At 43.2% G+C, this 230,935-nt stretch overlaps 5 protein-coding genes, 2 long non-coding RNA genes, 1 other non-coding gene and 1 pseudogene across 20 annotated transcripts; 5 read left to right on the top strand and 4 right to left on the bottom strand.

The window, feature by feature from the left end:
- Positions 1-6,480: 6,480 nt before the first annotated feature.
- LOC102962440 lies at positions 6,481-7,030 on the bottom strand (annotated as a pseudogene).
- Positions 7,031-8,548: 1,518 nt separating this feature from the next.
- LOC122234706 lies at positions 8,549-19,872 on the bottom strand. Its single transcript, XR_006212618.1, has 6 exons — positions 19,770-19,872; positions 18,478-18,557; positions 16,426-16,494; positions 16,081-16,322; positions 9,572-9,769; positions 8,549-8,797 (listed from the first exon to the last, which is right to left on the bottom strand). It is a non-coding gene; the product is annotated as an uncharacterized LOC122234706 (long non-coding RNA).
- Positions 19,873-20,208: 336 nt separating this feature from the next.
- Positions 20,209-48,374, top strand: LOC102961769 (cytochrome b-c1 complex subunit 2, mitochondrial). The gene is made up of 14 exons (XM_007084105.3): positions 20,209-20,335; positions 23,263-23,346; positions 23,444-23,593; positions 23,976-24,040; positions 25,548-25,604; positions 25,833-25,957; positions 27,788-27,885; positions 30,475-30,532; positions 33,070-33,165; positions 33,493-33,692; positions 40,083-40,163; positions 42,610-42,686; positions 46,643-46,796; positions 48,129-48,374. Exons 1-14 carry the CDS (start codon positions 20,303-20,305, stop codon positions 48,210-48,212), a joined length of 1,362 nt encoding a protein of 453 aa, XP_007084167.1. The 5' UTR covers positions 20,209-20,302; the 3' UTR covers positions 48,213-48,374.
- PDZD9 (PDZ domain containing 9) lies at positions 44,990-61,683 on the bottom strand. 3 transcript variants are annotated; one of them, XM_042972143.1, is made up of 6 exons: positions 61,574-61,683; positions 59,531-59,710; positions 54,881-55,070; positions 49,373-50,084; positions 46,559-47,421; positions 44,990-45,156 (listed from the first exon to the last, which is right to left on the bottom strand). In XM_042972143.1, the coding sequence occupies exons 1-4, from the start codon at positions 61,602-61,604 to the stop codon at positions 49,691-49,693; spliced, it is 795 nt and encodes a 264-aa protein (XP_042828077.1). In that variant the 5' UTR covers positions 61,605-61,683; the 3' UTR covers positions 44,990-45,156; positions 46,559-47,421; positions 49,373-49,690. The 3 variants fall into 3 exon arrangements, with proteins under 3 accessions (XP_042828077.1, XP_007084168.1, XP_042828078.1); XM_007084106.3 differs by lacking the exon at positions 46,559-47,421; XM_042972144.1 differs by lacking the exon at positions 59,531-59,710.
- Positions 61,684-61,723: 40 nt separating this feature from the next.
- LOC122234707 lies at positions 61,724-63,360 on the top strand. The gene is made up of 3 exons (XR_006212619.1): positions 61,724-61,839; positions 62,255-62,440; positions 62,944-63,360. It is a non-coding gene; the product is annotated as an uncharacterized LOC122234707 (long non-coding RNA).
- A 4,661-nt stretch (positions 63,361-68,021) lies between these two features.
- MOSMO (modulator of smoothened) lies at positions 68,022-129,026 on the top strand. Its single transcript, XM_042972145.1, has 3 exons — positions 68,022-68,127; positions 123,018-123,230; positions 128,171-129,026. The coding sequence occupies exons 1-3, from the start codon at positions 68,022-68,024 to the stop codon at positions 128,353-128,355; spliced, it is 504 nt and encodes a 167-aa protein (XP_042828079.1). The 3' UTR covers positions 128,356-129,026.
- Positions 129,027-138,551: 9,525 nt separating this feature from the next.
- On the top strand, positions 138,552-199,873 carry VWA3A (von Willebrand factor A domain containing 3A). Of its 10 annotated transcripts, none has more exons than XM_042972141.1 (35): positions 138,552-138,616; positions 139,155-139,262; positions 144,162-144,249; positions 144,569-144,692; positions 149,243-149,367; positions 149,463-149,540; positions 152,136-152,190; positions 158,273-158,371; positions 159,782-159,888; positions 162,961-163,086; positions 163,408-163,516; positions 163,750-163,815; positions 167,438-167,563; positions 170,549-170,684; positions 170,794-170,897; positions 172,431-172,511; positions 172,928-173,022; positions 174,446-174,565; positions 180,056-180,130; positions 180,276-180,420; positions 181,184-181,379; positions 184,405-184,475; positions 185,546-185,698; positions 187,235-187,325; positions 188,246-188,356; positions 188,891-188,988; positions 189,841-189,978; positions 191,146-191,254; positions 194,085-194,229; positions 195,009-195,153; positions 195,591-195,742; positions 196,750-196,873; positions 198,430-198,527; positions 198,719-198,784; positions 199,125-199,873. In XM_042972141.1, exons 3-34 carry the CDS (start codon positions 144,188-144,190, stop codon positions 198,768-198,770), a joined length of 3,516 nt encoding a protein of 1,171 aa, XP_042828075.1. In that variant the 5' UTR covers positions 138,552-138,616; positions 139,155-139,262; positions 144,162-144,187; the 3' UTR covers positions 198,771-198,784; positions 199,125-199,873. The 10 variants fall into 10 exon arrangements, with proteins under 10 accessions (XP_042828075.1, XP_015393841.2, XP_042828074.1 ...); XM_015538355.2 differs by having other exon boundaries at positions 138,555-138,729; XM_042972140.1 differs by having other exon boundaries at positions 138,555-138,729; positions 139,103-139,262.
- Positions 199,874-205,945: 6,072 nt separating this feature from the next.
- Positions 205,946-222,925, top strand: SDR42E2 (short chain dehydrogenase/reductase family 42E, member 2). 2 transcript variants are annotated; one of them, XM_042971642.1, is made up of 12 exons: positions 205,946-206,000; positions 206,547-206,731; positions 207,209-207,304; positions 208,814-208,871; positions 209,591-209,709; positions 210,343-210,418; positions 214,225-214,307; positions 215,895-216,032; positions 216,571-216,636; positions 218,635-218,698; positions 220,058-220,131; positions 222,610-222,925. In XM_042971642.1, exons 1-12 carry the CDS (start codon positions 205,946-205,948, stop codon positions 222,847-222,849), a joined length of 1,254 nt encoding a protein of 417 aa, XP_042827576.1. In that variant the 3' UTR covers positions 222,850-222,925. The 2 variants fall into 2 exon arrangements, with proteins under 2 accessions (XP_042827576.1, XP_042827575.1); XM_042971641.1 differs by having other exon boundaries at positions 205,946-206,731.
- Positions 222,926-228,626: 5,701 nt separating this feature from the next.
- TRNAL-UAG lies at positions 228,627-228,708 on the bottom strand. The gene has a single exon. It is a non-coding gene; the product is annotated as a tRNA-Leu (tRNA).
- Positions 228,709-230,935: the final 2,227 nt, after the last annotated feature.

Genomic DNA, 230,935 nt, shown 5'->3' with positions numbered 1-230,935 from the left:
CTCCAAAATCCAAAGACTAAAGATTTAAGTTAGAGACGAAAACAGACACACACAAAACATATTCAATCGCCGAAGCGCATATAGGTAATAAACTTAAGAGCTAACCAGTGTAAAGGGATAAAGAAGGCATGGCGCAGGAAGGCCGGATGAGAAGGAGACCTGTTGCAGGAAATAACACGGGGGTGCCTGGGTGGCTCACTTTGTTGAGCACCCCACTTCCACTCAGGTCATGATCTCGCTGTTCATTGGTGAGTTCCAGCACCGCTTCAGGCTCTCTGCTTCAGTACAGAGCCTGCTTCGGATCCTCAGTCCTCTGCTCCCTCTGCCCCTCCCCCTCTCTCACACGCGTTTATGATCTCTCTCTCTCAAAAATAAACATTAAAAGATAAAACGAACGAAAAAATCAGGAAAGAAATAGAGAACAAGTAAGTAGAAAGGCGGACAAAAACAGCAGGAGACCCAGGATGCAGGGTGCAAGGATAGGAATAGGACTAGCTGAAGGAAAGCTGGAGGAAGTGGGGTTATGGAGGATAAAGGCTGAGAGGTCTGCACGCACCTGGAGGGGCTGAGGGCGGTGGGACCTCAAAACCCGGGCCTGAAGAAGCCGGCCAAACGCGGAGAAGGGGGGAGCGCCCGCGTAGGGGGGGGGGGTCAGGGTGTGGGGATACACGCGCTGGGACTAAGGGGGCGGGGCGCACGCGCCGGAGGATCGGGGAGTGGGGATGCACGCGCTGAGGGTTCAAGGTGTGGGGATACACCTGCTGAGGCTGACGGAGCGCGGCGCACGCGCTGAGGGGTCAAGGAGTGGGGATGCACGCGCAGGGGGTTCAGGGTGTGGGGATACACCTGCTGAGAATGAGGGAGCGCGGCGCACGCGCAGGTGGGTCAGGGGAGGGCCGCAAGCATGGCGGTTTCGGAGAGAGCGGGCTGCGCGCTGCTTATTGAGCGCAGCCAGAGAGCCCTGGGAGCGAGGTGTCTTGGGTGAGTATCCCCATTGGCTGGGGCGCTGCTGGCCCGGAGTGTCATGCGCCGCTCTGGGGTGGTGACGGTTGTGGGACGGAGGGAGGCGCGAGCCCCTCGCCAAGTTCCGTGGGTGAGGCAGCTGTGGTGCCAGCCGCCACGGGGACTCGGAGCCGTCCCGCGAGCGCCCGCAAGCTCGTTGCATGCAGCTCCTTCCCACCCGTCAAATCTGGTGCACACGGGGCCCCCGACCCCACCTTGCTGAAGGCCTGACGTCCAAAGTGATGGATAAAAGTGTGCCCTGGCTTTGTAAAGTTCTGGAAAACTTAGGTTGATTCCGGAAATTCTGAGAAAAATTTGAAAGGACTTTTTTCTCTTTACCCAGTACAGGACTGAAGTCACTGTGAATCATCTAATTTGATTTCTACTTGAAAATGTCCTGCGTGTGTGTTGTTTCAGTGTTAAAATATAGTTTGTGTGTAATTTTATTTTAAACAGCTTATATTTAAAATGGAATTTTAAAAAATGTTAATGGGGGGAAGGGACAGAGAGAGAGAGGGAGACAGAATCCCACACAGGCTCCACACTCAGCATGGAGCCCATTGTGGGGCCCCATCCCATGACCTGGAGATCATGACCTGAGCTGAAATCAAGAGTGGGATGCTTAACTGACTGAGCCACTCAGCTGCCCCTAAAATGGAATTTTAAAATGGTTTAAGACTTTAAGGAATCTGGCAGCCTTTGGTTTTTTTAAATGCTTTTTGAAAACCAACAGTTTTAACAGAGGTGATAATTTTTGGTTTCGGAACATAGAATTTTAATAGTTTCGGAACTAATCATCTTCTTAAGTATCAAATAGAGAATAAAACATCTATTTGAGAGACCTTATTGTCTTTGTACTTATAGAACCCAGCATGTGTCTGGCACATTATAGACATTTAACAAATGTTTGCATTGAATGCAGAATGGAAGAATGCCATTTTTTAAATGGACAGACCTATGGGGCGCCTGGGTGGCGCAGTCGGTTGGGCGTCCGACTTCAGCTCGGGTCACGATCTCACGGTCTGTGAGTTCGAGCCCCCCCGTCGGGCTCTGGGCTGATGGCTCAGAGCCTGGAGCCTGCTTCCGATTCTGTGTCTCCCTCTCTCTCTGCCCCTCCCCCGTTCATGCTCTGTTTCTCTCTGTCTCAAAAATAAATAAACGTTAAAAAAATTTTTTTTTAAATAATAAAAAAAAATTAAAAAAAAATAAATGGACAGACCTGTTACATGAAAGCATTTAAACCCATTATGCCCACTCTATTATCTTCACACATCTTTAGAACCTTTAGTTGACAGCCTTGCCTAGAGCATTATCTTTTAATAAACCTAACCAAATCCCACCCCATGAGCTTATTCTTCATGAGATCAGCAGTGGGATCTCAGAAACTGTATTAGCCAGATGGTCTTTATGCACAGCCAAAATAAAGGATCCAGATCTCAAAGGATGTACCACCAGAATCGTACAACCAATCTTCAAGAACTAGGGTGGCAGTGAGGGTTTTGTGCACTAAAAGCATGGCCAGCCTTTCTCAAGGGCTCTCTGCATGTCAATTTAACTTTTTCTGCTACATTAGTCTTTTCTCCCACAATGGGATGTTGCTGCTGCTGGCTTACAGACTTACCTCATTACATTTTATCATCAGAGAGAACTTTACCTCACTCAAATTAGAAAATGCCTTGAAGGATTCAAACTGATTTGCCAAGATCTTGTATGCCTATCATTTTGATGCACAAAAAAAAAGATCTCAATTTCCATTTATTTTTTTTTTATGTTTCTTTATTTTGAGAGATGGGGTCAGGGGATAAGGGAGCAGAAAGAGAGGGGGAGAGAGAGAAGCCCAAGCAGGTTCCATGCTGTCAGTTCAGAGCCCAACTTGGGGCTCAATCTGAGGAACCATGAGATCATGACCTGAACCAAAATCAAGAGTTGGACACTTAACTGATTGAGCCACCCAGGTGCCCCTCAACTTCCATTTAGATCTCATGTCTAGGGGTGCCTGGGTGGCTGTCAGTTAAGCATCTGACTCTGGCTCAGGTCATGATCTCATGGTCTGTGAGTCTGAGCCCCATGTCAGGCTCTGTGCTGGAGCTTAGAGCCTACAGCCTGCTTCAGATTCTATGTCTCCCTCTCTCTGCCCTACCCCCACTCGTGCTCTGTCTCTCTCTCTCGCTCTCAAAAATAAATAACATTAAAAAAATAAAAACAAAAAAGGATCCCATGTCTAGGGTGAGAAAAAATCAGTTCTCCAAGGGCTACCACATAATACAGTTTTATAAATTGTGGCATGGAGTGTCTTTTTTCTAATTTGCATATGTCATATAAGCCAGCAGAACCATAATTCCCTAATAATACTTGTTAATTTTGAGCACTTAAAATGTAAGTACTTTATTAAGTACTATCTGAGTATAAACTCAACCAATAAACTAGTTAAATAGGTACTGTTTTTATTCCCACTTTACAGATGAGAAAACAGAGGCAAAGATAGGTTAGGTAACTTACCCACAATAACACAGATTTTTTTAAATGGTATACTTGGATTTGAACTCAGCTTATCTGGCTTCAGAGCTAGTCTCTTAAATTCTTATAGGGGTTAAGAACATACTGCCTCTCAAAAGAAAGGAATTGCTGTTCCCATAAGGCTGTGGTTCTCAACCAGGTCCGATTTTGTCCTGGAAGGATATTTGGCAATATCTAGAGACATTTTTGGTTGTCACAGCTGAGAATGTGGGTGCTACTGGCATCTGAAGAATAGAAGCCAGGGATGCTGCTGAACATTCTACAATATACATATAGCCCACCACTGAGAAATCCAGCCATTAGGCAAAAGGGCTTTGAGCTGACAGGTCAACTTTTGTTGTTGTTGTTGTTGTTGTTGTTGTTGTTGTTGTTGTTGTTTTAACATTCCAGATGTTGCTCTTCATTATCTGGTGTATATTTTAATTTCCTGGGGAGTGTTCCAAAGTTACACAAGCCTTCACTGAAATGGTTACCCTTTTTTTCCCACCCCAACATTTTTCAAATGCATGATACACTTCAGAATTGCACTACTAAAGTGATTCTCAGGAAGGTCAGATGATGTGCAAGGGTGGGGAGGACGTGGTATATTAAAATAGACATATTTTAATCTGTAGGAGAATTTAAAACTAAAACAAAAATAATTGGTTCTTCCAACCTCCCTCCTATTTAAAACCAGTATTCTGTTGACACAGTTTGTCCATTAGTTTTCTGGCTTCCGTCTGCCTTCCTCCCAAATTGGTTAAATAAGCACAGGTGACTTACATCCACCCTATGGACAAACCAGATTGATCCTCTACCCACTGACTCTTTCCTTTAGAGACCCCACAGCAACTACGAAGACAGGATAAAGGTATGTAAATACTGGCACTGTTTTGAGAAGATGCCCAGGATACTGCCCAAATTATAGTTCTTCAGCACTATAATTGGGTAGCTTTTTATTAATTTCTAAGGTTATTTTTTGGTGTTTTTACTTTAGTAAAAGATTCATTTAAATTACAGACACCTTTAAAAAAATTTTTTTTAATGTTTATTTATTTTTGAGAGAGAGAGAGAGAGGCAGAGAGCGAGAGAGACACAGAATCCAAAGCAGGCTTCAGGCGCGGAGCTGTCTGCACAGAGCCTAATGCAAGGCTCAAATTTAGGGGACTTCAAGATCATGACCTGAGCCAACTGCGTCACCCAGGTGCCCCTGGGCACCTTTTTTTTGAAACACAAATTTGGAAAGCTTAAGCCATTCATAAGTCAATTCAATCAGGCCATTGTTATCCCAACCCTGACCTGAGATTTAACTCCCTCACCAGAAGAGAAACTTTGCTAGGGTTTTGTTTTTTGTTTTTGAGACTTTTTTTGTAATGTTTATTTATTATTTTCTGAGAGAGCGAGAGAGAGCAGGGGAGCCATGCTTACAGCAGAGAGCCCCACTTGGGGCTTGAACTCACAAACCGTGAGATCATGACCTGAGCCAAAGTCAGACACTTAACCAACTGAGCCACCCAAACACCCCTTGATTTTTGTTTCTGTAGATAGGTAGTGGTGGAACATTAAAGAGTAGAGAGAAGGTAAAGCATGCCTGGATGAAGAGCCAAGAAGGGGAATGAAAAAATAGGATTTTACACAACTCACAGTACTCAGAGCCTTTCACTAAAAAATTAAAAGAAAAACGCAAAATGGTGGTCTGGGGTATCAAAAAACAAAACAAAACAAAAACCCCACATGTTTGAAAAAGTTTCCCAGGGAAAAATGATGACTTTCAAGAATAAAATATATTTTGGAAGACTGTACCTAGCCCAGTCTATTATGTAACCTTTGCTATAATTGCACATGTATTTTCACAATATTGTTATCATATATGAAGGTGAAGTTGTAGTAATGGAGAAGGTAGCATAAATACAAGAAACCATTTTTAAAGAAAGGAGTGGCAAAACTTGGTGGCAGTCTATGGGGAGTAAATGATAGAAGAACAGCTACATGGATCTGAACTTGGGGAACCATTAACAGAGTTAAGGAGGTTGGGAAGGTGAATTTGGAAAGATTTTATCAGCAAAATCTTGTGCCTTAACGGCTTTCTCATGGCCCATGGTTTTGTTAGTAAGCCTCAAAATGTCACTCCAACTACACTGTTAAATGTCAGAACGAGAGCTAGAGAGACGAGGGCTATCCCAGGGAATCCAGGATACAGTGGTCACTGTAGCTATAAAAGGTTCTGCCCTTCCACCACCACCACCAATACTACATTGAATGGTGGGTATATTCAAATCTTTACCTTAGCCAACCCAACAAAATCTTATTGAGTAAGTACTCTCTTTGGACACTTCGCTGATTCTAGAGATACTGAGATTTAAAAAGAGAGAGAGAGATCCTCCTGCCTAGAGTTTAGTCTTTGAGAAAAAGTACAAATAGATATAAAAGATACAAAAGTTGCATATCTCGTAGCAGAAAAAAAAAATGATGGTAGAGTGTGTGTTAGGAAGAAATTCATTCAGTCATTTTTTTCAAAATATTGAACACAGACTCTATGCCAGGCACTGCTAAACACTGAACACAGAGTAAAGAACTCCACAGAAGAGGTGTCCCTTCCTGGTTTATGTTTTAGTAACAAAGATAATAAACAAACAAGATACTTACAGATTGATAAATGCCATAAGGGAAATAAGATGGTAAGAGAGAGTAACTAAGCATAGGCCAGTCTTGGAAATCTAATGTACCCAAGTTTGTAGAGGTAAATAGTTCCTACTCACTAGTTGATGTGATTAACTAGAGTTATAACTCAAGCCCATGGAATCACTGGAAATTTTGCAATTTCTCTTTACTGCATACCCAGTTAATTTCCTGCAACATGTGGAAAGATGACATTTCTTCTGATGCTGCCTTTCATGAGAATACATCAGATTTTGTTGTACAGGTTTTGTAAGAAAGGTACCCCGAAGTATGAATATAAAAATAGGATTTGGCTGTTTTTTGTTTTTTTTTTTTTAAGGTTACTGTCCAAGGTTTATTGAAGGTATTACAGCACAGCAAAGATTCAAATGGCTCCACGTGGTGTTTTGAAATTCATGCCAACTGTAGGCTAGGTGACCTGCAGGTTGGACAGACTGCCAAAGTCGAAAAGTTTCAACATTTCCTTAGTGTCAGGATCTACTTCAATGATCTCCTGATCCAGAGGGCTGAGACCTCGGGTACATAACTATCCCTCCTTTCTCTCTCCTCCTCCTGCAGCTTGATGGAGATGCCTCTCACCGGGCTTCTCTGGATCCACTTCATCAGATGTGTAACATAGCCTGCAATCTTGTTACGGAGCTTCTTGCTGGGAATAATGGCAATCTCCTCACATACGTGCTTCTTGGTGTGGAAATCGTTGCCCAGGTGCATGTAGTACTTCTCAATGATGACCCGGGCTGCCTTCTTCACGGTCTTGGTGCAGACGTGGCCCATGTTGGCGGGTATAGTAAAACAGCTGTGGTTTGTTTTTTTTTTTTCTTTTTTAGGCAGGAGGATTATTCATTCAATAAACTGTGTGTTAGATATTTTTCTACTCTTCGAGATGGGGAAGCTATTTTTTTAAGTTATATTCTTGTTACCTGTGTATGGAATAATACGTGTATGAAAGAGTGATATAAAAATAGGAGTATGGCATTTCTGATATTTGACCCCAGTGAACATGTTGTTGGGTATTCTACATTTCTCCTCTTTAGTCTTTACCAGTGGTGAATTGCCCCTTCAAATAGAAGAATGGCAGTGGTGTGTGAGAAGATTACACTTCTTCTTTGGGAGAATTTTGCTTTAAAAGTAAATATATTCAGGGGTGCCTGTCTGGCTCAATTAACATCCAACTCTTGATTTCAGTCAGTTCAACATCCAACTCTTGATTTTGGCTCAGGTCATGATCTCACGGTTTGTGGGATCAAGTTCTGCTTAGGGCTCTGCACTGACAGCATGGAGCCTGCTTGGAATTCTCTCTCTCTCTCTCTCTCTCTCTCTCTCTCTCTCTCTCTCAATAAATAAGTAAACTTAAAGAAAAAGTGAGTATACTCATCTGAAAAAATAAGCGGCAGGGCGGGGAACCTAATACCTGATGAGTACCTATGTTATGGTAACTGATACTCTCTATTCCAGGATCATAGATTCAAAATGAGCATTTGGATCATCAAAAATCCATCACATACTAGAGTTAGAGAGTTATTAGTATTTTCCTTAAGAAGGTGGGTGATTGGCATATATATTTTTAAGTCCAGAAACCCACATTGGTTAAAGGTCAGAAAAGGAAGACCACCACTAATAAGAGGAAGTCAAGGCAAACATTCAATCAGATGTGACAGGTTTCAGGCAGACACAAATACTGAATGATGCAATATTCACATAGACACAAATACTGATAATTAAAACCAAAAAGAAGTCTGATGAGACAGGATCCAGCTTTCACAGAAATTGGACTAGTTGGGAAAAATGGGCTGGAGAATGGATACAACATACCAACCCCAAAAAGTTTGATAATTAAGTCTTTTGCCAAAGTAGTTTCTAAATACTTCCCCATTGGTCAGCAGAAAGCATCTTAGGGGGAATAGCTAATTGGAGTGTGGAGTGACTAAATAAGAAAGAGACAACTTTTGACAAGAAGATACTGATACTTTTTAGTACATGGAGCACTGGGTATTAAGGAGTGAGAGAGGAAGGAATAAAACCTTGATGTGACATTAAACACTATGTTCTTGTGTCTTTCGTTTTGTTTCAGAAGCAACAATGGATTCTTCTAATCATGGAATTCATACTCAAACAGCTGTCTACTGTCATTCTCTTGGTATTTTGAAATTCTCATTCTATAAAGCATATAGATGTTCTCACAATTGCAAGTCAGTCCCTCCAGAGTCCACCTTCTTACTTCCTTAATACCAGTATCCAAAGAAACTGGGAATTGGTTTATATCCTTTCCAACAATGAAGTAGTAAAAAATCTTACTAAAATGCCACAATAGATTTTATTAAATAGTATTAAAAGTAAGAAATTATTAACAGTTACATTCTATATGGCAATTAGTTTAAGTAATTTCCAGTGTAATTTACACTTGGCCCTCATAATTTTAAGCAACCCAAGAGGAAATTAGTTACCGCATGAGTAAAAAAATTATGAATTAGGATATGACCCATAAAATGAGGAATTTTAATTAAATTATTGGTACAGATCCTTACTTAGATTTTACATCTTCTTGTCTATGGTAGTGGGGCCAACAGTGGATGAGCTTAACTGTAGACTGCAGTTGAAATTCTCCAAGTGAAAGTTGACTCTACAAGTGAGGAATTTTACAGAGAATCAGGAAACTGAAGTTTTGCCATCCTTGGCAGGCTTAACAAATTTGTCTCTATAAAGTTGTCTGATATGTCTCATTCCCTCAGATAGAGCATCAGATATTATTGCCTTTATGTTGAAAGCTTACTGCTTAGATTTTCTCCCTTCATAGTTCATGGCTTTACTTCAGAGGAAATTTTTTTTAATACGTTAAATATTATAAGGATTTTGATTGTGTAATGGCCGCTGTTATATTTGACCAGGACTTTGAACATAGCAATGATTCGTTGCCACTTCAGGTGAGGGAACTTAATTTAAAATGTTCCCAAGGTTATAATAAGAATTTAATTATCAGATCTGGAATTGCTCATTGGAATTTAACTGCTTCATGAATCAACATACTTACTCTCACAGTATCTCTGCCAAGACCAGAATTGACAAGTTTGGTGTGATTTAGTTACAAGCCCACATGATTTTCGGTAGGTTAGGTCAGAGAACCAATATTTTTTCTGAGGAGGGACTGCTTTGAATCTGCCTGAAATTTTGTGATTGCTGGGTTAAATGAGTGAACATGGCACCAAAGTTATAGCAGGGGGATCATCTGTGAATTTCATGAAACTCCAGACAAGTGGTTGGACGATGTGACATTAACAGCTGTCTAGATCAGCTATTGAAAAATGTTCAACGCTCCTAAGCAGTTACTGCCAACTTGTTAAGGAGGATGAGTTTGGTACTTCATCTGCCTAAATGGAGGTCTAGCAGAAATAGCTACCTTCTCAAGATTCCAACGTCCTTATTCTTTTCTTCTCATAGTCTGGTTTACAATAATACGTTCAGTGGCTTGAATTAATTTCATTCATTCCACATACTGGTTGAGTATCTGCTATGTTCCAGGAGACACAGTAGGTATTCAGGGATGAATGTCCTCATTCAGTGATGAACAAAACAAGCATATCTCACGGCTGTCATTCTAGTGAAGACAGAAGTGGATACACAAGCTATTATTACTAGTACCTTCTAGTAACTAATACTAGCAATTGTGATTACTAATTATTCTGTGTTAATAGTTAAGATAAGTGCTATGAACAGGGAGAAACCATTGTGCTGTGAGGAAGACTATCAAAAAATGACTCTGGAAAAGTGACATTTAAACTGAGAGGTAAAAGGTAAGAAGATACCAGCCAGCTAGCAGAGCTCAGGCTCAGGAGTACCTTCCAGCTGGAGAGAATAACACTTGTTCAGCCCCTGAGGCTGGAAAAAAAGATTGATGTGATTAGATCATCTGACATCTAGGGCTGAAGCAAAAGGAACATTGGAAAGGTGTGCAGAGGCATTTTAGGCCTTGATAAGAGTTTGGATTTTATTCCAAGTACAATCAAAAGTCATTAGAAGAGACTTACCAGAAGAGCATTTATTTTTTTAACACCAAGCATATAATACCTACAGCAAACATTTAATGGGAATTTGTTGTTAGTTGTGCCAAATTTAATTTGGTAGTCTCATGTTAGACTATCAGTTGGTCCTTACTAATATCTGAGAGGACGTTTAACACACTGGCAGGGATAAGAGCCAGATTTTGCAGAATTAAATAATAGATAAGGATAAAAATAAAAGAGTAAGTGTAGTCATTTTACTCTACTTAACTAGCTTTTAAAAAAAGGAATATGTCTTTTAAAAGCATTTTTATTGCCATCCTTATTCACTTTATATTTTCCTTTTTGTTTTAATTCACATTATATTTTCAAGTATGAACTACTTCCTCTAATGTAGTGCCCTGGGGTCACATACTTTCTGTTTGTGCTAGCCAATCTTACTTCATGTGTACTTAATGCTCTAGTCTGATTTTTTTCTTTGATGGTATAGATCCCTGGCTTTAAAGTGATGACAAAATATCCAGGTGGATTTAAGTGGCAAATATTAAAACTGTAAAGTTAAATTTCTCTTCTCTTAAACCTCCTAATTCTCTTGGTTATTTCTGTCTGTCCCACTAAAATATAAAGTCTTACTCATCTTTCCACACTTCACATTATATAGTATACTGCTTCAAGCATGGTTGGTATACTATTAATGAATATTTTTTAAGCAAAATTAATTTTTCTACTACTGATACTTTTTCCAGGTTATTTTATGATGGCAAGATACACATATCATAAAATATACTGCCTTAACCATTTTAAGTGTACAATTCAGTAGTATCAATACATTCATAATGTGTGTACAATTCATACACTTGTAATGTGTATCACACATAACTATCCATCTCCAAACTATTTTCAACTTAGAAAATATTTATTTCAGGGCATCTGGGTGGCTCAGTTAGTTGAGCATCCGACTTCGGCTCAGGTCATGGTCTCACAGTTCGTGAGTTTGAGCCCCACATCAGGCTCTGTGCTGACAATGCAGAACCTGCTTGGGATTCTCTCTCTCTCTCTCTCTCTCTCTCTCTCTCCCTCTCTTTCTGCCCCTCCCAACTCTCTCTTTCTCTCTCTCAAAATACATAAACTTTAAAAATGTTTAAAAATATATTAATTTCCAATAGTTAACATTTGCTTAATAATTTCAATACAATTATATTTCTTTAAGTTGTTCTCTAAATTCTAATTTCAACACCCACTTGGGAATCATTCTCAACCCTCTTTGGCTGCTCTTGACCACTCTTGCTCTGTATCAGAGTAATATTTCTCTTTGATTAGCTCTAAAATCTTCTGGCAAACGAATACCCCATCTGTGCCTTCACTCTTTCACACTTAGGGTCACTCTCTTAGGCTGTTTCTCCACTTAAAGTGTTTTTGTTTAAATATTTTAAAAATGGGGTACCTGGGGAGCTCAGTCAGTTAAACGTCCAACTCTTGATTTTGGCTCAGGTCATGATCTCATGGTTCATGGTTCGTGAGTTTGAGCTCTGCATTAGGTTCTGCACTGAAATTGTGGAGCCTGCTTGGGATTTTCTCTCTCTCTCTCTCTCTCACTCCCTCTCCCTCTCCCTCTCTCTCTCTCTCAAAAATAAATGTTAAAAGTAAATAAATATTTTAAAAATACAACTAATCAAAAAATAATATTTAAATGAACATAAAGTGGTTTCTCACCTCATCCTTGTGAATCAAAAATATGAGTTCTGTGCATATTTTCAGTAAGAAGTTAATTCTGATTTTTTTTCAAGGATTGTTCCTTCTAGAATGCAAGGATCCCAGGGGTTTTTTTTTAACTTAGCTTTGATGTGCATATGGTAAAAACACTGTGCTAGAAAAGAATTGTGTTATCTTATCCTCATTGTGGTAAAAGAAAAAACACGTAACATAAATATACCATCTTAACCATTTCTAAGTGTAGAATTCAGTAGTGTTAAGTGTATTCATATTGTTGTGCAACCAATCTGCAGCCACCCTGGTGGCTCAAGTCGGTTGAGGGTCTGACTTCGGCTCAGGTCATGATCTCAGGGTTCATGAGGTCAAGCCTGCATCAGGCTGTGTGCTGACAGCTCAGAGCCTGGAGCCTGCTTCACATTCTGTGTCTCCCTCTCTCTCTGCCCCTCCCCCGCTCACGTTGTCTCTCTCTCTCTCTCAAAAATAAATAAGCATTGAAAAAAGTTCTTAAAAAGTGTTCCTTGGACATTAAATAATCACTTTTAAAGAAGCTCCCTAATGAGTTATCTTCTAAAGCAAGGACCGCGGTGTACAAATAGCCCTTCAGATGTATGGGAGACTTAACAGGACAAACACATGTTTTGAGCTTAGATCATTGAGCAACATCTCTATAATTTTTATCCCAGCTCATACAACAGGGAGAAAAAAAAGAAACCTCTGACTTCTGAGGGACAAATACATCAGCAAAGTCTCTATCATGTGGGACAGCATTTGGAAGTTTACTACAAGATAAAAACAAGGACATTGCTGGCTGCAGAGAGCACCAGTTACCAAATTCATTAAAACAGCAGATAATGGACCCCACTCCCAAAGATTCCAATTCAGTAAAACCGCACTGGGACCAGGCCTCTGTGCTTCTCAAAGCACCTGGGGTGATTATGATGCAGATGATACGAATCACATGTTGAGAAATATTCCATGGTATGCATCAGGCTGTATCTAGGGATCTTATTAAACATGCAGGTGCCCTGGCCTTCTCAAACCCAACGAATAAGCATCTAGAGGAGTGGGACCAAGGCATCTTTTTAACAGGTTTTCTGGGAGATTGTGATGAACCATTGTCTTATTGTTAGGGTGACTATCTGCCCACTTTTTAGTTGTAATTCACATATCCTATAATTCACTTCTTTTAAGTGTACTAATTAATGATTCTTAGTCAATTCAGCCATCACTACAATCCAGTTCTAGAACACTTTGCTGTTCTCATCACACTAATAAGATCTCACTGATAAGATCCCTGTTCCCACCCCCAGTCCTAGGCAACCCCTAGGACTTTCTGTCTCTATAGATTTCTCTTCTCTGGACATTTCATATAAATATCTTGTATGCCAGATTTCTTTCATTTAGTATGGCTTTTTAAAATGTTTATCTATTTAATTTATTTAGAGAGAATGCATGAGCAGGGAAGGGGTAAAGAGGGAGGGACAGAAAGAATTCCAAGCAGGCTCCACACTACCAGCTTAGAGCTGGACACAGGGCTGGATCTCACAAACCGTGAGATCATGACCTGAGCTGAAATCAAGAGGCAGACGCTTAACCAAGTGAGCCACCCAGACACCCCTCATTTAGTATGTTTTTGAGGTTTATACTAGTTTCTAATTGCTGCAAATTGCCACACACTTAGTGGCTTGAAACAGTGCAAATTATCTTGAAGTACTAGAGGCCAAAAGTCCAAAATGGGTCTTAGTGGGGCTAAAATCCAAGTATCAGCAAAGCTGTCCTTCTGGACACTCTGGGGGTGAAACCATTCCTTGTGTGTCCAGCTTGTAGAGGCCACCTGCATTCCTTGGTTCTTAGCACCACTCTCACTCTGACCTTTGCTTCCATTGCCATGTTATAAATACCCATGTGATTGCATTGGGTCCACTATGATAAGCTCATCTCAAGATCCCTAAGTTAATCACATCTGTAAAATCACTTTTGCCATGTAATGTATTCAGATTCCAGAAACTAGTGTTCTACCTACACAAGGTTCATCCATGTTGTATACATGTAGTTTCAGTATTTTGTTATTTTTTTTATTGCTCTAGTGTATGGACATACCCTGTATTTATTCATTCACCAGTTAAAGGATATTTGAGTTGTTTTCACTTTTTGGCTATTATGACTAATGCTGCTGTGGACATTCACACACAAGTCTGTCTGTGGACATATTTTCATTTGTCTTCAGTATATGTCTAAGAGTGAAATTGCTGGTCATATGGTCCCAGATTTATTTTGTCCTGGTTTACTTACTAATAGTTCTCCCTGGGGCAGCTGGGTGGCTCAGTCAGTAAGCATCTGATTCTTGATTTGGGCACAGTTCATGATCTCAGTCCGTGGGTTCAAGCCCTGTGTCGGGCTCTGTGCTGACAGTGCTGAGCCTGCTTGGGATTCTCTCTCTCCCGGTCTCTCTGCCCCTCCCCTGCTCACGTGCTCACTCTCTCTCTCAAAATTATATAAACATTTATAGTTCTCCCTTTTACTCTCAAAATTATCTCGGTTTGTGTAGTAACCCTAATTATAGCAGCTTATAAACCAGAACGTATTGCAATCAATGTAGTCCTGCCTCCTGGCCCAGAATGTTTTACAGGTGGAAAGAGTAACATTAATTATAAACTTGATATAGAAACATAGGTAGTAACTCTAGTTCTTACCTCAGAGCTTTCTAAATGTGGAGATATTTTGAAACTAAATGAAAATCAAACAAACACAAAAACCAGAAATGTTGAAGGATGGAGGGCAGGAAAGGAAGGGAAAGTAACCAGGGGTCTAAGTTTGGTACTTGAATCCCCAGACATCTGTGAAATCTCCACATCAAGAGATAGAAGGACAGCAATGGGTAGGGAAGAACAGATAAATACAATTAAACAAGGAGAATCTAACAATCTAGGAATTCAGTAAAAGCAAAAGGATTGTAATTTCTGAGTTTAAAATGACCTCAAGGGGCGTGTGGGTGGCTCAGTCGATTGAGCGTCCAACTCTTGATTTCAGCTCAGATCATGATCCCAGGTCATGGGATCAAGCCCCACGAGCCCCACTGTGGGCTGTGCTGAGCATGGAGCCTGCTTGAGATTCTCTCTTTCTCTCCCTCTGCCCTTTTCCACTGTTTATGCCCTCTCTCTCTTTAAAGTAAAAAATAATAATAAATTTTTTAAGTGACAGCAAGTTTTCTCTCCTTGTGTTTTGTGTGTAAACAGTAAAAATTTAAAGGCATATACTCCTGGAGCACCTGGGTAAGTCAGTCAGTTAAGCAACTGACTTTGGCTCAGGTCATGATCTCACAGTGCATGGGTTCAAGCCCCGCAGTGGGCTCTGTACTGACAGCTCAGAGCCTGGAGCCTGCTTCAGATTCTGTGTCTCCCTCTCTCTCTGCCCCTCACCTGCTCACACTCTGTCTTTCTCTCTTTCAAAAATAAATAAACATTAAAGGCATACACTCCTGCTATATGCTAATTACTACACAGGGGCAGAGAGGCTAAGCCAGCTGTTCCCAGACTTTATGACTAGGCACTAGATTCACCTGGGGGGCTTTTCTTTAAAATGAAGATTCCTTGGGGCCCCTGGATGGCTCAGTCGTCTAAGCGTCTGACTTCAGCTCAGGTCATGATCTCACACTTCGTGAGTTCGAGCCCCACATTGGGCTCTGTGCTGACAGCTCAGAGCCTGGAGCCAGCTTCAGATTCTGTGTCTCCCCCTCACTGCCCCTCCCCTGCTAATGCTCTGTCTCTGTCTCAAAAATAAATAAAAACATTTAAAAAAAATTTTTAAATGAAAACTCCTAGATTCCAAACCCTGTAGAGTCTGATTCAGTCAGAGTGGTGGAGAACCCAGGAATCTGCATTTTAACTAGTACTCCACCTAATTCTGATATGTATTTGGCTCTGGGGCAAAAAATGGGCAGGCTTCCAGGGGATTCACAAGTTAAGGCTTGCAATTTTAACACCTAAGAAGTCATTTTTATTCTTGGGAATTAGTAGCAGGTAACAACATATCTTTAGTGATGTCACCACTCAAATAAGACTTCCACTAAAGCCATACCGAAGAGATGACAAACACATTCTCCTTTCCCAAATTTACCAGTGTCAAGGCCTCCTTGCTAAAGTAGTTTTGGCTACCTGAGTCATAAAATAATTTCAAAGAAGATAGATCAGCCTACCTTGCTTGCAGAATTTCACACTGTTTGATATCATGAGGTCGAAACTGGACATCATAAGAATACAGCACTGGCATCTAGGCTGACTCCAGAATATTCTTTCTCAGTAAGGTGTGAATCCTGAGGTTCCTTCCTTCCTTGTCTTTGCAATCTTGTGACACAAGTGATCTCCCTTGGATTCTCCCTTTCACATCTGACATCAACCAAGAAGGCGCGTAGCAAACTTACGTGGATCCCACATACAACTAAGAGAAATGTGAAAAGCAGAGTTTTTAAGACAAAAGGGCTGTATGTTTCTGTTTAATAAAATGCATGGATCCAAAAGAAAGTGGGAGAATTAAACATTACCTAAAGCAGCTTTGACTTCAGATCTTGACCACTAAAGTGAGGTGTCAAAAATAACCATGCCCTTGGCCCCTGCTCAGGGATGATATACAAATTAGTGAAGCATTCCATATTTAAAAATTTTTTACATAACCATCCCCCTCCCCAATTATGATTGGTAGCTACCTTAAACATTTATGAGTCATAGTTCTCTCCATTAAGGAGCTTAAAATCAAAGAAAGGTAAAATGTTGATTCTGGTTGAAACTGGGCAATAGGTAAATGGGAGTTCATTGTGCTATCCCTTTAACTTCTATTTGTCTGAAAATGCCAATAATGTTTTTTCTTTAATCTAGTTAAGGAAAATGAAACATGAATAAACAACCAATTATCAATACAAGGCAGTAAAGTTCCCAGAAGGGAGAATAAACTCCAGGCTATAGTGCTATTTGCTTGGGTAGGATTCAGGAACAGGGAAGGAAATGCCAACAATCAAAATTATGGACTAGGAGGAGCCACAATTAATGCCTCTGGCTCTAATATGGCAAGATGATGTTCCCAAGTACAAGATCAAACCACGTTCCTAGAGTCTATTTTGCCTCCCCATAGCCTCCGTCCTTATGATGTTCCTCCCCACCCACCCAACTCCAGCTCAAGGCAGGAAGTTGGGCTCCACGGGTCAGATTTGACTCCATATTAAGAAAATTAACAAAGCTTTCCAGCAATGTACTCCTCTGGTTTTCCATCTTCTTATTCCTTTCCTCTCCCAGGGCTTGCAGTGTCTCCTATGCAGAAACAATTTCAAGGACCTCATTTTCTTCTGCAGTAAAATTTGAGAGTTGTGGCAGAAATCTGACATGAGCTGGTAAGGCAACCTGGAGAAATTTCAAGGTCTTCTGTCACCGACACCCTTGTTTTTATGCTAGTCTGGGCCATGGGCATTATAAAAGAGGAAAAGAGGTTTTAAAAATACATTTAAAAAGTAATGAGTAAGGAGATGTAAGCAATCTGGAGCCTCATCTAGATAAAGAACACTCTTCTTCCCTCCCTTTTTTCTCCTTTATTTCTTATCCTCTTGGCCACCCGCTTTCTCTTTCTGTGTCTTCAATTCTCAACTCTTTTACTACTTCCCTCCATTTGGGGGGCTTACTCCTCCAAGCATTAATTATTCAAAAGGTATAGGGAGTGACAACACAAAATGAGAATTGGAGCTCAAGGATCCAGCCTCCCCCAGCACTATAATTATGTAATTAGCTATACAACTGGTTGGGAGCTGAAGAAAAGCATGAGGTGGAAAATGTACATTACCTACCAATACCACACATGTTAACAATGGCATCCCATCTCAGTTACACACACCCTTCCTCCCCTCATAAGCAACAGTCAATGAATTAGGTAGGACACCGATATGATGTGGAAGTGGTAGATCTGTCCACAAGATGGCAGTCCTACTTTGTAGTGTATAACAATAGGAAATTTGCGGTGGTACAAAATATGAATAAACTTAGAATTATGTTATTTATGTAGGTGATATCATGAATTATATTTCAATTCCTACCACATATTAACAATTTTTTGTTTGGGTCACAGTTAAATTTTGAGGTGTGGGTGATATTTATTACAAGGGAACATTCTAAATAGGTGTGTGTATGCGTGTGTGTGTATCCCACCTAACCTGAACTGTTGAATGAAATTCCAATGACTGGACTCTCAGGGGTGCAGCTAATTTGGGGGGTAATGCTTAAAAAGCACTGGAAATAGAGGTTTATATTCCATGTTAATAAATTTGAACTTTATCTTGAAAAACATGGGGAATCATTGAAAAATTTTAAGCAGGTGGGTGACTTGATCAGAGCAATGTTTCCCCAATTTCACTCATTGGTATAGCACCTTCATGATTTTTGCCATAACTATTACCAGTAGTTAATTTACTCAATGTTGTTTAAACCTACTTTTACTCTCTTATAATGTATTTAAAGAGGAAACTCATTACTAGTATTGCTTGCCATAATCAATTTCCAAAATAAATGTACAACTGTTGAAATGGAACAATATTCATTTATAAACTTAAAATTACCTCATGCACCACTATAGTGTTAAGTCTCCCACACTTTGGGTCACTCTCCTGTGTGGTACGGACTGAGTTAGGGGTGCCCCCTGAAAGCACAGAAATTGGGTTTGCATCAGATACTTTTTTTTCCATGTCCCCAAGTAAATTTTATTGCCACTGCACATAGAAGAAATTAGAATGTTTGACATAAATATTCCAAAAATAATTTTCCACTTTTTGAAAAATTTCAAATGTAAAGAAAAGCTGAGGGAATAGTACAATACATGCCCATTTACCCTTGACTTAGATTAATTTTTTGAAAGTTAAAATTTTTTATTTATAAAGAAAATGATTGTATGCTAATTTGAACAGCTACATTGTACAAAAAATGACTTGAAAATTCCCTTTTGATATCCTTAAAGAGCTGGATGCCAGTATATATGCTTTTCGCTCTCTTCGGACCTCTTAATGTTAAACTGGAGTTGAGCAGAAATATAACCTAGGTTCTCTCAAATCATTCTTGGGCTCCAGACAAGGAACTGGACCTCTGAACAAATAAACGGGTTACTAATAACTGTAACCAGGGAAAGACAAAGCTATGAGTGATGAAAGTTCCTTCCACATGGCATCCCTCCACTCCTGCATCAGATTCTTAATGATCAGGTGTCACCTGAAATCCTGTTAGACAGTTGTAGGCGTGAAGCCAGTTAGCTACAGACCAAAGAGTTAGACATAAGTTCGTCTATGCCTTGTAAATGTCTAAAGCACCACCAGCCCTTCTGAAATTTCAATGTGCAATTCTTGTAAAATGCAGATTCTGATTCAGTATGTAGATTCTGCATTTCTAACTCTAAATGGTGTTAATGTTGTTTTCCCCCAACCGTGCTACGATAGCACAGTACGAGACTGTAAGTTCCTGAGGGACAGGGGACCACGTCTCAATCTTTAGCATAGCCATGGAAGGTGACTTCATGAGTCATGAGTTAATACTCATTGAAGAGGGGTGAACTTTCTTCCCCTGGATAGTCACGGGACTCCTAGTATGCAGGTTTCAGCTCAGAAGTACCCCCAACACACAGCCCTGCTATTCAAAACATTTTAATTTTTCGCATACGAAAAGTGTAGTTAAATTTTTGTTTTCTACGTAGCCTCGGCCTAGAATATAAATTTCATGAAAGCAGAGACCTTAATTGTGAGGACTGCCTCGGTTTCAGGACTCAGCCCATTTGTATCCCCCGCCTGTTCTGGGAGTTAGAGCAGCAAGTTCATTGGACAAGACCTCTATTCTCAGAAAGCTAATGATCTAATGAGGACTTTACCAAGCAAGAGACAGTCACGTCCGGACTCGAAGCCCGTCTCTGCAAAAAAGCAAATAGATAACGGAAATCTCTCCGAAAGCGCCGGCCGAAAGAGAGCAGAAAAGTGCGGGAGCGCAAGAGCAAGGGTAAATCCAGAGGCCGCGGGTGGGATCCCGGGAAAGCGGGCTCTCTCATTGGACAATCCGGATCGGGAGAATCCAAAGTGGGGGGGGGTTGTGATGGGATGTCGTAGACGTAGAGCAGGATTACAGAGTGGATATCCGGGCCAGGACTAGAACCCAAAAAGTGGTAACATAAGTAATCTTCTGATTATTTACTTACAAAATTATGCGTCTGCCTATCCTGCGTCTTAGAGTAATTGGACTGGCCCAACCTCCTCCGGGGAGCAGTAGAGTGCTGTCCGCATAGAGAGTCCTCTTACGTAGAAAGCGTGGGAAAAGAGTGTCGCGGGGGAAGCTGGGAAACTCCGTCGTCGGCCACCATCTTGCTTTCCTTTAACCGGCTGTGACCGTGGATTAGAGCAATCTTGAGCCATGAAGCTGCTAAGCAGAGCTGGGTCTTTTTCGGTGAGCACAGCCGGTGGGCTTGGGGAAAGGTTGGGGAGCAGTTTGTCAGCATGTCAGGTGATACGGGCCGGTGGTGCTTGGTTTGGAGTTTCGGGGCCTTGGGCTTCCGTCTGCCCTTCAGCCGAATTCTGCGGGCCAAGTGGGCTGCAAGCTGAGTGGGTCGCGCATTGGAGGCCCAGCTCGTGCTACGAGCAGAAGAGACCTAACGCCGGAAAACCTGAAAAGGAGAGGGAAAGGCTTGAGAGTGGAGGTGAGGTGACTCCGTGGAGAGACCTCTGAAGGTCACTGCTGCACTTGGCGTGCGGGAGGAGACAGCGAGTCCTGGGGGGAAAGGAGGCCGGCGAGTATCTAGCCCTCCACCCTTACCCTGTCAGCCCCGGCCCCTGCTTCTTAGTGTATCACGGAGCATCAGTTTCCCCAACGGTTAAGTTGAGCTTATGAGTAAAATGTTAAGGAAGAAATAAGCAAATTGCCGTACAGTGCTTATCACTGTGCCTGAAACTTATTACGGTGCCCCAGCAGTATAACGTGTTTTTCTTGATGTTAGAGAATTCTAGGAGGGGCTCAGGGTCAGCCCTCGGGAGCCGCTTAAGATTTCTCATTCAACCCAGACAAAACAGAGCCGTCACTTGGGGAAGACTCCTCAAATGTCAGCGTGCTATCACTGTGGAGTGGAGGTTATCATCAGGGGAAGTGAGGAACACTTTTAAAAATCTCAGGTGGGCGGGACCCCTGGGTGGCTCAGTCGGTTAAGCACCGAGTTTGGCTCAGGTCATGGTCTCGGTCGGTCCGTGAGTTGGAGCCCGGCGTAGGGCTCTGTGCTGACAGCTCAGAGCCTGGAGCCTGCTTCAGATTCTGTGTCTCTCCATCTCTCGGTCCCTGCCCTGCTCATGCTCTGTGTCTCTCTGTCTCTCAATAATAAATAAACGTTATAAAAAAAAAAAAAAAACTGAGGCGGGCAAGGTTTGCTGCCAGGGAATACTTGGTAGTTTCTGCATACATTTTTGGTTATAATACCCTTTGGGGGAACGTACCTGGCATCTAGAGGCCAGAAGTGCTGCTAAATTCCTACAGTGCGCACATTCCCCCACAACAAAAAATTAGCCCAAGATGCAGGTAGAATCTGGTTACTAGATAACCTAGTAACCTGCTAGAGAGTGGTGAAGAAGAACAGGGAATGGAGTTTCCCTGTGCCTAATGTTTAAATAGATATACTGTGGATATATAAAGGGCTGCCATTTAGACTACAATATCACCTAAATTACCCTTCGTGGCACACCTAGACAAACCAGTAATTAACAACTCTGAGAGCAGCCTAGTTAAACTAGCAAAACACCCCAAAATCTCCTCCATTCCATCCATCCCCACTTTCCAGTAGATGAAAGTACTCAAAGGTAACAGAACTGGAGAGGACTAATGTAAACAAATTGCAGTAAACTTGAAAACAATTAATGTTCCCAATTATATCACTTACTTTACAGAAGAATAAGTTTATACATATTTGGTTATTAACGTAATCTAGTAATTGCATGACAATTACGAGGATAATTCTTTGCAACTGATTTGAATGGGACCAATTAAGGACGGTACATAATCATCAAAGCTGTTTCTTGAGGTAAAAGCACCTAAATCTCCCTTAACAGTGGAACTATAGATTATTCATACTTGAACAGCTATGAAAATCGAAAACCAAAATCACAAGTAGAATTAAACGTACCACACCCAGCAAACGAAATTGATAGTAAAACAAAGCTCATTGTAATTTATAATTAAAAAGTACTAATAACAAGTGAAAACTAGGAATCAACTTAGTACAGCACTGATGTTGAATATGTAACAGCCCTTCAGGATATCATAGAGGAGGGGCATTGCAGCCTCTGATGGGAGTCCTCAGGAAACTCCAGCAGTATGTGCATTTGGTTTTGGGATAACATCTCTGCTGATAACCTCAGGAACCTAAAGATGAATATTATAGCAGTGTATATCATTTGACAAAAAAAACAAAGTTATGCATTTTGGATCCATTATCCAGCATTTAAGAGGACCCTTTTACCTTTCCAGTGGCTGCATATAATAAACTGACAATCTGCTGTAGCTGAAGCTATTGTTAATTGCAGGATGGTCAAAATTTATATTAGGCGAAGAAATAAAACTCTTGGTTGTGTGGTCCTACAGTAGCACGCAAGACAGTGAAGATACTGTGGAAAATATCGGGGGCTTGGAGGAATTTTCCTTGGTATACTCTCTTTTTTAAAGGTTACTAAAATGATCATGGAGATGAAGTCACTTCCCTTGGGAAGTAGGCTAAAATGAGATTCTCTGAGCAGATAAGGAAAACAGTAATGCTGACATCAATAAAAGGGTATGGATGTGGCAGTCCCACACCTTTTCAAAAAAAAATTCCAAAGCATTAGAGCCAGGAAGAACCACCTGAAGCTTTAATAGGATGGTTATAAGAAAAAAGATGGCTAAAAGGGAAAAGAAAATACAGTAGTTATTTACATTTTAAAAAATGAGCATTGGGATGCCTGGGTAGCTCATTCAGTTAAGCATCCAACTTCGGCTCCAGTCATCTCACAGCTAGTGGGTTCGAGCCCCGCATCAGGCTCTGTGCTGACAGTGCAGAGCCTGGAGCCTGCTTTGGATTCTGTGTCTCCCTCTATCTCTGCCCCTCCCCTGCTTATGCTCTGTTGCTCTCAAAAATAAATAAATGTGAAAAAAATTATTAAAAAAAAATGAGCACATAGGATTAGGTATTCCTTCAGGCTCTACACAAATAGAGATTTAAGAGACAGTAATACTAAGTTAATCAGCCAAATCCTCCCATGAAGTTATTTTATCACTGGACACCTGTTCCTTGGGCACACCAGAATATAGGACATTGTTCTTGAAAGAAATCTGGGTAACCTGTCTTTTTTTGTGTTTAGAGGTTTTATTCCCTGAAAGTTGCTCCCAAAGTGAAGACCACAGCTGCCCCTGCAGGAGTGCCTCCACTTCCTCAGGACCTTGAGGTTAGTCCCACTGAGTTGCTCACTGAAACCCATACATGCCTTACTGTCTTTGGTAATATGAAAACATTGATCACATCTTACTTTATTTTAAATACAGTTTACCAAGTTACCAAATGGCTTAGTGATTGCTTCTCTGGAAAACTATGCTCCTGCATCAAGAATTGGTTTGTTCATTAAAGCAGGCAGTAGATATGAGGACTCCAACAACTTGGGAACCTCTCATTTGCTTCGTCTTGCATCCAGTTTGGTAAGCGTCTTTACTGCCTCACTTTGTTCAGAAATGCTATAGTATCATGGTCTTACAGAAAAGAAGTATAGTGGTAGCACCTGGGTGGCTCTGTTAATTAAGCATCCAACCCTTGATCTCAGCTCAGGTCTTCATCTCAGTTGTGAGTTCAAGCCCCACGTTGGGCTCTGTGCTAGGTGTGAAGCCTACTTAAAAAAATACATAAGTAAAACAAACAGAAAAGAAAAGAAACACTATAGTGTACTTTTGGCAAATTTTAAAAGGATCTGCTATTTAGGTAAAGTTCTTTTTGAGTCTAATGACAACCAGACATTAGATTGTGGTACAGTGTGATGTTTGGCAGTAAAAAATTACTTAATACGGTTGTTGTTTCTTTTTCCAGACTACAAAAGGAGCTTCATCTTTCAAGATAACCCGTGGAATTGAAGCAGTTGGTGGTAAATTAAGGTATGTTAAAAATAAGTAATAAGAGGGGCGCCTGGTGGCTTGGTCAGTTAAGCGTCCGACTTCGGCTCAGGTCATGATCTCACGGTCCATGAGTTTGAGCCCCGCGTCAGGCTTTATGCTGACAGCTCAGAGCCTGGAGCCTGTTTCAGATTCTGTGTCTCCCTCTCTCTCTGCCCCTCCCCTGTTCATGCTCTGTCCGTCTCTGTCTCAAAAATAAATAAACGTTAAAAAAATTTTTTTAAATAAGTAATAAGAAATGATGAGAACACCAGAAAATACTCAACTGTAAGAGAACTTTTCTATCTTATCAAGGTGATTAAGGATTTGTGAAGACACAAGAAGAAGGCTAATCAATTTGACAACATCAAAATGTAAAACATCTTTATGACTTAAAGTAAAAATTCAAGTAACTGGCAGTAAATATTTGCAACATAAACACGGAAATTATTATTTGGAAAAATAAAGAACTACAAATTAGGAGAGGACAAGCAAAATAGGAAATGGATGGACAAAGGATAGGAACAGTCTATTCCCAGAGTAGGAACCCAGAAACACTGATCTTTACTTATAATCGACAGTGTCATGCCGTTACCTGTCAGATTTATAAAAGGTCTTGGCAGTGTTAAGAGGGAGAATCTCTTCTACAGTTAGTGGAATAAACTGATACAAGTACTTAGGAAAGAATCAACAAATATCTAGTAATACTGAAAATGAGCATATCTTACAGTCCAAGTTTTTAATCCACATGCACAAAGACTGGAAACAATCTAAATGCCATCTTCAGGGAAATGGATAAATAAAGTATAGTCTAGTGATATGATGGGACTAGTATACAGCAGTTAAGGAATGAACTAGATTATTCTAGTTAAATGTTTTGTGGAGAAACAACAGATATTTTTAAGGTATCATTTTAAAAACAATACATAGTGCTTACCATTGTGTTTGTCTCTAGAGTGGGAAAGAGGGAGTGAAAGAGTTAGCCAGAGAAGGGTACAAAGAGATCTTCAACTTTAATTGCCATTTTTTTTTAGTTAGGGTAAAATATACATAATTTACTGCTTTAAGTGTACAGGTCTTTGGCATGAAGTGGCTTTAGGAAACCATCACTACTATACATCTCCAGGTTGTTTTTTTTGTTCCCCAACTGAAACGCTCTAGCTATTAAACACTAACTCTCCTTCTGTCTTTGGCCACCCCTTATAGTGACCATTCTATGTTGTATGGTTTAGAGTTCTCTAGGTTCCTCCTAAAAGCAGAATCATGATATTTGTTCTTTCTGATTTCTGATTTCACGTAGTTTAATGTCTTCAAGGTGCATCCATGTGTAACATGTCAAGATTTCCTTCCTTTAAAGACTTTTTAAAATATTTCAAGCTTTAGTTGACGAATATGTGTGCTTTTACACTTCAGAATAAGTTTTCCAAAGGAATTTGTTGATTTAACAAAGATATAAGGAAGCCTTATTCTTCTGATTTAGATAATTCATTGTAATTTATTTCTGATTCAGTGTGACTTCAACCAGGGAAAACATGGCCTACACTGTGGAATGTCTGCGAGATGATGTGTAAGTACCTGCATGTGCTGAGGACATCTGCTTTTAAAGAAATCCTAAGCTGCTCAGTTCTTATCCTTTTTAATGTGGCGTTATGACCTCTGGTTTTGGTCACAAACTATAGAACGCTATGCTTACCACAAGGCCTAAAACTTAATATAGAGAGCAATTACATTTATGTAGAATGGACTTTGGTTTTAAATTTTTGACCTGAAACTCTTACCTTGATGTCTTCTATAGTGATATTCTAATGGAGTTCCTGCTCAATGTCACCACAGCCCCAGAATTTCGTCGTTGGGAAGTAGCTGACCTTCAGTCTCAGCTAAGGATTGACAAAGCTGTGGCTTTTCAGAATCCACAGGCTCGTAAGTATATTTTCAGATCACATTCAGTTGCTTCTAAGATACTGGGTTTTTGAGGAAAAAAATTGCTGTTGAAATTTTCTTCTGCTTGAGTTTATAAATAACTTTTCCAAAAATTTGTCTAGTTTCTTAACTGTGTTCTTTTGTTTCTAAACATTTATGTTGTTGATTATTTTTCATCTTTGATGGTATGTAAATTAATCATAGAATCCCTGTTTTAGTATTTAGAATCCAGTGTTTTTTCAGTAGTTTGCTTACACCAAACCGAGCAACAGTTCGTAATTGGTGCTGCTATTATTGTTTAGCCAATTCACCTTTACTAGATGTTTCCAAAGGAAGCAACTTATTTTTTTTTTTTTTTAACTTTTTTGGTGTTCGTATTTTGTGTTTATATGATAACTGTCGACAAGTGTGACTAGCAAAACAAATACGTAAGCAAGCAGCACTGACTCTTGGAAGTCACACAGCTTCGGCAGGAGCAGAAGCGTGCGGGTGGACCACTCGGGTCTAAGCAGGTGACCAGCTGCAGGGGCTCAGCATGGGATGCGCTTCACTCAGAACGCAAGCCTGTCAGTGTCTGGAACGTATGAGAGCTTGGTTTATGTTAGCTAATACTATGTTGGTGATACTGTTTTACAAAGGAGTATAGTCTTCATTACTCTGGACCTCCACCAAAGAAATAGATGGCCTGTAAGTCATCTTTTCTACAATTTTCTATTTCTTCCCTGCTGTTAGTGAGGTTCCAGCCTTCATCCTTTCTATCTGAACAGTTATTGCTGTCTCCTGGCTGGTGTCTGCCCCCAGGTCTACATCTTCGTCCATCTCCCACATTGCCATCAAGCGATCCTTCATGAAAACCGTTTAAAGGCTTCTCAGTCTCTGTTGCATAAAGTTCAGACTCTTCAACTTAGCATGTGTGATAACTTTCACCATCTGACCCCTGCCTACCTCCATCGCTTTTTGTTGTATCTTCTTCCCCTCCCAACTGCATTTCCCCTTTGAATCTGTTATCCTACTGGATGCTTTTGTCTGTTTTCTCTGCCTGAAATGCCACTCCCTAATCATTCTCCTGGGAAACACCTACTCCTTATGTAAGACTCATCCTGGATTTTACTTCTGGTGCTCCTTCCTGATTCCCACTGCCCTTCCCTTGTGCCCCTGCTGCTTTTTTCACATCCTGCTGACATCAGCTTCATCATGCTTTCACAGTTTTTCCTCTCAACATTTTGAGGGCAGGCATTGTGTCTTACTCATGTCTCTATTTCCAGCACCTAACACAGTGCCTGGCATAGAGAAATTGCCCAAATAATGAGCAAATGAAAGGGACATACCTCGAAGACACTGACTGAAGCAGGAAAGCAAGAACAGTGCCAGTCACCAGTGAGGAGTGCAGTTTGACCTCCGAGAGCTAGTAAGATGACTTAACACTGGCACTTTCATACCTCTTTCTAACCTGACAACTCCTCATTACTTAGAGAGCCTCGGAGTAAAATTCAGGTAAATGACTTATCCAAGATCACATGGCATGTTGGTAGCAGAGCTATAACTCAATTCAGACTTGCTGAAACCCAGACCATTCATTATAGTTTCCAGACGATACCAGGTAGATGAGAGAAGTGATCAGGTGGACCCCGTGATGTAGAAGCTGCTTTCACATAATTTCTTGCTTTTCTCAGCACATTGAACTGGCAGAATTTTAAAATTCAAGCCTTAATCTTAACACTTGAATGCCATAAGGTGACCAAAATTGTAGTCTCATTGCTTTCCAGGTTCTGAAAATGTTGACTTTATTTGAATTGTATTTCCACAAGTGCTTCTTTACTTATTTTACAGGTGTCATTGAAAATTTGCATGCTGCAGCTTACCGAAATGCCTTGGCTAATTCCCTGTATTGCCCTGATTATAGGATTGGAAAAGTGACACCAGATGAGGTACTGATAAAACACATTACCTTTTACAGTGTGCTTCTTTTCACTGCCATTTCAGGTTTGTTAATTTTTCTTTTCATCTTCAAATTTAAAAAATTCACCTCCTGGCTTTTTTTTTTTTCCATCAGCTTGGCTTTTTAACTAAAATTCTATCTGAACAATTTTTACAGCTTTTAACTTAAAGTTTTGAATCACAAAAGGAATATATGAATTTCAGAAAAATCCAGAACAAGTAAAAAAGAAAACATTTCACATACCTAAGGTCACTGAATGTTAACTGCCTAGATATATTTTCCTCTAGACCTTTCTCTGTTTATATGTGTCTTTTTAAAGCAGTATTTAAATGTTAAATTTAGTAATCTTGTGACCAAAAGTCTTCTTTAACTCCTCTGAATAGGCAGATAGGAATGAACCCGTATCACTTCCCATCCCTCGTTAGCCTGCTTACTAGCTCATTCGCCTCCTCCAGCACACTGACCTCACTTTGCTGGCAGTACAGACTTGCCACATGTCACAGCCGTATGTATAACCTAAAACTTCACTTCTAAAATGTGAAACTGAAACCTTGAGTATCAAACCTGCAAGTGTAGATATGCATATATAATCTTAATTTCCTACTCCTTCCATCCCCCCCCAAATTTTTTTTATCAAAAGATATTAAGAGAAAAATTTGCAAAAGAAAGAGAATTGGGAACTATTAATATTCGCAAAGTATATATAACTTGGAAATTAAGGTTTTATTCTTTCATTTCTGGTTAGCCACTAGAGCAAACTGAATTGTATATTCTATCCCTTTACTCTTTTATTTCCTGGTTAGAAAACCATCCACTTATCAATCAACAGTTTAATGCCTACCATTCATATGGCACTTTAAAAAAAAATTATAACTGATATGATCCAACTTAAATGCTAAGCATTTTTCATAAGACTGGCCGTCAGTGAGTTTTGAAATTTTTCAGAAATCAATTTCACCCATGTGAAAATATATTATTAAGATAACTAAAAGAATATATAGAGCAAAACATCTACAAGAATGTCAACTGTAACATTGCTTATAATTGTGAAAAATAAGACACAAGTTAAATACCCAACTTTCTGGGACTGAATAACTCACTTAGTTATCTGTAGAATGGACTTATTCAGTCATCCAAAAATAATTGATACGGAAAAATTCCATAGCATATTATCAAGTGAAGAAAAGACAATTTACAAATAGGGATATACCATAGGGTCCCAATTTTAGAAAATAAAGTGTGTGTGTGTGTTGTGTGTGTGTGTGTGTGTGTGTGTGTGTGTGTGTCTGTGTGTCTGTGTGTCTGTCTCCTGGGCAAGATGTTAACCATGGTTATCTCAAAATTATTAGCATTTTTAATTGTGTCCTTAAAGGAAATTCTAAAGAAATTGGTGGTAGACTACCTTGAACAATGGCAGCATTCAGTAGAAAAAATATATATATATATGACTTTCCAGGGTGATTCCAGAGATTTAAGCACCATTGGCTTTAGGGCATAAATTGTGGTAACTTGATTCAGTCTCATTACCTTAGCCTAGTGATTCTTAACATTATGACCCATTCCCAGGGAACTTTTTTTAGCCAATTTCTTATACCCAGTATTTTTAATATCATAGATACACTCTGTGTTTATATATGTATACATATATATATTTGTATTCTATATATGAAAGGATTAAAATGTTTTTCTTGCCCCCAGGAGCCAATTTTCAGTCCCTTGGGAGCAATAGTGGGCCTTTTGAGAGTATGTTTTAGCCCTACTTTTGTATGTTAGGTCTCAATAATATAAACCAGTGATTCGCACATCTCACTGATCTCAGATCACCTGGGGATTCATTGGATGGACAGATGGTTGGTTGGTTTTAAATCAAGATTCTGATTCCACATGGAATCTAGTATATCAGTTTGTAGAGTGGGCCTAGGAATGGGGTGGGGGTCAGAGACAGTGACAGTGTTTGTTTTTGTTTTTTAAGCTCCAGCTAATTTTGTTATCCAGGTTGGAAACCCTGATATAGACTGTAATCTCCTGACAAGGAACCCTTCAAAGATGGGTGTGAAGGATATAGGAGGGATATGGTGATATAACTGTTAGCCCTACGGTAGAATGTTCGTGGTACCTTATTACTGTCTATAAAGAGACAAAAGAAATCTGATGCACATCTGCTAAAATCATCTTATAATAAAAATCATAAACTTAGTCTCATTTTTTTTCAAGTTCAAGCCAGTGTGTGCTCTGATTTTTTCAGGCCTTTTTTAATTCCTTTTTTTCAGTACAGATTTATTGAGATATAATTCATGTACTGTATAGTTCACCTACTTAAAGTGCACAGTTCGGTGGTTTTCATTATGTTCATAGTTCTGTAACCATCATCATGTTAAGTTCTAGTTCTGAATTTCAGCAATAGTTTTAAAAATTAAATCCGTATTAAAAAAAATTAAATCTGTATAATTCACCACTAGGTAGTTCACTGCAGCAGCCTTTAAGCCTGAGTTTTTATTTTCTCTTGCGCTGCAGTTTTAATTGTTAGTGTTTTGTATTTCTACCTATATAACCTCATAAATGTTTTTAACTTCCTCAGTTACATAACTATGTGCAGAACCATTTTACAAGTGCGAGAATGGCTTTGATCGGACTTGGTAAGTTGGGAATTGCTTGCAGGTCAGTTTGTTTCCTTAAGAACAGTAACTAATTGGGGCGCCTGGGTGGCTTAGTCGGTTGAGCGTCTGACTTCAGCTCAGGTCATGATCTCGTGGTTCGTGAGTTCCAGCCCTGCATCGGGCTTTGTGCTCATAGCTCGGACCCTGGAGCCTGCTTCAGATTCTGTGTCTCTCTTTCTATTTCTCCCCCACTCACACTCTGTCTCTCTTTCTCAAAAATAAATAAATATTAAAACAAAAATTTTTTTTAAAAGAACAGTAACTAATTATGTGAGCACATGATTGAATGAAATTTGATAACTCAGTCCTCTGTTTATGTTTACAGTCCTCAGGCACTATGTGATGGGATTTTAATTCTCAGGTTGTTTTGTTTTAGAAAGCAGAATTCAACATTTATGTAAAAAAAATTACAGTATTTGAAAAATCTTTGACAAAGGACAAATGTCTCTGAGCAAAGAGCTTTAAAAGTATTTTTGTTTTGGTTTTTAAAGATGTATAATATAATTGATAATAGGCAAAGGGCACGAACAAACAAGTCATGGGGAAAATGTTTGTATATATGTGTATATGGCCAATTACTGTAAAAAAAATAGCCTCACTAGTAGTTAAAAGCTTCTAACCTGTGACATTGGCAAAAATTAAAAGATTGACACCACCCAGTATTAACCAAGGTATGGAGAAATAGGCACTCTTAAAAATTGTTGATGGAAGCACAAACTGGTCCATTTTTGGAGGTCTCTTTAAATATATTAAAATTCTAAATGTTGACAGCTTTAGACCCAACAATTTTATTTTTAAGCATTTATCATACAAAAACAGTTGGTCAAGTTTACAAAACAGTTGCACAAGGATATTATTTGCAATATTGGGTTTTTTTGTTCATTTGTTTTATAAATAACACTTTAATAGAGGTATCATTCACATACCATAAAATCCACCTTTTTAAAGCGTATGATTCCATGGGGTTTATTATATTCAGAGAGTACTATGACTATTAACACTGCATAATTTCAGAACATTGTCATTATCCCCAAGAGAGGCTATATTTATTAGCAGTCACTCCCCTGTTCTACCTCCTCGCCTTTGACAACTGCTAATCTACTTCCTGTCTCTGTAGAATTGACTTGTCTGGACATTTCATATAAATAAAATCTCATAATATGTAGCCTTTTGTAGCTGGCTTTTTTTCAGTTAACATAGTGTTCTCAAAGTCCATCCCTATTGTAATGTACCAATGTTCCATTCCCTCTTCTAGCTAAAAAATATTCTATTATCACTTTTTGTTCATCCATTCATCACTTGGACATTTGAGTTGTTTTCACCTTTTGGCTATTGTAAATATAAATATTCATGTATAAGTTTTTGTTATATGCCTGTTTTTAATTCTTTGGGGTATATTATTAGAAGTAAAATTGCCAAGACATATGGTAAGTGTTTAATCATCTGAGGAACTGCCAGACTGTTTCTGTGGCAGTTGAACCATTTTAGTGTTTCCACCAACAAGTGCACAAGGGTTCCAATAACTACGCTTTCTCACCAACACTTATTATTATCTGTCTTTTTGATTATGACCATCCTTGTGCGTGTGAAGTGGTGTCTCATTGTGGTTTTGGTTTGCATCTCCCTAATGACTAAGCACATTGAACATCTGTTTTTGTGCTTTTGGGCCATTTGTATATCTTCTTTGGGGAAATATATATTCAGGTCCTCTGCCCATTTTTTAGTTGGGCTGTTTGGTTTTTTTATCGTTGAGTTGTAAGAGTCTTTATTCTGGATACTAAATCCTTATCAGATATGTGATTTGCAAACATTCTTCCCCATTCTGTGGGTTCTTTTCACTCTCTTGAAAGTGTTCTTTGATGCACAATGCAATATTGTTTTTAAAAAGTTTTTTTTTTAATGTTTATTCATTTTTGAGAGAGGGAGAAAGTGAACAGGGGAGGAGCAGAGAGAGAGGGAGACAGAATCAGAAGCAGGCTCCAGGCTCTGAGCTGTCAGCACAGAGCCCAACACGGGGCTCGAACTCACAAGCCAGGAGATCATGACCTGAGCTGAAGTTGGACGCCCAACCGACTGAGCCACACAGGCACCCCTGCAATATTGTTTTAATAGCCAACTATTGGAAACAGTCCATCAAAAAGGAATTGATTAAATAAATGGTGGTACATCCATAAAATGGAATTTTTTATAACCATTAAATGTTTGCTGTAAACCACTCACTTAGATCTAAATTACAAAAGACAAGTTAGAAATAATATGAATAGAGTAACACCATTTAAAAAAAAAAAAGGAAAATGATAATATTCATATATGTGTAGTAAAAAGTTCTAGATGAGTATATAGTAAAGTATAAGTGGCATCTCAGGGAGGGTAGCATTTTGGGAGCGTACTCTTGTTTTCTTTACTGTTTTTTTCTATAAAAACTTGAATTGTACAGTCATGTATTTAAAAGAGGTATTTTACAATTGTGTTTTAGAAATGATGGTTCTAGCTTGGTTTTGTTTCTGTTGAAATAGGTGTGAGTCATCCTGTTCTAAAGCAAGTTGCTGAACAGTTTCTCAACATGAGGGGTGGGCTTGGTTTACCTAGTACAAAGGCCAGATATCGTGGAGGTAAGTAAGCATTTTGTTCTGTTAGGACTAATTTATCAGAAGGATGTTCCACATCAGAATAGCATATTGGTGTGGGATAGGCCTGATTAGTTACCACCAAACAGACTCCGTGTGGAAGGAAGGGAATAGATTGGTTGGGTGTTGTGTATTAAACATGTTGTGTATGTGTGTGTGCGCGCTGTGGGGAGAGCAGAATGACATGCTAAGAGCACCAGGCCACAGGAAAGTTTAATTTCAGTGAGTTAATACTGTGTTGTAGAGAATACAGAATAAAACCTGTGGGAAACAAGCCCCTTTCTTCGTCACTCTCTCCTTACATGGCACCAGGTGAAATCCGAGAGCAGAACGGAGACAGCCTCGTCCATGCTGCCCTTGTAGCAGAAAGTGCTACAACAGGAAGTGCAGAAGCAAATGCATTTAGTGTTCTCCAGTATGTCCTTGGTGCTGGACCACACGTCAAGAGGGGCAGCAATGCTACCAGCTCTCTATACCAGGCCGTTGCCAAGGGAGTTCACCAGCCATTTGATGTGAGTCTGAATAGTCAGTATCTCTCCTTTTGTTTTTAAAGGGTCAGTGTGTATGATGTAGTCCTGTTAATCTGCTCTTCAAATAAAATCTTTGTAAAGTTGAAGAGATAGCCAGGCTTGAGTTTAGTTCCTTAGAGGATCTAACTAAAAACTTACTGTCTTTTCAATTATATTCTAGTGTAGAAAGAAATAAATGCTTAAAAAGTGAGAGATTCACACTTCAGTTCCCTTTATTTTTTTTTAATGTTTATTTTTTGAGAGAGAGAGAGCGCGAGCGCACAGGGGAGGGGCAGAGACAGAGGGAGACACAGAATCCAAAGCATGCTGCAGGCTCTGAGCAGTCAGCACAGAGCCCAATGGGGGACTCAAATTCACAGACCATGAGTTCATGACCCGAGCTGAATGAAGTCTGATGCTTAACCAACTGAGCCACCCCGGTGCCCCAGTTCTTTGAAGTTTTAGATATTAAACATTTTCCTAGATTCTAATCAGTCTTTCTTCTAGATTTTCTTCTGTCCCCTTGTGTTCTTATGGCTACTTTGTGAATTTCACTGCACTTTCCAACCAAAGGTACAACATATACACTAAGAAACAGTTTATGGACCCACCACTCCAGATTGAGATTAAGTTAAAATAGAAAAATTATGACATTTAATTTTAATGAAAAGCCATGTTCCTCTCAAACACACCTTTTATAACAGTGAGGAAAGTGCTAAAGCTTTCAAAATAATGATACTTCAAATCAAGAGAATGTAAAATGTCAGCCAACAAACTGTTATGTAATGAGCACCCCTTGTTTGCCCAGTGCAATACCCCACATGACCTTCAACAAAAGCCTTTAAGAGGCAGTAAATGTACTGAATTTTAGGACTAAATATTGGTCGTGATTTTACAACAGTATATGGCACAAGTAGATAATCTTTGGCCATATGACACTTAAGAGTGGAATTAAAATCAGTGGTGTCAACACAAAATGAACCAACCTTTTAGAGTCCAAAAGTAGGAAAGAGTTTTATTGGAGCTCCAAGTTAGGACAGCTGCCCAGGAAACATGCTCTTCACAGGGAAGAAAGTGCTCCAGAGAATGAACAGTTTTTACAGGGTTATATACTTTTTACGTCCTTTGAAAGCTCTGAAGATTATAGGTTCTCATTCAGGCAGGAATCACAATTTTACTGTAAAGAAACGCAGGAGTCTGAGCACTGATTGTTATCTCCTGGACAACATGGTTTTCCTTTAGGCTACTCATTCACAAAGTAGATATAAAGTGCGTGTGTGGTAGGCCATAAACCACGCTTTCGATTTGAACAAAGTTTATGATACGCAGTCCTGTTGACTCAGAAAGAAATCTAAAATGATTTCCCTGTATATCAGGCCTTCAGAGCGTTTTTCTCTCTTAAGTGATAGTTTTTAAACCTTTTTTTTTTTAATCCCATATAGTTCCCCAACTGCAATGCCCAACACAAAAATTTTCACTTTTAAAAAATTTTTTGAATGCCCCCTTGACATTGAAAGCCTTGGAATCTTCTGTACAAAGCCTTTGGTGTTCCCTGGAGCACAGTTTGAAAACCATTATCTTAAATTAGTTCTAAATTAAATTATAGCTGCTACTTTTTAAATTTCTTCTACATGTCATCTCTCCTCATTCATGGTCTATTCTGGGTTTTTTTTCTTCATACTTACTCTTCACCATTGAATGTTAATGATGCTTTTGGGTGGCTGGAGTTTAATTCTAATCCAGTGACATAATTTAACAGAAATTCCTACTTCAGCATTTGGCCAGAAATTTGGGGTATGAATAAGATAGTCTCAAAATTGTAATTAAACTTCAGGTAATTAAAGAGCATTTCTTCTTGTGGTGCCTGGGTGGCTTAGTACTTTGGTGTCCGACTCTTGATTTTGGCTCAGGTCATGATCTCACAGTTTGTGGGTTTGAACCCAGTGTTTGAGCCTGTGCCATTTGTGTGAAGCCTGCTTGGGATTTTCTCTGCCCATCTCTCTGTCTGCCTTTCCCCCACTTGCACCCATGCTCTCTCTCTCTCAAAAATAAACTTTAAATAAAAAAAAAAATCATCTCTTCTTATGCTTTATATTGGCCAAGTCAGTGGTTCTCAAATTTTAACATACATAAGAGTCATCTGGAATTATTTTTAAAATGTGGCCTTCCAGATTGCATCTACAGGGATCTGGGTGAGTGAATCTGTTGTAGAAACCTGAAAGTCTTTTTTTTTTTTTTAATATGAAATTTATTGTCAAATTGGCTTCCATATAACACCCAGTGCTCATCCCAACAGATGCCCTCCTCAATTCCCATCACCCACTTTCCCCTCCCTCCTACCCCCCATCAACCCTCAGTTTATTCTCAGTTTTTAAGAGTCTCTTATGGTTTGGCTCCCTCCCTAACTTTTTTTTTTCCCCTTCCCCTCCCCCATGGTCTTCTGTTAAGTTTCTCAGGATCCACATAAGAGTGAAACCATATGGTATCTGTCTTTCTCTGTATGACTTATTTCACTTAGCATAACACTGTCCAATTCCATCCACATTGCTACAAAAGGCTATATTTCATTCTTTCTCATTGCCAGGTAGTATTCCATTGTATTTATAAGCCACAACTTCTTTATCCATTCATCAGTTGATGGACATTTAGGCTCTTTCCATCATTTGGCTATTGTTGAAAGTGCTGCTATAAACTTTGGGGTACAAGTGCCCCTATGCATCAGCACTCCTGTATCCCTTGGGTAAATTCCTAGCAGTGCTATTGCTGGGTCATAGGGTAGATCTATTTTTAGGAACCTCCACACTATTTTCCAGAGCGGCTGCACCAGTTTGCATTCCCACCAACAGTGCAAGAGGGTTCCTGTTTCTCCACATCCTCACCAGCATCTATAGTCCCTGATTTGTTCATTTTAGCCACTCTGACTGCATGAGGTGATATCTCAGTGTTGTTTTGATTTGTATTTCCCTGATGAGGAGCGACGTTGAGCATTTTTTCATGTGCCTGTTGGCCATCTGGAGGTCTTCTTTAGAGAAGTGTCTATTCATGTTTTCTGCCCATTTCTTCACTGGATTATTTGTTTTTCAGGTGTAGAGTTTGGTGAGTTCTATATAGATTTTGGATCCTAGCCCTTTGTCCAGTGTGTTATTTGCAAATATCTTTTCCCATTCTGTTGGTTGCCTTTTAGTTTTGTTGATTGTTTCCTTTGCTGTGCAGAAGCTTTTTATCTTCATGAGGTCCCAATAGTTCATTTTTCCTTTTAATCCCTTGCCTTTGGAGATGTGTCAAGTAAGAAATTGTTGCGGCTGAGATCAGAGAGGTTTTTTCCTTCTTTCTCCTCTAGGGTTTTGATGGTTTCCTGTCTCATATTCAGGTCCTTCATCCATTTTGAGTTTATTTTTGTGAATGGTGTGAGAAAGTGGTCTGGTTTCATTCTTCTGCATGTGGCTGTCCAATTCTCCCAGCACCATTTGTTAAAGAGACTGTCTTTTTTCCATTGGATATTCTTTCCTGCTTTGTCAAAGATGAGTTGGCCATACGTTTGTGGGTCCAATTCTGGAGTCTCTATTCCATTGGTCTGTGTGTCTGTTTTTGTGCCAATACCGTGCTGATTTGATGGTTACAGCTTTATAGTGGAGGCTAAAGTCTGGGATTGTGATGCCTCCAGCTTTGGTCTTCTTCTTCAATATTACTTTGGCTATTCGGGGTCTTTTGTGGTTCCATACAAATTTTAGGATTGCTTGTTCTAGCTTCGAGAAGAATGCTGGTGCATTTTTGATTGGGATTGGATTGAATGTTTAGATTGCTTTGGGTAGTATTGACATTTTAACAATATTTATTCTTCCAATCCATGAGCACGGAATGTTTTCCCATTTCTTTGTATCTTCTTCAGTTTCCTTCATAAACTTTCTATATTTTTCAGCATACAGATCTTTTACATCTTTGGTTAGGTTTATTCCTAGGTATTTTATGCTGCTTGGTGCAATTGTGAATGGGATCAGTTTCTATATTTGTCTTTCTGTTGCTCCATTATTAGTGTACAAGAATGCAACTGATTTCTCTACATTAATTTTGTACCCTGCGACTTTGCTGAATTCATGTGTCAGTTCTAGCAGACTTTTGGTGGAGTCTGTCGGGTTTTCCATGTATAATATCATGTCATCTGCAAAAAGTGAAAGAAAGCTTGACTTCTTCATCTTTGCCAATTTTGATGCCTTTGATTTCCTTTTGTCATCTGATTGCTGATGCTAGAACTTCCAACACTATGTTAAACACCATGGTGAGAGTGGACATCCCTGTCGTGTTCCTCATCTCAGGGGGAAAGTTTTTCCCCATTGAGGAAGATATTAGCTGTGGGCTTTTCATAAATGGTTTTTATGATCTTTAAGTGTGTTCCTTCTATCCCAACTTTCTCAAGGGGTTTTATTAAGAACAGATGCTGAATTTTCTCAAATGCTTTTTCTGCATCGATTGACAGGATCGTATGGTTCTTTTCTTTTATTAATGTGATGTATCACATTGATTTGCCAATGTTGAACCAGCCCTGCATCCCAGGAATGAATCCCACGTGATCATGGTGAATAATTCTTTTTATGTGCTGTTGAATTCGATTTGCTAGTAGCTTATTGAGAATTTTTGCATCCATATTCATTAGGGATATTGGCCTATAGTTCTCTTTTTTTGCTGGGTCTCTGTCTGGTTTGGGAATCAAAGTACTGCTGGCTTCATAGAATGAGTCTGGAAGTTTTCCTTCCCTTTCTATTTTTTGGAACAGCTTGAGAAGGATAGGTATTATCTCTGCTTTAAATGTCTGGTAGAATTCCCCAGGGAAGCCATCTGGTCCAGGACTCTTATTTGTTGGGAGATTTTTGATGATTGATTCAATTTCTTCGCTGGTTGTGGATCTGTTCAAGTTTTCTATTTCTTCCTGTTTGAGTTTTGGAAGTGTATGGGTGCTTAGGAATTTGTCCATTTCTTCCAGGTTGTCCAATTTGTTGGCATATAATTTTTCCTAGTATTCCCTGATAATTGCTTGTATTTCTGAGGGATTGGTTGTAATAATTCCTTTTTCATTCATGATTTTATCTATTTGGGTATTCTCCCTTTTCTTTTTGAGAAGCCTGGTTAGAGGTTTATCAATTTTGTTTATTTTTTCAAAAAACCAGCACCAGGAGGGAGGCAGGCCCATCAGAGGGATGGATACACAGAAGCACAACGTTGGGCATTTGCGCGGTGCAAGCAAGTTTGGTGACGTGAACTGGTTCCCTTTGGAATTTTGGCTGGGGGATGGGACAGGGAAATGGCGCTTGCCAGAGCCTTTGTTCCCCCACCAAGCTCTGTCCTTCCGGGGCTCAACAACTCTCCCTCCCAGTGTCTTCTCGCCATTCCCGTTCTCTGAGAGCAGAGCTGTTGACTTTTAACGTTCGAAATGTTAAGTCTCGCTGGCTGTCAGAACTCACGGAGTCCGGCCCCTCCGCTTTTGCAAGCCAGACTTCAGGGGCTCTGCCTTGCCCGATGGGCTGCCCCTCCACCGCCCCAGCTCCCTCCCGCTAGTCCGTGTAGCACACACCGCCTCTCCACCCTTCCTACCCTCTTCCGTGGGCCACTTGTCTACACTTAGCTCCGGAGAGCCCCTTCTGCTAGTCTTCCAGCGGTTTTCTGGGTTATTTAGGCAGATGTGGGTGGAATCTAAGCAGTCAGCAGGACGCGGTGAGCCCAGTGTCCTCCTATGCTGCCATCTTCCTCTATCCTGAAAGTCTGTATTTTTAATAACAGCTCAGGTGATCCTTACGTAATTTGTCTGCATAAACACTGGGAAACACTATACTAAGCACTCTTGTTCACCTTAAGGAGCTTACCCCTCTGCTCAGAGTGCAGATAGCAATACCCCTGTTATCTAGAGGCTCAACTTGTGGCTACCTTGGACAGCTAAATAACATCCACTAAGCAAACATTTTCCCCCAGTCCTTTGACTTTAGTCTGTAGGAGAAGTGTAGGTGAATTGATGAAAAAGAAGTCACAATAGCAGAAGGAAGAAAGCAAGTTTGTCTAATGCCAGAGCCCACAGTCTGTACCCCTCAGCCATACCGCATCTGTAATAATAATGTTCACACATGAATGTTTAACCTTTAATCATCAAAAGAAGGTTAGAAAGTACCCAGCAAAAAGTAAAGAAATAATCCATTTTAGAAAGATTTAAGTGAAAAAAGTTAAAACCATTATAGTTTTGAAAGAAGTAACCTGTATACAAAACACTGCAGTCATTAACAGAACTGGTTACATGAAATATTAATATATTTTGCTTATACTGTGAAGGTCCAAGTTTTTGTCTATTTGGGAAATTTTGCCCTGATTATCTGGTAAAAGGACATACAGTAAAATTTCATTATATTTCAGGTTTCCGCTTTTAATGCCAGTTACTCGGATTCTGGACTCTTTGGGATTTATACCATTTCACAGGCTGCTGCAGCTGGAGATGTAAGTTGCAGACTCACCAACTCTCACAAGTTTTTTTCTCCTCCATTAACATGTTTTTAGTAAAAATAGTGAGTGAGTGAATGCCATGACTTACCAGAGCTCCATATAGTGTAGTACCATTGAAGTGTGTCTGCAGTGGAAGGAACTTAAAAATGTATACTTGTGCTAGCAGGAAAGAGGGAAGAAGTGCCTCTTTCTTGGCTCTGTTTGGACAAATGACATTGAGTTGTCTCTTGGACATATGTATTGAGAACTCAGGTGAGGTCAAGGCCAAGATGTACATTTGGGAGTCCTCAGTATAGAGATTGTATTGAAGTGAGGGTTGTGTGTAAAAGACTGTAGGAAAAGAAAGCTGAAGCTCAAGTTTAGGGAAGTGCCACCAAGTAACTAAGGAAAATGGCCAAGAAAACAGGAAGAAAAAGAAGAGAACCTGGTATTTTTGGAGGCCAGAAAAGAGAGAATGATTAATATAATTTTCATCCACTGTGGGTTAACATCCATTTAGTTACCACAGGGAGCTCTAGTAGTTATAGCAAACTAGGACATCATTTGGCAATATTATCAGTTTTCACCAGACTGTTGGAAGTGAGCTAAAATTTATAGTGTTAGAGAATAAGTGAGAGGCATAGGCAAGTGGAGCTCAGACTTGCAGGGAAGTAAGTTGTAGTTTTGGAAGAGTTTACACACTGAAAGCAAAGAAAGATTGGAGCATATATAGGAGATAGGAAATTATAAATGGATCAGATCTGAAAAAGCAGGAGCAGATGGGATGTAGAGTACAAGTGGACATTTTAGCCTTGGACACAAAGACTGATGTTGGGAGAAGAGGATATCGAGAAGATGCAGAAGTTCATTCCTGATGAGGTAGGAGACGACATCATGTCTTATGAGAACGGAGAGGACGCCTGGGCACTCAGTCACTTAAGCGTCCAACTTTGGCTCAGGTCATGATCTCATGGCTCATGAGTTCGAGCCACGTCTCTCAGCACACAGCCCACTTTGTTTTTAAAAAAAAAAAAAAAAATTTTTTTTTTAATGTTTGTTTATTTTTGAGAGAGCGCGAGAGCGCACACACAGGCAGGAGAGGGGCAGAGAGAGAGGGAGACACAGAATCTGAAGCAGGCTCCAGGCTCTGAGCTGTCAGGACAGAGCCTCATGCAGGGCTGAAACCCATGAACCGTGAGATCATGACCTGAGCTGAAGTTGGCCGCTTAACTGACTGAGCCACCCAGACACCCCACACAGAGCCCACTTTGGATCCTCTGGCCCCTTTTCTGCTCGCTCGCTCTCAAAAATAAACATACATTAAAAAAAAAATTAAAAAGAATAAGGGAGGAGAGTTTAAAGAAAAGAATGAGATTTGGGACAAACGAATGGCTAGATGCATGGAATGGGCCTCAGTGGTCATGTAGATGCCTCCTTGAGATAGGAGACCACAAATTCATACTGTAGTCACGCATTTCCCTTATTACACATATGTTGCATATTACAGTCACTTCATAATCTTTCTTCAGTAGTATTCCTAATGGAGAAATGGAGGAGGCAGGTAGTAGGGTTGATCCAAGATTGGGAGCCTGCAAAGGAGGCAGGTTAGAAGTCTGGGCAGATGGCAAGAGAGTGGGGCACACTGGCAAGAGTAACTGTGACAGAGAAGTGAAGCAAAAGGACCTCATAGATTGAAAGTGGACAAATCAGGGAACTAAAGATCTTGATAAAGTGAAAGAAAGGGATAGTGTGATTAAAGGCTTAGGCCATGGGACTTGTAACTGGGGATTTCACAGAGCAAATTTAGGTCATGTCCAAATGCTGGGCGTGGCTGTAGAAATAGATAGCTAAAACACAGGGGAAATGAAGGTCCTAGTGTAGGTGATTAGGGATAGGTCAGTAACCCAGAATGGTGCCAAGGTCAGGATGGAGAAAATCATGGGCCAGGTTTATGAACTTACCCAGCAAATAATTGCCGAACATGCACTCACATCGCTGGAACTTGATTCCTTCTTGACTCCAGCATCCCAGGCATGGACAGGCTTTACAGATCAGCTGTACATGGATTACTACTTTCTTCTTAGTGAATAGTAAGGAATAGCAGTATTAATTGCATGACACTTTAATAAGAGTCTAGGGAAATTTGAAAGGTGTTTATTCTCTACAGGCAATTATAAATCTCTGTGTTTGCTTTTCCTGAACCACACTGGCATCCTCTGCACTCTGCCACTTTTTTAAGAAGCTTGGCTACTTGGCTATACTATAAATTGTACAAACAGCTGCTTTATGGAACACTAGAAGAATGAGGAACACATGGTGACAAGAATTCCAAATAGACACTGTGCTAGTTCCCTGGAACTAACGTTTCATCTTGTGTTTCTGCCTCAGTAGAGGAACATTTGATTGCTCAAGACACTTTGGCACTGATCAAAAATGACCAGCTTTTTCTTGTCTGTCCTAGGTTATCAAGGCTGCCTATAACCAAGTAAAAATGATTGCTCAAGGAAACCTTTCCGATACAGATGTCCTAGCTGCCAAGTAAGTTTCAATATTAAATGTGTGTTTTGTGTTTCAGTTATTTGAAAGTTGTATTTTTTTGAGTTATAACAATATTGTGACATGCACAAAAGAAATGAAAGGTAAAGTATTTAAAAGGAAAGGGAACAACCCACATCTACCACCCAAAGATGTAATTATTAACGTTTTGCTTATTTTCTTGCCCATTTTTATACATTTTTAAACATAATTCTTATTATTGTATATATACTTATATAATAGCATGTTTATTGTAGAAATTTTAAAATAAACAACAAAAACATTGAAAACAATCTCTCATTCTTTACCAGTGATTCCTCCTTTTTTTTTTTAATTTTTTTTAATGTTTATTTATTATTGAGAGACAGAGAGACAGAGCATGAGCATGGCAGAGGCAGAGAGAGGAGGAGACACAGAATCCGAAGCAGGCTTCAGGCTCTGAGCTGTCAGCACAGAGCCCGACGCAGGGCTCTAGCTCACAAACTGCGAGATCGACTGAGCCGAAGTCAGACGCTTAACCCACTGAGCCACCAAGGCCCCCCCTCCTTTTCTTAACATTATAATGTTTTCATTCAGATTACTAAAAATGTGTTAGGGGCGCCTGGGTGGCTCAGTCGGTTAAGCGTCCGACTTCAGCTCAGGTCACGATCTCGCGGTCCGTGAGTTCGAGCCCCGCGTCGGGCTCTGGGCTGATGGCTCAGAGCCTGGAGCCTGCTTCCGATTCTGTGTCTCCCTCTCTCTCTGCCCCTCCCCCGTTCATGCTCTGTCTCTCTCTGTCTCAAAAATAAATAAAACCTTAAAAAAAAATTAAAAAAAAAAATGTGTTACAAACAGTATTAACTGGGGCATCAAAATATACTTGTTGGACATTTCCTACAGTTGGAAAGTATAAACTATAAAAGATATCTTTGGGTTTGAAACATTTTTATTTCATATTACTTTCTTGGTATGGATTCCCAACTGGGTCGAGAGCTAAAAATACTATAACCGAAGTCTGTGTTAAAGTACATGTGTGTTTAAGTATTTTTATTTGTATATTTCAAAGTCACAATGTAAAGAGGTCATACCCCTTTATAATCACACTATCAGTATATGAGAGTGCCTATTCTACCATAACCATTAGCAATTTTTTTTTTTTTTACCTCTTTACTGATTTGATAGACCAGAAAATACAATAGTGCCCCCTTACCCGTGGTTTAGCTTTCCAGTTACCTGCAGTCAGCCACAATCTAGAACCAGATAATCCCCCTCCTGACTTATTGTCAGAAAATCACAAGTAGTTGAACATTATGTCACAACACCTACGGCACTCACCTCACTTCATCCCATCACACAGGCATTTTGTCATCTCACATCATCACAAGAAGAAAGGAGAGTACAGGACAATAAAATATTTTTAAATGAGAGGGACAGACCATATTCACATAACTTTTATTATAGCATATTGTTATAATTGTTCTCTTTTATTAGTAGTTACTGTTAATCCCTCAGTGTGCCTGATTTATAAATTAAGGGGCACCTGAGTGGCTCATTTGGTTAAGTGTATGACTCTTGGTTTTGGCTCAGGTCATGATCTCACAGTTCATGAGTTCGAGCCTCGCATCAGGCTCCACACTAATAGCACAGAGACTACTTGGGATGGTCTTCTCTCTCTGCCCCTCCTTTACTTGCACTCTCTCAAAATAAACAAACTTTAAAAAAACACCTTCTAAAAAAATAAAAAATATACTTGTGTAAGTATAAGAAAAGCATAGGATGTGTAGGGTTTGGTACTGTGGTTTTAGGCATCCATTGGGGGTCTTGGAAAGTAATGCCCCACGGATAAAGGAGGATCTGATTAAAAGATGGAAATACCTGTCTCCTATTTGGTGATTTTTAAATTCCCATTGAAAGTGCCAGCAACACCCCTCAATATCTTCAGGGAGAGTCTCGAACAAATCAGCTTGTGTTTTCATACAGCAGTTTAAAACATTTATTTGATTCCACCCATTTAGGACAGTTCAAAATGGGACTCGTAAAACTCAAACTGTCTTCATGGTCATTTAATATGACCCACCAAGGAAGTATGACAGGGCAAATTACAACCCAGGAGGGAACAACTTCTCGGTCATTTCTGTTCCCATTAGTAGTAGTATTTCTGTTACACTGAGAACACTAAAAAATTGCATCTCTTGAATAAGTACAGTTTATTAAATATTACAAACATGGAACCAGGGATTGATTGATAGGATGCAATTCTACATGATTGTACTAGAAACAAAACACGATGAGAATAAACTGAAACACTGGATTTACTGAAGAAAAACTGATTTCAAATCTAATTTATTTCAGAAAATGTATTTCCTTAATGCCCCACAGTTTTTATAAGGTACAGCAACATGTAGAAAATGGAATTTCAGTTTTTAATGTCAATGTGTTTGTGTTCTGCCATTTTGATAGAGTTGATATTTTTCTTGTAAGGTTCTTAGTCTTTCTGTAGTGAAAGAGAGAAAGTAAGGCATTGCTGAAGGGACAAACTGATAATCTCTTGGTAAAGTTTATTGTAGCTAATTTTTTTTTTAAGTTTTTATTTAAACTCCAGTTAACATGCGGTATAATGTTAGTTTCAGGAGTATAATTTAGTGATTCAACAGGTGCCCTCCTTAATCCCCATCAACTGTTTCACCCATCCCCCTGCCCACTTCCCCTTCAGTAACCATCAGTTTGTTAATTTATTTTTGAGAGACACAGTGTGAGTGGGGGAGAGAGAGAGGAAGACACAGACTCTGAAGCAGGCTCCAGGCTCTGAGCTGTCAGCACAGAGCCCGACATGGAGCTCGAACCCATGAAAACCGTGAGATCATGACCTGAGCTGAATGTTGGACACTTACTTAACCAACTGAGCCATCCAGGCACCCGTTAAAATCTTTAATTAAGCTGACATTGTGGTAAAACTGCTGCATTAAATTGTAATTATGTTTAAATGGTAGTCGTGTACAGAGTGCCAAAGGAGGATAGTTTGAGAGTTAAATTAAGTGTCTTAAGTGAACACCAGTTTCTTTGAGAGAATTATGAATTGGATTTTGTTTTATTTTGTATTGACGCTTTGTGCCCATATTTAAGCTGCAAGGACTGTAGGACCTATAATGACCTTTCCCACCTGCCTTCTCAATTATGCCCTACCCTCACTGAGACAAATCTCAGTGTAGAAATGGTCCTGGGGGGCGGGGGGAAGATAGAGAATCAGCACACAGTATTCTGCTAAGTGAACAGCGTCTCAAGACCCCACATAGATATTCTCCCTTAATAGAAGTGCCTAAAATCATCACCAGAAAAGTATTAGGAGGCAAGAGTTACTTCACTAATCAAAACTTCACATTAAAATTAGTGTTGGGGCACCCGGGTGGCTCAGTCAGTTAAGTGTCTGACTTCAGCAAGTCATGATCTCGTGGTTGGTGAGTTTGAACCCTGCATTGAGCTCTGCACTGACCATGCGGAGTCTGCTTGGGATTCTGTCTCCCTCTCTCTCTGCTCCTCCCCCACTTGCACTCCTTTCTCTCTCAAAATAAACTTTTAAAAAATAAATAAAGTAGTCTTAATAGTCTTAATGAGGGGTGCCTGGCTGGCTCACTCGGTGGAGCCTGCGACTCCAGATCTCAGGGTCATGAGTTTCAGCCCTACATTGGGCATGGAGTCTACTTTAAGAAATAAAATAGTCTTAATGAGATACAAGCTCTAGTCTCAAATCAAAAGGCAGTCGTTGGATTTTCAGTATAATCTTATATTGACAGCTTTCTAAATAGTAATGTAAATAAAAACATAATTGATGAACTAAAGAAATGGAATGCAGCTGTTCAGCACTGTAAGATTTCAAAGCTGTTAATTTGTGTACTTACCAAAACATGTTTGAGTTTGAGTTTAAAATTGTCTCGCTCTTATAAGACTGGCTTCTGCTTAGTTACATATTTTTTACTGGACAGGAACAAGCTGAAAGCTGGCTACCTAATGTCAGTGGAGTCTTCTGAGGAGTTCCTGGATGAAGTCGGGTCCCAGGCTCTGGTTGCTGGTTCATACACACCACCAGCCACAGTCCTTCAGCAGATTGACTCCGTAGCAGACACAGATGTTGTAAATGTAAGCAAATGAAAACTTATGATTTAACATCAAACAATTTGACCTCGACCCAATTTCAGAAGGAATGCATAAGTTCCCTTGGGCTATATATGTCACTGTCCTGCTGTTTGGTGCCTGTCCACCTGGTGTGGAGGTAGGAGGGCTCATTACCATCACGTCTGTAAATGGCTCATCAACTTGGGGTGTATGTGTCTTCCTCATTCAACTAAATTACCAATAGGTTAAACCATTTTAAATTCTTAGAGGTCAAGAAGAGTTGAATTATTGGTAATTTCATGTGATTCAACCTAATAGTTGAGTTCGGTGTTTGTTCTCCTCTCAAGAAATAAACTGTCGTGCCAATCCTGCACGATCCAGGATCTCAGGATTTTTGTTCATCTTCTCAGCAGGAGACATTCTGCTATTGCTTTTTGGTTTTTTTCCACATATATTATTGTGAGACTGAATTGTTTTAAGGGCCAGGACCGTATCTTATACCTTTTTGTACTCTCTACTATGCCTAACAAATACATGAACTACAGAACAAATCCACAATCAGTGGGTTTTCCCAGTTTTTTCCACATGAAAAATGTCGACTCCTCTTGCATTGTAGAGGTCTCCACCATCTTCTCCCCAACAGCTCCACCTTAATGTAGGGACAATGAGCATAGAAAAAAAAGAAACACGGTATTTTAAGGTCGTAACTTAGACTTGATTTCACTTCGCCCCGAAGTTTATCATTCCATACCCTTCCAAATGGCTCTCCTTTACTATACTGTTGCTGTGGGAGTCCCAGCCCAGCTGCCTCTTCATGATCTCCCTGTGCCTGAGACAGCATGGGGGACTGCTACTCACGGTAGTACATCTGACCTCATCGGCCAGCCTTTTTGCTTCAAATAGTGGCATAAAGGAAACAGATAAGTTTGACTTTTATGTTGACAGTTAGTGTATTTTTATCGACTCAGACTATTTGCCATCGCAATACAGAAACAGTAAAGTACTGCCCTGCCTGAGGCTGACTCTGCCCTATTTTGCAATGTCAGTGAGGTTTTCCCTATCCCCCTTTTTACCAGCTACCCTCATGTCTGGAGCACCACACTTGCTCAGTCACATGTAATGAGGGAACATTCAAAGGGACAGCGGAGCTTTGCTTCCTACATTGTCACAAATTAAAATAACGTACCAGCCCTCTCCTGTAGTTAATCTCACAAGAGGCTAGTACAGAATTGCTGGCTCAGGATGCCCTGTCCATAAACTCTTGAAATAACAAAATAGATAAGTTTATCTACTGCATAATACATTTTCTTATTTCTGTTAATTTTTTCTGTCATTTGTTTGTTTGTTTACTTCAAGGCTGCAAAGAAGTTTGTTTCTGGCCGGAAGTCAATGGCAGCAAGTGGAAATCTGGGGCACACACCTTTCGTTGATGAGTTGTAAATTCTGAAACAGGAAAGAGCTGAACATTTTCTCAGCCCAGAGCAGCAAACACGTGAAAGTCAAAAATCTCCAATAAAACATATATCTTTTTTTTTCCCCCAATAAGGTGAAATGTCTTAAAGCATAAATAAATTGTTCCCAGCTGACTTAAAGTCAATGAAACATTCTGTTGAAATGTTTTTCTCATGTCTTGGCTATCAGTTAATCAAGTACTTATTATATGCTGAGGTCTTTGTTTTAGATGCTGCAAAGGAGAACAGGAATCTAAAAGTATAGAAGCTCAGAAACTAGTAAGATTATTATCGAGGACTTTAAAAATTTTTTTTTTTAGTATTTTTTTTTTTTTAATTTTTTTTTCAACGTTTTTTATTTATTTTTGGGACAGAGAGAGACAGAGCATGAACGGGGGAGGGGCAGAGAGAGAGGGAGACACAGAATCGGAAACAGGCTCCAGGCTCCGAGCCATCAGCCCAGAGCCTGACGCGGGGCTCGAACTCACGGACCGCGAGATCGTGACCTGGCTGAAGTCGGATGCTTAACCGACTGCGCCACCCAGGCGCCCCTAGTGTTTATTTTTGAGACAATGCAAGAGACCGAGTGCAAGCAGCGGAGGGGTAGACAGAGGGAGACACAGAATCTGAAGCGGGCTGCAGGCTCTGAGCTGTCAGCCCAGAGCCCGATGCGGGGCTTGAACTCACGAACCATGAGATCATGACCTGAGCTGAAGTCGGACGCCTAACCGGCTGAGCCACTCAGGCACTCCTTTTATCGATGGCTTTTAAAGATAAAGCCAGTTTAAAAATCTGTCCTTTTGGGTCAAAACAATTAAATGGTCTGAGTTTTACCCCCTTTCTTTACTGCCTTTCTTGCAGTATAGTTATTTCTGAAAAATCTAAATTCCCTGTTAGTCATATCTTATATTCCCACTGCATCATTTTATGTCTGATTTATCTTCACTGTGTGACAGAGTTTTGTTTCTCATCTTTTCCCTCTTCCTCATCTGTTCCCATTCTGTTTCTTAGGGCTGAAGGGGGGGAGGTGGGGTGGAACTTTATGTGCACAACTAGCCAGAAAATATATCTCTTACTTATTTTAAGTAGGGCATTTGAAGTTTGCAAAACAAGAGAAGCTAACTGTCTAAGTAAAAATGTGGCACTTACCTTAAAAATTGAAATTCTCTCTATGTTCATACATTCTGGTCCTGGGTTCCTCTGCCGCATTTTGTAAAAGATGAGATGTTCTTCTCAGAAGGGAGTGTGTTAATGATGTTGCTATTTTGGGAATAAGGTGGTGAGGCCTGTCTGACCCCAGGGAAGTCTTTGGATTATCACATTGAAGAATGTCTCTGACGGCATCAGAATGCACTTGTGAAAGAATGGGTAAGTCTGCACATATTCCTCCTGTAAGTATAGCAAACCTGTGCATAGCAATGCACAAAAATTAGATGCTCATGTGATCACCAGTTTGCAGACTGCTGCCTAAGCAACTTTTGATACAGGTTGACCCCTGCCCTTTTCAACTTGGGCAAAGTCTTCTAGCCAAAATGCATCTGAGGTAGAGGAGGCTGTGGATGAGGAAGAGCTTTGGTTGTCTCGCTTCACCATTGTCCAGTATGGAGAAGGGGGCCTCACTTCTCTCTCGGGATCTCTGTGAATCACCACATCAGCATTAATGCCTTTTCCTACACTAATAGTACGGTTCTTCTTTTTGTAGCCATGCCATTCTCTGGAGATAGACATTGGTCTCCTTGCAGAGTGATGCTCACTGGACTTTGAATATTTATAATACTTAAGTTTTTTATCTGAAACTACATCTTCACCGTCATCACTGCTTGCCAAAGGGTCTTTTGCCTGCTCAGTTTTCTTTGTTGTGCTGAAATGAAAAAAAAAAAAAAATAGTGAAAGACATGTATTCTTCATGTCTGCATATTCATTGTCCCCTAAAAAGATGTCTTGTAACCTGCTTTGGTTCATCAAAGAAAGGATATAATTTAGCTTTAGCACTTTGTGTTATTGAAGTTTTTCTCTCCAAAACTGTCTTTAAATTTGTTTCCACTCCTAAATGTAAATCAGATTCTGCCTTAAGTTTTTTCACATCACTTTCAAAAGTTTGAAAATAACTTGAGTCAGACTACTGACCAGAATATTAGCAGGTTTTAAGGTGTGGGTTAATTTCATTCCAGAATGACAGGTCAACCTGGCCATCTCCTCCACAGAACTCTTCTCATGGGTCACATGGGGTCAGTAATAACAGTGTCTTACCGATTTCCAAGGTATTCAGGAACTAGTGGACCTCTAAGTACACTAGTTATCGGGAAATTTTTGAGCCTTCTTTTTTTCTCCTGAGAACCATCATTTGCCTCTCTTTTGGGTTTACAAATGTGTATTTATACAACACCCTCTACATCCAGATGTGTCTCATTCACTATTCCACTTCTCTGTTGCTGTCCAAAAGCTTTTAAAGATTTTTTTTGTTACCTGCCCCAACTATTGGCTTTCTTGAGAGGTTGTATGGAGGTTTTTAGCAGAGGAAAGCAGCTACTCATATACCCTTGACTGAAGAACCGGTCGTCTTCAACTGAGCATGCAGCTTCAGAAGGGATGCATGTGGAGGGGTGAGGGAGGAAGGGGACACCTGGTGATCAATGGAGTGACAGATGTTGCAGCCAGATCACCCTCACATCCCTGACTATTAGCTTTCTTGGTTGTTGAAACTTGGCCAATGCTTGCCTGCTATCATCTACAGTTCTCTTGAACTTTTCTAACATCTACATACCTGAGCTTGCCATTACTTTCCTGAACAAATGCTGTTACCTCCTCCCCCTCATCCTGGTGCTGTTGCCCAGCAAATCCGTTCTTAGATTTTAACATTCATTTAACAAAGATCTTTGTGATTATAGACCTTTGGTACATCTGTCCTGCTAAAAGGAAATATGAAGTTGTTTTCTTCGCCACCCCCCAATCTTTTAGACTTGGCTTGCATGATCACTAATATTCTTGCAGGTGTGACCGTTGTACTTGCTCCCAAAACTTCGAACAGCTTTTCCGAAAGTTTCTCTCTTATAATAAACAGTTAGTAACTGAGCCACTAGTCTTACTGTGTGATTTTCCTTCATCCTTGATTTAGTGCTGTGCAAGGAGGTTCAGAAGACCTCAGGACTAGAACAGGTTGCCTTCAGACATGCCTAGGACTTCCTGAACAGCACGTGAATGAAAACAAAATCCAGGTTACTTTTTTTTTTTTTTTTTTTCATACTGCAAAGAATATCTTTTGTAACTCTGTATTAGGTAACTATAAAGGACAGGTAGTAGGGTCAGATTCTTATTAAACTGAAGTAAGATTATAAAGCCACAAACGAGCAGAAGTCAGAGTTAATTACAAACAGTTTTCTATCACTGGACCTGCCCAGAGCATTATGTGGAATATTTTCCAATGGGCACACAGTACCATTTACTCATGAAAAAGATCATACCAGCTTTGTGTAAGATGCCTTTTCTTTCCCTTTGTGCTCCTTCTCTGTCCTTTCCACATAAATTACTAAAGTGCCTTAGATATAAGCACTTTGTTTCAAATTAAGAAAGGGATTTAGAAAGTGGTTGGTATTGTTCTTAAGTCCTGTGGGCTTTAGTCTCATACTTGAGTTGTGCTATTTCTGTGTTTCCTCCTTATTTTTGAATGGTCGGTCTGTCGTTCTTAGATTTTAAAATTCTGTATCTCAAACTCTGAACAATTAAAATGTGAACAACATAGTCGTTCTATAAATAAGTAATTAAGAACTCAGCCTTGAGAGCTGCACTCCCCAGTACAGGGCCCACCAGCTAGGTATGGCAGCTAAATTTGAATTGATTAAACTTGAATAAAACTTAAAATTCTTCAGTTGCAAATCCTCACATTTGAGGCTCTTAATAGCCACATGTAGCCCGTGGCTACCACATCAGAACAGATCAAGAACATTTACACCATTGCAGTAAGTTCTTGGATATTGTTGCTCTAGAGACAGATCTAGTCACTCTTAGTCCTGTGACCACTGGCAAGTTTACACACACCTCTCTTGGCCTCAGTTTTCTTATGTAACCATGATGATAAAAAGAATTAACCTGAGGATTAAATGGCATAATACTTGTAAAGCAGTGTCCACCACATAGTAAGCAATGAATAAGTGTTCACCGTTATCATTAATGATTTTTAACTGTCATGATTGGTTTGGTTATTGGGGGAAAAACTTGTCCCTAATTTGTGTCTGACCTAAGGGGACAGCTGGTACCCAGCTCTGGTCCACTGTCACCATGTGAGGACACAAGCCCATCTTCTAATTTTTTAGGAGAAACCAGAGATACAGATAATTTCCATGGAATCTTAGATATGTAAATTTGGCAACTAATGCAAATATTTTTTATTTAAAAATTTTGAAATATACAGAAAAATGAAAAAAAGAAACCTAGTTAAATGAAAAAACTTACAAACACTTTGCTAGCCCTTGGAAAAGCCCCTCCGTATCCTTCCTTCTCTCTACAGTCACTGCTCTTCCGGCTTTTTAAAATGCTGTGGGAGACTAGCAAAGCACATCTGTTGACCATATCAGTCCCTTGGACCAAAAGTTGGAATATCTGAAGTAATGTCTATCCAGTGTGGACCATTTTTTAGTCCTTAGTAAAGTTCCTAGCCAGCTTTCCCTGAGCCCATCCCAATAACCAAAGATACACAGCTGTAACAACTAGTGCTCAGAAATCTGTCAAATTAATAAGGACCACTCTTGCATCAGAGCACTGAACTTGTCACTGAAGGAGAAGGATCTCATGTTCTAAATGTCTTCATGTTCTACACAACTTCCTCACATATCTGATCCTCAGAGGAGTCTCTGGTACTCCTGTGTTACAGATAAACAAGCTCTCAGAGATTAAGCGATTTGCCTGAGCTTCAAAGCTGGATTTTAATTTTCATTCACTCTGAATAAATGAGCCCTCAGCCATGTGAAAGTCCTGTGGTAGATTTAGCCTAACAACGCAGACTTAGTCCTTGCCTTCAGTTTACGTTCTCCCAGGGCAACATAGTAAACAATAGATGGTACAGATTACTTCATTGAAATTAGGATAAATGCTGTGAAGGAGATACACAGGTTTCTCTGAAAGCATATGACAGATGGACCAGACAGTGTTTTAACACTTCCTAACTTGAAGGCCCCTTGGGAAAATTTTGCACCATGAGCCTTCAACAGTGAGTAATGACAGAGTCCTAGGCATGTTGTACACAGAGAAGGGCAAGTGTAAAGTCCGAGGCAAAGAAACATAAGACAAAGAAGCTGAGAGGCAAAGTGGACTAGAGAGGGAAGAGGACAGCAGTATGTGGTGAGGCTGTGGGATACAGACCCAGCCACATGCAGTAGCATAGACCAGTGTAAGGGTTTGGGCACTTATCCTGAGAACAGGAGGTCTAAAAAGATTTTCAGCAGGGAACACGTCACATTCAGATTTGCACTGTAAAAGGATTGTTCTGTGTAGCAAATGAATAGGGGAAGAGAGTAGACGGTGGCTCTGACTGGGGTGATGATAGTGGCCAGAGAGAGAGATGGACAAATGTGAGAGAGAGTCGGAAGATAAAATGACAAGTTTTGTGATTATATGGGGTGGAAACAAGGGAGATGGAGAAATCTAGCATAGCCTCTAAATTTCTGACTTGTTCAACTAGGCAAATGCTCCCCCAGTAAGATAGGACCACCCCAAGGAGATAAGCAGTTAGCTGGCTCTTGATCTTTAGGCATAACGAGTGTGAGGGGTTTGTGATACATCCAAATGAAGCCACCAAGTGGGAGAGAGAAAGGGTTTAAATATACAAGTTTGAAGATCGTACAATTTGAAAATCAGTCCTGTAGGGAGAGGGACGGAAACCACAGGCATCAGTGAGGGTGCCCAGGAAATTGAGAGAAGAAAGCCAAAGATTGAGCGCTGGGGAACTCCAAGGCTGAAGCCTGGGGAAGACGTTTCAACAGAAGAGGGGGTGGGAGTTGTACAGTGTCGAATGTTGCTCAGGAGCCACACACAGTGACGACTTGAGAAGAGTCTACTGGAATCAACCTGAGGGCTGTGAGTGGCCCTGCAAAGAGGCCTCTTGGACAAGTGAAGACAGCAAAGCCTGGACTGAGATTGGGGGAGAGCGCCTGGGAAATCATCTCCTGGGGAAATGGCCACATCTGATACAGCTCTTCACGCACGTTTGGAGCCAAAGGGATAGGACTGTGGCCGGCGGCAGGGAGAGGGCAGCAGAGTCAAGGTGGGGTTTGTAAAGAGGCAGAGGCCCCAAAAGCCTTACATGTTATTGAGAAGGATCCACAGAAAAGCTGAATGTGCAGGAGACAAATGAGGGCGTGGGATCCACAGCACGTTTGAGGCTGACTCTGGACAAAGGGACACATTGCAGTAGATTTGGAGGCCGAGCTCCCATTAGATGGTTCTCTCTCTCTCTCTCTCTCTCTTTTTTTTTTTTTTTTTTTTTTAGCTCCAGATTCAAGGCTCTTGCCTCTATCAATCTGCCTCACATTAGGTCCTGCAGATTGTACTTCTCCAGGATTTAAAAACCCACTAAATTACTGCAGTGGTTTCACCAAGACCACGTGCTTCACAGGCTCTGGGGAACAGTAGCACAACAAAGTTTTCCTAAAATGAACGACTTACCGTGTTAACGGGAATTTGGTCTCAGGGATTAAATCATATATTTCTTGCCATTCTTGGGGTATGTCAATAAAATCTCGGTAAATCTTGATTTGTAGCACTGTTCCTATGGTGATGTGTTGCAAAAGTTTTAAAAATTCTCGAAGAGTATATCCTAACACATTGGCATGGCCAACACTAATCAGAACATCACCTGAAGAAGGAAAGAAATTATCAGTAAAATCAAGATAATGGGTCATTGGGCTCATACCACTTCTGGCTGCACTGTGAGGTATTCCATTTTACGAGTTCAACCAGACTCCAGCCTTTATTTAATAAAAGTGACCAACTAGGTGACATGAGTGTCCTTCGCATAATGAATGCATGCAAGATGTTTCTTAATAGCGGTGTAGAAGATATTATATCATGTTTTTATGGTATTTCTTTAGTCCTTGGTGTGAAAGAGGCTAAAAATCGTTTATAATCTGAACCATCCTTTAGGATTCTAAAAATGTTTGTTTCAAGTAAAATGAATAGTCATTATTATTAAAAAAAAAAACCCTTACACTAAGTGAGTAAATGACCTACTTGCTATTGTACCTGCCTGGCAATTTCCAGTGCCCTCCACTCTATTAACATAAAGCCCTTCTGGGGCGCCTGGGTGGCTCAGTCGGTTAAGTGTCCAACTTCGGCTCAGGTCATGATCTTGCAGTTCGTGAGTTCAAGCCCCGCGTCAGGCTCTGTGCTGATGGCTCAGAGCCTGGTGCCTGTTTCAGATTCTGTGTCTCCCTCTCTCTCTGACCCTCCCCCGTTCATGCTCTGTCTCTCTCTGTCACAAAAATAAATAAACATTAAAAAAAAATTTAACATAAAGCCCTTCATTTTAATTTTCTGCCTTGTGCGGTATTAGTTGAGCAAGTAATTCTGCATGAAACAATGGACATTTAGCATGCTTTAATTAAGCTTAAGATGTGTATATAGAGAGTATGTTGGATAAAGGGATTTGAAAGCTAGACTGCCTACTTCAGGGCATTGCTGGACAGGAAGGGAAGTGTGATGGTCAACCATAGAGCTTCTGATCTCCTGGCAAGTGGGAAGAAAACCACATCTTGACAGCAAGTCCCTGGACCCCCTAAGTGCATATCTTTGTCCACCTCCCTGCTGCCAGCACCTAGGGCATGGACATGTAAACTAGATCCAGCCACTGGGCACTCCCACCTGGGTCACTGAACCTGGGCAGGAGATGCAGCTGGGTGATGGAAGCACCCGGTTTCCAGGGGTAGTTCTATATGGCCCCGCATTCTGTCATCATTTCCCAAGCCTGGTTCTCCAGCCTTTCTGGCAGTTCTGTTAGACTCAATGTTCTAAGTTCAGTGCCTTCACAGGCACTGTTTTCGATTGCTTGCAGTGAAGAATCCTGACTAATGCAAGGATATTCAGCAAGAGAGGAAGGAATACAAAGAAATTACTTCTTAAGGGCTCACATTAGGTAAAATCTTAGTCTTCAGATCTTACTAGAACTAACAGCCTGCCAAATGGTAATGGAGACTTTATCACTAACACTGGATAAAGGGACTCCAATCAAGTCCCAAAGGATGTGTTCATTTCTCTGTGCGTGAGAAGCTGGGGACCTCTCAGTTACCTTCATTCCCAGACAGCAGAAGCCTAACCTCCAAGGAGGAGAGAGGATGCAGTACCTTCTGTGATACTACATCCCACTGTGCTGTAGTTGGGAATTAATGCTGATCTCAAAGGAAGGCTCCAAGGACAAACTTTCATGGTGCTAGATCCTATCAGAAACTTCAGTTTAAAAAGAACTTAAGTTTAAAAGTACTGAAGAAAATGAATACTTGGAAGGGTGAAGAAAAACCTGCTTTGGTCTTACAAAGTAGCTGATGATAAAACCAGCCTAGGATCTGCAGCTAACTTCAGAATGAAACAAGCTTCTCCCAGCCACCTGCAGAGTGTGCCATCTGAAACAGCTGTTCATCCTACAGAGGTTAATTACAATGGCAAAACAAAACCAAACACCTCACTGGATGAGTTTACGTGCCTGATGTTAAAAGGAACGTTTATAGCTGAAAGCTATGGCTTGGCATTCTGCTTAATTACGTTGTTGAAGGATGTTTTTTATCAAGAGGGCAGAAAATAAACAGCTTAATTCCCTGACCATCCTGACTGTAAACCAAAGGTGTCATTCTATGAATGTGATTACTCTGACAATAGATATTAACATTGCCCTTCATAAAGAAACATCAATCTGGTATTTATGAATACCAACCCCATTACACTTTTTTTTTTCTGTTTTAATGGGCTGTAGGAACCACATTATTATAAACCTTGTCTCGATTACCTATATTAAATCAACTTTGCAGCAGCCAAGCCACTACTGAAAAATAAATTTTTATTTATTTTTCTCCATCTCTCCCGACAAGGCTCTGAGTTCCACAAGCTCCAGGTGGCTAGAGACCACATCTGTTTGGCTTACCATTATGCCCTCCTGCCTAGCAGGACACCTGCACACAGTAGGCATTCAGGAAATGCTTATTGAATGAATGTGACCAGTATATGACTTGTATTTACCTTCAAAGCTATACTATTTCTTAAGACTCTAGATATCAGTCTATTTAAAGGCATACTGGCCAAAAGGAATTTAAATTCAGCCAGAATAAACAAACACTAAACTAAACTAGCAAATTCAATAGGAAATGAAACCCAATTTGAAACACCAGAAGAGAAAAATGTAAAACACGTGGATGAGAAATAATGGGGCTGGGAGGTAACAGGGTCGAAGAAATAGCAGGTCTGTGGGACTATCACCTCTGAAGATCTCATTCATTGTTAAAAGGACTGAATTCTGGTCTTTGAAACCAAGAACCTGAGGAGAACTGACTGACCCATCATGAAGAGATTTGGGACTCTGGACTCTCTCCGGTACTGAAATCCCACTTCCAGTCGAAAGTGTGGGCTCTCTAGACATGGGTTCAAGTCCCAGCTCTGCCCACCCACTTAGCTCTGTGTATTGACCAAGTTACTACACCTCCAACCCTCTACATTGTGTTATCGACCTTCCAGGAGTTTGTAAAGACTAAATTAGATAATAGATGTGGAAACACCTTGCACAATGCCAGTGACAAACATTTATTATTCATTTACTAATGCACAGACATAATATGTGCCAGCATTAAAGGTAAATCCTGGATTTAAAAGATGAATTCAAGACTGCCTCTGACCTCCAGGAGCCCACTAACCGTGGCCACACCATGAGGTTCTGTTTCCTGTGCATAAAAGCACACTCCTGTCCCACTCCAGCGAGTGTGTGCTCTGGTTATGAATCAGCTTCTGTTGCGTGACCCCAGAGAAACTGAGGAAAAGCTCATGGGAAACTGTGCTGGACCTGTCTCCCTGGCGCTTTGTTCCCCAGCACCAAGCACTGCCATTTGGAGAGAATGTTTTGGATTATAAGGTGGGGGCAAACTTTCATAATGGCATCATTTATCTATTTACTTCTTTAATCCCCTGCTTCTAACACAAGCTGCGGTTAGAATCACCTGAGGAGCTTTTAAATCATGAACTGCCCTGTCCCCAGCCCCCTATCAATTGAATCAGAACCTCTGGGGAGATGGGGCCTAGGCATCTCAGTTTTAAAAGCTCCCAAGGTGATTCTAGGAAGTAGCATTATAAATCAGTAATTTAATCCACTGGGGCTCCTGTACCACAATCATTTTTTATTTAAAGAAAAAAAGAAAGAAAAGCCACAAGTCAGGAAACTCTCTAAGAACAGCCTAAGAGAAATGATTGCCAGTATTTCCATAGAACTGTCGTTTTCAAAGCACTTTCATAAAATTTATCTCTCCAAATCCTAGCAACCTCTGAGGAAGGTAGCTGTTATCCCAATTTAGACATGAGGTGACTGAGGCCTAGAAGGTTAAATGACTGCCCAAGGTCACAGAACTAGAAAGTGACAGAGCCTGGGCCTGACTGAATTCAGGCCCAGCTAAAACCGGATGATTCTTGTTTCTCACCACCTTACCATCCCATTGTGCCTCCCTGACTACTGAGCACAGCCCTAGAACTGGAGCAGACACTGGAAAACACATCTTGAACTGGATGGAAAATTCATTCTCCCAAAGACAAGAGAAGCAGGGCAGTGTTGATCAAAGGCCTTGGGCTCTGAAGTCTAACAGAGAGGGTTCAAATCCCTGATCCCTGGTGTGACAATGGGCAATTTACTAAATATCTGACTCCTTATCTATAAGGTGGTTTAATGCAGAATCTACCTCAGGATTGTCAGGAGGATGAAATGAGATCATGCTTCTAAACATTAACGATGATTAATACTGCCTACCTAGAAGAAGAAAAGTCCACAGAGAAGCATAAACTCTGGAATGACACCATCCCACTTGCCAGAGCGGGGTGAACCTAGACAAGGAACTCAATCTCTGTACCTCAGTTTCCTCCCCTGTGAAAGGGGGATGACAATAGTTCCTACCTAGAGACTTACTGTAAGAATTCAGTGAAAAAATAAAACAGCAAGGGTTATTAAAGTGCTAGCAACCTGCTGGCCCACAGAAAGCTCTCAAACAATGTCATCATCATTATTATGGTTACACTAAAACCTATTAACCGGGGTCTCCCCGAGGGCAGATGGGGGCAGGGGGGAACCACAGTCACCTGGCTGGAGTTTTCCATCCGTGGCTGCAGCCCCCGTCCTGATGAGGTGGGTGATCTGGAGGTAGGGCCCATTCTGGATGATGATCAGGCCTAAGCCCAGGTTGCCCACAGTGAGTTTGGTCTGCTGAGTTTTGCTCAAGTTGTGTATGGATGACTTGACATTGAAGCCAACGTTTTTGCCTGATATAAAGAGGGGGACATTTTTTAGTCCTTCGCCTGGACAGCAGCATGACAGTATCACTGGGGTTCTAAAGCCAGATCCCTGGGGCAGTTCCTCAACCTATTTATTTCTCAGTTTCCTCATCAGTAAAGTGAGGACAGTACGTGTCTAGCTTGGAGACTTGTTATGAGAATAAATGAGACAGAGGGCTTTGCACAGTGCCTGGCACCTGCTGAGTGCTTAATTAATGTCAGTTATTATGTATTCACTTGACAAATGTTTCTTGATGCAGGCAGTGTGCTAAGAAATAGCAGTTTCTTGCCCTTATGGATCCTCCAGCTTAGTGGAAGAGACAGATACTAATCAGTCACATAAATAGATGTTGAATAACAAACTGTAACACATGCTATGAAGGAAAAATACAGAGAGCTCTGAGGAGGACTGCCAGGAGGCCAAGGTATCCTGCGGGAAAGGCAGTTCAGGCTTCATACAGAAGGCAAAATTTGAATCGAGGTCAAAAAGACCAACAGGAAATCTTGAGACAAAGGAGGGTGGGAGGGAGCAAACTGGATTGAGGCTGTAAGGAAAGAACAGAGATGCACTGGAGCACTCGTGAGGAGCAAAGTCACAGCCGACTGGCGTGGCCTCACAGGCTTACCTCACTGGAAAAGCTTAGGAGCAGGTTAAGCGGGACCCTGTAACATTTGTAAAACAAACAAATGAACCCGGCTGGCTGCTGTGCGGGGCACAGACTGCGGGATCCAGAGTGGATGTGGGAAATCGAAATGTTACTGGAGTCACCCAAGCATGCCATGGCAATGTCAGTGGAAATGGTAGCGAAAGATCATTTGGGAGGAAAATCCGGGAAAATGGGTGGTGGTGGAAGGGTGCCGAAGTATGTTTTCTCCAGAACGGATTCTCACAAGAAAAGTTTCAAAGACTATGGAGTGATTTAAAACAAGTTACTTTCCTAAGAGGAAGCTTCTCAGAAGACTCATTTTCAGTACACAGGAAGTTTCTGGGGACATTTGTTTTCAGCAGCTCTTCCTGAAGGACAAGTGACAGGCCTTTGCGAAATCCATGTGACTGTGGTGTTTTGGGGGGGCCCAAGAGGCCTGCTGAGGGAGGGGTGCCCCCTGTTCCCCCACCCCCAGGTTCATGACCCTTCCCTGTAAGCAAGTGTCCTTGCTGTCTCCAACCTCACCTTCCCCCAAACCGCAGAGACTCTATAGAAAGTAAAGTAACCCAGTATAAAGAAGGTACCACATTCGGAGATTTTTCAGGATTCTGGGAGCCATTTGGAGCAGGTCAGACCCTCCTTCAGCCTCTAGCTCCTGAGCATACAGAGAAGTGGCATCTCAGGCAAGGTCTGAGTTCCAACCTCAGCTTGCTACTTCATTGTGCTTAGGATAAAATAATCTATACGAGACCCACTCTCAAAAGACAGCAGGGTTAAGGGAAAGAAGGCAGACTCAAAAGACTCCATACCACACGATTCCACTTTTATGACACTCTCCGTGGAAAGGGCAAAACTATAGAAACAGATCAGGAGTGTCAGGCACTGAAGTGCAGGCTGGTGGCAAAGAGGAGCAAAGTAATTTGGGGATGGGGGAGGGAGCGTGTGTGGTAGGGAAACTTCCACATCTTGATGGTGGTGGTGGTTATATGTGAGTATTCATTGATCAAAACTCAGAGCTATACACTAAAAATGGGCGGGGGGGGGGGGGCGAGGCTCTTACTGTATGTAAATTATAGTTTGGTAAACAAATGATGGCGAGGGGCTAACTCCCAGGCCAAGAGGGTGACGTTCCCATTTTACAGGGGAGGCAAAGTAATGAAGGCTTGGTCTCCAGGGCGTCTCCCTCTCCCCACTCCCCAGTTACCTTTTTTGCTTTTATGGGCGGCCTTCTCCATGGCCCCAGGAGGGCAGACCGCTCAGGAGGGGCCTCCTGGAGCCGAAGCTGGAGTGGGTCCAACTCCCAACTGTTTCGAACCCGCGAGGAGGGGGCGCACAGCGGGCTGGCCGCCGGCGACGGGGGGACCCCGGGCGGCAAGGAGGTTTCCGGCGCTGCCCCTCGGGATGGCCGCCAGGGGGCAGACGTGGGGCACCCGTGGGGGTCACAAGGCCTCAGCGGACTTGGAAAAAGGAGTGAGTGAAAGTTTTGGCGGAGAACAAACTCGTTCAGGGAGCAGCACAGTGTCTGGCTCACAGTGGGTTCATCATCCATTCTTGGAAAACAACCGAAGTGGGGAGGATGGAGGAAGCACAGAGGCGGGTGTGGCAAAGCTGTGAAATTGTGGGGCCCAGGCAGACCCTAACTAGAAGCCCATATAAGATCACACAATCCCCTGCTGCACTCCCAGTAATGATATTTTTAAATATTGCTGCATCAATAGTCCCAACTGTTTTGGAACTGCACTGTTTTCATCAATGTTTTGCATGAGAAGAGGGGCCAAGGGTGGCTCGGGGGAAAAAAAAAATGAGTCACGATTAGGAGAGGAATTAATTCTTCCTTCTTTTTTCCAAAATAATTCTTTCCTCCCACACACACATTCGCTCACAGGACAAATATTTACTGGAAGCCCGCTCTGTGGTTTGTGCTGATGCTGGGGACACAACAGTCGGCAAGACAAACAAGGGCCCTATCCTTTTGGAACTTAGATTTAACGAGCAGATCAAGTGGATGATTTAAGAAAACTGTAAATTATCAAAAATATATTCTAGAAGAAACAGAAAGCAATGTAATGAGGTAGGTCCTGTCCTCATTCCCACTCCGATAAAACGGAGAAGCTATGCACCTTACATTCATGCCTTCAATAGTTATCAAGCACTTATTAGATGTCAGACACTGTGCAAAGATTTCCATGGTAAACCCAGTTTACCGGGCTGTTTCTGTGGCTCTACCCGGACAGTAAACCAGGGCAGATTTTCATTCAATAAATCCCGCCTTGCAGAGGCTGAGACAAAGGGAAAGAACAGTCATCCATTTTCTTACTCTCAACCTCAAGGAGTCTCCAGCAGGTGGCTTCTTGTGATCGATCACCAGTTTCCTCCTCCAAACAGTCTGGCAAGGTGTCTATGCAGACACCAAATTAATTCTGTCATAAAATACATCCTTTTCCTCTGTTTTCCTATTAGTAGGGGGACAGTGAGAGTTTGTGGAACTAAAGCATGTCAGCATCGGAGGTTCAGGGAGGGGAGCCTATCGGCACCTGGCACACAGGGTGTCCATCTGCCTTTCCTCCATCCCAGGCTGAAAACTCTCTTCAGGGCAGATGCCAAGATCACACCAATGGGTGGAACTGCAGGATACAAACGGTTGTGGATGCCATCCTGTGCTGCCCAGATCCCCCTTCGGGACTGAAGGATTTATTCCTGCTCCTCCACCCCACCCCTGCTTCTAGCTGAGCTCCATGCCCAAGATTACACCTTCCCAGGGCAGCTAGCATCCAGTGACTGGTCACTGTGGGGTAAAAATCTGGCTCCCTCAGTCCAGCTCGAGCAACCCTGGAGGGCAATCCCAGCTCCAGAGCTCCTGTGGGGTCTACTGAGGTCCTTCTGTGGCTGCACTGTCACCTGACTTCTCCCTTTGCCTAATGCTGCTTCCCCTTCCTCCCCTCATGGGCATGGCTTCCAAGAGCACTCCCCAATAAACTCCTTGCAGCTCAAGAGTGTTTCCTGGAAAGCCCACCCAACCTGCAGCAGCTAGCACCAGGGATGGTCTGCAAGAGTAGATGCCAAGATGGAATTTCGGAGTTGGGTGACCCCGCTGTCCAGGTGATAATGAGGACCCCATCCCCAGTAGAGGAGGTGTATACATCACCTTGGGCACAGGGAAGCACTAAGATTGTTCCATTTTTCACCAGAGAAAATTGAAACAGTTTGTCACCCACATGATCCACCTGAGTATCTCTTAGTGCTCCCTTGCCCTATTTTGACAGTGAACAGACAAAAAAAGCAGCCACAGCCCAAGAAATACATGGCAACAAGTGGCTCAGACTCCTCAGGGATGGAGGTCCGAACCACCCCACCACATAAGCCACCTAGACCACCAGAGGTGCTAGCAAAAGGTGAGAGGAATCTAGGATGGGCAGGAGAGGAGGGAGGTGATGAGCATGTCGCTTATGCCTGGAGATGAGCTGCAGCAACACGGGGAGCTGGGGTTTGTCCTGCTAACCTTCCTCTCATAAGATTCCCACGGGAAAAGATGCCCACCGGGGTCCTGCTTTCAGAACTGAAAAGAAGCAGGTAGATCTTCGTGCAATGGGTGCACTGTGACAAATGTTGCCCTGTGCTACCCAGTCCTTCTGAAGACTGAAGGACTTAGTCCCCAGCTCCTGGGAAGGTTGTAGGTTCATGGATCTCAGCTGTTGGCCCTTTCAAGGAATTGTCTTTGGCTGAAGAGCAGCCATACCCAAGGCCATTCCTGAGGTAGCTCAACTCCAATGACTGGTCCATGTGGGGATATAAAGGCTTGGCCCCTTTTCCCCAACTCTGAGTGGCCACCCCAACTTCAGAGTTGCTCACGGGGTCTGCCAAAGCCTCCAATAACTGAATCACAGCCAAACTGCTCCCTCTGCCTTCCCTCCCCCCAGAGGAGTTGCTCCTTAATGCACTCCCTAATAAAGACCGCACGCTAATCCATAATCTCTGGTTGGAGTCAGCTCCAGTGGAACCCACTCTGTGAGACGAAAGGAGATTTGAGCCCAAGGCACAAACTGTTAACCTCTGGATTTAGCTCTTTGGTCTTATCTAATCCCAGAACCCCCAGGTGCATGTATATGGTGCAGCCACCAAACTCTTGGCCTTCATGGTGAACTTGACCCCCTGGGGAAGCAGTGTGTTCTTTATCCTGTCAGGCCAAAGATACTCCTTAAAGAGAAGAGTGATTATATAGTCCCCTCCACAGCTTTCACCAAGGTCCCATCTGGATTCAGCCTCTGTTGGGCCAAGGCCTACCATCCATCATGATAAAGCACACTGTGTTCACAGCCCCTTAACAGCCGCAGAATGGCTATTTATGACTTTAGGCTGCCAGCATAGATCCCTTCCGGGGGCCTTCTGGGTCCCCAAGGATTTTCTGCCTTAAGGATCCCTGTGGCTCATCTCTCTGAATGAAATAGCCCCAGCTGCTTTGTTTAAGGGAGAGTGAGGAGATGGGGAGCTTCTCCCACTGAAGCAAAATGTCTGACTTTCCCAAGTTCAAGTCAGTAGAAAGGAGGGGACTAGAATATAGTTCTGTATCCTTTTTGCTCCACCACACCACCTCTCATGAACCCTAGGGTTTGCCTCTACTAAAATCTAGACTGGGGGTGGGGGTGGGGGCTCAGTCAGTTAAGCATCTGACTTTGGCTCAGGTCATGATCTCATGGTTTGTGAATTTGAGCCCTGCAATGGGCTCTCTGCTGTCAGCACAGAGCCCACTTCGGATCCTCAGCCTCCCTCTCTCTCTGCCCCTACCACACTCATGTATGCATGTGCTCGCTCTCTCTCTCTCTCCTAAAAACAAAAACATTTAATAAAAAATAAAATAAAATGTAGACTGGGATATAGAGGAGAAGGGAACTGATCTGTCCTGTAGATCTCGGACAGATCCAGGACTCTGCAATACCAGGTATGTTGGAAGTAGAGAATGAGATATGGGACTAAAATCAGGATTAATGGAAAATATGTAATCAGAGTATTTAGTCCCTGCCCACCCCTCCCACCCCCATGCTGGGTGGTAAAGAAGGAATGGGAAGGTGACTTTCTGAAGTGACTTGTGGCCATTAATCTGGTGAAAATTTTCTCAATGTTTTTTTTTTTAACTCCAAATTGGTTTTTTTTCTTTAAATTTAAATATAGTTGACATATTAGTTTTGGGTGTACAACATAGCGATTCAACATTCATAGATGTCATGAAATGATCACCACAGTAAGTCTAGTTACCATTATACAGCTTGTTTTTATCCTTTAATCTTAGATCCAGAACCTTTTGTAGAGGGGCAGAGGTAGGAGGGACTGGGAAGTGCTGCCCAGGTAGAAGGGGGAATTTACACTCGTATTTTTTAAACGCAATGATCAAGTGATCACCATACCACTCACAGGCAAACTGTTCCAACAGTTCACCTCAGGATTCTCATCAATGCCTAGTAGTGAACATCAGCGGACATTATTTGAGAATTCAGAACTATAAAGCTGGGAGTTTCTTCTATGCCTGGGCAATAGAAACTCTGGACGAGAAGCCAAGAATATGACTCCATCAAACTTCTCCAGTACTTTAAAAAAAAAAAAAAAAAAAGTGAAACCCTGCTGCAGTAATGTGATATGCATATCTGAGTCCCTGGAATATATCAATCAGCTTGTGCCTAGTTCTGTGGCAGAGGAAAACTAAACGGTGTCATAATATTTAAAAAAAAATCCTTCCCCCCAGGAGACCAATGTTTGGACAGGAAAGTCTATAGACTAGCAATTAAATCCCTCCTTACCCAATCTATGTGGTGACACTGATAACTCTGCAAGTTTCTGCAAGGCTGTTGGATTTGGTGGAATTTGAAACTTGCTGAGTTTTGGGAACATGTAGGCATTCCCAAAATAGAGACAGATGTCAACCTTCTACGTCTTTCTTGAGATGACCTATGTGGCATTTAAGGAGAAGATGACTGTCCCATCTCCTGTTTGCTGCGTGGGGGACTATCCAGGAAAGAAAGACCTGGATCCAAAGTTAAGGTTAATGGTGACTTGGTCCAAGAGTCAGTCACAAAAGAAAAAGCAACCTCCACTAGATAGTAAAATTATAGATGGAGAATCATCTGTATTGCCAACAAACTATGCCAATGTCTTGTTTGTTTCTGTTTATCCATCCAAACTAAGTTTCTCCTCAGGCCTCAACTCAGTAAATACTATCACCAAACACCTGGTTACTCAGGCCAAAACCTTAAGAGTCATTCCTGAGGCCTTTCTTTGTTTCAACTCCTCCCCCACGGTCAGTCGTTTTCCTTGCCTATAAAACACCCAAAGCTAGCCATTTTTTCCATCTTCACTATTCGCATCCTAGCTAAAGCTACATTTCTTTCTCTCCTGGAGTACTTTGCCTGTTAACTGGTATCCCTTTCATTCCTGTCCCCCTCCCCCCTCCCCCAACTACACTATCTTTACAGATTAAATAAGACCTTGTCAGTCTCCTGCTGAAAACCTCCTGTGCCTTTCGCTTGCACTTAGAACAAAATCCAGACCCTTTACCATGGCTCCCCAAACCCTACATCTGGTCTCCACCTACCTCTCTGTCTTTTCATACTACCGTCCAGCCAAACAGGCTATTCCACAGTTCCTTGAACAAGCCAACCTCTTCCTTGTCCCTTCCCCTAATCCTCTTTGCACTTGCTTCTCCCTCCGTCTGGAGTAGTCCTGCCCAAATCTTCACACGTTACGCGTTTACGATAGTGGTGGTCTCAGTGAACCTTCCCTGGCCATCCTAAGCATCACCACAGCCCTCCTCCTCCCCCGCCATCAGACCGACCCCCACTTAGTTCATAAAGCAACACCTGAAATGACCCATTTGTAAAGATAAATTTTTAACATGTTTGCCTCTTCCCCACCAGGATGTAAGCTTCCGGAGATTAGGAATCTTGCCTCGCAAGTCCAGCCCAGTAACCCCACTAGGTGTCGACAGTTATTTCCTAAATGGGGCAGTCCCGGAGCTGAACGACGCGGAAGGGGCAACGCTAACAGAAGGTGACAAGGGCTGTACGGGGCCCCGGGTCACTTGGCAGAGTCTCCCACCCATCAATCCAGTGTCCGTTTTGAAAGGCTAAAGACTGAGGGGCATTTTGTCACCAGTCATTAACAACGATAACATTATTATTGGCAAGAAAGCTCAAAGGCGGCGTGGCCTGCCGGTAGGCGCGGGGCAATGGGCCTGGGCCGGGTGCCAGTCCGGCTCCAGGGCAGCGAGACGTGAGGCCCAATAGAGGCCGGGGCAGCCGAGCCCGGGACGGTGGGGAGGGTCGGGGGCCGCGGGCCGGGGCTGCGAGGCGGGCGGCACAGCCGGGAGAACAGAGCAGGGACGCGACAGCCCGGGACCCGGTCTGGCCTCGACAGCGCCGAGGCTTCGCTTCCGGGTGAGGGGCGGGCGAGCCGAGCAGTTCCGGGGCGGGCGGCGGTTCCGGCTGTGCGGGCCGCGCCGCGGCTGCTGGTCCCGGGCGCGCGGAGGGCGCGAGTGGCGCGCGGGGGCCGAGGGGGCGCGAGGCGGCGGCGCGGGGACTCCGGGCCCCGGCGGCGGCCCATGGGGCGGGAGGCGTGAGGCCGCGGCCTGCCCGGGGCTCGGGGGGTGGGGGGAGCGGGGCGGGGAGATGGATAAACTGACCATCATCTCAGGATGTCTCTTTCTGGCCGCCGATATCTTCGCCATCGCCAGCATCGCCAACCCGGACTGGATCAACACCGGGGAGTCCGCGGGTGAGCGGCGGGCGCGCGGGGCCGGGCGGGGGATTGGCTGAGGGCTGAGGGAGGGGAGGGGAGACCCGGCCGAGGGGAAGACGGGGCCGGCGGCTGCGAGGAGGGGGGCGGCCTGAGGAGGGAGGGGGCGGAGAGGCGTCTGGGGCGGCGGGGCCGGGCGCCCCGGGGGCCGGAGGGGAGAGGGAATGGAGAGGAGGACGCGCGGGCGCGAGCGGGACCCCGGGGCTGAGGGGAGCGGCGGCCCGGGCTGAGCGAAAAGTGGCCGAAGGGCGAGGAGACCTGGGCTGGGCTGGCGGGTCCCGGACGGAGAAGGGGGGTGGCGGGGAGACGGTCGCCGGACCTGAGGGACCAAGGAGGAACGAGCTGCGTCCTGGATTGGGGGCGGGGGTAGGGGAGTCCGGGTGGGAGACGGAAGAAACCGCTCTGGAGAAAACTGAGGCGCCTGGGCAGGAATTAGAAACGAGGCGGGGAGCCGGGGCTGGGAGCGAGGTAGCCCGTGGGGGCAGTGCGAGGACCACCAGAGAGCTGCGACGGGAGTCGGGTCCGGCCCCCGTTCCCCGCGGGAGGGAGCTGCGGCCGGGTGCCCGGTGGCCCGACCAGGCAGGGTTAATGTGCCGGAGGAGCTGGCGTGCTGCGTCCGGGTCCCCCTCCCCGCGCCCTCGCCCATCCCCTGCCCGCTCGGCTGTGTTTAAGACGCATGTGGCTTCCGATTTTCCCTTTGAAGTCTGTGTGGTTATAATTTTGCTTTATTTTAGGCCCGGGAGCTATAATAATACTAATAATAAACTTCATTTTATGGAGCATCTTTCATTCCAGCGCATCACAAAAACGCTTTAGAGATCTTAATAGTAGTTACAAAATTAAATAACACATTAGAGTTGCAGGCAGCCCAGCAGCAGCAGCAGCAGCGGTGCCCGCTGGAACACCACCGAGCTGGAGGCAGCAGAGACAAGGTGGTGCCCTCCGGAGAGAAGTAGGCATCTTTCTGAAGGGGATCCCGGGTGCAGGATTTTTCTCAGCTTGGGCCGTCATCGCACATACGTACCTGTACACACTCACACTCACCCAGAGCTGTGAGACCAGCCCTGTAATTAACGTAGCAGCTGTCAGGAGAGCTGACTGGAATGAAGGAATGAGCCTGTTTTCTAACTGCTCGTTCAGTGCAGGTGAAGGGAATATAGGGGGGTTGGGACTGTCAGACTCCCTCCGTGAATAATTTGTTATAAAAATGTATCCCTGTGCTGTCAAAGTTACTTCTTAAGTATTACTTACGGGTCTGTATTTATCCTGCAGTATATTTAGCTCTTAAAAAAAAAGAAAGCTGTAGCTGGGACATTTGTTGCTCCCTCCTCCCTGCCTCCTCTCCTCCATCTAGATCTAGTAACACAAAATCGTGCTGTCAGATTTACGGGTTATTAAAATAACACACTAAAAAATTCTCCTTTTCTTGCCTCTACAGTTCTAGCAGAGCTCTTAATGGTAAAACATGCATGATGATTGTGATGTGACTGAGCTGTTAGCTAATGCTACTGTGGTAAATTCGCAATATATAAATGTATCAAAGCAGCACGTTCTACTCCTTATGTACAAGATGTTATACATCGATTATATCTCAGTTTTTTTAAACTTGTGAGGTGTGTAAGAAAGGATAGGATGGTTTGGAATTTGATGAAACTACATATGCTGTTTCTGAAAATGTTAGCAGTGTCAGTTCGTACAGTTATATGTGTGACATCCACTTCAGGACCTGTTTTGTTTTGTTTTTTATCCTAATTATATGTGCAGTGACTCCGTTTATGAGGCTTTGGGGCTTTTTATACTTAGGGGCAAAGAGGTTTCACTGTTCTAGCAGAGAAGACGCTTTTTGCAATGTGCTTTTAGGTGAATCCCAATGTAAAAAATAGACTAAATGTCCATGGGAAAGATACACAGTTGGCCCTTGAACAACATGGGTTTGCGCTGCTCTGGTCCACTTATACGTGGACCTTTTTTTTTTTTTTTTTTTTAAATAAGTACAGTACTGTAAATATTTTGTCTTATGATTATCTTAACATTTTCTTTTCTCTAGCCTCCTTCATTCTAAGAATACAGTATATAATGCATATAACCTACAAAACATGTGTTGATCAGCTATTTATGCTATTGGCAAGGCTTCCTAGTCGACAGGCTATTAGTAGTTAAGTTTTGGGGGAGTAAAAAATTATGCATGGATTTTCAACTGTGCAGGATGGGAATAACTCCTTCATAACAGTAGACAAAGTCTTCAGCTGTGAGTTGCTGCAGAGATGGGAGGGACAGAAGTCTGCTGATCGAAGGAAGTAGAAAATGTTTGAAATAGGTAAACAATTGCAGAGAAAGCATGCCAACCAGTGACATAGTAGGATTGTCTAGCATTGTGGAAGCCTCACTGAGGTCAGTGGTGAAGAACATACAGTGCGGTCAGCCAACTGCCTTGTTGACCTCTGGTAGTGCTCGGCTGCTTTGATACCAGTCAGTGGTGAAAACCAATAGAACGTTTCCTTCGTGATTGGAGTTTGCCAGTGAAATGCAACAAAATCACAGAGGAACAAAGGTGTCTAACTATTAGCCAAAATGTCCCTGTAATGCTGGTTCATGGATTCTCAGCTGGATAAAAAGTAAAAGTTAATAAAGGAAACAGTTGATGGTATATGGTCAGTGGCATCGCGAACCCAACAGAATTGAAGGACTGACTGGGAGTGATTGATACAGCAAAGTGGAAGGGCAGGAAATTGTGGGCATGAGGTCCAGAGTGTCAGTGGGGATGTGTGGCTAAAACAGGTGGGAGAGGTGATCTTTCTCCTAACAGTTTCCCTTGCCATCTCACCCTTCAATTAAAAACTTTGTAGCTTGAAACAGGAGATAGTAGGAACGGTAGGAAATTTTTTCAAAATCATATCTAACCCCTGTTTATCACCTTAAATATATCAGACGGTAAGCCCCCCAGAACTTAAATGCGATGTTCTTTTGTCGACTCTTGAGCTCTTGCGTTGTGGTAAGATACACTTGAAGTTTGATAGAGAGTTTGTACACTCAATGTACACTTTTATTTGAGCAGACAGATCTACTCGAGATTTTTTTTTTAATCTAGACAGAATTCCACCTTCCAAATCAATGAAACATTTACAGGAAGTTCGAATAAGATTGCAGAGGTGACAGGACCAGCTTTATTCTAAGATCTGTACAGAAGTGACAGCCTAGCAGCAAAAGGTTATTGTGTTGATTCCCTCAGTGCATTAAATACAGCATATTTTGACTGTGATGTTTTTACTGCAGTTTTTTAAGTGAACAAAATATATTTTGAAAGTTGAATCCTAGAGCCAAAAGGTTCTGCAGATATAATTTGAAAACCACTGCCGTGAACTAGTACAGAAAGTTTCAGGATTCAAATCCAAACTTCATCATTTACTAGCTCTTTGATTTGGGGCAAGTTACTTAGCCTCTCTTTACAGTTCTTCCTCTGTAAAATAGGGATGTTAGTAGTACCTGCCTCATTGGATTATTATGATGATTGATTTAATCCATGTAAAACATTTAGAAAATGCCTAACACAGTAAGTGCTCATTAAAGGTTAGATATTGTTGTATTGCTGTTCTCATTTATAATAACATGTTGATTTTTTGAAATTAAAGCTCAGAACTTGTTACTGTGAGAACTGACACATTTTCTTTATTGGGTGTTCTTGGGTATAAGGCAGTATCAAGAATAAAATGGCCAGGGGCACCTGGGTGGTTCAGTCGGTTAAGTGTCCGACTTCGGTTCACGTCATGATCTCACAGTTGGTGGGTTCAAGCCCGCGTTGCGCTCTGTGCTGACAGCTCAGCACCTGGAGCCTGCTTTGGATTCTGTGTCTCCCTCTGTGTCTCTGCCTGTCTGTCTGCCTCTCTCTCTCTCTCTCTCTCTCTCTCTCAAAAATAAACATTAAAAAAAAAATTTTTTTATAATAAAAATGTTAAAAAAAATTAAAAAAAAAATATGGCCAGGCTTATCACAAGTGAAATTCGTCTTCTCTCTTGGCATTTCTGCATTACTCCTGTACTGTTCTTCTTCATTTAGTCTTTCATCACCATATTCTAGTTTCTCTACTCCTCAGTTTCTGCTTGAAGTACCACAGAAGGAAATGAAATAATCCAAAAACAATAAATAACTGAATAGGATAATTTCCTAAAATCTTGACTAATAAACTGTACTCTCATAAGTTTATGGGCCATGCTTCATACTGGCAGAATTGTTAGTTTTTTATTGTATTGATGCAAATACAGAGAAAGTACATTCCTTCTTTTCTCGTCTGTATGTGGTAACATGTCCTGAGCTTGTTCTGATATCCTGTAGGTTCTGCAAAAACTTTTGAAGACCTAATGAAATAGGTATGAAGGAAGTACATGGGGGTGGGGGGGGGGGCACTTCAGTAAGGACCCTTAGTGTTTTCTGTTAATAAAAAATACTGAATGGCAGTTGAATATCATGAATTGCGTAATTCTGCTGTGCCACGATCAAATTTCTTCTGGTTACTGGAACTCATTGCAGTATCTTTCATTTTATATAGTGCTTTATAGGTTTTGAAGGAACTTAACATCCATGACTTGGTTTGATTTCTTAGGCTTTTTATATTTAGCCAATGTAGAATAGCCATTTCTACATCTTTTCCCACATGTCAATGCTTTGCACATGAGATTTGAGTTTCAGTGTTGCATATTCCCTTCAAGAAAACCCTTCATTGAAGTATTACCTATATCTTACTTATGCATACCTTTTTTTACTTAACAAGATTAAAATTCTTTTTTTTTTTTTTAAATGTTATTCTTGAGAGTTAGAGAGCATGAGAAGGAGAGGGGCAGAGAGAGAGAGGGAGACACAAAATCTGAAGCAGGCTCCAGGCTCTGAGCTGTCAGCACAGAGCCCAGCACAGGGCTCGAACTCACAAAATGCAAGATCATGACCTGAGCTGAAGTTGGATGTTCAACCGACTGAGCCACCCACGTGCCCCAACAAGATTAAAATTCTTAAGTGGCTGAAGTTCTTGCCAGATTACAGAAGAGGGAGATTTGGGTTTTAGTCTCAAAGTGATGTCCTTTGCTTTGTACAAGTCCCTTAACTTCACTGTCACTGTTTTCTCATCTCTAAAGAGACAAACTTTTTGGGAAGGGTGGGGGGAGTTTTATTATTGAGTTAATTCTAACAAGGTCAACAATTAAGCAAAGCTGCTTCTGATAAATAAAATGATCTCGGTGCTCCTGGGTGGCTCAGCTGGTTAAGCGTCTGATTCTTGATTTCGGCTCAGGTCATGATCTCACAGTTCACGGGTTGAAGCCCCACATAGGTCTCTGCACTGCCAGTGCTGAGCCTGCTTGGGATTCTCTCTCTCCTGTCTCTCTGCCCCTCCCCCTGTCATGTGTATGCTCTCTCTCTCTCTCGCTCTCGCTCTCGCTCTCAAACTAAAAAAGATGATCTAGAAAAAATGATCTAGAGATTCCTTTTTTGAGGCATCATCCTTTACAGCAAAGATTGTAGTGACCGTTTAGGGTTATACCATCCCAAATCATCCTAGATGAATTTTCTTAGTGTTCTTAACGAAGATTTCCAAATGTTTTCCAAAAGTCTCTTCCAGTACATAGAGGAATTCCTCCTTTATGTCTAATCAAAATTTCTTTTTATACAGTTGGTTATCACATTCACTTTGTAGTCTGTCAGAGTGTATTTATTCCTAAGATTTTCATTCTTTTTAAAATTGTTTAGAGTGTGTAAGGAGTCACAATAACCGACACACTCTTTCCTGCTTGTTATTCTGAACTGAGGGAAAGAAAGAATAATTAGGATCCATGATATTATTTTATTGCTGATAAAGAGAATATTGGAGAACATGGCTTTTATCTGTGGGCAAGCAACTTCTTCTTACTGGATCTCACGATTGAACAAACTTAACCATCCAGTCCCAAACAGGACTGAGGCACCTGCCCTATAAGACTTCCAGCATGAAAGAACAGAGGAAATGAGGGCTCCTTATGGGCGACTTGCTTCCAAGGACAAAAAGTTGGACCACATATACCCAATTTTTTCATAACTGCCAGTCAAAGTCATTCCTCTGACCTGGGAAGGAATAAGTGAGGGGACACAGATAAGCTAAGAACATTATTCTAATAGCCTCCCCCCCCCCACACACACACCCCTATCCCTATCCAAGTGGGGGAGAAAACCACTTGAAACCTAGGAGACGGCTGACATTTTGTGAGGAAGAGATTTCTTTTCGCTCAAGTATAAAAACTGGCAGGTGCTTGGGGAAGTGAAAGACTTTGAAAGAGTATCATTTCCCATTCTGCTACCCACTACTCTCTCCACAGGAAATCCTGGAAACCTCAGATAAGGGACTGTGGTGCTTGACATCTCTCATGTTAGAGTTCAAGATCACAAGTAGATCCTGGCCTACAGATTTGAGTCGTTGGTTTAAAACATTAAAATTATAAGCTGCCCAAGCAGATATTTATTAAACACCATTTATTAAGTAATAAAAAATTATTAAACAATAAGCCCTCTCCCCTGAATGGTAACAATTTAAGTGATTACAGAGGTACTTTCGCATGAAGGAGCTTTGTAACATCAGTTTAAACAAAGCAGTCTGTCTAGAACTTCATTTTGGTAATCACTTTGTACCTGACATAGTGAAGGACAGAATTTGGTTCTACCTAAGAGGGCAAAAATCTTGAAATTATGTTCTCCTTTAATTTAAAAAGCACTAACAATTTCTTCAATGGTCTTTTGAGTCTTTTGCCAGTACACTGCTTTAAAAAATTTTTTTAATTTTTTTTTTGAAAAATTTAGAACATTTTCAGTACCCCAGAGAGAAACTCCCATCCCTTAGCCATGACCCCCCAACATCCTGTTCTTAGTCGAAGGGACCAATCTACTTTCTGTCTCTAAGGATTGGCCTGTTCTGGACATTTCATGTAAGTGGAATCATACAACATGTGGTCTTTTATGACTGGCTTATTTCACTTAGTGTAATGTTTTCAAGGTTCATCCATATTATAGTAAATGTTAGTACTTTAGTAATTAGTCTTTTTATTGCCAGATATATTTATCCATTATCTATCCATCAGTTAAATATTTGGGCCAGTAAATTTCTTTTACTTCAAACAGTAATACTTCTTCAAAATGGTAAAGTGGTACAAACATTTTTTTGGCTTTTTATCTTATTTTTAAAGTTTATTTATTTTGAGAAAGAGAGTTCATGCATGTGAACAAGGGAAGAGCAGAGAGAGACAGAGATTGGGAGGAAGAGAATCACAAGCAGGCTCTGCTCTGTCAGCGCAGAGCCTGACACAGGGCTCGATTTCACAAACTGTGAGATCATGACCTGAACTGAAATCAAGAGTGGAATACTTAAGCACCTGAGCCACCCAGGCATCCCTATTTGGTTTTTTAAAAAGTGACATTATTGGGGCACCTGGGTGGCTCAGTTGGCTGAGCATCTGACTTGGTCTCAGGTCATGATCTCGCAGTTCATGAGTTCAAGCCCTGCATCAGGCTCATTGCTGTCAGCACAGAGCCTGCTTCAGATCTTCTGTCCTCTCCCCCTGCTTGTGCTCGCTCTGTCTCAAAAATAAATGAACATTTTTAAGAAGCGACATTAAGGGCATCTTAGTGGCTCAGTCAGTTAAGCATCCAACTTCAGCTCAGGTCATGATCTCACAGTTCATGTGTTCAAGCCCCATATGGGGCTCTGTGCTAACAGCTCAGAGCCTGGACCCCTCTTCGGATTCTGTGTCTGTCTGTCTGTCTCTCTCTCTCTCTGTCCCTCCCCCACTTGTGTTCCGTCTCTCAAAAATAATAACTATTAAAATTCTTTAAGTGACATTATCAGTATACATAATACTTAGCAAATAATAACTTTGAATAAAAATTCTAAGACCAGTCTTTTTTATAGTGTTCACAGGATGTACTTGAAGCTTGAAATCACTTATGTTGCTGTAAATTTTACAGTGTAGGCCAGTTTTCCAATAGAAGATTAAATTTCCTGAACAAAGCATTTATTTCGTTTACAACCTTGGTTCCAGAAGTCCTCTCTTTTTACCATTACCAACGGGGATATAGGCCCTTTGGGATGAAGGATATAGGCCAGTAGGCCTAAAAGTTGTGGAGAAGGGAAGTTTGGGACCAAGAACATGGACAGAAGCCATAAGTAAATGGAGATCACTAAAAGGAAGGAAATTGTGATAAAGAAATTACAGAGTGATGATGCTGTTGCATTTATTAGACTGACCAGACTTCTTAAATTCTGTCATTTGGCTGCTAGAGCCAAGGCTTTCAGAGCTGGCACAGTGTAGTCAGTATAGCAATCCTTCACTGTTCAGCAGAGTCTGACCTGGAGCAGGGATTGTTTAACCCCTTTCTTGACAAATACTAGGTTTATACTGGAGTTGCAACACAATAAACTTAAAATGGTCCTGTGGGATTTAGAGTCAGCCATATCTACATTTGATTCTTGGATTCCCTTTTTATGAGTTTTATGATCTGGGGCATGTAATTTGATTTCTCAGCTATAAAATAGGACTGTATATTTATTTCAAATGATGGTTATGAGGAAATATAATATGGCATATAAGGAATCAGCACATGGTCTAGTACATAGCAAAATGCTCAAGTATTAATCATAATTATATAAAAAGTCATAACATTTGAATTTTTTAACATTTCCCTTTTTATTACCTATCTTATTTACTTAGAGCTTGCCTTGTTCTAAACAGAAACTTAAGGCAACATGGTGTGTCTGAATTTGAATATAACTGAAACCCAGCCGAACCCAATCTAGGAAGAGAGACTCTGAAGTCCGTGGTAGTGGTAATGTAAGCCACACATATAAGTACAAAAAGCAAGGCCTGCATTGGGTTCATAGGTTTCTGGAACAGACTGAAGAAGAAAACAGATTTCTAAATGAAAGGCAGCCTAGCATAGTACAAAGGGCACACAGATTTTGGGGTCAAACCAAAACTGACATAGTCAAATCCCAGTCCTGCTATTTACTAGCTATGTAATTTTAGACAAGTTGTAGTTGAGAGTTTTTATTAGTAAAAATTATATCATTCAGATTTGATTAATGCTTTTTTTCATCCCTTCTAATTGCTATGCACATTCAGACTCCAACTTTATGTTCTCCTATAGGTTGAAGGGTAACAACTGCAGTGTACTGTGAAAATCATTTAGTTCAGAAGTTGTTTTCTTAACTTTTTTTTTTAATGTTTTATTTTATTTTTGAGAGAGAGAGAGACAGAGTGAGCGGCGGTTGGGCAGAGAGAGAGAGAGACACAGAATCTGAAGCAGGCTCCAGGCTCCAGACTGTCAGCACAGAGCCTGATGCGGGGGCTCGAACCCACAAACCGTGAGATCATGACCTGAGGCAAAGTCGGACGCCACCCAGGTGCCCTCGGAAGTTATTTTTAAAGGAATATATCTAAGACCTAGTGGTCTGTAAACTTTACAGTTGAGTATAGAGTCAGTTAGCTTCACCTGAAAGGCTGGAAATATGTTTGAAATATATGAGATGGTTGTTTCTTTATAGAAACCTGACAAGTAGTATAACTGAGGATTTAGTTTTTGTTTATAGAATAAAATTTCTTCTAGTTGTTATTAGTTTCTGTAATGCAACTGTGAGTTTTTGTGTTTTTTCCATACTGCATTTTTTTTTTTTTTTTTTTAATTTGAGAGCATGCACAAGCTGGGGAGAGGGGCCGAGGGAGCAAGAGAATCTTATGCAGGCTCCACACTCAGTGCAGAACCTGACGCGGGGCTCCATCCTACGACCCTGGGGTTATGACGCAAGCCGAAATCAGAGAGTGGGTCACTCAACTGACCAAGCCACCCAGGCGCCCCCATACTTCATATTAATGTGTATGTAAGCAGTGGACCATATTACATAATCTTATAGGGGAAATTTAGGCACATAATGAAATATTGCTGTTTATGAAATTGTTATTGTTGAATTGTAAATAAGAGCTTAATCATGCAACTTGAATGGATAATGATTTACATAGTGAGTTTATTTTATACACCCTACATAACCCAGGAGATTAGATTGTACAGTGACAGCGGTGACAATGTATAGGTATAAATTTCATAGTTACAGCCTTACCTGTCTATGATGATTTATGCAAACATGACATTCATATCTTTTTGGTTGTCAGAATGTTTTATTTTCAAGCTCTGGAGCTACACAATTTTTCCCGAGTTTTCTTTAGTTCTTTGGCCAACTAGCAGCTGGCTGCTAAAAAGTTGATTACATGCAACACCTGATCCAGTTGATAACAACTGATTGGATATGGTGGCTGCATTGTTTCATTCTTTGTTGGCTACAGACTGATGAAAAGTAATATTTAGCAAAGCTATTGCATTTCAACAAGAGAGGTTAAATAAGAGTCATGAAGGAACCTAAGGATCTTTGAATATCAGGTGCCTAAAAATAAGTATCTGGATCAAAGTCACTCTTCAAAAACACACCTATGCGAACATTACTATGTATTCTCTCATTAGCTGTAAATTACAGGGAGGAGAATCCTTACCAGATATGGCATGAGCAAGTAAAATGTGATGTTCCTTTGAGATTTATTGCTTTAGAGTTGACAAAATAGAGAAGCATATGGATTTGGGTGTTACAATCAATGATACATGTATTTATGAGTGTATACCAAAATCGTGTAATTTACTTATATGACGTTACAGTGTATGATTCCAGTTTTAAAGCAAAGAGACATTTGTTTGAACTGTATTTTTTTTTCTTAATTGGGAGGAAAAGGCTGCACTTTTTTTGTGTGTCTCTTTATACTAGCTTTGCTATAAATAAAAGGTCACATTTGGCATTTTGACACTTGGCTGTTGTATATATTGAGCAAAAAGGCAGCTGTTGACTTTTAATATAGATCTGTTCAACTAGGGACTATATACTATCATTAGAGATTAAACGGGTAAAGATAAATGCAGTTGGTTGGGTCAAGTAAGAAAACGGGAGAGCAAAATTTCACTAGGTCTCCCCTTTAGTGGTGTATTCACATTACACCCAGGAACATCATTGGGTCTACTTTCAGCTACTTCACCCAGGAACATCATTGGGTCTACTTTCAGCTGTAATAAAATAGAAGGTTTTTTTCAAAAACAGACCATCTTCAGATTAGTTTTGCGACCAGCCCACTAACTTAAAAGCAAAGATTTCTAAGGCTATTTCATTTATGACTATTTCATTTTAAAAGTACCATTCATTTTAATAAAATAAATCTTTAATTTACTCTAAGTAGTCCTTAGATCTTCCCATAAATATTTCTTATACCACTGGACTTTATTCCAGACAGTCTCGCAACAAATGCTTATTGAAGTATGTATGGTCTGTAAGGAACTGTACTAAATATTCTGAGAGATTGCATTTAAGTAAATGAAAAAATATTTTATTCTCAAGAAACCTGTGCTCTCTTTGGAGAAATAAATTTATATACATAAGAAATAAGTGTCAAATATATGATGTAGCTACTTTCTGTCCAGGTGGTCGAGGAGGAGATGGCATTTGAGCTTAATAGATGATAACACTTAATGAATATTTAAATAATTATGAAAACTTGGGCAGTGCTTGTCCTTGAGGGTGAAATAGCGTGAGTAAAGGCAGGGAAATTTTTGTTCTAGTTCATTTCTATACATTGCTGCTAAATTCATCTTCCTAAAGGATAAATGTAATAAGAATCACAAATACTTACATAGCATTTACTTTATGACAGATGCTTTTCTAGGCACTTTATATGTATTTACTAATTGAGTCCTCACAACATCCTTATATAGATGCTGTTATTAGCCCCACAGAGATACAGAAAAGTCATGTAACTTGCCCAGGGTCACAAAACTGATAGGTGGAAGAGCTGAGATTTGAACCCAGGAAGTCTAGCTGCAGAACCCTGGCTATTAACCACTTCATGTGCTCGTACCAGAAAACTCTCAGTGACTTTTCATCTTCCACAGCACAAAGGCATTCAAGTATCTTCACAATATGGCTGTAGTTTATGTTTCCAACCTTAGATCATACTTTTTTTTTTCCTGCACGGATCTACATTCTAGCTCCTCTGTATTACTTTCTATTTCCTAAATATAATCTGTATTCTCATCTCTAAATCTTTGCTTATGTTATCTATTCTCAGCCTGAAAGTTCCCTACTAACAGAGTATGATTTATGGATCTCTGTACCTTAAGTAGCAATCAGTCCAAGCTTGCATATGGCAAGAAAGAGGAGGTGTTACAGTTGACACTAAGATTTTGAACCTAGAGTAGGGACTAGAATTGGGAATTTTGGAGAGTGCGCTGATTTATCGGTAAAGGTGATGAGTTTGGTTTAGACATGTTATGTTTGAAGTGAGAGTAGAATATCCAAGCACAAAGGGACTAGAACTCAAGAGAAGGTAATATTTGGCATTCCTAATCTTACCTCATTTTTACAAGTATGATACTTACATTGTTACATAGATCACATTATTGTATAGTAGCTGACTATCCTCAGAATGCAGGCTTGTTTTTTTTCTTTTTTTTTCTTTTTCTTTTTACCATTTATCAGTTGGTTTTCATTTTGGAAGTAAGGCCCAGCTACTATATAGTCATTCCCAACTTTGACAAAAAATGTCATAAGATGAAAGTTAATTTTTAGGTTGACTGGGTGGTTCCCTGGATCTATACAGGAGTTAGATTCCTAGGTTAGCCCATAAGACCATATTGTACCTAAAATATTTACTTCTGCAACAACAACAAAATTGTATAAAGCAGTACGGTTGCATTGTGAATAGCATTTTTAACGAGATAAAAAGGGCTAAGAAAAGGAAGTTTATTTCTGTGATCCTTTAATTTGCCAGTTTGACTTTAAAGCTTATGACATTCCTTTAGTCAGTGGTATTGTCATAGCGTTGTGTGATGACAGATGGTAGCTGCACTTGTGGTGAGCACAGCATACTATATAGGCTTGCTGAATCAGTGTTGTGCACCTGAAACTACTGTAACATTTTGTGCCAACTGTACTTCAGTTAAAAACAAAAAAAACCTTATGACATTCCTTCTATGTGATGTGGGTGTTTCACGGAGATTCTTTTTACATGTGTCAACAATATTTTATGTCATTTTTTGACTATCAGAGGAAGACGAGAGAATTTGCAGGAAATGTATGTTTAAGGGATTCCCTCAGGTGCAATAACCTGAGATAGAGTTAAATCAGTGGAGATAAGGAAGGTGTGTATGAGTACATGAAAGTACATATGATATGTGGGGTGTGTTATGGTGGTGAGTGGACATGGGGGAGATGAGTTTGTAACGGGTAAGTGATCTCTGCCGTGGGGAAACAAGGTGCTACAGAAGAGATTGGATCCTGTGTTCCTCATTCAAGCCTGTGGAAAGGGCTGTTAGTCTGGCCTAGTGTGATTACCGGTTGTTTAGGGGGACCTATAATAGATAAAGGAGAAAAACAATATTTTATATGCCATTTAGGGTATCAGATGGTACAAAATAAGTCTTTTTTTTTTAACTTTATTTATTTTGAGAGAGAGAGTGCAAGCACGGGAGGGGCAGAGAGAGAGAGAGGGAGAGAAAGAATCCCAAGCAGGCCCCACACTGTCAGTGTAGAGCCCGACTCAGGGCTCAAACTCACGAACTGTGAGATCATGACCTGAGCCGAAATCAAGAGTCAGATGCTTAACCTACTGAGCCACCCAAGTGCCCCAAAATAAGTATTTTTAAAAAAATTTTTTAATGTTTATTATTTTTGAGAGAGAGAGAGAGACAGCAAGCAGGAGAGGGGCATGGGAGGGTGGCAGGGGGAGACACAGAATCGTAAACAGGCTCCAGGCTCTGAGCATCAGCACAGAGCCCGACACAGGCCTTGAACTTGAGAACAGCAAGATCATGACCTGAGCTGAAGTCAGCCACTTAACCGTCTAAGTGCCCGTCTGAGCCCCAGGCGCCCCTCCAAAATAAGTGCTTTTAACTTGAGTACCTCTGTTGAAACTTGGCTTCTAATTTAGGATTTGCTGTAGATGTTTTACTTGTGCTTGAAAAGTTACCTAATGTGGGGTGCCGGGGTGGCTCAGTGGGCTGAGCATCCACCTCTTGATTTTGGCTCAGGTCATGATCCCACAGTCATGGGATCAAGCCCCATGTCAGGCTCCACACTTAGTGTGGAGCCTGCTTAAGATTCTCTGTCTCTGTCTCTCTCTCTGTCTCTTTCTGTGCTCCTCTCCGCTGCTCGTGCTCTGTCTCTCTCTAAAATAAAAAATGTATTGGGGTGCCTGGGTGGCTCAGTTGGTTGTTGTGTCTGACTTCGGCTCAGGTCATGAACTCACAGTTCACGAGTTCAAACCCCAGGTCGGGATCTGTGCTGACAGCTCAGAACCTGGAGCCTGCTTCGAATTCTGTCTCCCTCTCTCTTTGCCCCTACCCACTCATGCTTGCGCTCTTTCTCTCTCTCTCTCAAAAACATTTTAAACATTTAAAAAAAGTTTTTAAATACTGTGTGTGTGTGTGTTTGTTTGTTTGTTTTGGTTTTTTTTTAAAGAAGAAAAATTACCTAAATGCTTATTCTTTGGGGCACCTGGGTGACTCAGTCGATTAAGTGTCCGACTTCAGCTCAGGTCATGACTCGCCCTTCGTGGGTTCAAGCCCCACATCGGGCTCTGTGCTGACAGCTCAGAGCCTAAAGCCTGCTTCAGATTCTGTGTCTCCCTCTCTCTCTGCTCCTCCCCAACTCCTGCTCTGTGACTCTCAAAATTAAATAAACATTTAAACAAACAAATAAATAAATAAAATGCTTATTCTTTATTTTCACCAATTGAAAACTAGTTTGTGTTCCCCCTTCATCCTCATGAATCCTATCTCTTGATTTAAAATAAATCTGGGTATGTATGATACATTCTTAGAAGATTATTTTACTGGGGCACCTGAGTGGTTCAGTCAGTTAAGTGTCCAACTTTGACTCAGGTCATGATCTCATAGTTTGTAGGTTCGGGCCCCACGTGTGCTCTGTACTGACAGCTCAGAGCCTGGAGCCTGCTTTGGATTCTGTGTCTCCCTCTCTCTCTCTGCCCCTCCTCCCCTTGCACTCTGTCTCTCAAAAATGAATAAACATTTTTTTAAAAGTTATTAAGAAAATCATAGTGAAAATAGAGTGGGGATTGAGGAGCACCTGGGTGACTCAGTCAGTTGAGCATCTGACTCTTGATTTGGGCTCTTTTGGCTGGTCATGATCTCAGTTCATGGGATCAAGCCCTGCTTGGGATTCTCTCCTTCTCTCTCTGCCCCTCTCCTGCTCACGTGGGCACTTTCACTTGTGCTCTCTCTTGCTCTCTCAAAATAAATAAACATTAAAATTGTTTTTTAAATGTTTATTTTTGAGAAAGAGAGAGGCAGAGTGCTAGCAGGGGAGGGGCAGAGAGAGGGGGAGACATAGAATCTGAATGAAGCAGGCTCCAGGCTCTCAGCTGTGAGCACAGAGCCCGACACGGGGCTCGAAACTCACCGACCATGAGATCATAACCTGAGCTGAAGTCAGTCGCCTGACTGAGCCACTCAGGTGGCCCAAAATAAATAAACATTAAAAAAAAAAAGGGAATAGGAATTGAAGTCAGAACTCAGTTCAAGGTCTGGCTCTGCCATTTACCAGCTGTGTGGCTTTGGACACACTGGCCTCTTTTTTTTTTTTTTTTTGTTATTACTTGGCCTCTTTAAGCTTTAGTTGCCTCATCTATAAATGGGCATAATACCTCTTACTTTGCAAGGTGGCTGTAAGAATTAAAGTTAATATAGCTGAAACATCTACCACAGCAGAGGCATTTATAGTAGCTATTGTTATTGTTAAGCAACTAAATGGATTAATTTTTTATTACATTGACTACATAGAATATAATGCAATTCATTATTTACCTATCATATAGTCACCAAAAGTAGTCTCATTTTTTTTTAAATTTAGGATATATGACTGTGTTAGACCTGGTTCCCGATTTGTTTTTAACATACACACTGTACTGTGCCCCTGATACTTATTTGGATTGCTACCTTCTTCCACTAAGAGAAAAGATTACCAGGCAACCTATCCAAATGTGTATATGAAAGTGCTGTTCTACATATCAAAGGTAACATGTTTTTGGAGATTTCCCAGTAATGATGACAGATTATACTAAGCCATTAACATTCCGCCAACCTTTTACTCTAGCTAACATTTGCTGGGCAGGTTATGGATTGTAGTCTGGGTCCTAGAGTAGATTTCCCCCCACTGGCTAAGTATATAAAGCATGACCCTGACCTCATTAGTTGAAGTGAGCAACCAAGTTTAGATAAAAAGTTCTAAAAGTAAAGCATGATTGATGTCACGGATAGCCTATAAGGTCATTTGTTAAAGTTCTAATCATTTGCTTATTATGAAATATAAAATATATAACATAAACTATATTTTATTATCCTGAAGATAAAATAATTACTTTCAGAGTTTAATTTAAAATTTAAAAAATCATTCATGAATCACTTAAAAACCATAGCAATAAATCATATTTTAAACAGATGTATACAGTCATATATCAGCATTTTAGATAACCTGTAGGACTCCCGCTCTAAGATTTAGTGGGTTAGGATCAGAAGACAAACGCTTGTATGTTGAAGTGTCACTGATCTAGGAATAGCTCCTGGCTTTAGAGGACTATTGCCTGTATCTACCTACCTACCTACCTCCCAATAGGTAACTATCATCCAGTAACCATTTAGAATCCCACAATAGCTAGTAAGATGTCTGCTCTAAATAGACCACCCTCAGGGCTCCTGGGTGGCTCGGGTCATGATCGCTCTGTTCCTGTAATCTAGCCCCTCAACGGGCTCTGCACTGATAGTACAGAGCCTACTTGGGATTCTCTCTCTCCCTCTCTCTCTGTCCCTTCTCCACTCACTCTCTACCTGTCTCTCAAAATAAATAAATAAACTTTAAAAAATAAATAAATAGGGGCACCTGGGTGGCTCAGTCAGTTAAGCATCCAACTTCGGCTCAGGTCATGATCTTGCAGTTCATGAGTTTGAGCCCTGTATGGGGCTTTGTGCTGACAGCTCAGAGCCTGGAGCCTGCTTCAGAGTCTGTGTCTCCATCTCTCTTTGCCCCTTACCCCCCTGGCACTCTCTCTCTCTCTCCCAAAAACAAACATTAAAAATTTTTAAATAAACCACCCTCTATTTAAGATGTGATTATCCTTTATTGTGAATATCTTTATGGTTATTAGGGAGCTTGGATACATTATGGGGTTTCCTATTGTGCTATTTTTTTTTTTTTTTTTTTTTTTTTTTTTTTTGCTTTTTGCCTCTATAAGGTTTTGGCCAGTGCTTTTGTTCTCTGTATTAGCCTAGAGTCAACTAAAGTGTTGTATCCCTTATATATTCCCTCCTGTTGCCCTCTGCCCTCCCTCTTCAGGAGCTTGTTGTGGCAAATCCCCAACTTGACCATTCAAGCAGTCCATACCCAGATGAAAAAGTCTGGGGTGCAGATGTCATCAGCTCTTCCAGATGGTCAGGGAACTGGTGCAGTTCCCACTGACTTTTCTTAATATCCCACTTATATACCACACAGCCCCATTACTGTGCTCAGCTCCTGTTTCTCTGAGCATATGGCTTTCTTGAATTTTTTTAGGAGCACTTTTTAGAGGGCTATCTTTTGACTATATTGTTATAGGCTATAGAGGCATTTACTCCTTTTCTGTGAACCTGTTCTTTTATACATTCCAGAAATTCTTTTTTTTAATGTTTATTTTTGAGAGAGAGAGAGTGTGTGCACCAGTGGGGAGGGGCAGACAGAGAGCAGGACAGAGGATCTGAAGTGTGCCGTGACTGACAGCAGAGAGTCCTGCACGGGGCTCAAACCTCAAACCCACAAACGGTGAGATCACAGCTGGAGCCGAAGTCAGACGCTTAACTGAGCCACCCAGTTGCCCCAATTCCAGAAATTCTTTAGTAATTCTGCTTCGTTGTTGAATATTTGTCATTTTTCCCATGCTGTTAGATAATTTTTAAAAACATATATAGTACCTTGTCTTTTCAGTGGGATTTGGAGGAGAAAGGAGAGTAAATTGACTCATTTTACCTCTCAACAGTGTTTAATATTAAAGTGTTCATTGAATGAGAGAAACCACTGGATGGCTAGTGCAGTTGAATTGGTCTAAATGTTTATAAATATTTATAAGAGATTTAGTCCATATTGGCTTATTATCTTTTAAATTTTTATTAGTAATGGGAAAATTATGATACAGTAATTTTTCTAAGGTCACATATTTTATGTAAGCCGCAAAAGGTTAAAATTCTGTAGTCCCTGTATGGTAGAAACATAGGTGTGATGAGTTAGAATGCAGGAGGCATCGTAGTTAAGTGGCTAACAGCACAGACTCGAGTCCGGGTTCACGTTCTATTTATGCCACTTCCTAGCAGCATGATCTTGGTAACATGCTTCAGAAGTCTGTTTGAAGATTCAGAGGTCTGTTGAAGATTAAAGTAATCATGTACATAAAACACTTAAAGTGCTTGGCACATAGTAATGTAAGCATCAACTAAAATTAGTGGGACTTTTTTAAAAATTTATTTATATATTTTGAGAGAAAGAGTGCGAGCTGGGAAGGGGCAGAGAGAGAGAAACAGAGGGAATCCCAAGTAGGCTCCATGCTGTCAGCACAGAACCTGATGCAGGGTTCGATCCCACGAACTGTGATATCATGACCTGAGCCAAAATCAAAAGTTGGATGCTTAATCCACCGAGCCACCCAGGTGCCCTAACGGAACTAACTTTTGAAGAGTCTTCGCTGTAATCGTTGCAGTAGCCATAGGCAGCTATCTTAAACTTGATTATAAATGCTATGTTGTTTTAGCTTGTAGATGTAAATGTTACCATACTGCAGTATACAGTCTAGCCCATGGACAAATGGCCAAAATTTCTACCTCATATAATGAATAGTACCGCTACCGTAATGAAGTGGGAAGAGTACTCTGTTTGAACCATGCTTATGTTTTACGTATTCAAAAAATTAAGAATGATGGAAAGAAAACAAATCCTAATATCAAATACAGATTGAAACCAATGAGCCCTGCTATATCAAATTAATAATGTAACTCACCCACGAAGAAAGAAATAACCTTTGAACTTAGAATTCTGGCTGTGCTCCCTTAATGGGATATAGCCTAAGGACAAAAAGAACAAAGAGATACTGAATTTAGTATTCCCATGTTACTGATGAAGAAGCATATTCAAAGAGGGAAATGATTTGCCTGGCATCATCTAATTAGGTGGTAGAGCTGGATTCAAAAGCCTGTGCTCTATTCATTATAACACACTGCTTTTTTTATGTTTATGATTTGCTGTTCAAATGAGTTCCTGTGCTCCCATCCTGCTTTCATCAGTACCTACCTTCCTTTCTTTTATTGGCTTCATCTGTAATTATTAGTCAGAACCACATTTTGAAGAGTTCCCTAGCCTCTTGAATCTCCTTTCTTTCAAGAATTTTGTTCCATGAGAGGTGCCCAGGTGGCTCAGTTGAGTGTCCCACATCTTGGTCTCAGCTCAAGTCATGATCTCACAGTTCCTGAGTTTGAGCCCCACTGTCAGTGCAGAGCCTGCTTGGGATTCTCCCTCCCCCTCTCTCTCTCTCTCCCTCCCTCCCTCCCTCCCTCCCTCTCTCTCTCTCTCCCTCTCTCCCTCCTTCCCTCCCCCTCCCCCATTCACGCTCTCTCTCAAAATAAACAAATAAAGTTAAAAAAAACCATTCTATGCAATCATGCCTACCTTTCTGAAATCTGCCTTCCTAAATTAAAGGGTATGTGATATTCCCACCCTTTGTTTATGAATTCTAAGATGACATAATGGATTTCCCTTTTGATTCTCATTCCTCTTCACCAGTAACTAGTTTCTTGAATTATAGTAGTGTCAAAGTCATGATTCTTTACAAATACTGTCTGTATTGATAACCAAGCCTGGAAGTTGTACATGAGAGAGCTGTACTCCTAAAAACATTAATCTGTTTGTAATTTAAGATATCACATGGTGATTTGGTGGTGAAACATGTAATGGGAGAGTGGTAAAGAATGCCGTTGTTGGACCCGCATTGTTTACATGAGAGATAGTAGAACAAGTATTATGGTTTTGTAATGATCCATTCATTAAGAAAGGCAAATACAAATAGCAATGAAACAAGGACATCATAACTGGCTGTTAAATGAACTCTCTGTCCTTTGAAAAGGGCATGATTAAGGGGGAAAATATGTAGATGTCTTGAGTACACAAGCTGCTATTTGAGATTTTGCTGAGTAGAAATGATGGGAGGAATCAAACTGTACAAAGATTTAGTTGAATCTCCCTTAAAGTACTTTGGATAGTACATCTCCAAACTTATTTTAAAAAAAATTTTTTTTAACATTTATTTATTTTTGAGACAAAGCATGAACGGGGGAGGGTCAGAGAAAGAGGGAGACACAGAATCTGAAACAGGCTCCAGGCTCTGAGCAGTCAGCACAGAGCCCGACGTGGGGCTCGAACTCACATACCGCGAGATCGTGACCTGAGCCGAAGTCGGACGCCCAACCGACTGAGCCACCCAGGCGCCCCTCCAAACTTATTTTTTAAATTGCAGCATTTGGAGAACCTCTTCTTGAATTAGCAAAATCAAAATGGAATTATCTTTTTAATTATTTTTTTAAATATTTATTTTTGTGAAAGAGTGAGCATAAGCAGCAAGGGGCACAGAGGATCCAAAGCAGGCCCATACTGTTGGCAGAGAGCCTGATGTGGGGCTTGAACTCACAAACCATGAGATCATGACCTGAGCTGAAGTCAGGTGCTTAACCGACTGAGCCACCCAGGTGACCCTGGAATTCTCTTTTTTAAATCGCTCCTGAACTCTCTTTAGTGTGTGACTTTAAAAACGTAATTTTATATAATACACCAGTGAAATTGTCCAGAAGATCAAGGACCAGAACTTTAATATAACTTTTTTTAAAAGTATGGTTGACAGAACAATTTGAAAACATGCTTTTTAAGCAGAATTAAGAATGTAAAATAGTGTTACAGTCTTTTATTAGATTAACTGAGTTTCTTAACACCTGGAGCAAATTATTTTAGTATTTCCTGTCCAAAATAGCTATTTGTGAGGAAATGTGCCACTTTGTGTCAACATTTTTGAGACCTCTCCATTGATGTTTCTAAGGTTTTATTTCTCTGGACAAACACTTAAGAAAAACCAAACTGTTCTACAGAAATATTCCTAAGTAGTAAACTTTGAGCACAGCTGTCGAATCAGACCTGGTTCATGTTCCAACTGCAGCTTTTTCTAGCTGGCTCCTAGTCATTAAACCTGTTACTCAGTTTTCTCATTGGATTGTCTTGACAATTAAATGAGCATATGTAAAGCACTTAAGACTGTGATGGATACTAAGTGAGCACAACTATTATTTATCTTATCAACTCCAGAATTATGAGTGATGGGGAAAGAAAATTTATTATAAGCGCCTTTCATTTTAATGTCAAGGTTTTGAAGTAGAATTTAAGATAAAATTAGATTTTTCTGGACCCAAACACTTGAGATTCTGTTTGGGAAGTGAGAAAGAAAGCTACCAAATACCTACTCTGCAGTGGTGAGAAGGTTGCATTTCTAATTTGTTTCCTGCCCCCTAGCCCTTGCCTTCAGTTCCTCTGCCTCAGTATGAAAACTTCTGTATTTGGAGATTCTTGCCAGACTCAAACAACAGTGAACTATCTCCAGGAGTTTTATTACAGCTAGTTGACTATAGCCCTTTGGAAGAGCATCTGGATGCAGTTTCAATCTTTAAGGTCTATAATTTTTTAGGTCATTAAGTACCTATAGTTCTAAATTATTGGTTTCATTTCTTTTCCTACGTTGTGCCCGTCCATTTTAAGAGCTGTATGTCTTTCATCCAGAAAGTATAAAGTATGTAGTTGACATCAATAAATCATCATCATCAGTTAAACTACTGCAGTTTTCCTTACTTTCAAGTTCACAGAATATAATTACTCTACCAAACATATCCATGCATGTACATATATACCCATACATACAAATGAAATTTTCCTTTATGTGACTACTCAGTTGTATAAAGTAATAGGAGTTACGATATTTGTTTGATTATAATCATTTCAGCAATATCATGGATAGGCTGCTGGACCCTGGAATTAAAAGAGAGGATTGTAACATCAGAAGCACATTAATTAGTGCTCTCTGAATATTTTAAGGATGTTTTAAACTTATTTCTAAAATAGCCGTTTCTTGGGGCACCTGGGTGGCTCAGTCCGTTAAGTGTCCAACTTCAGCTTAAGTCATGATTTCACAATTTGTGGGTTCGAGCCCCATGTCGGGCTCTGTGCTGACAGCTCGGAGCCTGGAGCCTGCTTGGGATTCTGTGTCTCCCTCTCTTGTTGCCCCTCCCCTGCTCATACTAAAATAGCCATTTCTTTTCTTAATTTACCTTTTATTATATTTAACCTCTTTCTTTTAGGAATTATGTATAATCTACTGAGTCATATTTCCTTTAGTTTTCTCTTTCTAAAAATGTATTTTCCTAAAGGTGATGTAAATTACATATTTCATGTTCTACATTTACACTCCACTTAGCATTCCCTCACTGCTCTATATGTGAATGAGTGCATATGATCAGAGCATTGTTTCCTTTACCATTTCTGCAGTGTTCATGTTTTTAAGTCCTAAAAGGCAAATTGTTTAATGTATATTCCTAGCATTTTAAATTCAAAAGTACACTTCAAGTTCGAAAGTACTCTTTCTCTAAGCAGTTAGATAGTATGATTCATAACATGAAACAGGGTTGCCTCTTGTTCTTTCTTAATTGAGTTGACATTTATAGTCTTCTGGACTTATCTTTCTAGGGAGAAAATCTAACATACTCTAATGTCATATACATTATCATAGATCTTATTATGGTTTGAGAAAATTCTCTTTTATTCATTCTCCTTTCCTTTTTAAAGCTCCTTTCATTGTCTCACTAAAATGTGGTTTGGCAATCAGTTGACTTGGAACTTCAGACGGTTACATTTTCTGAACAGAAAATGCTGTTGCGTTCTTAACGGCTTTTCAGCAGCTATTTGGATCTCTTGCAGAAATTTTTTTTTTTTAAGTTTGTTTATTTATTTTGAGAGAGAGCGTGCATGCAGGGTAGGGACAGATAGAGAGAAAATCCCAAGCAGGCTCTGCACTGGGTGCAGAGCCGGATGCGGGGCTCAAACTCATGAATCATGAGATCATGACCTTGAGGCAAGACCAAGAGTCAAGAAGCTTCACTGACTCAGCCACCCAGGCACCCCTCTTGTAGAAATTGCTTAAAAAGGGAAAAATTTCTAAATTACCGGATTGTTGAACAACTTCAGACAAAAATTAATGATAGTCTGAAAACACTTTTCTTGGATTCCTCTCCTTATAAAGCTATGTTTCTTCACCCTACCCCCAGATTCTGAAAAGTTTTTAGCAAAATTGCTTATGAAGTTCATTTGTAAGTCAGAAGTAATCTAAACAAAGGGCATCACCATGTTATTTCCTACTCTTGATAGAATTTATACTATGTATTCTACCTTCATCTTGATTCAGAACTGATAAGAATACACGGAGCCTTAGTACTCTCTTGGGTCTTATTTTCCAGACTTGCCTGTAGAAATGTTTTCACTGGGATTCAGAACCTATAATGCATTGCTGCAGGAAAGGTTTCAAATACAAAGTATTTGAAAAATCAAAACTATATTTTATGGTTAAGCACAAAGCTTAACCAGATAAGGCAGGTCACTATTTTTCTGTTTGAAACCTGTTTAGAGTGCCTGAACATTAAGTGCTTCATGCTTATTTCTAGGCAAATTATGCACCAATGCTTTTCTCTTTACAATTAATATTTCCAGTAGCTTAGAGCTTTTTTTCTTAAGTATTCTTTTGAGCTACAGATGATCACAGAAGTGATTCTGACTTAAAGTTAGTTTAGCCCACCCTTTGAAAAGCGTTTATCTTGGGGCGCCTGGGTGGCTCGCTCAGTTAAGTGTCAGACTCTTGGTTTCAGCTCAGGTTATGATCTCACAGTTGTGAGTTCGAGCCCCACATTGAGCTCCACGCTGATAGCACAGAGCCTGCCTGGAATTCTCTCTCCCTCTCTCTCTCTGCCTGTCTTCTGCTCTCTATCTCAAAATAAATAAACTTAAAAAAAGAAAAAAGAAAAGCATTTATCTTTTACCTACTCTGAGGCAAGATGCCATAAACAAAACCTCGTTTTAGTCAGAGCTGCAGATAATTAAACAGTTAATTGGAATTCAGTAAGAAGAACCCTAAAATAGTAATAAGCACATGTTGCTGTGTGAGCACAGGTGGAATGCCTTTAATTCAGGCTTGGAAAGTTAGAAAGGACCACAGGGAGGAATGACATCTAAGCTGAGATCTAAAGAACAAATAGGGGTGTGCCTGCGTGGCTCAGTCTGCTAAGTCCGACTTCAGCTCAGGTCATGATCTCACAGTTTGTGAGTTTGAGCCCTGCATCGGGCTCTGCACTGACAGTTCAGAGCCTGGAGCCTGCTTTGGATTCTCTGTCTCTCTGTCTCTCTCTTTCTGTGTCCCTCCCCAACTTGTGTTCTCTTTCTCTCTCAAAAGTAAGTAAATAAACATAAAAAAAAATTTTTTTTTTAATAAATAAAAATAAAGAACAAATAGGAATTGGCCAAAGAGGGGAAGGTTGTAAAAATGGTTCAGGTAGAAGGAAAAGCAAGTTTAAAGCCTCAGATATTAAAAAGAGAGAGAGAGAGAGAGAGAAGAGAAAAAAAAGAAAGTTATGTATAGGTTCGGAACCTGAAACCTGATAGTGCCTATAGTGCCTGATCGCAGTAGTTTGAAGGTAAGAGCGGCATTAGATGCCTCTGGATGGGGAAACAGACTAGATCACAAAGAGCTTATTTTTCCATCTCCCCCCCCCCCAAAAAAAAAAACAGCCCGCCCCTGTTTTTTAACAGATTTATTGGTATATAATTCACATGCAATACAGTCTATCCCTAAAGTGTACAATTCACTTGCTTATAGTGTATTTCTAATGTTGTTCAACAGCCATCACCATGGTCAATTTTAGAACATTTTCATCACTTCAGAAAGTAACCCTGTACCCCTTAGCTATCACCCCCGAACTGCCCAGCACTAAGGAACTAATAATCTACTTTCTCTGTATACTTATCTATTCTACAGGTTTCATATAAATGGAATCATATAATATTTAGTCTTTTGTGACTGGCCTCTTAGCTTAATGTTTTCAAGGTTCATGCTATAGCAACATATCAATACTTCATTTATTTTTATTGATAAATAATAATCCATTGTGTAGATAAGCTTTATTTTGTTCATCAATTAATGGACATTTGGGTTGTTTCTACCTTTTGTAACTCATGAATAATGCTGTGAACATTCATGTACAGATTTTTGTGTGGACATATGTTTTCATTTCTCTTGCATTTCTAGGAGTGAAATTGCTGGATCATATCTTCAGCTTTTTGTGGAATTGCCAGGCTGTCTTCTAACGTGGTTGCACCATTTTACATTCCCACCAGCAGTGTATGAGGATTCCAGTTTATCTGCATCCCCACCAACACTCATTATATCTGTTTTTCATAATAGCCATCCTAATGGATATGAAGTCATTTCTCATTGTGGCTTTGGTTTACATTTCCCTGATGACTAATAATGTTGAGTATCTTTCCTATGTTTTTGGCCATTTTGATATCTTCTTTGGAGAAATGTCTGGCTGATCCTCTGCCCATTTTTAAATTGAATTATTTGTCTTTCTATTATTAAGTTGTAAGAGAAATCATTTTCAGACATGATTTGCAAATATTTTCTCCCATACAGTCTTCTCACTTTCTTTATGGTATCATTTGATGTACAAAATTTTAAAAATCTGATGTCCAATTTATTATTTCCTTTTTTGTTTGTGCTTTTGGTATTGTATCTAGGAAATGATTCCCTAATCCAATGCAATGAAGATTTTTTCAGAAATTTTCTTCTAGGAGTTTTAGCTCTTCATTTAGATCTCTTGCCTATTTTGAGGTAATATTTGTATATGGTATGAAATAAAGGTCCAAATTCATTATTTTACATGTGAATATCCAGTTGTCCCACCACTACTTGTTGAAAAGACACGTCTTTCCCCATTAAATAGTCTTGACACCCTGGCTGAAAATCAATTGACCATAAATGTGAGGGTTTATTTTTGGATTCTCAATTCTGTTCCCTTGATCTATCTACATGTCTGTGGGAGGGAAAGCATTCTATACTTTTGTGATTAGGTCTCAGTCCTTTAGTGAACCTGTGCCCCTGTGCTGTGACCTTCACAAGTGTTTCTCAGCACCCCTCCTCCCCGCTGTTGGTTGAGACATGAAGGCTAAGAAAGGCTAGAATTGGCTATTTCTCTTTCTCCAGCTCTATTAGGCTCTGGTAAAACCCCAGTCAGGCTCTGGTGAAATAGTTTCTTTTGAGACCAAGCCTCATTGAGAACAGGATGCTCTTGGCTTATTTCAAAATAACTGTTTTCCCATTTTTCCTGCCAGAAGCATGAGGAAATTTTTCTCCTATCTTCACTGTGAGTGCCTGCTAGGGTTTCTATACGTAAAATTCACAAAAGTGTGGGAGGTCCCCTAAGACTGCTCCTCCCCTCCTTGGAATTTTTAACTCTCAAACTTGACCACGCTGAGCCTTGAAGAACTCGTCTGTTTACAGTTTAGGTTTTCCCACCCTGGTACTTGTTCCTCCCATGGAGGTTTCTTGGTTTCTGCTCCAATAAGTTGTGATTCTCTCTGTTTGCCCATTTGTCCCTCCAACTTTGGAGACAGTGGTTTGCCCTGTGTCCTCAGCTCTTTGATGGATCTAGGAAGAGTTGTTGATATTCAGTTCAGCATTTTTCTTGTTTTGTGGGCAAGAATAACAACTTCTTAGCTCCTTACATTGCTGGATCAGAAACTAGAAGTTCCCACTTATTTTGTTAGATTTATGCTTGGACATTTTATTCTTTTTGCTATGATTGTAAATGTATTACCATCTTAGTTTTCAGACTGTTCATCACTAGTGTGTAGAAATATGCTTAATTTTATATATTGATATCCTGCAACCTTTTAAAGGTCATTTATTCTAGTAGTGTTTTAGTGGGTTTATTTTTCCTGCCTAATTGCCTTGGTAGAACTTTTGGAACAGTGTTGAATACAAGTGACAAAAGCAGACATCCTTTTCTTATTCCTGATCTTAGCAGGGGGGAAGCATTGTCCATTTTTCTCCATTAAGTATGGTGGCTGTGAAGTTTTTGCATATACTATTTACCCAGTTGAGGAAGGTCACTTCCATTCCTAGTCACAATGGTAACATTTTTGCCAAACTGTAGTATAATGTCACAACTAGAGTATTAACATTGACTGCAGATCTTAGATTTCCCTGTTTTTACTTGTACTCACTTGTATTTATGTGTTAATAACTTCTGTGCATTTTTATCACCTGTGTAGTTTTGTTTGTTCACTACCACAGTCAGGTTCACACATCCAAATTGTGCATGTCAATAGTTCATTTCTTTTTATTGCTGAGTAATATTCTGTGCTATAAATATACCAGAATATTTTTAACCATTCACCTGCTGAAGTACATCTGGGCTGATTCCAGTTTTTGGCTGTTTCAGATAAGCTGCTGTGAACGTCCATGTGCAGGTTTCTGTATGAACCTAAATTTTCATTTCTCTGGGATAAATACCCAAGGTGTAATTGCTGAGTCATATAGTAGTTGCTTGTTAAGTGTTTTAAGAAACAGCCAAAATGGGGCCACCTGGGTAGCTCCATCCATCCATTAAGCATCCAACTCCTGATTTTGGCTCAGGTCACGATCTCATGGTTCATGGGTTCGAGCCCTGCGTTGGGCTCCTCACTGACAGTGTGGAGCCTGCTTGGGATTCTCTCTCCCACTGTCTCTGTGCCTCCCCAACTCTTGCGTGCTGTCTCTCTCAAAATAAATAAGTAAACTTAAAAAAATGCCAAAGTATTTTTTAACCTTTTAAGATATAGTAAGAATTTGAACTTGATTGTCAAACCAGAGAATACATTTAATGAACAGGTGAGTGTATGAATATGAAACTCATAAATCAGACATGGACTGAAGCTGCAGAGTAGTTAGCAGTGTATGATTGATTGTAGAAGCTGCGGGTGGGGGTGATGTTTCCTAACAGGAGCACAAGGAGTGGAGAACAGACTCTTGGACATAACCCTGAAGATCACCAACATTTTCAGGAGACTAAGGAAGAGCCTGACTTGAGGAAAGCCAAATGAAAAACTTGACATTGTAGAAGCTGTGGGGAGAAGAAGAAAGATGTAATCAGTGGTGTTACCAAAGAACAAGTAATATGAAATTGAAAAATACTTTGGTTTTAAAGAGTTTGTTGATAACCCTGGTGAGAGAAGTTTTAGTGAAGTGATATGATAGGAGACTTATTCAAAGTGGCTTGAGAAGTGACTAGTAGTTGAAATAAGATAGCAATGGAGGTGGAAGATTGCCTGTGAAAGGGAGAGGAAGGTTAATTAACTAGAGAAGAATGTGGGATCCAGGGTGGGTCATTTTTAGATAAAAAACAAAGATTTCGGGGCGCTTGGGTGGCTTGGTCGGTTAAGCGTCTGACTTCGGCTCAGGTTATGATCTCACAGTCTGTGAGTTCGAGCCCCGCGTCGGGCTCTGTGCTGACAGCTCAGAGCCTGGAGCCTGTTTCAGATTCTTTGTCTCCCTCTCTCTGACCCTCCCCCGTTCATGCTCTGTGTCTCTCTGTCTCAAAAATAAATAAACGTTAAAAAAAATAAATTAAAAAAAAAAAAAGATTTCTAGGTCATAATGAGGGCCTAGTTGGGCCTTTAGGGCTTTTTTTTTTTTTTTTTTTTTTTTTTTTTTTTTTTAACAATCCCAGTCTTATGGTTCTATATTTTTTTCCAGCAGAGTTCACCAGCCTGGGTGGAGATATGGGAAGAGGGGAACCATTGTGTTGATCTAGGGTTCAAATTTGTCCAGATGACATAGAAGAAGGAGCCATCAAATGAACTAAGCTGAGTGGTCTAATATATAGACTTTGAAGTCGAACAGGTCTGTTTTCATCCTATCTTGAGCCCTTAGTAACTTGGGCAGATCACTTGAACCATCTCTAAGCTTCAGCTCTCTGATAATAATCATACGTAATCACATCAGTGACCTAATCATAATCATACCTGGTTCTTTCAGTGAAGAGGATTAAATGAGACAGCTAAGTCCCTTAAAATATAGTTTGGTGCATAATAAATGTTAAATAAATAGCAGCTTTTATTATTACTTGTGTCCCAGTCCTGTCACAGATTAGCTGAATGACCTTCAAGCAAGTTTCTTTCCTTTTTATATGTAAAAAAAAATTATAATACTTGTTGGGAGTATCAGTTGGTTATCTTTTGGAGGTAAAAAATACTAAGCATTCTGCCTGGCACATCCTTTTTACCACTTATGTTAGTTGAAGCAGAATCTGTAGGAGATTTTTAGAAAATTAAATTGGAAAGTTAGGTGGAAATTTTGACCTTTGCCTTATAATTAGTAGATAGCTTTAAAAGTTCATGAGAACAGAGGGATAACATAAAAGTGGTGTTTTGGGAATATTAATTTATCAGTAGTACGATAGGAGTTATGGTCTCAGCTAGTTACCACCTCTTTAGAGAGGCCTACCCTAACCACCGTGACAATCTAGGATAGTGCTTCCCCAACACCTTACCCTATATCTTTTTCCTCATGACATTTGTGACTATCTTCAATTACCTTATTAATTTACTTTTTTTCCCCTTTCTCCTACTACTAAAATATATGTTCTATGTGAAAAAGGATGTTTCTTACTGCTGTATTTCAGTGCCCAGAACAGTGGCTTAGCACACAAAAAGCATTCGTTCAGTAAATTCATGTAGAGCAAATGAATAAAATATAAGGAGGGACTGGAAGGAGAGCAACTACTGAAGAAATTATAACAATAATTTCGATATTAGAATATGAAAATCTGGACAGGGGTGATAACAAATGAAGGAAGGAACAAATAAAAAAATATATGTGATTTGTCTTAAACAGTAGAAGGGACAAAAGGAGGCAAGCAACTAGATTCCAAGATTTCCAAACTGGGTGATTGAAGCAGTATCATTGAAAGTTTTTCATCTCCTTTTATAAAAACCTTTTATGCCCGTTACTCAGAACAGTACCTAGCATATAGTGATGAGCAGTAAATCAAATATTTACTCATTTATTTATTCCTTCAAAAATGAATGAGAGAAAATAGAGGAAATCAGAAGGTTACATCTTAGAGGCACCTGGGTGGCTCAGTAAGTTAAGTGTCCCACTCTTGATTTCGACTCAGTTCATAATCTCACGGTTTGTGGGTTCAAGCCCCGCGGTGGGTTCTGTGCTGACAGCTCGGAGCCTGGAGCCTGCTTCGGATTCTGTGTCTCCCTCCCTCTCTCTCTGCCCCTCACCCGCTCACGCTCTGTCTCCCTTTCTCTCAAAAATAAATAAACATTAAAAAAATTTTTTTTAGTTTTCTTTTTTTTTAGGTGTGGCTATGTCAATTATATCTCAATAAAATTGAAAAAATATTTTAAAATAAACAAGAAGAGATGGTACAGGGAAGTTTTGGGATGATGCACTGAGCTTCAAGGAAGGCAAATGAGGTAGCTTCATTTGCATGACCTTGATTTTCTCCTGTAAGTGGGATGAAAGGTTATCTACTCACGGCAGGCATTAAAGAATTTGAGGGGTGTGGTAAGGTCGGAAACAGCCGCTGTGGGGGATGCCGCGGAGTGGACAAAGCCGGAACATGAGCAGTACTGAGCACTGTCTGGCTGCTGTCAAGCTAGGTGGCATGACTGGTGGATCCAGTCAGCAGTTACCTGACATTTTTCAAATTGAGAAATCGTCCTGAAAATGTGTTTCTTCTCTTGGGTATTTCTCATGATGCCATTATCTGCAAATTTACGCCTTTTTTGATGCTTTTAGCCTCACTTCATGGAATAATGAACTTCCTATGTTTACTATACAAGGTATAAAGTATCTAAAATTTACCTGACTTACAACTTAAAAGTTGCTAGAACAGTAACTAATTTATTAAGCACATCTATGTGCCAGGCATTGTTGTAACCTTCTTGCAAGAATAAATTCATTTAATAACTTCCCCAGATCCTGTGAGGTAGGAAGAAAGTGAGTCACAGAGATCAGTAACTTGCATGAGGTTACAGAGGTATGAGTGGCACAGCCCCAGGCCGACTTGTTCTGTATCTTACTATACTCCTAACCACTGGTCTGTGCCACTTTTCACAGCCCTTGTGTTAAGGATAGCTTTTCAAACAGCTTGGCAAGTTGTTTTGCATTATCTTGATGAGCTTATGTTTAATAGTAATACTTAGTTATAACTAAGCGAAGGGAAAGAACCCGCTCTTCTCTGTAGTCTCTTATGTACAATCGAGATTCTGACGTTTCATAGTTAATTCAGAGTGTTAAGTTTGAGTATTTTAGAAAAATGAATATGTTTTCTGTTGTCACCTTACCAGAGTGAAAAAGGCATAAGAAGGGCAGTCCTTATAAATAAAATGTGTTGAGTTCTCTAATGTTGGCTGTGGGCCTTGGTGCATAGTAAAAATATTTGGAAACTGATAAAAATGATTAGTCACTGGATCCTGAAAATGTGTCTGCTTTTTACATTTCTTAAAAAGATTTCCTATGTTAAAAGGGTGGCAGTAAATATAAAGACTTTAATTAGTGCTTAAAACTTTTTTTTGCAATAGGTATATTTCAAGTACTCAATACTAGTGGCTGTCATATTAGTGCAGGTCCAAGCTGCCCAAAGGATCATTTATTCATGGAGTAAAATTTTAAGTGTTCTTGGGTGAACCTGGGTGTCAGTAGTAACTCATTCTGATTTATTTAATTCCTTTGGGGGCCCTTGTGAAGAAAAGTTGAGTTAAGTTGAAACAGCTGCATCATCACCATGAGAGGCAGCTGAGGGATGTGGGATTAGAATACATGAGAGAGCTAAAAGGACACTTTAACCCCTATTGATGACTTTATTGCTCTATTTTTAAAGAACTCTGGCTGACATAAATCTTAAGACATATTTTCCTGTGGTAGTTATGTTCTATAAAAGTCAGAGTGAATGCTGAGTAAGTAAATATTGGGTCATTGCCCCCAGAGGAAATACAGGGTTAGGTTCCTAGGAGTCTCTGGTCACATTTTGTCAACCAGTCACTACCTTACCTTCTTTTATGTGTGTTTCTATTTAAAGACACCTTATTTACTATATATTGTTGATTCAATGTTAATGAATTCTTGCTCTTAGGAACACTAGACAGCATGTCAGCTATATACCTGGGTCATTTTAAACAGCTAAGTCACCAAGAAAAAGCACAAGAATACAAAAATGTGGCATTAAGAGGGCACAGAAAGGATCCTTTTTTACTGTATGAGAGCTGAAATAAGGCAGAAAATTACCTAGTTTGACTTCAGATAGAACTGTGTGTTGGGTGTCAAAATTTTTGCCGTTCTGCACATGCATATTATGTCCATGAATGACCACAAAAGTGCCACAGATATTTATTTAGGGTTTACAAATAAATATTAGTGAGTGGGCATCTTTGAAGTATGGAATCTGCAAATAATGTGAGGATTGAGTGTCTGTGAATGCATTCTAAACTTTAAAACAAAAAGTAAAGATCTAGGACTTTCTTGCCCGTCTTTACCATTTCCACCCCCACTTCTTCTTTCCAGAAGTAACCAGTTTCCTATGCATTTACATATATGTGCACCTACAGAATTAATATGTATTTTTTAATAAATGGATCTCATGTTACATACTGTTCTATAGTTTGATTTTTTTTTTTCTTCAGGATGTCTTGGAGATCTTTCCCCATCAGTAAACACAGAATTATCTCATTCTTCTTTAACATTCTATGATGTGTATGTACCATAATTTATTTAAACATTCCTCCATTCATAAATATATATATATATATTTTACTATTATAAATAATGTGCAATGAACGTCTTTGCACCTGTTTCTTTGTCCATACATGCAGGGTTTTCTCTGGATTATATATGTGAAAATGAAATGGCTGAGCAGAAGGGTATATACACTTTAAATTTTGTTAGAAAGGCAGTTGTGTCCGTTGGATCCTCTGGGAAGTTGACATGGAGATGGAGTTAGAACTGCAAACAGTGCTCGAGGATTAGTGCTTGTCAAGAACAAGGGGGTGGAAGCTAAAGGACGGGGAAGTGGTCAGGTCCCAACACAGATCTGAGTCTCTGCCAACTCACTGGGGCCCTCAAGTAAGATTGCCTCTTAGAGGAGTAGTATCCTGATGGGAAGAATTAGCTAGGCCCTAGAACTCCCTCATGCACACTTATTAACTAGGCATTCCTGGGAAGAAAGTGGACTGATCTTGAAAACTGAGGTGACTAAAAGCACTAACAGCTGGAGGCTAAGTGCACCCTTTGGAGCTAAACTGCAGGGTGTCTGCAAGGGAGATCTTAGCAGTTTACCAACATGGCCTCCACTGCAGTATGGTATAGTATAGCCTAGTGGATAGTAGCAGCGGCTAGAGCCAAACTCCCTAGCTTCAGCATCTTTGTGTAAGGTGTTACTCGACATCAGCTTCTTCATTTACAATATGGAGAAATAATAGTAGCTATGTCACAGTTATTGTAAAGAGATAAAACGAACTAGCATATCTTAAGCACTTAGAATAGTACTTGGGACCAGTTTGTCCTCTATAAACATTAACGGGTGTTGCTACTGCTATTATTATTATTATTATTATTATTATTATTCCAAATTGCTTTCCCTAGAGGCTATACCAGTTTTTTCCCACCATCCCAACAATGTATGACATGGTATTCATTTCTCCGTACCTTTTCCAGTACTGGATAGTATAAGTCTTTCTAATTGTTGCCAATTTGATGAGCAAAAAATGGTATTTTGTCTTAATTTGCATTTCTTTATTATAAGATTAAACATCTTTTCATATTATTGGTCATCTTCTGTTTGTATACATGAAGTTTTTAATTTTTTCTTATTGATTTCTAGTACCTATTCAAATATTCCAGATATTAAACTGTTAAATAGTTGTAAATATTTTCTTCCAATCTCACCTTATTTTTCAAGTTTATTTTCCAATATTGTTTATTGTTTCTTTTGTCATAAAGGAAAAAGTTTAGAATTTTGTATATCAATTTACGGGTTTAGAGTTTGAGGTTCTTACTTTGAAAGGACTTTCCTACTCCAAATGTAGTTTTTGTTTTTGTTTTCTATATTTTGCTTTGTGAAGCATCTTGAATTTATTTTTACCCATACTTTAAAATAATTCGCTTTATTTTCTTCCCAGCTATAGCCAGTTGCTCCAGTACTATTCATTGACTAGCACATTTTTTTGTCCTGATGTTTTGAAATGGCACTTTGACCATATTCTAAATTCTTAATATGTATTAGATGGGAAGATACAGACATTTTTAAAGGTTTTAGTATACGTTGCCAGAGTCCCCTGAGAAATACATTTAGAATTTTGTCTTATTGGAGAATGCTTTACTGCACTCCCTCAACCTATTTTCTTGTTTAGTTTTTGTATTTTTAGTTTTTGCCAAGTTAGTAGTCAAAAATAAAAATATTATTTTGATTTGCATTTCTTTGATTACTAGAAAGAGTGAACATTAAAATATTTATACTTTCAGTGTTCTCTATGCAATCTTCTATGAATTGTTTATTCATCTTCTTTGTCCATTTTTCAATTTTGGTGTTTGGTTTCATGTTGATTTGTAAGGCCTCATTATATAGAATATTAGTCTTTCATATGTATTGTACAAAGGCTATTGTTTACCTTTAAAATACAATCATGGTCTTTTTATTAATAGAGTCTGACTTTGCATATATAGATAGAAAGGTCTTCTCTATTTCTAAGACCAGACAGTCAACACGCATATTTTCTTTATTCTTTTTTTTTTTTTTTACTTCAGTGATTTTAATTTTTATATTCATCTGCCATCTTATTTTGGTGCATTAATTCATTTCTTCTTTTCTTTTTTTTAATTTTTTTAAATGTTTTATTTATTTTTGAGACAGAGCATGAGCAGGGGCGGGGAAGAGAGAGAGGCAGACACAGAATCCAAAGCAGGCTCCAAGCTCTGAGCTGTCAGCACAGAGCCTGACATGGGGCTCGAACTCACAAACCGTGAGATCATGACCTGAGCCAAAGTCAAACGCTTAACCGACTGAGCCACCCAGGCTCCCCATTTCTTCTTTTCTAAATGGTAAATTGACTGTCCAAAACAGTTTACTAAATAATCCATTCTTTCCATTGATTTTTTTTCTTTAAGTTTTATTTAATTGTTTTGAGAGAGAGAGGGAGGGAGAGAAAAGACACAAGCGGAAGGGGCAGAGAGGGAGAGAGTCCCTCCGACTGAGCCAGCCAGGTGTCCCCTTTCCATTGATATCTAGTGCCATCTTATATATAGTTGGTCTGTTGAGGTGTGTTTGATTCTGTTTCATTGATTGATATTTCTGTTTTGTGGCTAGAGAGTTCACCTTGGAAAGCACTCTGTGGAAGTATTTTTTTCAAACACTGACTTTCATTTTGGAAGTAAAAAGGAAAACCCCTCTTAAGCTAGTGTAAGTGATATTAATCGCATTGGGTTTTGCTTCGGTGCCTTCTGTCAACATTCTGCCTTGTGATCTGTAAACAACATACTTCATTTGTTCTCTAGGACATAAGATAATGGTTGCTCTTAAGCTGTTACAAAGCTAGAAATAGAACTGTTCAAAAGAAGTATCAGCACCAGATACTTGGTTATTTAAAATATTAAGCCCAAAAGAAAATAGTTGTAGTGTTTAAGAAACATCATTCTTGCCAAATGTAATTGGATGTTCCCCTATAAGTGTGATCATCTCTATGATTAGAAGCAAGTATTGAAAACAAACCTATCTCTAGGGGCACCTGAGTTAGCTCAGCCAATTAAGCACCTGACTCTTGATTTCTGCTCAGGTCATGATCTCACAGTCCTGAGATTGAGCATCACGTCAGGCTCCATGCTGAGAGATTCTCTCTCCCTTCTCCCTCTGCCCCTATCTCCCTCCAGCTCTCTTTCTTTCTGTCTAAAGAGAGAGAGAGATGTCTATCTCTAGAGCAGGAGATTTCAAAATATCTAGGATCTCGTAGCTCAAATCATAGACATATGACTAATTTCTTTAATATTTAAAGAACTCTTACACATCAGTTGGGAAAAATCAACAACTCAGTTTTAAAAAGCAAAAGATATGACCAGCTAATTTCAGTAACATTTCTACAAATGCCCCTTAAAGTTGTTCCACCTCTCACAGAGAACAGAAATTAAAACTATAGTGACATACCATTATTCATCTCTCATATTGGCAGAGATCAAAAAGTTTGGTAAATATTGTATTGATGAGGATGTGATGAAATAGGAATTAATTGTTGGTTGAGGGTAAGTTAATATAAAACTTCCCTAGAGGAAAATTTGGCAATATCTATCATTTTATATGCACGTACTGCTTAACCCAGAAATTTTATTTCTAGGAATTTATTCTACAGATATAGTTTCATGTGTGAAATGAATTTTGTGGCAAATACATAAGGCTGTTCGTTGCATTATGTTTTTTTCTGTTTGAAACTGAAAAAAAACTGGGGTCGCCTGGCTGGCTCATTCAGTGGAGCATGTGACTTTTGATCTTGGGCCCCTGTTGGGTATAAAGATTACTTAAAAATAAGGTCTTTTAAAAAAAGAAAAAAGAAGTAGAAAAATATTGGAGAAAAAAAGATTGGAAATAATCTAATAAGGAGAAATACTAGAAAGTCCCATCAATAGAAAACTATATAAATGCAATATGGTATATCTGTATGCTAACATACTATGAAGCCATTTTAAGAGTGAGGCAGCTCTATGTATTCTAATGTATAAACTTCTCCATAACACACTATGAAGTGAAACAGCAAGATACAGGCACTGTCAGATGTTGGTAAGGATATAGAGTAACTGGAACACACATCCTGCTGGTAGGTAGATTTGGCCCAACCTCTTTTGAAAACAATTTGGTGTCTCATCTAGTAAATCTAAAGATAACTGTGTTTTATACCCTAGTAGTTTTTTCTTGTTAATATATTCTAATTTTTTCCTTTTTTTTTTTTTAATTTTTTAAGTGTTTATTTATTTTTGAGAGACAGAGACGGAGCACGAACAGGAGAAGAGCAGAGAGGGAGGGAGACACAGAATCCGAAGCAGGCTCCAGGCTCCGAGCTGTCAGCACAGAGCCCGACATGGGGCTCCAACTCACAAACCGTCAGATCATGACCTGAGCTGAAGCCGGACGTTCAACTGACTGAGCCACCCAGGCACCCCTCTTGTTAATATATCCTAGAGGAACTCTTGCTGTTTGCCCAAGAGACATAGTACCATTTATAATCATGAATACAGGGACTTCTGGGTAGCTCGGTCGGTTGGGCATCCAACTTCAGCTCAGGTTATGACCTCACGATTTGTGAGTTCAAGCCCTACATCGGGCTCACTGCTGTTGGCACAGAGCCAGCTTTGGATCCTCTGTTCCCCTCTCTCTGCCCCTCCCCCATTCACACTCTCTCATATAATCATGAACACAGAGCAAAGCAATGGCCCACTAGAAACTGGAGTAGAATAAAGTTTAGAATACTATGCAGCCATGCAAAGGAATGAATTACAGCCACACAACAATCTGGATGAATCTTAGTTGTGTTGAGTAAGAAAAGCAAGTCACGTAAGTGTACATATAAGAAGATTCTGTTTATATGAAGCTCAGAGACACAAAACTAAATATTAGGGAAAAAATTGCAAAACTACAAGCAAGGAAATTAATAAGCACAAAATCAAGGAAAGTGATTACCTCAGGGGAGAGGAAAGAAATTAGGGAGTGCAACATAGGGGATTGAAAAAGTGGTAATTGGTTTTTTGTTTGTTTCCTTAAAACTGGCATGTGTATATGGGTGCATGAGTGTGGATTTTTTTAGCCTTGTGTGTATTTCATAAATGTTCTTTATGTTTACTAATTATTTAATAATAATTTTTAGAAAGCAAGTTGTAGAACGCTATGTATGTTACCATGACCACATGGGCATTTTTAAGATAAAGAATGTGTGCGCACACGCACACACACACATATTTAATCATGCATTATTCTTATAAAGGTACACAAGAAAGTGTTAACCATGTTTGTTGCTTCAAGGGAAAGGAACTGGGTGGTTAGAGGCCAGTCACTAAAGAGAAATTTACTTACTGCTCTACATTATACCTTTTGTACATTTGTAGCAAATGTATGTAGTACATATTCAAAGTTTAGTTTAAATATAGGAAAAGGAAAAGAAAGTCATTTATCATTGGTGAGATAACTGGAGAAAGTCCAGTATCATTTCTGCTAATTGTTCCTTAAAGGTTAAATTCCATGGAATATTATATATTCATTACAAATAAATGATATTCGACTCTTAACCCAGATCTAAAAGCCTCACTCTCCTTCGTTCTCTTTGTATTGGTCAGTGGTGAATCTCTGAAGATTTCCTCAAGTTTTCTTAATCTCTTACTGAAACAGTGTCCTTTGTTAATTTTCTTTGTATCTCAACTCTTAGTAAGCAATATTTGCATTTATGTTAGAGCAATGCTGTGCAATTTGAATATATATATATCTCACCAAAACATTTATTTAGCCATGTGATAAGAAGCAAAAGTCAATCTTTGTTCCTCTACCTTGAGTATTTAGAAGAATCTACCAGTTGAACACTTTTCTTTTTTCTAAAGACTATTCACAAATATTTTTCCACATTTTTAGGGGAGTAATTTGGGTCTTAGTACATAATTCAAATTCTTTTTTTTTTAATTTTTTAAGTTTATTTTATTTTGAGAGAGAGAGAGAGAGCATGAGTGGGAGGCGTAAAGAGAGAAAGAGGCAGAGAATCCCAAGCAGGCTCCATACCATCAGCACAGAGACTGATGTGGGGCTCAAACCCACAAACTGTGAAATCATGACCAGAGCCAAAAGCAAGAGTCGGGCATTTAACCAACTGAGCCACCCAAGCACCCCCATAACTAAAATTCTTTAAATATGTCAAAGGCATTTGTCTTTAGTAAATGCTAAATCCATTCTTTCTTAAAGATGTTTTTTCCTTTTTTAATTTTTTCTACATATTTATTCATTTTTGAGAGAGAGAGATAGAGCATGAGCAGGGGAGGGGCACATTGAGAGGGAGACACAGAATTTGAAGCAGGCTGCAGGCTCCCAGCTCTGAGCTGTCAGCACAGAGCCCAATTGGGGGACTCAGACCCACCTGAGCCAAAGTCAGAAGCCCAACCCATTGAGCCACCCAGGCGCCCCTGTTTTTTCTCTTATGTTCATTATCTCTAGTATAAGTAATTAAACGTCTGTAAATGTAACCTGTATGTAGCTGAGTCTTATATTCACTTCCTACTACAAGATTCCAGGCTTCTGAAAACTCTTACCTTCTCCCAATTATTTCTCCAGGAGAACAAGTCTGGTTGGCCTCTGTGCAAAATCTTACTTTGGTGAAGTACCATTAGGTATATCCAGGCATTGATGGTATTTATACTGGGTAGCATGGCATCTATCCGTCACCTTAGCACCACTGCTTTTGCTGGATACTGCTGCATCCACCAGGCACCACTGTTTCCTGTCTGTTAAATGTTGATAGACTGGTATCCTCCAAATGACAGGGTATTGAAATTAGGTACGGTGTGTTCTCCTGAAATGGGAGATATACTTCCATTTTATGTTACATCTTGACCAGAGCCATCGCAGATAGTATTGCCACTTCCTCCAGTATCCTACAGACTTTTAATGGAACTGGCTCCCTTTTATCCCTCCCAACCCCCACAACAACCTTTGCATCCTTCTTGGGCTCAGATATAAATCCACTGGAGACAACTACAGTTGACACCATGCAGTATTCAGAATCACTCCTTGTCCAAAGATTGGTTGGCTGTATATGCATGGATTTATTTCTGGGCTCTCTCTTCTGCTCCATTATTATTCCCTGTGTCTGTTTTTATGTGAGTACTATACTGTTGATAACTATAGCTTTGCAGCATCGTTTGAAATCAGGAAGTGTGATGTGCTCCAGCTTTGTCCTTTCTCAAGATTGCTTTGGCCATTTAGAGTCTTTTGTGGTTTCATATGAATTTTAGGATTTTTTTTCCTATTTCTATAAAAATGCCATTAGAATTTTGGTAGGGATTACATTGAATCTGTAGATCAATCTAGGTAGTAGGGACATTTTAACAATATTTTCTCCCTAATAATCAGGGAAATCAAAACCACAGTGAGATATCACCTCAACGTATTAGGATAGCTATTATCAAAGACAAGATAACAAATGTTGGTGATGATGTGGAGAAAAGGGAACCCTTGTACATACTTGATGGGAGTGTAAATTGGTATAGCCACTATGGAAGACAGTATGGAGGTTCTTCAGAAAAGTAAAAGAGCTACCATATATGATCAAGCAATTTCACTTCTGAGTATGTATCTGAAGGAAACAAAATCATTTGAAGAAATGATTTGATATTTGAAGAAATACCTGCATTCCCATGTTTATTGTAACATTATTTACATAGCCAGAATATGAAAACAGTCTAAGAGTCCATCAGCAGATAAATGGATGCAGAAATATGGTATGTGTATAATGGAACATTATTCACCCATTAAAAAAGAAGGAAGGGTACCTGGGTGGCTCAGCTGGTTAAGCACCTGACTCTTGATTTCATCTCAGGCCATGATCTCACAGTTCATGGGATTGAGCCCAACTGCGGACTCTGCACTGACTGCATGGAACCTGGTTGGGATATTCTCGCTCTCCCTCAAAAATAAATAAACATTAAAAAAAAAAAAAGGAAATTCTGGCATTTGTGACAAAATGGATAAAGCTGGAGGGCATTATACTAAGGTGAAGTAAGTCAGACAGTGAAAGACAAATACTTTATGGTGTCACTTGTATAAGAAATCTTAAAAATAAAAAAAAAAAAAAAAGTTGCCCTTCTAGAAACAGAGTAGAATGGTGGTTGCCAGGGAGCAGGGGGAATGAGGAGAAGCTGATTAGAAGTTACAGATTTTCAGTTATCAGATGAGTAAGTTCCTAGGATCTAATGTACAGCATGGTGACTCTGTAATACTGTATTGTGTACTTGAAATTTGCTGAGAGAGTAGATCTTCAGCATTCTCACCAGAAAAAATTTGTGAGACATTGTCTTATATGTGATAATTGAATGTGTGAACCTACTTGAGATTGCCTAGAAAGAATGTGGAGACGTAAAAGGTGACTTGGGAATAAACTCGAAGAACTCCTTGATAATGTTTTGTGTATTTTTTTCTTGTTGGCAAGATTTGGTTTTATAAGAATTGTACTTTGTAATAATCTTGGTTGTATCAACTGAGGCTTACTGATGTGATATAGTAACCCTTTCCAGATCTGTTTGTCATCCCTTTATTATTCTTTGTATATTACCAGCTATTTACTTAGTGAATAGATTTTGCAATGAGTTGATCTTCGAAAAGTAATGCAATTGATATTTTCTAAGCATCCGGGTTAGGCAGTGAGTTTTGTTTAAATAAGGAATGAAGAGCTACTCTTACAGTGTATATTTGTCCTTGAAAGTGGTTGAGGTAGTAATGTCCTTTTTAGCTATCTATCCAGACGTGGTAAGGAAAATTGAGTACTCCTAAGCAGTGAGTTTATCTCATCTACTAAATGAGAGTTTATTATTCTGATGTCTTACCTGATATAGTCTGATTGCCTAAATCTCAGTTTTGGATTGGAACTGTAGGGTACGCTCTCTCTTCTGCTAAGTAGTCATAGAAGGCAGGATAAGAGATTTGTAAGTTGGGCTCTGTAAAATTTAAAACATATGTCCTTCGAAAACCATTGTTAAGAAACTTTAAAGGCAAAAACAGAGAAAGAAATGAGAGAGAGAAAGAAAAGAAAAACTTTAAAGGCAAGGGGCACCTGACTAGATCAGTCGGTAGAGCTTGTAACTCTTGATCTCAGGGGGGTGAGTTTGAGCCCCAAGTTGGACATAGAGTTTACTTAAAAAAAACTTCAGGGGCACCTGAAGTTGGTCAAGCATCCAACTCTTGATCTCAGGTCAGCTTAGGTCTTGATCTCTGGGTTGTGAAATAGTGAATTCCTGCTTCCTTTAGCCTTTTGTTTTATTCAGGCCCTGAACGGATTGGATAATGCACACCATCACACATATCTACACAAAGACCTGTATGCAAATGTTTGTAGTTTGTAGCAGCTTTATTCATAATAGCAAACAGTATATGATTCTATTTATATGCAATTCTACAAGAGGCAAAACTGTAGTAATAGAAAGCAGAACTATGTTGGGAGCTTAGGGGAGGGGATCGGCTGCAAAGGATTATGAGGGAGGTTTTGTGTGTGTGTGTGTGTGTGTGTGCGCGCGTGCGCGCACAGAGGCTTAAAGGTTTATTTTTTTTTTTAATATATGAAATTTATTGTCAAATTGGTTTCCATACAACACCCAGTGCTCGTCCCAAAATATGAGGGAGTTTTTTGTGGTGATCTTCTACGTCATGACTGAGATGGCTGTGCACAGTTGCCGAAACTCACTGAATTGTACACATAAAAGTGGCGGATTTTACTGTATCTGAAGTATACCTCAATAAACCTCAATTTAAACAATTGTGAAGAGTTATCAGGAACCCCTTAAGAAATAATAATTCATTTGTAAATTCAGGCATAGATCTAAAAAAGTGAAGTTTCTTGCTCAAAATTCCATGAATAATGTGTCTGTGGTTAGAGTACATATCTCCAGATTCCTAATCTCTCTAGGCTGCACAATTCTCTTGGCATTAGATCACATCCTGCTATCTATTGTTATAAAGGTAAAACTCAGGTTTTTCCTTCCTGTGTAGGCAAAAACCCAATTTTCCCCTACCATGTTTTTCTTTCCTGTGAGTCTCCTTTACTACTCACACAGCACACTTCACCTCGGACACTTCTGGTCACCAAATGTGTGGAGGTTCCCCCCACACACAAAACACGCAACTAGTTCTCTGTGACACCAGCTGGGTGTCCTACAATTGTACTCAGTTCTGACACTATCCAAAGACAGTGTTGGACCTCACAGGTTAAGGGCTCACTCCCGCAAGACTGCCCCTCCCAACCTGCCTCCCAGACACGCACTTCAAATGCCAGTTGCCAACTCGGCTATCACCTGTGCTTCTCACCTGTGCTTCTCACCTGTGCTTGGCTATAAATTGGAGGTTCCAATGACCCCCTCCTTGGGTTCAGTTAGTTTGCTAGAGCGGCTCACAGAACTTAGGGAAACACTTTCACTTACCAGTTTATGGTAAAAAGATATGATAAAGGGTATAGATGAACATAAGATGGAAGAGATGCATAGGGCAAGGAATGTGGGAAGGGCTGCGGAGCTTCCATGATCTCTCTGGGAATGCTCATCTCCCAGTACCAACCCGGAAGCTCTCCATACCCTGTACCTCTGAGATTTTATGGAGGCTTCATCTTGTAGACATGATTGATCACTAACTCCATTTTCATCTCTTTTCTCAGGAGAATGGGGGGCGGGACTGAAATTTACAAGCTTCTAGTCACTGCTTTGTGTTTCCCTTGACCAGGCCTCTTCCAGGAGTGCACCCCGCTGCCCCCCTCCCCAGTTGCCTCATTAGAAAAAAGACTCCCATCACCCAGGAAATTACAAAGGTTTCAGGAGACCTGTGTCAGGAACAAAGGCCAATATAAAAACGGGAGATGGTCCTGGTGTTCTTATCACTTTGGAAATTACAAGGATTTTAGGGGCTCAGAGGTAGAGACCAATATATATGTTCAGTGACCTCATAATTGTGCTTTTTCATTTTCTTTAAGTGTTCGTCTTAACTCTCTGTATATATTATAACCTCTGGAAATACAAGGTTCATATCTGTGTTTCTCTTCACACTTCCCACATTGTATTGCACAGAGCATGTGCTCACTATTTGCTGAATTAATGAAAGCTTGGCCTAGTGCACCATGCCTCCCAGACTTGGACAGAAAAGTCAGGAATATCTCATGGTGTAGTTCCAGGCCTCACAAATTCAGCTGAGACTTTCTCTAATGTATGGTTTCCGTAGACCACCATGTCTTTGCTTAGGAGTTTACAGCTACCACAAATGTAAGCTAATTAATGGGGGATTGATGTTTTATTTATGTATTTCTGTAAAAGCTTAGGTAGTGAAACTGAGGGAGATACTACTTTACATTTTCAATCTGAAGCCAAATATAACTACATTGAGAACACAAACTCCTCTTAAAGATTAAATAGAAGAGCAGCTGTCAGAATTGGAACTTTTGTCTTTTTCTAAAGCTCTCCACTCTTAAATCCATCCTCTTTTATAATTGAGGGACCATGCTAACAGCACAGAATAAACAGAAAAATCATCTCTGTGTTAAACTCACTTTCTTTGCATTTTCAGGACTCTAAACTTTTTCAGCTGTGATTTGTTTTTAATAATTATGTAGATCAATAGATCTACATAAATTGAACACTTATTTTTGATGTCTTCATCTTACACCCAAGAAAGCAAGGAACTGAAAGGTACTATGAGAGAACAATAAATTTAGAAGGAATGTGGAATCCCACAGATTGTTTCATTTCTTAAAGTATATACTTATAGTGAAATAGCAATATATCAATAATATTTAACATTTACCAACTTCTTACTCTGTATCAGGCATTTGTTCTGAGTGCTTTACACATATTCCCCCTTGTAAGCGATACAGCACTATGAAGTCATTTTGTTGTTTTCCTCATTAATAGTTGAGGAAACTGAGGCACACAGAGATTAAATAACTTGGCTAAAATCTCACGACCAGTAAGGGATGGGCCTGGAATCTCAATCCAGAGCCTGAATTCCAATCACTGTGATATGACGTCTCCTAGTTAGGTCAGTGGACAATATGATTAAATAGTTTAGAACTTGATTTAATATCAGAATTATTTTACTTATGTAAATTGAGGGAGTATAATTTATTAAATAAATGATGTTGAATTATTTAATATTGAGATATCAACTAGTTGGAAAAAGAAGTTATTTTGACAGACCTGGAAGTCATACAATGGAACCTTTGCTATACCCTCAACAAAGTTATTTATTTATTGTGACGTACCCTACAAATTCCTTTCTAAGAAGGTGGTGGTGCACATTTTCTGTATTATGCAAATAAATAAGACAAATATCAGTGATATCAGTGTTTATTGTAATATTTGAGAGTAGAATTTAACCAAAAAGTTTGGGTCACCTGGGTGGCTCAATTGATTGAGCATCCGACTTCGGCTCAGTCATAATCTCACGGTTCATGGGTTCAAGCCCCATGTCCAGCTATCACATGGAGCCTGTATCAGATTCTCTGTCTCCCTCTCTGTCTACCCCTCCCCTGCTTGCACACGCTCACGCGCACGCTCTCTCTCTCTCTCTCTCACACACACACACACGTGTACACACACACACAAATTAAACATTAAAAAAACTTTTTTAAATAACCAAAACTTTCCTTGGCGATAGGATAAGGGCCTAAAGCAGGGAATCTTTTTGTTGAGACAAAGAAATTGGGATATATCTTTAAGGATGAGCTGGGACTGGCATATTCCTTGAACATTTATGAGAAATGTGAGTGTGGGAGTTACTCCTATGAACCGACAAAAATATCGTCTCCGACTTTGTATTGACCTCCTGTGAAGGTTCCTCTTAGACTCACTGTCATTGTGCTTACAGAGTTGTAATTAAGTCTGCTCTGATATAAATCTAAAGGTTTCTGATGGTATTTTTAGGAATACTATTCATTCTTTTCTTAGTGAATAGTGTTCAGGAAGTCAGCATCACATGGTAGGAATAGTTTTGGAGTGGTTAATTAAAAACCTGAGTTTCAGGGGCTCCTGGGTGGCTCAGTCGGTTGAGCGTCCGACTTCGGCTCAGGTCATGATCTTGCAGTTTGTGAGTTTGAGCCCCGCATCAGGCTCTGGGCTGACAGCTTGGAGCCTGGAGCCTGGTTCTGATTCTGTCTCCCTCTCTCTCTGCCCCTCTCCCGCTCATGCTCTCTCGCTCTGTCAAAAATAAATAAACATTTAAAAACAAAAACAAAAACCTGAGTTTCAGTTTTGGCACTGCTAGTCACTTTGTGTCCCTTGGACTTATCACTTCATTCCTCTGGGCCTCCGTATCCATCAAACTCTAACTTCAGGAGATTAGGATTCATGATCTCTGAGAGCCCTTCTAGTTCTAAATTCCCTAATTTTATGGCTCCTTTTGGCCAGGAATCTTGCATGATTGAGAGCCATTCTTGTCTGCTGTATTGCTTGTTTACTTCTTGATCATTGTCCACAGACTAACCTTTCTGTGATTGAAGGCTGTAGAGTTTTTAACGTTCAGCCCTTTGATTAAAATACTTTTGTAGGGGCGCCTGGGTGGCTCAGTCGGTTGAGCGTCTGGCTTAGGCTCAGGTCACGATCTCGCGGTCCGTGAGTTCGAGCCCCGCGTAGGGCTCTGGGCTGATGGCTCAGAGCCTGGAGCCTGCTTCCGATTCTGTGTCTCCCTCTCTCTCTGCCCCTCCCCCGTTCATGCTCTGTCTCTGTCTCAAAAATAAATAAATGTTAAAAAAATATATATATATATACAACATGTTGAGCTAGACAAGCATATGCTAAAAAAAAAAAAAAATACTTTTGTAAATATGGGGTGCCTGGGTGGAGTTATATATCCAACTTCGGCTTAGGTCATGATCTCATGGTTGGAACCCTGCCTCGGGCTTTCTGCTACCAGCGCAGAGCCCTCTTGGATCCTCTCTCTCCCTCTCTCAAAATGAATGAATGAATGAATGAATGAATGAATGAATGAATGAATGAAACATTTAAAAAAAACTTTTGTAAATAATTCTGCAGCAGTTTTCTGCCCACAAAAACTATTTGGCCTACCAAATTTGTTTGATTGTATTCCCTTTACCAGTATAATCTCCCTTAAAGCAGTTCACTTCTACATGTAAAACATGGAGACTATTCATTAAGTGAAATGAATGTTAAACTTGTTTTGGGTTTGTTCTGCCACATCAGTCAGGAAGGAAACAATATGATCTGTTGCATTCCTCCATGGCAGTTTGTCATGATAGTCTAGTTGAAATGGAAGAGAAAATGTAAATGCGGTCATTTAAATCCCATTTTAGTTCTCTACCTGATTTACTTTCATTTCTTTGGCATTCTCTAGTTTCTTTTAGATCCAGAGCATGTGCTTAAAATCATAAGTGATTGAAAGATTTCACAGTGTGCAGTATATGTGCAGTTAGTACATTTTATTTACATTTAATATGTAACACTCTACACATTTTAGAATTTTAAAATATAAAATGAATGCATATTTTTTAAAGGACAGAATTGTATCAATGTACACTCAGATAAGACAGTGAAAAGTATGACGGTTCTCAACCCTACTCCACCCTCTAATCCTACTCAGAGTAGGCCACTCTTAGCCATGTGACAGATACCGTTCCACGTATTTTTTATACATTGTATAGACAATTTAAACATTGTGGTGGGCTTTTCTTTAATGACTTCATATTATGTTAAGAGCTTCAGTGATTGGGATTGTAATAGGACAGATTCTGGTACCATATTGTACTTGTCAGTAAGGCAGATTTTAAAATAGAGTTTAACTGCTAGTTTATGTTTAATGTATTTATAGGATTAGACTCAAGGCCGAGTTTATGGAGCAAGAGCTGATAGAATAAGTTACAATGAGAGAATGGCATAGGGTATGATATAGTTGATCTAAAAAATTTTTTTAATGTTTATTTTTGGGAGACAGAGTACAAGCAGAGAGAGAGGGAGACATAGAATCTGAAGCAGGCTCCAATCTCTGGGCTGTCAGCACAGAACCCAATGCAGGGCTCGAACCTACGAAGCACGGGATCATGACCTGGGCAGAAGTTGGATGCTTAACCGAATGAGCCACCCCAGTGCCCCGATTTAGTCGATTTCAAAATGAGATATGACCTCTGAACCACAGTCCTACTTACAAACAGCTGGTAACATATATATTTAAGTAGAGATAGAACAGCCAGTGGAGTTTAAGAGAAAAGAAAGTCAAACTAAAAAAGGAAGATTAATGACTGTTTTTTATTTATTTGCTACCCAACACAACATATTGTAATTTCATTCTGTTAGCAACACTTTCTCAATCCCAATGTTCCCAGCTTGCTACTCCTATAAAATCTGCCCCCAGAGTTTTTATTCAGCAGGTCTGAACTTGCCTTGTGCTTAATCTTCAACCTGAATGATATACTAAAGCAGTTGGGCAGGAGAGTGTTGTCCTGAGTACTTTTTATGACTAGCAGCCATAGCAACCATCAGATGTCAGCCCTTTTATTTTGGAATATGAGTTTCATGAGTGCACTCTTGTGTTAAATTATTGTGTCTACTGCCCTGTGTGTGTATGTTTTAACTAAAACAAAAATACCTAATTTACTTCCCTGAAAAACAATCGCTATTCAGTGCTTACAGTTCCAGTTGTTTTACAAGTATTATCTCATCATCTTATTTATTTCTGACAGAAATCTAAATGTTAAGTCATATTAATTTGCTGCTGAAACAAGCTTAGGAAAGTTAAGGGATTTACCCAAGTGTGTCAAAGCAGAGATTCAGATTGTGACCTGTGGCTTTAACTTCTGTGATAGTGGAGTAGGGACTTCAGAAAATCTGCTCCTCGATAAATGCAGTGAAAACACTGGCAAAAATTCTCAGGTCAACTTTTTCAGAACTCTAGAATTTAACTATAGGCTTACAACAATCCAAGGAGCATTGATTTAAGAGAATCCCCTGAATCTTGGTAAGAAGAGCAAGCTTTGTGGCAGTTTAAATTGTGCTAATCACACCCCCCTCTCCCTGCTATGCAGTACCCTGGAAAGTCAATAGCCATGCAAGTTTGGTAGCCTGTAAACCAGGGGCTCAGCAACCACTTGAAATGGCCAGAGGGTCTGGTGCTCCTTAAAGCTCCATGCTCAGAGATTGATACTATGTAATGCCAGCTCTAGGAGAATCTCCTCAGGGCTTGCCTTTATTTGACCAGATTCAGAGCTCACTGCCCTACCCTCAGGGCACTTCTTGAAAACAATCAACAGCAGTTGTTTAAAGTTGCAGGTAGCTGAGGTGATATTATCTTTGACACTAACTAAAGGCTAATGAACAACATGAAGGAAAAACCAGGGAACAGGATGTCCAGAGAAGTCTTTGAGAAACTCCTAGGAATCTAGACTATATACGTATTTAGAGCTTCTCACATACACAGGAAAGACCTATGAAGACCTTAATTAATCTCTTGCCTCTAGCTAATCTTGAGGCTCCATGCTAGCATGAAAGGAATACTAAGGCAGAGTTGTAAATTGCCTGTTGGAGCTTTGAAAATGTTCCACAACAGACACAGTAGAGGCTGAAAGATACATTGATTTGAGGCATTTAAAGAAATCTAATTCCAACCACTAGTTGACTACTAAGCTAATGGAAAAGACTTCAGAGGCCACACACAACAATGAATCCAAACTTTACAGAACTATTCCAGGAAAGTCGGTAAACAAATAGTACCAACAGCAAACCCTAGGGGAGGGAGGATTTGATTTCTATAGTTGTCATATTGTAATATTTTTAATTTTCAGTTTTCAACTAAAAATTACAAGACATACAAACAGGGAAGTATGGCTTCTATACACAAGAAAAATAAAAGCAAAGAATGGACCCTGTCCCTGAGGAAGCTCACTAGACAAAAAGTTTAAATCAGCTGTTGTAAGTATATTCCAAAAAATAAAGGAACTCATGTATAAAGACTTAAAGTAAGAAAACAATGTCACGGGGCGCCTGGGTGGCTCAGTCAGTTGAGCGTCTGACTTTGGCTCAGGTCATGATCTCACAGTTCATGAATTCGAGCCCCACATCGGGCTCTGTGCTGACAGCTCAGGGCCTAGAGCTTATATATGCTTATCCTTATAATATGCTTCATACATATTATGTGTCTCCCTCTCTCTGCTCCTCCCCTGCTCACACTCTCTCTTTCAAAAATAAATATTTTTTAAAAACTAAAAAAAAAAAAAAAGTCTCAGAGAATATGTAACAAAAAGATGGAAATTATAAAAAGAAAACAGAAATTCTGGAGTTGAAAAGTACAATAACTGAAATGAAAAACTGGCAAATTTGCATCAGCAAATTTGAAGATGAGTCAGTTGAAATGATTTAATCCAAGAAGCAGAAGGAAAAAATAATAAAAAATGAACTGAGCAATTGAGAGACTAATGGGACATTATCAGGTCTTCCAGCATACACGTAATGGGAGTCCCAGAAAGAGAAGAAAGGAGGAGGCGGAAAGAATATGTGAAGAAATAATGGCTGACATCTCTCTAAATTTGATGAAAAATTTAAATCTGCACGTTGAAGAATCTCAGCGAATTCCAAGTAGGATAGACTCTAAGTAATCCAAACCCTGACACATCATAGTCAAAACCCAAAGACATCATGAAAACAGCAGGGGAAAAGTGAATCTTCATATACAAGGGATCCTCAATACTATTAACACCTGACTTCTCTCCGAAACCATGTCATCTCACTGCTCTCTGTGGCCAGGTTGGCAAGCATTTACTGGACATGATTAGCTCTGACAGACTCTGTTGGGTTTGTGTGCCTCTCTGCTTTTCAAGGCCTGTGTGTCCGGTTTTCTGTGACACAGCTTTTCCTTGTAGGGATGACATGCCTTATAATGACCCTCTTTGTGACAACAGACATGCTCAGACTGGCTGTGCTAAATCATTTCAACAGTGTCTGGATCTATAGATATCGGAGAGTCAAAAGCCTCTTGAATTAAGATACCCCACGCAGCAGGGTAAATAAAACTCATTATGACTTCCTTTTGCGTGTAGTGATACACAGGTGAGCTACTGAACTGCATGTGGGATGCTGTAGTTCCTATTTGGTTTCCTTTTTCCTATTGTGTGCAAGTCTTTTATTTGGCTGGATTGGTTACCTAGGAGACAGCTGCAGGGTAAAGATGGATTGGCTGTTTGGGAAATAGAATTACAGGCCCCTTAAAGAAGCAAAGGACCTATTGGATAAAACAAAAATTAGTGAATGGCTGAGCTTGTGGTTAATTATTAATTAGTGTGCCTTAGGAAATCATATTGAGCAAGACAAGGTCTACAGAAGAACCTATTTAATCCTGCATGATTTTAACTTTAGCTTGTTTTTAATTCTTTCAAGCTCACCAAATGCTTATTAAGTCCTGCTTTGTGCCCACTGCTACAGGCCATTCCGGGGGGTTTCCAATGAAGTAGAAGGTTCAGTTCTCTCCCGAAAGGCCCATTTTCTGTTTGAGGTAAAAAAAAAAGAAGCTACCTTAAAATCAAGTGCATGATTGTGTGATACAGACTAAATGTGCCCAGAGAATTTGGAGGATGTAAAAGGTCTTGGCTAGTCAACATGAGAGGTGGATTTGAATCTACAAACAGGAGATAATTCTTTGAGGTAAAAGATGAAATTTAAAGACCTGGTGTGAGTTTGGGCACAACAGTACCTGAATTTACAAGATGTAATAGCAGCAGCACAGTTAACCTTTGCAGATCCCTCTCCCCAGACATTTTATGGAAAATATGTGACTATGATAGAAGTTATGTTGACCTATAGTCTTACTCAAGAGAAAGAAGTATAGCAGCAATGTCGACTCTTTGTACTAGCCCTCCTATAATTTATTTAAGGAAAGTCTATTTTCACTAAAAGTGTGACAGAGTATTGGTTTTTAGAATCTTTGACCATACAACAATGCTGGGCACATAGACATTCAATAAAATTTTTGTGAATTGATGTTCTTACATACAGCATATCTCAGCTAGCTTTAGCATTCTTTTCTTCCAGAAAGTAGCTGCTGAGTATTTGGTCTTGATGTGTGGTAGTAAGGACCTTTGTAAATATAGGAGTATAACTGCTTTTAAAACTGAACATGTGTCAGATTATTTCCATTTGGTTTGTAGCAGGGACAGCTCTCATTTTCCTTGTCTTACTTGTTCTGTTTGTAGTCATTTGATGTGGTATGCCAGTCCGTAGAAGAAGCAAGAGCAGTCCCCCTCAGAAAGCTTAACAATCTACAGGCACAGGAAGTTACATTGAATTTGAGCCCTAATGCTCTTTGCCATATCTATAAACGGAGGTAAGAGGTAGCATAAGAATACTCAGAAATATTTTGAAGGAAAGACAGTTTAGTTACGGGACCTACCTACAATTTTAAATATTTGTCAGCAACAAGTAATTATCAAATGTAAATCTAAGTCCATTAGTTATATAGTGTTACCAATAAAACTTTCTTTGTATTTTAAATTAAGTTGTGAAGAAAGTTACTGCTGTAATCAGAATCCACAGTATTGGATTTTGTCAGAGGATTTTTCATTGCCTGTTGTCTATTCTTAGAGCAATTACAGTTTTATAAATGGGATAGTGACTATAAAGGGTAATTTGTTAGAAGTCTTTTGCTGAATGATCAAGAGTAGTTTCCTGTTCATTCTTGAGCATTCTGTGAATCCCTTCTTTATTTCCAAAATTATAATAAAATGCTTTATCATAAGACAAGCTCTATCCCTCAAGTTTTCTTTTCAACGAAACTTTTTACGGTTTCGATTTAAAAACAATTACGCAACTTCCTGGTACCTACTCACCCTATGCTCTCCCTTTTTCTGGTTCAAGCAATTTCAAGGTTAGCAATTAAGTGTCAAAAACTTTTAACTGATTTACTTCTCTTAGACCTACTAAGTCACTGAGCTCCAAGCAGCACCTAGAAAGGATAGTGTGTGGAATTATTATAAAGGTTTGCTCACTTTCTATTCCCCTCCCAACCCCCATATGTCTCCATTCTGCCGGAGACAATCCCAAATTATAATGCTGTTTACCTATGTGGAGATCACAAGATGGGCCTAATTATTGGATGATTTGACAGAAAAGGGTACAGCTTCTTTGAGTGCTCTTCTTCCACTCTACCAAAAGAGTTATAGTCAGAATTAGCATTGAGGGTACGGGGGACTACAACTCAGTTTTCAGAAAACTGATTTTTCGCTTCATTTTCTTTGAACACTTTGGTTTATTTCTAAAAATATATCAATGGCAAGCAAAACACAGGTTGCAGGGGCACCGGGTGGCTCAGTCAGTTGAGTGTCTGACTCTTGATTTCGTCTCCGGTTGGCTCAGGTTGTGACCCGGGGTCGTGGGATTGAGCCCCGAGTCAGACTCCACACTGAGCATGCAGCCTGCTTAATAGCCTGCCTCTCTCTCTCCCTCTGTCCTTCTCTCCCTCTCCCTCTGTCCTTCTCTCTCTCTCCCTCTCTCCCTCTCCCTCTCTCCCTCTCTCCCTCTCTCTCTCTCTCTCTCTCTCTCCCCCTCCATCTCTCTCTCTCTCTCTCCCCCTCCCTCCCTCCCCGCCTCCCTCCTCCCTCCCCCCTTTCCCCCCCTCCAGCAGCCCCATCCACCTACACGTGCATCTATATCCTCATGTCCAGCTCTGGTCTATCTTTCCCACCAAGGCAGCTTCCCATAATGTCTCTAGGAATTTTACTGACTGTCCTCAAAAAAGGCACTTGTTTGTGGCAAGTGCTATGATTTTGAGGTTAATGTGTTTTTGGTGGTGGTGGTGTTAATGTTTTTGCTCAAATTGAGAAAATAATTAAGACCAAAAAAAGATGCAGAAATCTATTATGTTTTCAGTAGTTACAGGAATTTATTTTCTTGTGTTTTAGACAACAGTTTTCCCATTTGTAGATGCTCTTAAAGGGAGAAACAAGCAGTTTTCACTCAAAAGTAACATTTTAATTGTTCTTAATGAGGAAGAGAATAAAATAAATACTTTTGCCTTCCATATCTAGGTTTCTATAAATCAGTTCACCCTAAATTTGATAGAGGGATTCCTTGGGTTTGACATAAGAACATGTTTATGTAAAAATAGCACGTGATGTTTTACAAAAATCACTTTCATGTTATTTAAATGAGAGAGGGGGCCTTTGAAAAGTTTCCACTAATGCCTTTGCTCCTCTGCTGAAGCATGCTGGTAATGGTTTAGCAATCTGAACAATTGTATGTTGTACAAATTGTTGAACTTACCAAATGGGGGAGGACCTACCAGTTTTCCCAACTCTTTCTTGAACTTAATGGAAAGGTATTTATATTATAATATTCTTAGGCTTTTTAACTTTAATAAAATATGTTCTAATATTTAATCCATTATTTAATTTTATCTCTATATTATGATTAGATATTTCAAGTTTGCCTTCATTTTCCTGAAAAGTGTTTTTCTCCATCCAAAATCAGATAATGTACATTGGGTCTTGGATCTGAGAATAGAAAAGTTCCACTTCTTTCTGCTAGTATGTAAGTTCAACAAGAGCAGGAGCCTCATCTGTCTTGTTTGTTGTTACTTTGCTAGAGCCCAGAACAGTGCCTGACACAAGTACTCCGAAAAGTACTTGTTCAATGAGTGACTGAAAGAACTGCCTCTTGTGGTTTTGTGATTTTTTTTTTTTAAGTTCATTTTGTATGTTAAGTATGACTACGTTGTGAATTGCAGAATGCTGAATAATAAGACTCGGTGAAATAAATGCCTGAGCGATCCACACAGAAATAAGATGACTCAAGGGGTGTTGGTGGGGAATATTCCCTGGAATGACAAACCCACTCAAGTGTTCCCACCTTTTTGCATCTCCCCAGGAGCACTCACTGTGGGCCTTGTGCGACAGTGTCAGACAATCCATGGACGAGACCGGACGTGCATCCCACCTCGGCTTCCCCCAGAGTGGGTCACCACACTGTTTTTTATCATCATGGGAATCATTTCATTGACTGTCACATGTGGTTTGCTGGTGGCTTCCCACTGGCGAAGAGAAGCTACAAAATATGCTCGATGGATAGCCTTCACTGGAAGTAAGTAACCTGTGCTCACCAAATTTGTCTAGAAGGCGCGCACTCTGGTAGTTTAATGAAGATAATCCAGAATCAGTAATAAGGACTCCGTAATCATCAAAGAGCACCCCCAGTCTGGCCATCATATAGACTCTGCACAGCCCCGTCAGTTCTTCAGGATTCTCACCACAAGACCAAGACGTCCGAAACCTTAATTCTTTGTATAAAATGCTATCTTAATGAATTTTATTTTTGCTCACATTGTAACATAAGTGTTCCAGGTCTGTGGCTCAGAGCTACCCCTAACCCAAGTCTTTTACTCTTCTTAAAGGTATTGGCATCCTCTACCAAATAAAGATAAATCTAGAAGAGAATATACAGAAGTATAAATTAGATTAAGGTGGTGATTTACTTTTCAGTATCATTAATTTGAGTTTCTGCTATGAGTTGTTGTGGGACCATTGAAAAATCAACACATATGGTTGTTTGATAATTATTCATCAACATTTCTTACTCCATTAAGCTATGTCCCATGGTATGATATATATTATACATTCTCTTGTACTTTGCAAGATTGCTTTAATTTCCCAACACATCACTGGCTTTTCCCAAATTAAAAGCAGCAAAAATGCACAAAGGAAAGATATCTCTGTAATTTTGCCTTCTTGTTTCTTTCTCTGTAAAGTAATTTTGTTCCCCTTCCCCCAGAGGGAGAGGACATTTGTCAATGTCTGGAAACATTTTTGATTGTCACAGTGAAGGGGATCCTACTGATATCTTGATAAGAGGCCAGGGATAGGGTAAAACATCCTACAAATGTGAGGGACACTCCCCACAACAAAGACTTATCTGGCCCAAAATGGCAATGGAAATGTATTTATATTGTAATATTCTTAGGCTTTTTAACTTTAATAAAAGTTAAAGTTATATAAAGAACAGGATAACTAACGGTACTTATGCCAAATACCATGGGGTTTAACATCTAATTCAATGCCTTATAATTATCTCAGGTTTGCATAAGCTTTAAAAAATGAATATTATAATACAGCTTACTTTCACTTGATATTTTCATTTAGAACTTGTATGGTAGGGGTAAAACACAATCCCATGTCTCCCCATTAGTGTTAGATTAGAACTCATTTTATCCTTAAAGACCCTAACATAGGAACATTAGTTCATGAGTCTCCATTTCTCCCCATCTCTCTGTGAAACGCTTTAATGTGTATGTTTCTGGCTCTGTTTTATTTTTGTCTACATATCTCCCTTAGTTTTAAAACTTAGATCAAGTTGCCTTTGACTAAAAAAGTCTTCCTTCTTATTAAGAAATGTGAAACAAGTTGAGGACCTGTTTGAGGTCAAACAGACCTCCTGAGACCATTCTTTTCTGTATAGTAGGGTCCACAGGCAGTTGTAGAGACAGTGCTGCTAAATTAAAGGGTATTGATGAAGAATTTAAAGAGAATTGTTACTCACAGATACAATTACTTATCAGGTAGAATTCATTCTTTAAGAAGTAAAATAAAATCAAAGAAGGAGTATTTAGTTTATGGATTTTTAACTTTTAAAAAGAATATGTGCATATGGTACATAATTCAAAGCCTAAGAAAGGGTCACTAGGTGAAAAGTAAGTCTTACTTGTGGCTCCATCACCTAGCTACTCAATACCTCTTTGCTGGAAGCAACCATTGTTACCAGTTTCTGGGATTGCCTACCAGAGGTGCCCTGTGGATAGAAACGTATATGTATACGTGTGAATGTTCTATAAATAATATTCTGTTTATACTGTTCTGTACCTTGGTTTTTCAGCTCAACAATATCTCCTAGTTAACGTCATCTAAGCCAGCACAAAGCTGCATTACTCTTGTGTGCTTCCTTCAACAGGTTGTTTTTGTTAACAGAGCTAGTCTGCTGGGGTGGCAGTCTTGAGAGAGATTGAGCTCCCCCTGGTGTTTCCACTCAGCCTTTGAAAATGTACTTTATCTCTATTTTATATATTTCTATTCCACTTAAATTACAGTTTTGGTCAGAATGTCAGGGTAACATTTTCTGATAGGTTTACACAGTGGGGAACTGTCAGAGGAGAGCCGCATGTGATGCAGCTTGCCTCTGAGAGCAAGGGTAACAAAGATGTGTGTTTTTCTTCAAGTCTGACCCCTTATCCTTTCCTCTGCCACTGTAATTTACATTCTCATCTCCCAATACACCCAATATCTAGCTCTCACCACCAAGAAATCTGTGCCATGGAAGATTTGAAGCTATTGTCTTTACAGGCTTATTTAGAACCCAAAATTTAATTGTCAAAAGTTGATAGGTATTATCAGCATTAATATTTTTTTTTAAGTTTATTTATTTTGGGGGAGAGATTGAGAGAGAGAGAGGCAAAGATGGAGGGAGAATCCCAAGCAGGCCCCGTGCTGTCAACTCAAAGCCTAACGCAGGGCTTGAACTCACGAAACTGAGATCGTGACCTGAGCCAAAATCAAGAGCCAAACACTTAACCAACTGAGCCACCCAGGCACCCCCACATTAATAATATTTTAAGATCTAAAGTAACTTCACAGGTCCCAATAGCTTAAAAGAAAACTCATCCTGGGGCACCTGGGTGGCTCAGTCAGTTGAGCATCCGACTTTGGCTCAGGTCATGATCTCACAGTTCGTGGGTTCAAGCCCCACATCGGGCTCTGTGCTGACAGCTCAGAGCCTGGAGCCTGCTTCGAATTCTGTGTCTCCCCCTCTCTCTGCCCCTCCCTTGCTCATGTTCTGTCTCTCTCTCAAATATAAATAAATGTTAAAAGTTAAAAGAAAAAAGAAAAGAAAACTCATCCACCTACATTAAATCTTCCCAGAAGTATAGAGAACCTAATTCTTTGGATTAAAAACCAAGATTAGATGGAATAGGAGTTTATTGCTTCCTTAATATCTCATTAAGCTTTTTGTAACTAACTTAGAAAATATTTAACTATTGTAAAATATTAAACTCTAAATATAGTCATTAAATGATTACTCCATTGTAAAAGATAGCTTTTATTTTATAGTAGAAAATAGAAAAGGATAAGAATGAAGTTGGCACATTAACAGAATGAACAATTGTAATATCTGTGTATCTCTAAAGCACTTCTAAATTATTTGTTTCTTGAGATTAGATTAGTCAACATTAAGAAACAAGTTGTTTTTAAAACAACAACTTTATCCCATTGTTATTCTATTAGTTTGTGTATACATATGTAGATTGTGATTTCGTTTTACTTACCAAACCATATTAAGGCAGAAGAACCATTAGAAATTGGTGACAGATGACACTGATAACTGGGCATTGGCAGTACTAATAGTCTTTCCTGCTGACTATACAACAGAAAGGCCAGAAAACCTAATACTTGACTCTTTCACTTGTCCTGTAGTAGGCATCTGAAAGAATACAAATTCACTTATGTAACATTATTTGGTGTGGTTCATTGGCCCAAAAAGAAATAGTCTCTATGTCTGTCTATATAATATAAAATAATCCACCTAAGTGGTGCAAAGCAAACAGAATGCTGAAGTGTTCCTTAAACTAGTGTATTAATTAAGAAAATGTTACTTCTTAATACCTTGGATATTACCCTAGAGGTATTTCTTGCAGGAAAAGATTCCTAATTGGTTTTTTAAGGACTCACCTATTAAATTTGTTGATTGCTTAACACAGAAATAATTTAGGACAAGTGTTGGCTGGTATGTTTATCCAGGACTCTGTATTCCTGATACAGAAAAAAGTTATGTTTAACTTGGAAAAAGTTTCTCATTTGGTTAATGATGGAGAGCTTCAAACCCTTCACATGCAGTGAGTATAGTAACCTATGTTCACATTACACTGAAAAAAATGTTTCTGCCTCCAAAGAAATTTGAATGACTGTGAATATTTGACTAATGTGCTTTCAAAAAGCATAAAATATTTCCTTGAAAAAGCTAGCCTATCAATAGGTAATTTGTGTTCGCTAAGAAGAGTGTTTCTTTGGTAGCCCAGGGGAGCAAGCTGTTTGCTGAAATAGAGGGCTGTGGAACTCTACCCAGATACTGGGTTTTCTGATACCTTTCTAGAAACATTTTAGCAACTAATATACAGTATTTCATTGTGTTTGTATACAAAACTCAAAGAGTGTCCTCCTGTCCCACTTTAACCTCTGTGTACTCAGAAACCTGAGAGAGATTTTATTTTTTTCTAATATTGTCCATAATGAGAGATAATGAGAGAGTTTGCTAATCATCTCAGAAGGCTGAGATTCTTTCCACTACATGATTTTAAATCATTAAGATAAATGGTACTATATTTGTGTGTACCTTTTCTCCACTTCTAATACCGAGAGGAGCTGAGAATTAACAGGATAATAACTATGATGATCATAATATGCAACATTTATTCAGCACATACTGTCAACCTGGCACCATGCCAGGGACTTGACATTGTTTTGTTTATCCTTCTGGTATTTACCCCATTTTTAAAAGGAAACCAGAAGCCTAAGATTGCTAAGCTATAAATAGTGGAGCCAGAACATAGCCCCTATCTGATTGTAGTCAGAGCCCTTAATCACTACATTAAACGGTCAAGTATAGTTTATGCAAACACCTGAAACTAATGTAACACTGTATGTTAAATATACTGAAATTAAGATTTTTTTAAATTAAAGTTAAAAAAAGAATAGTCTACGTAAGCACTTAGTAGGTTTGGAGGCCTTTCTTAATGCTGATATTCAAAATCATCCTAACACTTATATAAAAGGCTTTTACTGTATTTAATTGTTAGGCTTTGTGGATATTATGTGATATATAGCATATGTAAATCTTTTGACAAGTGCGCCGTGTTTTAACAGGTTTGACCACGTTATCAACCCATAACCCTTCTTTTAAACTTCCTTTGTGCCAAATTTTCATTGTTTTCTTCATCACCAAACCATGTTACTAATGTTGTGTTTTGGTTTGTTTTACAGTGATCCTTTTCTGTATGGCTGCCCTAATATTTCCAATAGGATTTTACATCAATGAAGTCGGAGGTCAACCTTATAAATTACCCAACAACACAGTAGTTGGGTCATCATACGTACTTTTTGTCTTATCAATTTTCTTTACTATAGTAGGACTTCTATTTGCTGGCAAAGTTTGTTTACCAGGCTGATGAATGTCTAATTTGCTCAACTCTTTTATTATTTTTAATTTTATTTTATTTTTTTATTTTTGGAGGGGAGAGGACAAAGGCAAGGCATCTGAGCAGTCCTCTCATAGGAAGATGCTTAGATGAAACTGATGCCGAAAAGGAAAAAAAAAATGCTTTGATTTGTTCTCACTATGCACTTTGGATTTAAAAACAAAACAAACAAACAAACAAACAAATAAGGAGAGCCTTTTCCATAACCAAATACAGACAATATTGACTAAATCTCCTGAGCATATTCAGGCAGTCAGGTCTGCACTGTGATAGCAACGTAGTGAAGGAGAATGCTTTATAATGAAAAGCATGTGGCCCTTTGTGACTCTGTTGTTCCGTTTTTAATGTCTAACGATTAATTGAGGAAAAAAAACAAACTCTAAGTATTTATGAATCATGGTGGACCAGAGGCTTACAAGAGAAGTTCACGTGGGGCTGGCCTCACCTCCTAAGAAATTAGTATTCACAGCTTCCTTGTAATGGTATGAGCCTTTGGTGCCAGAATGATTTGCTGTTGCATTACTACACCAAGAAGCCAATAGATCAAAACTTGTTTGCTAAAATGTATGTAAAATTCCTGAAATTCCCTATTCTCTGTGTACAAAACAAAACAAAACAAAAATCAAACACTAAGAAACATGTTGGGGGTGGGTGGGTGGGGGAAATATTCCTTATATTTATATAAATATATATATAATATATATATTTTGCTGATGCAGTATACAGTGTGTATATATGTGTGTGTGTGTGTGTATGTGTGTGTAAATTTATATACACACACATGCAAACCGTTCCTGGAAGAGAACTCTGAATGCTTTGCTAGCAAAACACTGTGGTGTGCAAACCTAGAACTCAATAGAAAAAAAAGCCATTTATCTGAAGGCTGCGTAGTGGAGAGAGTCTTCAGTTTACCTCATTCTTTGTAGCAGCCCTTGATTTTAACAGGTTTTTGTAATAGGTACAAATAATCCCATACCTTTCTAGGTCCAATTTTAAGTTAAGCTAAAATTCTTTGTAGGGTTAATTTATTTGTATATGATTGTAGAAGGTAAGATCATGTAAAATGTTATAATTTGGGGAATCTTGACACTATTTAAATTATTGGCAACTGTTGTCTGTTGTACAAAGGCTCTCTTTTTCTACTGGCTTAGTCTGTTACACAAATAATGCATTTTCTGTGTTCAAGCACACAACTTTACATAAATACAAAGTTCACTGCTAATGTCAGTTCATAATATTTTGGCTATCTACAACACTAACTTCACTCTGCTATAAAAGTGAAATTTGTGTTCATCTGTATGCATTATTAACACATCTCCTTTACCAAAAACCTGAGCAATACAATGTTTTCTTTATATGCTATATGCCTTTGTTTGCTAGAAGCTAACATTTTTGTATTTCCTTTAAAGGGCTGTACTAAACCCACAGCTTTACGTTTTCTCCTAGAAGCATTGCCACTAACCCTTGAATCCATAATAGTTTTAAAATACAGTATTTCTCTTCTCCACGTTTCCATGCTTTCATATCCAGGTGAACACTATGACGATCTCCTGTTTGAGATGTGGGGCAGGAGGTTCTTTCTTGGCAATGGAGCTGAGTTTTTCTTCTTTTTAGTGAAACGGCAACCCAGATGTCCCTATCCAGTAGAGTTAGAGTCCCGTGTAGTCCATGCTTCACACAAACAGAAATGAATGCACTGTTTTTTCAAAAGAGCTCAATTATAAATTATAAGATGATTACTTCCGAGATGTGGCTGCCTCTTCAGATATTCAAAGAAGAAAATGGAGGAGCCTGACGTGTTTCACACTGGCTTGTTTGACATTCATATATCTTACTGTTAACTCAGCAGTATTTTATTGTGAAAGGAAACCCCAGTGTTCAGCTCACTCAGGAGTCAGAAGAGGTGAACCACCACTCTGGTGCATTCCTTGAGTATTCTGGGGGAATGTCACACCTTTCCTTCCCAGGGTTAAAGAAACGTCTTGGGAAATGACTGAAGGAGACCATTCTTCCCCAAGTATTATCATGTCTAGTTAATTCTGAGAAAACCACTGGATGTGTTCTATGGACATTTGGGATTACACTTCCCACTGTGATTTGATTGGTCCTCAGTCAAATGGATCACTTTGAAGAGAAGTTTTGGTTGTCACCATTAATACCACTGAGATAAAGTGTTAGCAAAGTATGGTTCAAATTAATTTATGATATGATCAAGAGCTTTTCTCTTCCAAAAGATGAATTTTATTGTAAATAGTTTCTCAAAATATTTTTAACTGGATCACAAGCATGGGGAGAGAAAGTTTCTCAGCTGCTAAGAATTTCCCCACTGTTTACTTCTTTCACTTACAGTGGTATTGCATATAAGATTACAAAATGTAAGGTTTTATTTGTATCTATTACCCAAACCATTAAATGTCTTTAATTTCCTCATTGTCTTGGAGGTCCAGTGCACAAAGGGCTGATAGGGGAACCCTCCCTCTAACCAGTCAGCACTCTAACCCAGGATTGAGATTGTCCCATCAAGTAGTATGTGAAGTCAAATCTTTGTACTCTTCCAGACCAAACAATGAAATGGATTCATTCATTTAAAATTCTATAAATTCTGTAAGTGAAAAGATAGACAACTGTCAGCAGTTGCTTTTTAAAAAGATCACTATAATAAGTACTACATAGTACGATATTAATTTATAGCAGGAAATCATATCTTGTAAACTGTATATAAAACACTGTTTTATGGTGCAATCATTTGTCAAACTTTTGTCTGTTACATTGTTTTTAGAGTGTGCGCATTCTTCTCAGACCTAAGAACATCACTGTAAAATCTGCTGAAAACTGTTTATAGGTTTTATTTGCACAAGACTTAATTAGTTTGAAATTTTTGGAAGCTCCTATTGAACATGCCTAAGCATCTGTAAACATGAAAAATCTTGGATTCATTAAAAGCAAACATTTCAGTATGATTTTTCCCAAAGGTAATCCATGTTCTATGTTGTTAATGTGTGTACGTAACTTTTCTGACTCTTATACTTCTTATCCTATTTTCTCTTCCATTTGTTTTGTTTTTGAAGAATGGCTCCTCTTTTTTTTTTTTTTTTTTTTTTTTTTAATGTTCTAAATGACCAAAACACTTCATTGGTTTTTACCCTTCTGCCTAAAGCTTTGATATCCCTGCTTGATGTTCTGTGAATTCACTGTTTAATCTCTTAAGTAAAATAATAAACAGTCCTGGTGACATACAATCTATTGATTTAGAGGAAAGGCCCTGAAAAAGTATTGGAAACTAACTTTAGATATACTCTTAGCTATCATTTCGCATCGTGGGCTTCATGGGAAGAACATGTTGCATTTATTTTGTCTTTATTAAAAGACTACTAGCCACAAGTTACTCTGATTGTAGTAACTGTTTTATCAACCTGCTTTGATCTTCTTTTAAAAATTAAATTTACATTCACAATTCAAAACAGTAAGCTGTCTTTCAGAACTAATTTTTGAAGGATAAAAATATATGAAGGAAAAACATGGCCTGTGTAGGTTGCATTCCCTACACAGGACTTAACTAGTTGTATCACCTCAAGAGATTTTAGAGTTTGTGATCAAGGTCTGTATATTACCCCAAATTTTATTAAGAATTGTTTTCTAATTGGTTATAACATTTTTCAATTAATAATTTCAAAACAAATTGTTAATACAAACTGTATAAAATGAACATAATTTTCTTCACTTGTATTTTTGTTATTGAGCAAGTTTATCAAAATAAATTGTCTACTAAAGAAACTAAAAAGGCTTCTATTGCTTTGAAATAAGCTTTGATTTTAAGATTTTACTTCAGAAGTTGAATTCTTACAGAGGTTTTACCTATTCACACAGTGACAGTGTCGTGCCTCTTTGTTTTGTTTTAGCATCGGGCAGGGGGAAGGTCTCTGTCTCTTTTTACACTCCTGCTCCCAGCTCCTTCCTTGGCAAGAGATGCCATTATTCTAGAGTGTAGATGAGGCCATATTTACCAATAAGAAGAGTCACTCAGCAGTAAAAAAAAAAAAAAAAAAAAAAACACATATACACATGTATGTGGCTTTCTCTTCTGCATCATATTTTTATGGACTGGGAGAGATCTACTGAGCCAAGGCCCTCAAAGCCAGCCGTCTTGTGTTTCTTCCTCACACATAGACCTAAGCCATTCATCTTTGCTTCTGTTTCTACTTCACTGCAGGCCAAAGGATCTTCTAAGATTTTTAGATTGGGGTTGAAGGAGAGTACAGAGTCTCTAGACTCAACCATGTGCTCCATCACAGCTTTACTGCACCTTTCTCGAGGGGTCTTGGGATAAGCCCAGCTGAGTAATAGCTAATAATCAAATAAAGCGCTGCATTTACTCTTTGCTGCTGTTTCTCCTTTATATGGCCTTTACAGGAGCCTCATGGGGAGTATGAAGATAAAGACAAGATAGGATTTGGACATCCTTGAGTTCTGGATCATGAAGACATCTTATCTTCTTAGGGTGGCCAGTCATCCCCATTTGCCTGAGACTGAGGGGTTCCCTGGGACATGAGACTTTCAGGCCTATAACTGGGAAAGTTCCGTGCAAAAGGGATGAGCTGATCACCCTATCTTTATACCATCCAAATCTATCCTGATGTATAACACAGTTATTTGAAGAGTTCCGTAAATATTAATCGATAGATCAATTGGAAATTGTAATAGTAGACTTCCACTGAACTTATAAGACAGCGGGAGAAAACACTTTTCCTTCTTTTTGGTAATAATTTAGGAAAAAACAGACTGGCTTTAAAAACAGTAACATGAAGGCACCTGACTGGCTCAGTCGGTAAAGCATACAATTCTTGATCTCAAGGTTGTGAGTTCAAGCCCCATGTTGAGCATAGAGCCTCCTTAAAAAACAACAGCAACAAAAACCATAATAACATGAGTCCAAAAACACATTTTGACTTAGTCTTGCACTAATTCTGTTCTAACCACCGTATGAGAAGATTTTAGGAAAAATACCAAGACTAAAGGACTGGGTTCCTCTTATGCAAAGTCAACTCTTCTGGGTCACAGTTACCCAGCAACAAAGTAAAAGTAGGTATATATAAATGGAATTAAAGATAGAAAGCATAATGCTGTATTACTTTTTTTTAGAGTTTTGGTTCTTTTCCCAGGAGGAGAAAACAATGGGATGGCATTTTCAAGCACATTCAAGTTTTCTACAATTCAGTCCCAGTTCCACTCACAGACTTATGACCACCCAAGATTAAATTTCAAGAAGAGATTTCTCATGAGACTCATAAGATTGTAGAGCTGGATGAAATCTAAAAGAGCATATCCAGTGTTAACTTGTTCGAGATGAAGAAAATGAAGGTCAAGGCCTCAGAAAAGTATACCGACTTTCCCAAAGTCACACAACCAGCAGAGCCCTCAACCCAGGAGAAAATGCCTTTGACAAATAGTCATTGGGCAGTTGACCTAGGACAGCTGTTCTGGTCTACAGCCATCTGAACCAGTCTTCCTTCAACTTCGATCTACTTCGATCCACCCAAATAACTTCTGCCAAAATAGTCTTAACATGAAAGCATATCGTTTCTTTTGAGTTCCTGTCATTCCTAATCTGCAGAATGAAGTCCCATCTTCGTTAACATAGCTTCATGATCTGGCTTTCAGTTTTGTTTTTTCCCCACCACTGTATCTTTTTTTTTTTTTTTTTTGTAGTTTTATGATTTTATTAACACAAATACAATGTGCACGTAAGCTGCTTGTCCATTCATTTTCTTCGCTGGCGCAGCCTGGCATTAGGATTGGTGACTCTAATGGACAGTTGGGCTGCTCTTTTTCCACAGTGGCCTTGTGGTTCTAGGAGGAGACAGTCTTACCACTGTATCTTTTCATCCTACGCGGACAAGCCAGCTATTCTCCCTTCTTTCACAGCACCTGCTCTTTGTCTTAGTTGTGGCTGCACTACCTCCTTCTCACAGTTTTCCCTAATACCTCTCATATTTGCAACATATTTAAGTTTTTTGTGCTTTCTCTCTTTGTTTATACCTCTGTAAAAGAACTTATTTGGGGCAAGTAGAGTGCCTGGATTCAAATCCTGCTTCCAAAATTCTAGCTGTGTGACCCTTGATAAATCACTTAGCCTCTGTGAGCCTTGGTTTTTTTCACCTATAGAATGGGGCTAATGTCGTAGGGTTACTGTCGGTTCAAATGAGAAAACAAGGAGAGCACCGGGCACATAGTAAACGTTCAAATGTTAATTGCTGCTGTTCTTATTTATAAATACTTCTTGATCACTGGATTACAAACTCTTGAATGCAAGGAATGTGGCTTTCTCATTTTCCTTAGAGACCTGGCACAGTGATTTACATGTGAACTGAATTATCATAATTAAATTTGGGGCTAGGTTACAAAGAAAAATTATGAAACTGTATTTGAAAGACCTAATCGCCTGTCTGCCAGGATCATTTCAGTGAAATCCTTCGTAAAAGCAGAGGCTTTCCTAGATCAGCCTTTCATAAGTAAGTGTGGTTATTTTATTGGTAAGTATTTGACCGTGTAATACGCCAGTTTCTTTAGGATGTAAGACCTAAGACCATTACTACTCAAGACCCTTTGTGGACTCAAGACCCTTTACTACTGAATTCACAGTGCTCTCATGTGGACACTAATGCAAAAAGGACCAGGATGATGCAAGCACCCTGTTGATCCTGAGATAACTCTCTGGAGGCTTCTTTCAAGCTTTTGGGTCTCAGCTATCTAGAAGCCACAGATTTGGTATGTTTCACAAAGACTTGGTTCTGCCAAGATGGTTTTAGTTATTTCTGCTAAAATGAATAGACTCAAGGATTTGATCTCACTTTAAATGTAGTTATCCCCAACTGGCCATTTTATGGCCTTTTAGTAAATACTGCCATTGTATTTGGTCATCATTAAATCAATCTATTATCTGTCAAAGCAAGTCACTAAAATAAATGCGGTCTGGCACTATTTTCATGTTGTTTAAATATTTAATTTACTTGCCTTAGACAATTCAAGTATTAGATAAAAATTTTTAAGTTTATTTATTTTGAGAGAAAGAGAGACTGGGGGAGGGGCAAAGAGAAGGGAAGAGAGAGAGAATCCCAAACAGGCTCCGCACTGTGAGCGTGGACCCCAACATGGGGCTCAAACTCAAGAACCCTAAGATCATGACCTGAGTCAAAACCAAGAGTCAGATGCTTAACCAACTGGGTCATGCAGGCACCCTTCTTAAATAAATTTTTTTTTAAAACCTCATTCTTTTACTTCGCTTTGATCTCTGTGGCAAAATGCAAATGCAGTTGAAGAACCAATCAGAGAAAATCCTATTATGATAAATTGATGACAAATTGTTCTCGAGGAGAAAATAATCCATCCACTTATCTAAGAAAGCTTTTGACTACCTCATATTTTACTAATGTCATTAGTAGCAAAGTGAACTCGTATTGTGGTGTCACTCCCACTCATGCCACTCTAGCATTTCACCTCATTTTTACATCATCAGAAACATTTTCTTGTCTGAAGTGCTGTTGTGGAGATGGAAGTTACCATAACCCTAAACTGGGGCAAAGGATTTTTTTTTTTTTTTGTACAGTAATACATTTGTAGAATTAAAAAAAAAAAACTGTAAGAAATTAAAAGTCCCTCCTCAACCCACCTTCCAGAGATTATCACTGTTAACAGTTTATTAGGTATTCCTGCAGATATTTTGCTATATTTACAATATATGTATATCATGTGTGTCTATATGCATGTTGTATATATGTGTGTCATGGGTATGTCCTGTTCAGTTGTTTTAACAAAAACAAGATCATATTATACATACCTGTCACTACTTTTTTTAACTTATGGTGGACATCTTTGTTCACTAAATATAAATCTTATGCATTTTTAGTGGCTGTAGTGTGTGTGTGTGTGTGTGTGTGTGTGTGTGTGTGTGTTGATTTACTTCCTCCCTTTTTGATGTTCAATGTTGTTTCCAGGTTTTTTGCTATTACAAATAATGCTGCTATGAACTCAGGTCTTAGGTAACAGAAACTTCCCAAATATCATGATAACTAACATTCTAACTGAAGCATATCAACTACTGTATTAAGGCAGTTCATAAATTTTTAAATATTGTGTTTAAGAGATAATGGCATTCAATTAAGAGTTTGGAGAAAGAAACTAACATTAAATTCATGCTTTTTTTTTTTTAAGTTTATTTATTTATTTTTGAGAAAGCACAAGTGGGGTAGGGGCAGAGAGAAAGGAAAAGAGACTCCCAAGCAGGCTGCACACTGTTGGTGTGGAGCCTGATGTTGGACTTGAACCCACAACCTGTACGATCATGGCCTGAGCCAAAGTCATACGCTTAACCAACTAAGCCACCCAGGTGCTCCCATGCTATGTGTTTTTCCATATGTCCTCTCAATCATCCTCCTAAGGTAAAGTAGAAGTGGTATTTTATAGACCAGAAAACCATGGATCAATTTACCCAAGGTGAACAATTTACCCAAGGTTCAGTAACTAGTTACTATTGAATCTGGGTTTCAAACCTAGGTTCTCTGACTTCAAATCGAGGACTACCTCTGCTGTCCTGGCTAGTGTAAGGGAAATAAAAATAGCTTGTCCCAGTTGCATGATTTCTTGGCTCAGACATGAACAGCTGAATCTATGGTTTGCTTCTTCTGGATGAGGAATGCAAACAACCATAAAAGGTAGTCCTGCTTAGAAACAACCTATAAATGTTATATGTTTTGTTGAGGGGAGAAGTATGTAAGTTATTATTAAGTTGTGTTTAATCTTCCATCATTCCCCTCTCATTGTCAGACTTTCTGCAATCTTGCTACGTGGTATCTTCACTGATTGGTGAACTAGATGACGTCACCCCTTGATTTTACTGTTTCCCTTTTGGGAATTGTGTACCCAGGAAAATTTTCCCACACAGGCTATATCTTGTCCCCTCTGTAGCACTTAAAAGAACACCAATTAACTAGATCCCTGCTACCTTGTTGATAGGAAATCTACTGGCTATTGGTTTACCCTCAGGTCATTCACGGGTTCATGACCCAAATATTAAGAAGTCCCCTCTAACTCTTTGGGATGAGCACTGGGTGTTGTATGTAAGTGATGAACCATGGGAATGTAGCCCCAAAATCAAGAGCACACAGTACACACTGTATGCTAACCAATTTGACAATAAATTATATTTTTAAAAAATTTTTTAATTTAAATTTTTAAGAAAAGAAGCCCCCTCTAGTCATTTGTCATCTTTCTACACTTATTACTAGTGAGACATCAACTATTCCAGCCTGGATGGTGCAGTAGTTCATGTCCATCCCACACTCGGGCCATGGCGAAGTTTGGTGAGCTGGGAAGACTTTCTCCCTGGAGTGAGGATGCATTTCCTCTTAGACCTTGGCATCTCAAAGTGTTGCTACCAAACAGTAGGTCTCTAACTCCCTCTGATTTTCAGATACCTGATTTCTTGACCTCTGTCTCTGTCAGTAACAATGACCTTTCAGTATTGGGTTTTGCTTCTTGTAAAATGTTGAAAAAATCTATGTATCCTGGAGCAATGGGAATGGTGAGGGTATTAAACTACATGTCTTGGGCCTTCATGTCTTCCAAAATGTTGTCTCAAGGCTAGCCAGCCCCTTCTACCCCCAGGATTTCCAGTAGGGTGGACACAAGGCCCCTCACCTCTTGTTCACAGACTAGCTATTGATTGGTTGCTTTCAGCCTTTTCTGATTTCCTTACCTCTCTCTGATCTCCCTCCTCTCCTGCCTTGTTGGGTGTCGACGAAATGCCCTTCCAAATGCCACACTACTCTCTGCCCACAGTAACGGGTAGGTAAACAATGTCAATTTTGGGGGGATTTGTTGTTTCCCATCTGGCCAAAGGAGCCACTAGTAGTGTCAACATTGGAAGAGGTACTCTGCTGTATGATGGTTACCACAAGTAGCACATGCTCTAAATTATAAAATCAAAGGTTCATAAAGTGAAGATAGTGATTTGAGAAATTACTTAGATGAACTAAGTAGAGATCTCCTAGCCTCTTACAAGCTGGTAGACATTGGGTACATCACTTCTCTCTTGACTTCCATAAAAGGAGTTGAGTTGAAGAGGTCCCCAACTATGGGCCGAGGGCTGGTTACATCACAATCACCTGGGACCATTGTTAAAGATTCCTGTTCCCACACTCTACCACAGTTCTGTACCAGTCTCCCAAATGCAAGTGTATGTATGTTTTCTTAGCAAACAACCCACGAGCACCTGGGTTTGGGAACCACTGCAGTGGACGATATCTTATGACACTGAGAGGTCACTGAGCCCGCAGCTGTATTAGCCAGGTTTGGATGAGGACAGACCTGGTGGGGGTGAAGGAATGCCAGGCCTCTCTCAGGGTGTGTGCTGGGGAGACCCCAGAGAATCTGAGGAGTAGAGACAGTTACCACCTTTCACGCCTGACCTAGCGCCTTGCAGGCTCTCTGCTATCTGTCTTCAGTTCCTACCACAGGATGTAACCTGGGCTCGGCACTGGTCTAAACTAGAAATAGAAAAGAAGTCCAAACCCTGCTTCCAGGCTTTTGTAAAGGTGGAGAGAAGCAGAGTGCCAGAGGAGAGGTTGTTATCAACGACAAAGTGGTAATGTCCTCCCTGGGGTGAGGGCAGGTTTTTTGGTTTTTGGTTGTTGGTTTTTTTTCCCCCCTGTCCCTGCCTCAGGCTAAAGTGGTGCAGTCTGTTACCTTGGAGACCAGCTAACACTTCCTGGCAGGGCGAGCTTCACTGTGGAGTCGCTTGGAGGAGCTTAGAGGAAGTGGGAGCCAGGAAAAGCAGAGACCTCTCCTCTCCCAGAGATGGAGAAATAAATGAAGAAATGCAGGTGAGGGTGAGTGTCACAGGGTTGGCAGGGTGGTAAGAGAGGGTGAGGCACATTCAGACGCTAAGCTCAGAACCGAGTGAGAAAGCTTTAGGGAGCCTGGGCCCTTAGGCCTCCACTCCCTACAAACCAGGCACTGTTCCAGGTGCTGGAGATGCAACACTGGGCAAGGAAGGAGTCAGGCTGCTTGGGAGAAGGACGGTGACAACTTGGTATGAGGCAGCCCCAGGCGGGTGGCAATGGGAGGAAATGATTTCCTTCCTGGGGACCGGAAGGCAGCAAATGGGGTTCAGGAAAGACTTGCTGGGTTTTCTTGTCAAACAAAAAGGGCAAAGGGCGTTTCTAGAAGTAGATCCAACTGGAGCTAAGAAGGCTATGCAACAGCAAGGTGTATGTAAGTAGGGGTTGCCAGGGGCCATAGAAGGGTAAGAGATGATGTGGAGAGGTAAGAACAGGTCCTGAGGGAAAGTAAACCTTGCAAAGAAGGTTCAGCTTGATTATCCACAGGCGCCATGGCAGTTTCTAAACAGGTGAACAACTGCACGTCGGAAAAATCATTCTGTCAGTAGAATGTAAAATGCATTGGATGGGGGCAAGACTTCAGTTATTTGGCCATTCAAAATACAAACCCTGGGGATGGTTTCTTCTGGATGTTTAGGAGAATCCAGCTATTAGCAAACCGGGAAGTTAGGGGGAGCTTTTCTTTTATCCACTCACCAGAGCTATCTCCTTTTGCCCACAACGCCATCTTCTAAGGGCCAGCTTCCATATTCTCTTCCCCACCTGAGCCCGGTCCCCCAGAGTAATGTGACCCACCTTTGTCTGAACTCTGGACCTGCCCTGAGTACATTTAGTCAGATATTTTTTTTGACCAGCTACTATGTTCTAGGCACTGATTGGGTGAAATTCTAATAGAAATGAACGTAACTAAGTCCCTGCCCTCGTGGATCTTTTAGTGGGTTGATGGGCGGGGGCAAACAGTAATAAGCAAATTTGGAGCTTGTCAGATTATAAAACAAAACGGGCTCTGGAGAAAACAAGGCAGGGTGGAGGGGGTACTCTTTGAGATGGGCTAATCAAAGGAGCCGTCACTAAATGGGTTTCATTTGAGCAAAGACCTGAGGGTAAGGGCTGTGTCCAGTTCTCTCTGCCTCCCCAGTACCAGCTCTTTCTGGCATCCCCGCAAACACCCTAAAAACATTCGTGGAATGAATGATCACTTTATGCTGAAGTGCTTGAAGAAGGAGCAAGTTATTCTGATGCTGTTCTACATTTCTATAGTACTCTGTATTTACAAAGCTCTCTGATATTCTCAATTTCCTTTGACCCCTTGACAATTGAGTTGAAGCAGACCAAGCAGTTAACAGTAACCCCATTCCACTCAGCAGATTGAAGAAACCCAAGTTCTGGTGCTTTCTGAAACACCACACCCTTCTCCATCAGTGACCACATCGATCGCCCTAGAATCCCATCCTCAAGTAGGCCTCTGAGTTCATGATTGTTAATCATTCACAGAAAAGAAGGAACCAGAGCACTGTGGGGCATCCAGCGTTCACAAGGCATTTCTATTTCAACAGTCCCTGCCACTGGTCTCTCAGCCAGGCGTACTGAAGGAAAGCCAGTTGTTTTTTAAACATTTTTTAGCATTAACACTGCCACATTATCTTGGTGCTTCCCAGATGACAAAGCATCCTCTCAATAAAAGATTAAAAACCCCAGAGAGAAAAGCAAGTTGCCGAACCATCACTAGGCTATTTTATTTAATGATTTCATAAGAACACACGCTTTTATTTTTCAAGCTGCAACTCCATTTGGAGTTTCTCACTTGCTGTGTCTTGGCCAATGTTTTTTTGGTTGCAAGTAACAGACACCTAAATGAGCTAGCTTCGGCAGAAATATTGGGAATTATAAGGAACGGGGTTTTTCATGGAAGCCAAGAGCAGAAGGTGAGGGCAGCTGTCACAGGTGCCTGGGATTACCATTTAGAAGTTCCAGAACCAAGGCAGTTTCTTGACCTCCTCCTCTCCCTTCACCTCCCCTCCCCCAAACATTTATTGCTAGCCAGTCCCTGCTCTCATGTAACTTACAGTCTAATGGGAGAGAGACACCACAATTTTAAAAAATCACACCAATGAATGTATCGTTCTAAATTAAAAATAAAGTATTCCAAAAGAAAGCACAGATCTATGAAAGTTTAGATAACACAAAGAAACTGGAAATGAAGTGGGAAGGTGAAGACTTCCCAGAGGAATTGACACTTATGCTGCAATACCAAGAATGAGTGGGGGAGGTGAGGAGGAGGTAGAATGCTCCAGAGCAAAGACAGCACATGAAAAGGCCCTGTGGTTGAAGGAAATGTATACCATTCTAGGAACTGAAGGGAGGAGTTGTGGAACACAGAAGGGGGGCAGGGAGCAGGAATAAAGTGGGAAAGCTGGAGAGGTACAGCTGGGCAGCAGCCAGATCAGGCAAGACTTCAAATGCCATCTTGAGGACCTTCATCCTAGAAATGAAGGGAAGCCTTAGGGAGAAGAGGGCATATGACATTCGATTTGTGTTTTTAAAAGCTCACTCTGACTGCAGTGAGAACAGACAGGATGGGGGTCTGGAGAGGGCGTCTGAGGGGATGTAGGGAGGCCAGTGAGGGTCTACTGCAGTTGTCTGTGGCAGAGATGACAGTGACCTGGATACCGAATGTCACTGGAGACAGATAAGTGGAGAGATTTGAGAGAAGGAAAGTTAACAAGATTAGGTGATGGATTGGATATGGGGAATGAGGTGTCAGGAATAATTCCTAGGTTTCTGACCCATGTGAATAGATGGAGAGTGGCTGTGTTCTCTCAGCTGGAGAACAGTGAAAAGACAATTGGTCTGTAGGGAATAAATGAATTCAGTCTTGGACACGTTGAGTTTGAGGCACTTCAGGAGGAAATATCCAGTGTCGATGAATACACGAGTCTGCAGTCAGAGTGGGAGGTCTGGATTTTTGACATACATTTTGGGAGTCATTGATGTATGTGGGTGGTAGTTGAAGCCACGGGCAAGGAAGGGTAAGACCACCTAGGAAAAGCAGATAGAGAAGGGAAGAGTGCACAATTTAGCCTCAAGGAACACCGACCTAAACCACTTTAACTGCTCAGGTAGAGGAGCCCGAGCCTGGAAGGGAGACCAGGAAGGAGCCGGCAGAGAGGGAAGAGGGCAGGAGAGAATAGCCCTGGGGAAACCAAGGTGGGGACAACCACTCACTACTCTTGATCTGAAGACAGGCTTTTCCTGCTTCTAAATGTACACGGTGGCCCCATAGCTCGTACTTCCGAATTCCCAGGGAGGATCTGATGGATCCATCTTGCTCCTGTCCCCTGCTGACTTGCCGATCAGCTGTGAGGAGAAGGCTGCAGGGTCACCTCTTTGAGTGTAGGTGGAGTTCACAAAGAAAAGAACTCAGTCTTATCTCAGTATGTGCCCTCATCTCTCTCTTCTTAAAGTCCTTATGGTCACTCATTGCCCTCTCCACCCAGTTCAGCCCTCACCATGCTCTTTACATGGCCACTGAGGACCTTAGCTATCCAAAAATAGATCCCTTGCCTGATTAGTCTCCATCATATCATCCTGTTCACATCTTTCCTAGCACTTGCCACAATTTCTGTATACTCTAATTTAAAAAAAAAAAAAATCTTAATGTTTATTTTTGAGAGCAGAGACAGAGCGTGAGCGGGGAAGGGGCAGAGAGAGAGGGAGACACAGAATCTGAAACAGGTTCCAGGTTCCGAGATGTCAGCACAGAGACTGACGTGGGGCTTGAATTCACGAATCGCGAGATCATGACCTAAGCCAAGTCGGAAGCTTAACTGACTGAGCCACCCAGGTGCCCCGTCTATATTTAATTTTTTAACATCTGTCTCCCCCTCTAGAATGTAAGCTCTCTGAGGCAAAGACAGATATCTAGCTCAGTGATTCTCAACTGGGGACAACTGTGCTCCTCCATGAGACATTAGGCCATGCCTAGAGACTTTTTTTTTTTTTTAAGTTTATTTACTTAAAAAAAAATTTTTTTTTTAACGTTTATTTATTTTTGAGACAGAGAGAGACAGAGCATGAACGGGGGAGGGTCAGAGAGAGGGAGACACGGAATCTGAAACGGGCTCCAGGCTCTGAGCTGTTAGCACAGAGCCTGCCGCGGGGCTCGAACTCACGGACCGCGAGATCGTGACCTGAGCTGAAGTCGGCCGCTTAACCGACTGAGCCACCCAGGCACCCCAAGTTTATTTACTTTTTGAGAGACAGCATGAGCAAGGTAGGAACAGAGGTGGGGGTGGGGGGTGGGAAAAGAGGATCCAAAGCAGGCTCCGCACTGAGAGCGGACAGCCCAGATGCAGGGCTCAAACTCATGAACTGTGAAATCATGACCTGAGCCAAAGTTGGATGCTCAACCACTGAGCCACTCAGGCACCCCTTGGGACATTTTTTTTTTAAAGTTTTATTTATTGAAGTAATCTCTACACCCAACATGGGGCTCGAACTCATGACCTTGAGATCAAGAGTCACATGCCCCTCCAACGGAGTCAGCCAGGCCCTCCATAGAGACATTTTGGTTGTCACAATTCGGGAGGCAAGAATGCTATTGGCATCTAGTGGGTCGAGGCTTAGCAGCATCCCACAGCCTCACAAGCAAGAATGACCCTGTCCAAAATGTCAACAGTGCTAAAGTTGAGAAGCTGCTGTTACCTTGTTCACCATATCCTCAGCACCTAGCACACAAAGCCTGATACCTAGGAGGTGTTCAATAAGCACTTATTAAATGGATGAATGACAGGAGAATTGAGTTGACTATAGACACCCCAAGGCTGTTATCTCTATGCTGCATTTATCTTTCTCTTTTCTGGTATTCTGTTTTCTCTCTAGGAAAATAAGCGTTGGGTGTTTTTATAATGGCTACAGAAACTAGTCATGTCTTCCATGGTCAAGATGATAAGTTTCTGGAAAACCACTGGTAAGGATCTTTGATTTTTTCAAATGAAAACAATAGTAACAACATTTTGTTCAAGACAGTCGATGGGGGAATACTTGTCTTGAAGCGAGACTGGGTAAATGGTCATGGCATCATCTTATGCCCAAGGGCTTCAGTTTTCTCACTACCAGAAACATAGAGTAAAATGTCTTATGAACCTGGAGCCCACCTCTTATCAGGACTCTGCAGGAACCCTTCCCATTTACCATAGGGAAATAAAAATGTCTCTGGAGAACCTGACAATGTGGAGTCAATGTCTAGTGCTGGGACATTGATCAATCGCTCACTGTGTGTTTTGTAGTGTAAGGAGAAACAATGACAGAGATTCAAAGAAGCACTTGGACCAGAAGGATATCCATGGACTCAGCCAAAATCCAGACAATGGACTACTGGTTACAAATGTTAACCAGACACAGGATTTACTGGTAAAAACCATAGTGCTTTAAGTGAGTCACAGTGCTTACAAGTCATAGTCAGGGAATGCAGAATGTGTTGTTTCTTTCTTCACATATGATCTTGGGGTTAAAAAGATTAGTTAAGCATTCATCTCTAATCCTCTGCCTTTATTTGTTTGTTTGTTTGTTTGTTTGTTTATGAGAGTGCAAGTGGGGGGAGGGAGGGGTAAAGGAAAGAGGGGGAGAGAGGGAGGGAGAGAGAGAGAGATTCTCAAGAAGGCTCCACACCCAGCATGGAGCCCAATGCAGGGCTCGATCCTGCAACCCTGAGATCATGATCTGAACCAAAAGCAAGAGACAGATGCTTAACCATCTAACCCATCCTCTGCCTTTAGAAATGACAGGCATATCTATGCTTTTATGCAAATTCTATAGCCTTTTTGGCCATATCATTAAATATTCAGGAGTATATGAAGATTGTCTATATTATCAAAGCCTGAAGACTAAGGAATGTAATTCTAAAATTCCCCTTTCTAAGATTTGTCTTTCTGTGAGGATTCCCTAAAACCTAGATCCAAAAATCCATTTCAGAAGTGCTATCAGAGCAAGAGCATTATGGCAGGAGAATTAACTTCTAGAATAACCAGAACTGTGGTTTTAGACTTACTTTTAGGTTTTAGTTCATGTCAATGAAATATTTTCCCACAATGGTGGCTAGAGTGTCTAGAACTCAGAATTCACTCTACTACAGAAACTATTGTGATCAGGAGTTGTTAGGTACAAGCCTGGCCTATAATCATCGACCTCATCTACACAAGAGTTTAAAGATGATACCTTTGTAACGATAATCAGTCCAAAAACAATACAGTTTTAAGGCTGGCAATTAAACAATCAGGAAAATGGTCCTATTTTACTTTTCTCAAGTATTGTCACTAATAGGAAAGCAATTTTAATGAAAAGAAAATGAGGACATGTCAGTAGAGTCTTGAGATTCTGGGGGATTCTTTCAATGACTTCAGATGTTGATAATATGGGTCTTTGCTTCATCTAATTTCATGTCAAATACATGACTTCCCAGGTGTACAAGGGCCACTCATACAATTATCAGCCACAGCTGGGACCTCCTATACCTCACAAATTAATAGCAGTGGGAAAGATGGAAAGGATCACCCCAACGTAAAGAGCTTACGACTCTCTATGTAAAGCACATACCTTATTATATGATCAGTATGCCCTACCATCAAAATCTATAATGCCTATATGTTAATGGTGGACCTTCAAATATTAATGATACAAAATCCATGCCCCAAAACATGATATATTATTTCAAATTCAAGTGAAATGGAAGAAAGGTGAATTCTCAATCCACCATGCACGGAGTCCTCAACCAGGGAGTCAAGTTGAGTCCTGAAAGATGAAGAGAGTGACATCTAGTGTTCATACTATGTAAAGCAGGGTTTCCCTAAATGTGAGATGGGGGGGACCATGATTTTAGTTGATGCTGTTCAAGGGCAGGACATTAATTAGCATAAAATCACACGAGAAATTTACCTTTTGATCAGTTCTCCCTCAATCCTTTATTAGAATAGTCACAGTTTGGAGCTAACTTGAGCTTGGGTTTGAATCTCAGCTGTGCCACATACCAGCTTGTGTGACTTTGGGAAAACTATTTAAATTCTCTGTGCCTCAGTTTTCTTTCTTTTTAATTTTTTAAAAAAATGTTTAATGTTTACTTATTTTTGAGAGAGAGGCATGAGCATGAGCATGAGCATGAGCATGAGCAGAGCATGAGCAGGGGAGGGGCAGAGAGAGAGGGAGACACAGAATCTGAAGCAGGCTCCAGGCCCTGAGCTGTCAGCAACGAGCTAGACACGGGGCTTGAACCCAGGAACCATGAGATCATGACCTGAGTTGAAGTTGGACACTCAACTGACTGAGCCATCCAGGTGCCCCATGTGCCTCAGTTTTCTTGTCAGTAAAATGGGGTAATGACAGTAACACCTTTGTAGAATTAAATGAGTTAATGTGTGAACAGTGCTTGACACATAATAAGTGCTATTCAAGTGTTTGCTCTTAGTGTTGTTCACACTTCTTTAACACTTGCTAATTTCTTTTCTTTCTTTCTTTCTTTTGCTAATTTCCTTTAGAAACAGGGCAGTGAGCAGGCTTCAGGCACAGAACTGAGGGCATACAATGCTATCTAGCTGGAATATAATAACATTTCATTTTCATTGAGGGGGGCAATAAGGATCATTGTTCAGATCTGGTTTGGGTTTTTTTTTAAGGTTGTTGTTTTTTAAGTTTTATTTATTTATTTATTTTGAAAGAGAGCATGGGAGGAGCACAAGTGGGCGAGGGGCAGGGAGAGGGAAAGAGAATCCCAAGCAGGCTCCACACTGAGACCGATGCACGACTGTGAGATCATGACTTGAGCCGAAATCAGGAGTCAGACTTTTAACAGACTGAGCCACCCGGGTGCCCCATTGTGGAGATCTGTTAATGCAGCAACATGCACAGCTGGGTGCTGCCGTAGCTTCACATGCCTGTGTCCCAGGTGAGAAAAGAGCCACACCCACTGGGCCAGCATCACAAAGCAAGTGGATGGAGAACCCCACATACTGCACTCTCTTCTCTCCTGCTCTTCTTTAGACTTTCCTCTTCCTGTGTCTTCCACCCTGCCTAGTGGAGCTCAATCAGCTATCCGCAGAATTTTCAACCTCCTGTCCTCCACCTCACCCAGTACAATGAAAGCCCTGACAAATACAACCCAAGCAGCAATAACTTAGGGTTCAAGCAAGTGCCCGGGAGATGGGCGCAGCCATTTTTGAATGTAGATGGGGGTCTTGGTGGGATAAACAGTGTGTAGACCTACTCCCCAGTCATCAGATGCTGCATGGCAGTTTCTGTCATAGTGGGACTGAGCCGGCCTCCCTTATGATGCTGTTTCACAACCTGAGTGAGTCATGACCAATTCTGGCAACATTTACATCCTAGGTGTATCACACAAACAACAGTGATCGCACTGGAAGCCCGGCCTGAACCAGGCCTTGCACACCTACCCAGCCCCTACTCGTGTCATGTTACACCGACCACAGTGGCCACCTTTCTGCTCTTCAAACACTCTGACTCCTTCCCCGCTCCATGCCTCTGCCCAGAATGTGTGTTCCCTAGCCATGCACAGGGCAGGTTCCTTCTTGACCTCCAGGTGACGGCTCACAGAGGCCTCCTCCGATCCCCACCCCAGCTGAAGTGACCTCCCCATCTCTACCCTACTCACTGTATATCACATTCCCCTGCTCCATTTTCTCACTAGAACTATTCCTTTTTGAAATTATATACATAGCTTTCATTTCTTCTCTTCTGTCCCCCTGCCCACTCTAGAATGTAAGCTCCAAGAAGGCAAGAACATTTCTGTCTTGTTCACACTGTAGCCCTACCACCACTGACCACACCTGGTGCATAGAAGGGCTCAGGAACACCCACCGGGAAGAGGAAGAAATGCCAACCTCCAGGAGAGGCTGATCAAGGCCAAATGGGCTCAGAGCCTCTGGTCAGTTTTCTCTACCTTCTGGTTCCTGGAAAGCATCACCAGTGTTGAATGCTTGCCATGAATAACTTCAGTTCCACCACCAAGGCCACCACCCAAATCCTGAGCTTAGGACTATGTAACTATGTCACTTGGTATAAGCAAGGGGTAGAGTCTTTTCATGGCCAGACTCCTACAATAGTGGGGAAATTCTATATTTAAAACTTACCTGCTGCTCCTATCTTCTCTGGACTAGACAGGATAAATCCATTCCCTCCCATCAGCCAACAAATGTTTGTTGAGGACCCTTCAGACTGATAGAAGGCAAAATTCATACACCTGGGAAGATACAGAAAATCCAAATGTAGAAATAAGCAAAGACCACCCATATGAGAACAGAGGCAATTTATTTAGAGCTTGCTCTAGCAAGGGAGTCAGCCACCTTCACTTGTGTTTGGCAGAGACTCAAAGGCAGGGAGCTGGAAAGATTTATGGTGAAAAAGGGGAAAGGTTCACGTGCGCCCTGAAGGAAGGTGTTCACTTAAGGAATCTGGAGGCGGGCATCTCATAGGATTGGTTTTGAGGGCATATTCGGCCTTCTCTGGTGGGTGCTGAGCTGGATGTGAGATAAAAAATAGGAAAGCTGGCAGTCATTGACCAAGTCCTGACCCTTCTGGACCAGTGGCTACAATTGTGGTTTGGCTTCGTGGACTGGTGGCTACAGAGGTCGTGGGTCGGAGTTGTATTGTCATATATGGTCTAGCCACCGTCTGTCTGTATATTCAGTCTCTCTTGAGGCAGCATGTGGTGAGTGACCCTTGAATTGTCCCCACATAGTGGGGATGAGGTGACGGATGAGAATGGGGATTCCCAGAGCAACTGGCTTAGGACACAGGCCTCCTCATTCCTCAGTTCCCTCGGCAAGGTGAGTTCTCGAACAGACTGCGTTCAGAGTTGGCAACCCTTGGGCATCCGTGTGGAGGGAACCTAGGGCGTCCTCAGCCTTGCCCTCTCTCTCCCCAGTTTTCTGTTTGACTCTGGCTCTGTCTCACAGAGGCTACAGGGAGACGAGACCCAACCTTCAGCTTGGGAGGACCCGGAAGACTGGCTTTCCACGCACAGTTTACAGTTTGAGAGGCTCACCTTGGCTGACCTGATTAGCCAGGGCACCACAGTACTGTAAGTCTGGCTCCACTCCCTTCACCCCCAAGCCGGTAATGACACACCCTGCCCCCGGGCCGGAGAGACCCCTTCATGAGACTTTGCTTCTTCAGGGAGGAGGGCAGCGATGTCATGAGGAAAGTGCACTTCTCCACCCAGATGATCCACCAATTTGAATCAAAGCTTTCTGGGTAAGTATGTTTTTCAGTATCTTCTCAAAAACCCCAGAGCTCAAGAATTTCCTCATTTCAGCAGCCTGAAAGTAACTTTGCTCAGACAACAATCTCTGGGTTCTTGACCGGGCCTCTCCCACTTCCGGCCCTGATTCCCTCTTTCCTCAAATGAAGAGATTGGACCATACCAATTTTTCTCAGCTTTTTAAAACCCATGAGCCCTTTGGACACATGGATGGTTCAGTTGGTTGGGTGTCCAACTCTTGGTATCAGCACAGGTTATGATCTCACAGTTCATGAAATGGAGCCCCACATCAGGCTCTGTGCTGAGTGTGGAGCTTGCTTGGGATTCTCTCTCCCTCTTCCTGCCCCTCCCTGGCTTACACTCTCTCCCTCAAAATAAATAGATGAAAAAAAAAGGGGGGGGGGTGGAAATCAGTGGAAAGAATGGATTATTTAGTAAACTGTTTTGGATAGTCAACTTATCATTTAGAAAAGAAGAAATGAATTGATGCACCAAAATAAGATGGCAAATGAATATAAAAATTAAAATCACTGAAGTCAAAAAAAAAAAAAAAAAAGGAAAATATTCAAGTTGACTGTGTGGTCTTAGAAATAGAAGACTTTTCTGTCTATATATGCAAAGTCAGACTCTATTAATAAAAAGACCAGGATTATATTTTAAAGGTATACAGTAGCCTTTGTAAAATACACAAGAAAGGGTAATATTCTATATAATGAGGCCTAACTAATCAATATGAAACGAAACACCAAAATTGAAAAATGGACAAAGAAGATGAATAAACAATTCATAGAAGATGGCATACAAAACACTGAAAGTATATACTTTTATTTTTATAATAAAAAAATTTTTTTTTAATGTTTATTTATTTTTGAGAGAGAGAGAGAGAGAGCACACAAGTGGAGGAGGGCCAGAGAGAGAGAGGGAGACACAAAATCTGAAGCAGGCTCCAGGCTCCCAGCTGTCAGCACAGAGCCAGACAAGGGGCTCGAACTCAAGAGCTATGAGATCATGACCTGAGCCAAAGTCAGACGCTTAACCGACTGAGCCACTCAGGTGCCCCTAAAAGTATATATATTTTAATGTTCACTCTTTCTAGTAATCAAAGAAATGCAGTATGCATGCTTTTTCTCTCCCTCTCTCAAAATAAATAAATAAACATTTAAAAATAAAATAAAATCCATGGGCCCTTTAGGTGAGTACATAAAACCTTACACCTTCATTTGATATGAAATAGGTAAGAGTGACCACTTTTTCAATGACAGACTGAGTTTATACTTTTGCAAATTGCATGTCAAAACCAGATTTTCATAGTACATGTATACATTCCATCCCTGCTATAGCAATCTATGATCCATGATTACTGTTTGCATAAGGTTTCCTAAAAGGCTATAATAATAATAAATACCCATCATTTATTAACGTGTCAGGAACTCTGCTGAGGGCTACGTGTATTATCTTATTTAAACCTCACAACAACTGGAAATATAGTGTCACTCTCAAGTCAATTATCCAAAATTCAGTTGCTAACTGACCCATTTTCCAGATTTATCAAAACATTTTAACTTTTATAACAATGTATATTGGATATGAAAGTTTAAACAGGTTTTTAAAGAATTCTGCAATATTTTGGCTGATTTTCTTTATGCTTATTTATTTATTTGCGAGAGAGGGAGTATGAGTGGGGGAGGGGTGGAGAGAGGGAGCCAGAGAATCCGAAGCAGGCTCTGAGCATCCACACAGAGCCCAATGCGGGGCCCAAAACACACGAACCGTGAGAATCTTGAGATCATGACCTGAGCTGAAGTCGGAGGCTTCACCGACTGAACCACACAGGCACCCCTTGGCTGACTGGTTTTAATTGTGAATCGAGCATGTTAAGGAATGTTCAAGCCTCTTCGGTTAATTCAAATAGATTTTCAGGGAATCAATTGGATTTTCAGCAAGTTGACTTCTGGCAAGTTGACTTGGGTAGAGTCCTGGTATTATCTTCTTGTTGGAGATGATGAAGCTTAGGTTCAGAGAGGTTACCACACCTGTTGAAGGTCACACAGCTAGTAAACGGCAGAGCTGAATCTCAAGGACCAGCCTGTCCCATTATGAAGTTCATGCTCCAAGCTCTATTTGTACCTTAAAACTCTCCCCGCCACCCACTGCCCCATGATTTCACATCAAAGATCTTGCTTGCCCTTCAGTAGGCTCCCAAATCCCACCTGTTCTCAATGAGGGCAACAGTTACATTCAAGTGATGAGTCCTTAACTGGAGCACCTGTTACATGCTGTCTCCATCCAGCCATTGGAATGGTTTGCAATAAGGCACGTTCAAGAAGTTCCCCCAGCTACCTTTTGGAAACTAAGTCTTTTTCTCTTAATCAGTCCACTGAGAGCACGCTGCTGAAATGCCCCCGTTGGGCATTTATGATCCTCTCCAGGTGACTGGGAAGTCCCACCTGAGGAGACACAGATTTGAGAAGAGCAAGCAAGACATTACCCCAAAATCCCATCCACACCTTCTTCCCATGCATGTTAAGTGGCTGTTGCGCACTGATGAAGGTGACCTTGGGTGATGAGTCTTTCTGGTGTTTTGGCAGAGCTATTGAACTCTATCAACAGAGAATCCAGTGGCTCACAGAAAGCAGCAGGAAGGTAAGAGACAAAGATTTCATTCTCCTCCCCCTTTTTCCTAGGTCCGTCTGTATTTGTCACAGTCCTTTCAGCTGCAAATGATAGACCTCCAACTTAAACGGGCTTAAACTAAAAAAAGGAATTTCTCGGCCTACATCAATGAAAAACCCAAACACAGCTGTATCCATGGGCTCAGATGATGTCATCTCTTTGTCACTGAGCTCTGCTTTCCTCTGGGTTTTATTCTTAGGAAGGCTCTCCCCAGCTTGGAAAAGTGGTCACCAGCAGCTCTAGGCTTACATGACACCAGCTGAAGTGACACTCTGCAAGGGTCCTCACCTTCCTTTCCCACTGTGCCCTCCCAAGTCCTGGAATTGACTCTCTTCGGGCCAATTTAGACCATAGCCAGTTTAGATCACCATAGCCAAGGAGTGAGATATACTAACAGGTAGATCTGGAACTAGGGGGTGGGGGACGTGCAGGGAGACTGGGTACATACCCCCAAATCTCATAGACTGAGAAAAGGGGATAGATGGTTGCACGTGGAAACCCAGGGTGCTGTTACCAGAACAGAAAATGGATCCTGGGCAGGTGAAAACAACAGATGTTCCCCTAAGCCATTTAATCGCAGACCCACAGTGAAAGTCATGACTAAGGCTGATCATCTGGACATAACTTCTCTGAGAAGTTTGAATAAATGCTTTCCTCAGATCCAAAGGGTTGAAAAGTGATCCTGGGCAAATTAACCTTTGTTTTGCTTTCTTATTTGTGTCCGCCTATTTTCCTCCAGCTGATACATTACTGGCTCACCATTTGCTTCACCTTAGGTAATCCTCAGTTCTTGCTTTAACCCTGGGACAGGCAGATGCTGAAATTCATGCTCCCTGCTCCCAACCCCCACCCCTACACAAGACCAGTAGGTGACAACATAGTGCTGAGGCTGCCTGTCACAGCTGATTCCCCGGTGTCATCTGTGTCTCGGATCCAGAACCTTCTTCACTCCCTTAGACTGGTCAGTGGATGTACGACTCCAGCTGTGGCATGCCCCCTCTGGTTGCACATGATAACACAGGCAGGAAAAACCCAGAGGGATGAAATCTTCACACACTCCAAAAACATCCGTTCGGGGAATGTTCTGCGTACTTACCCACCTGTATTACACCTGTCCTGGCACTTTTGACAAAGGAGGCAGGGATTGCTGGGCCTTTCTTTGCTCAACCCTTTTCTTTCTTTATTTATTTTTATGTTTATTCATTAAAAAAAAAATTTTTTTACATTTTATTTTGGAGAGAGCGAACGTAGGGGAGGGGCAGAAAGAGAGGGAGACAGAGGATCTGAAGCGGGCTCTATGTTGACAGCCTGGAGTCAGATGTGGGGCTCGAACTCGCAAACCACGAGATCATGACCTGAGCCAAAGTCGGACACTTAACCAACTGAGCCACCCAGGTGCCCCGTTCATTTTTGAAATAAAAAGAGTGAGCAGGGGAGGGGCAGAGAGAGAGAGAGAGAGAGAGAGAGAGAGAGAGGATCCGAAGTGGCATCTGTGCTGACAGCAGCGAGCATCGGGCGCAAACTCACGAACCGTGAGATCATGACCTGAGCCGAAGTTGGACGCTCAACTGACCAAGGCACCCAGGTGGCCCTGCTTCTGTTGGAGCTACAGAGGAACCATGAAACAACCCCCAATTGGATCCCAGGGAAGCGATCACCCATAAACCAGCTCGTGGGTCCTCTGGGTGCTGAGGCAGCCTGGGGTGCCGGACAGGCCATCACTGGGCCCACTTCCCAACTACTGTCAGCAAGGCCATAGGCAAGTGGCCTCACTCCTCTGGGTGTCTGTTTCCATATTTATGGAGGATATTATGGCTTATAAACTAGTGGCATGCTGGCAAATCTGGCCCACAGCCATGCTTTTCTTGGCCCACACAGTTTAAATATTTCCCGAGTTAGTTGCCAAGATTGAAAATCCTGATGTTTCATGTTTATGTCTGTTTTTTAGCCCTCGCTTGAAAAATGGGAATATCTAGCATCACCAGGCTCCAGTCCCCTCTTATGTACTTTTCCAGTTATTTCTATCGGAAAAATGTCTAGAATTCCAATGGCTAAGTGTAAGAGGATGAATGTTTTCAATAACAAATGCTCTAAGGGCAGTTCCTCAAATTTTAAAAGGAATAAAACTGGCCCTTGATTTGAGCTTCTTTCGGCCCCTGAGGATCGGTAATGTCCTGGGAGGCCTCAGACCTCATTTGGGTCCTGAATTCAGCAAATATTGATTGGAAGACTACTACATATCAGGCACTGGTCCAGGATTAAGGATTAGAAACATGACCAATGCAAAGGTCCCACCTTCGTGGAGATTATAGTCCAGTGTGAGAGGACAATGAATAATTTAGCAAATCATATGGAAGGTCAAGTTAGTGATAGTGCTTAAAGAAAAGCAAGCAGGGTAAGGGAATCGAGAGTAGGATAAAAGGAGGGCTGTTTTTCTTTTAAATGTTTATTTATTTATTTATTTATTTATTTTTATTTATTTATTTTTTTTAACGTTTTTTATTTATTTTTGGGACAGAGAGAGACAGAGCATGAACGGGGGAGGGGCAGAGAGAGAGGGAGACACAGAATCGGAAACAGGCTCCAGGCTCTGAGCCATCAGCCCAGAGCCCGACGCGGGGCTCGAACTCACAGACCGCGAGATCGTGACCTGGCTGAAGTCGGACGCTTAACCGACTGCGCCACCCGGGCGCCCCTATTTATTTATTTTTTGAGAGGAGGGGAGAAGGAGAGGGACAGAGAGAGGGAGACAGAAAATCCAAAGCAGCCTCCTCCTTGCCAGCATACAGCCCAACACGGGGCTTGAATTCACAAGCTGTGAGATCATGACCTGAGCTGAACTCAGACATTTAACCGACTGAGCAGCCCAGGGGCCCCAAAGGGGGACTGTTGAAATAGAAGGGTCAAAGAGGAAGCCTTTGAACAGGCAACTGACATGAAGGAAATAAGGGCATTCCCATGTAGACATCTAGGCAAGAATGTTCCAGGCAGAGGAAACAGCAAATGCCCAGGCTCTAAGACAAGAACAAGCTTAGCATGTTCTAGAAGCAGCAAGCAGGTCAGGGCAGCAAGCACAGAGTGAACAACAGGGAGGAGAAGGGGAGGAGAGGAGGCTCAAATCAGGAATGTCCTTGCAAAGTTCAGATTTTATTCTACAGGTGAGGGTTTTAAGCAGGGGAGTGACATGATCTGACTTAAGTTTCAAAAAAGCCATTGTGCCTGCTTCATAAACTGACCATAGAGAACAAAGGTCAGGTCAGAGTGGTGGTGTCTTAGGCTCAAGCGCTCAGGTGGATGGAACGAGAAATGGTTGGACTCAGGGCGTGGCCTGAAGGTAGAGCCGGCAGGGCTGGTGGATCGCATGGGCTTGGGGCCAGCGGGGTGGGTGTCGAAGGCCGTTCACGAGAGGACCAGGTGTGAGGAGGAAAATCAAGAGGTCTTGGTTTCACCACATGGAGTCTGAGAGGCTTGCTGGACACCCAGGCAGAGACGCGAGCAGGCAGTCGGATGCAGAAGTTTGGAACTACAAGAGCTCTGCCTGCAGACGGGCACTGGATTATCATCAGTGTACCAATGGTATTCAAATCCCTGAGACATGGGAGATCACTTAGCGGCTGAGTGCAGAACTGTGGTTCTTACTGGGAGCGGGGGTGATTTTGTCCCTCCACCTTCACCCCAGGGGACATGTGGCGTTGTCTGGAGAAATGTTGCATTGTCAAGACTGGGAGGGCAGCTTGCCAGGGAAGCTGCTAAACACCCTACAATGGTCTGGTCAGCTCCCCACAACAGACGACTGTCCAGCTCAAAATGTTAACAGTTCAGGAGGTGCCTCGGTGGCTCATCTGGTTAAGCGTCCAACTCTTGATTTCTGCTCAGGTCATGATCTCACAGTTGGTGGGTTCAAGCCCCACATTGGGCTCTGTGCTGACAGCCCGGGGCCTGCTTGGGATTCTCTGACTCCCTCCCTCTCTCTCTCTCTCTGCCCCTTCCCCCTTGATCTTTGTCTCTCTCTCTTTCAAAATAAATAAATAAACATTTTTAAAAAAAATGTCACTAGTTTGGGGTTTGACAAACCCTGGTGTAGGTAAGGAGGCTAAAGGATGATGGACCCCTAACCCTGTGCTTCTCAAACTTATGGCAGCCAAATCCCTTTTGGTGGTGGTGGGGGCAGGGGGGGTGTGTGGATTTTGTTAAAATGCAGACTCTAATTAGGCAAATCTAGGGTGGGACTTGAGATTTTACATCTAACAAGTTCCCAGGACAGTCCCCTAATTTAGACTTTGGGAGGAGAGGGTGGAGAGTAAGAAGGACTGGCCAGCAAGTGGAAGAAGAAACAGGAAAATGTGACGTCCTGAAAGACAAGTGTATTCATTAAGTGCTTCAACTTGTCATGTTCTTGACACAGCCAAATGGTGTCCTGTGCCCCTCAGAACTGGAGAAAGTTGAGAACTTACATTTGCCCATTGGGTCTGGTAAGAGTGAGCTCACTGATCACCTTGTCATGGGTGGCTTTAGGGGAGTGAGGAGGTGAGAGCCTAAACTGAGGGGGTGGCAGAGGAATGGGGGGTCAGGAAGCAACTCTAAAATAGGAAGCAGAGAAATGAGGTGGGGTAGCAGGAGGGAGAGGTGGGGTCCTGGAAGGTTTATTTCCTCTTTCAGATGGGCAACAGGACAGCCTATTTGTGTGGTGATGGAAATGGTGTGGTGATGGAACAGGAAGTCCAGGAGAAGGGATGGTTACGGTAGCAAAGTCTCTATTTGACCAAAGAAGAGCCAGTAATGGAAGCCACAGGGTTGGCCTTGGAGCTTTGGTAGTTGCCATAGATACATTGTAACAGGGGGAAAGCCTAAGTGTGTAGGGAAAGGTGGGCAGGCAGGCAAGGAAAGATTAAAAAATAAAACAGGGGCGCCTGGCTGGCTCAGTCAGTGAAGCATGTGACACTTGATCTCAGGGTCAGGAGTTCAAGCCTCACATTGGGTGTGGAGATTACTTAAAACAATAAATAATATAAAAAATAACTTAAAACACAAACAAAACAAAACTCTGGTTCATTTTTCATTTCTCAGTGAAATCGGAGGCAAAAATCACTTGCTGAGGGAGTGTAGTAAAGGAAATGTTGGGCTGTGAGAGATATAAAACACACCTCTCTGAGAGGAGAAGTTAATCAAGCAGGAAAATTGGGCGTGCAGGAAAGTGAGATTTCAGGCCAAAAGCATCAAATGGAACCCACTGCCCCTAGAGAACTAGCCGTTTTGCATGAATGAAAATCCCGGTTCATGATGCAGCCGTAACAGGATGAAGTCCCGGGCAGAGTCAAACCGCGTTGGCATATAGAATGTGAGAACCGCTAGAAACAGAATTAGAAACTCCCAGAAATACCATGGCAGCCGTGAGCTTGACACATCTACCTTTGATTGGTAGAGTGGGTGAAAAATAAATAAGGATCTAGAGAAATGGAACAAAATCAGCTGATGGAATTAGATATCCGACTTTGTATCTTACAAAGGATGCTTTCCTCTGGTCTCCAAATTGTCTTTAACGGACATGTGTTACTTTATAAGAGTGGACGTGAGGGAAAAAACCCTTGTGAAGAGGAGGCTGCCACAAAATAAGAGCAGATACGGGGTGCCTGGGGGGCTTGGCGGTTGAGCAGCCGACTTCAGCTCAAGTCATGATCTCACAGCTCGTGAGTTCGAGCCCCGCATCGGGCTATGTGCTCACAGCTCGAAGCCTGGATCCTGCTTCAGATTCTGTGTCTCCCTCTCTCTCTGCTCCTAACTCACTCACATTCTGTCTCTGTCTGTCTCAAAAGCAAATAAACATTTAAAAAAAATTTTTTTTTAAAGAAAGAAATAAAAACAGATACTGCCCAGATCTAAAGTCAGGACATCAAGTCTTGCTTTTTCCTCTGTAAAATGGGCCTGCCTTCTGCTGCTTTTTGAGGTCGGGGGGTATGTTCCAATGTCTGCATCATGCAGAGATGCCCGGGAAGAGGCTTCAGAGAAGCACAGAGTTGTGCTGGTTATTTCCACATGCCCTCTTTGGTTTTAGGCATTTGGCCTCATCAAGGGAGCCAGAGTTGGCATCATCGTTGATGTGTCCGCCATTGGCAGTGGCTCTCAAAAAGAGGAGTTCCAAAATGACCTCCTGGTAAGTCTCTCTGGCACAGAGAAGTACCTGGAACCACCCCCATCACCCCCTCCCCTTTGTGAGCTTGCTCCTTGGATTCCCTTATAGCAACTGCAAAGGTTTCTGTGAAACCCAACCACAGGGTCCTTTTCAGTTCTAGTGTGAGTTTCTAATATTCTTACCACAGCAGTCCCTCCTAGCTAGTCTTGTCCACAAGAGCCCCCGAGTTCCCCGGAAAGAGGACGGGAAGACTAATCACTTGGACTGACCCCAGCATAGCATAGCCTCTGTCTCCTGGTCTTTTCTGGACCCAAGAGCTATCCCATTTTCTTTGGCATTGTCCATAACAAAGAAGCTAAGAACTCCAGAGTTAGATGACTGGGGCTCAAGTCCCAGCCACATCTGCCACTTGGAGGCTGTGGCCCTGCTACCTAATCTCCCTATGCCTAGGTTACCTCATCAGTAAAATACGATGATAACAGTGGCCACCTGACAGGGTTGCCATGGGATGAAAGGAGTTCACTCAAGTTAAGTGCTCAGTACAAAGTCTGGCATGGAAAATAAAACCTCTGTAGCCTCTGTGAACTAATGTGGAGAGGCTATTTTCTTATGGGAACCCCTAGAATTTTGGAGGCAATAGTCAGTTTGAGGACTCTTAGGGTTCAACATGGACTTGTTGTCCACGCTTGTTCCCCGTTCCTGGTCTCAACGGATGTCAGGAAATAGTGCAGACCCCTTCATGACACGTCCTCGGGGCTGAGTTTCTAAAGATTCCCCAGGCGGGCTGGTCGAATTTAGCCATGGCAGGGGTCATGTTGGTGGCATACAGATGAAACTCTAGCCAGGAAGAAGAGGAGAAGCTATCTTACTGTTGGGGATTCATCAGCAGCAGCTTGAGAGCGTCAAACAGGCTGGCCTTGTGCACATCGCATAGCCACCATGTTTTGGCAAGAAACCACTGCCCCCCCCCCCCGACCCCTGTCCCCCTCCTCCCTGGGTGCCACAGTTAAGGGTCCAACCATAGCGCATGCTGAGATGGGTAGCTGAGACGCTCACATCCCCTCCCCCCATAGTCCACGACCCAAGTGTGTGGCCACCCTGAGGAGCTGCTCCGGAAGATGACGTCAGTCTGCAGTCACTGGGAGTGAGTCAGGACACAGCCTCCCAGGGTGGTGTGCCAATCTGTAGGCTGAGGCCGGTGCCCTGGCTCCACCACGCACACAGGCTGGGATGGGTCACCAGGGGCACTCATCCCACACTTCCTTGAGACTCAGTGGGCAGGAAGCAAATGTCAGCTTGGGGCCACTAAGCAACCCTGTCTCAGCACGGCTCACACCCCAACTGAGAGGGCCCAGCCCTGGCATGAGGAGTGAAGCCAGGCTCCATGTGGCCCACGGCTCCAGGAGCCAATGATGTCCCTTTGTCTGCCAGAGCCTCATTGATGAGCAGCTGAGCCACAAGGAGAAGCTGTATGTCCTGTCCTTCGGCACCAGCACCAGCGCCCTCTGGCCAGACCCCGTGGAAGTCCGCCCCTCCATGTGAGTATCCACCCGACCTTGGCCAGAATGTTTGCTTCTTCATTTTCCTCTCTATGTGGTAGTGTCTTTCGTGAATGAGCACAGTGCAAACCCAAGACCCCAACAGGTCAGTGAGTACAAAGAGTCAACTCACAGAGCGGAAACGCAGGGACCAGTAACCTTTGGAAAAGTGGCCAGCGTCGTGAGCAATCTACAAAATGAAAAGACAAGACAACCACAAGGTGCCATTTTTCTCTAGCCAACTAGCAAAGATAGTTTTGTTATTTTTAAGATAATACGTGTTCATTTTTAAAAATTCAAACAGCATGGAGGCGCCTGGGTGGCTCAGTCAGTTGAACGTCCAACTTCGGCTCAGGCCATGATTTCAGTTTGTGGGTTCATGCCCCGCTTCGGGCTCTGCGCTGACAGCTCAGAGCCTAGAGCCTGCTTCAGGTTTTGCTGTCTCCCTCTCTCTCTGCCCCTCCCCTGCTTGTGCGGTCGCTCTCTCTCCCTCTCTCTCAAAAATAAACATTAAAAAAATTCAAACAGCATGAAGGATAAATAATAGAGTCTCTCTCACCTCCCAGTAACTGTTTCCTCTACCTACTTCCACACATACACGCATCAGTGTGCTTCTTCAAACAGGAGTGCGTTGCACTGTCTTGCACTTTGACTTTGCACTTAATCTTGCATAGCATTCTCTCTCAGTACACACAGATCTACCTTATTATTTTTAACATTATTTATTTAATGTTATCATTTTTTATTTATTTTTGAGAGAGATAATGAGAGTGTGTGAACACGTGCGAGCAGGGAAGGGGCAAAGAGAGAGGAAGAGAGAGAATCCCAAGAAGACTCTGCACTCACAGTGTGGAGCCAGACGTGGGGCTTGATCTCACAGAGCACGAGATCATGACCTGAGCTGAAATCAGGAGTCGCACGCTTAACCAACTGAGCCATCCAGGCTCTCCCAACCTTACTCTTTTTTAATGGCTACATTAGTATACCACTGTAAATGTACTATGATTTAACTAGTCCTTTATTTGGAAGCTTCTAGTTTGGGGTTTTGGAGGGGAGCATAGAGGGGGGAAAAGGAAGATGTGTAAGAATTTCTACTTACTTATGCCAGTAAATAAAAATGTCTTTTCCATGAAGAGAAAATCCTTGATCACCTACCACATGTTAGGTGCGATGCTAAGCACTTAGCATGAGCTATCTTACTTAATACTTAGGGCCAGCACTTGGAATAGGATTCTTATCTCCATTTTGCCAATGAAAAAACTGGGACTCGTGTTAGGCCACGTGCCCAAAGTGGCAGAGCCAGGATTGGCTGCCAAAGCCCAGAGCAGGTGACCTTGACCAGTCCTTCAACTGTCTTCAGCAGAGAGAGGTCAGAGATACCTATCCCTCACTGAACTCTCGTGAACATGAAATGAGGGCACTCAGTGAATGAGAGTGGTTTTTTTGCTGTGGTTCCCACTCCAGTTAGACCCCACCTATGGGATGTTAGATCTGAAAGTCACCATGAGGTCATAGGCAAGAGCTTCTCAACTGCAGTCATTGCTGGATGACCCTGGTGATTTTTGTCACATCTCTGCCACGTGTACTATTTTAAAACATCAATTCTACATGGATTATTGAAGGAAACTATCAGTACCATAATCACGAAGCCCATATCGCTTGCCGTAATTAGGATGCAGCCATAACAATAAATACAATGAAAGCAAACAAAACAATGATATTAAATTCTAACTTGAAACCTATTGGCCAGAGAAGGCAGTAGGCCTAGGATTTGCTTTCCCTTTGTTTATTTTTTTTTTTTAAGTTTACTTATTTATTTTGAGAGAGAGAGAGAAAGAGAGGGAATCCCAAGCAGGCTCCACACTGTCAGTGCTTAACCCGATGCAGGGACTTGAACTCACGAACTGTGAGATCCAAAATCAAGAGTTGGATGCTCAACCGACTGAGCCACCCAGGCGCCTCTTTCCCTTTGTTTAAAAGGGAGACTCAACACTTAGCATAATGAAAGACAGGCTTACTAGCTCTGAGCTGAAGTTTTTTATTTTATTTTTGTTTTTCTTATTTTTCTTTCTTTACTTTTTTGGTCAAAGAGAAATGGAAAGAGCAGAACTCTCTCACTGGTACCATGTGAGGTATTTAATGGAGAAAGCACTGCTTCACATCTTCTTCCCTCTTAGGGCCGGAGTATATCCCAGTCCACGTGAGATGCGGCCACACAGCCACGGTGCCTCCTTTTGGAGTGCTCCTGGGGTCAGGGCATTCACTCTGCACTTGGAGTGGGGTTTGTGTGGCAGGATCGAGAAGGAACTTAGCCCAGACCCGCTGATGGGCAGAGTCGCTTGAACCTCAGGTTCTAGAGTCAGGCCTGGCTTGATATCCCAGTGTTGCCAGTTGCTTACAGTATCACCTTGGGCAAGTCCTAACTGGGTCTTCTCATCTATAAAATTGGAACGAAGGTATCCACCTCAAGAATTATTATTAGTCTGGGCATTTGGAGGCCGCATTTGGTTAAGCATCCGACTCCTGATCTCGGCTCAGATCATGATCTCACAGTTCATGAGTTCAAGCCGCACATCAGGCTCTGTGCTGATGGTGCAGAGCCCACTTGGGATTCTGTCTCTCTCTCCCCCTCTCTCTGCCCCTCCCCTGCTTGTGTGCTCGCTCTGTCTCTCTCTCTCTCTCTTTCAAAAAATAAATAAATGAATAAATAAATAAATGTTAAAAATTTATTTTTATTTATTTTTAATTTTTTTTGTTTATTTATTTTTGAAAGAGAGAAAGACAGAGCGTTAGCAGGGGAGGGGCAGAGAGAGAAGGAGACATGGAATCTGAAGCAGGCTCCAAGCCCTGAGCTGTCAATACAGAGCCCGACACGGGGCTTGAACCCACGAGCCGTGAGATCATGACCTGAGCTGAAGTCAGATGCTTAACTGACTGAGCCACCCAGGCACCCCTAAACTTAAAAAATTTAAAAAAAGAAAAGAATTATTGTTAGTCTGAAATGAGTTTGTGTTTGTGCTGAGCCTGGCACCCCGAAAGAGTACTGTGTTTAGGTGTCTCTTGTCTACACAGCCTCCAGGAACTCAAGCTCTGGGTGAAGAAGCTCCAGCCTGATGGGGGCAGCAATCTGCTACAAGCCCTGAGGAAAATCTTCACCCTGAAGGGACTGAATTCTCTGGTGATCATAATGGGCAGCTGGTAGGTCTCCTTTCCTATGTGGGTAACAGACCACATCAAGGGGGCTGGAGAACCAATCCATTGTTAGAGGAAAGACCGTCAAGCATGACTCTTCACACACGCTTGAGAGAAGGATTTCGTTCACAGGCCATCTGTCCACAGGTGTCAGGGCAGGGGGCAGCCAGGGCAGGCCAGACCTGCAGTCCACTCCTCCCCACACGTTCCCCAGGTGACCTGAAACACACGTGGTCAGTTCGATTTGGTAGATGTTCCCGTTTTCTCTGGATGGTCCTCAAAGTGATTTGACCTGGGGAACCCCATTTTCTTCTGTCTTCTCCCCAGCCCAGATCAGCCTTCTGAAATTCTGTCCAACTACATCCAACAGTCCACTGTGGGACGGGACCTCATCACCCACATCATCACCTACAAATGCAACGATCAGATGCCCCCTGTAAGTACTGGGATTCTCCAATGTTTCCCTTGGATTGGCCATAGGGAGCTAGCTGGGCCAGCTCTGGGGGCTCCGTGCATGGACAGGGACCCCCTCCCAAACTACGGACCAGAACACAACTCTCCTTGTACCTAATTCTCCCTTTGGGCAGTTGGGAGGCTCAGTCAAGGAGAAGGCTTGTCAGACTACTGGCGTTGCCCTATGGAGAGCTGACCCTGTCTCCCTCCCTACAGGCTGTCCTAAAGAACCTTGCAGAAGCTCTTGGGGGCTACTACCACTGCTATAGCACAGAGACGGAGGTAAGCCCTTCTGTCAACACGCGGTGTCCCTCTCCTCCCTCCCTGCCTGGCTCCAAGGCTGTTTCTGGGGGATCTGTACTTGCTTCCCTCCCCCACCACCATGCTCAGTATAATCAGGTTAAGATGAATATGTGGGAATAGCAGGGACAGCATGAAGTCACAGATCCTTTGCTCAGCATGTGCGATGAGTTGATTGTGCACCAGTGTGCCTAGAGGCCTTTTAAAGCATTGCCGGTAGAATCCCGAATCTCTATCCAGTCGACAACAATGTGGGCCCTACTCCACCTCTGCTCCCATCAAAGCTGTGAGTCTGAAACAGTTGTCTCAGTTCTTTCTCCAAGTACATCCCTGCTACTGCAGGGTCAACTGTGAGTGAGCCATCAGTTCTGTACCAATCCGTCCGTTGGTGCCACCTGTGTCCACAATGGAGGTAACAATTAGCAAATGTGTATGGAGCCATTTGGCGGATTGAAAATCCAACTGTCTGTTCAGCTAACAGGCTGTGTCTTGCCTGTAACCATGAATAGCCATAAGCAAATGAATATTTGCATCTCACAGTGTTCGAGTGTCGCCATGTCTAGCATTTAACACCAAGGAGCCAGGGTCAGGCAACATTTTCCTTGGGTAACACCCCTTCTGTTTATGTCATTTCTGTCATTTTCCAGACTCTGTTTGTTGAGGCCATGGACTACAGGGGCTAGGACGGTACAGTAAATGAATGAAACTGGCTGATTTAAGAAATCTTTTATCTTGGGGCACCTGGCTAGCTCAGTTGGTGGAGCATGTGACTCTTGATCGGAGGGTTGTGAGTTCAAGTCCCATGTTGGGTGTAGAGATTACTTAAAAATAAAATCTTAAAAAAAAAATAGAGGGGTGCCTGGGTAGCTCAATCGGTTAAGTGTCCAACTCTTGATTTTGACTCAGGTCATGATCTCACAGTTTGTCAGATCGAGCCCTGTGTCAGGCGCTTGCACTCTCTAAACAAACAAATAAACAAACAAACTTAAAAATAAATTCCTTTATCTTAAAACCTGTAGCCCTCTTGGCTTCTCTGTTGTTTTTCTGCCCTTGAGAGAGATATGGCTACAACAAATTTCATTGCCTTCTTCTTTTTTTTTTTTTAAGTTTATTTATTTTTGAGAGAGGGAGACAGAGGGAGAGAGAATCCCAAGCTGGTCCACACTGTTAGCGCAGAACTCGATGTGGGGCTTGATCTCAGGCACCGTGAGATCATGACCTGAGCTGAAATCAAGAATAGGAGGTTTAACCAACTAAGCCGCTGAGGCACCCCTGTCTTCTTTTAATATGAGCAAAACAACAATAGAAGGATAACAAAACCCTACAGCTGACTCCGATGGAGTGTGGGGGGCGGGGAGCAGAGAGTGTGTGGGGTTTGGAGGACTAGGCAGCACATGCCCCGTCTAGAGAGGTGCCTCTGCTCAGCCCCAGCCCACTGTTGCTCTGGAGGAATGTGACCCCAGTGCCGCCAGGTCTTGGGATTTTTCAAGAGCTGGAAATCGGGATTTGTGTGTATGTGTGACTCCTTTACATTTTTTTAAAACTGGAGGTGAAATTCACATAACATCAAGTGAACCACTTTAAAGTGAACCATTAAGGGTACTTAGGGGGCTCAGTCAGTTGAGTGTCCAACTCTTGATTTTGGCTCAGGTCATGATCTCACAGTTCATGAGTTCGAGCTCCACATCAGGCTCCATGTTGACAGTGCAGAGCTTGCTTGGGATTCTCTCTCCCTGTCTCTCTGCGCTTCTCCTGCTCTCGTTCTCTCTCAAAATAAATAAATAAACTTAAAAAAAAATAAAGTGAACAATTAGTATTTTCACTATGTTGTGCAACCACCAACTTTATCCAGTTCCAAAACATTTTCATCCCCCCCAGAAGAAAATTCTGTACCCATTAAGCAGTTCCTCCCTCTTTCCCCTCCCCCACAGCCCTCTGGAAACTACCAATCTGCTTCCCATCTCTATGGATTCACCTATTCTGGATATTTCAACGTGTTTTTTTTTGGTGTTTTTTTTTGGGGGGACAGAGAGAGACAGAGCATGAACGGGGGAGGGGCAGAGAGAGAGGGAGACACAGAGTCGGAAACAGGCTCCAGGCTCCGAGCCATCAGCCCAGAGCCTGACGCGGGGCTCGAACTCACGGACCGCGAGATCGTGACCTGGCTGAAGTCGGACGCTTAACCGACTGTGCCACCCAGGCGCCCCTATTCTGGATATTTCATATAAATGGAATCATATACCTTTTGTATTTGTCTTTCAGTTAGCATAATATTTTCTTTTTTTTTTTTTATTTTTGAGAGTGAGAAAGAGTGTGAGCGGGGGAGGGGCAGAGAGAGAGGCAGAGAGAGAGGCAGACACAGAATCGGAAGCAGGCTCCAGGTTATGGGCTTTCGCACAAAGCCCGATGCAGGGCTCAAACCCATGAACCATGAGATCATGCCCAGAGCCAAAGTCAGAAGCTTAACCAACTGAGCCACCCAGGCACCCCTGCTTAGTGTAATGCTTTCAGGGTTCATCTATGTTGTAGCTTGTCTCAGAGCTTCATTCTTTTTCGTGGTTGAAGAATATTCCATTTTCTAGATGTACCACCTTTTGTTAATGCATCAGTTGATGGACATGTGGGTTGTCTCCACCCTTGGGCCGTTGTGAACTGCTGTGAACATTGGTGTACAAGTCTCTTGAGTTCCTGTTCTCAATGATTTGGGATTATAGGCCTACAAGTGGAAATGCTGGGTTATGTGGTATTTCTGTGTCCGATTCTTTGAGGAAGTGCCAAACTGGTTTCCACAGAAGCTGCACCATTTTACATCCCTACCAGCAGTGCACAGGGCTCCAACTCTCCACATCCTCACCAATGCTTGCTCAAGTCCTCTTTAAATTACGTTTATGGCCAACCCAGTGGGTGTAAAGTGTTTCTTCGTATCTTTAAGGTTGGAAAACCCTTCAGTTATTTAAAAATACTTCAGGGGTGCCTGGGTGGCTCAGTTGGTTAAGCTTCCAACTTTGGCTCAGGTCATGATCTCGAGGTATGTGAGTTTGAGCCCTGCATCGGGCTCTGTGCTGCTAGCCTGGAGCCTGCTTCAGAGTCTGTGTCTCCCTCTCTCTGTCCCTCCCCTGCTCACACTCTGTCTCTCTCTCTCTCTCTCTCTCAAAAATAAACATAAAAAAAATTTAAAAAAAATAAAAATGCTGCAGACCAATACCATAGAAATGGAACACAACACATTTGCAGGCTGTATCTAACACATGGACCCTAGTTTATCTTATTTTTTAAAGTTTATATACTTATTTTCAGAGAGAGAGCACACAAGTGGGGAAGGGGCAGAGAGAGAGAGGAAGAGAGAGAGAATCCCAAGCACTGCACTGGTGGTACAGAGCCCATTAGAGGGCTCGAATTCATGAGCCACAAGATTATGACCTAAGCTGAAGTCAGACCCTTAACTGACTGAGCCATCCAGGCACCCCAATGGACCCTACTTGATAACGTCTGGTTTAAACAATCTGACACTTAGCTTTGGGAAATTACATGGCTGCTTGACCTGCCTTGGCCATTGCTAGTAGCCAAATGACCTCTAATAGCTGATTACTCCTGCTACCCCCAGGTCTATACCAGTTGGGACATGGACCAGCTCCTGGCAGAAATCCAGAAGGCCCAGAGCCTCCTGAGCCACATCCAAGCCTTGCGCAACAGGACCCCCTATGAGGAGCTAACGGGCATGATGAAGGAGGTAGGTGGTGTAGGTGAAGATTTTGGAACTGGCCTCACTCCATTCTCCTTTCTCACCCGTCTCCCTGAGGGCATGGCTGCCAAGGCCCCCATGTGCTAAAGAAAAACAAGGCAAAGCCGTGCCCTCTGCTGTACCTGACACCCCTGAGCCGGGTGGGCCTTCCACTGTGCTGGAAGGATCCTGATGGATTTTCTAGCTGAAAAATTGATTTCAGAGAAAGGCCAGCAGGCTCCTGCCACCCTTCCCATCTATCACTGTCCCCTCCCTTCACCCCAATTTGGAGAAGGACAGAAACCTCAGCCACACTGAGTGGGCCATCTTGAAGATAGTCTTAGGCACCCAGCACTTCATTCAGGGCAAACGTCCCTGCCTGGTGACTCCACTAATGTAACATCAGTAAAGTAACGCAGCCAGCTCATGGACGCAGCCCCATAAAAGGCATGAGCTGCTGAGGGACGCCTGGCTGGCTCAGTCAGAGGAGCGTGCGACTCTTGATCTCAGGGTTATGAGATCGGGCCCCATGTTGGGTGTAGAGATTACTTAAATAAATAAAACTTAAAAAAAAAAAGCAATGAGCTGTTTAGACTGTGCAGAAACTTAACTGTGAACAGAAGGCACAGAGAATGCATTTATCGCTTCACCAAATGAACATGTGGCTGTGTCATAGAAGACATCTTGGCCTGGTTGGACACAATAGAAGAAACACAGCACCTAGAAACTGGAACCTTACATTTTAGCTCCAGCTTTTCTATTTAGTCTCTATAAATCATAACAGCTATTCGTATTATAATTAGAATAACTCTCTACAGAGTGCCCATTCTAAGATAGGCACCATGCTTAACTCTTTAAATGTCTTATTTTATTTTAAAAACAACAGTCTGCTGCAGATGTATTATTATCCCCATTTTACTGATGAGGAAACTGAACTTACAAGGCTAAATAATTTGCCTCAGACCCGAGAGATTAGAGACAGATCAAGTTTGAATTAAACCCACGTCTGGGGCGCCTGGGTGGCGCAGTCGGTTAAGCGTCCGACTTCAGCCAGGTCACGATCTCGCGGTCCGTGAGTTCGAGCCCCGTGTTGGGCTCTGGGCTGATGGCTCGGAGCCTGGAGCCTGTTTCCGATTCTGTGTCTCCCTCTCTCTCTGCCCCTCCCCCATTCATGCTCTGTCTCTCTCTGTCCCAAAAATAAATAAAAAACGTTGAAAAAAAATTAAAAAAAAAAACAACCCACGTCTGTCTGACACCACAACCTTTCCAGGAGTTTCCCAAAATGCAATACATGCATTACTTACGGTTTGCAAGGTACATGGTTTAATTTTTCTAATATGTATTTAAAACAAGCTCATTATTGTTGTAATACATCTTCTTTCTAAAATTATTTAGGTACAAAAAGGGAATTAATTTTTTAAATGAAATCCAATTAATAATTTAAAGGCTTTAATATTACATATTTGATTTATTTCATTCTTTAAAAAGATTTTTTAATGTTTATTTTATTTTTGAGAGAGAGAGAGAGAGAGAGAGCATGCACATGTGTGAGCTGGGGAGGGGCAGAGAGAGAGAGAGAGAGACAGAGGATCCAAAGTAGGCTCTGCACTGACAGCAGATGCGGGGTTCGAACCCACAGAACCATCACAGAACTGTGAGATCATAACCTGAGCCGAAGTCAGACACTTAACCAACTGAGCCACTCAGGCACCCAAAAGAGTTAATTTTTAAAAATAATCTCCAGGGGCTCCTGGGTGGCTCAGTCGGTTAAGCGTCCGACTTGGGCTCAGGTCATGATCTCGCAGTTTGTGGGTTCGAGTCCTGCGTCGGGCTCTGTGCTGACAGCTCAGAGCCTGGAGCCTGCTTCTGATTCTGTGTCTTCCTCTCTCTGCCCGTCCCCTGTTCACACTCATTAAAATAAATAAATAAATAAATAAATAAATTTAAAATAATCTCTCCACCCAGTGTAGGGCTCCAACTCACAACTCCAAAATCAAGAGTCACATGCTCTACTGACTAAGCCACCCAGGTGCCCCCATGGTTGATTTATTTATTTATTTATTTATTTATTTATTTATTTATTTATTTTATTTTATTATTATTATTTTTTTTAACGTTTATTTATTTTTGAGACAGAGAGAGACAGAGCATGAACAGGGGAGGGGCAGAGAGAGGGAGACACAGAATCTGAAACAGGTTCCAGGCTCTGAGCGGTCAGCACAGAGCCCGACGCGGGGCTCGAACTCACGGGCGGCGAGATCATGACCTGAGCCGAAGTCGGACGCTTAACCGACCAAGCCACCCAGGCGCCCCGGTTGATTTATTTTTTAAAAAATTCTAGAGGCACCTGGCTACCTCAGTCAGTGGAGCTTGCCACTCTTGATCTCGGGGTTGTGAGTTTGAGCCCCACATTAGGTGTAGAGATTACTTTTAAATAAATTTTTTAAAAAAATTCTAAACAGTACAGTGGTACTCAGATACAGCAAAATTCATGAAGGCAGTGCTCAAGTGTCCAAAGTTTGGGAATTGCTGTGTCTTATTTATATATGAGTTATGACTTAATATCTCAGAACCTCAGGTTTTCAGTTTGTAAATGTGGGTAAGGGGAAGCTGGGCTAGATCAGGGCTCCTGAAATGATCTGGTGTAGGAGTTACTTTTTACTTCTTCAAAGCCTTGTGTTAGGAGCCCACGGAAGGGCCATCTGTCATCTTGAAGTCCAAGGTGCCGATCTTGATGGTAAGGGTGGGGAAGGGGCCAAGAGGATGGACAAATCAAAGAGGAAGCAAATTGCTGGGGACATCTTCTTACTCTGGAAATTCTAGCAATCTCCAGAGAAGGGGGTGGGGATGGTGGGAGGGGAAGGCAGAATTGCCTTAATTTGCCAGGTAATATTTTCAGATGCTCCACTTAGGGGAATGGGGTGGGTCGGGGAGACTAGGGATTCCAAGCTCTAAAATGTGATTTTGTAATGAGGGCTTTTAAATTTAATTTAGATTTCCACAGAGATTGCAAAAGGGCCACTCACAGGTCTCTTGCCTAAACCCCCAAAGCATGAGGGTCCCCTCACAATTGAGTTCCCAAACTTGGAGAAGACTTCTGCAGAATGGCTAAAGATCAATGGCCTAAAAGGTAAGTCCCCAGTGAGGGCAGAACCCAGGACTCAGGTGACTAACTAAAAGTCATGAATCCTCTGGGGCTCCAAGGGTTGTATCTCACACCCCACTATTTATTTTTACAGCCAGAAAACTAAGCCTTTATCAGGTTCTGGCACCCAATGCATTCTCTCCCGTGGAGGAATTTGTGCCTATTCTCCAGAAAACAGTATCTTCATCTATCTATGAGGTAACTCAGAGTCAGAGTTCTCTCCAGTCTTCTGCAGGGGGGCGCTTTTGTGACATTTCCCTTCTTAAATGTTCAAGAAATAAGAGTAATAAGTCAGATCACAGGGAGTAGGGGTCTAAAGGTCTGTAGTACATTGTAAGCTTTCCACCCAGGACTGCAGAACTCTCATCAGATCTATCCCAACTGCTATTTTGCAAAGATTTGAAAAATGGACTTGGGAGATGGGATAAGAGGGAGCAAGTCAGGTACTATAGTTACCTCCTCCTTGAAGGTTTTCCTCTGTGCACTCAGAACACACTCACTTTCCTTGTATCCTCACTGTACCTGGTACAGCTTCTGCTCCAGCTCTTATAATGTGTTAATATGTGTACTTGTTATGTGTCTAAACCCCCAATGGCATATGAGCCTTTAAAAGAACAAACTCTTGAGGTGCCTGGGTGGCTCATTCAGCTGAGAGTCTGACTTCAGCTCAGGTCATGATCTCATGAGTTCGAGCCCCACATTGGGCTCTGTGCTGACAGCTCAGAGCCTGGAGCCTGCTTCAGATTCTGTGTCTCCCTCTCTCTCTGCCCCTCCCCCACTTGTGCTCTCTTTCTCTCTCTCAAAAATAAATAATAAAAAAAAACATTAACCAAAAGAACAAACTCTGTTCTCCAGCCCTGTATCCCCATTATCTAGTACAACTAAGCAGTCAATGAATATTTCCCAGATGGCTAACTGGGTGGAAGGAAGGATAGAAAAAAGAAGGAAAAGAATGAATGGATGGATAGAAAGAAATGGTGATGATAAATGAATAGATAAAAGGATGGATGGATGTTTGGTTGGTTGGTTGGTTGGATGAATGGATGGATGGGTGATGGGTGGATGGATGGATGGAAGTGTAAACTTCCATATGGAAGTATGGAAAGGGAAAAGTAGAAGGATGAATGACAGAATTAAAAATGGTGAAAGGATTAAAGTACAACGAAAGGATGGAGAAATTGAAGGACGGAATAATAGGTAAAGAGAAACATCAATGGAAAGATGGAAGAATGAAAGGGAAGTGGGATAGATAATTGTAGCAGTGGATTGATGAATGACCAGGTGGTCATCCATCTTGGCAGAGGATGAAAAATTAGACAACTTGGCAGAGGACGAAAAATTAGATTTTCAAAGGGTCCATGAAGGTCTATCTGGGTTTCTAAGCCTATGAGCCCATGGCCAGTATGTTTCAAGGTCTCCAACTATCCTATTACAAAACTTCCAGCCATATCTTGTAATCAAGACCCTGCTGTTTGTAAGAGCCTCCCCAGAAGGGAGCCTGGCTAGCTGTCAGGCATGGTGCACTCAGGGACCACTGTCCTGAAGGACTTCTGTCACCAGCTCCAGGCATGGCAATGACTAGGGAGGCATAACCCACCCCCAGATGTGCTCAAAGCCCACTTCCCTCTTATGCATCTGATTTGGAGAGCCCAGCACCCAAATTAAACTTACAGTCATTCCCCACATGTGCTCTGTTCACCTGCTGCCCATCCTGGCAACACCTGAATGCAGAAGGCAATGGTACAATTTGAATGGCATGACGGGACAGTGAAGAATGTTCATGTGGATCCGCCCTTCCTCTATGAGTACCAGGTTAGTAATGGGTCCAATAGGTCAGAATATGTGGTATGAGAAGAGAGAATGTGAGGAAGGCACCATGGAATGTGGAGACCCAAAACCATTGACTGAACTCCCTCTTATAAACAGAAACTGTTCTCTGCCTCCAGGCACCGCTGGAGCTTTCTACACTTGTTTCCCAGGGAGGAACCTGTCAAACAAAAGTCTCTAATCTTTTGGGGCAAGATCTACTTCCTCTCCCATCTGAGGCAATGAAATATTTGAACTTCCTGGTCTTGTGGCAGACTCATCAATGATTTAGTGGAATGTTTATACTGCCTGGATACCCATGACCTTGACACCTCATTCCCAGAAGCCAACCTTCCCCACACAGACCCTTTAACCAGCCATCCTTTGATCTGTCACTCACTCTGTGGCCTGTGGGTTTACAGAAACAGCTCAGCAGAGCTATGCGGATGTATGAGAGGCGGATCGAGTGGCTCTCCTTGGCCAGCAGAAGAATCTGGGGCACCGTCTGTGAAAAAAGGTACCTTCCCTCAAAGTAGTGTTCTTGTCCTTTGTGAGTCTGGTGTGTGACATACACACTCATCCAGCTCATGAATTCCCTGTTGGTAGCATCAGAAACCACCACTTAGATAAGGATCAACAATCACTCAGCAGAATCCTTGGAGGAAAAAGTCACCACTACCATCATCAATATCAATAATTGTGTATCATCGTTGTGTTTACTTAGGATTCTTTCAGTTAAAAAGCCACAGAAACTAAATGCAAATTGGCTTAAACAAAACAGGGAAGTCTGGTTAAGGTAACTGAAAATTCTAAAATAGATTTGATTGCTGTCTTCAGGTATGGCTCCATCCAGGGGTTCACACGTGTCAGGAATCTTTCTCCGTCTCTCGGCTCTACTTCCTTCCCTTTTGGCTTTGTTTTCAGGCAGGCTTTACCCATCCAGGTAGCAGGATAGCCACCTGAAACTCCTGGCTTGCTTTCTACCAGTTTAGCACTCCCAGGCTTGGAGTGGGGGTCCATCGATGGGCTATTCAACTCTGGCCTGGGAGGTATGATGTTCTAATTGCCAGAAGTCAAATGCCCACCCTTCAAGCTTAGGGTGGTTCTGTTTCACCCAATTCAAATGGCCTGAAAGAGGCAGAGGAGTTTTCCAAAGGAAAATCAAGATGCTGTCGTGATAGGAGGTAATAGATTCTGCGTAGGGAGAAACAGTTGGCAACTATGATAGCTATCCTTACCGTTCCATACTTTATTGGATGCATTCCCACTTACAAAGTACTATACTATTCAATCATTTAATTCTCAAAACTAACCTAGTTCCTAGTTAAATATATGAAGGATCAGAGAGGTTTTGTGACTTGCCTAAGTCACACAGGAAGTGGAACTCTGACTCTAAATCCAGAGGATTTGCTCCTGCTATCCATAACTGCTGTCTCAAAATGAGAGTAGAGGGTGGAGTTGGGAAATGATTTGAGGTCGTGAAAGAAGACCAGATGGGGCTAAGGATCTTAAAACAGAGAAAGGTCACAAAAAGATGCATTTATTTCCCCAGAGGCTCAGATACACCTAATTCCCCATCTAATTTGCTTACCTTGTTTCTGTTTCCCCTACGGAGACCCCAATCTAGAATAATATTGAATGCTAGGGCTTTAAAGCAGGGAAATGCCTGCTTTCCAGGCATCCCCCACCCCTTAAACCATCTCCACCCTGATGTGACTTTACTCCATGATGGGAGCCCCTGGGAGAGAAGCTTCCACGATCCCCTTAGTCTACTGTTGTAAACCCACTCCTATTGACCTCACACCATGGAAAAGATTTTGGCCAGCTGTAAGTTTGGCATGTAGAATTCCCCTGGAAAAAACTTTAAATAGTAAAATGGAACAAAATAAACATTATCTGAGAGATTCGGTTCTCTTCTTAAAGCTTGTGTTTCTTTTTAGGGTGGTTATACTGCTGGATATCTCTGTGACCAATTCCATGTACATTATTCATATCCAGCACTCACTGCGGCTTCTGCTGGAGGAGCAGTTGTCCAACAAGGACTGCTTCAACCTCATCGCGTAGGCTCCTAGGTCCCGGTGGGGGGCTGGGGGCAGGGGGCAGGGGGCACGGGTGCTCTGTGCCACTGCTGGGCTGAGGTTCCCGGCAGGTGGCTGGATGACAGATGTTACCAGCACCCAGCATCCTAGGATGGCCATCAGCTTATCTGATTTGAATCATCTTGTTTGGGGTACTGAATAATTAAATGGTTGCAGGACAGTCCCACTGGGGCGAAGGTGTAAGTGGCCCCAAAACACACAGCTTGATCAGCCAAGATAAAGTAACTCAGCCCATTGCCCCATTTGGATTCTGAGCTGATAAACATGAAAGAGAAAAAGAAGGGCCCCGGGCATGCCCCAGTCTCGGTACATGTCTAGCAAGACCTAATATGCCAAACGTTTAGGATTCCAATCCCAAATGTTAATTATATAGACTTATATATATAATTATATATGTTTAAATTATGTGTAACTATATAATATATAATCCTATATATTTAAATGATATATATAAATAATTTGATATATACTTTAAAATATCAATATTATATATAAAATAGACATATTTTTAAACATATGTATTTATTTTAAGAGAGAGAAAGAGGGGCGCCTGGGTGGCTCAGTCGGTTAAGCGGCCGACTTCGGCTCAGGTCATGATCTCGCAGTCCGTGAGTTCGAGCCCCGTGTCGGGCTCTGTGCTGACAGCCTGGAGCCTGTTTCAGATTCTGTGTCTTCCTCTCACTGACCCTCCCCTGTTCATGTTCTGTCTCTCCCTGTCTCAAAAATAAGTAAAACGTTAAAAAAAAAAAAGAGAGAGAGAGAGAGAGAGAGAAAGAGTAAGCAGGGGAGGGGCAGAGAGACAGAGAGAAGGAGAGAGGGAGAATTCCAAACAGACTCCATGCTGTCAGCACAGAGCTCAATGCAGGACTCGATCTCACGAACCATGACCTCAGGGCCATGACCTGAGCCAAGATCAAGAGTTAGATGCTTTAACCTACTAAGCCACCCAGGTGCCCTTAAAATATATATTAAAAAAAAATTTTTTTTTTAATTTTTTTTAATGTTTATTTATTTTTGAGAGAGACAGAGACAGAATGCAAGTGGGTTAGGGGCAGAGAGAGGGAGAAACAGAATCCAAAGCAGGCTCTAGGCTCTGAGCCATCAGCACAGAACCCGATGTGGGGCTCGAACCCACAGAGCTGTGAGATCATGACCTGAGCCAAAGTCAGGCGCTCAACCTACTGAGCCACCCAGGCACCCCGAAAAACATTTTTTTTTAACATTTGTTCAATTTTGAGAGACAGAGCATGAGCAAAGGAGGGGCAGAGAGAGAGGAAGACACAGAATCCGAAGCAGGCTCCAGGCTCTGAGCTGTTGGCCCAGAGCCCAGCGCAGGGCTCGAACTCAAAAACTGTGAAATCATGACCTGAGCCAAAGTCAGATGCTCAACTGACTGAGCAACCCAGGTGCCCCCATATATATTTTAAAAATTATATACGACTGGGGTGCCTGGCTGATTCAGTCAGTGGAGCATACAACTCTTGATCTTGGGGTTGTGGGTTTGAGCCTCACATTGAATGTAGAGATTACTTAATAAAATCTTAAAGAAAATTATATGTAACTATATATAACATAAATTATATGCAGTTATATATGTAGTTATATAAATTAACTATATGTATGTATAGTTATATATATAATTTAAATTATAACTATATATACATATATTTAAATTATGTATTATATATAGTCACATCTAATTTATATATATAGCTATATATAATTCAAATATATATATAGTTTTATATATTTATTTTAATGGCATTCCTTTTTCACTAATTAGGGGACAAAGAAAAGGAACCCACTTGAACTATACATTTTTGTATCACTTCATATCAAATAGGGAGTATTTTTTTTTAATGTTTATTAAATTTGAGAGAGAGAGAGAGCGTGAACAGGGAAGGGGCGAGAGAGAGAGAGAGAGAGAGAGAGAGACAGACAGACAGAATCCAAAGCAGGCTCCGGGCACCAAGCTGTCAGTGAAGAGCCTGATGCGGGGCTCAAACTCAGGAACTGTAAGATCATGACCTGAGCTGAGATCAGATGCTTAACTGACTGAGCCACCCAGGTGCCTCTCAAATAGAGAGTATTCTAAATCAATTAAGACAGTGGTTAATATTATATATTATTCTGTACCAGAGCCTAATCTTTTTCTAATAAATGTTACAGAAAAAAAATGCTTAGAGATACATATTAGGCAATGTTTTCGTTAATTTATCCATCCATTTATTCAACAAACTTTTATTGAAAGCCTGCTCTGTGCCAATCACTACGCTCAGCATTGGGGATACAGAAGTGCATACACATAATACCTGTTCTCAAGGAACTTGGGGTCTAGTAGAGGGAGACAGGCATGTTAAGAAATAAGTGTTATTAACTGTTTTCTACAGAAATAGGTAGAAGGCAGGATCAGACCATCCTGCCTGAGCAGAGTTAGGTCAGAAAATATTCACAGAGGAAGTGACCCTTTTGCCAAGTCTTATCAAATGAGCAGGTGTTTGCCTAGCACATGTGTATGATGGGGGCAGTGGGGAGGAAAGGCATTTTTGGCAAAGGGAACAATATGAGGCATACAGGTGTTGAAACTGTGGAACGTTGTATATTGTGTTGGAACGGAGACTATGGAAATTTGGGGGGCCATCAGGGAGTTCAGTAGGTTACAGGGTGAGAAAGAGAGATTGTGCATGACAGAATAAAACAGGTGATGGAGAATTTATACATAGAAGATGTGCTCAGGAGCTTTTGTACTACAGGACATATAGGCATTAAAGGATTTTAAGCAAGGTCATAAGATGAGCGGATCTTGAATGCTCAAGTCACAGTGCGAAAGACGCATTAAAGGGATGGAGGCCATTTGGACCGCTCCAGTGGTCTGCACTAGTGTGGAGTAGGCTTGAACTGTTGGCCATGGTGATGGAGGAAGGGATGCGTGTGAGAGCCATTGCAGAGTTAGAATCCGCAAAGCGTCGTTACCATGTGGCTATAGAGGGTGAGAGAACAGTGAAGAGAGGATAGACCAGATGGAGCAGATCTTGGAAGTAGAAGATAGTTTTAACCAAGTAGAGTTGGAGATTTCCAAGAGGAGATGTCCTTGTAGGGGTTCCATTGAGGAGTGCTAGCCAGGAAGCACAGGAAGCAAGCCATCAATATTCTGGTTATGTGGTTCCACACACAGAAGTGCATGAATTGCACCTGTGGAGATGTGAAGGTGAGAGAGGACAACCAAAGACAGAACTGATGAGGCACTGACATTTGGAGGGAACCACCAGAGAAACACAGGAGAAGAGCAGCAGAGAGGTAGGAGGAAAACGAGGAGAGAGTAGTATTGAGAAGCAAGGTCTCAGAAAGAAACAGAGTTTGATCCTGCAGAAGAAAAGCAGGAAGGGGAAGAATGAAGGAATCTACTGAATTTGACAGTAAAGCTCACTGGTAACAAAACAATGAGATATAGGATTTTGGAATTCAGTTTGGCAACTGAATATTTAAAAGGTTTAAAATAATAACAGTGCCCAGTGCTGGTGATGATGCAGTAAGAAGGGCACTCTTGGAAACTGTCAGTAGAAGTGTAATTTGGTATAGCCCTTGTATTAAATTTTTAAGTATATATTCTTCATTCCTTCAATTAAACCTTTATATATTATCTGAAGGGAATACAAAGCCAAGTGTACAGAGATAACCATGCTGGGTTGTTCAGTACAGTCTAACACGGATAAACCTGGAAACAAACTGCATGACCCTTGGAAAAATTGGTAAAACAATCCTGACAGTGCAACTATTCAAAAGAATGAGGGAGAGTTACATGTGTGCATTTAGAAAAATGTCCTCCGTAAGTCCCAACGAAAGGGAACAGGTAGATTACAAATAGTATGTACTGTATAATTCCATTTCTGTAAATATATATTTACCTCTTCTGTGTTTTTTTTTAAAGTATAGTTGACACATAATGTTAGTTAGTTTCAGGGGTACAACTCAGTGATTTGACAAGTTTTACACATTTATTTTTTAAATTTAGTTTAAAGATTTTATTTATTTATAAGTAATCTCTACACCCATCATGGGGCTCGAACTTACAGCTGAGATCAAGAGTCGCATGCTCTACAGACTGAACCAGCCAGGCACACCTATGCTTCTTTTTTTTTTTAATCTGAAAGAATATAGAGTAAAAAGTTAACAGAATTTTTTTCTGAGGAATAAAATTGGACAAATTTTCACTCTCTGGATGTTGTTAAAATTTTTATCCAGTTGTAATAGAGGATTTATTATCCAACTACAATACATATTTTCATGAGGGGGAAGAAGGTCATTGGTTTTATTTTAAGTTTTATTTATTTTGAGAGAGAGAGAGAAAGAGAAAGTGTGCAAGGGGCGGTGTGTGTGAGACAGAATTTGAGAGAGAGAATCTGAAGCAGGCTCTGCACTGTCGGTGTGCTGAAGAGGCAGTGCTCCATCTCAGGATGGTGAGATCATGACCAAGGTCATTGTTAATATTTGCCAGAGAACCTACCAGAAGCTTGACTGCAGTGGGTTGAGGAGTAAGGAGATGCTGCGACATTGTTTTTCCAGGGAGCCCGTCCATACATACAAAAGAGAAGTGGCTAATAGAGAGTCCCTGGTAGAAAGAGGAAGTTATTTTTGAGAATGGACAGGCTTGGGGTGCCTGGGTGGCTCAGTTGATTATGTGTGTCTGACTCGTGGTTTCAGCTCAGGTCATGATCTCATGGTTCATGGGTTCCAGCCCTGCATCAGGTTCTGTGCTGACAGTGCAGAGCCTGCCTGGGATTCTCTCTCTCTCTCAAAATAAAGAAATAAACTTAAAAAAAAAAAAAAAAAAAAGAATAGGCTTGAACATTCACAGAGACAAGGGGGAAGAGTGGAATAGAGAGGAGGAAGGAGTTTGAGGGGGAGGGAGACGTCTGTGGGCAGGTCTCAAAAGATCAGGTAGAAGACTTAATCTTGAGCTAGAAAAGGGATTGCCTTTGAGAAAGGCAACCAGTCCTCTTCTCAAGGATTTAAATTCTGCCTCATGGGAAAATGAGATGATGCATTTTTTTTTTCTTAATTAAAAACTATCGTGCAGACAGAGTGAAAAAAATGAGTTATGGGGCTGAATCAGTGCTAGGGGGATTTAAAAAGGGGGAAATGACTCTCTCCTTTGGGGGTGGGGAGTTCACCCAGAGAAGGGAGCTGGTGTCAGAAAGGAACCCTGGCCATAGCTGGTCCTAGCTCTGTGTCTCCACTGACAGCCCCTCAGCTCTGCTCATACCGGAACGTACTGTGACACGTCAGGACCAGCAAGGAAATCTGGTGGCTGGCCCAGGCCAGGGACATCCTAGCATTTTTCAGTGTAGTCAGAATTTTGCTCCCCAAAAAGACCTGGGAGCCCAAAGACCTGGGGTGTAGAGTGGCCAGATCTCCTGATTAAGAACACACCCTCTTTCCTTCCCCGCCAAGGTTTGGAAGCACAATAGAAAGCTGGAGGCCAGAGATGGTTGCCGTGAACCACGAAAACTTGCAGAGCGCCTGGCGGTAGGTGACTGTCAGAGGCACCTGCTGTGTCTCAGGGCGGCCTCTGCGGTGCTGTTTTCTCTGTCCCCCTCTCCACCAGAATCCCCGACCTCCCTCCGGGGCCTCACAGCCAGCCTCCCTCAGCAAGGCCCTCCTTGCCTCCTAGGTGGGCCCTGACTCTGCAGTGTCACGGCAGCAGGAACGTCCTCAGCGCCCTGCGGAAGGCTGTGGAAGTGGATTTCAACGACAAAGACGGTCACCAATCTCAGGGCATCTACCTCTTCACGGGGGGCATCCCTGACCAGGACGTGGTGGGTAGGCCTCGTCCTGGGCATCCTTCCTGACCCCACATCTTCCCCTAGGTGAACGCCTAGAGACGGGTTTCCCCAGCATGATTTTCCAAACTAGATTGATTTTATGTATGTATGTATGTATTTATTTATTTATTTATTATTTTTAATTTTTTTTAAATTTATTTATTTTTTATTTATTTATTTTATTTATTTTTTAAAGTTTATTATTTTAAATTTTTTTTAAGTTTATTTATATTTTGAGAGAGAGAGAGAGAGCAGAGAAGGGGCAGAGAGAGAGAGGGAGAGAGAGAATCCCAAGCAGACTCCACAAACCATGAGATCACGACCTGGGCCGAAACCAAGAGTCAGACACGTAACCAACTGAGCCTCCCAGGCCCTGCCCCCCCACCCCCCCACAAAGTAGATTTTAATGTGCAGAAAAGTCACCTGGGGATGTTGTGAAAATGCAGACCTTGTTCCCGAAGGCCTGGCCTGGGACCTGAGAGTCTGCCTTCCTGTCGAGCTCCCGGGAGACATCCATGCTTCTGGTCCCTAGACCACACTCGGCATGGCCAGGCTCTCAGGTCCACCCCCCCTGGCCTTACCTATTAAGACAGAGAAATTGTGGCCCAAGCTCAGTTATCCTTCTGTCCTCAGCATCTAGTACTAGACCAGGCACACAACAGGCCCTGAAGAAAGAGGATTAGGCTCAACTGACCTGAAACCAGTCGCTACAGGAGCCCTCAGCTGTGGAGCCTTCCTGCCCTCTCTCCCCTCACAGCCCATGCTCAGCGCCTACATGGCTGAGGCCTGTGGGGGCTGCGATCTCCAGCTGAACATATGTCTCTTCTACGTGGGCGAGCCCCAGATGGACATCATGCCCCCTGCCCGCTATGCCAGCCGCACCGACACAGCTGCCGCCTACCGGGAGATCACCCAGGCCACGGCCGGACGTTTCCACTGGTTTGGAGACACAGGTACATGAACGAGTGTTGGCAGGCCCCTGCACCTCTTTCCTTCCAGAAAGTTGTCTCGGTACCAACATAGCTCCCTGTGCCATAGATATGTTCCAGAAAAAGGGCGTGTGAAAATCACGTTTGAAAAAGCAGAATTCCTATTCTAGGGATGGATGGTGGTGAGGATTGCAAGATAATATGAACATACTTAATGCCACTGAACTGTACCCTTAAAACATGGTTAAAATGGTAAATTTTATGGTAAGCATATTTTATCACAATTTTTTAGAGGAAAAAAGGGGAAAAAAGCAAGCCTACTTAAAAATATTTTATTTACTTACTTATTCAGTTATTTATTTTTAAGTAAGCTCCACACCCAGTGTGGGGATTGAACTCATGACCCTGAAATCAAGAGTCGCACGGATCTTCCTACTGACACAGCCAGGTGCCCTGACTTAAAAATATGTTAAGGCCAATATAGGGTCTTAACCAAGGACAAGGCATTTGTAAAGAAATGACAACACAGGGGCGCCTGGGTGGCTGAGTCGGTTGAGCGTCCGACTTCAGTTCAGGTCATGATCTCGCAGTTTGTGGGTTTAAGCCCCGCATCGGGCTTTGTGCTGACAGCTCAGAGCCTGGAGCCTGCTTTGGATTCAGTGTCTCCTTCTCTCTGTGTTCCTCCCCTGCTCACGCTCTGTCTCTCTCTCTCTGTCTTTCTCTCTCACAAAGATAAATAAAGATTAAAAAAAAAATTTTTTTTTAAATGACAAGACAAAGGAAAGGGGGTTAGGCTGTTAGGGGTGGTAGACTGTGGGAAGGCAAACAGAAGGAGGGGACTAACAGAAGGTCAGGGTTGTTTTAGTAACAACCAGGGTTGTTTGTTGTTTCCGGTGCTTTTCCTCCTCTTCCTGGCAAGGCAGAGGGAGACACCCTAAAATGGAAATTTACATCCTGCTCTTAGGCAAATGGAGGTGGGAGGAGGGTAGAGAACTTTTTGACTGTTTCTCAGCTGTCTTCAGCTCAAAATAATCCTATGCCAAAGTGGCGTATTTTGGGATGGCATGCATATTCTGATCCCCTACAACTATCACAAAAAAAGAAATTGTTGGGGTGCCTGGGTGGCTCAGTCAGTTGAGAGTTCAACTCTTGATTGCAGCTCAGGCCATTATCTCAGTGTTTGTGGGATCAAGCCAGCTCTGTGCTGACAGCATGAAGCCTGCTTGGGATTCTCCCTCTCCCTCTCCCTCTCTCTCTGCCCTTTCCCCACTCGTGCCTACCTCTCTCTCTCAAAATAATTAAATAAACTTAAAAAAAAAAAAGTACTCACTGTCTAGGATGCCTGCCTAGGTCAGTCAGTAGAGCATGCAACTCTTGATATCCATGGCATGAGCTGAAACCCCACATTGGGCCTAGAGCCTAGTTAAAAATGAATAAATAAATTAGGTTTAAAAAAAAAAAGTGCAGGGGCACCTGGGTGGCTCAGTCGGTTGACAGTTCGACTTCGGCTCAGGTCATGATCTCACAGTGCGTGGGTTCGAGCCCCGCATCACGCCCTGTGCTGACAGCTCAGAGCCTGGAGCCTGCTTTGGGTTCTGTGTCTCCCTCTCTCTCTGCCCCTCCTCCACTCGCGCTCTGTCTCTCTCTCTCTCCCTCTCTCTCTCTCTCTCTCTCTCTCAAAAATAAATAAACACTTTTTAAAAAAAGTGCTAACTTTCTGTTTTCTAAAGTGACATAAATTTTCTTTTTTCTTTTTTTTTTAAACTTTTATTTATTCATTTTTAAGAAAGAGAGAGAGAGCCAGCGAGCTCAAGCGGGGGAGGGGCAGAAAGAGAGAGAGAATCCCAAACAGGCTTTGTGCTGTCAGTGCAGAGCCTGACATGGGGCTTGATCTCATGAAATGTGAGACCATGACCTGAGCCAAAATCAAGAGTTGGACACTTAACCGACTGAACCACCCAGATGCCCATAAGTTTTCTTTTTTAAAATATACTTTTAAGTATGTTAGATAGACATTATGATGATCATTTCACAATATATATAAATATTCATGTATATAACAAAATTATTTGTTGTACACATGAAACTAATATCATGTCATATTATGTGATACATTATGTCAATAATATATGTCTCAATTACATATATACATATATATGCTTTTAAGTAACAAAAGCGATAATACAGATAATGGATTAGGTGGTATGGAGATAAGGCAAAATCATGACTGGGACACAGGAGTGATTGAGGCTCAGGACCCACTAGTACATTCCACCCTCTCTGATTTAGAAACAAAGAATGACTCCCAAGGACATGAGTTACCTGTGGTACAAAATCAGTGGCATAGCTGGGGCTGGAACCCTGGGGCCCTGTTTCCCAGCTCTTTCCATGAAAAGCATTGGGCATATACATAGAAGTTATTGTCGGTGATGATTGCTAATAACAGGACACACTTCTAGAATAGTTATCATATGCCAGACACAGTTCCAAGCATTTTGCATGTATTAGTATTGATTCCTCACAATGATCCTCTGAAGTAGGTTATCCCCATTTTACAGATGGGAAAGCTGAGACAGAATCCAAAAGCATGTGGTTAGTAAGTGGTGGAACCAGGACTTGAACCCAGGCAGGCCCACTTCAGAGTCTGTCTTCTCAGTCATTACATTCCAGTCCCTCTCAAATAAGTCACCAATATTCACTACAGACACTAGATAGTTTAATCCTAAGGTGGGTCTTCTTATTCACTGGAATAGCGGGACCATCACTCCTAACCCATCCTTCCTCTGGGTGAAGGCAGTCAGCTGGGTGCAAGCCACTGGGTCCTGGGGCCGGCCCCACTACTGGTAACTTCAATGTACCTGCCCATCCCCTTCACCACTGGGTGGGGCTGTGGGGATGGGGGGTGGGGGACCTGGTCAGCACAGCCCATCAGGACCCCTTCCTGCCCCTCGGGCTCAGGTCACCTCCACACAGCCCTCATGTAAAGAGATACGGACGCTCTCCATGATCTACACCCCTCCTCCATGCTCACGATGTGCCTTGCTTCCAGGTATTTACGAAAGCGATGACATCAATGCCATCGTGTCTGAGATGGAAAAGGCTCTCAACTACTCCCAAAAGGTATGCCTTACGTGTGGGGCAAACGACTGCCCTTCTCTATTTGTGCCCTGGGGCTGCCATATAAAGTACCACAAATTAGGCGGCTTAAAGCAATAGACATTTATTCTCTCACCGTTTCAGAGGCTAGAAGTCTGCGATTAAGGTGACAGAAGGGCCATACTCCTTCTGAGGTCTCTGAGTAGAATCCCTCTGTAGCCCTTCCTAGCTGCCAGTGCTGGTTGGTGTTTAAAACATTGCACAGGGGGCACCTGGCTGGCTCAGTAGGTTAAGCGTCCGACTTGGGCTCAGGTCAGGATCTCACAGTTCGTGGGTTTAAGCCCCGCGTCGGGCTCTGTGCTGATAGCTCAGAGCCTGGAGCTTGCTTTAGATCCTGTGTCTCTTTCCCTCTCTGCCCCTCCTCTGCTTGCGCTCTTTCTCTGTCTCTCAAAAGTGAATAAGCGTTAAAAAAAAATTTTAATAAAAAAATTTTTAATAAAAATAAAAATTAAATTAAAAATTGCACTGATACTTGTTAAAAATGGCAAGGAAGGGGGGCACCTGGGTGGCTCAGTCAGTTAAGTGTCCAACTCTTGATATTGGCTCAGGTCATGAACTTGTGGTTCGTGAGTTCAAGCCCCTCAGCTCTATGCTGACATCTCAGAGCCTGGAGCCTGCTTCAGATTCTGTGTCTGCCTCTCCCTCTCTTCCCCTCCCCACCTCTCTCTCTCTGAAAAATAAGTAAACATTAAAAAAATTTTTTTTAAATAGCACTTGCCCTAAAAGCATAGTTGGCATGCTTTCTTGGCACGAGGGTTTTGGACCCCCAGGGAATTAACTAGCCCAGTGCCTAAGGGATCCCACACCCTACATACATGGGACTTACAATTAATGGTTTTGATCCACGGTGCTTATGGCCCCAGAAACAGGAGCCCAGAGGTGCCAATGGACCCAGTCTCTCCTGCTGTGTGTGTGTGTGTGTGTGTGTGTGTGTGTGTGTGTGTGTTATGTGCATGTGCACGCTGTCTGTCTGTCCCCTGCTTGGAGGCACACCGTGGCTGGGGTGCTGCTAACCCGCCCAGTCCCCATTGCAGTGTGCCTTACTGGTGTCCTCGCTGAAGAACCAGTCTGGGAAAGAAGTGGAAAGCTCAGCCCTCCTGAAAGAAAAACCAAAGATGTTCAAGCAAAGAAGTCAGCCCAGGAAACTCTATTCTTCCAAGCCCACAGCTCCCTCGGTGGCCAGAATGGTTTGACTCCCCTCCCTAATAACACAGCGTGGATTTTGTTGCCACCTTGTCTCCTGGTCTTTCCTAGATCTTAAAATGACCCAGGCCCCTCTCCCAGACCCCAGGGCCAGCAGGGTGGGGGCAGGGTGCTCAGTGGTCAATGTCCCGGGGGTACCTCCAGCTCCCCCTCTTCTGGGGGATCTGCTTCTCAGCTCTGGGGGCATCTCTGGCCTCCTCTCCACCCACCTTTGGCTCTGCCTGGCTATCTCAGCTTGATTCCTGTGCCGGGTACTAAGGACTCCATGGAATTGGCGCCCACTGCTACATCTGATGGCTGTAAGGCAGAAGGGCTTATCCTGGAGGGTCTGTTTGGGCAAAGGGTATCTAATGGGCTCCTGCTGCCATGGGAGCCACTGCTGCCCAAGGCTTAGCAGGGGCCTGATAGGACCCTGAGGGTAGACCTGTGCCTGCTAGGGCCTTATCCCTGTCACAGCCGATCCAACCTGTCCTACCTAAAATATCCACCCCACTGCAGAAATCAGAGGGACCTCAGAATGACCCCGGACTCCACAGTGCTTGTGAGCAGAAGCAGCAAATACCTGGAGCTCTTCAGTGTTTCACTGATGGACAGATCCTTGCAAACATAATGCATTTGCAGAATGAGGGGACCAGTCCGGATCTTGTGTCGCCTACTCTCAGCCCGGGAGCTGCACTTCCAGGAGGTTCTGTCCACACAGGTTCTGCCCTCATTCAAAGAATTCAAGCAGGTTCCAGGAACCAGCCCAGATGCAAATTCTGGGACGAAACCCCGGAGTCTCAGGGGCTGTGTCTTGGGCCTTCGGTGCTTTCCGAGCCGATTCAGAGTGAAGAGGTTTGGGCTGTGCCAAGGCCTCCAAAGAGGCTCCTGGAATGAGGGCCAGGTAGCAGCAGCCAGGCCTTTTTCACAGCAGCTCACAGTGGTGTGAGCTGGTTGGTCCAAGGCCCTGGGTAATTCTGTTCAGCCATTGCCACATTGCACTTGTGCCCAGTAATGAAGGACTCCTCCCTTAAAACTGAGATGCCCAAGAAGGCACAGAAGTTACCCAAATGGTTGCTTGTCATGCTAGAGGCCCAAAAATCCCAGTCCTAGGAAGAAGGGTGGTAACTGAAGCAAGTTCTGGCAAATCCCACGGGTGTGCTAGCATGCCCTCCCTCCCTGTTATTAAACACACACACACGCACGCACACAATGTTTCACCTCAAAACCCAGTCGCCTCTGAATCTGCTGCAGGAGATGGGGCACACATGTCAGAGGAATCGACTCCCATAGGCCCCTCCCTGCATGGCTTCCTAACGGACAGGCTGAGACTGGGGTTTCATCCCAGAATTTGGGAAGGCAGGGGAAGGCGATGCCTCTAGGCTGGCTCCTGGAACCTGGTGGAGTTCTTTGAATGAGGGCAGTGCCCACGTGGGCAGAACCTTCCAGAAACACAACCCCTGGGATGGGAGTAAGCTACACATGGTCTGGGCCTGCTACAGAGAACAGGCCACTGATAGGAAAGACGGCCTGTTTTCTAGAGCCTTAAAGATGACCGTGACAGAGAGAAGAGCTCCCCCTTGGAAGCTCTGACATGGCGGCCACTTAGTGGCAAAGCAGGCGTCCCACCAGGTAAGCGTGACCGTGCTCAGGCTGGTGGGTAGGGGGGTGGAGGGCATGGCCAAGACATGTATTAATTATAATGGTAACCAAAATGACTGATGATCATGAGTCTTTTTCATGTGCTCACCCCTCTGCTAAGATTGTCCCAAGTAAAGCTTACGATAATCAGTCCTGTGTGACAGGTAATCTATTAGTTCCCCATTTCACTGATAAAGAAATTTAGGCCCAAGACCGGCTAAGGATAATGACCAGTGCCAGCTGGTCATGACAGGGCCTCAGTATTTTTATTTAAGTATTCAGCTCATAGAAGTAAGACCATGTATCTTATTAATTTTTTTAAGTTTATTGAGAGAGGGAGGGAGGGAGGGGTAGGGGCAGAAAGAGAGGGAGAGAGAATCCCAAGCAGGCTCTGTGCCGCCAGCACAGAGCCCGATGTGAGGCTCGAACTCACGATCCGTGAGATCAAGACGCAAGCCAAGATCAAGAGTCGGATGCTTGACTGACTGAGCCACCTAGGCGCCCCCGTGTATCTTATTTCTAATGTCAAAGACATAGCAGAATGGTTCAGAGCAGAGTTGTGGAGTCAGCAAGACCTGGGTAGAATCTTTGCTGTGCCCTTACGGACCCTGGGCCCCACTCGCCTTGACTATAAACTGGGGCACGTTGAGGATAAGATAATACGGGTTACGGAAAGCACTTAGCGCCATGCCTGGCACACATCAGTACTTGGTAAACGGCAGCTTTAGCTGTTGCCGATGCAGGTGAAGCCAGAAGACTTGGGGGTAGTCCCTGAGGACCTCAAGGCCATTTTGGAGGCCTATTTCAAGGGCAGAGCATAGCTGAAATTGACAAGTCTTCCAGACAAGCTGGACAGCGTCACCGCATGACCCCACGAGGCTGCTCCAGCCAACAGGCCAATTTTCCTCCAGCTTCAGCCCAGCCAGTGAAAGAAGGGACCGCAGAACGGAGGAGGAAGACCAAGTGGAGGGAAGCAGAGACATCTCTCTCACTGTTTTATACGGAGACGGGGAATAACGTGGGTAAGCGGGAGGTTACACAGATGTCTGGATGGCCCTGTAAGAACTGTAAGGTCAGCAGGCCCGTGGGTAGGGAGACCCCTCCAGCTGTCCCAGGACGCGGGCAGCAGTGTCTCCGGAGCAGGCGTATCCTCAAACCACTCAGGTCTCCCAGTCCAGGGAAATGGGCGTGCAAGTTCTTGACACCGCTCATCCTCCATCAGAGCAGTGTCCTCAGCTCTGAGGCTGATTGGGAAATTGGGAAGGGAGTGGAGATGAGTGTCCTCGGGTCCCTACCCACTCCCCCCCCCCCACAATTGATTGCTGCAAAATGGTACAAGTCTCCCAGTAACGATTCACTGATGTGTAGAGAGGCGAGGTCCCAACGCTTCCCCTGATCCACCTAACAGCCTCCCTCTACCCTTCAGCAAATTGGCCTAAGGAATTTTCCAGCTGATTTGATTGACAGAGAAATTAAATGCAAAAGGAAGCCCAAGAGGGGAGTGGAGGGGAGAGGGAAGAGAGGTGCACGAGGTAACCTCACTCTGTTTCTCCTAGGCTCGGTCTACAAGAAATACCCTCAAGGAAGGGGAATACGAAGGGTTAGCTCTTCTATCCAGTTGCCCAGGAAGGATGCAGTTTGCTCAAGCCAGGAGGTATTAAGTTCTTGGGACCTGCACATACCCCTCAAGTAATAATCCCTTCCGCCAACCTTCCACTCGTAGGTAGGTGGACATACTTGGACGTGGAGAGGCATGTGCTCACAATGGCTGCTTAGTGTGGCAGATGGGGAAAGAGTTTAAATAGACCTGTGTTGGAAACCTGGGTCTACTGCTTCCTAGCTGGGTGATCTTGGGCAAGTCATTTAGCTACACCCAATCTCAGTGTCCCCATTTGTAAAATGAATCCAGTTGTATATCTGCTAGGATTGATGACTAATTGAAGTATATTTTGGGTAAAGCACTTAGTAGTGTCAGAACCTTCTGGCTGCAGGCAGGACAAATCCCCCTTCTTGTTCATATCCTGAAGATACAACCATTCGATGAGAGTCTCTTTCCACAACCATTCAGTAAGAGTCTGAGCTTGGTTCTGACTGGAGCCTGAATCGATCCTGGAGCCATGCTTGATTGCCGTGAGCCTGCCCGTTCTTGTATCTCTCACCGTGACAAGGAGACAGAGATCACCCTAATTGGTTTAGAGTCTGAACTTCAGACTAGTCATGGCTTTCCACTCAAATTTTGTGGGAGAGAGTTGAAATGGCTATTGGAAAAGCAACAGCGTCCACCAGACTAGAAAGTAGCAGGTTCCCTGTTGCCGGTATTTCTTGTGCATCTCTCCCCAGTGCAGGGGAAGGAATCTACATGCCCTGGGTGCTCCATGAAGACCTAGAAACCCCACACTGCAAACACGAGACAGATTTCAAATACAACATTTTAATAGATGAGTCAGACCATCATTCGATTAAGTCTACATTACCCAAGATAATAGTTCTTTCTTTTATTCTACAGTGGGTAGCAAATTATGGGCTCAAAAAACTGAGGATGGAAATCTCCAGATACATCGGTCCCAGCTGCACTCATCAGAAGTCAGCCCAGGGGCTGGCGTCAGCCAAATACTGCAACATCCTGCCCAGTATAGAGATCAATGTAAGTCATGGTTTTTGTTGCTATTGTTTCTTTTCTCCCACCTCCTGCCTGTGATCAGCTTCAAATGGCACAATGTGTTGGTGAGAACTCCATGAGAATGTACATGGCTTCTCTTCCTGCTTCTATCCAAAATTGGGACTGTTCTTGGCACATAGGGATGCAGATACTGTTGGAAGAAAAGTCAACTCCTTAGGGTGCCTGACACCATTTTCCAGAGCTAGAAGGGCTCCATGGAGTGAGAATTAGAAATAGTTGCTGAGGTGGGCTCCTGGATGGCTCAATCGGTTGACTCTTGATTTTGACTCTGGTCATGATCCCAGGTCAGCTCAGGTCATGATCCCAGAGTAGTGTGATCGAGCCCCTCATGGAGCCGGCTTAAGATTTTCTCTCTCTCCTTCTCCCTCTACTCCTTCCCCCTGCTCTTTCTCTCTCTGTCTCTAAAATAAAAATTTTTAAAAACCAAACACACACAAAATAGTTGCTGAGAATAGGGTACTGGCTGAAGAACTCAGCAGAACTCTGTACCCCAATATTGCTGATGATTCTGTTAAGATGGGGAGCATCAGGGGGTTCCCTCCTCCCCTGGGGGGGGAGTGTTTTCTAGCTTCTAGTTTGGGGATAATTTTTTCATTGCTAAAACACTGGAACAAATAAATTTAGTACAAATGAAAAATGAATCATGCTGTTTTTATTTTTGTTTTTGGAAGACCCCATTTTCTGTCCTTGCCATTTTACGTGACGTTATTGATGTTAGGGGAAACTAGAAAGCCAAAAGTAGCCACCAAATGCAAAATTATTCACCAGAAGGATTTTATGGGGGTTTTATCATGCCGTCCCCTTCTCCATCTAAGGTCATCTTTTAGTTTGACATTTATGGACTTCCCATCCTACCATGAAGTGTTTTCTAATTTAAAATTTAGAGATGCTATGTTTTTTATTATTTCAGTGGCTGCATGTGCCACAAAACCATCATCCCAATTCCCCTACTCCTTCTAGAACCATAAATCTAGTGGTTTGGTAAAAGAAAAAGCCTTTAAGCAAATATATATATGCCTAATAGAGGTTTTTGGAAATTATTAACCACAACCAACTAAACTATTTAAGGAGATGATGGGGATATGAAGAAAGCTGATGGGGCAAAGTTTGCCTTGGCTTGTCTTAATCCAGGGGGTAGTGAGACATATCCAGTGGACGCCCAGGGAAATGGAAGCATACATCACATGTCTGGAGAAGGTGATGAGGCGCTATGTCCAGAGGCTGCAGTGGCTGCTGTCTGGTGAGCCTGCCTGCTGTCCTGGAGGGTGGAGGGGCATGAAGGGAAGTACAAGGTCAACCCAGGGATGAGGGTCAGTCCTTCCCAGACCAGGTGCACAGGTCAGGGATGAGGCCAGAAAGGTCATCCAGTTACAACATGATTTCTGGATTCCAAGGTCAGGCAAGGTGCCGGATGATAGGGAGGTGGAGCATGGGCCGGTGGGCACCAGAAGGGATCCAGGCCTGTCCAGGCCCACCCTGCAAGGCCATGTCCCGCCCCTTGCCTTCCTGGATGTGACTGAGGGGCTTTCTCTCAAGAGGCTCAATTCAACATTGATTTGACCCTCATAGAACTTGTCTACAAAGGCAGAAATGAGAGGGAGTCCTGACAGAGAAGAATCCCCTGTTCTTCTTTACAGAGGGCACCAAGGCCCCTCCAGGGCAGGTGGACAGCAGGGCTGGCCCAGGAGAGCCAGACTCACACCCTAGAGGAGGGTGGGCTGGAGATCAAGAGGCGGCCGGAAGCATCAAGTTCAAGAGGCCAGGCAGATAGCCGGAGCTGGACAGGAGAGTGTTTAGGCTTTGGGGCCTGGAGGGTTCCTGGGACAACAGGAGGAAGGAAGGAGGGAGGCTTTTATAGAGGTCCCTATGTGGGCTCCTCAGGGTCCCACACAGATTCATTAGATCCGATCCTCTGCAGTAGAACCTGGTAAAACAGACCATGTGCAGTGGGGTATAGTGATGACTGCTGCTTTCCAAAGCCTCTGGAGGGCGCTGCCAGAGCCACGTGTAGTTGTCGTGTCAGAGGCTGACACGGGGGCAAAGAGGTTGTGTGCCTCTCTCCAATCACAATGCACACTTGCTGCTGGGAAGGGTGTGAAGATCAGCAATGCTGCCACCCCAGTGCCACCCAGTACTTCAAAACACCACCAACACTTCCACACCCAGGGCTGCTTCACTTATTCACTCGTTCATTATTCAACAAATGTGTGTTGCTCTCCCGCCAGGTGCTGGGGAGATGGTGGAAGGCAACACCCAACACGGTCCCTGAGCTCGTGGAGCATATGGTCTAGGAGACAGACGTTAACCAAAGAGTCCCACAGACAAGTCTAATGTCACAACAGTGACGTGTGTAGGGAGGAGATAGGCATGGGCAGTGAGAGCCTCTAAGAGGGGCAGTGGGCCCGGATAGGAAAATCACAGGAGGCTTCCCTGAGGAGCCAAGATCTGAAGAGTGAATAGATGTTACCTGGGCAAAGAGAGAAAAGACAGGCATGTTGAGGTGCTGGGGGCTGGCGGGGGGGGGGGGGGGCAGTCAGTGCTGAGTGTAAGGACTAAAAGGAAGCCTGTGTGGCTGAGGACGAGGGAGAGTAAGAATGAGACCATCCCAGAGAGATGAGGCCATGCCCAGTCTTTGTCCTTTATCCTAAGAGCAATCGAAGCCACTAAATGTTTTAAATAAGGGGGAAATGATCAAGTTAGCATCAGCAATCATCGCCCTGGTTCTGCATGGAATACAAATTGTTGAGGGGATAGAGCTCGTAGTAGCCCGGGTGAAAGACTGGGCTAGCTGGGAGAGGTGGGGATGGTAGAGGTGGACGGAGTGGGCAGAGTCAGAGAGATGCAGGAGGTCAAAACGACGGGGCTTGGTGGCTCGCACTGTTTCCACCATCTGGTTCCTAAGACGGATCGGCCAGCCGTTTGCAGTTGGAGTTTCCTCGACTCAACTGGCTGGCTGGCCATCTTCATGGAACGTCTCCCATGTCAGGATGGCCCCTCTCTTGTCATGTGGACATGAGCACTGCCAGGGAACACCCCAGATGAGTCCTGGAAGGTTCCCGGCCAGTGGGTCCAGCCAGCTCAGTCCATCTTTTCCTGGAAAGCAGCAGATCTTTTCTGTGGCAGTTTTTCCATTTTTTTCTACGACTGCCTCCAGGAAGGTCGCTGAGGCGTGATTCGAGAACGCTGGATGCGTTGTCTTCTGTTCTTCGGCTTTCCCCTGGGTCACTTCTGTATTTAGCCTCGTGAAACTAAAGGCTAGGGTTAGTGGTTGTCTGACTAAAGTGTGGGTTGGAGGACATGGGTTTCTCAGTGGTCACTGCCAGTCTGTGTGACCCTGGCAAGGGTCTCCATCCCAGTCCTCCTGATTCCTTCCAGAGAGTCTCTCTCTCTGTCCTTGAGCATGCCATGCTCCTCTCCTCTGGCCCAGGCTTGCCCAGGCTGTTCCTTCCACACCTTCACCTCTTTCGTCTGCTAGCTGCCCATCCTGCAGTGGTAGCTCACCCACCGAACTCAGATTCTTCCCACTACTGCTCTGTCATGACCCTCGGAGAGCCATAGCTGTGGATTTAACATCTGTCTTGCCTGCCCAACTCTCAGCTCCAGGAGGCCAGGCAGCCTCTCTCCATCACACTTTGCACAGTGCCGGGCTCCGCTGATGTCTGTTGACCAGCTGACGGACACCGTGCTCCATAACATCTTTTCCAGCCCCAAACAATACCGTAACACCACTTAGTCCAGGCGCTTAACTGTAGGGATGAGGAAACTCAGGCCAGAGTGGTTACAACCACTTGTGCAGGTGATCACAGATCACAGGCAAAGACACAGCTGAAACTGTGATGTCCCAAAGCCCAGGCCACTGACCGGCTCTGCCCTTGGACAACTGACGCCCCTCACCCCTCGACAACATCACAAAGGCCATCTCCCAGTGGGCTAACATCTGATTGTCGACCAGTGAGGCAACAGGTGTATTTGGTAGACCTTGTATTTGATAGCTGCCGCGAGAAAAACCAGCAGTGGCAGGAGCGACCCCTCACTCCTTCCCTGCCTCTGCCCCCACGCCCTCGGAGCAGGGAGCCGCCGATTATTTGGCACCATTTTGGAGAGCAAAGTGTGCATCCTGGTGGACACTTCGGGATCCATGGGCCCCTACCTGCAGCAGGTGAAGACGGAGCTGATTCTGCTGATTTGGGAACAGCTGCGCAAGCACTGTGACAGGTGACAGGCAGGGGGCGAGTGGGTGCGGGGCAGGAAGCGCTGTAACAGGTGAGAGGGAAGGGGGCGAGTGGCTGTGAGGCAAGAAGATCAAAGGGGAAGTTCACTGGGCTTCCCTCCTCACCGCTCACAAGCCTGGAGCTGTAGCTTATTTGAGCAGTAACACTGCGTCCTGTTGCAGAAATAAAGCAGCCTTCAGAAATCCACCTCTGGCCCAGGGACCATTGCAAACAGAGCAAAGGAACCAGCAGATGGCCTTCAATTGTAGATTTCAGCTGAACTTGATTTTTTTAAGAGATTGGGGTTTGGGGTTGTTTTCTCTACCCAGAAAAATTGACCCTAGGAGACGGTAGGAGACTGGTCCTAGACTGGGACTCATCCTTGCCTTATAACAGCAAACATTTATTGAGCACTTGCTGTGTGCCAAGCACTTTACGTGCATGATTTCATTCAATCCTCACAGTGCCCCAGTGAGGTATTTCCATTATTATCCCCAATTTTCAGAAAAGGAAATTAGGGCTTAGAGAGGTTAAGTAATTTGCCAGAGATCACATGACCTGTAAGTGGCGCAGAGGTGGGGTGCCGATCTATTTCATCTGCATCTAGAATCGTCAGCGTGTACCTCCTCCTTCTCATTCTCCCCGAGGGGCCCCGGGGCTCGATGTAGGGTCTTGACACTGATAGGCTTGCATGGTCCTCACAGAGGTTACTTCACCCAGGCATCTTCTAACCCATCTCTTTCACCTTCTCTCTGCCCCTACCTTTTCCACTCCCCTCCCCAGGTTTAACCTGCTCAGCTTTGCGGAGGACCTACAGCTGTGGAGGGACACTCTGGTGGAGACCACAGATGCAGCCTGTCACGAGGCTATGCAGTGGGTGACCCACCTGCGTGCTCAGGGGAGCACCTCAGTCTTGCAAGCATTACTGGCAAGTTCTGCCCCTGAGCCCGACTCCGTAGCAAAACAGAAATACCATCACCCCTTCTACCGATCCCGCATTATGCTTTCAAATTACAAAGAGCACTTTTAGATCTATGAAGTGTTACTTTATTTCATTGTCCCGACAACCTGGTGAGAAAGTGATCCTCGTTCTCACTTTAGAGTTGAAGGCACAGAGGCTCAGAGAGGTTAAGTGACTTGCTGGGGTTAACCAGCCCAGAAGTGCGCCATGCTTTCTCCTAGACCTTGGCAGCTTCCTTGGTCTGTGATAGCCGAAAGGGGGGAGGGGAGAGTCTCTCACTCTAAATGGACAAGTCAGTGGGATCTAATCAGAACTACTTCCCTTGGGGACAGCAGGCGATTCGTTTTTGCCCTTCCTGGTTAGTGCCTAGCCCTGAGCCAGACCATCCTCCCGCTCTCTTTCAGAAAGCCTTTAGTTTTCACGATGTGGAAGGATTGTACCTCCTGACCGACGGGAAGCCAGATACAAGCTGCAGCCTTATTCTGAATGAAGTCCAAAGACTCAAGGAGGAAAGAGATCTGAAACTGCACACCATTTCCCTGAACTGCTCAGGCAGGTGGGCAAGAAGGAGCAGGGGCTGAACTGTACGCCTTTCCCACGGCTGCGTGTGTGAGGTACACATGTGAGCAGCTGGCCCAGTCCAGGGACTCACTTTAGACCCCAATCTCTCCGGGGCCCAACTCTGTGAGTGAGAAATGAGGAGGGTGCAGACAGGCGTTACATCAGAGTGAAAGCCCTCCCTCCACCTCCAGCTTGCCCCTCTCAGGCACCGCCGTCCTGACTTTATCCAGTATGAGAATGGATTTGCGTCCATTCCCACGGTCACGTGTGGTCTTCGCCCTCCCGATCTTTCTCGGAGCACATTTGTGAAAATTGATGGGAAAAATGTTTAAAGTAGCATTGCCACGGTTATTTTTTTATAAACGATCACCACAGAGGAACATGTGTTGGAAAAGAGAGATTCTGCTCCTTCAGAAAAAGACTTGAATGTTTTTGGCGAAACTGTGATTACTTTGGTGAATTTTTTTTAATGTTTATTTTTGAGAGAGACAGAGAGAGAGTGAACAGGGGAGGGCAGAGAGAGAGGGAGACACAGAATCTGAAGTAGGCTCCAGGCTCTGAGTGGGGCTCAAACTTAGAATGATGAGATCATGACCTGAGCCAAAGTCAGACACTTAACTGAGCCCCCCAGGCGCCCCGCTTTGGTGCATATTTGATCTGTCTAAACCACGAGCTTCATAAAGGCCACGCTTGTGTCCCTGCCAGCCCCAACACGTAGTAGCAGGCACTGGCTCCGTGTCCAATTAAGGAACATGTGCTGGCTGTGTGCTTTCCCACTAGCTGGCGACCCTGAAGCAGGGAATCTGCTTCGTGCAGCAGCTGCCTCACCCATAAACTGACGGGGGTGGGCTTGGTGATGCCAACGTGGTCTCAGTGGCACAGGGCCTCAGGGTCCAGGGCCCACTGCCGCACAGACTTAAGCTCCCCACAGGCTAGGGGTGCAGAGGGAACTTGCCTGGCCAGTCAGCGGGCCGGCCTCAGAACATCTGTTCTCCCAACTAGGGCGGCGGTTGACTTCCTGAGAAATCTAGCCTCCCTCACGGGGGCCCGCTATCACTGCCCTGTTGATGAGGACACACTCTTCAAAATCCACGGCCTGCTGACCAGGGGCTTCGTGGACGAAAGGGTAGGTTGTGGAGCGACCTGTTCAGTGTCTGTTCAGATGTCTCGATATAACGTCATTCCCCCCTACCTGAAAAGATCTCTGCTTCTCTTGTGAGAATACAAAGTATTGGCTAGAAAGGGCTGTGTTTCCCTGCTGCTCTTCCTCGAGGCTGGCTCTCCTCGGAGTGGGAAAGCCACAGAGCTTGGAGGTGTTATTTATTTAGTCAATCAATCAATCAATGAATCTCTACACCCAACCACCCAATACGGGGCTTGAACTCACAACCCTGAGATTAAGAGTCACATTCTTTGCCTACAGAGCCAGCCAGGTGCCCGTGGAGGTGTTATTTACTAACAGAACAGTTCACATTCATTGCACTTACTTGTGCAGGTCCATTGCTTTATACAGACTACCCCTTTCAATCCCCTTAACCACTATTATACCCATTAAACGGATGAATAAATAGGCTCAGTAAGGGACAGGAATACACCTAAAGACATAGCAAATGGTAAAGTCAGCCCAGACACTCATGCTCTTAACCTCTTTGCTATAAGTCCTGCTTATTTCTGTGTCCCTGTGTTCAATTCATTGAAACACAGATATTCAAATGATCTAAGTAATAAATCTGGTAAAGTCACAGTTTCTATCACACATGCCAGATACGAGAATACCAAGGATCCTCTCCCGGTCTGACTGAAAAGCTAGGCACGTGTTTATACCTTTTGGGAGCATGGTGCTCTCAGAACATTTTCAAGGCAACAAATCATCACGTAAGACAACCGACCAGAATTCCAGAACCTCTTTTTGGAGCTTAAAGATGACTGCCACAGGACATGGCCTAATTTGTGAGGTCAAGTGCTTTGCAGGACTCCTTCGTTCAAATACGTCTTCTAGGGATAAATACTACAAATAGTTCAGAGAACAGAACAAGTGACAGTAACAAATATTCACCCGTCCTTATAACCCAGGAAAACAAACTTGACAGTGTTGCAAAAGTCCTCAGTTTGATGCCACAAAAAATCAGGTTCTATGAATAGTCTCCAGATGCAGAATGGGATCATTCCTCTCCTGCTGCGAAGGACAGAGGGAGCCTCTTTCTTTCGTACATTCTCTTGCTGATCGTGAGCACTTGTGTCTCTAACTCTAGCCTCTGGAATTCCACTGGCTGACACAAGCGAAAAGCTGCCTGTGCAGCTGTTTTACTAGAAGCAATAGGGAAAGGGCAGAATAGATCTCACTGGGTAACAGTGAGATAAGGAGCATGTTCCACTTCTGTTCTACTGAGAAGAGAGGCGCCGACTGCCGTGAAGTCCAGTGAACACCTTGGTTCGCCGCTACCCACCCCGCTGACTCTCAGACACCTTACCTCAAAGTGTTCCACTTGCAAAGTAGCTACCTTGGCAGGTGGTGAGCTCCTTGTCTCTGGAGGTATGCAAACCGAGGCCCACAGATTGCCTGCACTGGGTAGGAGGCTGCATTTGATTAGCTCTAATTTTTTTTTTCCTGAGATTTTGGATTTTCAGGTTGCACCCAGTCATTGAGTGGATCTAATTTCACACTCATTTCCCCTTTCCAAGGACCCCATATTGCCACTATTTGAAGGAGATGATTTGAGAAGATTGGCCCAAGAGATCACCAAGGCCAGAAGCTTCCTCTGGAAGGCCCAATCCTTCAGGTATGCCCTTCGAGCAGCCCCTCACAGCTGCCTCGTGGCTCTAGCCCACCCAGACCCTGGGCCTCATCAAGACTTGGGCCCACCCTGGTGATGGCACAGCCTTCCTGCAAGAGCTCCTGCCTGCTTCTCCCCACCAGGCCCAGAAATCTGGGCGTCAGGGGGACCTCCTCGCTTCATCTCCTGTCCACTAGGTCTCAACTCCAGAAGAAAAACAACACAGAACCAAATGTCACTCTTTTCTAGAGAAGGGTTCTCAGGTAAGAGGAGGTGATGAGCTCAGGTAAGAGGAGGTGATGAGCTCTCTGTCTCATAAGTATCCACCAAGGATGAGGCAGCATGCTCAGTGTCATGGGTAGTAGTAACTATGGGGAGGGAGGGAGGGATTGGAAATAATGATTCCTCTAAACTGAAAGGCCGTCTTACAAATAATCACTCGCTCAGCACACACTGGCCCTGAGGGTGAGGTATCCTAGAAAGCTGTAACCCAGAGTTCATCCCCAGGAAACATGATCCCAGGCACCGGGGCTCTCTGGAAGCTGAGGGAGGGAATGCTCTGACATCTCAGGTCCACTCTAATGTTCCTGCCCTGTCCCCCAGCACACCCTACACTCCAGCCACAGAATTATCACTCGCTAGAAAGCCTTGTACCAAGCCCTGCCTGGAAACGCCCTTCTTACCCCCTCTGCCTGGTGACTCCTGCTCATCCATCAAGGCACAACTCATATGGCATCAGCTCCACTGTGAAGATGTCCCTGGGACCCATCAAGAGCTTGGAGCCTCTAGCCTTCCTCCCACTGCATCCGGACCAAACATCTGTTTTCACGGCAGTGACACTTAGCATTTATGATGCCTAGCACTCCTTACCATCCTTCCTTACTCCCTTTGCCAACTCTTTTTCTTGGCTGTGAGCTCCCCCAGGATGAGGCTGGTGTCCTAGGTCCCCAGAACCTGCCACAGGGGCAGACGTAGTAAACTGTGAGCATCCAGCTTAGCTGTGGGAGTCCGGCTCTGGAAACCAGCCAGAGCTTGTTATTTCTGCCCTGGTCCCCTCACCCTCTGCTTCCCACCACCCTGGTCCAGGGGGGGTGATGCAGATTCACCATCAGCCCATCTTGGGAGCAAAAACCAGTGAGACTTACCACCTGCCCCCTACCTGTTCAACCAAACTGAATTAAGGTCTGCCCTGCTCAAGCGGGTGAAAATTGGATTGGGTCCACTGGGCCCGGCGCTGCTGTGTACATATGAAATGACTGTCTCATGTATTATGTGGTCTGGAGTGATTTCCTGAGATGAGAAAAAATTGCTTTTATTTAATTAAATAGAATCAAAATGACTTTTAAGCTGAAGTGATGATTTGTCTGTGTGTGTGTGTAAATTTTTGGTGATATAAAATGCTAGTAAAAGACTCATATGCACGGGCACCTGGTAGCTCAGTCAGTTGAGCGTCCGACTTCGGCTTAGGTCATGATTTCATGGTTCATGAGTTGGAGCCCCAGGTTGAGGTTGCTGCTGTCAGTGCATAGAGCTGGCTTCTGGTCCCCCTCTCTATCGGGGGGTCCCCCTCCCACACATGGGTGCATGCACTCTCTCTCAAAAATACATAAAACTTTTTTTTAAAGAGTCATGCAGAATATATGAAGAATTCCAAATCAATAAGAAACAGAGAAATATCCTAATGTTTTGAAATGGACAAAACACTCAAACAGGTGCAAATAGACAATAGGTATATGAAAAGGTGCTCAACAGGCTTACCCATCAGTGACATGCAGATTAAAACCACAACAACAGGGGCGCCTGGGTGGCTCAGTTGGTTGAACATCTAGCTCTTGATTTTGGCTCAGGTGATGATCTCACAGTTTGTGGGTTCGGGCACTGAGTCAGACTCTGTGCTGACAGTGTGGAGCCTGCTTGAGATTTTCTGTCTCTCTCCTTCTCTATCTGCCCGTCCCCTGCTCATGCTATCTCATAATAAACAAGCTTAAAAAACAAAAACCCTTAATGATATACCACTGCATGCCCACCAGAATGGCAAAAAGTAAAAAGACTGACAGTATCAAGATACAGAGCAGCTAGAACTCTCCGGCGTTGCTGGGATGGGGACCCCACCCAGTGGATTGCTGACCTAGCAATTCTGCTCCAAGAGAAACAGGTGCATACATTCCATAAAAGACATACACAAGAATGTCTTCACAACAACTTTATTCATAAAAGCCCCAAATTGGAAACTACCTAAATGTCCTACCAATGCTAGAATGGACAAATAAATTGTGACACATTTGTACATTTGTACAGTTTGATACATTTATGATACATTTGTACATATGTACAGTGTACATTTCTACACATCCATTTCAAAAATAGTTCAGTAGGGGCCCCTGGGTGGCTCAGTCGTGTCTGACTTCCACTTCAGCTCAGGGGTCTCCTCCACATCCTGCCCTGTGCTGACAGCTCAGAGCATGGAGCCTGCTTTGGATTCTTTGTCTCCCTCTCCCTCTGCCCTTTCCCCACTTGTGCTCTTTCTCTCTCTCTCTCTCAAAAATAAACATCAAAAAAAAGGTTTTTTTCTTTTAACATTTATTCATTTTTGAAAGACAGAGAGCAAACGGGGGAGACACAGAATCCAAAGCAGGCTCCAGACTCTGAGCTGTCAGACGCAGGGCTTGAACTCACAGACCGCGAAATCATGACCTGAGCCGAAGTTGGCTGCTTAACCGACTGAGCCACCCAGGCACCCCCAAAAAAGTTTTTTAAATAGCTCAGTAGGTTAAGTGCCTGACTCTTGATTGCTGCTCAGGTCATGACTTCTTGGTCATGAGATCAAGCCCCACATTGGGCTCTTGCTGGGTGTGGAGCCTGCTTAAGATTCTGTATCTCCCTCTCCCTCTGCCCTTTCCCCCCTACCTTTCTCTAAAAATATAAATAAATAAACAAACAAACAAACAAATAAATAATATAAATAATTAGATAATGAGCTATAACTACTTTCAACAATATACATCCATCTCATGATCAGTGCCAGGCAAAAGAAAAATACATAGTAATTCTATTTATATGAAGTCCAGGAACAAGCAAAACTCTTGTTGGCAACAAAAGTCAGAATAGTGATTGTGAGAGTCATACTGGGGACGTTTGAAGTGCTGGAAATATTCTATATCTTCATCTAGGCAAAGTTGTAAAATTCAAGGTGTTTCCAAAAAAACCCCACAGTTCACTAAGGCTTGACAAGCCCAGGCTTTGGCCAGGCTCAGTGCTGGGCTCAGGGAAGCAGCAGTGACCATAACCCCTGCCCCAGTGGATCTCAGTCTGGTCACTCTCTCGGATAGCTGCCGTTTCACTCACCTCTACAAACAGAGAAAATGGCCTGTGGTGTTTCTATCACTTTGCTAGTGTTACTGTAACAAAGTACCACAAACTGAGTGGCTGAAACAACAGGAATGTATTGTTTCCAGTTCAGGAGGCTGCAAGTCCGAGTTTAAAGGACCGGCAGAACTCCTAACTTCACACGATGCTCTGCCTGTATGCATGTGTGTGTCCAAATTTCCGGCTTTCATGAGGACACCGGTCATAATGGACCAGGCCCTACTCTATATTACTTATCTTTAATTACATATGAGATGACTCTATTTCCAAGGCCACACTCTGAGGTACTGGGTGGTTAGGACTTCAACATGTGGATTTGGGGGGCCAAGGAGGCATACAATTCAACTCATAACTATTGTATCGTAAACTATGCTGTTAGCAGGACAACAGCCGCCAGCCGGACCTGGGAATAAGAGTCCTGTGGCCCTGCGGGTGGGAGAGGACAGGCTGGTTTTGGTAAACGGAATGATGCACACAGTTTGGATGTGGTTGGGGAAGCGGTGAAGCACAGGACCCGGGTGTGAACCCCAACCTCTCATATAATGATAACCCCTACCTTTGGTTGAGTCCTGACTGGGCAGGCACCATACTGTTGGCATATACCTTGTGTGCCCCAAGCCCAACAACGTCACAGCCGTACAGCACACACAATTTCCAGTTTGTGGATGAGGAAACTGAGCCTTGTAGCTGCCCAAAGACACGTAGCAAGAAAGTGGCAAAGCCAAGATTTAACGCCAGGGCTGACTCCATGGCCTTCTCCCGCCAGGCTTTGAAGCCTCTTTTCATCTCTCTGAACCTGTTCCCCTGACTCTAAAATTGGGCCAAAACAGAGTTGCGAGGATTACCACCTGGCACCTGGCGTGTTCTGCCTAAGATTTCCTTTTCTCTTTCCCACACCCACCTATGCCCACGGAGGAGGCTCCAATGGGCGAAGACTTCCCAGTAGCCTCTTCAGACCAAAGTAACCAGGTGTCGGTGGCATTTGGGGCTCAGAGTCTGCCCTCAGAAGCACCAGCTGCCGGGCACATGCCTTCCCCTCTGTCACTGCGCCTTGCAAAGGGGTTTTCCAGGGATGGTGTGATCCAGCTGGTCCTCAGCGTAAGGGAAGGACCAGCACTGAAGAAGCACCCCTAAACGCGGAATGACCCCCCCCCAAGAATAGATGAACCCAGAAATGGGTGGAAGAATGCAAGGAAGGAAGGGGAAAGAGATGGGTGGACAGGAGGCAAGAAAGATACATGGAATGAATTAGATGGATGGAAGGCTGGATGGATAAGGTGGAAGGATGGAATGACGGACGGACGGATGGATGGATGGATAAGATGAATAGATGAGTGGACAAAAATAGTAAAAACAAAATTGTGTGGGAAGATGGATGAAGAGACAACGAGGTGGATGAAGAACAGGTGAGATGATGAACAGGTGGACGAGGAAGAAGGCAGGGAAGGCAGGAGGCATCCTGCACAGACAGGAACGTGTTGGGGAGCGGATGGATGGGTAAGGGGGTGAAGGAAGAAACACTGTTTCTTGGGGTTCCAGGACCACTTTGCGGCAGGACAGGCCAGCACGCAGGGCCTTTGCGTCCTTTCCCTACCAGCAGCTAAGCCCATTTCACCCCATCCCTGTTCGGCGGGCCTCAGTTTCCCCTCTGAGAGCCTGCACCAGGCTCCAGAGAAACGGGGGTGTTCCCACGCCGCGTGTGGGCGGGGCGGGAGGCGGGGCGCGGGGGTGGGTCCCGGAGCCCAGCCCCGCCCCGCCCCAGGAGGCGCCCGCCCAGCAGCGCCCGGGCCTCACGCGGAGAATGTGGGCTCCGCGCCGGGAGCACGTAGCGCCGCGGGAGCCCAGCCGGGTGAGCGCAGCCGGGCGCTGGCGGGAGCTGGGGGGGGTAGGGGTGCGGGTGGGGACGGCTGGGGACCCTGGGACGGGGGACAGGGCGGGGGGCCGAGGACACGCCCGAGCTGCCGGGGCCGGGGCTGGGGCTGCTCTCGGAGGGGGGTGGGCACCTGCTCCTGCCCGCCCCCGGGACGCGCTGAGGCCGGGGTGGGTCCCTGGCGCCCCTTCCCCAGTTGCTTTCACCAAACTCCACTTTGGGCCCCCAGGGACCTGGACCCAGGCCGACCCATTTACTGAGACTCCATCAAAGTTAGCGAATGTTCTCTGAGCCTGAGTTTTCATCGCTGGGTGATGGGAGCGGCATCCTCTACTGCACGGGACTGCCAGGGGAATTAAATGCCGCCCTGGCCGCGGTCAGCAGGTGCTTGGCCGCAACACTCCCAGATGCAGAACAGCTCCCGGTGGTTTCATGCAGTCAGCAGCTACTTACCACCTGCTTGGCGCCAGCCCTGTTCTAGGTGCTGGGGACGCGGCTGTGAACAAAGCCTTACTGGAGCATGCTTTCCAGTGGTTTGCCAAGGGCTCCGGCATCTGCGTTTTCACGATCACCTGGCGAGGTAGAGGAGCCAGGGTTATTTGGGTCCATTTTACAGCTGTAGATACTGAGGTACAGGGAGGTTGTAAGGAATTCACCCAGGCTCGCTCTCTCTCTCTCTCTCTCTCTCTCTCTCTCTCCCACACACACACACACACACACACACACACACATCCCCATAGGATAGAAAGCTCCAGTCCTGGAGACCAGTCCCCAGAACAGAGTCCTAGGCAGAGAAGGGCTCCACTCTGGGGCTGCATCCCCGTTGGGGAATTAAACTCATCCCCAGTGATGACTCAGATTTGGGATGTCTCCTCACTCTTAAACCCATGAGTGCCAGTGTTTATACAGCATGTGACTGTGTCCGTCACATAGAACTTTGGAGAGCAGGACAGTGATAAGGGGGAGACCAAAAGGTACAGCCCCTATATCTGTCAGGGCCCCTGCCCCTTGACACCCCCAGCAACAACCATGGGGCTCATCACTCAGTCACTCGGTTGCGCTCATTCTTTTTTTGTTGTTTTTAATGTTTATTTTACTTATTTTGAGAGAGAGAGTGAGAGAGAGAGAGAGAGAGCATGAGCAGGGGAGGGGCAGAGATAGAAGGAGAGAGAGAAGCCCAACGCTGGACTCGAACTCACGAACCGTGAGATCATGACCTGAGTCAAAATCGAAAGTCAGGCTCTTAACCAACTGAGCCACCCAGGTGCCCTGTGCCCGTCCTTTTTTTTTTTTTTTTTTTTTTTTTACAGCCAGTAGGCATCATGCAGAGCAGAGACACCTGCCTCTGTATCCACAGGGCCTGGCAAACAGTTGACCCACGGTATATGGTCACTGCTGTTATTATGGTGACGATGATCATCCGGCCCCTGGTGCTGCCTTAGCCTCAGGTGGAGCAGGAGGTGGGAGGTGGGATGAAGATGGTGATAGTGACTGACAGCTGGGTCGCTTTAAGTCTGGAGTCAGGACGACAGGATCCTCAGTGCTGGACCCCGAGGTTTACCGACCTGACCCTGAAGCCAGCAGAGGGCTTGGGCAGACCTGTACTGCCAGCCACCTGCACTGCTGGGGCACCTGGGAGAACCAGGGGCTGCAGATTCAGGGTGGGGGTGGTGCAGCTCTTCCGTGCAGGTTCCCAGGCACAGAGCCCTTATAGACCCCATGGGGATTCCTCCTCCTCATCTCTTCCCTTTATTTCCCCTTCTCTCCTCTTCCTCCTCTTCCTTCTATCTCTTTCTCCAGGAAACCCTCCCCATCTTCCCAGTCAGAAGCGGTCACCTCCAGTCTGCTGGGGTTCCCCTGGGCATGATTTACTCTGCCTTCCTCTGGTACTGCATGGGAACGGGGATTTTAAGGAACTGGTAGAGAAGTTAGGAATGCTTGGTGTAAACCTCAGCCATGCAATGTGACTTTGGGCCTCAATTTCCCCAGCTGTAAAACACAAGGGAGGCAGCAACCACCTTGAAAGTTCTCAAAATTCTGAAAGGGACAGGTTCAAAGGGTCTCTAAGCACCCCCAGGAGTTCCCCTTAGTCTGATAATCCACATGACTTAAGACAACTCTAGAATGTTCTTTCTTCTATTTTTCTCTACAGGTGGACAGATGCTGGGTCTGCATGGCTCAGTAGAGAATGAAGCCCAACCCAGCAGGCTCCTCCCCAGAGGCCTGCAGAGCTGCAGGCCAGGGCGAGAAGAGCTGCCCCGTCTGCCGGGCCTGGGGAGGAGTCTCAGGCCTGGGGTCTGAGTCAGGGCCTGGCCCGGGGCCTGGTGCAGGTTCAGGGCCTACTACTGTTCTGGGGCCTGGGCCAGGGCCTGGGGCTGTGTCAGGACCTGGGCTGGGGCCTGGTGTGGTTCTAGAACCTGGACCAGGGCTTGGTGCTGTGACCAGACCTGGACCAGGGCCTGGTGTGGTTCTAGAACTTGGACCAGGGCCTGGTGCTATTTCAGGACCCAGACCAATGCACGGTGCTGTGTCCCTACCTGCACCAGAGTCTGGTGCTGTTCCGGGACCTGGACCAGGGCCTGGTGCTGTGTCCAGACCTAGGCCAGAGCCTGGTGCTGCTTCAGGACCTAAGCCAGGTCTGGGGCCTGGGTCAGGAGCTAGGTCAGTACCTGGGCCAGTACCTAGGCCAGAAGCTGCACCGTTACCTGGGCCAGGGGTAGAGCCTGGGCCCAGACGGGGTTCTGGAATTGGGCCCAAACCCAGTGAGCCAGAGACAGCCCCAACACTAGCACCACAGCAGAAGACTCAGGCCACACCCATGCAGGCCCCTAGGCAGAAGGTTCTGGTGACTGGAGGAGGAGGCTACCTGGGCTTTAGCCTGGGTTCTAGCCTGGCCAAGAGTGGCACTTCTGTCATCCTGCTCGACCTCCGCCGACCACAGTGGGAGCTGTCCCCGGGGACTGAGTTCATCCAGGTGCGGTGATGAGCATCTTGGGGACTGGTGGGGGGGCCCAGGCTGCTGGTGGAGGTCTGGGGACAGTGTCTGATGTGAAACCCGTGGTGTGATATTGAAGAGAACAGGCTCTTGGAATCAGACTATTTAAACTCTGGCATTTCCCAGCTGGGCAACCATGGCCACAAGCCTCCACATGTCTGAGCCTCCGTGTCCCCATCCATAGAAAGCAGGATTCACAAGGGTCTTCTGGGGAGGCCATGAGACTGTGCACGTAAAACACCGAGCACAGCCCCTGTGAATTAGCTTGATAAATGGAGCCGCCGACGATGATGAAGACGATGATGCCCTGTAGAATCATACACTAAATCCTGCCCCACAGCCTCTCCCACGGGTGCTCGGCCTGGGTCAGGGGAGCTCTGGGAGCTGGCAAGGCAGGGCTGGTATCTCTGCCTTGGCCCAAACCTCCTGGCCCCATCTCTTCCTTCTGTGTTTCAGGCTGATGTCCGAGATGAAGAAGCCCTGTATCGTGCCTTCGAAGGGGTGGACTGCGTCTTCCACGTGGCATCCTATGGGATGTCCGGTGTTGAGAAGGTAAGCACCCCAACATATAATACCTGGAGTTAGAGCGGGGTTCAGATCCGGGCTCTGTGCACCCCCAACTTTACGTGCCCTTCACCTAATCCAGGAAGGACTCAGACTATATACCCAGCCTGCATTTTGCATCCATGGGACCACATGCCAGTTCTGCCACTTTCTCGCTGTGTGACCCAGGGCGAGTTAACTTAACCTCTCTGAGCCTCTGTTTCCTCCTCCGTACTAGTACTTACAGTGGGCTGGTAGCCATCAAAACAGACACCCTTTGACTCAGAAATCACACTGTGTGTATATTTGCAGCATTGTTTTAAATAACAAAAACAGGAAGTAAAGTAAATGCCCATCAGTTAAGGACTATTTAAATAAATTGTAAAGTCTCCCCACTTTGAAATTCTATGCAGCCATTCAACAGAATGAAGTAACTCAATATGTGTTGATAACGGAACAATTTCCAAGGTGCAAAAACAGTGTTTGATATCCTCCTGTTTGTATAAAAAAGAAGCTAGGATATTCACACGTGTGCATGTGCTGATATTAATAAGTATAGATTATGTCTAGAAATACACCGGCCTGTAATAGGAACAGTGGTTGCCTCTGCGGGGGGTGGGGAGGAAGGCTGGAGTCAGGAATGGGAAGGACGTTTCCTTTTCACTATATACCCTTGTTACTGTTTGAGTGATTTTTTTAAATATTTATTTTTTTTGAGAGAGAGAACACGCACACATGTGCATGTGGAAGTAGGAGAATGGCAGAGACAGCGAGAGAGAGAGAGAGTCCCAAGCAGGCCCTGCACTGTCAGCACAGAGCCCAACATGGGGCTTGAACTCACAACCCTGAGATCAAGACCTGAACTGACATCAAGAACCAGACACTTAAGCAACTAACTGAGCCACCCAGGCACCCCTGTTTGAGATGTTTTTAACCATGTGATTGTATTATCTATTTAAAAGCAACTGCAACGAGGATAAATATAGTTTAAAAATCAAGATAGAACCCATCTCCTAGTCTGGTCGGAAGGATTAAGTGAGATGTACAGGCTTCGCCCTTTCCCGGTCACACGAGCAGCTCTCTCTCTGTAGACAAGGTGTTTTTATTTTTCACACCCTAACCTCGTGAGGGCATGGACAGTATTACTCTTGTCTGTCTTATAGATAAGGAAACTGAGACTTCCATAGTGAGGAAATGACCCAAACATTTTGAAACCCTTTTCTGGGTCAAACACTGTACCAAGTCCTCCCGTCGGGTGCATTTCATCCTGCTGACCACCCAGAGGGGAGGTGATGAGATAGCTGAGGGCCAGGCAGAGGTGGGGGGCGCTCAGGGGGATGCTGACAGAGCTGGGCACTGGTACCCAGGGCTCCTGCACCTCCTGTGGGCCTCCCAGATCCCTGCTTCTGAGCTGGACATTCTGTAGCCCCTGTCCTGCCCGACCCTAAGCCCAGCCTTATGGCCTCAGCGACAAGGCATGACAGCACCACGATATCCCACCTCCGTCTTGTCTTTTAGCTGCAAAAAGAGCAGATTGAGTCTATAAATGTTGGAGGCACCAAACTAGTGATCAATGGTAGGCGCTCCGAGCTCAGTGTGACCTGCTGTGTGTTTCCTGCTTCTCTCCCCTCTCCTGCCACAGGCCCGGCCCTGGGGACAGGGTAGGGGGACAGAGGTGGGACCCTCCTCCCCTGCCCCCACCCACCCCAGTGTAGGGCCTGTGGGAAGCACATCCTTCCTAAACTGCAGACCTGCCCAGGCCCCTGCATGGGACGGGTCAGTGTGGCCACAGCATGTCTGGGGACACGGGCAGCGGAGTTTACGTTTCAGGGATCAAGAGTTAGAAAAGTTGCTGAAGCACCAAAATAGAAGACCCACTTATGGGGGCTCTGGGCATGTCTGCCTTGTCCTGCATCCGGTCTTTTCTCTGATTCTAGAGTGTCTCTTTCCTATGTCCCCATCGATTGAAACTTTCTTCTGACTTGACCCCAGCAAGGTAGCTCAGGGGCCACAGCCATACTGAGAAGGAGGAGTGAGCCAGCCTGGCTCCCAGGGCCCCACGGAGCAGGGACTTGACCCACACCCCTTCCCTCCTGAGCAGCTCTGTATTCTGGGAGGGCCCCGGGGGCCAGGATGTGTGGCAAAGACTGGGTGGAGGTCAGTGGATTCTCCCAGGGAGGTCCCAGTGGGCAGCTCCTCCTCCAGCTTCTACTCATCTTGGCCCCGTGTGTGTGTGTGTGTGTGTGTGTGTGTGTGTGTGTGTGTGCGCGCGCGCGCGCGCACTTGTCGCTGCAGTTTGCATCCGTCGGCGAGTTCCAAGGCTCATCTACACCAGCACCGTCAATGTCGTGTTCGGCGGGAAGCCCATAGAACAGGGTGATGAGGACTCTGTGCCATATTTCCCACTGGAGAAGGTACCTGGCTTCCAGGAGAGGTGGGCAGGGCCACTGGGCCTGGGATCCACAGCCCGAAGGGTAGCGATGCGTGGAAACCAGGGTCAGCTTCACAACTCAAGCTGAGTCCCATGAAGAAGGGGTCCCCAAAACCCGGTAGCACAAGCCTCCTATTTTAGGGGTTCTGAAATCAGACAGACTTGGCCTTGAGCCAGCCAGGCCACTCTCTACCTGTGGGGCCTTGTGCAAATCACTTTGAGCCACTGTTTCTTCATCTGGGCGTGAAAACACCACCCCGGTGGGGTGTGGAGAGCAGGCAGCGAGTTGATGCGTGTGAAATGCCATGAACACCTGGAGGACTGCATGGAAACAGTTCATCCAGTGCACACGCAGCATCCGCATCCTGGGGCTCGCGCTGGGGGCCAGCAAGACCCTCCCCGAGTGAAGGAGCTCTGGTCGTTGTTACTGCTCTGAACTCTGCTCCCATGGCTCCTACCCCAAGGGAAAAGAAGGGCGCTGGCCATTTCCCAGGGGGAGCCCCCAGAATCCAGCCCCTATGTAGTCTGAAGCAGGGACGGCAGCCCTGGGCCCAGGGGGGCTGGGCAGTGCCGCTGACCCCTACCTGGTGGTGCTCTTCTCCTTGTCCTCTGGCAGCATATGGACGACTACTCGCGAACCAAAGCCATCGCTGACCAGTTGACCCTCATGGCCAATGGCACACCTCTCCCAGGTGAGTGTCGTGGGGCCCTACTCAGGGCAAATGCACATGCCCCCCGCTGCCTCCCCCCAGAATATATGTGCGAGTCTAGCTTTCAGCTTCTATGTTTCTGAGGTTCACCTTCCTTCCAAAGGACAGTTCCCCAGGGCCTCTGTCACTCATCATTCCACAAATTCTGAGCACCTGCTATGTGCCCAGACCCCATCAGGGACATAGTCTGGAGAAAGTCACGTCCAGTCTCTGCCCTCAAGTTGCTCACATCTTGGGTGAGGGAAGAGACAGATAGGAGTGGATCTTTCTTCTGCCACATAGGAGTAGATCTAGTTTAAGGATGTTTTGTACTTTTTTAAAAAATTTTTTAATGTTTATTTATTTTTTGAGAGAGAGACAGAGCACAAGTGGTGGGGGGGGGGTGGGCAGAGAGAGAGAGACACAGGATCCGAAGCAGGCTCCAGGCTCTGAGCTGTCAGCACAGAGCCTGATGAGGGCTTGAACCCACAAACCGTGAGATCATAACCTGAGCCAAAGTCGTATGCTTAACCGACTGAGCCACCCACGTGCCCCTTACATGCTAATTTTATATGCAAAGGTCTCAGTAATTCTTTACAGCATCCATATGAGCTAAGAACCCTAAGGATCCCCTGCTTTCCAAACTCAGGAGCCAGATAGATTTAGATATATCCCTTGCTCTTCAAGTGATCACTTTCTGCTTTCTGAAATTCAGAAACTAAAAAAGAATCAGAAAACTTGGTTTCTCTTACTATCTTAAGTATCTAAACTCAGGAGCCAAGTAGATTTGGAGAGTGAGGGCTGGTTGCAATTATAATCCCCAGATTTACAGGGGAGGAGGTAAGGCTGAGAGCTGAACTGACTTAGCTAAGGTCACCTGGCTATTAGGTGGCAGAGGTGGGATTTGAACACCCCACCCCTACTCCAGGGGGCGTCTAACACCAGAGCCTGGAGCTGAACCATCATGCTTCACTGCAGCCACAGCTGAGCAGGCCACTGAGCACAGGCTCTTTTCCCTAAAATCCTCCCACTCCATCCCGGCACCCTGGGCCTGTCAGGCCTTGACCCCTGATCCCAGTGGGAACATACATCCGGCTGTGTTTTCCCAGGGGGTTGACCCTGTGCGGTTGAACTCTCTTTTCTGCCTGGAGCCTTCCATGGCTGGACCAGCAGCCTGCAAAACAGACACTTAATCCTTTGGACAAGAATTATTTATACGAGCATCCCCAGCTCTTCGTTGTCGGGAGTCATGGATACCCTGGGCCCTGCCCCTCCGTGACGTGGCTGCCCAGTGCCCCGCCAGTCAATGTCAGCTGCAACCTGACCTCCCCGCCGCTCCCCTGACCATGCCCAGGTGACCCAGAGTTTAAAATTAGCTGCAGTCTGCTTACAGAAAAGCTCACCTGATACCTGCCTTCCAGGAGTCCAACCATGGTCACGCTGGGTGATTTCCAGTCCCTGCTAACACAAGCTCGTCCCTGAGACTCTGCCTGTAACCCAGCAAGGAGAGCCCTGGTCCCTGAAGCAGAGCCCTGAGAGTGCAGATCTCAGCTCAGTGTGATGGGACAAATGACCACAAACTTGGTGGCTTAAAACTGAAAGGTCTTCTCTTGTGGTTTACAGCCAGATGTTGGAGATCAAAGTGTGGCTTGGGCTGCACTTCCTGTAGGAGGCTCTATGGGAGAACCATTTCCCAGCTTATGGCCCCACTCATTCCTTGCGGTTCATGTGTCTCTTCTCTGTGAGTCCCTTATAAGGGATACTTGACATTGGATTTGGGGCTCACCAGCATAATCCAGGATGATCTCATTTTGAGAGCCTTAATTGTATCTGCAAAGGCCCTCGTCCAAATGAGGTCATATCCACATGTTCCGGGATGTGGGCATATCTTTTCTGGGGCTACCACTCAGTCCGCTGCACTGGCCTCATTGTCAAGTGAGGATATCGGTGGAGAGGCAGTCAGGGTGTTTGGCTATGACCCAGGACACTTGCCCTGGCAAAGTTTGCGAGGAAAAGGAACTTACTACGGAAGGATGTGGGATAGCTTCTGGAAAATATATTTGCAGAAAAATGATCACCAGAGCTTGCAAAAAGGACAGGGTTGGGGCAGCTCCGGGGACCTGGGTGGCAGGAGCTGGTGACCAGTCTCTTCAGGGTGAACCCACTCTGAGGATTTTAGAGCCCGGTGTCAGTGATATTGAGAGTCACATTCCTGGGTGAGAACATGTCACTGGCCCAGCTTGGGTCCCGTGGCCACCACCTCAGAGGAGAGTGACACATCTGGTGCATCTAGACTGATGGTCCCCTAAGACCTTGTGCAGAGGGGGAGGGACCCCCAAAGGAAGGTGGGCTTCTGGTCCCAGAGGACGATGTACACTGGGGCTTCCCAAACTGGGGTGCGGTCCCTTGGGGAACCTGAGCCTCAGGAGAGCAGGAACATCTTCCAGAAGGTTCCTTCTCCAGGGGTTGAGATTGAAAGTCAAATAATTTACAAATAAGTAATTAAAAAAAATTTTTTTTAATCTTAAATAGATTATGAGATAAAATGAAATTTTTGTAGGGTTTCTTAAGACTTGACAGACATATGTCTGTGGCAGCCTTCAGGCTGTACCCCCAGACTTCTCCAGAGGAGACTCGTTTAGTGCTTCCATCAATGTGGGGAGACCCGTGCCAGAGAAGTTGGGGGGCTCTGGACCAAGCTCCCTGTTGGTCTGGGGGACTCTGCTGGCACAGAGCAGTGAGAGTGAGGGGGACAGCCTCCAGGCTCTTGTGCTGATGGCTCCAGTCTCTTCCCTTCTCCACTGATTGCCTGAAAAGTACAATCGCTACCACTACTTACAAAGCACCCATTTTCCAAGGAGACCAAGGCTGCGCGAGCAGAAACAGAGTCCGTTTGTAGCATCAGAACCTGGGCTTTGGTCCCCCATCTCATCTCTACTGGGCTGAGCTGTGTGCCCTAAGGCAAATCGCGTCCCTTCTCTGAGGCTTGGTTCTTTGATCCAGAAGCAGGGATAGTAACAGTTCTCACCTCATAGGGTTGCCTTGAAGGAAAAAACCCTGGGGGCACCTGGGTGGCTCAGTTGGTTAATCCTCAGACTTCATCACAGTTTATGGGTTTGGGCCCCGCATCAGGCCCTGAGCTGATAACTCAGAGCCTGGAGCCTGCTTCGGACTCTGTGTCTCCTTTTCTCTCTGCCCCTCTCCCACTCACACTCTGTCTCTCTCTGTTTCTCAAAAATAAATAAATAAACATTAAAAAAAAAAAACAACCTGGCTTACCAGAGCACCAGGCACATAGTAGGCTCTCTCTGAGAGCCACCATAGTCCTTATCTAGCTGATGATCAGAAAAAGAAAAGAGCTACAGCTATTGGCACAAAGGAGTGAGGGTCTCTCTGTGCATCTGTAAAATGGGCACAGTAGGACTCTCAGGGGAGCCAAAGGAGATTATGTCTGCCAAGTGCTGACTGAACTGTCATGGGCCACGTACCTATCTGCATCTCAGTTTTACCTCTGTTACTGGCCCGTGAGCATCATGAGGGCAGGGGCCATTTCTTGGTCATCCTTGGGTTCTCCACAGCATCCGTCCCAGGGCCCAGTGCAAGGGGGAGATATTGTTGAACCCCTCAATGCTGTTTGTTAAATGACTGACTGATCGACTGAGAATAAGTAATTCAATGAGGAAAGCCCAAGGGGCTGTCTTCCCTGCCGACCTATCCAGGTAAGGACCGGGAGCTGTGGACAGCATGTCTGTGTCTCTCCCTGCTGGTCCACCCCTCCCCAGGCCCTGACCTCCCTCCCTGTGACCTAGGAGGAGGCACTCTGCGGACGTGTGTGCTCCGGCCCCCGGGGATCTATGGCCCTGAAGAGCAGAGGCACCTGCCCCGTGTGGCGGTATGTCAACCCAGGCCTGTGCGCAAGGCACAGGAGGAGTCTGGCTGATGTGCGCATGGATGGGGCTCTTCCAGTCTGCAGTCACTGTGTCAGTCTTGGGCAATGTCCTGAGCCTGGGACTCTTAGTTCTGGGAGATGTCCCTACCCCTATCAGACCCACGAGGAACAAAGGTCTCTCAGTGTGTGCCAGCCAGGGTTAGACACAGGTTGGAGAGACACAGAGCTATGACCCCAAAGAGGCAGAGGGAGCCTACTGTCCCTACTCAGATGTGGGCTCAAAGATGGCCAGATGGCTCATCTCGTGCTGCCATATAGAAAGCCTCTCTCCAGAGAAAGCCAGGTGCCAGCAGTATAGCTATGAGGGACTGGAGGCCCTGTCCTCACATTTCTCACAGCCACGTCAGGGAGATGGATGCCACAGTCACAGAGTCAGTGTGGTAAGGGCTATGTGGAGGAAAGAAGGAGAATGTGGGAGCACAGCAGAGACGACCTGGTAGGGGCAGTCCAGGAGGACTTCCTGGAGGTAGTGATGCCTATGCTGTTTGGAAAGAGAAGAAAGAATTAACCAAGGAAATGGGGTGGTAGAGAGAAGGTGGTCCAAATAGAGCAGCCAACTTGGGTACAAACCTGGAAATTAGAAAGATCACTATTCCAGGCTTCGGGACAGATCAGTGAACAAAGCAGACAATGATTCCTATCCTTGTGGGGCTTATATTTTCACAGGAGGAGATGGATAATACGCATGATAAATGATAAAGAGTGTTTGAAGGTGCCGGGTACGATGGAGAAGAGGACAGGGGGAGCAAGGTGTGGGAGCTGGGCACACAGGCAGCCAGGGAGTCTCATCGAGCAGGGGACAGGGGAACCTTGAGGCTTCTTCACCTTGAAGGAGCTGGCAGGGTGCACCACATGAGTGTTTAGGGGAGGACCTTCCAGGCAGGGGCAGGCCCCGAGATGGGAGCCTGCTGCACATTCCAGGGGGAGGCCGTGTGGCAGGAGCTGGGTGCACGAGAGAGTTAGTAGGAGATGAAGTCCGAGAGTAGCTGGGACCAGGTCAGAAGGGCCTCCTGAGCCGTTGTCAGGACTTTGGCCTTCAACTTGGCAGTGGGCATCTGAAAGACTGAGCAGGGAGACATAGGATCTGACTTCAAATTCAGAAGGATCCCCCTGGCTGTGTGGAGAACAGTAGCAAGGACCATGGGTGGAAGCCGAAGCGGCTAGGAAGCTATTTCGGTGTCCAGGTATAGAAGCCAGGCAGCGGTCACAGCCATGAGAAGTGGTTGGATTCTGGACAGATTCTAATAGTTGAGTCCAGTGGGTTTGCAGGTGGCTTGGATGTGGAGTAGAGAGAAGGGAAGGCCAGCGGAGGCTCCAGGGTTTCAGCCTGAGCCACAGAGTGCTCTCTAGTAAGATGTGGGGGGTCTGGGGGGGATGGTGAACAGGAGCTAGAAGGTCAGGCGCACGCTCCAGGACATGGAGGCGATGGGACCTGGGTCTGGCCTGGAGCTAGAAATTTGGGAGCCAGCATCATATAAATGGTATTCAAAGCCACTCCAGACTTGGGTTTGTGTTTATCACCCTCTCCAGAGCCACATCAAGAAGAGACTATTCATGTTCCGATTTGGGGACCGCAGGACACAGATGAACTGGGTCCACGTGCATAATCTGGTGCAGGCACACGTGTTGGCAGCCGAGGCCCTCACCGTGGCCAAGGGCTATGTAGCCGTGAGTCTCCTGCCATGCTGTCCCCACCTCCCCCCAGCAGACGGCAGGTGGGGTGCCCCATCCCTAGGGGGTTCCTGGCTCACACACATTTCTCCCCAACTCAAGATGGCCGGTGGGACTGTGGGCCCAGGGAAGCCAGGGGTGGGGTGTCTTTATAGGGCATCGCTAACTCCTTGCGGTAACCCTGTGATGTAGGTGTTATGGATCCTGAACTAATGGTAACCAAATGCTAAGCATTTTACCTATGCTGTCACATTTACTCTTCACAATAGCCCAAGAGGGAGTTCCCATTATTTTCATCCCATTTAGGTACAGAGAGGTTAAGTGACTCTGCCGAGGTCACAGAGCTTTCAGTGTGGCAGTCTCAGAATTCTAAGGGAATTACCCAGGTCTGTCCCCAGGGTTAGACAATGGCCATGACTCCTCAATGGCTGCTCGGGAGAACTGGGGAGTCAGGGCAGCTGCTAGCCATCTGAAAGGGTGGGGTCAGGCGGTGGGCAGATGCCTGACTGTCCCCCTCCCTGTGTGTCCCTCTCAGAGTGGCCAGGCGTACTATATCAATGACGGGGAGAGTGTCAACCTCTTCGAGTGGATGGCCCCACTGGTAGGTGCCCCGATGTCCACCTGCCTCCACCCCAAGTGAGAATTAAAGGATTCTGCACATCTCCTCTCCTTGTCATCCTTTCCTACTTCCGGAAAATCAGAAGATTTCACATTGAAAAACAGCTCTAGCAATAGTGTCCACTGGGCAACATTGGAACTGGCTGGAGCTGGGTTGTGGCTGCCCCTTTGGGGGACCATGTACTCCCCTGGTTTGCCTTAGCCTCTCCCAGTCTGATTCTTGATTTTTTTTTTAAATGTTTAAAAATTATTTTATGAGAGAGAGCACGGGAGAGGGGCAGAGAGAGAGAGAGAGAGAGAGAGAGAGAGAGAGAATCCCAAGCAGTCTCCATACTCAGCATGGAGCCTGAGGTGGAATTCAATCCCATGACCCTGGGATCATGACCTGAGCCCAAACCAAGAGTTGGATGCTTAACCGACTGAGACACCCAGGTGCCCCCTAATTTTATTTATTTATTTATTTTGATTGAGAGAGAGAGAGGGAGAAAAATCCCAAGCAGGCTTAGGGGCAGAGAGAGAGAGGGAGAGAGAGAACCCCAAGCTGGTTCCATGCTGTCAGCGTGGAGCCCAATGTGGAGCTCAATCTCATGAACCAAACCATAAGATCATGACCTGAGCTGAAATCAAGACTCAGACGCTCAACTGACTGAACCACTCAGCTGCTCCCTGATTCCTGATTTATGTCGACTTGCCCTGTGGAAGTTTGCTCATGATGCCCCCACACTATGTGACGAAGCTGTGTAAGGGGTAAGTGGAAGGCAGACTGAAGTCGAAGGAAGCTGTTAGCCCTGGGGCTTCCTGTGCTGCAGCCCCTCCGAGAACCCTGGCCTCCACACCCAGCACCCTGCAGACTCCTTCTTGGGGCCAGGCCTGCCTGGAGGAGGTCGACCAGAACCCCTCTGCTAGAGGATCCATCTGTGGGGCATGCAGACATGTCAATGTCAACAGCTTTATTGAGCATATACTGTTCGATTCACCTATTTAAAGCACATAATTCAATGGTTTTTAGTATATTCAGAGTTGTGCAACCATCACCCCAAAGCCCTACACAGCCACGGGTCTACTCTCTGTTTCTATAGATTTGCCTGTTCTGGACATTTCATATAGATGGAATCGTACAGTATGTGAACTTTTGTGTTAGGCTTCTTTCATTTAGCATCATGAGTTCAGAGTTCATGTGTAGCCTGCATCATATCAGTATTCATTCTTTTTTTACTGCCAAAAAATATTCTATTCCAGGGATAGACCACATTTTGTTTATCCATCCATCAGTTGATAGAAGTTGAGCTTTCTTGACTTTGGGGCTATTATGAATAAGATTGTATACGTTTTTTGTGGACGTACGTTTTCATTTCCCTTGGGTGTTTACCTAGGAGTGGAATTGTTGGATCATACGGTATCTCTGTTTAACCTTTTGAGGAACTGCCAGGCTGTTTTCCAAAGTGGCTGCACCATTTTACATTTCCAAAACCAGTGTAACAGGGTTCCGTTCCTCCATGTCTTTGCCAACACTTGTTATTGCCGTTTTTTTGTTTTTTTGTTTTTTTTTGTGACCCAGACAGTTTTTATACAAGTGAAGACTTCATCTTGTGCCAGCCTATCTCTTCATGCATCTCCTACCACCCTCCACACACATGCCGGATTAGTCAAATAGCAGAAAAGTCAAATCTAGAAAAATTAGGTTTTATGTTAAGTGCCTTGGAATGTCTTTGGGTGTAGGCAGATGGAAATAATAACTAAATGATGTGGATGATCCCAGGTTAAAAACCTACCCATGCATCCAAGCCCTGCTTGGTTTTTCTAGATCAAAGCTTTCCATTTCAAGACTGGCACAGGGTTGGGGCTGGCTGCTGGGTTTGCCCTCTTGGGTGGGCAGGCAGAGGGCCGGGTGGTACCTCTACAGAGGGCAAAGGGAACACGTGGCCTTTCCACACCAGCCCCTGAAAGACCATTTCTCACCTCAGCCCATGTTTCCTTGCAGTTTGAGAAGCTAGGGTACAGCCAGCCCTGGATCCAGGTGCCCACTTCCTGGGTTTACCTAACAGGTAAGGGAAGGGGTGTGTGTATTACAAGCCCTCCATGTACCAGGTGCACATGCATCACCTTATTTCAAGCCCAGGGCCAGGACTAGGTGGAGACGAGTGAGGCACTGAGGGCACAAAATCTAAGGAGACCGTCACTCTCAGGGGTCAGGTGCTCCAAGCCCGATCTGCATTTGCCTGGCAACCTCCTTGCCATAGTCCTGACCCTGAATAAACCCTATCCTACTTTCTAGGTGGGTATGATTGGACCCAAGTAAAGATGAGGCCCCTGAGGCCCTGAGAGGTTAGTGACCTGCTCATGGAGCCACGGTGAGAAAGCGGGAGAGGCAGGTTCGCACCCGGGCTTGGCTGACTTCAAAACCCACACCCAGTCCTGTGGCCCGTCTTGGCAGGCATCACGCCAGTCAGGGGGAGAGGGGGCCCTGGGGCTGAAGAGAAGTCTGCCTCGGAGCAGGTGGAGCTTCCTCCGCACCCTGAAGCTCAGTCTCTACTCTCATCCACACCCCCCATCATCACCTCTGCTGGCCTCCTTCCAGCCGGAATGCAGACATCAGGCATGGAGTGGTCAGCCCGAGGGGGACAAGTGATCCTCATGACACGAAGAGCTGCGTTCCTGGAAAATCTTAGCTAGATCTGTTGTATTTTAAATGCATTGGGGTGCTTGGCATTTAAAGCAGGGATTTACAAACTTATGCCCACTAGACCACACGTGGGGTGACTTCTCACGCACAGCGCTGCCACAATGATTGACACTCTTTGACCCCCCAGCTGGGGAAAGAGCAGCTACAGGTTCTGGCAGTTATATAGGATTGTATAGTGTTCCTAGCGAGCTAACTATAACCCCCTAGTTCTTAACTCTGGCTGCGCATTAGAATCACCTGGGAGCTTATAAAACGTAAAAATGCCTCAGCCGCATCCCAGACCAATTACATCAGCATCAACAAGAGCAAGGGGGTGGGGGAAGCATGAGCATTTTGAAAAGTGGTCCGGTTGAGAACCACCGTTGCAACTTCTTTCTCTCCTACTCAAGAGACCACATTGGAATAGAAGTGAGGGGGGGAAGGAGACATGATTTGAGATAACTCTGAATCTGCTCTGGTTTGTTTTCAAATGTCAGTCCTTTAATATTAATAACAACGTACTTGTGACACATTTCACAGCCAAACAAGCCCCCACCCCCACCTCCCCGGCACGAGCTGACAACTGCTGATCTAAAGGAACCCAGGGACAGGAGAATTTTGCAAAATGAAGAGACTCCCCCTAGCAAAGCAAATAATGCCCCCAACTCATTTGTCCCCGAGGGTCTCCCCAGAGCTTGCAGAGCAAGGCCCCCTGGTCACTGGCCCTTCTCTCCCCCCACAGCTGCGGTGATGGAGTATGTGCACCTGGCCTTGAGGCCCATCTGCAGCGTCCAACCACTGCTCACCCGGAGCGAGGTAGGTGGGCTGCTGGTGGGAGGGGGGGGAGGTGCCCTGCACCACAGCCCCACCGCCAGCACCCCTCACCCATTGGACACCATAACTGGATCCTTGTCTGAGGTCTCAGAACCTTCCTTGTGGGCCCAAATCTAGTGCTAGCTTTTTACAATCATCCCAGCCTCTGGGCTTTTGCTTAGGCTGTGCTTTCTTGGTCTGAAATGTGATTAGCTCTGAGCCTGTCCCTCGTCCCTGTCATTCATTCATAAGCAGCTTATCTTCGCTGCCAGACCGGAAGCTCCCAAAGACAGGTTCTGTGACATTCACATTTTTGAATATGCCAACACTCCCCACCAGTGCCACCGACACTCGAGACACATGCACACAGAACCTGGTGGTTCTAGGTTCACCGTTCATGCTTACTGAATAATAAGTATATAAGTGCCTACTGTGTACAGAATACTATTCCCAAATGATGCAGATTTCTCTGTACACACAGTTTAAAAGAGAGGATGTTTTAAATGCAGGTTGTAAATAGTAGTGTTTGGCATTACTTGCAAAATCCTTCCAGTTCACTCTGCATTTGATTCTCTCTGATGTCCTGCTAAGTTAGGAAGGGCAAGAGATTATGATGGTGTTTTATGATAAGAAACTGAACTTTATAAGAAACAACACTGGAGAAGTTAGTGCTTGTCCAAGGTCACACAGTTTGGGAATTGACTTCATACTCCAAGCTCAGTGCTGTTTAACTCAGAGGACAGGGAATGGGCCACAGCAAGAAGCACTTCCTTGTGGTTTCTCCTTTGAACTATCCAGACTAGCAGAGGAAAGAGAATGATGACAATAGTGGCCATCTACTGAGTGGTGATGATATGCCAGGTGTTGTGCTTTATATCATTTAGTTTTCAATGCTACTCGAAATTGTAGATTGTTACCTTCATTTACAGAGGAAATGAGACACACAGGGGTGAAAACACCTGCCCATGAACATGCACTTAAGAAGCAGAGCTGGCATTTGAACCCAGACCAGACCTAAACGATTTCAAGCTCAAAGCGAATCAGGAATCACATTAATGTAAATTAGTTGCCAAGTCGCTGCTGAATTGCGGAAGGGACTTAGCTCCCCTCCTTCTTGTTTCACTTGTAAGTTTCCTTGTTCAGCTAAGGGGCAAAGGATCCCTACTTAGCTAAGGAAGTTTCTGGGCACTATGGCTCTGGCGCCCTCTGCTGGTCAAACTGTGACATACCCAACCAGCTCTCTAGTTACAGTCCGATTCATTCAACATTTTTTGAGCCCCTAATGTGTGCCAGGAACTGTGCGGAGTAACTAAGGCAAGACACAGCCCTTACCTCGAATACCTCACAGTCCAAAGGGGAAGACAACCGGGAAACCTAACACAGTGTAAGGCCTACACTGAAGGAAATTATGAGGAACTTCAGAGCACACAGAAGGGGCACCTGAGCTAGGTCTGAGGCAGTTAGGGAGACTTCCCAAAGTAAGGTAACATCTAAGCCTGAGATCTGAGAGCACTGTGTCCAGGACCTTGCTGATCTAGTTCCCAGCTGTATCCCCCAAAGCCTTGAACTTACTACCTGGGGCAAAAAGGAACAAGACTGGCCTCTCCCCTCTCCCACGAGTATCCAAGACCAGCAGCTTGGCCAGAAGGGCTGTTTCAGTGCCATGGGAGAATCAAGCCATTCTCTCAGACCCCCTCCAAGTGTCGGGCTGAGGAACAACAGAGGAAGACATGAGGTGGGAGGGCATCCTCTCTCCGGTCCCAGCACAGCCAGGAAGTGCGGGGCCTGGAATGTGGCTCCCCTGTTGAGTCTAGGCAAGTCATCTAACCTCTGTAAAGAGGAGACAGTGTTAGTGCCACCTCAGGGAATTAAATAAGATAAGGCCTAGAAAGGATTTAGCCCAGGCCAGGCACAGGGCCTATTCAGTTATTCATAACTGTCAGTACTGCCCTTGAAGCCTATGGGGCCCCAGGCAGCCCAGAAGCTGGAGAGAATCATGTCTTAATTGAATTCCTCTCTTAGGGAAGTTTAACCAGGGAGGGTGTGAAGGCTGTGTCCTGGGGCTGTAGCCAGAGAAGCCTAGCGTGTTTCCTGGGGACATTTCCGGAGAGCAGCGCCCGGGGCCCGGGCAGGGCGGTCAGCTTCTTTTAGAACATAGCCAAGAACCTGCTGACTCCCAGCCCTGTGCTAGGCCGCTAGCCCGGGAAGGGACGCGCAGAGGTGGGACCGTCATTTTGGGGGGACTGAGAAGTTCAGTAGGGTGGGGGAGATGCAGAAAACGCCTCCTGGAAGCCTCGCTCTCGAGGAAAATGGGAGAAGGGAGAAAGGAAATCTTCCCTGAGGAGGTGCGAGACGCAGCACATGGGATCTGATGTGCGAAGGAAGGAAAACCCCTGCCCTCTCTTCCCTGTCGGTAACACAAGTTGGAATGTGTTTCCCACCCTCATGGGCCCGCCACTCTGCTACCCCCCCCCCCCGCAGGTGCGCAGCGTGGCCGTGACGCACACCTTCCAGATCGCCAAGGCCCGCGCCCAGCTTGGCTACGCGCCAGACAAGTTCCGCTTCGCCGACGTCGTCGAGCAATACGTGAGGTCTACGAGCCGGCGGTCCCGCGGCTCCACCGCGCGAACACTCCTACGGTTGCTGCTCGGGCTGCTGCTGCTGCTCGGGCTGCTCGCCCTGGCCCTACATCTCGTAGGCCTGCAGCAGTCCAATGTCTGACCTGCGCCACTGGCCACTGCCTCTTCTTACCCAGCTTCACCTTCTGGGCTAGGACCCGCCCCCGAACCACTGCCCCGGCCACACCCCGCCCCCTGGGCTTGGGCCCACCCCCTGGGTCTTGACTCCGTCCCTGCCCTGCCCCCCCCCCCCCCCCCAGGCTTGGGCACGCCTCTGCTCCTCCTCTTGAGCCACGGCCCCGCCCTGGCCCCGCCCTCTGGGTCGCCCAGGCTTCATGCCTAGCCTGGCGGGGTTACCGAGGAGGTAGCCGTAAGGCCCCCTCCGCCTTCTAGGCTTTCTCCCTCTGCTCTGCCCAGACCTAGCCCGACCCCGGATTCTCCCCTGCTTTGGTTCCGCCCTGTTTCTGGCCCTACCGGTAGGATTGAGCCTTCCCCTTGGTTTCTCCTTCCGGGACTGGCCTTGCTCCTCCTTCTGGATCCGGTCCCTCCCCTCTCCTACTTGTAATTCTGCCTAGCCCCGCCCTCTCCCTCTCTTGTGCCACCCCCTCCCCAGCCACGCCTCCTAGGTGAGCGCTTAGGGCCTGGCCGGAGTCATCTCTAGCGGCTAAGGGCTGGCGGGGGGGTGGCATTTGCAGCTGCTGCCTCTCTAGAGACATTGGACCGTCCTCACTGCCCAAGCTCCTCTCTGTTTGTCCTGAGACAGTCTTGGGATCTTGGACTAGACCGATTCTAGGAGAATTGCTTTTGATCTGCTACCTTGATGTTTTGGTTTCACTCAGTCATGCACTTCTCCCTGTGTGATGATAGCCAGGGTTGCAGGGACACCGGAGACCCAGGCTTCTGCCTAGCCAGACCTGGCCTTTTGGGTTTCCAGTTTATGAGTCTGGGGCTGATAATAAGCACAGGCTTCTGTGTCAGAAAAGATCTAAAACAAAACAAAACTTTTTAAGGTGGTCAAAAGATATAAACTTCCAGTTATAAAATAAATAAGTTATGGTGATATAATGGTTACTATGGTTAATAATACTATATTATATATGTGAAGGTTGTTAAGAGAGTAGATCTTGCAAGTTTTCACCACAAGGAACACAGGGTGGCTTGGTTGATTAAGTGTCTGACTCTTGATTCAGTTCAGGTCAAGATCTAACGGTTTGTGAGTTGGAGCACCATGTTGGGTTCTATGCTGATAACACGGAGCTTGCTTGGGATTCTCTCTCTCTCTCTCTCTCTCTCTCTCTCTGCCCCTACCCTGCTCACTCTATCGCTCTCTCTTTCAAAACAAAAAACTTAAAGTTTTTATCACAGGAAAAAATTATAACTATATGTGGTGACAGATGTTAACTGGATATTGTGCTCACTTCACAGTATATACATATATCAAATCATGTTGTACACCTGAAGCTAATATTCTATGTAAATTATATCCCCAAAAATAATTTTTTAAAGAATTGGACCTTTTGAAAAAGTACCAATATAATTGTAATGGGAAGAATTAGAACTTATTTTGGTCATACTTTATAATTTGGTATTTCTTCCATATATGTATTTTTAATGTTTTTAATGCTTATTTATTTTTGAGAGAGGGAGAGAGAGACAGAGCATGAGAAGGGGAGGGGGAGAGAGAGAGGGAGACACAGAATCCAAAGCAGGCTCCAGGCTCTGAGCTGTCAGCACAGAGCCCGACGTGGGGCTAGAACTCAGGAACTGTGACATCATGACCTGAGCTGAAGTTGGATGCTTAACCAACTGAGCCACCCAGGTGCCCCTATTTCTTCCATATATTAATAAGGGAGCAGTGGTGATCACCAGAATCTTTAATGTTTAAACTCACAAAACTTCTTAATCCAGCCTTGCTCTCCACAGAAACAGTGCCCCCTTCCACATTGTCTTGGTATTGATTGTATCAAGATATCAGTGTTTAAATATATCCATGTATATATCATAATGTGTACAAGTGGAACTGGCCCATCAAACAATGGATCCTGGCAGAGAAGAAAACCATCACAAGCCTAACAAAACTTGTGGTGGAGGGGAACGAATGTATTAGAGCCAACATGACCATTCCCAGTGTATCCCTCTCTGCTGAACAATTAAGAAAGTTTGTGAAGCAGTTAAAAATTGTATGCTCTTCTTTAATAGGTTGAACTGCTTGTGTGCATATAATTTTTCAAAGCTCAGTAATAATCCTTTATGTCCGTTTTGATGCTTGACAGTTTGAAAGGGCTTTCATCTGTATGCCCTTATTTAATTCTTTTCATTTTTTTTTTTTTTGATGTTATTTTCGAGAGAGACAGAGACAGAATGTGAGTGGGTTGGGGCAGAGAGAGAGGGAGGCACAGAATCCGAAGCAGGATCCAGACTCTGAGCTGTCAGCACAGACCCCGACCCGGGGCTCCAACTCACAAGCTGTGAGCTCATGACCTGAGCCGAAGTCGGGCGCTCAACCGACTGAGCCACCCAGGCATCCCTGTATGCTCTTATTTAATTCTTAGGGCTACCCTTACAGTAGGGTTTATCATTCCCCTTTTACAGATGGGGAATCTGGGAGTGTGTCTAACTAAAAAGGGTGGGGGTTACTCCTCTGCAGCTGAAGTAATTTGGAGGCACTGTCCAAGGCTCACTGGCCCAACGCTCCTCATGGTTATTTCCGCTCTTCTGCACCTCAGCCATCTCACGGCTTAGTTTGAGCTCTGGTATCTACCTCAGGCCATTTGGGGCTGGCAGCCCTTGGGCTCCCTTTCTTCTCAGTAACACATTTGCATCTAAACTCACCTCCTTCTTCTTTGACTTTCCTCTATCAATCCTGAGAAATCTGTTCCCAGGGCCAGGAAAACAGACTTTGACTGTTCGCATAATCTTCTACACCTTTTGTCTACTGCCAAAACTCAGCTTTCAGAAAACAAAAGGAAAATCAATTCCTTTGTTCTCTCCATTTCTCTAAGTCATCTGTTTCCTGAGGCTCTGAACATGTACACCCTGGGCCTGGGGGCTGTGTGGGTCACTATGCCAAGAAAGCTTCCCTCCTTTCGTGTTTTTACCCAAAGGAAAAGGAGGTAGCACCTGCACCCAACAGACAGAGTTCCTGTGAGGATTTCAGAGGCAGCTCAGATAACCAGCCCTCCATGCATGAGGTTCTGAGAGAGGTAGGAGGGCCTAGCTTACTTGGAAACACTGAGCAAAAGCAACATGAATGCAGAAGATAGAGCTGGCAGTGTGAGCAGCCAATCAGAATGGATCATCAAAGGTAAATCCATGAGCTTTCCACTGTCAGTGCTGAAACTATACCCTGAAGGGGCGCCTGGGTGGCTCAGTTGGTTAGGCATTTATCTGACTCTTGATTTTGGCTCAGGTCACGGTCTCACAGTTTGTGAGTTCGAACCCCACATCAGGCTCTGCACTGTGCAGAGCCTGCTTGGAATTCTCTCTCCTCTCTCTCTCTCCCCCTCCCAAGCACGCTCTCTCTCTCCCCCTCAAAATAAATAAACTTAAAAAAAAAAATCATCGGTGAAACTATTCCCTGTTGTAGACGCAAGGCCAGGTGTCTAAAATATCCCCCAGTTTCAGGGTGTCTGGCTGACTCAGTGGAAAGAGCATGATCTCAGGGACCTGAGTTCCAGCCCCATGTTGGCTGTAGGGTTTACTAAAAAACAAATAAAAATTATCCTCCAGTCTCTCTCATCTGAAAAATATCCTCCCTTAACTCCCCATTTCCTCTCTCACTAGTGCTCCTATGGCTTTCCTCCTCAAAATCAAATTTTGTGTTCAGTTGTCCACACATATGTTTCTGTTTCTTCTCTTCAACTCATTCAATATGCCTTTAATCAGGGTCAATGACCTTGTCCATAAATCATAAGTCCAATGGATATTTTTTAGTCTTTATCTTGCCAAGCCTCTTAGCAGTGTTCAACATGGTTGGATACTTCCTGTTTGCAATACTCTTTTTGGCTTATGTGACACCACACCTGTTTTCCACCTATGTCTCTGACCAGTCCTTCTTTGTCTCCTCTCTTCTGTCCCCCATTTTTAAAAAATGTTTTATTATTTATTTTTGAGAGAGAGACAGAGTGTGAGCGGGAGAGGGGCAGAGAGAGAAGGAGACACAGAATCTGAAGCAGGCTCCAGGCTCCGAGCTGTCAGCACAGAGCCCGACGCGGGACTCAAACTCACGGACCGCAAGATCATGACCTGAGCCAAACTCGGTGCTTAACTGACCGAGGCGCCCAGGCACCCCTCCTACTGCCCTCTATTTAAGATGATGTTCCTCAGGACTCTGTCTTGGCCCCTCTACTGCCCCTGTGCACTCTTCCTGAGCAAATACGTCTATTCCACTGCCTCCCAAGTCTGTATCATTTGTTTAGAGTGTTCTCTTGACCTCCAGACTTCTATGTCCAACCTCCTCCTCAAGCCCATGTCCCACATCTCACACTCATTGTGAATCAAGCTGAAAGTATCTTTACACAAATTCCTCTTCATCCTATATTCCCTCCGAGGGAAAGAAGAGGCAACACCAGAGCCACCATCCAGTGGCTCAAGTCCAAAACCTGGTCATCACTTTGACACGTCCTTCTTCTTCATACCTTCTTCAGTGAGTCTGGTCAGACTCACTTCCAAAACATCTCTCTGTCCTACACACTGTCACAACCATGCTGCAAGCCACTCTCCTTTCTCCTAGACAACTGAAGTAGGCTTTGAATGGAACCTCCTGTTCCTGCTGCCAGAAGGAACTTTCTAAACCCAAAATTGGAACATGCCACCCTCCATCTTAAAACCTTTTGATGGTTTCTCACTGCCCTCAGGACCAAGTTCAGGGCCTTAGCTTAGCATTCATGACCCTGCTTGCCTAACACTCAGCCTCATCTCTTGCCATTAGTCCCTGCCGCTCTCTGCTCAGCTGCCCTGAATTGCCTTCAAAGCATCTCAAACTCACCAGGCTCTCGTTTGCCAACAGGATTTTCCACAATCTGATTCCTCTTCCTGAGCTCCTCTCTCCCAACTTCACATACCTGATCTCTCAATTTCAAGTCCCAGAGAAATGACACATCCTAGGTTGACCCTGAGCCAGGTGAGCATGTTGTGCACTGGGTCACACTCCGCACAGGTGTAATTAATGAAATTACCACAGCTTGAAAGCTGATGAGAAGCTTACCTGCCTGTGTGCTCTGTAGCCTCAAGACGAACTTGGTTTCTTGCACATAGTAGGCCCTTCATAGTTATTGAATAAACAAGCAAGCAAACAAACAAACAAGGGGCCCCTGAACCAAGCGTGAAGGCCAAATAGGGGGTGGATCAATGAAGCTGGAACTTCAAGGTTGATAGCACACGTGGGGCAGGCCCCGTGATATCTCAACCTTTCCACAGGGTCACCTGACACCTTTTCTACCAGCGGAGGTTTGTGGAGTCAGCCGGAGCTCTCCATAGGATACAGAGCGTGCGGGGAAAGGAACCTCCCAACTCAGGTCATAATTAAAATCACCCCCACCTAACCTTTGTCCTTAAGGGGTAAAGCGGCCTGCTCACTCTGGCCGCCCCTGGAAGCATTAGAGATGTAGGCAGTCTGTTGGGAACTATTAAAGTTATTTCAGATGCTTTCCCCTTGGACATAAGGAGACACTTCTGTTTTTGTTTTTTCAGATAGCAGGATTGGTGGGTTTGTGTACTGGGCTAGGGAAAGGCAGTGCCTGGGCTGCAGTTTCTTGCTTTTCCCGCTTGCTCTCCATTTCATTTGTAAAAACAGAGTCATAAAGGAGAAAAGAGGAAGAGGGATTAGGAGATGGTAAACAAATTGAAGGGTTCAAGAAAAAGTGAGACCATGAAGGGGTGTGGCAGCGGTGGGATTCGAACCCACGCCATCGAAATGACTGGAGCCTAAATCCAGCGCCTTAGACCACTCGGCCACGCTACCGCCCGTCACAAGGCTTTCCGCTGAGACTATATTAGTCTAATGACGTAGTGTCTCACACCCTGTGACCCCGCCCTCTTAGCTTTGCGCATGCCCAATAGCAACCTGGATTCTCCTGCGCCTGTGAAGGTATCTTGATCTGTGGCTTCTTTCGCGGCTTTGGAATCACAGTATTTATATGATTGACAGCAATAACTATGGTCAGAATGCCACATTTAAAGGGAGAGAAGAGTTCCTGAGTGTTAAACATGAATATTCAGTCCTCACGTGTGTGCATTCGATTTGCCGTGTGCGTCGTATACTGTCTACGGCCACCAGGGGACGGTGCCGCGCTGCCGCTCCCTCCCTTGCTGGGCTGGGGGGTCCCGCGCGGAACCCTGCTATGCACAGAAGCCGGCCAGGTCCCTATCCTGCGGACTTCCCAGCCCTATTCCACGTCATCTCTGCAATCCCAGGTGGCCCCATGGCCTGGTCCCTGCCATTGCGAGGTAAGCATCACCGGTCTAGGTGAATGTCGTTACAATGTCAATGAATATTGTTACAGATTATTTGTATGTTGGTCTCCCTCAATCATAATTCTTGGCCACATCTTAGAGAGGGAGAAACTGACTCGCAGAGAGACGAAGTAACTTGTCTCAGCTGCCCCAGGCAGAGCCAGTATTCTCCAGCCTCCCAAGACCCCAGTGTTCTTCTATGCAGGCTCTTTCAGTGTTTTTTTGTTTTTAATGCAATAAGTACAGATCAAATACATAATACATAAGTACATAGCAAACTTCCATTTCCCGTCATCCGTAATTAGTTAACGTTTTGTGTATTTGCTTCAAATATTCTTAAATAAAAAATAAACTGAACTAAGCTGTAAGTAAGATTCAAGTCTCCTTTGATATCTGCAAGTTCGATCCCCCTTCCTCCTTGCTCAGGAGTCTCAGATGCTTTTAGTTAGTCCACTTTTTCGAATTTTACCTACACATAGGCTTCTCCATTTCCTCGCATATTTAAGGAAAATAACAAAACTACAGTAAAGCTAGACAGGTGGGTGTGGTAAACTGAATAATTCCTCCACCCACCAAAGACGTCCACATCCAAATCCCCAGAACCTGTGAGTATGTTACTTTATGGGACAAAAGGGACTTTGTTGGTGTGATTAAATTAAGGATCTTCAGGTAGGGAGACTGTTCTGGATTATCCACATGGGCCCAAGGTAATCACAAGGGTCTTTAGAAGAGAGACGTAGGAATTAGAGCAGGAGACGTGCAGGCAGAAACAGAGGTACCAGTGATACAGCCGCAAGCCAAGGAATGAACTAGAAGCTGTTAAATGTAAGCACACGGATTCTCTCCTACAGCTTATGAAAAGGAACACAAGTGCCTGACACCTTGGTTTTTGGACTTCTAAGTTCTGGAACCGTAAAACCATTGTGTTGTTTCAATCCACTAAATTTGTGGTAATTTGTAACAGCAGTAATAGAAAACCGAAACAGTGTATAAACTGACCTGTGGGCTTGGGAACACAGCCTGAGCCTTGACCCTAGGAAAACTACTTCTCTCTGGACCTCAGTTATTTGTCTGTAGTGGTAACGGGGCGATGATGATACCCAGCTCACAGGATTGCTATGGGAATCTCATTCGTTCATTCTGCAGGTATTTCTTGAGCTCCTTCAACATGTCGGGCACTGTTCCGTGTACTTGGCTACACTGGAGTGAAGCGGAGGAAGGTTAAACGTGGTGATGTGCGTCGTGCACTCAGACTTCCCTGGCACATAGTGTGGGTGGTGTGGTGGTGGTGACTCCAGCGGCCTGAGCTCCCCACTCCCTCCCAGTACCTCAGTTTGCTCACCACCAGAGTTCTTACATGGGTGCTGACCACTTGGTGGTGTTATTCCACATACATCTCCCCACCACTGCCTCCAGCTGGTATTTGGCTTTTTCTGAGGTCTATAATGGGCCCGGCTGGAATGTCGACTCCGGGAGGGCAGGTGATCGTGTCTTGTTCACCCAAAGCTATTGCCCCAGGACCTAGAACAGTATCGGCAAAAAGACTCTTCCTTATACTGGTGGTTTTGCATCTTTGGTCGAGGCCGCTCCCTCTTGCTATGTGGGCTTTGACGAAGTCAGAGGCAAATGCTTCTGGGCTGGACCTGCCCAGCATGAGAGCTAGCTCGTAGATCTTTTGTCTGAACATAGCCAGACTGTGGTCTCTTCTTCTGGAAGATCACCTGTGGCCACAAGCA

The sequence above is a fragment of the Panthera tigris genome, chromosome E3 (genome assembly GCF_018350195.1).
Source record: "Panthera tigris isolate Pti1 chromosome E3, P.tigris_Pti1_mat1.1, whole genome shotgun sequence".
In the NCBI taxonomy this organism is placed as follows: domain Eukaryota; kingdom Metazoa; phylum Chordata; class Mammalia; order Carnivora; family Felidae; genus Panthera; species Panthera tigris.
This window is presented reverse-complemented; position numbering and strand designations above follow the sequence as displayed.

Coding starts and splice junctions, on each gene's coding strand:
- SDR42E2 (XM_042971641.1), top strand. CDS start 205,946: ATGAAGCCCAACCCAGCAGGCTCCTCCCCAGAGGCCTGCAGAGCTGCA. Junction 214,308..215,894: donor GGCACCTGCCCCGTGTGGCG/GTATGTCAACCC, acceptor CACCCTCTCCAG/AGCCACATCAAGAAGAGACT. Junction 218,699..220,057: donor TTCCTGGGTTTACCTAACAG/GTAAGGGAAGGG, acceptor CTCCCCCCACAG/CTGCGGTGATGGAGTATGTG.
- MOSMO (XM_042972145.1), top strand. CDS start 68,022: ATGGATAAACTGACCATCATCTCAGGATGTCTCTTTCTGGCCGCCGAT. Junction 68,128..123,017: donor CAACACCGGGGAGTCCGCGG/GTGAGCGGCGGG, acceptor GCATCTCCCCAG/GAGCACTCACTGTGGGCCTT. Junction 123,231..128,170: donor ATGGATAGCCTTCACTGGAA/GTAAGTAACCTG, acceptor TTTGTTTTACAG/TGATCCTTTTCTGTATGGCT.
- PDZD9 (XM_042972143.1), bottom strand. CDS start 61,604: ATGGAGAAGGCCGCCCATAAAAGCAAAAAAG. Junction 55,071..59,530: donor GGATGGAAAACTCCAGCCAG/GTGACTGTGGTT, acceptor TTCCTTCTTCAG/GTGATGTTCTGATTAGTGTT. Junction 50,085..54,880: donor ACCAAATTCCCGTTAACACG/GTAAGTCGTTCA, acceptor TTTTCATTTCAG/CACAACAAAGAAAACTGAGC.
- VWA3A (XM_042972141.1), top strand. CDS start 144,188: ATGGCTACAGAAACTAGTCATGTCTTCCATGGTCAAGATGATAAGTTT. Junction 144,250..144,568: donor AAGTTTCTGGAAAACCACTG/GTAAGGATCTTT, acceptor TGTGTTTTGTAG/TGTAAGGAGAAACAATGACA. Junction 194,230..195,008: donor CTGCGCAAGCACTGTGACAG/GTGACAGGCAGG, acceptor TCCCCTCCCCAG/GTTTAACCTGCTCAGCTTTG.
- LOC102961769 (XM_007084105.3), top strand. CDS start 20,303: ATGAAGCTGCTAAGCAGAGCTGGGTCTTTTTCG. Junction 25,605..25,832: donor GAATGTCTGCGAGATGATGT/GTAAGTACCTGC, acceptor TGTCTTCTATAG/TGATATTCTAATGGAGTTCC. Junction 33,693..40,082: donor GAGTTCACCAGCCATTTGAT/GTGAGTCTGAAT, acceptor ATTATATTTCAG/GTTTCCGCTTTTAATGCCAG.